The sequence below is a fragment of the Topomyia yanbarensis genome, unplaced genomic scaffold (assembly GCF_030247195.1).
Source record: "Topomyia yanbarensis strain Yona2022 unplaced genomic scaffold, ASM3024719v1 HiC_scaffold_4, whole genome shotgun sequence".
In the NCBI taxonomy this organism is placed as follows: domain Eukaryota; kingdom Metazoa; phylum Arthropoda; class Insecta; order Diptera; family Culicidae; genus Topomyia; species Topomyia yanbarensis.
The window spans coordinates 208,810-497,167 of record NW_026683602.1 but is presented as its reverse complement, the minus strand read 5'-3'; the positions used below and the strand labels follow the sequence as shown (position 1 = coordinate 497,167).

The following is a 288,358-nucleotide window of genomic DNA, read 5'->3' as shown; positions in this document are numbered from 1 at the left end:
TTCATGATGCACTCACTATTTAGTAGTAGTTCCGAATGGGTGTTGATCGGTCGGAAGCATGGTCTAGCCTATCTGCTAGCGAACCGTGGTTATGATGTGTGGATGGGAAATGCTCGCGGTACTCGCTACTCGCGAAGTCATGAACGATACAGTATCAGTTCGTCAGAGTTCTGGGACTTTAGCTTCCACGAAATTGGGTTCTATGATATCCCGGCACTTGTCGATTACGTCCTAGAACGTACGGGAGCTCGCCGGCTTCACTATGTTGGCTTTTCGCAGGGTGCCATGGCATGTTTTATAGCGCTAAGTGATCGCCATGGGTTAAACGAGAAGATAATCGAAATGCAGGCCCTATCCCCGGCTGTCTACATGCACCGTAGTTTAAGTGTTTTCGTGAAATTCGTAGTTTCGGCAGTACAGAAGCTATCAGATATATTATACTCTGCCAGTCGGTCCGAGTTTCTGCCGAACCGTGAGAAGCAGTATTTTTTCTTCCAACGGCTGTGTCCTTCGCCGGAGCAAACCATCTGTCGGACGGTGATCTACGATATGGTCGGAAAGAATCCGGAAAAGCTTGGTGTAGTGAGTTAAACGAATCAGCAATTACAAGATTGTGTACTAGTGTTAGTTTTTGTTTGTTTCTTCGACAGAAACCACTGAGGATCTTCTCCGGACACTATCCGGCGGGTGCTTCTATGAAGCAGGCACTGCACTACGCGCAGATCATTCGGGACGGTATTTTCCGGCAGTTTGATTACCGTGATCCGGGTACTAACTTTCAACGGTACGGAAGTCCGCGTGTTCCCCGGTACAACCTGTCTCGAGCGACGCTTCCGGTTAGGACCTATTTCGGGTACAACGATCACGTGGTCAACTATCTGAATGTACTGCAGCTGGAGCAGGAATTGCCGAATGTCGTGGGAAGCTATCCGGTGTCGGATAAGCTGTTCACCCATTTTGATTTCGTTATAGGTAGCGAGGTGAAAGAGGTACTCTATGACGAAGTTGTGAGGAACGTGGAAAAGGCGGAGAGGGGGGTCTTTTGAAGTAGGTTAATAAACAGAAGTATGAATATCGACTCGGTATAGTGTACTCGCTCCGGCGACGTGTGTGTGTATGTGTATTTAATTTATCTCCTACTGATCGGCAGTGTTTTTATGCAAAAAACTTGTCGGTTTTCATGTATTGTGTATATTTGTGCCATGTATATATGCAAATAATTTTAGACCTGGAGACGAAAGGTGATAGCTTTACTGTTGGTACAATAACCCGCTTCAAGGATACCTGTTCATTAAACTGTCCAGAAAAAGCGAATTTCTGATAATTCAGTCGATAATAGATTCCTAGTATCTCCAGGTGTTTCTGCTCCAAATTTGAACCAAATCAAAGTCTAGCTACTGGACCAACGTGTTCAAATTTGAATGAGATTTTTCGACAATTTGCATGGAGGAAGCGCTCTAATTTGTATATTCACCGCTAGGTGGCATTGTATGTATCCATTTATCACTGGAAGTGAAAATAAGACTAATAGCCAACAACTTTGTCGAAGACTGCAAAGCAATCCAAGTTCCTTAGGCGAAGTTATGAAACCTTAAATTGAGCGATGTCGGAGTTAGTTTTGCATGGAGCCTAGGGACCATTCATAAATTACGTAACGCTTTTAGGGGGGGGAGGGGGTACGACAAGTTGTGACAAGTTGTGACATAGGGGGGAGGGGGTGTTAACTAGATCGTTACGTAACATGTTTTCATCGAAGAAAAAAAAAATTTTCTTGGAATTTGTTACGTAACAGGGGAGGGGGGGATGGAAAAATTTGTGACAATTTGTTACATAGGGGGAGGGGGGGGTCAATTTTGGGCAATTTTTGCGTTACGTAATTTATGAATGGTCCCCTAACATCACATGGTGATGAATCAGTAGTCGATTTCCACGAACATTTTTTTGCGAAATAATGGTTGGGTTTAACTACATAGTATGTTTTGAAGTATTTTAGTACATGGTATGAATAATCTCTTGACCGAAAAATTTTAGTGTCATATTTCACTGGATAGATGGCGCCAATGCTAACTTTTAAAAAAAGAGAAAGAATATGAACATGCGCACTCAAATTGCTGTGAAGGCTAGTTCTACAACTTTGTAGAAGACACCTAATATCTATCTCTCTCCGTTGAAAAGTTAGTGTTTACGCCCTCTATGGGGTGAAATGTGGAACTTAAATTTGCTAGTTAAAAGATGACTAATATCATGTACAAAAATTCTTTCAATGTTTCCATTCAGCTAAACCCAGTCATAATTTTGCAAAAAATAAAATTCGTGGAGTCCGACATCGATTTCTATCATCTACTCGTGAATCCTATTCTGAAATAATAATAGGCACTATGCTACATTTCTCCACAAGGAGAAAATTTTTTGGGTGAAAATCAAATTTTCCCCACTAAGAAAAAAAAATGGTTCACAACCACATTTGCGCGTAGAATGCACAAAACCAAGCTATAACTAAATTAGTCAAAGTCGAAACTAATTCAAGATAGTAGAGTCTGAAAACACAGTGAATGTCCGATTTTATCAGCCCCAGATTTTGTCATTCTAAGTTGTATATGTTCGATAGGCTCTGTAACACATTAAAAAATTTCATCAAACTACGTAGTAGTACTGAAAACTTATTTGTTTAGCAGATAGCTTCGAATTTAAGAGGAAGATCTATATATTTTTACAAACCAATCGATTGAAAATTATGCCGGCTACAATTTGCAGAAGAACGATATTTTATATTTCCTCAAAATATTTTAAAAAATACGTAGAGGTACAGAAATTAGATTCATACAGAAGATAGAGTTGCAATTTATTCCAGAATTTTATTTTCTTTCAATAAATTTAAATAAAATCGTTGAACGACAACACTAGACTGCCCAGAAAAATAATGAATTTTTGGAAACTCAATCGGCCCACCCCTTATTCGATTACTAGTCCCACCAGGAGTACTTGTTCCAAATTTGAAGCAAATCGGACAAGTCTAGCTACCGGACCAACGTGCCTGAAGTTTGTATGGGATTCTTCGACAATTTACATGGATAAAACCCACTAACTCGCATTTTTGCCGCTAGATGCCCCTGTATGCATCGTACTATCACTGTAAGTAAAAATAAAAAAGATAATTTAATTGTCTGCAACTTTGTCGAAGACTGCTTGTCAATCCGGCTTTGTTATAAGAAGTTATTAAACTTTTAACAAAGTGATGTCTGAGTCAGTTTTCTATGGGGCCTAGTTGTGCATGGTTGTGTATCAGTACTCGATTCTCACGAACTATACATTTTGTGAAATAACCGTTAGATTAAGCTCAATAGTATGTTCAGAAGAATTGTAGTAAATAATACGAGTCATGTTTTGGTTGAAAAATTTTAGTTCCAACTGTGACCGGATAGAGGGCGCCAGCACTAACTTTTCATAGAAGAGAGATAGAATATCAAAATGTTCCGAAGAATTATTGAAAAATGCTTGCTCTACAACTTTGTAGAAGACACCTAATATCTATATCTTTTCGTTGAAAAGTTAGTGTTTGCGCCCTCTATGCGGTACAATGTGGAACTAAAATTTTCTAACCAAATCATGACTCGTATTATTTACAACAACTCTTCTGTACATAGTATTGAGCTAAATCTAACGGTTATTTTACAAAAATGTTTAGTTCGTGGGAATCGAGTACTGATACACAACTATGCACTACTAGGCCCCATGGAAAACTGACCCAGACATCACTTTGTTAAAAGTTTAATAACTTCTTTTAACAAAGTCGGATTTACTAGCAGTCTTCGACAAAGTTGTAGACAATTAAATTATATTTCTTATTTTCACTTACAGTGATAATACGATGCATGCAGTGCCACCTAGCGGCAAAAAGGCGAGTTAGTGGGTGTTCTCCATGTAAATTGTCGAAAAATCTCATGCAAACTTCAGGCAAGTTGGTCCGGTACCTAGACTTGTCCGATTCGCTTCAAATTTGGAACAAGTACTCCTGGTGGGACTAGGAATTGACTCAGGTGTAGGCCGATAGGGGTCATTTTTTTCCTGTCACTCTAGACAACACTTTAATTGTTTAGTAGTTTGAGTTCAAAGCGATGACCTACAAACGGATACAATTGCATTTGTTTGGTGTATTTAAAAATTGTAGGCCAGTTATCTGCTAAATAAATGAAATTTCTGTTCTTCTAGGTACAATTGTAAAAAAAATTGAAGATAGTTTAACGAAAGACGACACGGGCCATTCATATACCACGTGAACAATAAACCCTCGATTTTACCCCATCCACTCCCACCGTGGACAATTCCTGTACCCCTACTGCCTTCCCTACGATGACCACGAGGATTTTCTATTTTTCAGTAATTTAATAATAATGGGGTTTCAGGAATTTTTTGTATATGTTAGACTACTATGACGAAGAAGGACTTAATGAAAATCGTCCAAACTTTATTAATAGAATACTATACAATTGACTCATAATTTGAACTACAAGCTTTCAAATCCAAAATTATTGGTATTTGACTAAGTCACAGAACGTTGAATCAAATGATTTAATTTTTTTTTGGATTTTGTTTCGCGCGATTTCCTCTGCTTTTTTGATGATAGTTGCCGCTCATTTAAAAATCTTTAAAAAATGAAGGTAACTCTCACACCAATGACGATACAAATTAATTTCATTTTCTTATAAAAGATGAAAGTATAAAATGAAAAGTCCACGTGGACATTTCCAATGCACCCAACCCACAACCCATGGGAAAGGCGTGAACTTTCTTGTGACCCCTACCCTTCCCCAACTTGTCCAAGTGGTATATGGATGACCCCTGTCACGGCGCTACAAAATAAAAAAACTTCATATACTTTTCAAGTGATCTGTTAAAGGTTGTAAGTCTACAACACAAAACCACGTTTGATCAATTTAATATACCATCAAAATCTTGATTTTGATTTATAGCAAAAAAAAACAATTTTTCGGGAAAAAAATGTTTCTACGCAGTAATTTTTCGACCGATTCTCAATTTTTCGAGTTTTCTGGAGAAAAGAAGAAATGACCTTTCTAACGGTATCTTGTTAAAAAATATTAGGTTGTTTTAGGACAACAATGTTAAAATAACACATTTTTTTACGATTTTTTCATCAAAGTAGGAAAAGTGCTCAACATTTTCATCAAGCGTCTTTGTATCAATAAAAGTTTAAAGAGAAAATTCAGCTTCGCATCCAACGACTTATTTATCATCAAAATCAAATGGCAGAGTTTTTAGATTTTTACTAAATTGGAAACTTGCCGATAAAATAATTACTGCGCAAACCACACCCATACTCGATTCGTTGTTAACAAGGCGTCTGTAGTTCAATTTTTTTTTTCGGAATTCTTGCAGAATTAAAACATGAGTGAATCAAACGTGCTTATAACTTGAAATGCCGTAACTCTGATCAATGCCGTAGTTAAATATGGCAGTGACTTGGGCGACATAAAGTGCTCTAAGCCGTCGGTAATGTTTGGAAATTTGTACCAAAAATTCGTTGGTTGAAACAAAAAACCCAACGACTGACAACGATGCCATCGTAGTATTGCATCTTGCCTGTTACGTTTTCGATTGCTTAAATGTTGCACCAGAGCGTTGTTTTTGTTAGTTTTGCGTTTTAAATCGTGTTTATAGCTATATATGCAAGTTTATCAAACGCGGAAACACATATTATTTCGCATGAAAAAAAATTGAATATATTTTTCAGAATTCCATATTTTAATTATAGAGGGGGCTTTTGATGTCAGAAACGGAAATAGAACAAAGTGTATTCTTTTGGCTCTGCTATAGGCAGAAAATTGTGGATCACACTATACAATACTAGCGGTTCTCTATTCAGTTTCTCATATAAGGTCTTGAACAAGTTGTACCGCTTATATTGATAGATTCGAGAGAATTTCATATTTCACTGCGAACGAAATTTGAAACAAATTTCAGCAATGAAATAGAAAAATTTCGTTCAAAGTGAAACATCAAAATTACTCGAATCTATAAATATGAGCGGTACAATTTGTTCAAGACCTAACTTGTATGAGAAACGTAATAATAGTATTGCATATTATTATCCATAATTATTTGTTGAATAACTCAGTTCCCTTTCTACATATATCTGAACTAGTTAGATTAAACGTCGGTCGATACGATACGTTGTTGTTTGAAGGAAAAATACTAAATGGTGGGATTGCCATTATCTCATGCATTTTGAAATTATTCGAAAAAATAGAAAATGACAAAATATTTCAGCAAATCAAAAATGAAACAGCAAGCAATCAGCATGGCTCTGATTTAGGCCGCTCAACAACATCAAACACTTTAGAATTTATAACATTTACTGTTAATGCAATGTAAGTACAATGACAACCATGGGGGAAACCCTCTACACAGTCTTTAATAAGCCATGGCGAATCCAGGGGGAGGGTCCGAGGGTTCCGGACCCCCTCCGAGAATTTTACCCTTGCTGAATTTTTTTTAAATACTTCCCAAACACAAAATCACACCAAACCAAATTCGGCCACCATAACTGATTTTCATTAAATGAGGTTATTACGTATTACGTATTGTACAATGAACATTTCAAACTTAAAATTTCAGACACCCTCCGAAATTTTTTCTAGGTCCGCCCCTGTTAGTAAGGCATTCTACCGTATTGAAAAATATGGCATAGAAAATAAACTCTGGAAATAGCTCGAATCATATTCAACTAAAAGCGAACAAACAGTTCACCTTCAGAATATGCTCTATGAACAAATTCGTGTCACCTCTGGTGTGTCAGAGCTCCCACTTATGCCCTCTTTTTATTTTGTACGTAAATGACATTACCTTGATACTCAAACATCTGAAAGGGCTTATGTATGCAGATGACATGAAACTTTTCATGGAAATAGGACTTGTCAAAAACGCTGAAGCATTCCAAAACGAAATCAATCTATTCCACACATGGTGTAGCAAACGTCTACTCCAACTTAACGTAAAGCAGAGGGCGAAAACAGCTTCAATCACATAATGAATTACAGTCTTAATAACTGAGTTCGAATGGTGAATAAATAGGTCAAACTGGCCAAATTTCTCCATTTTTTTTATTTTGGACAAGGCACTATTCCTTCTCAAACAACGCCCTTTAGCTATAAAAATCAGATTACCACGTGTTCATCCTGCGGATTAGTTTAAGAGAAATGCACGCAAAAGGGTTTGCGGCAGTCAAATACTTGGTTCCAGATCAATTGGCCGAAAGTCATTTGACTGAATGGGTCATTTTGCTGCACGCCATTTGGTCAAAAGGCGTTAGGCCGAAAGGGTCGTTTGGTCGAGTGCCAGTTGGCCGAATGCTAGTTGAACGAATACCTGGCACCAAAACGAGTCCACCTAATGGCCTTCTGCCAATCGTCTTTCGTTTTCGGTCGAACGGAATTGGGTCAAACGAAATTTGGCCTAACAACAATCGGCCAAACGGCTTTAGACTAATTGGCACTTTCGACCCAGTGGCAGTTGGCCATACAACATTCGGTCAAACAGCAATTAGGCCATATATTTTGTTATCCATTCAATTGCTCATTGTAGAAATATTGGGTTAAAACATGATGTGTTGGAATTCATAATTTCTTATAAATTATCATTTTCATCGAATGTAATTTTATATCTGTTTTACACCTGTTAAAAATTAGGGGGGTGGGCTCCATTCATTAGCACCCAGGGGTCCCGAGTGGTCTTAAGACGGTTTTGCGACACTTTAAATTTACAATCACTCCTTTACTATTTCCAATTTCACTTCAAATTCTCCTTTTGTTCGTTAGTTATTCGTCCTCTGACAGTTCGGTTTACTTCCTTACATAAACTAAATTCCTTCGACCTGACTTTACATTTGTGGGGTAGCAGCTAAATGTCAGAAATCCTAACGTCAGATCCCATAGTAAGCTTTCACTTATTTCTATACACTTTTTCAACGTGCCCCAATGACACTGATGGTTGAATAGTTCGTGTAGACAATACATCGGACAAACGCAAAACATGTTACAAACTATTGCAAAAAAAGGTTGTTAAATTGTTGCGATTGCTATTATGTCACCAATGCATACGATGGTGAAAGATTGCCAATTGCAAATCAAAAATCGTCGGTGACAGCGAATCGAAAGATTAATAACTCTACCACCCGTTGTGTCACGTAAGATCAGGCTGAAGTTACGATCTTCAATTACAGCACCTGTTTTTTTTTGTATCACTAATAAAATACATTGTATACACTAACCGATCGTTGAACAGCTATAAATCATGTGAAGAGTAACTGTTTTTGCCACCGCGGAATTTACTACCATCGTTAAATTGAAGTCCGAAACGATATGTTTAGGGCGATGCACCGATAACTCACCGACTGTGCCTTTGCCGTTGTTTACGTCCAATATGTGTAAGATGCTGTATCTATTTTAGGTAACATCTCAGTCCTAATTTTGGATATTTTAACTGTTCGGTTGACCTTGTCTGCCGCTTGAACGCATTGGCTGCCGGATAAACAGAGTGCGAAAAATGTCACAAATCAAAGGCAATAAAATGTAAATGGATACCCTGACCTTATTCTTGTCATAGAGGTTGTCCTCCGAACTCCAAAAACCGCCTCTCTTTCGGTTCGAAAGAATTGTGTTCCGGAGACGGAAAATGGTTTTGTTTTTCGAGATTTCAATGGAATGATATTGAGTTTGAAAAAAAAAACAACCCTGCTACCATAGCCTACTATGTTTGGGTGGTTACTTTGTTGCTTTTGCTTCTATGCTCACTTTAAAATCAGAGCACGGGAACGCTGCAAACTTTCAAAGGGGGGGCTGCAGAATTTTCATTCGACAAGGGGCACAGTTTGTAAAAAATCCCATACCGAGCCGCAAATTACCTATCATTAGAGGTAAGCGGTAGCTCATTGGGGTCTCTCCGTCTGTCTCCTCCACACACTGGACGCTGACAGTGGGTGCAACAATATGAAAGAAATACTCAACGCTAAAATTCCCCCCGTTGAGTAATATGCCGCTGGACTTGCCACGCGGTAAGTACTCACTGTCCTTAATTCAAACCACAAAAATCAAGTTTGCCATAATGACACCAATCTAGATTGCACAACACTCCGTCAAACAAAGCCGTACGGGGCTTGCAGTTCAAAGTCCAGCTCTAGTGGGTTTTTATTTCCAGTGCCAGTAGGTTTTGCAGTTAGCATCAATTAGTAACCGATAAAATTACATCTTACAGTACGGTGGGAAATCTGGTCGTGCTACGGTGAGGTTTAGTGAACCATCGAAAGGAAGGGGGTCTAGAATAGCAGTAGCTACTAACTTATCTTCGGATATTTGTTACTATCAGGCAGTCGCGGATGTTAGTGTCGTTCGGTCTTCAGATCTGTCATGATACCTATAATTTATCTGACGTTGTTCTGTTCAGTTGTGACGTTCGTTCTAGGCGGTTCAAGCAACAGTTCGACTCCGTTTCTGTTCGGTGAAGAGGATGGCCTGTTGACGGTAGTGAGTTAACGATACACTAACGAGTTATCCTAGAATTCGCTCGTGCTGATGTTAGTTTCCATTTTTTGTTAGCCCCAGCTGATTAGGAAGTATGGCTACGAAGTGGAAGAACACCTGGTCCGAACGGAAGATGGATATCTACTGACGATGTTTAGGATTCCGGCCCGAAGACGAAAACGTAGAAAGCATCCGGTTTTCATGATGCATTCACTGTTTAGTAGTAGCGCCGATTACGTAGCGATCGGTCGGAAGCATGGTCTAGCCTATCTGCTAGCCGATCGTGGTTATGATGTGTGGTTGGGAAATGCTCGCGGTACTCGCTACTCGCGAAGTCATGAACGATACAGCGTCAGTTCGTTGCAGTTCTGGGACTTTACTTTCCACGAGATTGGCTTCTATGATATTCCGGCGTTTGTGGATTACGTCTTGGAACATACGGGAACTCGCCGGCTTCACTATGTCGGATTTTCGCAGGGAGCAATGACAATTTTTATAGCTTTAAGTGATCGATCGGGATTCAGTGATAAGATCGTCGAACTACAGGCTCTCTCCCCCGCTGTCTACATGTATCGCAGTTTAAGCGTTTTCGTTAAATTGCTGGTGTCGGTAATACAACAGCTAGCGGATGCGTTGAACTCTGTACAAATGTACGAGTTCTTGCCCTACTTTGAGAAGCAGTACTTTTTCTACCAGTGGCTATGTCCGGCACCGGCACAAACTTTCTGCCGGGCGTTGATCTACGATGTAGTCGGGGCCAATCCGAGTCAGTTGGATGTGGTGAGTTTAGCTCAGATATTGTTAATAAAGTGAATGTTTTTGTTTTTTATGATTAATCGACAGAAAACGGTGAGGATCTTTCTGGGACACTTTCCAGCGGGTGCTTCTGTGAAGCAGGTACAACACTATGCGCAGATCATTCGGAACGGTATCTTCCGGCAGTTCGATTACGGTGATGCGGGTACTAATTTGCAACGGTATGGAAGTGTGCAGGTTCCCAGGTATAACTTGTCCCGGGCCACGGTTCCTGTGAGGACCTACTTCGGGTACAATGATCACGTGGTCAACTATCTCAATGTACTGCAGCTGGAGCAGGAACTGCCGAATGTCGTGGGAAGCTTTCCGGTGTCGGATAAACGGTTCAGCCATGTTGATTTCATTCTAGCTAATAGTGTAAAGGAAGTGCTTTATGACGAAGTTATTAAGAATGTGGAAAAGGCGGAAGCTGTTTGAGGAAGATTAATAAACGGATTGGAATTGTGTACGAAGTTTATGTTTTCTTGGAAGTTTTCGGAAATTGATCATGAGAACTTTAATGGGTTCGAGACTCTTCATCTAATCACTATTCAAACCAGGTTTCTCGTCGCACTTCAAATTTTAACAAAGTGAAATGCCATATTAGACAACGAACAGATCTATTCCGTCCCTTGTCGTGAATTTAGAAAAATCGATGAGAGCTCCATACGGAAGCGTCCATCCGCGGGAAACGATGTCAAATGAATGAGAAAGAGACTGATTTTTTTACTCGCCGATCTGTATACATCGTACATTTTCTCGCTCACGCATAGGCCTAGTAACAATTAAGGTTTTATGATAGTTTTACAACCAAGGATAAAACTTAGATTGCACTTGTAGCGTGCTATAAAACTTCAATCGTTGCTTGGGAGGCACCGCGTAGTTCTTGTGTATCTTTTAGCGCAGATTTTGGTACCAAGTTTTCAAACTTCAGAACAATTTTCAATAATTTTGTGGTAACCACTGTTAGTACAAATAAACAAATTTTAGTACACATTTTGAAAATATTTGTTCAAATCTTGTTCACTTTCGTATATTTCCATGCGCGAATTTTAGTACAAATGTTAACTAAGTTTAGTGCATTTACACGCACAAAATTTCCAAAACAGTAACAGTACAAGATTTTTTAATGTTTGTAACAAATTGTTCGCATATTTAGTATAAATTATCAAGTTATCATAGTTATCAAAGCAATGGTTGAATGTTTGACAAATTTTAGCACAATATTGGCAAGTTTTAGTGCGCTTTTGGAAATTGTTGTATCAAGCTGACTCAATTTTGTACATTCCTCAAACAAAATTTACCAATTTTTAACAAATGTACCAATACCTAGAATTCGCATTCGTACAAACTGTACCAAGTTTGTATACCAATGCTTAAACATTTCACTAATTTTTCAAATTTTGGTACTAACGTTTTAAAGTTTAGTAGAATTTTTACCACCTTGGGTATAATTTTTCACAGTTTTGTTAAAATTTACCAATTTTAGTACACATTTCTCTAATTCCAGTGCAAAATTGCGAATTGTGGTACAAAAATTGATAAAACTGCTGTTTTTTGCTTCTTTGGAAAATTTCCAAGATAGTAATTTAAAATTGAACATATTCTGGCACCAATGTTTTCAAACTTTGGTATATTTTGTTACTATTATCTTTACGAATTCTACGCGGACTCACACTTTAACTACGGTTTACGGTACACTTCAACACGAGCATTTGGGTCGTTTTCTGCGGTCTCCAGGAGAATTTCACTTGGGCGGACTATCAACCCTAAATACGGTGGTCTCTGGGCAAAGTTAACACTTCTAAACACAAAATAGCGGACTAATTCACCTCAAGGACGTTACTAATTATACAAAACAGCTTATATAGACGAGACCTTACATTTTATTACGACAAACACAAAATTGAGAATACTTGCGCATAGTATATTACTTCGTACAGAAAATCGTTGCGGCCGGGACGAACGTTGGTCGACTTGCTGCTTCGATGGGTTTCCGGGGACGACGAACTGGTACTGGAACTGCAGACGAGTGTTCAGACCGGGTGCTTCCGTCGGTCGGGATCCAGATGCGGCGGCAACTCGGCCGTGTAACGTGTGGCCTGCGTTTCGATAATGGTCCGGGAGTGGTACAATGGCTCTACACTTTCGCGCACTTTTCGACACCTATTGTGGCATCTTTTGACCAATAGTGCACTCGCGTCGCTTGTGGTTTTTTTTTGCCTTTGCCAGCAAAACACTATACTGGGATCCTAAACCGTACCGAAAAATAACGGGGGGATCGTTCTTCGGATCTGTCTGATCCCACTTTTTGTGCAAACTACCAAACGGATGAAACGCACAGTCCCGGTATTGCGATGGGACGACGCTGCCGCGGTTCTTCACTCCACGGACCGAACTTTAGTGATTGATTTCACTAATTGATCCCGTTTTCGGCGCGGGAAGCCCTTTTTATTTCCCCGTGCCCCCGGAAACCATCTCCACTCACGACGATCGATGACCTCTTCTTGTATATAGCGTAGCAGAAAAAAAAAACATTGTTTACAAACGTGTATGGGTTGGTGCCCCGATAAAAAGTTTAACTGAATTTTTAGATCGGATTGGTTGCATGCATAACCTTTACATTGTATAATTTTACTTTTCACCAAATAAACAAATGAACAAAAAATGTAAATAAACTCTCTGACACATAATATAAACAATGGAGTAAATAAATAGTGTAAATAAATAAATATGGAATAAATAAATAAATAACAAGCAAATAAATAAATAAATAATAAGTAAATAAATAAATAAATAACAAGTAAATAAATAAATAAATAAATAACAAGCAAATAAATAAATAAATAACATAAATAAATAAATAAATAAATAAATAAACAAGTAACTACATAAATGAATAAATACTGACGGGCACCAACCGAAGACTACTAAACATGAAATAAACATCCTTCAAACATGTAAACACGGAAGCTATGACATTTATTTCACATTTAGACATTTACTGACAATATTTACAAATATAACAAAATTTTCAAGGGGTCTATATCAAGCTGGCCCAGCGACCACGGATTTATTGTGACCAAAAAAAACACAGGTCACAATTTTTCGGAAAATGTTCGACAAATGTTTGTGCCAATTTTACCAATTGTAGAACAAAATTTACAAATTTTATTCCCAATACTACAAACTTTAACACAATACATATGATATATTTATACGCCCAACATATGCAAAATTCAAATCTTTTTAGCACAATATGTAAGATTTCAGAACAAATTTTAAAAATGTTATCAATGTTTTTGATACTGATAGAATTAGTACAAATTGTTAAACAAAATTTCTACAATTTTTCGAATTTAGCGCAACTTTCACGAACTACTACAAATTTTATCAAATTTCGTTCCAATTTTACGATAATATCAACTGTAAAAATTTTCAAATTTAGTACATTTTCTTGACTTCTTTAGAAAAACTAGTTCAAAGTTTTGAACAAATTAAGGGAACAATTTTTATACAAATTTCAATCTTGACTTTTTTTTCCCTCTCGCAGGTTGATGGGATTGACGGTATTGTAAACATCATCAAGCCACAATATATTCAATAGAGTTATCTAAATATAAGGACCTTCGCTCTTTTTAGTTTTTATTTGCACCAAGTTCTACTACTAGAGGTTAATTAGTTCTCATGTTAATAATCCACCAAACATTATGACTACTGAGGATTTGATTTATATAAGAAGCCCGCTTCAAGATGTTGATTACAATACGCCTCGATAGTGGTGTGTCGAGGAGGCCGGGAGGGCTGATATGAGCCTTTTGTCTGTTCTATACCTTTCCTCTATTCACCAGCTCATAACCAACAATCAACCAATAACAAATAGATAATTGAGAAAGGATGTGCTATGTGTGGTGATTGGCTATTCAAGTATTAGTAGTGTTTGAAGTACTAATACTAGTACTAATAACTTCAGCTGTATCTTGTACCTATCTAATCTATTACGTCTCTCATATATTGTCTTTTATTTCTTCTTTTCGAGTCCTATACTGCCATTCTACACCCGCCTTCAGCTGGGTCAACAAAGATGGTGATAGTGAACGTCTTAACACTCACACATTCTCAAACGCGGTCTCAGCGGGAACCTACAAAAATGCCATCGTGCACGCGATTACGAATCGGTCACGTCCGAAAGTCTATCCTTGATCCTAGAAGCCTAGGTCCATGCCTTCAGCTGGACCAATTAAGAAAATACGCCCATACCTATTAGACAACACGTCTCATGGCGACATGACCGGGAACCCTATCGATATAAACGATCCCACTCTCTGCCAGAATTCAAACCGCGCACTGAAAATTTAATATCGGACTCACGGTTCGCGCAACCATTCAAGAACACACGTTACAAAATCACGTCAGCGCACAAACGTTAGAGCCCCTCGCGATTTTCCAAGCAACCTACGAACTCGCAAACATGATTACACCCCGGTGATAAGGTGAAAATCTCAGCACTCATAAACTTAGCAACACGATCTCAAGCGTCAACCTACAAACTCCCGCGCTCGTGCCATCATGAATCGGGATCGTCCGAAAGTATCTATCCTCGGTACAAACAATCTAGGTCCTTGTTAATTAATAAAAAAATAATAAAATTGAAAAATAACTCCCATATCCACTAGACAAAACGTTCCATGGCGACATGACCGGAAACTCTAGTGATATGGGGTAACTCTCTCCCTGTCAGAATGTGATCCGTACACCGAAAACTAAAGATCAGAATGACGGTCCGCGAATATATGAATCGCCGCACGGTTTCAAAATCGAATTTATACACGCGAAGTCACATACACGCGAGCACACGCGACAAACACGTCAACATACGAACGCTTAAGCCCTTCGCGATCATCTACGCACACCTATGCCCGCGATCGCGTAAACTTGATAACACTGCGGCAATTGTGTGAACGTTTTAGTACTTACGAAGTTACAAACGTGATCTCAAACGCCAACCCGCAAATGCGCGATCATGAATCGGTCACGTCCGGAAATCTTTAACCTTCATTCTAGCAATTTAGGTCCATACATTCAGTTGGACCAATAAAAAAAAAATAAAGCTCATATCCACTAGACCACGCGTTCTACGACGACATGATTGGGAACTCTAATGATATGGAAGAACCCACTTCCTTCTGGAATCTGAACCGTACACAAAAAATTAAGTATCAGATTCACGGTCCGCGCGCGATCATTCTAGAACACACGCGAATATGCGAAAGGCACACGGTTATGAAATAGAATTTATGCACGCGAAGTTACACGTTAGCACACGCGACATACAAACGCACACGCGATCGAGCACATTAACGTACAAATGTTCGAACCCTTCGCGATGATACACGCGATTCCGAGTCCCTACGCCCGCACATGCCTGAACCGTACAATGAATATCACATTCAGAATCACGGCCCGCTACAATTGGCCTATTGCAGTGTTTTATTGGGCGACATTGCCTGTCTCGTCTGCAAATTGTAGTATGTGATTCTGACGGGGAGCCCTTCGGAGAACCTAGCTCTACAGCTCCAGTAGGACAACTCTCGAAAAAAAAAAAAAATCAATCTTGACTTTTTTGTGCAAGCTTGAATAAAAAATTACGTAACGCGTTTATGGGGAGGGGGGGATACGACAAAGTGGGACATGTGTGACATATGGGATAGGGGGAATAAGATAGATCGTTACGTAACATGTTTATACCGAAGAAAATATTTTTTTAAAGAATTTGTTACGAACTAGGGGAGGGGGGATAGAAAAGTTTGTGACAATTTGTTACATGGGTGGAGGAGGGAGTCAATTTTGGGGTATTTTTCGCGTAACGTAATTTATAAACGGTCCCTTAATAGCAATGGTTTTAATGTTGGTACCAAGTTTACATTTGAGAAAATTTACAAAGTTTTGGGTTCGATATTACTTTTAGACCCGATTGGTAATCTTTAGTACAAACATTAAGTTCAAAATTTAAGTACAAACTGTTCCCATATTGGTACAAATTTTACAACTATATTAAATGTCGATTTTAGAAATTTAATGCAAATTATAAAATAAATCAATGATTATTTCAAGTTTTGTTCCAGTCTTAAAACAAATTTTAGTACTGATTTTTAAATATATTTAACACAAATTTGAACTAAAATTTCACAAATTACTGTTCAATTTTAAATAGAAACTTTAGAACAGATGTAGAAAATAGTGCAATTTTGTATACAACTGCTAACTAAATGTTTTACCCTCACAATATTATTCTAATTATTCTATTTTTAGATCACAACAGTCAAACTATTGAACAAATTGTTCGCATTTTGGTACTATTTTATCTAATTTTAGAATTTTTAAACATTTGACAAGTTTTGGGTAGCAATTTTACAGCCTTCAATACAGATTTTACCACAAAATTGTCAACATATTTTCGTGCTTTGAGCTTGAGGTCAAGTTATAGTACTAATTTAACAAACATAACTACAAACCTTATTACATTTTGTACATTTCCACGAAACATCCCATCAAAATAATTTTAGTACAAAGTGTAGGTGTTTAGTACATACTTCAGAAAGGTTAGTACCTAAGTTCACCACAAACCTTAGTAAGTTTAGTACACTTCCACGTACCAGTTAGACAAAAAATTCAAATTATGTGCGTTTTAGTACAAACTCAAGAAAGGTTAGTACCAAAGAGGAATTCCACGAAGATCCGTCCGAAAATAATTAAAATCCTGATCGACCATCTTGTATTCCTATGAAACTTTACACGTTTCATCGGCATGGAAGACTAAACAATTTCCACAATCAGTAAGATTGTTTTGACTCAAGAGCAATTTTTTAAAAGGGCGTAAACATTTCTACGAGCATGCATTTCAAATTTTTTTTGTTCGATTACTGTATTTTATACAGCAAAACTTTCTGAGGACGAGTTTGAGAGAATGGATATTTATGTGCGAAAAAAATATACACTGAAAAAAATGTTGTCATTTTTCACAAAAACAAAAATTTGTGTTAAAAATTTAAATTGTAAAAAAACCAATTTTTTCTAATTTTTTAAATTTTGTCAATAAAAACCTCAAGAGAAAAGAAACATTTTGAATGTCTATCTCTAATAATAACTTTATACATGTTTTTAAATTTCATGCTAATTGACATACAAAACTGTAACTTTATTACAGAATATAATTCAAGGTATCGTTTTAAATCAAAATGTATTTAACAAAAATCTTCCAAAATGCGATAGTTTTCGAGATATTTGGAATTTTGTACCAACAAAAACAGTTAATTCGTGTGAACACAAATGAGTAGTATTATTTCACCTCAGTTTTTATTGGTAAGTTTTTCGACTGTGAGAATTAAATTTACAAGAGGAATTACCTTGAGAAAGGGGAAATAAATCGCCGAAACGTTGAAGGTGCAGTGATGAATCTATTTATTGCTATCGGAGACTGCTTAGTTGAGAGGACCAATAGAACTTCTTTAACTCGTTATTTAAAATCATTGTTAAAACAGATATAATCCGGTAGTATTTGCCAGCTGTTTTCCATTCAGTAACCTGGAATTGTCAAGACGAAACTGATCAATTGAACTGTCTCAATTTTACAATTGACGCACATGAGATCTTATATTCAATATTTATCTGGTAGCACAGTCTACCAATCAGAGTCCGGGGACGGAACTCTCCCAGTTAGGCAAGTAGGTACACTCAGGTTTTTTTACGCGGGGAATACATGCCGCGTAAATGAAAACCTCGTAAATTTCAAAATCCGCGTAAATGAAAACCGCGTAAATTTCAAAATCCGCGTGAATGAAAACGGCGTAAATTTCAAAATATCGCGCAAAAAAATACCGTGTAAAAAAACCTGAGTGTATAGACCAAGTTCAATCATACAATGAAGTAGGCCCGTTTGGCTCGCATAAAGCTCAATATCGCGAACAGCCATATTGAACTTTATGCCTGGTTCACTCCCGCACACGCTAATACTAGAAAGTATGCTACATTGCCCGTCTCGCCGGTAATTGCTGATTACAGCTGTCAGATGTGAACCATGTGAACGCGGGTGGCCGACAATTGTAAACCTGATTATGGTCATTGGCGGCTGGTGATCGTGAATTGTTACGTTTCTCGGACAATTAAGGACTGATTGGTGTAAGAAGATCTATCAAATTTTTTAGCGTGTAATTGAATGAATGTTTCGCTCGTTTTAACAATATACATATAACTGAATCCATTTACCGATTTGTGTGGGTAATGTCCGTGTTCGTTATCAATGGCACGCGAACAACTGTTTTGGAAATGTTTTGCCCCTAATTTGTTTAATGGGCTACATACTCTCCTTGCCGATAACAAGCCTTCGTGTGAAATTAGTCGATACATACGTCAACTGTAAATAAACTCGTGCGTCGTTCACCTATTAGTTATAATATTATCATGATTCGAATAACATTACTTGTCGTTTAAACAATGCAATATTCTCGAATAGGTGGGAGGTTCGGAATTTAATTTGCACAATTTACTCTCCTGGAAATGCTCCTAGAGGCGAATAATGTGCTACTCTAGTTTTTTTCCTCTTCGCGAGATTCTCATGGAGATACAGAATAACTTTGTTTTAATTGGAAAATACTAGATATATTTTGTCCGGTACATGATACAGATTTTTGCGCGTTTCTGGGAAGCGGGCATGTAGAAAATTAAATTAAGTCGAGGAACGTGCGTTTCGACTTCGTCTCATCAGTAATACATCAGACCGATAAAAAGTGGATGTTTTGATGAGACGAAGTCGAAACGCAAATTCCATATATATATATATATATATATATATATATATATATATATATATATATATATATATATATATATATATATATATATATATATATATATATATATATATATATATATATATATATATATATATATATATATATATATATATATATATATATATATATATATATATATATATATATATATATATATATATATATATATATATATATATATATATATATATATATATATATATATATATATATATATATATATATATATATATATATATATATATATATATATATATATATATATATATATATATATATATATATATATATATATATATATATATATATATATATATATATATATATATATATATATATATATATATATATATATATATATATATATATATATATATATATATATATATATATATATATATATATATATATATATATATATATATATATATATATATATATATATATATATATATATATATATATATATATATATATATATATATATATATATATATATATATATATATATATATATATATATATATATATATATATATATATATATATATATATAGTAGACTAGACTAGATGAACTGTATCGATTTTGTTGGCTATTTTCGGCAAATTTGAGACTAAGAGAAACGAAAGCAATGAAAGCCGGCGTCGGCGGTAAAACATGATGATGAGTTATGTTCTACCATAGACCATGCGGTAGACTTGGGTGAAACTCCTACTCTGCAGAAGGCAAAGAATTCTTCACATTTCCTTTCGATCATGCCCATATGAGCCTGCCTAGTTCTAGTTTTCCGTTCTAAGTTTATAACTGATTCGCTCTAGAATACCTATCCGTCTTTCAATTTCATTGCTTTCGTTTCTCTTAGTCTCAAATTTGCCGAAAATAGCCAACAAAATCGATACAGTAGAACCTTGCGGCAATTAAAACATAGTAACATATAGACTAGACGAAGTCGAAACGCAAATTCCATAACCAATTTATAGCTTCATGCGCAAAGATTTTATTTATTAACAGATTAAGGCCGAAGTGGCCTGTGCCGTATACAAAAGATTCCTCCATTCCACTCGGTCCATGGCCGCGCGTCGCCAGCCACGCAGTCTGCGAAGGGTCCGCAAATCGTCTTTCACCTGGTCGATCCATCGTGCTCGCTGCGCGCCACGTCTTCTTGTACCGGTCGGATTGCAATTGAGAACCGTTTTCACCGGGCTATTGTCCGACATTCTGGCTACGTGCCCGGCCCACCGTAGTCGTCCGATTTTCGCGGTATGACAGATGGGCGGCTCCCCCAAACAGCTGATGCAACTCATGGTTCATTCGCCGTCTCCATGTGCCGTCTTCCATCTGCACTCCACCGTAGATGGTACGCAGCACTTTCCGTTCGAAGACACCAAGTGCGCGTTGGTTCTCCTCGAGCATGGTCCAGGTCTCGTGCCCGTAGAGAACTACCGGTCTAATCAGCGTCTTGTAGATGGTCAACTTCGTACGACGGCGAACTCTGTTCGACCGAAGTGTCTTGCGGAGGCCAAAGTAAGCACGATTTCCTGCCACGATGCGTCTACGAATCTCTCTGCTGGTATCATTGTCGGCGGTCACCAGTGAGCCCAAGTACACGAACTCTTCAACCACCTCGATTTCGTCGCCACCGATGCAAACTCGACGCGGGCGGTTCTCATTCTCTTCTCGTGAACCTCTTCCTATCATGTACTTTGTCTTCGACGTGTTGATGGCAAGTCCGACGCGCTTGGCTTCTCTTTTCAGTCTGATGTAGGCTTCCTCCATCTTCTCAAAGTTTCGTGCAATAATATCAACGTCATCGGCGAAGCCAATAGCTGAACGGACTTTGTGAAAATCGTACCACTCGTGTCGATCCCTGCTCTTCTTATTACACCTTCCAGCGCGATGTTGAATAACAGACACGAGAGACCATCACCTTGTCGTAACCCTCTGCGTGATTCGAAGGGACTCGAGAGCGTCCCTGAGACACGTATTACGCACATCACCCGATCCATCGTCGCCTTCACTAATTGCGTCAGTTTGTCCGGGAATCCGTACTCGTGCATAATCTGCCATAGCTGATCTGGATCGATAGTGTCGTATGCGGCTTTGAAGTCGTTGAACAAATGATGTGTGGGCACATTGTACTCGCGGCATTTCCGCAGTACTTGACGAAGAGCAAACACCTGGTCCGTGGTAGATCGTTCGCTCATGAAACCCGCCTGGTACTGCCCCACGAACTCTCTTGCAATTGGTGATAGTCGACGGCATAGTATTTGGGAGAGTGCCTTGTAGGCGGCGTTCAGCAGGGTGATTGCTCGGTAGTTACAGCAATCCAGCTTGTCGCCCTTTTTGTAGATAGGACACACGACACCACTCCATCCACTCCTCCGGTAAAATCTCCTCCTCCCAAATCTTGGTAATCACCCAGTGCAGCGCTTTAGCCAGTGGCTCGCCACCGTGTTTTAGTAGCTCGCTTGGTATTTGATCAACACCAGCGGCTTTATTATTTTTGAGCCGGCTGATCTCCTCCTGGATTTCTTGGAGATCCGGAGCCGGTAGTGTAATGTCTTCCGCGCGTGCTCCCAGGTGCGTTACCGTGCCATCCTCGTCGTCTGCTGCCTGGCCGTTCAGGTGTTCTTCGTAGTGCTGCCGCCACCTCTGGATCACCTCACACTGGTCATGCGCAAAGATGGTTTCTTCTTAATGGAGGAAAAATAGTTTTTATCTAAATTGTTCTCCACTAAAGAGAAACATTTGGATCTAAAAACTTTAAAGTCCATTTTATGAAAACATTTTTTTCAAAACTTCGTGCTCAATTACAAAAAGAAATATAAATGCAAAGTATACAAGTAAAACACTATTTTTTGGATAATTTAATTGTGCACAGACTGAATTAAAAATGTTTTAAAAATCTTATTATACACTATTATTAACGCACTTACTGCTAAGAAATGCCTAAAAAACTAAAAAATTCAACTTTCAATCACCATATGTCTATCCTGTGCAGCAAAGCCTTCCGAATAAGAATGTATTTCACTTTTTTGTAACAGATAAAAATAATAAATCCGCCATTTTTATTTATTTGACATTCAAAAAACTGTTTTTGTTGGGAACGTGCAAAAATACGCAAAAGTTAATTTGTTTCTCATATTCGATAAAAATCATAAATAAAATTATACAAACACGCGTTCTACAAACACGTGCCCCTACGCTCAGTCCTAGTAGCATAGGTTCACCTGAACCATTCTCAAAATATTAAATTACGTTCATATACTCTAGACAACTACAACTCACTAGAACACGCGATCAATCACTTTAAAATACAAACGCTCGAACTCTTCGCGAGCATCCAAGCATACCCAAGCCGACGATCTCGCAAACATGAAAACACTCCAGGATTTAAGGGGTTACACCATTGTAGAGCTCGAAAAAATGACATATTTCGGGAATTTTTCTTAGCGCTATAATGAGATGAATTGAAATCTTATTAAGGTTGGACAGAGAAAGGGTAAAATTCGCAAACGAAAAAAGCAGTTTTTTTCCACACCGTATGTCAGATCTTCATAAAAATCAATCAGCAGTACTGTAACAACATTCTACATACGCTGATTGATTTTTATGCAGATCTGACATACGGTGTGGAAAAAAACTGCTTTTTACGTTTGCGAATTTTGCGCATTCTCTGTCCAACCTTAAATGTGATTTGTAACATAGCTAATGAATAATAAAACATATTTTTTTTAGTAATTTCAACACTAGATGGCGGTTGTGCAGCTTTTTTTCACATGCATGTGTCTTTAAACGGGGTCCACGGCCGGAAAACTATCTCCCATAATTTTTGATTTAGAGCCAAAAACCTGATTTTTGACTCTAAAAAAAAACGCCGAAAATGCCATAAAAATTGAGACAAAATTGTTAATAAAAATAAAATGGCAATAAAATATTTAAATCCTACGTACGTCGCTGGAAAAATTAATTCCGAATATACTGTGAAAATGTCAAAGCGATCAAAAATCATTTGTTCAAGCTACATTTACGACCAGCTCAAAAAAGTGGTTTTGAGAAAAACGCGGTTGAACTTTACATAAGAAGCGTTGCGGCAGAATTGAAAATTTGAATTTTTTTATATTGTTTTCGTCCTTCCTTTTTTGGGCTATCATTTTCAACCACATAATGCACATTTTAGACTAATAATTAAAAATTTGACTTTTTGAAAGGACTACAGTGGTGTAACCTCTTAAGTGAACATTTTGTCACTTAAGTTTAGTTTTAGTTATAGCAGTAGTAAATTTATAAACGCGGCACCATGTGCGAACACTCAAACCATCGGTTCCACTAAATCATGAAATCTTCACGGGGGACGTGAACACTACACTCAATATCACAATCAGAATCACGATCGGCTGCAATTGGTTTGAAGCAGTGTTTTAATGGGTGATATTTCTTGTCTCGTCTGAAATTACGATGAGTGTTTCTGACAGGGATCCCTTCGAAGGATCCAGCTATATAGATGACGCATATCAACCCAATTGTCGAGACTCGATAGGATCATTTTCTTGATAATCTTTTGGATACAGGACAAAATTACAATCGGTCAATACGAGTTGTGATCAGAGACTGTTTTTTCCTGTTTTCGGTTGGCGATGATTCTCACTTGTCTCCAATCATGGGGGGAACCATGTTAATCCAAAATTTGCGGTTGGCCGGGTTGGCTTTCGCCACAAAATTTCCGGCGCCCAATGAATCCTGCACTAAGTTGAGTCTCTGATAAGTATTACATGAGTTTTTGGTATTCCTGGAACATAATTTGCCTGCTTTAGACAGAATATCCCAAATCAAATATCTGTCACGACGGAACCCAAGCAACCAAAAGTTCGTATAAGGGAGCTGCATAAGCTTCTCGTTTTAAGTAATTCTTCAGTACGTTTTATGTTCTAATAGCGGCTTAAAAAGCTTTCAAGTTCCATTAAAGCTTAAGCAGCTTGAAAGTTCGTTAAGAACTTTATGTGAACTTTAAAGTGTGCTTTTTAAGTATTATTCGAACTTCTGGTTGCTTTGGAATATTTCTGCGGCTGTTGTTTCGAAATCTTTAGAATACCTAGCGGATTTTTTATGACTCGGAAGAAGAATTAATATGGTCCGACCGAGATCAATGTATATGATTTTAAACTGGAAATCGGAGTCTTTCATGACGAATTTTGTTCGACATCCATTGTAGCATCAGCTGGGTTTTTTCAGGAGAGTTTCTTTATGTGCGAGCCTGGCTCCTGCGCAAAATAAAAATCACGGAAGATATAATTAATTGTATGATGTACTATGCTATATTTTTTTTGATGTAGTCAAAGTATAGTAAAGATAAATGTTGCCTCCACTTGATGTATGATTGGACGCTAACTTTTTTTTCGAAGTATGTGTGAAGACCTTTTACAAAGATAAATCATAGAAGCATCTTTGTTTTACTACGTGTGCAAAAAGATGGGTGGATTGATTGATTGATACAGCTCAATCAGAAAAATTGTCCGATAATGACATGAAACGTCGAGATCTGGTGTTATCTCGAAAAAATGGGTTTCTTAGGACATGAAAAATTTTAAGTTGAGACTTGACTTGATTTTGGAAATGCAGTTTTTAATTTTTTTTAGAAATGCATAAGCAAAAATATTTCAATTTTTTTTTCAAAATCTTGGTTTGAAAATTAAAAGTACGAAAAAGGCAATTATTTAAAAAAATCACAGCATGTTACAAGATCCAACGTTTCATTTATTTCTCTGACATTTTGCATCGAAAAGTAATTTAAAGCTACCTTTTCAACTCTAAGTCTCAACTCCCAAAATTTTCCAAGCCCCACAAAGGCTAGCTTCCATTTCTTTTTGCTAAATGATAGAATCAAAAATACGAATTCGATTTTTGAATATTCAAAGAGTCTTTGGTGTTTCTTCACGGGTGAAATTTTTGGCACGTTGCCCTCCTTAATTATTTGCGTAAAGATTTTGTTCCGCGGCTCTAATACTTTTGAGGGTGCTGGGTCATTAGGCCGAAAGCCGGTAGGCCGAATGTCGTTCGGCCGAATGCCGTTAGGCCGACTGTCATTAGGCCGAAAGGGTCATTAGGCCGAAGGCCATTTGGCCGAACGGGTCATTAGGCCGAATGGGTCATTAGGCCGAATGGGTCATTAGGCCGAATGGGTCATTAGGCCGAATGGGTCATTAGGCCGAATGGGTCATTAGGCCGAATAAACCAAAGAGAATGATAAATATGTATTGCGGTTGTAACTGAAAACTTTCAATGAAGGGGGACTTTTTACGATTTTTTTAAAACTTACAATAATAATGTTTAGAATATTTACAACACCTTTCTCGTTGCTGTAAGGGAACAAATAAGTGAAAGCGACGCCTAATGCGGCTACGCCACATCGCTTTATGTCAAGTGCTGTCCGACATCGCTCCGCTCCGTCGGACTTAAACTAAAAAAAAGCCCCTATGTTTGAGTAATCCGGGCAAACGAGTGGATCACATGTTTTCTTGCGAGAGGCCGCCGCTTCCGACGGCGGGTCGGCGGCCACCTCGTCCGGCGGATCCTCAGCGGCTTTACGCCGCTTCGGATCCTTGTCCTCGGTTATGCGGCTAGGCCGCATGCGCTAGAGCAGTGTAACAACCGAAAAATAGTTATAGCTAGTGGTTATATTAAGTTAAACTGATTTTTTTATTTTAATTTTCTTTTATTGCCAATGCTTTTTATAAATGGGATTTTATTTTGAAATATCAATCATTGGCAATATACTTTGGGGTTGATTTTCTGATGAACGGTACATTCTGAGAAATTGTTTCCGGATATTGATATTATAATCAGAATGGTTTTGGTTGGTAATTTCTAGGGAAAACTCTTCGACATTATATTTTCTAGGGAATGTTTAGCTAAAACTTATAGAACCACGTTGGACTCCATCTGATTGCAGTTAACATCGTATATTTTATTTCGGGAATGATTCCTACAAAAGCAATAATATATTCATTAATTGCATAGGTATTAAAATTTTTAACGACTTTACGGAGTCGTTCATTCTTCTGAGCCTATTCATTCCTCTATGCGGTTCTTCCTCCAACAAGGAACACATTCGCCCACACACTACCAGCTATCTGTCCAAACGAAGTTCGTCAATCGTCTTCCATGTTCTCACATGCGGTGCTCCAACAAGTTTCGACTGGTTATGCCACGTTTCGACCTGGTTTGTTGATAATTCAATACATTGGAATATACAGATCGAAAAGACGGAGGGTATATAGGAAGACAGCGCAGCGGGGACTAACTAGCTAACGATCAGAGGTTAATCGAGACTACCAACTCACAAAGAAATATTCCAAATTCCATGGTACATCGTATACTAGATCTTTTGAAGTAAAGAAGAAAGAACGGTCCCTTCAGTTTTTGCGGCCTTGACAAACAAATTTGATGATCGAATTTTCAATCAGGCTCGTAAAGCAGGTAGCAATTGTTTATTGTTCGTTGCTAAGCTCGTTTCTAGGATCGTTGCTATATGCATCTGTTATTTTTTACGAGCAAAAATGCGTAAAGATATTTAAATCATGCAACTCCACCGAGATTGGGAGAAAGTAGCTCGTTAAATGGACTAGGAAAATCGTCAATAGAATGGTGAAGCGTGAGGGAATTAAGTACTCAAAGGGAGGTTCCACTTGTACTCGTAAAGAAATTTTATGACGAGATGTTTTGAGGCGCTTGCTAATAATAAAACTGATAGCGAATATGCGTCATTGTGACAGAGAGACCTTATGACGCACTAGGGGTACGTTGTAAACATCGGAAACAATTTGGGTTGAAACTTTAATTTTTCGGACGTTATGACATACACTCAATTTTTGATCTCATGACATACGGCTTGTGTATCTTAATGTTCCGGATGATACATGCAATGCTAATGAATAACGTATTGGTATCCGCAATCAGCAAATTAAAAAAAAAGTTTCTAAATAAAATACATATAAATAAACCCATCACAACCGATGTTAAGGAATATACAGCACTCTCCAGAGAAAAGCCAAGCACCTTCGATTATCAACGCGTCATCTCAATAAGTCTCTGAAACGATGCTTTTAATCAAATGACATTCAGCGCAATGGTACATACGTCCTAATGAGCCATTTGGCCCTACTGCCTCATTCGGCCTAACGACCCATTCGGCCTAACGACCCATTCGGCCTAATGACCCATTCGACCTAATGACCCATTCGGCCTAATGACCCATTCGGCCTAATGACCCATTCGGCCTAATGACCCATTCGGCCTAATGACCCATTCGGCCTAATGACCCATTCGGCCTAATGACCCATTCGGCCTAATGACCCATTCGGCCTAATGACCCATTCGGCCTAATGACCCATTCGACCTAATGACCCATTCGGCCTAATGACCCATTCGGCCTAATGACCCATTCGGCCTAATGACCCATTCGGCCTAATGACCCATTCGGCCTAATGACCCATTCGGCCTAATGACCCATTCGGTCTAATAACCCATTCGGCTTAATGGCCCATTCGGCCGAATGGCGTTCGGCCTAATGACCCATTCGGCCTAATGACATTCGGCTTTATGACCCATTCGGCCTAATGGCGTTCGGCCTTGCAGCATTCGGCCTAACGGCTTTCGGCCTAATGGCCCGACACCCTTTTGAGGAGGGTCCGGTTAGAAAATTTGGTTATTACTTTTTTCCTATGCATGCCATTGACACCCTAATATGCAGTCTCCTAAATAGATGCTCCCCCCGTCGCCTTCAAACACCTAGCGTTAACTGATTGCTTGAATATACAGTTCAAGATTTGCGGCTGGAATTTATATTAAATAAGCGATAGTCAAACACGACCGAAATACGGTGGAGTCTTTTGGAAATAGAGTTTTTCGTTATTTTTTAAGGTTCATTGACAGTTTCTAAGCATCGGCAATACATATAACAGTTGATGAAGGAACAAATAAACAAATAAATTTTTCGTATTGTATGATAGAAGAAGGTTAAATTCCCAAATGAATCGTTAGTTTAGTAAACCGATCTACAGTCTTCCGGAGCAATTCACTGTTTACCATCTTCAAATACCGAGTATCAGTTGGTCCCACAAAATCTCCCGAATAAATAAACAAAGAGAGGCTCTCACTCGCAGTTACGTTGAACCAAAATCCAAAAGAAATTTTCCATTGAAAAAATGGTAAGCATTCAATCGAAAATTTCTTTTTTTGCCCGGAAGTTTCATATTAAATTGATAACTTAAAAGATAATATCTGTATAAAGAGACCCCAACATTTAGAAGCAATCGATAAAGATTTTAAGTAGCTATCGGTTTGCCCGATTTGAGTAGTGGTTTTTAGAAAAATCCAATAAAACATTCAGTGGTAGGTGACGCCATCGAAAACTGTCTTAAACGACCCGTTTCGAAATGGTTTCTGATCTCCATTTTTTTCTTATTTTGGAGGGCTTGGGAGAGATTTTGAGCTGCTGAGATTAATCGATTTTTAAAAGTTGCATGGTAGCCTTACCCCTTCAAGAACAGCTCATGAAATAAAGAATGAAACATTATGTGATTGTTGTTCAGTCAAAAAATATAACACATACCTACAGCAACAATATTTTTCATTGTGTTTTGTTACCACTGGTCTATGCACTAAACAACACCGTTGAATAAGCAGTTGGCAGCTTAAGCTGGACAGTCTGCAGTCTGGTGGGGCCGATTCTTAAGCGGTGCACGGAACAGAGATCATCACAAAACATTTGCCCTATTGATCTTCTAACTTATTATGGCAAAGTTTCATGGTTAATCTAGTTTCTCTCCTGGAAGCCCTGGAACCAACTAGTGGACGACCGCCAATACGTTTTTCGATTTTAGGAAGATTTATCAATGAAATCCGGAAGAATTTGAGTAGAATCACTAAGGACATTGGAAGAATTCCGGAAGATTGTAATTAGACAAGAACCTAAAAGAAATCGAGATGAAATATTGGCCGACTAGGGAAGCATTCTCGAAGAAAGAGTATTTGAATGAGCCAGAAATGATCTTCGAAGGATTCTGCTCAGATAAATTTCTTGAAGCGATCCATAAAACTCCCTAAAAAGTTAGGAAGACTATGCAAAAGATTAAGCGAAACACTTTGAAGCATTTACGAAGATCCATAGAATAATTCGGAAAGCATATTTGTAAGATTCAGGCAAAATGAAATAAGAAATAATTATTAAAGGAGACAGCAATAATCTGCGAAAGTCTCAGAGGATGCCGCCAAAAGATGCTAATCGAATTCTCGTAGCGTCCCATCAGAAATAATCCTTGAAAGATTCTAGAAGTATCCTTGAATAATTTAGAAAGATGGTTCTTCGATAAACGATGACATCATGCGAGAAAAATATCCTGGAAGTATTCTGGAAGGTACATCGGAGAATTTAGAAAGCATCCTCAAAAGAATTCAGGAAGATGATATGTAGGATCCACGTAGAATTCTCGACAGATTCTGGTAAGATAATTATTCAAGGACATAGAAGAAATCCTAATAAAATTCAGACAGGCTGTTCGAAAGATTTATGAAAAGTTTTCACAAGATTCCGCAAAATTCATCAAACAATTTCGGAAGCATTCTCGGAGGATTCAAGAACAATTCAGGAAGAATCATTGAATGATTATCGGGAAGACACCATGGAGGATATAGGAATTTATGCAGAGAATTCGAGAAGTCTTCAATCAATTCAGTGAGAATCGTCGAAAAATTCTGAAATCATCTTCGAAGGAATAGTTTTCGGAAGAAGCAGGAGGCTCTAAGGATTTAGCATAATTCTTCAGGAGGTGAATTGAATTTTTTTAAACATGCGAAAGTTCCTCTCTCGTACTCCAGTTTCCTACCAGAAGAAGAGCGACCAACCAGAAGGTTTTCTCCCTGTTTATTCCGGAGTACTTTCAGTATCTCCTGGTACCGAGAAAAGAACCTACACACAAAAATTTGGTCGTCCATTTTAGCAAAATTGTGTCAACTTTTCATAAGCTGAATGTTACAGCAATCCAAGATGCCGAAAGATCAGCAATTTGAATTGAATCAGTTTGATAGATTCGCTTTGCTGAATATTCAGCAATTAAAATTGTCAAATTGATAACGCAATTGCCAAATTTACTGAGAATTTGGCAATTGCGCTGTCAATATGACAATTCCAATTGCTGTTTTTCAGTAAAGTGGATCTGTCAAATAGGATAGATTCAAACTTAAATTTTCAGGCATCTTAGTTGCCGACTCTTTCAGCTGTTGAAAGCTCAGCAAAACTTTTCTGCTGCTATGTACGACTCATAAACGCCGAAAGGCCTCCAAAGTAAATAAATTGAGAGAAAAAAGACACAGCAAACTATATAAAATGAAACAAGTTCGCTGAGTTATAAATATCCCAGTGCCTTTACGAACAATAACAACGATCGAGTTCATGAATAGTGCTCAACATTTACAGTTCTAATGTTTCTTAATTATTTAATTTAATTTAACCCTTGAATGCATACTGTTGTCTTGTGAAAAAGAAGCCTCATCAACGCAAGCAAATCGGTTCGCAATCGTGACTCAATTCAGTATGGATCCCAGTCCAAATGCAATAACAGATTCTGACTCAATCGGTTTCTGAATCGGTTGTTGGATTTGAATTGGCATCCATACTGAATTCATTTGGGATTCTGAATGGTTTGATTGGGAAGAAGTATTTATCTCGAGTACTTTTTGAAAAGGGTCGGAAAGCCTTTAATTTAAACGAGAACTACGAATGTCACATTGACTCGCAAAAAAAATATAAAATTATGCGTTTAAGGGGCAACGCGTTTAATTCTACTTCAGAAGCTATAGCTCTCATTATCGAACGGATCGTATGCCGATAATAGACACATTATGTTCCAACTCCCTTTGCAATTTTATCACAATCACGTAAATACAGGACCGGAATGGGCGAGAGCGTCACTGTGAATCTAAACGCCTGCATCGTAAGAATAGTGTCCGCTCTGATAGTGTTCCCACGCGAAGCGACGAACCGGTCTATGAAATGAAATTGCTCGAGAGTTGTTCCGTTTTCGGATGTTATTCTAAAACGAAGAAGATAGAAGGGCAGTGGGACATATAGTTCCAGAACGACTTGGAATCACTTCCTGAAAATTGATTAAATATAGGATTTATCACGCGTATGAGTGTGTCTGTGTAAGCGGTTTTTTCCTAATCAGAGTAGGAAACGTACGCAACAGTGTTCCCAGAAGGACTTGAGTGTTCCAATTCGGTTTCCACTCGAAATGATACGCGTTTAAAAGTGTAACTTTCCAAGTGAATAATGACGTATCTTAAAGAGATTGAATCACCGCTTAGCCAGGGGAAACTCTGAGAGGAATGACAGGGTCCGACACTATCAACGAAAACTCGGTGAGAACCTGGTAATCCGATGAAACACTCGCTCAATCCCGGGTGCGATAAGTCACGGATTAGCATACTATCATTCCCGCTAAATCAAAGTTGCAAACCCGTCATTGTTCTGGCAATTAGCTAGCGATGATATATTTCCATGATAAATCGCGGGAAATCAAACCGTTATGAGCACATGAATGATCAATGCGAATTTTTTCTCGCACTTAAAATAGAATTGTTATTATCGGATAAACTGGCATGAATCAAGGACCGTGGCTAATAAAATTGCCCACATTTAGTTACAATGTTGCGTATCACAGAAGCAGGAACAACCTCCATAGATAGGACATAAATTTTCTGTTCAGCTATAAACTATTCCAACGTGAATCAATCAGAGCCGGGTAGCAATACCAGTAATTACTAGTTAATTGAGGCACATCTCTCACCGTGAACGGAAATCTATACCCGGCTTGACTAACTGCAGACTCGAGGTGAACGATATGTGTGCGAAACATGAGCTTACAGGGAGAAGCGTCATTTAGAACAGCTCTGCTGTCAAGAACTTATCTCGGGTTATCGGTAACTATCAGTTAGCCCTTGCTCCCAGTGGCGTGTGGATCTTTAAACTTACGGTGAAGAAATGTCAGTTTTATTGCTTGGTGCCCTACTGCTATGGTGTTGTTCAGCAACTGTTGAAGCTGGCAGAAATCGATCGACTCCCTTCCTGGTAGACGAAGAGGACGCTCTGCTGACAGTGGTGAGTTAACGATACAAACTTCAGCTAACGGGAAGTGTTATAATCTGTACTGATCTCAGTTTTCGTCCACAATAGCCTCAGCTAATCCGCAAGTACGGGTATGAAGTGGAGGAACACCAGGTCCGTACGGAGGATGGCTATCTGCTTACGATGTACAGGATACCTGCGCGTCATCGGGGAATACGACGATATCCGGTTTTCATGATGCACTCACTGTTCAGCACTAGCGCCGACTGGGTGCTGATCGGTCGGAAACACGGTCTGGCATATCTGCTGGCAGATCGTGGCTACGATATCTGGATGGGGAACGTTCGAGGTAATCGCTATTCGAGGAAACATGAACGACATTCCATCACTTCGAAGAAGTTCTGGGACTTTAGCTTCCACGAAATGGGGGCTTACGATGTGCCGGCTTTCATCGATTACGTCCTAGAGCAGACGGGTTCCCGTCGGTTGCACTACGTTGGATATTCGCAGGGTACGCTGGTCATTTTCATAGCGTTGAGCGAACGACCCGAGTTGAACGAAAAAATCGTCCAGGTACAAGCTCTTTCGCCAGCTGTCTACTTGCAGCGGGCTGCAAGTTTAACCATCAATCTGCTGGTCGCAACCAACGAGCAAATTGCGGCTCAACTTACCGCTAACCGGATCTACGAGTTCCTTCCGCACTTCGAGAAGCAGTACTACTTTTTTCGAAGTGTGTGCCCTTCGCCGACGCAAACTTTGTGCCGTTTAGTGATCGCCGAGGTGGCCGGTGGGAACACGAAGAATATGGGCGTGGTGAGTTTTTTTTGTTCATATTCGTGGAACAGATCTACCAGCCAAGTAAAAAGAGCTAACGTAGTGTATCATTTTCCAACAGAAGCTCCTGAGGATATTTACGGGTCACTTTCCGGCGGGAGCTTCCGTCAAGCAGGTGCAGCATTACGCTCAATCATTCCGGGATGGTACTTTCCAGCAGTATGACTACGGTGATCCGGAGAAGAACTTGCTGCGGTACGGTAGCGTACAGGTTCCCAAGTACAACCTGTCTCGAGCAACGGTTCCGGTGAGGTCCTACTACGCCTACGAGGATCGTGTGGTCAACTACTTGAATGTGCTACAGGTGCAGCGAGAGCTACCGAATCTGGTGAGCAGCTATGCGGTGCCGGATAAGCGGTTCGGTCATGCCGATTTCGGTTACGGCAAAAATGTGAAGGAAGTGCTGTACGATGAAGTGGTGATGAACGTGGAACAGGCGGATGAACTCTGAAGTATTGTGTGAAGTTGTTTACCGTTGTTAAGCTAGTGCTTTTAGAATTGTTTGGTGCAGTTGTAGAGGTTTTAAGAGTGGACCAAAGCGTTAACAGTTTTAGGAAGAATCCAGACGAATCGTTACTCACCGAACACAGTTGACAGTAAATAAAAGCGAAGTCTCTGCTCTGCGAGTCACGAATCGTTTAGAATAATTCTTATCAGAATATATATTATCGTTTCAGGTGGATGTCGAGCGTTGGCTTTCCGGCTCTTCTTAAAGTCGAGAGTTGATTATGTCATGGATTTTACCTTTTTGCTCAATTAGTATCTTGTTAAATACTCAAATAGTAATAATAGACACAATTTGCACGGTAGAAAAAATAAATAAATAAATGAACAGTTTTTTATCATTTTCTCATTTGTTTAGTTTTTACAATGTAATATATGATCTTCATCGAGCTGGACGAAACACTACCCAACTGTCATCGTTTAAACTTTTGTGTATTACCCAAACTTAAATGAATCCTTCTTGGAAAGGGTTTTGTCGAGGTTTTGATTTTCTAACAAACTTTCAGTGATACCTAAAGCGTTACCCGCTGACAAATAGGTGTGCAAATGCGCCCACAATAAAGCAATACTAGTTCCAGCGCTTTTCACCCGACCATAGTAGGCATTGATAATTGCGCACGGTATGTTGATTCCAGTACACCCAAACGCCATCTGATGCAGGTCTCTAGTTATTATTTTCTTTTTCTTTATGTCTCTCTCTCTTTGGACAGCTCCAGTTCAATGAAAACATAGTAGGCACCGGCTGTTTCACGATTTGCTGTAAAAAAGCACGTGTTTCTCACGACCGATTGAAATGTAAACAAAAATCGCACGTAGCCAGATAGTCGCTCTTTTCCCTCTCGCGGTTACGCGCCTTTTCTCCGAAAGTTTATTCTCGCGTTATTGAAACGGTTCGTAACGCTCTCCCGCTGCGCTAATTGCAAATCAATTACAAACTGATTTGTGCGCGGTGGTGACAACAGCTGAAAGGGAATTAGTTACGCGAAACGTATCAAGTTCAAGTTCCAACCACAACCGACGGTAACCGTTACAGTACGGATAGCTCAAGTGAGATTGACAGTTGTATTCGAGGCTACCACATTGAGTTAATTATTAATTAGGGAGGTGGGTTTAAGCGGAGATTGTATCGCTTCGACTGCTGCCCACACGGCTTACGTCTCAAACAGACCATGGAGACCCAAGGTGTTCAGATCCGAATGGTAAGATTATTGCATTATCAGCAGTGCTTGGGAGATGACTGGTTGTTTTGTTATTCAGCTTTCGATCGTATTTGGTTTCTGGTTCAGTGCAGTGCGGATATTGAGTAAGAAAAATACCCTACCACCTAGTTATACTTAGAAAACGATTTAATAATAATTGTTTTCTACTTAAGAGGTATCAAATAAAGCAACGTTTTACATAACTGCGCCAATTACGTCTAAAAACAGCAGCTTTATGGTGTGTTTAAATAAATTTCATGGTTCAACAAACATTAACATTGTGATACCAATATTCATCCAAATGAGTAAAGAAACAAAACGAGAAAAAAAACAGATCAAGTAATACGAGAGTGTTACACAACGAACTGAAAGATCGCCGTACGGCCAATGATTAGGGTGAACAAGAAACCTATGGAAATATTTCGACGCGGCCGCATAGTGATCAAAATGCATGCATTAATGCTTTTAATTATTCTGCGACATATACAAATGTATAGTTTAACGATCCAGCAATGGAGTCCCTATAAGAGTTGCTTATTTTATCGTTACAGTGTAACTTTTACGATTTTTGTAGTTTTTTAGCCTCATTTAGAAATTCAAATTGAATAAAACATAAAAATACTTTACGAAAACGAAACTCCAGACTTTTTTGAATCGTCAGGCACAACAACAGTGTTTATTTGACCAACAAGAGAACTAATATCCACAGATTATTCAATGTTGATAGGGAAAACGCATGGTTTTGTCTGAGTGGAATGATGACTTGAATCATGTATAAGGTTTGAGAATTGACAATTCGCGAGAAGGATCGAAAACCAGTTATCAATTTCCTTCAGTCATATTAGCATGAAGAATACATGTTTTATTGTCATGTTCATTGATTTAGTTCGTTAAATTAAACAGCGACAAAATCGGCAATTGCCTCTTTATTTCTTGCATCTTCTACATTTTCTGGCTTTGGTTCATTGTTGTTTCAATTTAGTAATGTAGCTTTCCTGCTTTCATGTCGTAATAAACCTATATGTTTCTCTCTCTAGTAGTTGGGAGAATAATAAAGTAAGGTTTTCAGTTCAGTCAGGACCGTCTTAAGACCACTCGGGGCGCCTGGGCAGTAATGAACGAAGTAATGAACGAAATTTTTCGCACTTCATTATGCATTTAAGGCTATTTTCGTAAGCAATGCGCCGGCTATGTAAAACTTCGTAAATATTGCAACATATATTATACAGGGTGTTTGGTTCATGATTAAGAATCTCTCGGGGGGTGATAGACTGTCATATTTGGAGAAAAAAATTGTTCTACATATACCATCAAATCTCAACCGTTACAGAGTTATTGAACTTTTTGTGTTGAAAATTTATTTGTCTTAAAATACCTCTAACTTTAAAAGTATACTTTGTATTTTAAATGTTTTAGTTCCATTCGAAAGGTGAGAAAATTTCGCATTGAGTGATGCCGTCACATGTTTCAGCTAATGAGTTTAAGTAGCCTTTTCAAAGTAATTTATTGAAAATTAAACAATTTTGAACGATTTTTCGTTCATTTCTTGAAAATCCTAATAGTTAACCTCATCCTTTTAATAATTCAGATTGTTAGTCTTGGTGAGCTGCTTAATTCGTTCTTTGACATGATACACTTACCTTTTCTTATTTTCATGATTTTGGGTTATTCAACATGGATATTTTTATCTCATTTTCACTAGTACCAGCTCTAATTGAAAAATTATGGCACTTATTGTACTTTTTTTTCTTTTTATTCGAAAGCCAGGAAAATTTTACAGTGGAAAAAGTATTAATACCTTTCAGTTAAGTGAATTTAGTATTCTTTTAAAAGTAAATTAGTTTAAAGTTAGTGCTATTATTAGCATTTTCGTTAATTTTCTTAAAATAGTAAATAATAAACATCACCATTATTATCATGGAAATAATGCATCTCAGCAAGTTCGACAGTTCTTTCTTTGACTCCATTCAATTATCTCTTTTGGTTTCGACGCAAAATCGTTTTTATCACATCGTTTCATATGCAAAAATAACGATTTCGAACCCACTACATTTGTGGCGAGCTCATGCTGTGTTAACTATTAAATAGCAGCAAAATGAAAAGAGATATAGACAATGTGTCAAATAAAAAGTTATAGAGAACATTAAGGGGCATCAAATGAACAATAGTAACGATAAATTTTGTTGATTAATAATTAGAATAATTAAAAAAAAACTCCAAAAACACAAATTTTGAGTTATTTCGTTAGTAAAAAATCATTTAGTACACTTAACTAAAAGATATTTGTACATACACTGATAGGAAATTTTCTCAGCTTTCCAATGAAATCTTGTAAATAACGATATAAAGCATATTTTTTAGATTAGAGTCTTTTAAGCACTTGCAAGTCGGTTACAGGAAAAGTATAGTAATGAAATTACAAAGAAATGAGAAGAGATAGAAATATGACGTCCAAGAACAAATTATGAATCGTCCAAAAACCCAACTTTTGGATAATAGATATTGCTATAATCATACTTCATTATTTCGAGAAAATTAGCAAAAACCTCCTCAAAAACACTAACTTTTAACTACTTTACAGCTAAAAGGTAATTAAAACTAATTACTTGAAAGATATGAGAACACCATTCAATAGGAAATTTTCTCACCTTTCGAATGGAACTGAAACATTTAAAATACAAAGTATACTTTTAAAGTTAGAGGTATTTTAAAATAAATAAGTTTTTTACACAAAAAGTTCAATAACTCTGTAACGGTTGAGATTTGATGATATGTGTAGAACAATTTTTTTCTCCAAATATGGCAGTCTATCACCCCCCGAGAGATTCTTAACCATGAACCAAACACCCTGTATATGGTAGCTATTGATAGATGGGCAAACATTACTAGCTTAGAAATCTACCGCTGAAGTATAAGACTTTTTGATATATTAAATACGGACAAAATACCGGAAAACTCATAATTATCTATTTTGATTTTTGTTACCTTCTCAGATTTTTTAGGTTTCCCACTTTATTATCCACGAAATTATTGCACCACAAGTCAAGTTCAGAACGATGCCATACTTAGTTGAAATACAGTTTGATGTTCATATTCTGTAAATTGGGTGAAATATCTTTGCAAATTTTGAGAAATTTGTTGAGTTTTCTTTTTATAAATTGCCATAGCCAGAAAATTTCACCAAGCAAACTTTAGAAAATTCAGCTTGTACATCGCATGAATTCTTAATTCTTAGAAACGACTCGGGGCAGTGTATGCCACAGTTTCGACTGTGACTGAAATTTCCCGCAGAGATAGATTTAATATCGTTGAGAAATACAAACAGTAATTCATATTGGACAACTAACTAACTGAAATCAGAAGTGCATGTACCGAGGATTCGTTTGTCTGTTTCGTTTGACCATGCATTATAATAGGGCTGATATAACACTATGACAATCAACGAAACCAAGTAAAAATATGCATTGGTTACGATTTCAACACGAAGATATCTTTAAACGAATCTATCATTTTTTATGATCTATATTTTTAAACTACGGAGCCTTCAAGAGTTATTCTTAATATATTAAACGCGAGCAGTGCCACGTTCCTGTTGTGATAAAACTGGATATATTGTGCCTTCAGAAAAGTCATATTTCAATAAACATTGCATTTCGTGAACAGAAGCCTTTGGAATCAATCAATACTGTGTTGACGAATCCCTTCCCTGATTTAGAATCAGGATGATTCTTTTTCAAGCTTTTCTTACTGTAGGATAAGGAATAACGATTCTTAGGGTTGGTCGAGTATATGTGGCCGTGACTCAGAGTTTATCTTTGCGTTTGACATCAATTTGAAACAAATAAAGATTGGGCCGCTCTATTCCTTTGATGTTTTCATGGCACCAGTAGTGCAGACATTCAATATAATTTTATGTGCCTATCTTCAACGCGGAGCCTCTAAAAGTCCGGTGCCGCTGGCCTGGGTCCAGTGTGCCCGTGCGTAAAGACGCTACTGAGTTCAGTTTATTTTGCACTTTTCAAAAAAATTTCATATACTTGTCGCGAAAATAATCGATATTTCTCAGTTGTAGACTCAGTTTGGTTTCCTCTCCTATTTTTTTTTTTTCCATTAAAATTTATTTACTGCTTTTCCTTTGGCTAGTTTGTCTTCTGTTAAAATGTTATTTGAAATACTAAGCATAATTTTAATCATTGTCTAACTGTCCGATATTACGATATAGGGGAGACTGAGGAGACTTGATCCCCGGGGAGACTTGATCCCATCATTGTAACTCAAAGGCGGATCAGAACACATTAATCGAATATCCTAGAAAGTTGCGCAGTTTTATCTAAACATAAGTTTCTTTAACACGAAAAAATAAATTGGACATGTGTTACCGAATTTTTACTGATTCAAAGAAAAAAACCTCAGAACTGAAGAAGATTTATTTTCTAAATTTTCAAACTTTTATACAATTGATAAAGTCACCCACTACATACTATACTTTTGCATATAGAATTACAGGAGAATGTCAATTATATGAATAAGTTATGATTGAGCTGATTTTTTTGTTCAACTATACTTGTACTAAAGTTTGCTGAAATAGATGCTATGGGTTCACTTGATCCCTTCAAATTCGTGGAGATTTGATCCCCTTCGCCATGATTCATACACACCACTAAAAATAACCAAATTCACACCAGAACAATTGAAGTCATTGTTACCATAAAATAACAAAAAAATACTATCAAAAATGAACGTTTCATCGTACAGAAACTTAACTGTAATTGTTTACTACAGTATACGTAGTAACCATGCATCCCACATTAGACGTTCCTCAACCATAATAACGACAACTTTCAAATAATTGCACAGAGATTTGCGGAAATCGTAAAAAAATCTTGTGAGAGATGCGTAATATGTAGTAACAAAAATAGTAATATGTAATCACAACAATTTAATCAATACCACAATACATTTATAACATTGAATGGGGTTAGGTACCTATTTTTGCCCTATTAGGGAGGGTGCCATATTATTGCATTATTAATTTTAGCTTCTTTGCTTTGTTATTAGGAGCCATTTTTTATTTCGATAATAGAGGTTTTAGCCTTAAGGTCATTCGCCTCTTATTAAGAGCCAATATAGTCAAAATTGTCTTGAGAATGGTGAAAATCTTCTGTTTGAGCGCAGTAAAAACTCTACCCCAAATATCGCAACACCATTTAAGCCAACGCGTTGAGCAAAGATGGCAGACGCTGCTCTAACCAAAGGCTTCTGATGGGTAGGATGATAATAGAAAAAGGGTAAAAATAGGCTTATTACTCTACATGCTCTTTTAAACACGTTTTCAAAAAATAATCAAGTGTCCCCAAATTAGGGATCGAGTCTCCACTAATCAAAGAATTTTCCAGTTTTTTGTTGCTTTCCAAAAATGCTCATAGCTCATGACCAGTATAATATTTCCATGTATTTTTTTTATGATTATCAGTCAACCCTAGAAACAATATAAAACTACTAAAAATACATAGTTTTTGTATCATTCCACGGAGTAGGATTGAAAAATAAAAAAGGGGATCAAGTCTCCTCAGTCTCCCCTACCTAAAACATAATTTAAGCACCTAATGAGTCTCCTGGTGGCCGGGTGCCTTGAATCGCGCGCGAACTCTAGCACATTTTCCAAACATTATCTTTACTAACAATTTCCCTCCTCCCGTGACACTTGTTAAGTGCGCAGTTATTTATACAACCTCTTGTAAAAGCAAGTGTCGGACTAACATTCCTTTCATTTCCTCCTGCAATCTACATTCTGGCCTGGCCCACAGTGGCACGACTTAGAACAAAAGGTCCAAACTTTTCCGTATCGGTTCATATAGTACGTTTTTATGTAATTTTGGTACGCTGAATTCGTTTTCGATATTAAAACATTTCAAAAATGAACATTTACTATTCATTAGGGTGTCTCAAAAATATTTTTTTTTTTTCTAAATCGTTCTTAAAATTTGTGTATATTAATTTTCGTGTGCTAAATCGTTTTTGATATCAACATTTGCAAAAAAATTACATTATACATTAGGGTGGCTCAAAAATAATTATTTTGTTGTGAAGGTTCAAAATTTTTTTAAAGACCTTTTTGTGCGCTGAATTCCTATGTTGGTTACAGAAAATAGAAATTAACTTTACTACTTATTAGAGTGGCTCAAAAGTAAATATTTTGTGTTTTATAAAGATTTCTTTCAATTGTAATTTTGAAATTTATTTTCCATATTGAAACGAATTGATTGGCATCTCATTATGGGGCTTTAGAAATGACTATTATTTTTAAGGATCAAATAAGATGTGATCGACTAATTTTGGAACGTTTAATTAATTAGTGGGTTACTTGGTATGAAAACTACATTTTTTTCATTTTAAAAACAAACATTTTGAGCGTCTTAGTGGAATATTGATTTACATACTTGATGGTTAACGATGTTGTTTTCGCAGGTGTGTTTTAAGTTGCTTAGATTGCTTATTTCATACCTTAAATTAAAATAAATCCAAAATCCTTTTTTCGCGTACATGGTTCATTTAAAAATGGTCTTATTTTATTTGGATAATATCGCATACCCTTAAGCTATATTAGTGCTATGCAAACTCGGAAAAAATAGTCTCACCAAATGACTAGAACTCAACTGTGTTCACTCAATTTGACAGTTATTGCGTAAGTTAGCAAAAATAGTTCATGAAACATTTTGTTACACATTTCAGATGGTTGAAAATATTTACTGAATTTTAAACATTCTTAATTCATTTACCACTTAAAAACCATACTTCCCACTCGGCTCCTTACTCTTGATCACTAGTAAAACCCTTGTAGATCATGCTCTAAATGCTATTTGAAAGTTGTGCATAAATTAGTGGCATTATTCTAGTCATAAAGTGAATATTCAAATTAAATATCAGTAATAACCATGCGTCTCCATTCACAGTTGTTTCAAATTTTGACTGCTTATCGCAAGTTTTCGCAAAACTAGCATAGGCTCATTTTAAAGAGAAAATGAAAAGCTTTCGAATGAGCATAGTGTGATCGCGGGCATTCGTTGTTGTTATCGTTGTTGTTATCGCTTTAGAAGTTCGAATTCAATAAAAAATCATGACAAACAGTTATCTAAACACTAACTAGACCAACTAGTGACTTATTTTTGGCGATTTTACGATGTAATTTTATCACACGGATAATTTTTGTGAAGTAATGCAATTCATAAAATCAACCGTTTCTTTGAAAAACGAGAATAACCGTATGTAGTTCCTATGGTCAAATAATGCAAAAAACACTTGAGTTATGCCCTTCAAAAAGCTTTCAAAAATTCATTTTGCATTCAAATCACCTAAAATCTCGCGAAAATGTATCTGATGGCTCAGCTGATACGAGAAAAATACTAGTGAGAATATCGCATAACCTTCATATATGGACTTAAGTCCGGGCTCGTCCCACTGTGCAATGGACGATTAACTACTACTTTTTAAAATATGCTTGAATGGTTCATATCCTCTTTGAAGTTGAACTGAAATGAGTTAATGTTTTCCCGGAGACTTATACGGAGCAAAACATTCAAGCACCCTGCGTGTGATTCGGTAACTACAGTTCTGCGAACAAATGCCCAAATCAGAACCCAGCGGCAGTCATCGACGATGACTTCATACAGCCTGACAAATTTGTGTATTAAGAAAAAAGTTAAGTACTTCATTTTGATTAGACGAGTATTTAGCATTACCAACTCCATTTGAAGTGACATGTAATTCGCACGATTTCGAAAGTAATGTAACCTACTAGCCTCGGTGATACTTGCGACATTAGTGCAACGGATTTTCTAATCGCTTAGACCATCGAAAGATATTTTTGTAAGGCGACCGTGTAGTGTCTCCGGGCCCGCCTCTGCGTCTGCGATTCCAAGCTCTTCAGTAAAAATTGTGGAGTCTACCAACTTCGGCATCCCACTAGTAACATGGATAAATATCCATAAAACCTTGTCACCAAGCCCTCTTCGCAGAAGTCCCAGCTCGTAAATCTGAGATTACAATATGTAACGATATCAGGTGGGATCAAAGATGACATTTATTTTCGACAAAGATGACATATTAACGACGACTGGAACTCGTTCGGTATGAGTCAGTTTACTTACAACTCATGTGTAATACTGTCGGAGCAACGAGTTACATCAAACACCTAGTTTTATTAGATATTGTTTTATCGTGACCGATCACGATTCTTTTATTGGATCATCATCAGTCAGTCCGAACTGAGTTCGCCCGAGCGAAACGGAATATATCACGTAGTAATGAAGCCCAGCTTGCGATGGCACCTTTCGATGAAATTAGAGCTTGTTGGCAAATTAAAAAACGATAGATTAACCAAAATAAAAAATTTAAATTTATTTTATGCAGTAACTCTCATGAATTGCAGTACAATTCTCTCCGCTTTATTTACAACTCTTCGAATGGTTTTACATCACTTGGATGATGCCGCAGCTCTCCTTACTCTAGCAGTATTTTATACAGAAATTAGTTATCCTATCTACATTTTTTCCTCTCTCTCTCTGTCACTACGATACTCATTGCACCCAATAAAATCCTATTTCTAGTCCCTGGTGATTAATGCTGCCCGCACGGACTCGTAAGCCAGCTTGGATGACTCTACCCTAAAACGATAAGACAACAAATTAACTTCGAAAATCGCGTAAAGTATCATGCAACTCCTACCTCAACGCCAGCAGCGGCTTCAACGCACTGCGAATATTCCCGTACACATTCGGATTGGTGGCCTCCTGTACCCGCAGAATACTGTTGGTCGCATCCGGGGGTCGTGTGAACAGCCGCGAAGGTCGCGACGGAAGTGCTCTGCTGGCGGCAAATTCTTCCAGCACTCGCTCGCGAATGTACAACAGCGGGCGAATGATGCGAACTTCCGATGGGTGCGGACCGGCACTGCCAATCGCCTGGAGGGTACTGAATTTTCCTTTGTACAGGAGCGATACCAGGAAACGATCGGCCAGTTTGTCCAGCGTATTTGCCATTGCCAGCACGTTGTAGCCCTTGCGGTGTGCCAGGGCGGCTAGTTTTTCCTGCAGGTTCTCGGGCGATTCTACGAGGGAAAGATATAGTTACTGGCAAAAAACTAGTTTGATAGTTATGGGAACTGACCTTTTTGTTCGTAGAAAAATTCGACGCCGAGCTCGCGCAGGTACAGCATCAGAGCTCGCGGATCGACTCCACTATCGCCGAAGGTAACCGTGGCCAGCTGGACGTTGCTAAGGTGCCGTGCTCGGGTGAACTGTCGCAGCAGGTGCAGCAAGCAGAGGGACGAACTGGAACCGGACAGGCAAACCAGGATGCGATCGCTGTCCTTGATCATGTCGAAGTCGTCGAGGGCCTGCGGGGGAGGGGATGGTTATTTTGAGATAGATGAGCCTGTGCGAGTTTGAGTTGTTAAAAAAGCGGTTGATTCCATGCAAAATTCAAACAGAGGTGGATCGATGAGTTTCTGTTATTGTTTTTTGTTCTTTGGAGAGAATTCTTCGGAAAATGATTTAAGTAGTATTGTCAGTTGAAGATGCTTTGTATGATATTTTATAATATCAATTCAAAAAAATCATAGAAATAATTAGAACTTCCGTTCTCCCATAGATGAAAAAAAAACCCTTAAGAGCATGTTCAGGAGTGTTTTAGTTTTAGATTCATAATTTTAACAGTTCTATTATATAAAACTGAAAATTTTAAAACTAGAACTTGCTGGCCCCAGCAGCAGTTTCAGCGGATGTTCTATTCAGTTTAAAATTCATGTCGCGCCGTGCTTTCAGCGTCACTGCATTCAAATTTATTTTCCCCAGCAACAAATAGAACGGCGTCGTATAACAGTTTTAAATTTTAAAACAAAACTGTTCGAAATTATAAAACAAAACGCTCTGCTGGGGATGTGAATGTTTCAGTTCCAGTTCTACTTTGAAACTCCTATACAAAATAAAACGCTCCTGAACATGCCCTAATCCCATAGATGAAAAAACCAAGAGAATAGCTCACAACGAAGTTCTCCGCAAATGAATAATTAATTATTAAGCATTCCTGGTTCCATTCGATTCAATTGCAATTCATTGGCAAAAGAAATTCGGGGCCACATTACGTAACTACGGCGAAATCATCGCAGCATATCCGAAACTAAGTTGTAATCCATTGCAAAGAGAATAGGGAAAGAGACGAATAGTGTGAAGCCAAAAATACCTTATTGAGCAGACCAATCGTGCAATGTAAATAAACATTACTCATGCCTGAGTTGGAGGAGATAAGTATTGTACTTCTATCAAAAAAGAAATTTGAATTTTCGTCAGAATTTAGTTCAATCGTGATTGTAAGGTGCATTCTAGAGTATATGTATGAGTAAAAATAAGCTTTAGAATTATTTCATCTCTTTGTTTCGAAATGCACATCGTTTGATAAACAAATCCATCAATCGACATACGGTTTGTTTTCAAAATATAATAGGAGTCATTTAAAGTGCTGCCTGTAGAAGCGGTTGCCAAAATTCTAGTGTTGAAATCATCATAAAGGGAGTGTTGCCGTTTTGACTGATTTTCACTCTTCGTCTCTTTCACTATTCTCTTTGATCCATTGTAAATGAAGAATACGTCCCAAGTAATTTTACCCAACAAATAGATTGATTGCGAAAACAGTGTTATATTGAAGCTGCCAGCGTTCGCTCGAAGGTGGCGCAGTACACCGCCACGAGAGGATTGTTGCTCACATCAATGAGAAGCTTTCGATACTCACCAATTGGGGTGGGTGAGTGCCAAGTGGGGTTTTTATTTTGAGTGATTAATTCACCGCTCTCTCGATTTGTCGATTGCACTGGATAGTTGGTGAGGTCTGACTGTCGGCGGACAAAATTCCATTGCTTGAGAAATAATATTCCGGGTGAAAAACATTTCATTAACGCTCCAGTTGCACTAGTTTACAAAATAAAAATCTGAACTTCAATATTTGACCTCTATTTTCGATACAAAATTGAATGCTGAACCCGAAAATGAAGCCCAACAAATTTATAGTAGAACAGTTTTCAAGTTACAGTAAAAAAAAGATTTTCACCTTCAAAATAAAAAAATATACGTTTTTGTCTGAAACAATTTAAACACTTATTAGTTTACATCAGATAAAAATTGGGAAAATTATTCATTTTTTGAAGAAAGGTATTTTATAGGTTTCGCTCAGTCAGCTTCTTGATCCGTTTCAATCCCATTTTATAAAGGGCTTGTTTCATGTAGTATATTTTGTTTGATTGAATCCGAAGAGAAAATTGAACTCAGCTACCAATACTAAATCAACTAGTTAGCAAGATTAGCTAACTAATGTAGCAAGTTAAATCCGCATACAAAATCTTTTCGTTTTGGAGGTGCGTGAGATTTTGAACGTTGCTTCCTGAACGCAACGATTTCTTTTTGTTTTTGAACTTTTTACTAGAAATCAGTTACAACATTCTTGTAAAATATTTTAAGTTGTGCTAACACACCAACACAAATAACGAAATAATTCATGTTTTTATAGGATTATGAATGTTTTCGAAACCAGAATAGAGTAAAATCCAACCACAACCCTTATTTGAAATTTGATCCATGTTTCGCAATTTTTTCCATTTTTTTTTTTATTTATGCATGGATTTTTTTTTATTTTGTTAAAATATCGTTGGTCTATTTTTTCAAGTTTTGCTACAACTTTAAGATTCTGCCTTTTTTATTTATTTTCATACTTTTATTTTATCCATCTTTTCACGTACTTTATTTTTGATTTTTTTTATCACTGCTGCTACTTACTTTAATTTATAGTATTTTCTCTGTTATTTCATTTTATTTGCAATTTTTCGAGGAAATTCTACTTTTTTATTTTATTTTTTTATTGTTTCATATTTAAAAAACCTGCTTTTTCGATCATTCCATCCAATTTTTAAAATTTGTCGATTTACTACATTTATTCTTAGCCTTTCTGTATTTCCTTTTTTTCATTTTTTTGCATTTCTACAAGCAATTTTACTTATTTAAATTCATTCCAATTTGTCTTATTGTTTAACTATTTGCCTTTCTCGTATTTTCTGGTTTTTAGCCTTCCGTTTTTCGTAGTTTTATTTTTTCCCGTTGTGAATTTAATATAATTTTATTAATATTTTACATATTTTCCATAAGTTTTAAATCGTTATAGTTATTTCTTCATTGTTTCCATTTAACCTATTTTGAAAGCACTTTTACTGTTGTCCATTTTCCTATACGCTAACTTTGAGTTATTTTATTTTTTTTCCTAAAAAACAGTTGATTTGTCTTTTTTGACACTATGCGCACTTTTTCTTCCAAATGATTCAAGACTTCTGATGACAATAATTCCAGGATCAGTGAATATAACATTTACACGTATTATACAGAAGATAACACTCTTATGAAACAAATTGTGTTGTAAACTAAACCCTCACACGTCATAAAATTCGTATCTTGAAACTCTAGCTGCTCAACTATGTTTAGTGCAAATTTAATAACAAACTTTACGAAACCGCAGATATGTTTTACTGCATACCACTACATACGCCAAGTACTGTATAATTTATTTTACTGCCTAGAACATCAAAAAGTTTGCATTTTTAAACTATGTAGAACATCGAACAAAACTTATTTGAGGTTTAAATCTAAAAGTCAGAGCTTCAGAATGATATGAAGAACGTGGAATATTTTGAAATTAGATGTCTTGCGCAATGTATTTTAGTATATTGGAGTTTTGTAGACCAGTACACTGCCGCTTTCAGCATAACAGTCCCACCTGCATTATTGTCGATTTCGAATTTTTTTGTTTAAAGGTTAAGATTTGTTCTAAAATTTAAGAAAAATTAATAAAATTAAGTGGTTTGTTAGAACCAATTACAAAAAAAATATCAAGTCGTAATGTCCCATCTTACAAATTGCGGCATAACAGTCCCACTGGCGAATCAATACAAAACTAATGTAAAAAGTGTTTGTTATTCACTTTTTTTTTTGTTATTTCATTTAGTAAAATAGAATAGTAGCAACATAAATCATTATTTTATTTCGAAGAAATTAATAGAATAGCAAGTAAAGGAAAAATTATTTCTGTGTTGTTTCAACATGTGGAAGATTGTTCCAGAATTGTTTTTTGCTCTCTTCAATAACTGGCAAAATTGTGCTCAGTAGTGCATTCTTTCGGTTCAGATCTATTCCGCGCGGTGCTTTCAGTGACTTGAGAAAGTTTTCCAAATGAAAGTTGCTACCAGTTATTATTTTCAGCTGCTTTTTTGAAAACGGAATGCAATGTTCTAAGTGGCAGTTTGTTTCAACCGAGCTGCTATAACTAAACTGATAGCTTCCTTTTTTCAAAACTACTTGTCGGATATTCTCGATGTATGGGCGTGGATGAAGTTGATTCAGTGTATACTGAGAAGCAACTAGCGTTGTTTGGAAAAAATGATCGTGTGTCATATCGAGAACTTCAACCTTTTTCTTTGCCTCTCCAACTACAGTTTTAAAATCCGAATATGTTACTATCGGACCACCTGTATTGTTTCGCATTCGTTTCTCTACTGCGGCATGAAAACTGTCGGCTGACATGAATGTGTGTCCAGATTCAAAGAACTTCAGAACTAATTTCTTCACCTTAACTGAATCCGAATTCAATAGAAGAATTAGATGAAGAAATAGATTCCAGTTCTTATTCTGTCCGGAACAATTGTCTAACCAGAGCGTAATTTTAATCGAATCGCCATATCTTTTTAGTACGCGATGGAAGCAACTGGTTATATCGCAAGCGGACCGTCCACTGACTGATTCTTCCCAAAGGCATGCCACTACAGGATATGTTCGGGTGTACTTTCCGACAGGAGCAAATGTTTCGTTGAATGCCAGCAACCGCTGAGAAAAAACCACGCTTTTAAGCCCTTCTAGTCGGGGAAGCTGAATAACCTACAAATAAACACAGATAAAAAATTGTATGGATTTTTAAAACACTTTTTACTTTCTGAAGGTCGACAGCCAGCACGATATGTCCGCGCTGGACCTCATCGCCGTCGTCTTGATAAGCAGCCCGAGATAGCTTTGCAAATCGCCTATGCTGCGAAAATTTGCAGCATGTAGAACAAGATATGTTCTGTGTCGATTCTTCGATTGGATGACCAGAATCTTTACAGCGTTCGGATGCCGCAACGCAAGTTTCGCACTGTTCATGCCCCAGTTTCACAAACGAAATGTTCATTGCTTTTATTTGCCGAGAATATGTCGTGTAGCTCACTTCAAAATCATGCGTATCCTGAAAGCTCTGATGCATGGATTTTTCAGTGAGATCAGATGGCAAAAAAGTCGATTTGGGGCATGTTCACGTCGGTAGTGCGATATCGTTGGGTTGTATGTTTGAATATGGGCTATTATAGCATCTCTCTTCGTAGAACTTCGTCTATACTTCCCACGTTTCGATACTCTCACTGCGCTGTCTTCATCATAAGTCAAACATCGATAAATAACATTACTGTAAATCATGAGTTCAAGTAGAAAGAAGCTTTAAATGTAAATTCAGTTTAATAGTAGTTTAAGCATTATTTATAATTTACCCGCAATCTTCCGAATATCCGAGTGTGTTTAGAAAAAACTTTCGGCAGACAGCCACGTTTTCGCCATTCGACGTTTGTATATTGAAGACGTAATGATATTTTTTAACGGGATTATCAATAATATACCGGTTCCTTGTTCGTCTTGTGACAGGAATACGCTGGACTCTTTCGCGGATAATCGCGCTCTGACCCGAGGCGTCTTGTTTCCAGAATATGTTGTGGGCAATCACTCGATCCTCTTTTGACACGTTTTCCCAGCACATTTTCCGGCAATCGCAATGAAGTAGCTTTACTTGATGGGCTGCTCGGCGTTTTTTTGCATTGAGTTTCTTTTTTATTTCTTTCGAGGTTCTTTTGCGGTTGTTCTTGCGTGTTATTTTTTCCCCGAAGAAACTTCCATCAGAGTCAACCGGGTCCTCTGATTCAGAAGATGGTTCGATACGTTGATGATTAGATGAAAATTGAAATTGATTCCGATTTTGTGCGAAACGTTCACATACTCCATCGACTGAATCAAAACCAAGAAAATCTTCATCCGAACTTAGCTCACTGCCATACAACTTTAATAAATCTAATGCTGACATAGTGAATTCAATATAATATACCACAGAAAAATCCAAAACAAATTATGATGCGTGCTGTTGAAATGTGTAAACAATGCACTCTATGATGACGTTTCCGAAGCCATAGCACATAGACAATGAGACTGTTATGCGTATATTCAGCAGACTATGCTAATGAATTGCAGCATAACCGTCCCACACTCATTTTTCATTAAATATGCGTCTTTTTTAACCCTTTTATTTAAGTTATAAGAGTTTAGTGCTAGATGCATAGAATGCGTTGAAAAAATCTAGGGATTCCTGCTGATTCAAGAAGAATCAAATGAAAACAGCGAATAATTTCAAATGCGTTTTGCTCGGCTTAATGATTTTGCAAATGGGACTGTTATGCTGAAAGCGGCAGTACAGCAAAATTGGTTCGTCGTTGAAGCCTCTGTGAATCCAACATAATTCTAAATTACAAGCTTCTAAATATTTTAATGACGTGAAATAAATTGTTAGTGTTTTTTTGTACATATGCGATTTTGAATGACACACGTAAATATTATGTAGATCAATTTATTGATGATTTATCACTTAACTGAGTCTGAAATTATTGTTAACAGAAGTCTTAAATCATTTGGATAAACGAGGTCGAGTATTATCCCAGATAAAATTTTCTCTAAGTTCTTCATTTTATTTCTTAACAGAATTCTAACAGAGAATCCCTCATATACTATGAAGCAAACCTTAGGAAAAATTGGGATCGAGATAGTTCAACAGGTTGATTCTGAGAAACTCAAAAATTCTATATCTACCCCAAATTGAGTAACTCACAATTCTCAACCAATTTGAACTAATGTGTTTATTTTTATTGGCTAATAGCAGGCTTTAAGCAACTCAAAATATATAATTTTTGATCTTACCTAAAATCATGACGAAACGTTCAATTCGCTTTAAAAATGAGGAAAAATTAAGAAAAAGTTCAACAAACTCGTAAATAACATCAGAATTATTAGTCGCACTAAAATAAAAAATCCAGATGACTAAAAGTACGTTCAGTTACCTGTAATTCAACATAATGTTATTTCATATCGATGCGCTATACCGTATGATATTTGAATATTACTAAATTTATTGCTTATTATAAAGGTGAAATTCATTCTTTTACTATAATTCGATAACTGTTTAATTGTAATTTTTTGGACTTCATTCTAGGGTTCAACACACGATTTTGTATTAAAAATAACCACTAGCTTATTGAGTTCAGATATGCTGTAAACTAGTGTTATTTGTGTAAACTTAGGCTATTGAAAATAACAGTTTCGCCTGAATGTTCGTGGAAATGGAAAGACGTCGCTACAGGGATGGTGTCTTGATTTTAAAACACTAGCTTAGGACAGACACTGGTTAGTGTTTCCATCTTCTGATCAGATTATTTTTTGAAATCTGTGCGCAGCATATGTAAAAATCTGTTTGGCGTAAACGTAAGTTTGTTAGAATACGAGGTCGAAAATTGAGAAATCTGTGCTTCGCTGTGCATTGTAACAGAAAACTGAAAATCTGCGCAATTTTAAAATCTGCAGCACAATGAAAATCTGTGTAACACAGAATAATCTGTGCACCTGGTATCCCTGTCTCCGATTAACCAGTTCTGATTGTGATGAAACTGCACGTATATGAATAAATGAAAGTGCACGGTATAAACGAAAGCTAGGTAAGAGTGAAAAGCGGGTTCTTACACGTTTATTATTTTTGTAGTTACTACAGTGACAAAATTATTTATAGCTTAACGGAAAAAAGTTGGATTGGCGATGGCACTTAAATTCCATCAATTTGTCAATTTATTGAATATATTCTCTAATTATAAAAAAAACTTTTAATTTTTCTAATTTGAGCTTTAAACATAAATTGTTTTCGTGAAGAATGACACCATTTTGTCAAGTGTAATTTGTAAGGGTAATATTCAAAGATTTTCGAGCGGATCTTCGCGAAATTTTAAAAATTTCTAAAAATTGATTCAAAGTAACAGGTTTACAGCAATTATCAGGATCCAAAAAAAAAAAAAACAGAATGAAAAGGAGCGGTGGTGTACTCATCGACTCTTGTCTAAACGTGCAACAAATATTAGCTTCAAACTCGATCAATTTTAGGTACATATCCGTTCTAACGACATGCCGATGATGTAGATATTATCAAGAAGCACATATTCTCAGTCTTTGACATTGCAAACTCTATTGAACCTAACCTAACAAGTGTATGTCCCTGCCTTCCGTGCTTGACCGAAACCACCTATGTCCAATAGACGTCTACGTGAATTAAAAAGACAGAAAGCAGCTGCACTTCGACCTTGCCAAAGTCGACGGATCCCCTTTGTACAATACAGTAATTCACTCACCCAAGCAATAGCTACGAAACGTATGTTCTGTTTCTTTACACTAGGCACGTAGTTCAATCCCACTTAAAACGTGACCCAAAACAGTTTTGCCCTAGTGTCTTCGAAACTGATTCAACTCAGGTGGAACATTGTCGTTCTGATGTCCGCCATGACGTGATCAACATTGGAAGTGTCCGGTTTTCTGACGAGAACATTCTGACTGCCATACGAAAACTGAAGTCCTCAATATCGGCAGCGCCTGACGGCATTCTTGCCGCCATACCAATGAAATATGCTGGTGTATTTTGTACGCCTTTGAAACTAATTTTCAACTAATCGTAGTCACAATCGGTGTTTCCCATGTGATGTGGAAAAAAATCTGCTGTTTCCCGTTTTCAAAAAAGGAAATAAGCAGAATATTGTGAACTATAGTGGCATAACCTCGCATATGCGTTTGATCAAAGTAATTCGAGATTCTAGTCGGAAACGTATTATTCCGTGCAATCAAGACCTACATATTAAAGGATCAACATTTTTTTTCTCCGGTAGATCAACAACTACCAACTTAGCCCAATTTACTTTACATTGTATTAAAAATATTTAAGTTGGATCCCAGATAGACTGTATATAGGGAGCTTGAGGCAGCGTTCGACCGGGTAGACCACTCTCTTCCTAATTCATTTTTTGATTTTTGACGTAAGTATCAATACCTTATTTTACATAGTTTTGGTGCTATCCAACGGGAAAAACAAATTAAAATGGCGTATTTAAACGAAAGCAAATATGTAAAAAATCACCCCAGAGGCAGAATTCGAACCTGTAACCTTTAGGACTCCGACCGAATGCAAAAACCCTTATGTCTGTCTCTGTTGTCCGCTATGGTGACGTCCAAGGAAGAACACATGATTATCGTACCCAACCAACACATACGATCTATTTAATTTTCCCGCTCTCGGGTGATTTTTTCACATACTTGCTTTCGTTTAACTCACCATTTCGATTGGTTTTCCCCCGTTGGATAACACCAAAAAAGTTCCACTCTCTTCTACTGGCTAAGATTAAACGATTAGGCATATCGTCTGCTTTCACTAGATGGCTCTGTATGTGTAAAGGGGAAACAGTGAATCATATAGCTCAATCAACCGGCGGGATGTTCCTCAAGGAAGTAACCTAGAACTGTTGCTGTTTCTGCTGTTCTTCAATGACGTTTGCTATGTGATTCCGCCAGGATGTATACTTCTATATGCTGACGATCTCAAATTACTTTTTTGTACGGTCCATAGCAGATTGCGTTGATCTGCAGCAACACCTAGATAGTTTCTGTGATTGATGTTATCGCAATTTGTTGACACTTAGTATATCTAAATGATCCCTTACACGAAGAAAAATCCAATAGTCTTAGCCTACACTGTTTCTGAAGATTTGCTCGAGAGAACGTCAGTCGTCAGATACTTTGGTCATCTTCTAGACTCTCAATTGTCCTTCAGAAATCACTACTCCCAGGTCATATCAAAGGCGAATGGAATCCTCTGCTTCATTGTAGTCTTATAAGTTGACTGCTCCATATTATTTGCGAGTCCTGAATTTTTTTATTTGTTTGGTCTATCCTTGAGGCATCAGCATCTATTTGGTATCCTTATACGACCACTTGGACTAACATAATTGAAGCAGTACAAGCAAGATTGCCTTGTTTTGCTTTTTGCCGTGGCGCAACCCGGCGGAGCTACATACATTGATCTTTGCCGTCTGCCATCGTATTGACACTCTGGTCAAAGAGCAGAATATATCCAGAGTCGTTTCCATAGGAAAACTACTGACTGGCCAAATAGATGCCCCAGATATTTTCTCACAAATTAATATTAATATTCCTCTTGAAAGCCTCAGACCACGGTGCCTTTTGAGATTCGAATTTTAGCGTACTGAATATGGATGCGGGCGATGCGTAATATTTTTTATAATGTTTGTGGCCTTTTTGACTTCTCTGTTTCTAGTATTTTTTTAGAAATAGGCTTAGAAGGTTAATTTAGTTAATAATATGCAATTTTAATTTGTTCTGCTATGTTGTTGTAATATTGTTCAATGTGTAATTTATGGTTGTTGTATTAAAAGCTCATCTTCAAATGGGCTTTTCCGCTCCCAATAATTCTCCTTGGAGAATTATGCAGGTCAGGCGAAAAAAGACCGAATAAATAAATAAATGAAAATACAAAAATAAATAATGCTTTTGATGGTTTCAGTTGACTCGAAAACTTCTTGACTTACTAGAGCACAAAATAGTTGAATACAATATTTTTCAGGAAGGGGTATAGCATATATCAATCAGTACCGTATCAGAGCTATCGACTTGATCAAACTTTCCTGAAAAATCAACAGTCCTAGGGACACATCCTGTTAAACCCTCCATCCAGCCAAAATTTTCTAGTTAACACAATATTTCAGAAGATGATACTCTATTCAAATAAATGAGATTGACTCAGAAACACCACTTGTAATTCTGATCACGGAAGAACTTGTCCCTTACCTAAAAAACAAAGACACATTCAGGAGAATTTCCTACACCAAATTCATGGTTCGTACCAACTAAGGCTACACTCTCCAAAACCAATTTTGTTTGTTATGTTTTACATTGGTGGAACGGATTTAACGTTCCTCAATCAATTAGGTTCTTTACTGAAACAGTTAACCTCACTTTTCTTAACAGTTCGATTGTATTGTTTACATGGACTTAGAAACATGTTGTGGACGACTAGATTCGTTCGAAGCAAATCGTAAAGAATTTTTCTAAGTCCATGTAAACAGTACAAGCAAACTGTCAAAAATGAACACTCAGTTCGTTTGTGACGTCACCGTAAAGTATTCAATCACCGACACTACCAAGCCCCCGCATACCACCAACAAGACAGTATCTCACACTCATGTTTGCCTCATTCATTCATTCACCTTTGCAATGATTCTACTACTTCTAGCCGGTGAAACCTGTTCAGTGGAGTTAGGGCTCGCTAATAGAAACACTGTGTTTGAATGTTTGTGTAATTTATTGTTCCGTTATTCAATATCGAACCGTGAGGTTTGCTATGATAATAATAATAATAATATATTTTGTTTTGTTTGAGACGAACACACGCAATCACAATTTTTACCGCGGTTTTTTGTCTTGATCTTTATAAAATCGTTAATATTTGTAACAAAATACTAGCTCTTTAGCGCAATGAATATAAGAATTTCGTTCCGATCTAGCCTTCACAAACATTTAACACAATAACATATAAATAGTAAGTAGGGATATTTAATCGTTGGTAGAAAGCTACCGAACAGTTTCGACCAGTTTCTTAAACTTTGAACCATTCTAACACTACGTGTAATATCTTCGATGGGAAAAGAAATAGAAAGAGAATTAGAAAAGAAATTTGCGATTATAAGCTGAATTGTTCCTTGACCGTGCAAACGACAGGATGATAAACACTAGGAACTGGTTGTTAGTGTCGATGTGAGTAACGATCGGTTAATCGAAGCAAGCAGTGATGGTTGAAAAGTGCCACCTGGTTAGCTTGGGGAAAACGAAGGGATTAGTTTGTGCGAAACGACACACACGCACACACAGACACTCAAGCCAACTGATTCAGTCATTAACCTCGGCTGCCTGTTTCCAGATGTCCTTGGGTAGGTTGTGCCACGTTGCCACTTCCGAACCTCCACCACCACCGCCGCTGCCGCCAGCAGCACCGTCGGGTTCCTTCGAAGGTGGACTTTTCAACACGGCCGGTTGACGAAGTAAGGGATTTTTCAGTGGAAGTTCGACCTCCGGAGTGGTTGGAAGACGTGCAGCTGCGGTAGGAATGGTAACCGCGGGTGCTGCCGATTCGGACAGAAATCGCCGCTGTTCAAGCGGTTCCTGTCGACTGAATGATTCTTCCAGTTGGGCTGAAATAGTTCGGTTTCTGACGAAACGGCGGAAAAGTTGGGAGTTGATTATGTTTGTGTCTTAATGAGGAGGAGGATGGAGGTGGTCTCACCTATCCCTAGAGACAGCAGCTCGCAGCTTGTCATCTTGCTCGCTGAAAGACATGTTGATACCCGAGTCCTGCGAGGACATTGACGACATGAGGTCAACCTTTTTCGCAATGGCACCCGTGTACGGAAAGTTGTCCGGATTTGGCACTGTGGGGGATGCATTCGGTCGAGGAAATGACTCCGAACGATGTTTGTCGACGATGTCCGCGGACTTGGGTCGGCCAGCCGGGTTGATATCACTATAGCGTTGTTTTATTAGACTAGAAGGTGAATCAGGGGAAATGAAGCGGAAATAGTAAAGGAGCCGGTGTTAGCGTGTTCGCCTAGTTAAGCTTAGCATGTTTTAATATTACAGTCTAGGTCCTCCGACATTGGCTTTCAGGATATCCGGCGGAGAATTTTTGCGAGATCCAAGACATCCATCCGGTGAGATGATTCCGTCTACGGCATTCATGGCATCGCGGATCTCAGATTTTACCTCGATCATCATGCCTTTGCTGTATTCCTTGAGATAGTCGACTACGTCACTGGTGGAGATCGAATCGCGCTTACTGTCGTTATTGCAGCTGCGGAAAAACCGATTACTAGTCGTCGGACATTATTTAACTAAAACAGTTACACACCTTATATTTCCCAGAGAATTAAATGCCGCTCCGCTCATATCTAAACTATCGGTACTCTCAAGAACATCCTCAACTTTGGAAATGACTTCTCGAATCTCTGATTTGATCTCGGTCGCTAGTTCCTTAGTTACCTCCTTCACGTAAGCCTGAATATCCTCAACGCTGTCACTGCAGCTGCTGAAAAAATAATCAAACCATTAACGAAACGACAGCAACAAACCGCTCTTATATCACTTTTAAAATGAAAACAATGCAAACGACACAACATTTACAAAGCTAGCAAAAAAACCGATGCGAAGTTGAAATCTTCCCAAAACAAAGCAAAGCAGTTCAAACAAAACAAAACAACAACACATCCACTTCAAGACGCATTGACCGCTAACCTTCCAGTCGCCTGTACGCTCGAAAGGCATGGTACTTGCGAGGCCCCAATGCAGCTCGCTAGATTCTCACTGCTCGAACCCATGCTGAGATCCGTCTGGCTACTGCAGGAACAGGAACGTTGCTTCGGTTTGGCAGCGAAAATCAGCGGTTGCTGCGATGCAAAAAACCCATCAATGTCCATGTTCATTGGAGTAGTGGGAGTCGCCATCTGCGATTGTCGGCGCTGGTGCTGCATCAAGCCCAGATTGTGGCGCGTCTGAGGTCCAAGAATGTCCAAACCAAAAGCACTTCCATCAATACCACCACCACCACTACCATCACCATAATCATCATCATCGACAACACAAGTGTTAGTGCGGTTTCGGTCGCTATGGCTGCCAATACTCATCGTGCTCGTCGCAGACGAACCCCAGCTATTGCATCTGCCGCAAGTTGGTAGCCGAATTAGAGGAAATATTTTATATTTTTAAACTATGCTCATGAAAGTAACCAGCTATTATTTCGTTTTCTATGGAAGAGGTTAAATGCTGAAACACAAAACATGCAATCGAAAAAGCAGCTAATCACTACCTTCTCGCTAAGCAATAACTACCTGTTCCGACTGGTGCTGCCGGTATTGTTGGCTATTAGGCTGTTGATCTGCGGAGGACTGTAGTTGCTTACTTCGCCACCGAGGGAGAATCGAACAATCGGTGGTGATGCAGCTGGCGTTTGCGTTGGACTGTAAGCCGGTTGCGGTGAACTGGAGTGCTGCCTACGGAGAGATATCTGCATCGGAGATGCGGGAAGACTGCGGCTTTTGAAGCGTTTGATGTCCAATGCCGACAGGCTGTGATGGCGGTGAATCATCAGCAGTGAGGGGTTCTCTGGAACTAGAAAATAGAGAAAAAATCTATCCTTCTTATCTGAGATGCGGGACCCTGTTTACTTACTTTGGGTTGGATCGAACGGTACTGTGTTTTTGACACTGTGCGAGTGCCCAAGCAGAAGCTCGTGTGCTTCTCCAGGGAGCATGTACCAGCGTAGATTTTCCACTAAAGGATGTGCCAGCTTGAGAACGATTTCGTCCGATGCCGATCGCTGGGCCATTTTTCTAGCTCGATTAAACAAATTTCTCGCCGTTTGCAAACAATCCGGATAGTTCTGCGGGAACGTACCCGGACCGGAAATCCGCCGGTCGGAGAATAACATCTTCCCATCCGTGTAGCGAATCGTTCCAAGCCATTTCCGTTCCTTGGCAAGTGAGTTAGAATGGTGCCGCCACTCACCGGTTCTACCGTCTACTTCATACTGTGGCAGCAGTTTCCAAGCCTCCGTCGCCACCATCTTTAGCGCTTCTAGTATGAACGCAACTTCAGCTTCAGTCATGAAAAACGGAAACGTAATCCTAATGTATCCCGGATGAATACTAGCAGCCTTCAGCGTTTCATCGTTCAAAACTTTTTCAAACTCTACAGCTAGCTGTGGATTTATCCCTAGCGAATCCGCTATCATGTTATCCGCCGTCGCCTGGATACCAAACACATCGTTCAGTACCGCCACAACGAATCGATGATGCAGAAATGCACCCCGTGGATGACGAACCATAAAACACAAAGTAGTCAAACGCTTAGCTGTTGTACATGGTGGTCCTAACAGTGCAATCTCCGGAATGGTCCGTACGTGAGCCAACATCTGTTTACATATTTTCTCCATTCGCACCATTATTGCCTGCACCCCAAGCGACTCCTTCAACTGTAGTACCAAACCGGCTCGTACCGCACCCACAATCCCAACTGTATCGTTCAAAAAAGATCCGTTGTTTTCCACCATTTTTCTTTTCACCACTAGCACTCCTGGAGCTTGAACCCCTCCAACCATTCGATTGCAGTGAAAGAAAATGGCATCCTTCTGTGCCCCCGGCAGTATCGGATTAGTACAGATCGGCGCACAGGAAACCGCTACGCTATGATCCCATATCGAGAGGGCATCGTACTGATGCAGTAGTATCGTGGTCGCAACATCATCCGCCAAAATACCCGTCATACGGGAAGCACCGGAAAACAAGCCCACCATCAATCGCTTGGCATCGGCAAACTGCATCAGCCGTTTCTCCAGATCCACCAAATCCAGGAAACCTTCGTGATTTTTCGTAACTCGTTCCACCAACCAACCCGCATCCAACCACGGTCGCAAATTGGCGATCGGTTCCGCGTTACTTACGAACAGAATCGGTGCCAACTTGTTACCACTTTCGTAGGCAGTACTCGACAGCAGGAAGCACAGTCGTTCGGCCGGGTTATCACAGAAGACGATCGCATCCTCGCCGGTGGCACCGACTGCCGCCCGAACCAGATCGCGGGCTTCATTGCTGATATGGGGGAGGGGGAAAAAGTTAATTGATCTGGCTTTTCAGTATCCGGTGGATACTGTTACGGAGGGATATAATAGGGGTGGAGGAAGGATACTTACTCGTAAAGGTGAGACTGAAGACCGGTTACGGCCGATATGCAGCTGGTGTCGCCGAATGCTGGCAGTACTTCTTTGTTGATGTAGTCTTCCAGGAACTGTAGGGACCGGCCGGAGGAAGCGTAGTCGGCGTAGACGACTGTGGGAAAAAAGGGGAGAAAAGAAATGAATTATTGTTTGTCTATTGCTCTAAAAACTTTGTAAAAAAAAACAATTAGATCGTATTGTTTCTGTCAATAGCGATTTTAATCTTCAGAAATCGGGTACAGTTGATAGAATCTGTAACACTTCCCCTGGTGAAAGTATTAGAATTCATTTGGGAGACTCAAAGTTGGTTTCTTCGCCAAAGTTTTCAAGATGTTCGTAGTAAGAAATTATGCTGAAGAATTATAATTTATAGGAATAACGGTAAAGGACTTCGACGATCCCGCGTTTTCATGCCTTGCGACGTTCGCTTTCCCCAACGTAGACTAAATTTTCTTTCTGCAAAGTCTGGGATTTGCACTCATTCAATTTCACAGTCGTTATTTAGCATATGACTCATCGTCGATTAACCCACCTCACTCGCATCCGGTTCTGCAGATGTCTTGAATGTGCATTTTGCTTAAAACTGTAAATGGTGCTAACAGGCCTAAAGCGACGAACAGCGACATGACCGCACTGAGAACCTGCCTTTTAGTTGGTCGCTCTTTCTTATGCCTGCTATGTCATGGACTCATGTTGTAGCATTTGCTATTGATCAATTCATACCAAAAAAAGCAATGCCGTGAACCAATCAACCCACCGTGGTCCAACTCTACTTTGAAACGCTACAAATGCGCTAAACGTTCCGCATTAAAAAAAACTAACGACGCGACCCTCACTCCACCTTAGATCATACTACTTATACCTCAATAACCGCTATAAACGATTGAAGAAGGCTCTTTACTATTCCTGAAACCAGCATATACAAAACAAGTTTTGAACCAATCCTAAAACCTCCTGGAATCACGTCAACGAACAGAGGAAGAAAACCGGTTTACCATCTCTTATGTGACTCGACGGGGTTGGAGCGACAACTCCGTCCGAAATATGTAACTTATTCCGTCAACATTTTAGTAGCATTTCTCTGAAGAAATCTTAACTGATAGCAGCTGATGTCGATCCTCTAGGTTCTCCAATTGGCTCTCACTCTATTTTTACACCTGCTACAGTCTAGGGCCCGATGGAACTCCATCTGTCGTACTGAAAAAATACTCAGTTAGTCTCCAGCTTCCGTTATCAATGCTGTTCAATAGCTTTCTGTCATCAGGAATGTTCCCTGACCTATGGAAAAAATCGTATATTTTCCCAGTGTTCAAAACAGGGAACAAAAGCGAAATTTCGAATTATCGCGGACTAGCTGCATTATGTGCAGTTTCTAAGCTATTCGAACTGATTGTGCTCGAATTTATCACTCATAACTGCTCTAGCTACATATCCGAGACTCAACATGGCTTTATGATTAAACGGTCAACTACTACGAACTTAGTATCTTACACATCTTTCATAAGTGCAAGCAAGACTACAAGTAGATGCCATATACACCGATTTTTCCGTGGCATTCGACAAAATTAACCACTAGATAACAGTTTCCAAATTAAGCACACATGGATTTAATGGTTCCTTCCAGGACTGGCTTCACCTGTATCTAACCGAACGTGAAATGGCAGTGAAAGTTAGTGACTGCACGACTCCACCATTTTCTACCAGATCGGGAGTTCCTCAGGGTAGTCATCTCGGACCATTCCTATTTTTGCTCTATTCAAACGGCTTAAACCATTTACTTAAGTGCAAGAAACTTTCATTTGCTGACGACTTCAAACTATTTCACCTTATCAGGAATGCCAAAGACGCAGAATCCTTGCAATCTCAGTTGGTTGTGTTCTCCAATTGGTGCTATGCCAATAGAATGATGTTAAATGCCTCCAAGTGTTCGGTTATATCCTTTACTCGCAAACACTCGATAGTTAATTACAACTACAATATCTCAGAAATCGTTCTCAAACGGGATCATATGTTAAAGATTTGGGAGTCTACTTAGATCCCGAACTAAACTTCAAACACCACATTGAGTACACTAAGCTGCTAGGATTTATCTCTAGAGTCACCAATAGCATTACCAACATACATTGTTTAAAAGCACTCTATTGTGCTTTAGCCCGTTCTACACTCGAATGCGGCAACGTAGTCTGGGCAAGTTAATACCAAAATGATATTCAACAGCTCGAAGCCATTCAGCGCAAATTTGTTCGTTTCGCACTTCGTAGACTCCCATGGAGGGACCCCCTCAACCTACCGAGCTACATAGATCGCTGTAAGCTTATTGACCTCGATCTCCTGTCCGTACGTCGAGATGTTTCGAAAGCAGTTTTTATTGCCGATTTACTGCAATCTCGATTCGGCTGCTCTGAACTTCTGCAACTTTTGGACATCGACATTTATCGTCGTAGTCTTCGAACCTATCCTTTCTTTCGCATTCCGGTAGCCAGAACGAATTATGGCTTCGGCTTTCATTTGTCCCGTAATGTCGTAAGAAATCGTTTTTGAGCTCATTATCTTGTTAGCTGTAGTCTAGTGTTAGTTTAAGTTATTAAGATTGTTCTATTTGTTTTAACTGTAGTTGTAAGTGTCCAATTGTATCATTTGGATATTTGTTATTTGTTGATATAAAACAGGAGGAGGTTTTATGCCTGCTGGAGAGAGAGTTAAAACAAAATTCAGCTCCAGCGGGCTTTTCCCTGCTCTCAAATAAATAAATAAATACTTTTGAAACGGGACGGAAAAAGACAAAAAAATGCTGGACCGTATATCAGATTAATCCCAGAACGCGCTCTTGATCGGTGGATTCTCCCAGCTTGCTCAGAACGTCTGTGTCCGGACTTCAAAGCCAACTTTCGAGCGAAATGTAACGAACTTCCTTAGCTCATCGCACCGCTTCAGACTGTCGTAATAGTCATCGACGTAATGCCGATCAAAAATCGCTTTTGCCGCAGCCGGAGAGTGTATCGCATATTTCTCGACATTGCGATTTTCAATGAATTGTGCCAAGCATGGAGAACTGGTGGACCCGAAGGCACCTACGTCCACCACGTGCACATCGGCGGATTTCTCAGGTCTAATCGAAAGAGGAATCTTGGTGCCGATTTGTCCGCTTGTCGCATACGCAGCTGGTGGTACATTTCGCGTACGTCGCCACCAAATGCAATCGCTCTTTCCCGGAACTTGCAGATTACCAGAAGGGAATGAGGTTAATGATCGGGGTTATTGAGCAAGCGGAAGTTCAAAGATACTCCGTCGAAAGTCGCCGCTGCGTCCCAAACTAGGCGGACTTTGTCTGGTTTCTTACATACTCGATTAACATCTACATTAACGAGCTCCATTTTCGATGCTTTATGGCAGTACCTCTTCTGCTGATACTTCACGTTCTGCTGGAACACTTTACATTTGAAATCGGTAATTTTTGTTGTTCAGCTCAATTACAAATAAAAAATTTAAAAAATATAGAATGAACTTACACAGTCAATACGGCTCGGCAATTTCCCGACAGCCGTGTAGTCAGCAAATTTAGAAACTGATATCTCGGTAAAGTGAGATTTGATTGCTGATTTTCGGTGAAATATTCTCCAAATATCAACTATTGAACATCACTTTTATTGAGATCTCAGCCAAACAAATTGTTTACTGAGATCTCCGCTGTTGATATTTCGGCAAAGGATGCGAAAAAAGTTGAGATTCGACAGAAAAAATAAAGTGTGCAGTAAATTAAAGGGTTTATAACAAAACCGAAAAAATGGGGGGTAAAGTCTGACAGGAGTGATTTAATTATGGTATTTGTTTTTCACCAGATCAGACCAGGTCTAGTGGCAGATCACTCTAGAAATGTATAACAAATTTGCATCAAATTAATAAAAAGGCATTTAATTTCCATTTTCGCATCAACTTTGCACTCCCTTGCAGAAAAGTTTGTTTAACAAACGTCCTACGCTGATCCACTTTATGCAATGTTTTGTTGAATGTAGGTCTAAATTTTTGTTGGGTTTTGACGTCTTACACGCAACGCAAAATACATTATGAATTTCTATTTTGATGGAAAATAATGCGTTTAATTTCGCTGATTTTTTGGCAATTTGCGGATTTACGAAATGAGTAAAATTCCGGGAGCCTTATTTCTAAAATGCCTTTAATCCACCAAGAGAACACATACGATAATGATTTACTTTTCACTGACCTAAGTTGTTGCTCATTTTCTTCGCAATGTTTCCATTGAGATTCAAGTGAAATCTTTGAAAACATCTTTAGGAATCAGCAATAACCACTCAACCGATTTGATATTATAAATGAAATTGGCGGTCAGTTTAGTCTACAGCTTGGTTCTATATTTGTATTTGTATTTGAATGTTTATTTGTGATGATAGCCTGTTAGTGTATTTGCCTTATATCAGGCCAAGGAAATATGTTGATATTGTAACGGGTAATCTGCTAACGTTCGGCGATTTGCTGGTTGTTCGGTATATTTTTTTACTGTTTGTTTTGTTGATTGATGTCAAAATTTTGGAGTTGTTCGGTAAATAATAACAGCCAGATCGGTAATTGTATTTAGAAAAAGTTTTTTGTGGTAACAGAATAAGCGGAGTTCGTCATATCAAACGAAAATGGTGGGAAAATCAGATATTTGCGCAAAATATTAAGTTGATTGGTAAAAAATTACGGCAAAATCGAAAATAAATGTGTAGTATTTTTTCATATTCTCAAGCTGATTTTACAAATTGGACATTGTACTACGCAAGACGTACAACAGGTTTACATTAAAAATTTGATTACGTACATTTACAACAATATTCCCTGTTTTCGCATATATAACCCCTTAAGACAAAATAAAATGACACGTTTGTTGTTCGTATGGATTCTAAAAATAGAGATTCATCCGCAAAAAATATTTCTTTTTCGAATTTCTGACAATGTAATATTATGCCCACTTGTAATCACATATATTCCCAGTGTCATGCTCAACGCGTTCCACGTCGGTCGCTCTCGTTTTCACTCACGTCACTCACTCTCGCATATCCAACCGACGAAAAATTAACTCACGAGAGAGCTCACGACTCACGATGCATCCCTTTCATCATTTCGATTCGAACTGTCAAAACGTTTGCAACGCGTCTGGCATCGTTCCGTGTTTGTTGTTTTTCTCCACAAATTTAATATATTTTCCCGTAAAATATGGAAACAATTTTCGAAATCCAACGCCGCCTGCACGAGGAATGCGACCGGCTGGTGATGTCAATGTCGGAGGAGCTTCAAACGCCGAAAAAGACGGTAAGTTAGTCACACCTACTTCGGAAGGAAATTTCCCCCTCGTCTGACTCAATCATCGATCGCATTTCAGACCAAGGAAAAGGTACTGGCGGATCATCGAATCAAAATTTACCTGGAACGGTATCAGAGCTGCAGCCGGTCACTGCTCGAACTGTACCAGGACAAGGACGGCGAACGGAAGCAGGAGATTACGAACATGAGCGTGAACGAGTTTAAGGAGTTTTACAGTCAGTTCAACTCGCTGGTAGAGTTTCACCAGAACCATGGGAATAATGTGGCCGTTCCGGCTTCGATCGAGTTCGCTAAGCTGCGAGAGCAGTTGAATGATCCGGGGTATCTGGCGGAGATGGTCAAGTTTAGCGATGTGGAGAACTACGGACAGTATCTGGATCTTCACGAGTGCTACGACAATTACATCAATCTGAAGGGTATCGATAAGCTGGATTACATTACGTATCTGTCGGAGTTTAATAGGTTTTCTGAAGTACCGAAAAAGCAGAAAAATTTAAAGTATAAAAAATATCTGGAACTGTTACATGATTATCTGTACGGGTTCATCACCAGAAGTAGGCCGTTGTTTTTCGAGCTGGAGCATACGGTAAAGAGGAACGAGCTGCAGTTTGCGGATCTGTGGAAGAACGGCGAAGCACCCGGTTGGGAACGGGGCAAGGATATAGAGGATGATGCTATGATTAATCTTAACGAATTTTTCAAGTGGGAGGATTTGACCTATCTAGGGTTGGATCGGTTGAAAATGGCTCTGCAGGTTAGGACTAATTGGATTTAAGCGGACTTATGTAGTGAATAATCGTTTTTTTTCCTCGCAGGCAATTGGCATGAAATGTGGCGGAACGCTGGAGGAACGAGCCCAGCGCCTTTTCGCATGCAAAGAGGACAAAAACAAGGAAAACGAACGTAAACGGTTGATGTACAACCAAAAGGACAGGGACATTGCTTTGTTGGAATACAAGATCACCAAACTGGCCGAACTGGTTGATGATCAGATATACGAGACGAAGATTAATCTGCAGCGAAAACAGGCCCGCTATATGGTGGATGAAAGTGAAGATGACAGTATGGACGAGATTGAATCGGACGACGATGATGGTATTCCGTACAATCCGAAGAATCTTCCACTTGGTTACGATGGTAAACCAATTCCCTACTGGTTGTACAAGCTGCACCAGTTGCACTTTACCTACGAGTGTGAAATTTGTGGCAATTATAAGTATAACGGACCGAAGGCCTTCCAGAATCACTTTTCCGAGTGGCGACACGCACACGGAATGCGTTGCTTGGGAATCCCGAATACGGCTCACTTTGCCAATATAACGAAGATCGAAGATGCGCTCGTCCTGTGGGATAAGGTTAAGGAGCAAACATTCTCCAAAATGTGGGTCCCAGCGAACGAGGAGGAATTTGAGGACTCACGGGGCAACATTCTCAGCAAGAAGGTGTATCTTGATCTGCAGAAGCAGGGTCTGCTTTAAGAAGATTTGATTCAACTAAAAACTATTCTATAGATTGTGCATTTCTACTATTGGCGGAGCAAATAAAGTGGTTTAAATTTAGTCTTGCGGCGCCGACATTACTGGGATACTTTTGGTTTGGATACCACCTTCGACCGGCGGGATGATGACATGCTCTGGCAGCGTCGCTTGTTTGTTGTTTTTTCCTAGTTGGCATTCGTTCGGTTACTAAATTTAGCACCAATTTGATGCTAGAGATCAGATGTGCTCGTACGCTGAATGTTCGAATGTTGGTGATCTACACTAAAACGTAGAAAAATAAAAGCGGAAGCAGGAATGCTACAATCATTGTTTGCCGGGTGAATACAGGACCGATTGGAAGAAACAACTAAGCTCAGAACTGGAACAGACTACGCTGTTGTCTAGACCTCCGAGCCACCTTGAGCGTTCCAAATCTGTACAATCGATCGATCATTCTAAGTTCACCAGCCACGCGCGTGAACGATCATTAATCAAAGCTTGTTATTCACTGAAAGCAGCGTCAACTAATGCTTAGCTGTGAACCCTTCTCCCAGCCACCACCAATTATAACCATTACTCACAGGAGTTTCTAACGCTTGTAGCAGCTCCCCTGCTTGCTGCGAAAATGTGAAAGGAAGGCATTTTATGATCCCCCACGGAACCGGTTCTGGTCTACCGGCACATGGCTGCCGTCAAGGTCTACCTTTCATGGGTGCATTAGAATGAAACCACCATTGCAGGAAGTGTTTGCTTGCTTCTCTAGCGAGCACATTACCTATACGTCTCTGGTAGGAGGTGGTACTTGTCGGTCGGTCTTAGCAGGCGGTTGCTTGCTAGATCAACGCGTCCGTCGGCCAATGTATATGTTAATAGACTCGACACGTCAATAATGTGATTTATAGGAGACCGGCTTTTCGATGTGGTATGGAAGCGCTACCAGTTGACGCCCGTGTTTGTTTTGCCCTTTGGTGACATTTTCATTTCTTCAGTTGAATATTCACATTCTTGAGGGGTCTGCGGAAATTTTTGGGATTTCCCTTGAATTTAATGTGAAAATAAGATTTCCATTGAAGAGGTTATGTCAGAACCCAACGATGGGAGTTCTGTCAAAGGTACGACCTGGGTGTCAAAACAATATTATTGACATGTTGCATTTGTCGTGTGGGAACGCCAAGAAGTGAGTGTAAGAATTTTGCGTTGATTGATCATTCAAAATAATTGAATTACATTCGGGGTAGCATGAAGTCATCGAGATTTATTGTCTCTATCTATTTCAGATGGGTGAATCTAACCAAGGTATCAAAGCACTTCTGCGTGTAGAAAGCTCCGGCAAATGAAACAGATTGCTGATTGTGTCATTTGTCTTAAATAGTAAGTCGCAGAATGACGGATTCGAGAAATAAGGAGCCGAGATTGAGGATGTTTTAAAGGACAATCATCTAACGGATGCTGTTGTTGAAAGGTGTTCTTCAAGCGATGTATGCAGGATGATCCTGTTGAAGAATTTGCCTTTCGTAGACATCGACACGCTTGGAATGACTAAAGAAGGTGTGGATCAGCAGTTGGTTGATATAATGAATGCCTAACCGAGGGACAAACCATACAGCGCCAATATACAAAATCGTAAATATAGCGCTGCTTTGAAGCAAGATAACAAAGATGCGGTTTATGAAGATCTGCTGTAAAAGTTGTCGGCAAGAACATCTGCGGCCATAAATTGCATGTCCAACAAACGCCATAACTGTAGAAACCATGGTCACTTTGAGAAGCTATGCCGTAAACGAAAGTCGCTGCAGGCAGAAACTTTAGAGAAGAAGCAGGTCCGTGTCATAGAGAATGTCATCAACGAGAATGTTCTAAATGTGCCCGAATTTGAAGAAAGCTCTACGCCGAATAAAATCTACTATGATTCTTATTCTGGGAACGAATCAAACAGAAATCTTGTTGGATTGTGGTACTGATGATAATTTGATCAGCGAGATAACATGGAAGATAATGTAAGATAACAGAATTCCCGTGAGCTCGTCGATGAAAGGAAGCAGTCGAGTGCTAAGGGTATATGGTAGCACTTATCCGTTGATCATTTTGGGATCCTGCCTTTTGAGACGTAACTGTTGAAGTGCAAATATTTCGTACAGAGATTCTTGTAGTTAAGGGACCATTAATAAATTACGTAACGCTTTTAGGGGGGAGGGGGTACGACAAGTTGAGACATAAGGGGGAGGGGGTGTTAACTAGATCGTTACGTAACATGTTTTCATCGAAGAAAAAAAAATATTTTTGGAATTTGTTACGTAACAGGGGAGGGGGGGGATGGAAAAATTTGTGACAATTTGTTACATAGGGGGAGGGGGAGTCAATTTTGGGCAATTTTTGCGTTACGTAATTTATGAATGGTCCCTAAGGGGGACCAACGATGTCTTCACGGCGACCAAACAGCAATGCAACTCGGTGTACTGCAGATCGAAATACCGCTAAGTCTGGTCGAGAAGTTTCCACGGCAATTCGGTAAGTTCAATGGTATCAAGGCACAAATTCACATGGACCCTGAAGCTATCCCGGTTTTTCAACATATGCGCCGTATACCTTTGAAGCAGCTGCGAAGAAAATCGATGAACTATTATGGTATGTCACCATCGAAATCAAGATCGGTCCTACCAGCTGGGTATCTTCACTGGTGTTGTGAGGGTGGTGAACGGCGAACCTCGATTGTGTGTTGATGTCCGGAGTGTGAACAAGGCTGTTCTTCGCAAACATCATCCGATGCCCGTTGTGGACGATTACATCGCGCGACTAGGAAGAGGATCAATTTTGGATCAAACTCCCATACAAAAAATCAACACTTAATTTAAGTTGGGGTTTGTGCCCTTAATGCGCAAATTGGTTAAATCCAATTTTCCCTTTTGGGAATTAAGATTGCATATCTACAATGTTATATTGAATGTAACTAGCTTTTAAAACATAGGTTGGATGAATGAGAAAGGCAGAATTGCACCACAAGGTGGATTAGAACAAATTTTTAATAAACATTTTAGTATGAATTTATTTCAGTTTTCAGTACGGGGCCCCTAACCAGGGATGCCACATTGAAATCTGTGTTATCAAACTTTTTTTACCATCTGTGATGACAAAAACAGCCCTCGGCATGATACTGTACCTTGATGTGGTCCGGGGGCTTTTCCACCAAAGCAGTATTACAGTGATTATATCACATAAACTTGGGATACGATTATTTTCTTTTTAGTTAAGCTACATTATGATCAATTTTAGTACTTAACTTGGCGACCTTTATTGTCCACTGCCATGGTCAAATAATATACAATGTGGGTTTAGGGCCCAATTCTCAGTACTAATGTATGTCTTTCATGTGATGATCATAAATTCAGCTGTATCTTGTACCTACCTAATCTGTTACGTCTCTCATATATTGTCCTTTATTTCTTCTTTTTGAGTCCTATACTGCCATTCTACACCCGCCTTCAGCTGGGTCAGGAAAGATGGTGATAGTGAACGTCTTAACACTCACACATTCTCAAACGCGGTCTCAAGCATGAACCTATAAAAAAGCCCCCGCGCGCGGTTACGTATCGATCACGTCCGGAAGTCTATCCTTGATCCTACAAGCCTAGGTCCATGCCTTCAGCTGGACCAATTAAGAAAATACGCTCATGCCTATTAGACAACACGTCTCATGGCGACATGACCGGGAACCCTATCGATATAAACGATCCCACTCTCTGCTAGAATTCTAACCGCGCACCGAAAATTTAATATCAGACTCACGGTTCGCGCGACCATTCAAGAACACACGTTACAAAATCACGTCAGCGCACAAACGTTAGAGCCCCTCGCGATTTTCCAAGCAACCTACGCCCACGAACTCGCAAACGTGATTACACCCCGGTGATAAGGTGAAAATCTCAGCACTCATAAACTTAGCAACACGATCTCAAGCGTCAACCTACAAACTCCCGCGCTCGTGCCATCATGAATCGGGATCGTCCGGAAGTCTCTATCCTCGGTACCAACAATCTAGGTCCTTGTTAATTAATAAAAAAAAATAATAAAATTGAAAAATAACTCCCATATCCACTAGACAAAACGTTCCATGGCGACATGACCGGAAACTCTAGTGATATGGGGTAACTCTCTCCCTGTCAGAATGTGATCCGTACACCGAAAGCTAAAGATCAGAATGACGGTCCGCGAATATATGAATGGCCGCAGGGTTTCAAAATCGAATTTATACACGCGAAGTCACATACGCGCGAGCACACGCAACAAACACGTCAACATACGAACGCTTAAGCCCTTCGCGATCATCTACGCACACCTATGCCCGAGATCGCGTAAACTTGATAACACTCCGGCAATTGTGTGAACGTTTTAGTACTTACGTTACAAACGCGGTCTCAAACGCGAACCCGCAAACGCGCGCGATCATGAATCGGTCACGTCCGGAAATCTTTAGCATTCATTCTAGCAATTTAGGTCCATACATTCAGTTGGACCAATCAAAAAAAAAAAAAATAAAGCTCATATCCACTAGATCACGCGTTCTACGGCGACAATGATATGTAAGAACCCACCTTCTTTTGAAATCTGAACCGTACACCAAAAATAAAAATTAAGTATCAGATTCACGGTCCGCGCGCGATCATTCTAGAACACACGCGAAAATGAGAAAGGCACACGGTTATGAAATAGAATGTATACACGCGAAGTTCATACACGTTAGCACACGCGACATACAAACGCGCACGCGACATGCAAACGCACACGCGACATACAAACGCACACGCGATCGAGCACGTTAACGTACAAATCTTCGAGCCCTTCGCGATGATACACGCGATCGCGAGTCCCTACGCCCGCACATACCTGAACCGTACAATGAATGTCACATTCAGAATCACGGCCCGCTACAATTGGCCTAATGCAGTGTTTTATTGGGCGACATTGCCTGTCTCGTCTGCAAATTGTAGTATGTGATTCTGACGGGGAGCCCTTCCGAGAACCTAGCTCTACAGCTCCAGTAGGACAACTCTCGAAAAAAAAAAAAAAAATTATTTCAGTTTTCAGTACGGGGCCCCTGACCAGGGATGCCACATTGAAATCTGTGTTATCAAACTTTTTTTTACCATCTGTGATGACTAAAACAGTAAAAAAATCTGTAAAAATCTATGTTACATTTCTCCAAAATCTTTTGAAAAATCACAATATTTTCATCAAAATACCAAAAATTTGAAAAACCCTTCCAAAGGTTTAGGGGTTTGACGGTCTTGCAAACATCATCAACCATATTGCGTGCATCAGTCCTACAGAACCTCTGACAGACAATTGCTTTAGGATGGTTATTGCATTACGTCTCGATAGTGGTGCATCGAGGAGATCGAGAGGGCTTATGCGCCTTTTTTATGTTATATGTTTCTTCATACTCTGCATCTGCGCATACCAACGCTAAACCACTGGTCTATGCGCGGTGGCGTGGCTGCATGGCTGTGTATTGACTTTTGCTGTGTGCCGTGTTTGCAAATATTGTTCTATTAGTGGGATTCGTGGACGGGGCTCACAGAGGGAGTCATTATGTGCCCATTTATCGGTTGACTTCGTCATCGTGCATATACTAATTAAATCAATTTAATAAAGTAAAATAAGTAGAAACCTATTAGTTGTAGCTTTGTGATCATCGTAGTTTTTCGTACTTGTGTACAACTGTTATATGCTAATCGTATGTCTATCTATGTATGTATTCGTCTGAGTATTTGTGACAGTTGGGTCAGGGAATGGATGCAGAACTGACGTATATGATAGAATAGTGGCTAATACTTCTGGTGATCAATCTGAGCATTTGGTTCTATTCATTCGGGAAAATCGGATTGGATAAATTAGGGTACAATAAATTTACCGACGAACGTGAGTCATCCATTCCCGGCCAGCATAGCATGATGAAAGTCTAACAGCATGCAACTGTCGTTAATGATAAATATACAACATTTGCTGCATTTAGACGAGTTTGATTGCATGTTACATGTGTTTTTCTATTCTACTTCATTAGTCTGTTTCTTTTGTACATCTATTAGTTTGCTTTTCCATTATTTATGTATACCAAAATAGTATTGTTCAATTTATACACTTCTAGTCAAGCTCTTTGCATCTTTTTTTCTTTATTCGGCATGTTATGATTCTTTTTATTAGTATATCTCTACTATACGCTATCTATACTCATATAGGTACAAACGCTCGTGGCCTTCGCGATAACACAAACCTGGCCACAAACGCGACCATGCAATTGCAATAATCCACATATACTTACGCCCGCGATTTCGCCTACATGAAAACTCCCCGGTAGTTAAGTAAACGTGGCATCTTTAAACTTCCAAACGCGGTCCCAAACATTAACCCACCACTCGCGCGATCATGAAACGGTCACATCCGAAAGTTTTACCAGTCTGGACTAATGCCTTCAGTTGAACCAATCAAAAAAGTGACGCTCATATTCACTAAACAACACGTTCCATGTAGAGGTGTGCGCCGATGCATTTTTAATCGGCGGCGGCGTAAGCGACATATTTGGCCGGCGGCGGCGGCGTTGGCGGCGTCACGCCCGTGGACCCTATCGGCGGCGGCGCGCCGGCGTGTGTCGGCGTGACGAATATTGACGCCTATGTAACTAAAAACAATTCTTGGCAGTAAAATTCCTTTCCCAAATTGGTAACAGACTTCGCAGCACATACAAACAGACGTTACCAGCTTGAAGAAAATTCTAAAAAAAATCATCGCTCACGATGTACTAGCGACATCTGTTGAACACATTGCACAAAATGGAATTCTCGCAATCATATCAAGTAATTTTTTTTTCAACTGAAGCCCCAATAGTGCCCACCTAGGGGCAGATCACTTTCAGAATGTATTACAAATTTGCTTCAAATTAGAAAAAATGCATTTAATTTCCATTTTTGCAACAACTTTGCACTCCTTCGCAGAAAAGATTGTTTAACAATCGTCCTACGCTGATCCACTTTGTTAGATGTTTTGTTGAATGTAGGGCTAGTTTTTTGTAGGGTTTTGACGTCTTACTTGCAACGCAAAATGCATTATGAATTTCTATTTTGATGGAAAGAAATGCATTTAATTCCGCTGATGCGTCACAAGTGCCCACCCTGCTTGCCAAATGCAAGATAATAAATGAATGGCGGGACTATTTTACAGTTGCAAAATTTAAAGAACGAAATAGAAAAATTGTCGATGTCGCATACTACGACTTCGCATGAAATAATGATTGCAATGGACAAATTTAAAGAATGCAGAGTAACGACTGTATTTCAATAACCCATAATAATTATTTATAGTTCTATGTTTGGGAAATTAAAACGGTAAAATAGCTTTTGTTTGAGGAAATTAATTCTAGTTGTCGTTTCATTGTTTTTTGTTTCATTTTAGTCTTCTTTACCGTCGCTCTTTAAGAATCCCACAGATATCGGGTACCCTAACACGAGGCGTTACTAATGGCATTACTGCGCAGAAATGTCACTTTTAATGGTCATGTAAGGAACTTTTACTTCATTTTCCTGGTTGGCATTTACTTTTACTTCTTGTAAGTACAAAATAACGCATACGATTCCGTGACACCACATTTTCTTTCAACTTAAGATTTGCTTCTATTTAGAGTGCAAAGTATGCTCGATTTGCTGGAGTCATACAGATCTACACCATAACGAAACCTAAATATACAGTTACTATCATTCATAATAATTCCACGACTTGATGTTGGGTTGAAACTGATTACTAAACAAGTCTGATTGAAAATGGTCTGAGCGTATCTCTAGTTTTCGTAGCACCTGCACTCCGCCAATTGCTCCAGCAGATCCGGGGACCAACAAATTCGAATCCATTGCATACATCTAGTCAGATTCGATACACCGAATCAATTAAATTACTAACATCCTATTAAGTGCTTACTCGGCGATCGGCATCGTGTTGTAACTTAAGAAATAATTGTGAAAAACTCCCGCCTTGGGCACTTCGACAAGAATGAATTTCACATTTCCGGCCCATTTTTTTGTTTTGGTTTGCATGAGATTAAAAAGACGGCAACGTTTTTGAGTGGGTGCGAAAACTAAGTAACGCATTTAGCTCTGTGTCAAAATCTCTTCACTAATACCACGCTCGCTGATATGGCGCATTTTTTGTAATTTAAAACGACCGTTTTTTCTACGAGTGATGAAAATTCATCTCGTGTTACGTCTTTTTTGTTTGTGATACCGGGTTGATGCAACTGACACTGAAAATCTTTCCTGAGTGGGGCTAGATCACACGATGAATAATTTTTGAGACCAGAAATCTTACCCTCTGCATCGCCACATCAGTGCACCAGCGTCGCGAAAAGTCAAGATTATTCTGTCCAACTATTCTTCGAGAAATTTTTTTTAAAATAGGTCACGATTCAATCAATGACAAGTAAACCTCGCATTGAAAATAATTTTTGTGTTTTCAAAAAACTAGTTCGCGCAAAAAATATGGCATTATACTCAAATGTTTAGTAGGTGGTTGTGTCTGAATATGCTTAATATTTTTATGATTCTAGTTCATAACTTGATGATACATTAATTTGTATTAACTTTATTGACTAAAAAAGTCAAGAATTGAATGATGTGCAACGATTTTCGTAAATTCTCTTCGTGTTAACGTGATATTTTAGTCTTGAGTTTATCGTCGGATTTTTTACACAGAGTCACGTGTCTTATAGTTTTCTTAATTATTTCACGGATTTGAATTGTGGCTAAGTAATGTATTTTTGATGCTTAGCGCAGTTTCATTTAATTCCGAACATTACACTGAATCTTAACAAAAGAATAACAGGGTTACAGGTCCTGGTAGTTTCCTTGTATCTAATGCTCGCGCCTATGAGACTGGTTGCTAGCATTTGTACACAATATCTCACATAGAAATTTCAAAACCAAAGAGCATAGCGAATAATCCATGAATAATAGTCTGAGTTCCTTGAAATTGTTTTCGTAAGTATATTAAGATTATGTGGAAAATTAATTACTTCATGAACTATATCATGAACAGTTTCACGAGCTCGACGGGTAATCGTGTCTAGCATACTATCATGAATCGGTTAAAAAATCGATGAATAATACACTGTATTCCAGTGAAATTGATTACGTGCAAAGATTAAGATCAGGCAAATTATCGTAAATTTCATTACTTATATCTTGAAAGTGGAAGCGTTTTTTTTTTAATTTGTGGACATTTCCACGCGCACGAATGGTGAATTGTAACTTATATGCTCGCAATCATAACCAGTTGACGAAGCAAGAATGGATCCATGAATTGTATTCCGAGTGTCGTGTAATGATTTGCGAGAAAATATCAAGACTTTGTTAATGTTGTGATCTAATTCACAACCACTAATACCAAATAAACATCAATATATGATTAATCATGAATCAGTTAACGTCGTATATTCGGACCATAGACAATGTTTCTAGATTTGTGGTTAAAATTTTGAGCCAACGATTGTCGAGTTCGCGAATTGTCGGCGTGGGAAAAAAGCATCGGCGGCGCGCCGCCGGTCTACCTTTCGGCGTCGGCGTTTGTTAAAATTTTCCGGCGGCGGCGGCGTGGCGTGGCGGCGCACAGGTCTAAGTTCCATGGTGACATGACCTGGAACTCAAGTTTCCCCATAGGGAAACGGACTACCATCTGCACCATACACTAAAAATTAAGCATCAGATTCACGGTCCGCGCGCTACATCATTATAAAATCAAAATTATACACGCGAAGTCACATACCCTTCGTGACCATCCCCGGCACCTACACCCGCGATTTCGTAAATATGATAACATCTCGGTGATAAAGTGAATGTCATGAATTTTCAAACGCAGTCTCAAGCGTGAACCTAAAAACTCCCGCACTCGCACGATCATGAATCGGTCACTTCCGGATGTTTCTATCCTTGATATCAGCAAACTAGGTACATGCCTTCAATTGGATCAATTAAAAAAAGAAAGCTCTCATATTCACTGAACACCACGTTACATGGCGACATGACCGAGGACTCTAGTGATATGGGGTAACTTACTCCCTGTCAGAGTGTGAATTGTACACCAAAAACTAACTATCAGAATGAAGGTCCGCGTGACCATCCAAGAACGCACGCGTATATAGGAAATGCCACGGTTACAAAACCCAGTCTTCTACACGCGAAGTCACATGAACGCGAGCACACGTGACAAACACGTTAACGTACGAACGCTTAAGCTCTTCGCGATTAACAACGCACACCTACGTTCGTGATCGCGCAAACTTGAGAACACCCCGGTAGTAAGGAGAACGTTTTAGCACTTACGAAATTTCAAACGCTGTCACAAACACGAACCTACAAACGTCTGTTTTCGCGCGCTCATGAATCGATCACGTCCGGAAACCATTACTCTCTGTCCCAATAACTTAGGTCCATACATTCAGTAGGACCAATCAAAAAATAAAGCACATATCCACCAAACAATACGTTCCATGGCGACATCACCGGGCACTCTAGTGATATGGAAGATCTCACACTCTTTTGGCATCTTAGCAGTACACCAAAACATAAAGTATTAGACTCACGATCCGCGCGTGATTATCCAAGAACACACGCGAATATGCGAAAGGCAAACGGTTATAAAATAGAATTTACACACGCGAAGTTACATACACGTTAGCACACGCGACATACAAACGCACACGCGATCGAACACGTTAACTACAAATGCTCGAGCTCTTCGCGATGATACACGCGATCGCGAGTCCCTACGCCCGCACATACCCGAAACCGTACAATGAATATCACATTCAGAATCACGGCCCGGTACAATTGGCCTAATGCAGTGTTTCAGTGGGCGACCATTGCCTGTCTCGTCTGCAAATTGTGGTATGTGATTCTAACGGGGAGCCCTTCCGAGAACCTAGCTCTACAGCTCCAGTAGGACAACTCTCGAAAAAAAAATTCTGTGAATATGGTAACCCTGCCCCTGGCTGCAGTCTTGGAAAAAGTTATAGGCAATTCATTTTTTTTATTTGCACTTGCAGTGCAAAACTAATGTATACAGTGCCATCTAGCGATGGAAATACGTGTTAGTGAGTTTTCGCCATGTAAATTGTCAAAAAAAATTCATCTAAAATTTAAGCACGTTGGGTTTGGTAGCAAGACTTGTTTGATTCAGGAATCGACTCAGGGGTGGCCTAATCGAGTCTTCAAAAAAAAAAAAACATTTTTTTCTGATCAATCTAGTGCTCATGCGCGAAGATAGCATTGAGCTGCCTTGAAAAATAAGATTTTATTTTTATTGGCGTCTATGCTAACAATATGCAGAGCTATGTCGTCACAATTTCAATTTGCATGAAATGTGGATGTCCATGAAAAACATGCAGAGTGGATGCAGTAGCACTACTATTTAACATACTCGCAACCCTTTTGTAAATATTATTAACGCTCTCGATTGACAAAACGACCTATTCATAAGTTGGTTCAATATTGCTTGTGGCACTAAAAACTGGATTCCAACCGCACTGCGCACTTACTATTTTTCTATTAAATTCTTCTCATAGACTGGTTAGTTCGACTGGTCTGTCTATGAAAGTACCCTCTCTATCACTTGATATCCATGTATTTTGACAGCTCGCAGTTTTCAGTAGCAGTTTGATCACTCGCACTTTGAAAGTGCGGAGTCCAGGTTGGTGGGAAGTGCGCAATATTGAGTTTAGGAATGGATCAAATTAGCTCGTAATTGTCTTCTCTCCCTTGGGTTCGCTATAAACGCAACGGTGAATAGAATCGATAGGGAGTGGTGAATATAAATGTCATCGCTGTTTGCTATGCACGATCGTCCCCAAAAACCAGATACCATTCTGACGAAACTAGCGTGATACCGGCATCCATCTGACGACTGGTTACAATTAGGAAACACCTAGAAAACATAGACATAACAAGAAACCCTTCCACTTTCATGTGATAATAAATAACCATGATCCAAATCTGTTATGAAACGATCTCTGCAATCGAAAAACGATTTACGCAAACCGATCGCGGTGGCCATTCAAAAACGGTCACCAGGGAAACCAGTCCTCGACACATGCTGTGGCGAAGGTGACGGCGGCAGCATCAATCACGACTACCCATTAATAACAAATTTGCACATGTAACCATCAACCACTCAATTCGCCATAACCTTCAATTAAACAACCATTCATTTCTTGGCGAACCGCACTCGTATCTGTCGAAGTAATCTGTCCTTTTCTGACTCGTGCTCCTGTAGCATATTCACCTCGCTGCATAAGTTGACCGTCATCATCACCGTCACCGTATACAAGTCTCGCACAGCGTTAAGTCACCATTTACATGCTCGGTAGAGCCTGAAAGCGAATAGGTAGGTACAGGCGGGCACATGTCGTCCGTCTATCCCGGCTGCGGCGAATATCGAATGATGTTCCGACGTCTGAGAGCCATCGTCGAATCGACAGCGGAAGTGTTACGGGTTGGATGCGACCGTTACAGCAAAAACTATGGTTGCCAGCAACAAATAAATAGTCTGTATATTATGCAGTGTTGCGCGTTCCTCTTTGCGGGGTCATAATTAGTGATATAAGTGTTTACGTTTTGTGGTCCTGGCTGTCATAATTATTTTTTCGTGCATCATTTCAATTCGTTGATTTTCTTTTTGGCGGGCCTGGCCGCCATAGACAATTCAACAAGACTAGCACGTTCCAAAACGACGGAGTCTATACTATAAACGACCTCAGCTAAGGCGACAGTTCATGAACTAGCAAATATGGTGTCAACGTTCAGATAGTCGAACCTCTTAAACCTAATCCTTTTTGCTTGGACCAATCTTGTTGCATGTCGTTCTATAGGAAAGAAACATTGGCGAACCTTGCACCAGCCACACATGTATCGTCTCCTCTCCATCAACCCATGATGATTTCGCGCATTCATTCATTCGTTCGTTGTATCCAATTAGCGAACCGCGGCAGAGAGCAACCGCCGTCGCCGCCGCCATCATGTCTAGCATGTCCGAGCCCGAACCAGGGTTGGGTTTGAACGTTTCGCGCACGCAAATCGACAAGGTCATCTGCTGCCAACCAGCCAGCCTACTATTGCCCGCCGGTGCTGTGTGTATGCATGCACTGCGCACTGCTACTTGTATTGTGTTGTGGTGCTTTGTGCCGGGTGCGCTGTGCCGCACCAAAACAGCAAGGCCATCGCGATTCGGTTCGGGGTTTCGTTCGTCTCGTGATGCGTGAAAATTAGTACTGACTGACCTCTTAATATGGTTTTCGCGGTTATGATCGGGATAATTGTTTTTTTTTTGTTGTTTTTCTTTTCGCATTCTTGGCAACGGTTCCGCTTTGAACGTTTTCGTGGGATCAAGGTTAGTGGAAAAAACTTAACTCACACCAAAAATGACCCGAAGCAAGCATCGTGGAAATAAAAGCCGATTAGATCACCCTCTCCCGAACGAGCGGCTCAATCTGAAACCGAACTAACGGTACACAGGGCTGTAATTAAGTCGTAACGGTTTATTATCACTAAATATCAGTGTTGTTTCGAGTACTTGTACACAACGGCTGCTTCGTGTGGTCCGCGTATTTACTTCTCTAGGGTGCTATTACGTGATTATCATTGCAACAGATAGTGGACTCTAGCCCGCGTCGATGACGGTGGCCGGTTCAATTCAAAGCGATACCGATCGATGGTGACCGGCTTACGCCTCACTCACCTAGGGTTGTCAAAGTTCACGGGCGGTTGGTTGTTATCACATTTGCACGGAAATTAAAATCTGGGGTGATTCTGCCGGTATTAATTCTATTGAACTCGATCTACAAACGATCGAGGGATGGTGTCTACATCGGTATCAGTATTGTTGTTTCGTTTCTAACAAAATTGTAAACTGGTAATGTCATTTGAACAATCATGAACGTAGTAGATCACGAAGATAGAACGTGATGACGATCGGTACCATTCCAGAAGGATCGATGAGAGCCCAGCAAATGTTTGCCTCACTTATTCGCCGAGGAAAACACGTACAGCTGCACGCTTACCGCGCATGAAAAATTCCTGTCGCGAAGCTGGAACGAATCATTTTCCCATAAAAAAAACTGTCAACGTCAATGCAAGCTTGATGCAGCCCGGTGCAGTTAGAGCTGTACGTTATCAAACTGTAAATGAAATGTAAATTATTTTATTATTTGCAAACTGCTTGAAAGATGAATCCTGAACTGCACGATCCGAACCGGTCAGAGTCGGCAGTCCCAAATCAAATTTGCCAATCCACGCCTACGCGAGCTCCGTTGCGGTGCTAAACCCAGTCTCAAGTTGATCCACTCCACAAATCCGGCAACACGACAAAGGTTTGGCAGTTGAGAGAAGTATTTTAATTGTCGACACGGCATGCTTACGTAATGACTTTCACTTTTGGGACGTTGGATCCGAGACCCACCACACAGTCACAGCATCTAACCAACCTACCGCAGTTTCATTTTCGGTCGAATCAAGTCGCTACTGTAACGCTTAATCAAGCGTCAGTTCAGATTCCGCAAATGAACCAGATCATTGCTGCAGCGATAAGGAGTCGGTTTGAGTTTAGCTGCGCCGCGTGATCATTTCAGTACGTACCTTGTTGAGTTGAGCAACCGGAATGGCTCACGTACTTGCCAGACATTACGACTCCGGCCAATAGCCATTCATCAAGCTGATGGACAGATTTTGACACATGGATGTGCAAAAAATCAACATATTCGCGCCCCGTTGGTTTTTTGTTGTACTAGAAAACATCACAAGAGCGGGAGGTCAAGGAACAGACTTTGACAATCGTTGAACGGAAATTCGCGTCCCGTTCCGAGAACGAATTGTGCGAAAAATTAGGTCATCCATCAATCAAGAGTTGTGTCTTTTTCGTCAACATAACTACTTCTTGAGTATCGCGTTATTACCCCGTTGTCCCCGGTTTCGGTTTCGTTGAAGGCTGTTTGTTACCTTCTCTCGATATTCCCTGTTCCATTTTTTTTTCTCGACCGCTAATTGAAGTTGTCTTTCTGGTTTGTCAATCTACCCAACAGCTGCACCGTGCCAGACAAACTGGCCCCGATGACGTACACTGCTGATTTTTGGACGGAAGAAACTGTTCGTACAATGGCTGGTACGATACCGTCAAAAATCGGTGCATCCCTACAAAAAGGTACAATTCGAAAGTTATCAAAAGTTTCAAACGTGTTTTTTCTTGTTTTTATTTGCCTAGATTAGTTGCGATAAGTTGGTAGTATATATTATTAATATTAAAATCTATTAATTACTCTTTTAATAGGACAAGAAACCATATGGAGAGTCTACGCCACATCATGGTACCGTATTTTCTACGAAGATTGTGGATGCCAAACACAAGTTAAATGAGGAGTTGGTTTGGTAGTAGTATGACCATCATTCAGTATTTTTGCTTTCAAAATGTAGGTAATATTTCATATTTTTGGACTACTTTATTTAATATTTTACCATTCCAGCAACTGTCAAATTACGTAAACTCAACGCAAATGTTTTAATAAAAATAATAGAAAAAGCCTTAAAAAGAAAATTAACATTCGATGTGATTCATGATCTGTGCAGGAGCGGAAGAAGCTACAGGAAAAAAGGAAATGACGATATCGCACAATTTCGATGAGTAGTATATTAAAAAGTGGACACCGATTCTCACTAGCTTAGTGCAAAAAGTGAAGTGCGATATACCCGTAAGCTTTCATTGCATTTTATTCGAATCGGAGTTTCTGTGTTGGAGATACAAATGGATAAGCCATTTCCAATGTAAAATTCCATGTGGTGATGGTAAAATGAACACCTTCTGGTGACCTGCAAAATGTCCTGTATGTACGCAATGCTTAGCGTTGGAAAGATTTTCCGAACAAAGCTGATCAAGAGCTTTGCATACGCACAGGGCATTTCAGAGACAAAAAAAAACTTGTCACGGAAAAGTTGAACTTTGATGGCGTAATATTAACCAATTTACAATCCTGTGGCATCGAAATACATCTACAAATTTAACGTTATCCATGGGTGTTTGAACTTTTAGGATCTGTTGGAGAACAGTGATGGTATAGCTACTTGAAGTGAGCGTTCCGTCTAATTTTGAGGCTTGGTACTTGGAGTGGTAAGATGGTTCATATTGCCCCCAGTACAAACTGTTCATTTTACCTCATAAGACATTTTATTTTCAAACAGCCGTTCCGATTGAGGCATTTTTTCCTGATCCCTACTTATTGCGGTGAAATATCTGTAAGAGGTTCAATTACTATGATGTAACACCTTTTTCCGCATAAAATTAAAATTTCACCTCCATATCCTACATGCCGAATTTAACATCAGCGACAGACATGAATGCCGAATTTGGTCTTTATCATATTTATTTCACATTCGAGATTAAAAGATTTTATTAGAAGAAATGATTTCAATATCCTTTGATTACTTAACAGGTCACGTTTCTGTAAAGTTTGTTCTAAACATAAAAAACATTGGCACCCTGTTCATTTTACCTTCCCTCCCCATTTTACCCACAGTTCCCCAATGTATATTTTTGTTACCAGTCTTGTTTCTCATCTTGCTCATTTCAGAAGCTAAAATTCGCCCCACTGCTATAGTAGGCTAGGCAATCAAAATTACCCTTGCGCTGCTTTGTCTAGTTGCAAAATTCTAAACATGCCTTCGAATGTGACAACATTTTATACAATATCCCAGCATATATAGACAATGACACTATTGAAGTAAAGCTACATGACCTGACAGTGTACTAATGTTAACATTATCAAACAACACATGTCAGAATACGGAGAATTGGATACCGTTAAGGAAGATATTTGGAGGAACTTCTTTCCATGTCTTCGATGAGAATGCGTCCCCTCCTACCGGATCATCCAATGCAAATCAGTCTAAGAAGTTACTTATACTCAGCGAACATTGGTCATGCATCCAGGGCAGATTTCTACGGTGATCAGTCGCTACACCATGGAAAACCTTGCGCAACATATTCCATCTGTTATGACCATGACAGTCGCCGTATACAATCGATTGTTAAACCAACGACAGTGGACTGGACCGTAACAAACACCAGCCTAACAACGATCGAGCCCATTATCAATAAACTGCCATTACCAACAGCGAAGTAGCAATGATCACATCGAATACCTCCCAAACCAACAACCAGCACCACCAATAAAGAATCAAATTAATATCGAACTGTAACATCCGACTATGAGCAACATGAATGCAGTACTGATGATGATATGATCGTGAACGAAAATGCGAGAGAAGGCGGACCGAATAACGCCCAAGTTGTGGTAGACAACGCAGCTAATGTTTCATCACCATGGAAAAGGATCTCAACACAAGCCTCTACTAATTTTTATTTTTGCTTTATGCAAAAATCATAAAAGACCAACGGCTTAGTTATGCCAACGCTTCGAACCGTGTTAAATAACCAAAAAAGAAAAAAAAATGGACAGGATAATTTAGTTCCACGTTTCACCGCATAGATTTTCAACGAAGAGATAGAAATCCACTGTTTTCTATAATGTTGTAGAATAGGCATTTTGCAGTAATTCTTCGGAACATATCCATATTCTATCTCTCTGCTTTGAAAGTTATTCGAATATTGTGTACTAAAATTCTTCCAAACATTATTTTGCAAAACTCAGGATCCTTGACTCTGGAACTCAATGTTTCTGGATCCTTACTCGTGGAACTCAACGATTCCAGATCCTTGATTGCAGAGTTTAAAGATCGTTGATCATTGATCGTAGAACTCAAGGATGCTTGATCCTGCAACTCAAATAAGACATCCCTGCTACTGGAACACAAGAATCCTGAATCTTAAGGATCCTTGATCTGAAAACTCAAGGATCCTCGACAATAGGATCTTAGAACATTGATCGTGGAGCTCAATGAATATAGATGTATCGTGTAACTCAAGGAACCTAGACACTTAATCTAAGAAGTCAAGGATGCTTGATCTTGCAGCTCAAACACCCTTGATCTTAGAAGTCAAGGGTTCCTGTTACTGAAACTCAACGGAAGGATCTTTGATCCTGCAATGCGATAATGATGGATCTTGAAACAGAAGGGTCTTGAAACCAGTGAATCCTTGATCTTGTAAGTCTAGGATGCTTGAACCTAAAACTGGATCCTGGAAAAATCTTAAGAACTTCCGGTTTTGATAGTTAAATTCGATTGTTATTCAGCCTCTTGCAGTAAACTGAAATCACAGATCATTGGTACTGATTTTTACGAAGTATGAGAGGACGCCCCTTTAATATCAAATTACTAAAAAAACTGATCGGCAAAAATGTTTGAGGATAAGGATCAAGCAACTTTCATCGTCGCTGTATCGATCGTTTATTTCATGAGATGAGTGGAGTTCATCAGTAAAATGTGAACAATCTTCGCTTGAATACAATGATCGTCTGATTAAAATATTGCCCAATCTGCCCTTGTATTTGTGAAGTGGAACACTTATTAAGTTTGAAACCCGGAGAATTTTTCCCCCAGTAATTGCCAACCGCGCTCGAGTCGTGAAAATGCATGTGACAAAACGTATTCCCTCTTACCCGAACTTAAAATACGTAAAAGAAGGCGTCACCAAATTACGTTGTGCACATATGAAGGACAGGTCCCTACGTGCCAGTGCTTAACAAGAAGATACACTACAGAAAACCATGTAAATTATGAGTCGCTGTTAATTATTTCAAACTCGCGTGACTTTCTTTTTTTCAAATTTGACCGAAATGTACCAAATGCTGCCCAGTTTCTCTTTAGAGTGTATTTTTGCATTCGCTAAGCTTCGTAGTTGCCAGTGAACATCCACTCGAGATGGAAGAAAAACAATAAAAGCGGTCGCGAGAGGATTTTGTTCACCAACATGCTAAATCCAAAGGTTCCAGGAATGGATGACAGCACTAGTTTACACGAAAATCGTACTCATTTTCTCTTTCAAAGAAGCGTTTTCGAGATTTTTTCGAAAAACCTGTCTTTGCGTACATTTTTTTTACTTTTTGTTTTGGGATTTTGCTCTAAACAATGTAGCATGCGTTAGTGGTAATGAACAGAGACAGCCTATAAAACGTGGTATTGTTGACGTAGACACTACCATTCGCCCTTAGAAACTGTCACACATACGAGCAAAGAGGCAGTTTTCGTTTTGACGCATACTAGGACTATATAAGGACTTTGCTTTTAGCTAAAATTCTTCCGATTCGCTTCGATTCACACAATAAACATCGTACTAGTGTTTGCCTTTGCCAATTCGACAAAAAATATTTATATTTAAAACCTTTCGAGCCTATTGACCACCGACTCAGAATTCTCCGAAGATAACACTTAGTTCAATGATAATGATACAGCACCGTAGCGTCTCTATCAGAATCGAAGCCATATCGGTCATAACAATACAATACAATCGGCTCGGAATTATTCAAATTCAGTCTACACCAAGGCTAAATCGTATTCCATGTTTGGCACGAACAAAAACAACACGGTGCTTCCACCAACCCGAACCGTGGGAAGTTACGACGAGGTTACCTCGTTGAGAGTTGCGCGTCTTCGAGTAATTCTATAGAGAGAACAACGGCCCGCGGGCAAACAAACTCGCCTTTGCCACTTCGACTACTAATATTCATTTAATTTCTTTCTCTTCCTACAGGTAAATAATACAACACTCGCCTCAGTCATATCGTGGTACTGTGACTAGCGTCAAATTTGCAAAAAGTCAAAGCACGTCAAGATGCCCACGCATTCGTCACTTTGGCGTGACCTACTTTGACCGAGATCGCGCGCAGCTGTGCAGGGATGGTGCGTAAGGTAACGGGGTGTTCGTGTGCGTGAGAGGTATGCTATATAGGTAGATTGTTGCTTCGCACAGCTGGAGATGGTCGGGTTTCAATTTTTCCGAACCCGAACCCGATGGCTTGAAAATTGGAAAACCCGGACCCGACCCGAACCGGAAATATTAAAATTTGAAAAACCCGAACCCGACCCGAGCCCGAACATTTTAAAATTGCAAAATCCGAACCCGACCCGAAAATGAAAATTTTGTAAAACCCGAGCCCGACTCGAACCCGATAATTTCAAAAATTTAAAAACCCGACCCGAACCAGAACATTTATAATTCGACAAACCTGATCTGAACCGGTCTTGTTAAGTTTAGGAACCCGAGCTAGATCCAAGGCTCATCCAAAAGAATCATCTAAGGCTCATTCAAAATTATTATAGAATCACTCGAACCTGAAGTAGCACCATACGTGTCCAATTATATCTGCCTATGGCAAAACGAATTACTGACGAGAGGAATTGACATTTGTATTTACTATTATTTAACGTCGCATTTGTATTGATCTGAGAAACTTATAAATCGTCGATATCTTAACCGGAAGGTAGGATAAATCGGCGGCTAATGCATGGGGAAACAAAAGGCATAATGATGACAAATTCAAACAACCTTTCCCGTCGTACTTAACCAAAATTTCTATTTTTTATCGAAAACCATTCCTGCAAGAGTAGTTTTGTATAATTTATTACATGTATATTAAATTAAGCACTGGTTATTGGCTAGACAGTTTGCACGACGTCACCCGCGTTACTGGTTGGTACGGCCAAACTTAAATTAGTATCGGAGGGTGTCAATCAAGATTCTCTGGCGCGTTCTTGGTGTCACATCATTAGCTAGTACGGTATGCGCGCCAGTAGAGATGCTTCGGCATCTCCAATGGAGTTCTCGGAACTACTACAAACTTCTACAAAGCCGCTCACGGCTTGAACAAACCACACAATATTTTTAAGATTAATTCCTTAAAATAGTGGAAATTCCTGTATTTTCATGAAGGAATCCGGATCGTGTAACGGCCTAGCCTGGTGGCAAAATATAACAGAAAGTACCTGTTTCATATATGTATCACTGATTTGATAGTGGCGCTAGTATACCATTACCATATGAGTGCCATCGTTGATAGATTGTCTCTACTTCCCGTAGATTTCTACTTGCTTAAACCAATAAATTTTTCGATAAATTTTCTTTGACTTGGTTTATTGATGATTATAATGAAATATAAATCGCGCAGAGATTTTAGACGCGAAACACTTATTGTTGAATGCTCTCTCATGAGTACTCGTTTAAAAAATAAAATAATGCGAACAGTTTGCGAATCTGAAGAGAAGAAATGTAACGAATTCTAGCGATTTAAAGGTGGTAAAATTTAGTATGTCATCCTTTCGTCTCACGTAAAGTAAAGTAAACAAAGTTAATACCACAAAAAGAGGCTGAGTGTTGTATTTAGACGCAAACATCGTCAAGAAATTGCTGGGGGTGATCTGTTCAAAACCCGAACCCGACCCGAATCCGAAAATTCCAAATTCGGAAAACCCGAACCCGAAAGTTTAAAATTTAAAAAAACCCGGATCCGACCCGAACCCAAGAAATTCAAATTTGAAAGCCCGGAACCCGACCCGAGCCCGAGAAATTTAAATTTACAAAACCCGAACCCGACCCGAAACCCGTCGGGTCCGGGTTTCTGGTCTAAAAACCCGAACCCGACCATCTCTATCGCACACGCACTTATTGACCGACCGGTTAAAATAATTAACGCGCACATGCTGATTGACAGTAGGGGGACGGGAATCTTGTTAGCAGCTTACGTACTTCCGTAAAAGATATCGTTATAAGTCGAAAGTTTGTTTTTATTGAGACAGTTAACGATAACAATTTTGATTATCTAACCAATGCAATTCAAAACGGTCTATAATTCGTCCTTCAACATCATATTTGAAGAGAAAATATCTTTAAATCTATAAGTGTCCTAATTTCTTTTAGTGAAGAGTATTAGTTAAGTTAGTTAAGAGCATTAACACTTATCAGGAGAAACTAGTTCACAGATTCTCACAATTTTGTTAGTCAAATTGGGTTGGGGGTGAACTGAAATAAGCATAAGCATAAGAGATCGCCCGTAAATTGGGTTTGGGGTGAACTGAAATTAATATAAACTTCAAACTAATTTAAATCAATTAAAAAATCGAAGGGGGTCCGGACCCAAGGCCCTCCCCTTACATCCGCCACTGTTTATAATGACATTTCTCTAAATTTAGTCCTCTATCATCCCTTAAAAGAGTCCCAATGATGAACCAAGTAACAACATCAAAAAAATACTAATCTAAGCAATCAACTTCTGAAAACTCATTACCCTGCTGCCAGAGTAATTTACTGTTTCCCCGCCGGTGACAAGATACTTCCGCTTGAATTATTTCAAACCCCAGCAAAAATCGATCCAAGCTAGCGGCGACCGACCGGGTTCATTGTTCGCGCTACATTACACGTTGCACTTCAAGGATGTACGGTTAGCCCGTTCGGTTGCTGTCGGTCCAATTTTTTGGTTTCGCTATCTGGAAACCCACTCTAATGATGATACGGTCAATAAACACCGAAACCCCACCGAATAATGCCACAAATAGGGTCGTGAGACGGCACGGAACAGAAAATGATTAATTAGGATAAAAGCTGAGGGCGTATTGTGTGGACGATGCGACCGAGTTGACAGAGTGGGGTGTATTATTAGTTGTTTGTTTTGTTTGTGCTTGATTATTGACATTTGATTTGCTTTGACGTTGAATCATTTGTTTAAACTAATTTCTTGCTCGAAAAGTTTTGGCTCGAACCTGGTTCGGTAGATGTTTGAGCAGCTGCTAGAGATTATTTTCTACACTCTAACCCTATTTGCGGTGTTCGAAATCGAACCCAGGTGAGCTGCGTACAAATCAATCGATTTACCAGCTACGCTATTCCCGCCTAAATTCCTTACTAAAATAGTTTTAGACAATCAATTTCATGTTTTGTTTTTCAAATATGTAAGTGAAGTAACTATTCTGTTTAAAAAAAAATCAGTATTGCTAACAAGCGTTCATCACGGTGGTATTGAGTCATATTTGTGATTAAATAGTAAAAATTGCCCAACAAATAACAACGTGACACGGAATGACATCTCCATTCTGGCTGGTTTCGAGATTCACATTTACTGAGTCTTCTTCTCGTTTTCAAGGTCTTACATTATATTTGCCACCAATTCTCATCCTCCATATCGGATTAAAATAGAAACACTTCGAGTGAAAGTGCGAATATTGCACAAACCCCCACTTCATTTTTCTCCCAGGTCAAGAACCTCCACACGTGCCACTGAATTGGGAATGAAACAAAGTTGAAGGTCGTCGGTTATCAGTAGATTTCTATGCGCGCAAGCGTGCATAATCGAGGGGGTCGAAACGATCCGTCGAACAGTGACGGGCGCGGTAGCTAAGGCCCGCGGCGAGTGGACAACAACAAACGAAAATTTGCGAAACGGCCTTGAAAAAAAAGCCGAAAAACCGATGGGAAGAAAAAAAACTCACCGTCTACTGATAACAGCCTCGTCGCGAAATCACTCACAGCAGGCGGTGCCGACTGAAATACCTTCTCATTGCTGCGAATCTTGATACTTTGGCAGGGGGAAGACATCATACCCCTGCAGATACCGACCAGCCACCTGCAACAAGAAAAGCGAATGTGCGCCGGGCTGTGTTGGGACAATGAAGGGGTAGCTTTGACCTAGTTTTCGTTTGTTTGGCTTTTCCTGTGCCGTTGTTAGAGTCTCTGTATATCGGCTCGGAGCAGATACTAATCCACAATAAAAGGAAACAGCTCCGTTTGTGTTTTGCATAATAGAAATGTTTAATTTGAAAAAGACTTAACACAAACAAAAAGAAAATGAAACTAAATTCACATTATAAACTGTTCATCCACTAACAATGTGTGTTTAGCCGCCATTTTTTAGACTGGGAAGTACGATACCTTCACCCACATACATGATCGAATACTTTTGCAATCCGCTATCTGTTTGCATACTTAAGTCATTTGATTTTTTTATTGCTCTGAAACTGAAATATTTAAAAAAAATCATTGTTCTGCTCTTGAAAGGCCACTGATTTTTTGACGTAGGACTACGTCTTTGTTTTCGATATAGGGGTGCACGTTGCAAATTCTACAAAAATGGTATGTAACGAAAAGTGGTCCAATTTTAAACGCATATAATTCAGCCATCTCTCGATAAATTTTCAATTTTTTTGCACATATCGCCCCGAAATACTTCTAAGAATAGATTCCAATAGATAAACCCAAAGATTTTTGATATCATGGCATTAAAAATTTAAATAATGAACAACCTAGTCAAAATATCGCGCATTTACACACAGAAGATAGCGCTTCCCTAGTCCAGCACGACAGATTTGTGTACCTAGCGCGCTACGCTTCTATGAATGACGTCATCGTCGACTATTTAAACGGACGGATTTCGCCAGTGCAGCTCAGTTGCCTGTTGAGCGGCAGACGAAGCAGGTCACTGCGTTGTGTATTTTCACAGCCAGTGTAGCTGAGTTAGAAGTCCGTTACACTGTCTGTAGAGGTACGCTACCCAGTGGATGCGACTGTGCTTGCCGTTCAAACACTATGTTATCTTTTGTGTTGTGCTCGTTTCCAGCACACTTTTATGGATAATTATTCGTACACAAAATAGTTTGTACATCGAGCTCCATTTGCAAACACGGTTAACATAGTGTCGTGGTATTAGTTGTTTCTTTCGCTCTACCCATCATCATCAGCGTTGATTCATTTTGCTTTGTGCGCTTGGGTTTAACGTTTGAGTCGAATGTATAGGTAGATAGATCTAATTTGTTACTAAATTACACAACGAAAGTTAATTATTTACGTTCGATCAATTCATTGATTCATTTCCCCTTCACGTGATGCATTTACACTCAGCCTATAGTATTTTTATTCTACTAATAGGTACATACTACAAAGCCTATTTATGAATGAATACACTGCCACTTGAAAAACCGTTGCAAAAACGCAACTTGTCCATATATAGAATTGTTTTCGATTCTTGTATATTTATAGTATCGATATATGATTAAGACCACTGCATTCGCTATATTTGTATGCGTACTTTAGGAAAGTAACAATAACGGCAAAATATAACTAGAAAGCTTGGTCTATGCATCAAATGTGATTCAATTGTCTAAAATTTGATTTTTCTTCACCGGTTTGGGTTTTTTTTGCCACACACAATCGAAAAGTTTTTACAATTTTTAAAAGCTGATCTTGTTCTACAAAGATTTAGAGCCAGATATTAGTTCGGTCACGGTTTTCTGTCTTCTTTCTTCAGTTCTTCTCAAAAAAGTTTATTCGAATTCGATAACCTACTATAAATAAAATAACCTGATAACCAAGAAGGTTTGGTTCAATATGTAACATTCGATGTTGATTAGTTGTGCTTAAACTATGCGTAAGAAATATATTTGATTTTTATTACTCTAAATGTAGTAAGAAAATAAATATTTTACATTAAGTAGTATAGTCCTACGTCCACAGTTCGTGCAACCCCATAGGGCTGCCCCTTGTAGTTTTTTTAAACTTTTTCGCCGAAGCAGGACTTATTGAAATATTCTGTACTTCTTCAAAAAGACATTGGTGACTATCGATTACGATAATTCTTTTCCTTCATTTCCTTCAGTCAACGCAAATCCTCCCATCAAATCCCGAATCTTAGCGAAAACAATGCGATTCTCTCCATCGCCAAGTTACCAGAGTGACCTTCCGCCATTTATCACTCCCCGCATATTTAAGCCGTTGTTTCGGCTTACTTGGTGCGACTGCGGCGGTGCCCGCGGTCCGGCAGTCAACGATCGTCCTTGGCGGTCGTAAAATAACCGCTCGCCGGGTGACGATGACAGCAATAACAAAAATAACATGACTCAAGCGACAACAACAACCTAGAAGCATGACAAAAAAAGCCGAACGACTGTTCTGTTCTATCATGGGAGTTTTTTTTTTGAGGAGTCCACCAGTTCCTTCTTTCGCGGACCGGTTACGATCTCACAGCATTTGAATAACATAAAGGAAGTAGATACGAATGATGATTGTGTTGAGTATTGTTCGTGCTTTTCCAAAGCAGACGCAACGATTACTTTTTCGTCGCATCCGAATTCGGAGCACTATTCGACGCGCAATTTGTCGCTATGCTTCTCTTATGGGATGAATGACACGTTTAAAAAATGTGGTGCTGTTTAGTGTAAAAAATTGTTTGGAAACAATATTTACGACATCCTGAAACTTTTTTTTAAGTCAGTTTAATTATCAATTACAGTTAACGTAACCAACCAACATACATTAACCTTCGTAATACTCCTTTTTCGACGTTTCTTAGGATTTGTAACCGAACGCGCCCATTTAATTCGTCGCATCAAAATGATTGGAAGGCGCGTTTCAATGAAACGCACAATATCGCGCAGAAGATGGAGTCGCGCGTAACAGTAGGCGACGGCGGGAGGTAGAGACAATGTGCTAATTTTTGTTTACAATTTTTTTAATAAGACACGCACGTGTTTGATGGTTGAATACGAAAATAAACAAACCGTTTCGCATATGAATATTTTCAAATATTTGTTTGCGTGTTTGAATCACGATTAGAAGAACATATTCCAATGGATGAGTGGCTCTGAATTTATATTAGCAGTTTTTTTGGTTGGTTTCAGCGTCAGTGATCTGTTTATTTGTTTTGTAGTGTTTCGCGTATTTTCATCATAGAGTGAACGATATTGAATTTGTTTAATGCAAGTCGTCGATGCAAAAACAATTATATCATTCATACTCCAAGTCCTATAAACCCGAAACAGATCTTGAGTAAACCGATGTTTCACTTATATAGCATTACTAGATATATTAAAGGTTTTCTCATTTGATCGAAGTTCTGGGAAGGTCGCACAGGCAAATACCTACTCGCATCGATGTTCTTTTACTGTCAGGTGAGGTTTACAAACTATTAAAAACAACCTAGAGAAGTAAATCTGTACAAAGTTCGAGTAATTCTGATCATGCCTGAGAAGATTAGCGATGTGATAAAATTGCCGTGTTTCGTAAACTTACGTCCAATATATATTCCATCTGATAAAGTGAAGATCGATGGTGTGGTCTACAGCAGTGAAATTGTTGAACCTAATCCGTAGTGATGAATTAGGTTTGGAAATTTTAAAATGATAATCATTCGCCAGTTCCTAATCTGAACTATGAACGACTTGAAGAGGAACGTTAAGAAAATACTCGAATATCATACAGATAAAACATGGATTTTTTTTACTAGCGATACTCGATGTTTCAGATGTAATTTCTCGATTGTCCAGGTGAACTATATAACAAAAATCACTAAATATCTCTTGTTTAAAGATAAAAGGAATAAATATCCGCAAGTATGTGTTCTGTGTAGTGGTTCACATAATACAGTAAAAGCTTATTACGGATATCGACATCCAGCTAATCTTGCGCGAACTCCTGCACACTGTTTAATCGGTTCCCTATTTTTAATAACAATTTTCCTCCTCAGGGGAAACTTGGGGAGTCGGCAGTATATACAGCCTCTTGTCTACACAGCAATTGTCTTGGACCAGCATTCCTCCCTCTTCTGCCGCAATCTACGTTCAGGCCTGGACTGAGTTAGTAGTGATCAATAAGCCACGTGAGAGTACCAGGGTGAATGATTTAGTACTCCCGATCATTATCATCTATTAAATCTCTGTTGTGGATAAGCGCAGAAGTTCAAGCTCCAACAGAAGAAGTACATACGCTGACCTAGCAAAGGTTATTTCTTCTGTTGAACCATCAAACAAATACTCTGGACGTGGTGATTTACTCGAATCTGTTCCCGACGAACTCAATTTTCCTTACCAGCGCTTCCGAAAACGCATGTTTTTTGAAACGTTAATGATGCTCAACCTTCAGCCTTAAGTTCTTACTCATTACCAGGGATGCTCCAATTGATCTGCGACTCACCTGATCTTGGTATATGCTAACAAAAATTCTTCGACAAACTCAGCCGATTTTTTCACTGAGCTGAGATAACACGAAAGCAGTTACTGACCGTAAATAAAGTTTGTCAATATCCCGATGTTGCAATAGAATAGTCGAAGTATTAACCCTAAACTATCTGATTTGCGTGCTATAATAGCTGATCTACCATTCGTACGGTGACTCTCGGATCGCTCAAACACTCTTCCCAGATCGTACAGTGTAACGGTCACACTGTACGATGTGGGAGCGTGTGTTTGAGCGATCCGAGAGCTACTACCGTACAATCGTAGACTACATATTGGGAAGACTGATATCTCTTTCCTTCCACCATAAAAAACGAGAAGCGACAGAGATTACAGCGCCTCTATTGAAGTAAGGTAGGATGCCTAATGTAAAAGTGTATATGTGTGTGTGTGCAAAACTATGGGAAGTACCACCTTTACCCGCAAGTGGCGTTGCTGTTACTGTCTCCAGATTCTGGACAGAGTTGCCAGTCTTCTTGATATGCAGTTTTCGGTACAGTGCAACATTTGCTGATCTGTTTTCAGGAGTTTCTTTTGCATTTTTCTCTCCCTCAAGATTTAAACAATTTTTTCGAGTGCATAGCCATTGTTCGAGCAGTGCGAAATACTGCTCCATTTCTGTGAGTCGCCTGGATACCGTGGAACGAAGACCAGGATCGCCGGAACGAAGACCAGGATTTTCTTCATTTCTGTGTCCTCAGCCATCCCGTGCGAAAATAACCCCTTATGATTAATTCCTTTGCTGAAATTAATCCATGCTCATAATTCAGGTCTTTTGTAATCATCTTCCAAAAAACAAAAAGTTTAAATCTGTTGGAACGATAGTCGTCCGTGATAACAAGATCGAATATTCGCCCTGATAAGCTGGAGGAAATCACTCTAAAACAGGCTACTGATATTACTGGCATCGAACATTTTACGAAGAAGTACCACGTCTACGTACCTGCAATTGAAGTCGAGATAACTGGCGTAGTTACTGATCGTAGTTTGAATGTGCGGATAATGTTTTTACTATTTTAAGGACCCCATGGTTTAGATAGTGAAGACATTGGACTGAAAACGATTGGATTCAGTATTAGTCGCTGCTGACGGGAATAGGTCCTATGTCAACTCAAATGCATATCGGGTGACCTTCGGTGAGTCTGCTTCTCCCGTTTAAATTAACGCTGGCCCAACAAAAATTGCTATGGAGAAACTATTTGTGTTCCTGAGCAAACCCCTAGTCAAACGTTATGTTCCGTAAGTTTTCGGGGCTATCGTCAACCCGGTCCTAGTTTGATCCGGGAGCTAAGTTGGCGTTGAATTTTGAGGAGACGAAGTCGAAACGTAAATTCCATAAATTAGAGTTTCCTGTCGATTAAATCCGTTGTCTTCTACCGCAGAAGTTAGGATGTTTTGGCATATTCATCAAATGCGAGTCACCCGAGTCTGCGGCATACCCGGACAAGTATCGGGAAAGTCTCTAATCATATGTAGTGATGGGCGTTTTTTAAAATAAAATCTATTTTGCTGCATCGATATTTTTAATTATAAAAATGGATGTGGTCAAACATTGAACAGGGAAAGATCGGATGAAAACAAAATCGATTTTTCCTCTGTGAAAATATCGATTGTAAAAAAATCACCGCTTTTTCAATCGGGATTTTGGAGGAAAAATCAATTTTATCAAATCGATTGATTTTATTGAATCAAGAAAATCGATGTTGTCAAACATCGAACCGAAAAGATCGGATGCAAAAAATCGATTTTTCGAGGGAAAAAATCAACATCGCCCATTCCTAATGACCCTATTCCACACTTTCCTAAACTTTGTTCCTTCATCTCGAGGACCACTCTTCGGGGCACTGTCCGACTTATGCGCAATCGAAACAGTAGCAACGACAGCGTGAAATATTGTAACAGCTGGATATTCGATGTCGCTAAGAAAGGGTGCCCGGATTCTGTGCTGGCACAGAAGAACCTAGCGTTCCACCACGATATCTCAAACGAACTGTTTTCGATAATTGAACTCTCACTTTCTTGTCATGCAACAATGATAACTGCGCTTAAACAGAATTAAAGTTAACTTGCTGAAGAATCTGCCTGGCTAGGCGGAACGGCCCTAGTTGGACTGAAGGCGTCGCCAGTTTAAACCCAGGTAAACTAGCCTCCGATCACAACTCGTATCGGCCGTATACTGAGCGAAATATGAGACATTAGAAAAGATGCAAATCAAGTATCCATGAATTAATCCGGATAAAAAAACTGATTCCGGAATGTGTTCTTAGTCATTTGAATTGTAAGCTTCAGACTCTCATACCTTCGATAACAATATGTGTTTCATTGTTCTAAACAACTTTGTTGAAGGCAGACGAATGTCAGAATACAGTTTATTATTGAAATGATTGGTTTTAAGGGGTCTCTTGTAGATATCCTGTTATATAATCGATAAAAATTTGCTCTCGATTTGCCCGATTTTAGAAAGGCGTTTAAAGTTTCTGTTACATTCTACGGTCAGTAGGAGTTGCCTTCGTAAACAGTCATAAACGAACGATTCGACGTAGTTTCTGACCACAACACAGTTTGGTTTTTTTTATTCTAGAGGGTTAGAAAAAGTTGTTAAATTAATAAAAAACGATTTTTTTTAAAGTTGTGTGGTGGCCGTATTCCTTAATAGAAGCTGTTAGATAAATCGTAAGAAATCTCAATGGGTTGAGATGCCGAGCCTCTATCTTTTTATGTGCCATAACGGCGGTCTAAATTGTTTAGTTTGTAATACGTTTAATTGTCATTTTTGACAATAGGCGTTGGACGCATTGGACTAACATAGGATGACTTCCTCTTACTGGATGACATAAATAACAATTGTCCAAAGAAGGACTATTGACATATTACGAACTAGACGCCATTATGGCACGTAAAAAGTTGGATACCAGAGATATGTACAACGTCTTTAGTTTATAAAGCGATGTGATTTTTTGAAATTTTTCCACGCATGCAGAGGAACTGAGAAAAATGGAACGGTTATGTTAAACTTTGAATTATATTGAAACTTGATGGTAGCACCTCAAACCAACACTGTAATTAGGTACTTACTTGACATATTTTTATTTTTTTGAATAATTTAATGAAGAAGGAGGTCTATTCACCCATTCAGCGTCATAATCGAAATGGGTCAGTGCCAAACGCTTCCTATGTATAGAAACGCGATGTTTTCTTTTTTACCCGCGCCAGTGATTTTCCCCTACTTGATCCAAAAATAATTCGTTTCCGACTGTCATCTTCGACGCAAAGAAAACAAACCAACATTTGATGATGTTTTCGCATCTATAGCTTATTATTCTTCGTCCGCCATGTCAGGCAGCAACATCGTCGTCATTCGTCGAAAAATGATCTTTTGCCACATGTGGCAACGGCCTTCCCCACACGCGCTACGAGGTCAACCGCTGTCTACATTCGCTGCTTCGCACCGGCTTCGCAGAAAACGAGGTTATGTACCGCCGCCGGGGACATCACGATGATGGTGTCGTCTTCCTCTTCTCCTCAGCGCGTCCTCTCGCATTTCACGCGCATTCAACCGGAAGCTGCCGGGTTCCATGGGATAAAGTACCCGTTGGTTGCACTCGGTGGAATTTTCTGTGACTCCATCCAAATTGTTGTGTCAGTCCTGGAGGATACAATTTGATACAATGCAATCAATGGCAGCCGCGTCGTACGTAAGCCAAGGGTGCGCATTGCGAATCGCTTCCAATGAGTGTGCGCTTACGTGTCACGCATACTTGAGCAGATGGAAAAGTTTTACACCGACGACTGCTGCGATCGAGAAAAATTCTGAATGCAGCTGGGAGATTTGAAATTTACGATGATGGCTGACGGAATTAAGCGAGTGGAATGAGATGAGTGTGAATTTATTGTTTTATAAATATTTAAAAGAAGGGAGTGTACCTAGCGTTGGTTACTAGTTGTAAACAAACTTTTTAAATAGTTAAAAAAAGTGTTATATTAAATTTGTATTATTGTAAAACATCACAAAATATTTATTAAAATTATATAATATCAATATGTTCCTTATTGTCATAAGCTGACTAACTCTGACGAAAAAAATTCGTACACCATGCCTAACCGTGGTGAACGAGCTCGCTTCGATTCAAAATGGCGTACGGATTTTTTCCTGCAGAGCTGGTCAGACTCATATTCTATGCCCATCGTGAAGCTAACACCTCCTATTTAGCTTTGTTCGACTTAGTCATTCAGTGCTGTAAAGTACTGACCAAACTCAAGGCTCAAGTCATCGGACAATTCTCGCGATACAAAGTTGAAGAAACCGCACATTGCTGGTTGTTACTCTACTGCACCCATAACCGATCAAGGTAAACCAATTAGTTTGTTTAAATAATTGGAAAATTAATTAAATCTTCGCGGCGCCATCACAGGTGAGAACAAGCTCCACCGAACCGACAACAGTCGATTATGAGTATGCTGTTCTGCTCCGGCCGGTTAATACAACATCAATTAATATGCTAATCAACTCGAACACCTATTTTGCATCTAGTGCAACCGACAGTTTGTTACATCGTTTGTCGTTAAACTGGACGTTATTAAATGGTTGTGTCGAGGTTAACCAAATGTGACAACTGTCAGTGGTGTTGTTTGCCAGGAAGTTACTTATGTGGGTTTTACGCTCCAGGGTTTTACATGCGGCGAAACTGAGCCTGGTTTTATCTCTGTTCACGGTTCCATTCAAGCAATGTAAACAAATATGGCGAATTCAAAAACAAAGATATTTAATTTACGTAAAGTTCAACGAAACTCTCACTCAGAAGACATTTATTCAAATTGAAAGTCACTTGAAGTTTACACAAAACATCAGGATAGCAACAATAATAGACGAAATAACTTAGTAAGACCTTTCTCGAATTCTTTGCATTATTCCTATATCTTCCATAGTGTCTTGCCGATAATAATCTTTGAATGATTTTTCCTGATTACCTTCTTGAATCCTCCAAGATTGCTTCCGAAATCATTCGATGAATCTTCCAGAATCTCTTGAAAACTTGTCATAAAGCTTTCGAATAGCCTTCCGGAATTCTATTAGGATTTCTTCTATGTGCTTGAATAATTATTTTACCAGTATCCGTCAAGAATCTGGATCGTTCAAACTATTTTCCTGAATCCTTCGAGGATGCTTTCTAGATTCTCCGATGAACCTTCCAAAATATTTCAAGGATTTTTTTTCACATAATGCTATTGTTCTTCGAAAAAACATCTTTCTGAATTATTCAAAGATACTTCTAGAATCCTACAAGCATTATTTCTGATAAGATATTAGGAGAATTCCTTCGCCATCTTTTGCTGACATCTTTGGAGTCTTTCGCAGAATCCTCCGGATTCCTTCAAGAATTCATTTTGTCTCAATCTCACAAAAATGCTTTCCGAATTATTCTATGGAAATGGAACTTTTTAAACCCTTTAAAGACTTTTTCCAAACCTTTCGGATAGTCTTCTTAAATTCCTTAGGAAGTTTGCCGGAATGCTTCAAACAATTTATCTGGCCAGAATCCTCTGAAGATCGTTTCTGGCACATGCAAAAAAGATGTCAATATTTCTTCTAGAATTCTAGTAAAAATCTGCCGGGAATTCGAAAAAATTCCTTCGAAAATTCTTTCGCAATTTTTTGATAAATCTTGAAACCTTTGAAGACATTTTTCAAATCCGGTCCAGAATTGGCAGAAAAGGCGACATGTCTGGGAACTGTAATCATTTGGGGAACCATTGAAACCGCACACTGAAAATTAAGTATCTTATTCACGGTCCGCGCGATCATCCAAGAGCACACAAGTTTTTTGCGAATGGTAACAAGGTTACACAATCAAATTTATATATGCGAAGACACATATACGCTACATACAAAAGTCCATGCTATTGAACATGCTAACATACAAACGCTCGAGCCCCGCGCCATGATACACAAAGGCGAACATGAAAATGCACTCATCCACGCACTACGACGCCCAAGATTTCGAAAATATAAAGAAGCCTCGAAGATTTAAAGAACGCTACTGCACGTATAATTTTATCAACGCAGTATCAATCGAATCACGGCCCGCAGCAATTGGCCTTAAGCAGTGTTTTAGTGGGTAACATTTCCCGTCTCATCTGCAATTGTAGTGAGTGATTCTGACCGATAGCCCTTCCGAGAACCCAACTCTACAGCTGCAGTAGGACAACTTTTTAAAAAAATAAGGAACTTGAAGTTGTTTATTAAGGAACTCTAACGACGGTAGTGATCCCTAATGGATTGCCATTGTGAGACCAAGTTGATTGGTAATTTGCCTTTGATGATTCTGTTCATGTCTGGTTGCAGACCACGGATAGGGAGGGAGTACGTTCGAGGCAGACCAAGCGATCGGTCGCTCTTTTTTCCGTTATACCACTATGGTCGGTGATCTAGCAGTAGGTCGATGTTCGGTGGCATATCGTTCGAAGTTCGACGTTACACACGGTAGACTCCTTGCGAACAGGAACCGCGTACCCGACAGTACCGACCCCTGTGGTACTCCAGTCGACTCAGGGGAGCAATCCGAATATGTTCCCTCCCATGGTAACGCGAAAATGCCTGTTGTTGAGTCCTTTTCACGAGATGGTGTTGTAGGCCTTCGGAAGCTGGATCGTTACAAGATTGACGCGGAAGTTGTCGGCTGGTGCTTGTGCGATAGTCTCGCCAAGGGCAGCGAACCATGTTCCCGTATCTTTCTCTTATCGTTCGACTTCCCAGGAACATCGACCAATTTGTACCTGTGGTCAAAATTTCGTGCACGCGTTCAACCTCAAACATGCTTCGTCTCGATGTGCAGGTTTGTCTCGAACATCGAACGACGTGCAAACTGTAGTTCAAACATCCGTGTACGTACCCCGGGTGCGTACACGTGAACGATTAGCACAAAGCAAAAATAGTCAACGCTAGTGATGATTAGAGTGAGAAACAGAAAACTGGTGCCACGAACCTATGTGTACGCACACCGTGTTCGTACATGGGGTTCGGTTGTGCAGGCGAACATGTGCACGTGTTTTGGTACGAAAGAGCGTGTTTTAGTTCGTACACGAAGTTTGGGTTCTATATGAGCACAGAACCAGAGCGAACATTGTGTACGATGTGCATTTGGGAAGACTACTTATCGTAACGCTTATTGGCGGTCGGCGAGTAGTTGGTTCCAGGAAAGTAACTAGTAGCTGATAAGTTACTGATAACATCTTAGGAGATTGATAGAGCCTGGCGATGATCGCTGTCTTGTGCACGCGTTAGGAAAAACACTGCCGTTCCAAATAGTGTTGAAACTGTCAAGCACAGCCTCTCTGCCATTTGTTAGCCAAACGTCAATACATCGCCTATCCGAGATTATCCGCACCAGCTGATTTTCCACGGGTAGTGTTCAGTGCATGGACCAGCTGACAATAAAAATGTAATCGTGGCTCCGAAAAATATTGCAGCTGCACGTATGAATATTGGTTGAATGGAAAGTCATACAATGTTTTATTCTTTATTTCATGAGCTGCTCTTTAGGGGGTAAGGAAACCATGCACTTTTTAAAAATTGATATTTTCATCAGCTCAAAGCCTTTCTCAAACCCTTCAAAATATGACGAAAAAAAGTTTCGTGGTCTGAAACTATCTCGAACTGGGTCCTTTACAACAGTTTTCGTGGTGCCACCTGCCGCTGAAAGTTTTATTTGTTTTTTTTTAACACTGCTTAATTCGGGCATACCGAAAGCGACTAAAAATCTTTATCGATCGCTTCTAAATTTTTTGGATTTTTTATACATATGTGCTATTGTAAGGATTTTATATATGATGAGAACTTGTTTTTTTTTTAAATTTAAAATAAAAATTTCACATAAAAAAGGAATTTTTGATTGAATGCTTACAGCTTCAATTGATATCACCAGAGCTTCCCTCCACACGTCAGGACAAATACTGCTGTCGCAAATAGTGTTGAGACTGTCAAGCACAGCATTTTTGCTACGGGCATGTAAATGCCGAAACATCGCGTGGCTGAGATTGTCCGCACCAGCTAAGTTACACAACGTTTCATTCTTTATGCCATGAGCTGTTCTTTAAGGGATAAGGCCACCATGCAACTTTTAAAGATTGATTCTTACATCAGCTCAAAGTCTTCCACAAACTCTTCAAAATTGGAAGAAAAAAAAAGTCTCGTGGTTAGAAACCATCTCGAACCGGGTTATTGACAACAGCTTTCGGTGGCGCCACCTGCTACTGAAAGTTGTATTCTCATTTTTTGAACACAAACCGATAGCGACTAAACATCTTTATCTATTGCTTCCAAATTTTTAGGGTATCTTTATAAATATATAATTTCTTAGTCTACGTAGGGTTTTTAGACACGCTGATTTTTTTTTTTAAATTTTATAGTAAAAACCTGCCGGGAATTCTTTTCAAATCCTTCGAAAATTCTTTCGCAATTTTTTGATTAATCTTGAAACCTTTGAAGACATTTTTCAAATCCGGTCTAGAATTGGCAGAAATGGCGACATGTCTGGGAACTGTAATGATATGGGGGAACCATTGAAACCGCACACTGAAAATTAAGTATCTTATTCACGGTCCGCGCGATCATCCAAGAGCACACAATATTTATGCGAATGGTAACAAGGTTACACAATCCAATTTATACATATATGCTACATATAAAAGCCCACGCTATCGAACACGCTAAAATACAAACGCTCGAACCCCTCGCCATGATACACAAAGGCGAATATGAAAATGCACTCATCCACGCACTACGACGCCCAAGATTTCGAAAATATAAAGAAGCCTCGTAGATTTAAAGAACGCTACTGCACGTATAATTTTATCAACGCGGTATCAATCGAATCACGGCCCGCAGCAATTGGCCTTAAGCAGTGTTTTAGTGGGTAACATTTCCCGTCTCATCTGCAATTGTAGTGAGTGATTCTGACCGATAGCCCTTCCGAGAACCCAACTCTACAGCTGCAGTAGGACAACTTTTTAAAAAAATAAGGAACTTGAAGTTGTTTATTAAGGAACTCTAACGACGGTAGTGATCCCTAATGGATTGCCATTGTGAGACCAAGTTGATTGGTAATTTGCCTTTGATGATTCTGTTCATGTCTGGTTGCAGACCACGGATAGGGAGGGAGTACGTTCGAGGCAGACCAAGCGATCGGTCGCTCTCTTTTCCGTTATACCACTATGGTCGGTGATCTAGCAGTAGGTCGATGTTCGGTGGCATTTCGTTCGAAGTTCGACGTTACACACGGTAGACTCCTTGCGAACAGGAACCGCGTAGCCGACAGTACCGACCCCAGTGGTACTCCAGTCGACTCAGGGGAGCAATCCGAATATGTTCCCGCGAAAATGCCTGTTGTTGAGTCCTTTTCACGAGATGGTGTTGTAGGCCTTCGGAAGCTGGATCGCTACAATATTGACGCGGAAGTTGTCGGCTGGTGCTTGTGCGATAGTCTCGCCAAGGGCAGCGAACCATGTTCCCGTATCTTTCTCTTATCGTTCGACTTCCCAGGAACATCGACCAATTTGTACCTGTGGTCAAAATTTCGTGCACGCGTTCAACCTCAAACATGCTTCGTCTCGATGTGCAGGTTTGCCTCGAACATCGAACGATGTGCAAACTGTAGTTCAAACATCCGTGTACGTACACCGGGTGCGTACACGTGAACGATTAGCACAAAGCAAAAATAGTCAACGCTAGTGATGATTAGAGTGAGAAACAGAAAACTGGTGCCACGAACCTATGTGTACGCACACCGTGTACGTACATGGGGTTCGGTTGTGCAGGCGAACATGTGCACGTGTTTTGGTACGAAAGAGCGTGTTTTAGTTCGTACACGAAGTTTGGGTTCTATATGAGCACAGAACCAGAGCGAACATTGTGTACGATGTGCATTTGGGAAGACTACTTATCGTAACGCTTATTGGCGGTCGGCGAGTAGTTGGTTCCAGGAAAGTAACTAGTAGCTGATAAGTTACTGATAACATCTTAGGAGATTGATAGAGCCTGGCGATGATCGCTGTCTTGTGCACGCGTTAGGAAAAACACTGCCGTTCCAAATAGTGTTGAAACCGTCAAGCACAGCCTCTCTGCCATTTGTTAGCCAAACGTCAATACATCGCCTATCCGAGATTATCCGCACCAGCTGATTTTCCACGGGTAGTGTTCAGTGCATGGACCAGCTGACAATAAAAATGTAATCGTGGCTCCGAAAAATATTGCAGCTGCACGTATGAATATTGGTTGAATGGAAAGTCATACAATGTTTTATTCTTTATTTCATGAGCTGCTCTTTAGGGGGTAAGGAAACCATGCACTTTTTAAAAATTGATATTTTCATCAGCTCAAAGCCTTTCTCAAACCCTTCAAAATATGACGAAAAAAAGTTTCGTGGTCTGAAACTATCTCGAACTGGGTCCTTTACAACAGTTTTCGTGGTGCCACCTGCCGCTGAAAGTTTTATTTGTTTTTTTTAACACTGCTTAATTCGGGCATACCGAAAGCGACTAAAAATCTTTATCGATCGCTTCTAAATTTTTTGGATTTTTTATACATATGTGCTATTGTAAGGATTTTATATATGATGAGAACTTGTTTTTTTTTTAAATTTAAAATAAAAATTTCACATAAAAAAGGAATTTTTGATTGAATGCTTACAGCTTCAATTGATATCACTAGAGCTTCCCTCCACACGTTAGGACAAATACTGCTGTCGCAAATAGTGTTGAGACTGTCAAGCAGAGCACTTTTGCCACGGGCATATAAATGCCGAAACATCGCGTGGCTGAGATTGTCCGCACCAGCTAAGTTACACAACGTTTCATTCTTTATGCCATGAGCTGTTCTTTAAGGGATAAGGCCACCATGCAACTTTTAAAGATTGATTCTTACATCAGCTCAAAGTCTTCCACAAACTCTTCAAAATTGGAAGAAAAAAAAAGTCTCGTGGTTAGAAACCATCTCGAACCGGGTTATTGACAACAGCTTTCGGTGGCGCCACCTGCTACTGAAAGTTGTATTCTCATTTTTTGAACACAAACCGATAGCGACTAAACATCTTTATCTATTGCTTCCAAATTTTTAGGGTATCTTTATAAATATATAATTTCTTAGTCTACGTAGGGTTTTTAGACACGCTGATTTTTTTTTTTAAATTTTATATGAAACTGTCACGCACAAAATGCAATTTTCTATTAACCCATTATATCCTAGCGTATGAAATTTCATACGCATTTACTGCAGAATTTTGGCATCTAACTGCTTTATTATTGCACTAATGGGATCATAGAACCTCATATTTCATTGTGAAAATAGACAACTGCCATTTTTTATAATTTTGCTTACATTTTTGAACCGTGTATAGTTAGGGCAAATGGCGGCTGAAAAGTAAGCAATACATTTAATTGAATTTTATTGTTGGAATTCGTGCCAATAATTGCATTATGTGACAAAACGTTCCTACAGGTGTAAGAGAAGTGTTGTCTATCAGAAAATCTGAAGAAATATATCACAACAACTTAAAATTTGTTGCTTTTATTTAAGCGTACGAAATTTTTTGCACGAGATATTTTCATTCTCAAAACCATTTTAAGCGGTGATTTTATTTTTCCCATAATCATTGATACATTTTTTGGTGGAATTGAAGATATCACTGCATTTGGCTCACTTTTTGAAACCCCTGGGTTATAATGGGTTAAATGTGTACCATTTTTTTCAATCAAAAATTTACCAAACCCTCTACTGTAAAATTTGGATCCAAACAAATTCGTCATAGAAATAATCCTAAAACGGTATTTTTTTAAATCGAAATTTTGCATTCAAATACACCTAAAATATGATTAGAAAATCTGACGCCTTCCACTATATTCCCAAAAAATTATAAAATTATCTTTCTTATGATGATGTGCGTAGCCTTGTCCCGTAAGACAAGTATATTTTTCTTCGGCAATGGAATTAAGAACAATTCAAAACAAATATCTTATTTTACTTAATGTTGACATAAAATTTTCGATTTATGAATAGATCTGCTGTGCGTGATAACTATAATTATTTTATTCGGCTTATCGAACTTAAAATTTGTTTATCAATGAAGTTCATTTTCAACGAGCTCCCTCCAAATATGTGGCGAACGAAAATGTAAAATTAAGAACTACACGATGACACAATTGATGTGTCCTCTACTGCATGCTAAAGCCAAATGATTCAAGTATGTATGGGCAATCTAATTAGGTTAACTTTGATGTTTTGTCTTGATTGAGATAAAATAACGACCTGCCACTGAATGAAACAATCGAAAAAGCATGTCTCCTAGTAAATTACCTACCCGTACACCAATTTACTCCTTGCTAAATAATTTCTCTAGCAACATTGCTTTGATGTTCTCAAATTTACAGGATTCAAATTAATAATACATTATAAAAAATAACAAAATTGCAAACTCATAAAAAACGATAAAGCAGTGGAACTGGATTTGTATTGGGTAAAAGCTGTCATTTCAAAATAAATGAGTATTTCAAAAAATCTCGCTCTACTTAGCTACAACATCGAAAGATTCCAGCCAGTACTAATTGGTTTATTTGTTGATGCACTTTCGGGTTTTGTTTATTCGGCATAGTCTCATGATGGGATATAGCGGACGAGACATCGCTTTTCTCCTTCAGCCGTCCATTCCGAGACAGACGCTGTTTAGAGCCGCTCCTAGCATGCAGAATCGACGTTCTTCCATTTCCCTCTTCTCTGTCAACATGCGATCAAAGATGCACTTTTAACTCGTACCCCATCGGACGCCACTTGTAAGTAGCTGTTTGGCCAGTACTCGGGTTCTGATTGCCCGGTTGACCCTTCTTATCAGGGCGGCCTAGGTGTTTCTACCGGAATTTCGGCTTTTCGTATGTAGACAAAAAGGTAAACGGAAAAATAAAATAAATAAATTTTACCGTTTATTTCCTCCAATTCTCTTCACTGCTGCTGCTTCTGATCTGCTACTGCTCAGCGGAAAGGCGGGTGGTCTCGTCTGACCGGACGGGAGTGCCACGGTCAAGTTCTCCCGATTTAAGTTAGCTGCTCCGGCAGCGGTCCTTGACAATTAATTACGGAGGTGAGCTTTGCTCTTTTGTTGGAGTCTCCCAAGAGACGGGGCGAAAAATCGCCGGATTAACTCTCCCCGTGAATGGAACAGGTGGACACCGCTGTGACCTACCTCAGGGGGATCCGCTGTCCAACCTGCTTCGCTCTCCTTGACGATTAGCAGTGAAGGAGAGCTAGGCTCGTTCGGCTGATCCTCCACTGCGAGAGCGGCTTGGCGTCTTCTGGGTCCTTTATGGAAGCGAGTGGCTCCTCTCATTGATTAGCTTCCCTAATTGGCGATCCAACATCAGACAACAGTTCTCGAACCACGATTTTCCCAATAACAAATAGTTCACCACCGAAAACAAACCGACCTGAACTGCAATGTGGTCCGAAACTAACTGGCCCAACTACGATGACCGCCTCTCGCACGATGTAAATAATCCGCCCGCCTTCCACCAATGCCGTCGCTGACACCCACCGTTTCGCGAATTCAGCACACTTTCCGACAGCAAGGGAGAATTGTGGCCTATGTTACTTATTCACAAATGTTTAACAAAAATTACTACACCTATCTGAACTAACAAAAAACGATCACAAACAAAAATATAAACAAAATTTTACGTAAAAAGTGAACGATCATATTGTAAGTAGGGGTTTGCCCACTACTCGGGTTCTGGTTTGCCCGGCGAACCCTTCTTTTCAGGGCGGCCTAGGTGCTCCTACCGGAATCTCGGATTTTCGTATAATAACAAACAAAAAAGCAAAAAACAAATAAACTAAATTTTAACTTTACCGTTTATTCTCCCGAAACTCTCCTCTGCTGGTCGATTCTTACGGTCTGCTGCTGATGGCGGCGGGAAGGCGACGGTTTTTTTCCGACCGGCCGGGAACACAACGGCCGCGTTCTCCTTCTGGTGTCGTTGGCTGCTCCGGCAGCGGTCCTTGGCTTTTAGCTAGGGAGGTGAGCTTGGCTCCTTTGTTGGAAGGGGGAACCTTTGTCCGCCCTGCTTCGTTCTCCTTGGCAATTAACTGTGGAGGAGAGCTTGGCTCGTTCGACTGATCCTCCACAGTGAGAACGGCACTGGTGTCACTTGGGTCCTTTTTATTTAGCCGGGGAAGCGAGTAGCTCCTTAGCGATTAGCTTCCCGTCTCGGCGACCCTACACCAGGACTTTTTGTATGCCCGGACCACACACCAATACACTGACGGATTTCACTTACCGTCACACGCGCGCACTGAACTTTTGTTACGGTGGCGGGAAACTGTCCCGAAAAAAGGAATAAATTTGGAACGTCTGTTCCTGGCTGTGGTCCGTCACTTTCTCAAAAAAACTCGATGGCCGCCTTCCACCTCGACCGAAAACACCAACACCCAAAAAAAACCGTACCGCTGCATAGCTGTCATCACCTATGTGCAGCATAGCCAGTACACGTATTTCAGCAGTAGGAGAGCGGTGGCCTATCTAAGCCCTATGTTAACTATGTACAATTGTCAAACAAAAATTACTACACCTATCTGAACGCACAAAACCGTTCACAAACGCGAAACTATATAAAAATTTACAAGAAATAGTGAACGATATCGAAACAGCGGTGAGCATAAATTTTCGTAAACAATACACTCTACGGAGAGAGTACGCACGAAAGGGTATATTTCCACCCAGTGCTAAATTGTTACCCTGACGGGTTACAATATGGAACAACGGTGAGTATAATTTACGTAAACAAATACACTCCACGGACTGTATACACAAAATCTGGTATGTTTCCACCCAGTGCCAACTTGTTACCCTGACGGGTTACACACTTGTGCGCATCGCATAATGGGATTTTATGGTGTACACCTTCGCCGCCATGGGGAGTTACAGTTACTAGAATGATATGACAACATATTCATCAGTGCTACTAGTTTCGTGAATATCAGAACCAGTTAACTGAGTCGCGTAGTCCTATTTGAGATTCAGTTTCAGAATGAGAGTGTCTGGTCGTGTCGTTGATTGAACACTTTTCTTTTGATTAGTTAAACAATGACTCTGAGAGAGTTATTCCGCATTCGAAGTGCTGCAAAACATCTTCGTGTCGTGAAAATTTTTAAATTATACCTTTGTTGGTCTAGTAAAGAAAAATGTAGTGCCGCGCTAAAATTTTGTTCTAACGTGAATTTACCCAGAAGTTGACCGATTTCCGATGAAAAATGTGAACAATATTCGCGACAAAAATAAACGCATCAATTCGGATTATTTACTCAAGCCTAGTAAACTGGCCGATGACATGTCGAAAGCAACCTTTCATCCGCCACGAATTTCATGGTAACCTGGTTGGTTGCTTATTTAGCGTATCGGTTTTCGCCAGCCATATTTGCTTGACGAACGCATGCGAGCGAAAGGTGGCAACGATCACCTCTTGGGAGCTATCCAATTTTGGCACACCATACACACCGAACTCGTTGGATGTGTGGCTAATGAGTTTCATTTGTACGGGCTAATTTTCCGTGCCGATGCGATCGAGGAATGGTCACTGCCAAGTGTGTTTTTTTTCGGCGCACCGTCATCAATAATAAGAATAAAGTGGTTTGAATACACGGAAGCTTTGGTGTTTCTAGCATCGCCATTTAGGAAGCGGATATTCAGAATATTAATATTGTTATGATTTATTCTGTTTCTATTTTTAGTTATTTGAAAATTAATTCGACACATTGTAGAAAAGTCGAAATAGTCTAATACGTTGAACTATGCATTAGAGTATTTGAATATATTCTGCAAGATTAATATTTCTGGGTTCTTCGTTTTTTGGACTTAATCTCGTTTAAAAATGGTCAAGTCGGCTGCCATGTACTGATGAAATGAAATCGAACTGTTTTCAGCGGCAAATGATCTATGATCAGAGAACACAAAAACAGTTACATTCCATTACCGCACATTGAATTCGGTTCCCATGAATGACTCAATTCATTTCTCAGATAATTCTGAACAACGACAGACCGTAATCACTTCGTTAACCATATCAAGCCGTTGCAAAGATTTATCGTTTTTTTTTGCAAGTGCACAGCAGGAAGATGGAATCACGGGCACGATAATCACGGCAAGCCCTTTGTTCGAACTATAGGAACGAAACAGGCGCGACGGCTCCGGGTGGGAAGTGTTTGTGCTAATAAGCAACATTAGGCACGTTTTGTTGACTATAAGTGTTAATGTATTACTTGACTGTGCGTTTCTGTTCGCCCGACGGGTAGATATTGTAGGTTTACATCACGTAGGGATTGGCCGGATTGGAGTTATTTTCAGCTGAAACGCAATAGTTGCATGTGCATAAGGATTCACCGCATCGAATTGATTTCAAATAAGTGCAAAACCAAATAAAGAAGACGCACCTCCCGAGTGCATGCAGCCAGTTGATCTTACATTTGGCTGCATACGTCATGAGGGAAACAAGCTGGTCACCCTATATTTCCGATTCTCACAACCGACCACTGTTTCCATAGCTGAAGAAACAGAAGATGACAAAAAAAAGCTTCCCCGTGGGAGCAACTTAACTCGATTAGTTAGTTGGTGGTCAAGTGGCCACCAGGCAAGTAAATTGCGATGGCCTGGTTCCCTCAATTGGCACGGAAGCTGCCAACGACACCCTGCGTCCACGACTCACGTCTGACCAGCCGGGCGTTTTTCTTTTTCGTCAAACCATTCCAAGTCTACCAGAAACGATGAGTTGTAGCTACGCACAAATCATACCCAATTATACTGTTTTCACTACATTACAGCTTAGAGACGCTTGAACGTGAAACGAGTTGAGACCGCAGTTGACCAACTATTTTGATTGGTATCAATTTAATTCAATTTGGTGTGTGACGTGTATCTTCTTGGTCGTATTGGTCAACGTAGCTGTTTACACGCATTCATCTGACGCTTCACCCGTTCACAGTATGGGTACGGGTGACGTCACAAGCGACTGCAATATAACTTTCGTCGGGTATTATGTTTATTGAATCAAATCTTTATGAGATAAGTTGAAGAAACTAACTTGATTTAGCTCTCAGCAGGCGGATGTGTTTAGCGTGCTTTCGTTACGACTAGGTAGATGATTGTTTGTCGTCTGATTAGGACCCGTTTCCGGCATTAAACTGTGTTCGCAACATAGTGGTGCTTTCATCATGTACACGGAAATATTCATTAATTTTCAGTCCGCTACTGCAGATTCCTTGCCAGATCATCAACTTTCAGGAAAATTTATCTGCGAAAATAAACTTGATTTTTATTGACGGTCCTGTTTTTGAAAAAACGTTTCGAACCATTTTTGGTATTATTTTCGTGCAAATTACAAACAAAATACTACTAAAAAACAACTACATAAAAATAGCTCAAGTTATGACTCAAAGTTCCGCGCACTATTCTGAGTCTGCACGAAAATCGAAGTTTTTGAATGAAATCGAAAGAATGCAACAAGTAAATTAGCGCCAGACGTAATCCGTTAAATGAAACAGTAATAAAAACAAACCACAAAAGTCACGTGACTCTCGGAACCTTCCGCACTCTGCTGTTGTCTGGTTTGGCATAAATAGTAGGTAGGCCAAGTATCATACTACGCCGACTAGCCTGTGGCGGCAAAGTGCGCTCTCATAATGAATTGCTACCTGCCATTATTCGTGTTTCCTCTTTCGTCCATCGCATCGTCTACTGCACTCAAGGAACCGGTTAATACCATAAGTCGAATCTGAATGGATTTTCAGCCTCATAAATTTTGCACTTTAAAGCCCTACGAGCTACCCGGACGGCGGCGAAGAAGCAGGAGGCGCCGTTGGCTGGACGGCTGGTTGGCTGGCGTTAGCATGCGCGTTCAAGGTTCCGGATCTGTGAGTGAAGGTCGCGACAAAAAAAACCCGGCAACTGTCAGACGGTAATTTAGCGCCTGTTTTGCGCGAATCTCGTGACCACTGGGAGATGGAGTACTATACATTCATTCGCTTGTCATTGTGAAATAAGTAGTGGTAAGTATTACGTTTAGTACAAAACAACAACCAAGTCAACACATAAAAATAAACAGTTAACGTAAGCGAATTGCCTCACTGTTACCTTTTCTCACTATGAAATGAAATCGCAGCAGTCGGTGGAATTCGAAATATGCTCAAACAAAGCTGTTGCGTTGCGGGCTTCAGCTAGCACCGAATCGGCTATGTTAGTAAACAAAAGGCGTCACATCCTTTGCCGAAAGTGCACGGAACGAGTGAAATAAGAGAACCACATCCATCCGGTGGCGGCGGCGGGTTCCCGAGAATTTGTCAGTCAGTGGCCAATCGGGAGGATCCAATATCGTTCTATAATTTACATAGTATACACGTATTCAATTTTCGATCGGAGACGACGTAGTTTTTCCACGTAACTGATGTGACCAATCGATACGATATTTGTGCCATTTGATATACGTACTAAATTTACGGGTATGATTAATACTTGGAAGTCAGTTCTTTGTTCTAGCAAAAGTTGCTAACTCGTAACCTAGAAAAGGGAACGCTTTCCACATCGAGGAATGTTCTCACAACTCTGAAGAAACTTGAAACGACTGACAAACTAGAAACTGTGAATGCTTTGGAGTATCTCCAGATGCGGGCACTTTCGAGATTCTGGCGAAGCAGCAATCTCTAAAATCTCTTCAGTGTCAGACTCAGATAAGTTTGGACACTCTGAACAAAAAAATCTTTACCATCTGTGATGACAAAAACCGAAAAAAATCTGTGAAAAATCACAATACACTCAGGTTTTTTTGTTACGCGGGGTATACATGCCGCGTAAATGAAAAAGTTCGAAATCCGCGTGAAAAAATGCGCAAAAAAACCGCGTACAAAACTGAGTATATTTCCAAAAATATGTGGAAATTTGTGAAATTTTAATTAAAATGCCAAAAATCTGTCATCTGTAAAAAAGAATCCGTGATCAAAAATTGTGAAAAAAATCTGTGACATTGTAGAAAAATCTGTGAATATGGTAACCCCTAACTCTGAAAACTCTATAGACTGTAATAAGTCAACACTTTTGAGACAACGAGCAGTCCAGAGACTTTGACGATTCTACAGGAGCTGAACTATGTAGACTTAGCTGACCATGACTCAGAATTCGGGAGATGATAGAGCCCCTGTGGACTCCATAGATTCTAGACACTCTTTAGATTCTGAAGGCTCTAAAGAATTTTGAGTCTGTGAAATGGGTACTGTAGGCACTGTACAGTCTCAGGAGATTCTAGACACTGAGCGACATACGCTGAGATCGAATTTGGGAGCTTTGATTGACTATGAAGACTCTTCAAATTTTAGGAATTCTGGCAATCTGGCGACTATAGTGATTTTGAATATTTTTGAGATTTTTAAAATAACGATGTCTGTGGAGTCTCTCGAGCAGCTGGAAAACTAAGAAAACTGTAGTAACTCTGGCATCGCTAATCTCCGGCAATACTCTAGGAACTTCATAGATTCTGATGGCTCTAAAGAATCATAACACTTCTGGATGCCGGGATCGAATCTGTGAACTTCGGTTGATTTTTTACACCCTTTATATTCCAGGAATTTTGGAGCGTCTGGATACTCAGGAGATTATGAGGATATTATTGATAATAATGGATCTGGACATTTTCGAGTTTCTAGCAAAACTTTGAAAACGGCTCCAAAGACTCCGAAAATTGTGGGGACTTTGGTGGTAAATGATTTTTTTTTATGCTTGATGCTCCGAAGACTTCTGGAAACGCAAAGGTTCTTGAAAACCCGAAACATTCTTCTGTGTCCTGTAACTCTCAAGCTGTTCACTCACGAGGCAACAGGACGCACGTCACAAAAATATTCACTACGGATTTTGTTCCACTTATTCCTTTTTCCTTTTGTTTCTGTTGCCGCGTTGGAATAGGTAGAACAAAATCCATAGTTAATATTATTTGTGGCGTGTGTCCAGTCGTATCGTATGCGTACAGCTTAAAATTATCTATACTCTGCAGACAATGATGACTCGGGGGAATCTTGGGTTTCTGGAAACTAATGGTTCTAAAATCTGTAAAAAATTTGAAAAATCTAAAGAGATTCTGGGCAACCAGGAGACTTTGATGATCCTTGAAGTTCTATAGTTCTTCTAGATACTGACAGCGATGTAAACCCTGGAATGCGGTGTATCCATGTCCATTCTAAATAGTCTTGAGACTCTCAAGAAACTGTAACCTTTGAAGACTCTAAAGACTGAGATACTCACGATACATTCGAAACACTGCAGGATCTTTAAAATCACTCCAGCCTCCAGACATTTCGAGGACGCTAAGAAGTTTGGAGTCTCTAGAAACTTTAATAAACTCTGGAGACGTTTCTGAAGACGACTCCCGGATTACTGAAGACGGAACTGGAGACTTTGGAGACGTTTCCTAAGACTATCCTGGCGGCGTCTCTGGCGGTTACTCTGAATGCTTTGGAGAGGATTCCGGGATCTCTGGAGACGACTCTGATATCTCTGGAGACAACTCTGAAGACATCTCTGGGGACGAATCCGGATCTCTGAAGACTACTCTTAAGGCATCTCTGGAGGGTATCCTTAAGTCTTTGGAGACGACTCTGAGAGTTCTGGAGACGACTTTGGGATCTCTGGAGACGTCTCTAAAGACGACTACCGGATCTCTGGAGACTACTCTGGAGATTTCTCTAAAGTCATTGAAGACGACTCTGGGATCTCCGGAGACGACTGCCGGAGCTTTGGAGACTACTTTGGAGTTTTTAGAGTCGTCTCTGGAGACTACTCTAGAGGCGTCAAAATGGATTACTCTGAAGTCTTTGGTGACGACTCTGAAATCGTTAGATACGACTCTGGGATCACTGGAGACGACTCTGGAGACTACTCCGAGGGCGTCTCTGGAGAACACTCAGAAGTCTTTGGAGACGACCATAGCATATCTGGAGAGGACTCTGGGAAGTCTGGAGAGGACTCTGGGATTTCTGAAGATGAGGATCTCTGGAGGCGGATACTTTGAGGATGTCTCTGGAGAGTACTCTAAGCGTCTCTGGGAATTAGTCTGAAGTCATTGGAGACGACTCTGGAATCTCTGGAGACAACTACTGGATCTCTCGAGAAGACTGGAGTCTTTGGAGATTTCTCTGTAGATTACTGTGAAGTCTTTGGAGACGACTCTGGGATCTCTGGAAACGTTTCTAAAGAAGACTACCGGATCTCTAGAGACGATTGTGGACTTTTTGGAGACGTCTCAGGAGAACACTCTGGGGGCCCCTCTGAAAATTACTCTGAGGTCTTCGGAGACGACCCTGGGATCTCTGGAGACGACTTTGAAGTCATTGGAGATGTCTCTGGAGACAACTCTGGAGGTGTCTCTGGAAATTGCGTTGAAGTCTTTGGAGACGACTCTGGGATCTCTGGAGATGACTCTGGGAGCTCTGGAGACGACTATCGGATCTCAGGAGACGACTCTGGATTGTTTGGAGACGTCTCTGGAGATTACTCTGGAGGAGTCTCTGGATATAACTCTGAAGTCTTTGGAACGACTCTGCGATCTCTGGAGACGATTCCGGGATTACTAGAGACGTCTATACATGCGACTATCTAATATCTGGAGACGACTCTGGAGTCGGAGACATCTCTGGAGACAACTCTGGAGGCGCCTCTGAAGATTACCCTGAAGTCTTTGGAGACGACTCAGGGATATCTGGAGCCGACTCTTGGATCTATGGAAACGCATTAAGGATCTATAGCGACGTCTCTCGAGTCTCTGTAGAAGACTCTGTAGACTGGAACACTGCTGATTATGAGTGGTAGTCCTTTTGTGCCACAGTATGAAACAATCCTTTTGCAGAATTTCTCTCCATGCATCAACAACGGTGTTCGAGTGCTTAGAATGTGGCTGAAGTCCCCTATTTTTTTCTTCGTGCGGCCTGGCTCTACCTGTGCTTAGACCACGGTGTGTACTTATGACCATCAGTTTTCCACTTGTGAGTACCGCAAACAATTTGCCCACTACGGGAAATCCTACGCTGGAATACAAAAGAAAAAAAGATCTACAACAACTAAAAGCAATCCAGCAGCCTCATCATATTCGATTAATTCGTTGTCCAACTACCAGCACTTGTTGAACCATCAACGAAGGCTAAATTGTCTACGACTATAACAAGCACATTTGATACAGGACCGTTAACAACAAGACAGGAAACGAGTCAGATGGTTTCACGACCGTAATCCGCAAACCGAAGATACAAACCAAAGAAATTAACAACCTCTAAAACAGCAGCAATGATGGCAGTATGAACGAAAGTGACAATCAAGGAAGCGAACCGAATGACTATCAGGATCTATCAGAATCTATCAGGCTCGTCCGTAGCGGAAAATAATCTTCGCGCGCACTGGCAAATTGCGGAAAATTATATATATATATATATATATATATATATATATATATATATATATATATATATATATATATATATATATATATATATATATATATATATATATATATATATATATATATATATATATATATATATATATATATATATATATATATATATATATATATATATATATATATATATATATATATATATATATATATATATATATATATATATATATATATATATATATATATATATATATATATATTAATATATATATATATATATATATATATATATATATATATATACACTCACTAACTACTCACACTCACTATCTCTCTCACTACTACTATACACTCACTACTCACCACTACACACACTCAGCACTCACTACTACACTACACACACACTACACTTACTACTCAAACTACACTCACTCTATACTACACACCACACTCAAAGTAATGTGCCACAATCCCCTCCCCGTCTGTCTAAGCTGGGACGCCGTGTCACATAATTTTGACTCGGAATAAGTATTTGAGAAATGATCATCATTTAAATTTCCCGATTTGTGAAGAAACAAGTCAAATGTCGTTCGACTGTCAAATGACAATTCAATTCCCTAAAGACTTCAAAGCATGGTAATTGAAACCACCATTATCATCAATACCTAGTTGGCGATGAGATATTATTTTTCGTCTTCGGTAGGCAGGTACCACCGTGATACATCGTCGATCGAAAAGAAAGTGACAGCTCATCGGTGAATGCAGACCGGATGATGACGAGTGTTTACCAACGATTTGAAAACAACATTTAATAATAAAAAAAACAATCGTCGCTATCCTATCCCACATTAATCGTGGAAAGTGCTTGCGCCGACGACGGTGTGATTGCTGTGATAAAGCGCAAAAAGAAAATGAAATGGCATTTGAAAGAAAGAAGAAAAAATCGAATTCAATTACAACAGAGTAGATGTTGGTGCTGGCTAACTAACCCAGTTTTCAAAACGACAGCGATGACCCATCCAGCGAGACAATTAGAAAACATCACCCGGCCGGCAGGTGGACTGGCTACTGCAGAATAAGACACCGACGGATGGTTTAATTTCGCACGAAGAAATAGAAAATTGATGCCCGGTTGGCTATGGATGAGATACAAAGGCAGCCCCACGCTGTTGCTGAAGTGCAATGAAGAATTTATGGCTGTTTATCAGCGTTTGTGTAGTTGAGCACACTACTGCTGCTGCCCCGACTATGGTTCGCGTTGTAGCAAGTGAGAAATGTAAACAATATTGCAGACACAGAGAAAGAGAGGCCCGGGGGAAAGTGCAATTTCCGTGATGTGGCCTTCACAGGCGATTATCACAGTGCAATCGTCTAGGAATACAGATGCACAACGAGCAACTTGTGGCGCTCTCTCCATATATAACCGAAACTACATACAACCGAGGAGGAATTGTTCGGGATAGCGCGCGTGCCTCGATCCGGGAATGCGGAAAAGTAAGGTGTGAAGTTTACAGATATCGAGCTATTCTATCGGTTCTTCTTGGCACGCTGCGCCGGTACTAAATCCGACCAGAAAATTCATTTGTTTTTTATAGGCGAACTGCAACCAAAGGGTGACTTGTGCCGGTGCGTTGGGGTTCGCAAACGGCCGCTCGCTCTGTGTCAATGTTTATAAGTCAAGATCACGTACGCCGCACCCGGCAAAGGCGAAGCAAGGGATCGACGCCGTCCGATGGCTTTCTGTTTCTTTCTCAACTCGCCTCCTCAGATGCAAAATCGAGCAAGTGGTGAATATCAATTTCAAGTGCAGCATGCTGTCCCAGTAGGCGTGTGGAGCGAAAATTAGAAACGCAGTGTGCTGCCAAAAAGTGTCACCACAGTTACGAAGGGTTGTGAATGCATATTTTAGTTTGTTTCGAAGTTCTGGCCTTGAAATCGATGGCAGATTGTTCAACTTTTCCGGTATTTTCCTGTTTGAAAAAGTGTTCGCATTAGTCTTGATGTCAATTAAAACTATCGTGTGGGAAATCGCCCGAAACGAAATCTAATTGAAAAGAATTTGCTTTTGCGCAACTAACAGAGACCATTGATTAACCTTTCAACTAGCAAGCCACAACCCATTCCAAGTCTACCCGCAAAAACGGACCCTCACTAGATAAGCTCATTTAATTTCAATTTGAAAACACACAACCAACCAATCGGCGATAATGACAAATCGGCACTTGGACCCGCCAGCGAGCGGTTCGGGGTGGTATTTCACGCGACGCAAAACGTGATTCGTCGTCGTCGTCGCAATCTACATACCAAATCGAGCCAGCTGATTCAAACAAATACCGACCGGCCGGCGCAACGCGGTGAGGTGCGACCGTCCCATACCACCAATACCATAACCATTCTTCACCAATCTCTACTTGCTGTTATCACTACAGCTGATACCGATGAGACACCAGATCTGCTCGGAACGCGTGTTCAGGCTGTGTGTTGCTGTCGGTAGGAGATCACGCAATTACGAGCGGTAGGCGCAATGTAGTAATGAAAGAGTTTCATTGACACAGAGGTTCCGAAACAATCGGTTCATTTGTGACAGCTAGATCTACTTTGCTTTTATCCGTTGCTTCACGAACTAATCTTTTTATTTACATTAATGAGCGTATGAATTGCTAATCTACAAATTGTGATGCTTGGAAGAAGCTGTTTTCGGATCTGTTATGTTTGGAAACATTAAACGTATTTAAGAAAATAGCTGAATGTTTCTTATTCGTTACTAGCTAATACCCATCGCGCGTTGCTGCGACTTTCAACGAAATAGGATGAAAACACAATTTGTTCCGAAGCACCATCTGGTGGGCAAATAATCCCCAACCAATAGCACACAAATACGCTCAATAAATTTTTACGGCAATCGGTTGAGCCGTTTGGGAGTCCATAAATCACATATCGATAATTAGAAAATGATTTTTTTGTTTTCAAAAATTTAAAATGACGGCTTCAAGGCGTTTTTCTTCGAAACCATGTTTTTTCTTCCAACGTCAAGAATAGGTCTTGTTTTATTGATCCGATTTCCTTTATTCAAAAAATGTTTGGAAGTATATACTTTTTTGTATGATTTATATCTCACATCGGCATAAAAAATTACACTAGTTTACAAGAAAAATGAAGCTTCAAGAAAAAGTATTTTTTAGACTAATTTTGGGTCGCTGCACACGAAAACAATATTCATTTTCTTGTTCAAAGAAGCGATTTTGTGATTTTCTCAAAAAACTCGTTTTTGAGCACTTTTTGTAGTTTTTAGTCAATATTTCTTGTCAAAATCATTCAATTAATTTAGTCAATATGCAGGTTGAAAGATGCCGAGATGCCCTTTCCAAAAACATATAATATGTGTCGATCATATGTAGAAATTTTAGTTCTGCAAGCGACCAAAGTTTAAAAAAGTGCATTTTTGACCATTTTTAAAAGTTACTCATTTTTAAATGATTTTTTTTACCGAAAAACAAATTTTTTCGGACCTTTTAGAATCTAAGATGACAAATAATATATTTACGTTAATTTTAAGCCTAATATCACTAACATCGGATGGAAAATGTTAATGCTATGGCACATTGAGCGAAATGGAAATTTTATGATTTTAGCGGACCCTGCCCTGGTGCGGCGGTTTAGAGGGTGTAGCACTGGTCTCATAAGCCAGTCGTCAAATATTCGAGTCCCTATCGGGAAGGAGTCTCAGTGGGATCGTAGCACTAGCCACGTAATATTCTGTGAACTGAGAATCTGCTGTGAAGCATGTTGAAGCAGAAGGCTAAAATTCCTTTAATTCGTAAAATATATACTCACCACAGACAAAACAAAACTTTTCCAGCGATATTTCCACATTTTAAAAAGAGGACTTAGTTGTACAATGAAATATCCAAAACCATTCAAATGCCGCAGGATTGATGGATGCAAGCTCGAGAAGACAGTACCCAACACAAACAATAACTATCAAGTACACTCAGGTTTTTTTTACGCGGGGGATACAGGCCGCGTAAATAAAAACTGCGTAAATGAAAACCGCGTAAATTTCAAAATCCGCGTAAATGAAAACCGCGTAAATTTCAAAATCCGCGTAAATGAAGACCACTTAAATTTAAGAATTCGCGATAAAGGGAACCTCATTGATGGATACCGCGTAAATTCCAAAAACCGCGTAAATGAAAACCGCGGAAATTTCAAAATCCGCGTAAATGAAAACCGCGTAAATTTCAAAATCCGCGTAAAAAAAACCGCGTAAAAAATACCCCGCAAAAAAACCGCGTAAAAAAAACTTGAGTGTATAGAAGATTATTTCAGTCGAAAGAATGATTGTGCGAAAAATAAAAAGTTACAATATTCACTCAGTGCTTCATACCATCTACATTTTTCATCCGACTTTTGTGACCATTGAATTAAAATTTATGCAAAAAGATTGTTTATCTCATTAGATTATAAAAAAATTTTCTTCTGTCCTTGATTTATTATAAAAAATTTACTAGAAATATGCATTTTTTAAAAAAAGGTCGACCATTAGACTTTTTTTTACTTTGGTCGATTGTAATCATAATAAAACATACATACAAACAAAAAGTTGGCTTAAAAGCCAACTGTGAAAATTCTCTTTGAAAGGAAATTCCTGACAAACCGTTACTGGCTAAACGCAGTTCATAGTAGATAATGCAAGAGAATTTTTTTTCCTTGGTTTACTATAAACATCTGTGATTGGCGGGTAACAGTTTGTCTGAAATTTCATTTCAAAGCGAATTTTGACAGTTGGCTTTTAAGCCGTAATCATATGTTCGTCGAGATTTGATCTACGCATATTATACATTTTCGGAAAGGGCACATCAATACCTTTCGAACTGTTTCGATTGGATCCTATTTGAACAAGATATTGACAAATAACTGAAATAGTGCCCAAAACACCTTTTTCAAAGAAATCTTGAAAATGCTTCTTTGAAAATATGGACTTGGTTTTCGTATTCAGCGATCCAAAATTAACTGAAGAAGCACCTTTCTGCTTAGCTTATCGCGATTACCTTAAAATTGTTAAAATCTGTCACATTAGATTCTGAAAATTTAAAAAAAAAAATTTCTGTAATGAAAAATAGAGCAAACACAAAAAAGCGGAAGCAAAAGAAAAACTTTTTTTTTAAACTCGAACTTCTTTGAAAGAGAAATAGAGTATTATTTTCGTATTCAGCGACCCAAAATTAATCTAGAAAACACTTTTTCTCGTAACTTCATTTTTCTTGTAAACTAGTGTAATCTTATTTAACACCAAAAGAGATATGTGAAAAACAGAGCAATTTTCACTCGGTGCCTAATAACATCACCAGTTTTTGTCGGATTTTCGTGATCTTAGGCTTAAAATTCACGTGAAAAGTTTGTCTGTCACATAAAATTTCACAAGATTTTTTTCGCTGATTTATTTTTTTATGAAAAATCAACCAAAAATTAGTAATTTTACCAAACACTACTTTTTTTGACTTTGGTTGCTCATAACCCTAAATTGTTGATATTTTATCCTTACATGTTATATATTTTTGGAATAAGCACATCAATACCTTTCGAATGGTGAGTCGTTTGTGTTAATCGGAAGATTTATTCCTGAGATATTTGCCAAAAACTGCAAAAAGTGCTCAAAAACACCTTTTTTGAAAAATCACAAAAACGGTTCTTTGAAAAAGAAAATGAATATGATTTTCGTGCTCAGAGACCCAAAATTGACTTAGAAAACATATTTTTTCTTAACTTCATGCAATTAACCCAAAATTTGTAAGCTAGTGTTATTTACATACAATTTTTAAACGAGTTTACAATAAAAAAGAGACAAATTTCACCTTTTTGTTTAACGTCTATAAAATTGTTTTTTTTTTCATCAAAATTTTTCTTCGGTGTCCTCATCGTCGCCACAGTGTGGAACTGAAGTTGTGCATTCTGGCTAACGTGCTTGCTTAGCTGTGCGACGATCGCGTTTACGCTTCGGAACATTTTTTTTTTGATTCCTTTCCTTCTTTTTTTCGATCATGTTTTTTTCGATCACGTACATCAACAATACCTTAAATTATTATAATGTTAACTCACGTGAAATATCTGACGCGCTTTCATTGATGACGAACACTTTTCTTTCTACGAGCACGTAATATTTCTAACGAAACCTTGGATTGTTTAGAAGCTGATCGAATACTAACACCATCTTGTACAGATGTAATATCGTTCTTCATGTCCTTTTCACTTCGTATTAACGTTTTTCGCACGAAATTACGCACAATTTCATTCTCAAAATAATTCAAAACAATACATTATAATTGCGACCTATAGTTCCCCCAAACGGCTGAACTATCGTACCCCCAAGCGTGTTTCATGTTGATGTCCGTATTTTGGTCAAAAATAAAAATATCAAAAAACAAACACAATACTTGTATTCAGCATTAATTTTTACGTAGGAAAACCTCACTGAGATTAGGTATAAGTCACAGGAAATTTTATCTATTTTACTAAATTGTATCTATTTCTCATTTCAGTAAATTGCGGGAGGCCCTGCACTTGACAAAGTAGGACAAAGTTTCACGCGCAGAGTCCGAAGAGATCCGCTATTTTGAAGCCACCATTTTGAATTTCCGAAAAAAAATATCATTTTCTAATTATCGATAAATAACGAATAACAGATCAAAAGCATTCATTTGTTATTATGTGGACGGTTTGAAGGCAGAAGTTGGCATCTTCTACATTTTTGAGCATAAGTGAACTGTGTAATCTATAGCTGGTGCACTTTTGCTTAATAATTCCTCTGTGGGCTAGCATACAAAAATTCAGTTTGTTTCTGAAAGCGAACATGTCTGAGCTTGAATGTGCTGCGTCGGGAGAACGAATGACGAGGGAAATGGACCAAAAATTTCATTCATCGCAGCGGGCATGAATTGAATTTCGTTTCCTTTCAAGTTCACGCAGGGATGTCAACTTTTTTAAGCTTTGGTTCGTGTGTCTTTCCATTTTTCCACAAGAACTCAAATATTGCTTGATTTTCCGCCGAATCCAGGAGAAGGTCCCCTTAACAATTTCAATTCGCTGATCTGCGATCTTTTATTTTAGCATTCACTTGTCGGTTCCTTCATTACTTCTATAAAACTTTAAGCGCATTTGTTTTCCTGGTTAGCGTCCAGCAGTAAAACCGATTATTGAAGATTTATATTCAGTTCCGCTGTCGGCTTGATCTGTTTTTCACGGAATAACTAAAATGTTGCAAAAAAAACGGTCAACGTGCATTTGGTACTAATCTACACACATAAATCAGAAACCGCCACTTCCAAGTTAAACCGCAACAACGTTCAATCTTTTCGTGCATGATTTGATTGGCCGCAACCGCGCACCGCCGCTCGATAAGATCAGTTTGCAAACAAATTTGCACACACCTGCTGCTGGTATGGAACTATGTACAATCACTAAACGAACTTGTTGTTATTGCTGATTAATGGCTTTTTCTATAGGTTTTGCGGAGAGACATATTGTTTGGAACTGGCCATAAAATCTCACCTTGCGTCTGCTGTGTATAGGAGATAAAATATGCAAAGACATTCAACTCGCCGCAACGCCACGCCACACGTCTGATTGCTTTGATCCGGACCGCAGCGAATTTTCGACAGTGTCATTCCGCTTTACTTCGCAACCTCATCGATTAGTCAATATTGAGGGGGTGAGTGAAATGAGACTGGCGATAGATTTGTCCTGATTGCCCCTAGTGCTCTCCGGTACGCGATGCCATTTGACATATAAATGTTAGTTATTAGAAAGCCTCTAACCGACCAATGTTTGTGACATCATACACCGGCGTGATTGACAGCTGAATGACATGCGAGAGAGAGAGAGAGAGAGTAGATCGAGACCAATTTGATAGACACGGTATAAAGCACTGCTGTTAGCTAATATACATGTATGCGTCTGGTCTGGCGGTTCAGAAGGTGCGGCCCTCGTTTCATAAGCCAGTGGACCAATGTTTCAATTACAATGAGGAAGGATCACAACACTAGCACGGTAATGTCCTTGTTGAATTGAAAATTGAGAATAAAAAAAAGTCAAGTGGCTGCATATGCAAGTACTGATCGACTGGCGTAATTAAATTTTGTACACATCATCGTGTGCTCCAGTTATAAACTTTTAAAGTCACGAATACTGAAACGCATGCTCATAAACAGTTTTTTTACGGTCAATATTACAAAATTGTCAGCTTAGGATGGTTAGTGTCTTCGAAGAATTTTTATAGCATAATACAGCGCATCCATTGAAAAAATAATTTTGGTTATTAATAACCCTAAAAGTATTTATAAAGAATCAACACTTCCAAAATATAATGTGGAGATTTGGTGTCTGCAGTAAAGTTGTTGAAAATGATGTTAAAAATAACTTTGTTAAAGACACGAATACTCTATTTATTCAGGGTATCGAAATATTTGTTTTTTTTTTGCAAAATAGACCCTTAAAGTTAAGATCTGAATTTTTTGTTTGTGATAACTCTTACATATGTTGGACCTTCTCCAGGGTTGCTTAGAACTATGAAATACACTTTTTTCTAAGGGGGGGGGTCTCTAAAACAGCAAAAAAAAATAGATTTAATAATATTTTTGTAAATATGCTACTATATCTCCATATGTTGCATACATAGAACTATTATTTCTTCAATAAAGTTGTTTCCAACATCATTCTCAAAAACTTTACTGAAAACGCGCAGTCTAAGAATACTGCGGAGTGTTAATGGGAGGAACAACCAATCGAATTTTATGCCTTCCATTTGATAATAGGTTTGTGAAAATCGGTACAATTATCACCGAATAACCAATGTGACCTTTATTCTGGAATATGCCCGAAGCCTGGGACTTTCGAAATTGTCGATAGTGGACAATAATGTCCATTTTAATATTTTGAACCTTTGAGGTATTACGATTGTAACGGTTTCGTGGGTTCAAACTTCATACAACCCCTTAAAAAGACCATAAATATGGTCCGTTTCAAATTTCACAACCCTGAAATCACCATAAATCGCAAGAGACCGCTCAATAACCCATAAATACACTAAAACATGGTCTTCCCTAGCAAATACTCATGGGTTCAAACACCGCACAGCCCCTTGAAAAGACCATGCGTATGGTCCGTGCCAATTTTCGCAACCATTAAAACACCATAAAATGGTCTTAATAACCCATAAATATACCAACGCATGGTTTTTCTATGGAATCTACCGGACCATGACGATGGTGTTTTCGTGGGTTGAACCCATTTCAAACACCCATGGGTGTATTGTGGGATTTTTGTTTGCTCGGGCTATATGGAAAATACCTGTACTAACGTACGTACTAACCACCCTATAACTACGGAACCAGAAATCAGATCTGAATAAAATTCAATAGCAGTCAATGGGAGTGTCATATCTTTAATTTGAAATCAACTTTTGTAAAAATCGATCACAAATTGATGATTTGTGAGATTAACTTAGAGCTAGGTAAGTTCCACCGGGGGCATCAAGAACTGTCATAGACGGCCAATGTAATCAAAGCTAGTTCGGTTTGTCATTAGTGATCTAGACCCGCAAATCGAATTAATTTTGCATACATTTTAATATGTATTGCATCACTTGGTCATCATGGTGGTACCAATTTGTATGGGAATTTCAACCAGTAACTCCGGAACAGAAAGCCCTATCAATAAAATTAAATCAATAGCAACCGATGGGAAAGTTGTACCTTTCATTTGAAACTAAGTTTGTGTAAATCAGTCCAGCTATCTCTAAGAAACAGAAGTGACATTATTTGCCACATACACACACATATACATGCACACAGACATTTTCCGATCTCGTCGAACTCAGTCGAATGGTTTATGAGACTCGGACCTCCAGACCTCGGTTAAAATATCGATGTTTGGGGCAATTGCATAGTCTTTCTGTATGAGAAAGGCAAAAAAGGTTTTTGAGCATTTATTTTAGACTCAAATATGCATAAGTTGAGAACGCGACCTTGTATACAAAATCTACGTCGTTCGACTCAGTACTCAAATATACACAATAAATAGCCACTTTCTTACCATTTTATTAGTCTCAATTTTCAAAAATAATTGATGATTCGGAAAATCTTCAAATGCTTCAAATCATTTTCCTTCTAGTACGCGGTCTCAGCACACTCAAGTTTTGCTGTCGAACAGTGTTATTAACGATCCATCTTACGTGATATTTAGAAGAAACTCCCAAGCATTTCCACTGTGCATGAACAGAATCTTAAAATTCTCTAGTCTAGTCTAGTCTCTCTCTCTAGTCTACACTAGAGTGACAGAAAAAAATGACCCCCATCAGCCCACCCCTCAGTCGATTCCTAGTCCCACCAGGAATGTCTGCTCCAAATTTGAGCCAAATCGAACAAGTCTAGCTACCGGACCAACGTGCTTGAAGTTTGTATGGGATTTTTCGACAATTTACATGGAGAAAACCCACTTGATCACATTTTCGCCGCTAGGTGGAACTGTATACATCAGATTATCACCAAAAGTGAAACTTAGGAAAATAATTTTATTATCTACAACTTTGTTGAAGATTGCAAAGCGATCTGACTCCAATAGGAAAAGTTATTAAACTTTTAACGAAGTGATGTCTGAGTCAGTTTTGCATGGGGCCTAGCAGTGCATGGTAGTGTATCAGTACTAGGTTCTAACAAACTAAACATTTTTATGGAATAATGGTTAGATTTAGCTGAATAGTATGTTCGGAAGAATTGTAGTACATAATACGAGTTATGTTTTGGTTAGAAAATTGTCGTTCCAGATCTGACCGCATAGATGGCGCCAACACTAACTTTTCAACGAAGAGAGATAGAAATTAGGTGTCTTCTACAAAGTTGTAGAACAAGAATATTGCAGTAATTCTTCCAAACATCTCGATATTCTATCTCTCTCCGTTGAAAAGTTAGTTTTGGCGCCATCTATGCGGTCAGATCTGGAACTACAATTTTCTAACCAAAACATAACTCGTATTATGTACTACAATTCTTCCGAACATACTATTCAGCTAAATCTAACCATTATTCCATAAAAATGTTTAGTTTGTTAGAACCTAGTACTGATACACTACCATGCATTGCTAGGCCCCATGCAAAACTGACTCAGACATCACTTCGTTAAAAGTTTAATAACTTTTCCTATTGGAGTCGGATCGCTTTGCAATCTTCAACAAAGTTGTAGATAATAAAATTATCTTCTTAAGTTTCACTTTTGGTGATAATCTGATGTATACAGTGCCACCTAGCGGCGAAAATGTGAGCAAGTGGGTTTTCTCCATGTAAATTGTCGAAAAATCCCATACAAACTTCAAGCACGTTGGTCCGGTAGCTAGACTTGTCCGATTTGCTTAAAATTTGGAGCAAGTACTCCTGGTGGGACTAGGAATCGATTCAGAGGTGGGCCGATTAAGTTTTCAAAAATTCATTATTTTTCTGGGCAGTCTAGTCTACACATACACAGTCAACACACGTAGGGATCCTGGAAAATTGCAGACGTTCGCCTACCATTTTTCTTGTCAATATTAATGTTTGGCACATATGGTATGTGACACAACCATTAAAGCGGCCCTGCCAACTGTGCAGATACGGAAGATGATTCAAAATTTAACGGTAATCAAATTATTCATTTAATGAAGAATTTAATCAACGAATCATTTTGAACCTTAAATAAGGAAGAAACGTGGACAACCGTACCGACCGTTTCAGTTTAAAGGGGGTTTGATAAATCGTTGAGAGTGACTTAGCTAAAAGGATTAATGTCACTCCTTTGGTGCTATGATCCTGGTATGGGGCAGAGTTTATTAACCCTGTCCTGGCTAATGAGCCTAGGTTATAGCGCCTTTACTCGCTCTCTGAAATAAAGAAAAGGAAAAGGTACAAGGAAATTAAACTAGAGACCTCAGGAGTCGTCGAGGATGGACAATATGTGCCACCACGGATTAAAGCTAACTTTGACATAAATCAAAGTACAAGCTTTCAGCAAGATTTATATTACACATCTAAGGCCAAACATAATATAACGCATACATAAAAATTTGGGCCAAACTTTAAGGGCCACTAGTATCTCACACCTGAATACTTTCGGCAAAATATACGAGAAATTGATGTTTTTACTTCCACTAACGATGCAAAAGCAAGAATCCAGTGGATCAATTCCTGGTACCAGCTGCTCGATACCACCTGGCATCTAGACTCTGTCCAGAGAAAGACAAATGTTATCAACACGATTATCTTGAAACCATGTCTCTTCCCAAAAACATCGTTGCGGTGGAGGATTGCCGAAAAAGTTTTCGGCCGATCTCGAAAATTACTTGCTAATTGTTCGTAATTTATTTGCCGTATTCTCGAACGATTCCATTTTTTCGTCGTTTCTAGGAAAAAATAGGCTTTTTGGAAAATCGTCCTCGATTGCAAAAAACAAGAATTTTTTTAATGGATCATTCAAGGACCCCACAAGCCCCTACCCCAATGATGTTTGTTTTAATCATAATCACGGCTAGCCTCGTTGTGATGCTGGCTGTGGTTTTTCTGGGTTAGAAATCTGTTAAATTAGCCAAGCTTTCGATACTCTTAGAAATCAACATTCATGATCATCATCATCATCATGCAGTTATATAAAATCGTAAATAAATTGAACAAACCGGTTTTAACAGACTCGATATTATAATGCTCCTACCACTTACCATTTTGTGCCTTCATTTACTAGCAATCTAATCCTCTCAAACAGAGCTTATGAAAATCACTCAAATTCAAAGAACAAAGATATTTAGAATAACAACAATTTTTAAAAACTAAAATCGGTTTCGCATGAACAGGATCTTAATATTCTGCTCGAGAAGTATTTCACAAAATTTGGAATATCAGACATGGAATTCTTTTTCCTTTAAATTCGCAATTTCATGAATATTGCTCAAAAAATTAAAAGTAGACTAATGGTTTAATTGATTTAGAAACATTATTCCGAGTTCGATGGTATATTACATCTTGAACATGATCTGATTTTCATGAATTAGTTCGCAAAATCAAAACATATTTTCTCGTGAATTATTTCATAAAATTCCGACTATTATTCATGAATCCTTTCAATCGTCGTGAACTCGTTCCTAATATATTAGTCACAATTCAATATCCGTGCTCGTGAAATGGTTCACAAAATCATAGAATATTATTCATGGCTTCGTGAACTAGTTCATGATTCTTAGTACATGATTCACGACCTTTCCTGAGGGCTTGCGATATTTAGACGATATCCATAATCATTTTCAGTTTCATGCAACTCTGCACATGGTTATCAAATTTTCACTTTAACAATTTCACACAATTTGGGTCTTTTTATGAAATATCATTTAATTATTAATACTCCCCATGACAGTTTATCAGTTCCATAATAATAAGAAATCCCATAGAAAACGGGACAACTGTGTGACCATGGGTAGTATAGTGGTTCCAAATTCCAAAAGGAATCACTGGCACAAGTCACTTGAAAATATTGCCATTTTCACTGTCTCATTGAATTAACAAAGTTTTATTTTGATAAAATATATAAAAAAAGATGTATTTGTTGTTTATTGCATTGAGTTTTATTTATTTAAACTGTTTTAGCTAACTTAGTTTGTAATAATCAGAACAATGACCAAAAAGGGCAGAAAATGGCCATTTGAATGCTGTTATCGAGTTTTTATCACAAAAACATTTAATTTTGCACAAAAACATGAATTTCTCATCAATACCCATTGATATGCATCATAAATGTTCATATTGGAGGTCAAGAAAAATCCGAATGAAAATCCCGAAAATCACTAATCGCGCCTGATCCTGACCTCACGAAATCTTGATTTTTTCATGAATTTATGAACATCCTTTATCATCCTTTACATCGCTTGCAACGCCATCTGCGTTTCATTCACGAAAACAACAACGAATCATCTCAACGAAGTATCAGATCGGGCAAATATTCTTACTGCAATGGGCGAAAAATTGCAAGAACAAGCCTGTGTGAGTCGTGTATCGGTTTAATAACTGCGCTGGAGAGTCGCCCGAAAAAGGAGTTCGTCTGGGAATATGTAAAGGGAAATCTTCTAAATACTGTTTGAAAAAATCGAAGATTACAAGAAAAACCAACCCGATAAGAACACCGTGCAAAAAGTGCAAATACTCTGGTAATGAGCAAAAAATGTAAGAAGCCCACTTGCAATCAATGTAAGAAACCTTGATAGATGAAAAGCAACAAGTTTCCTTGCAAGGAATGCAAGAAAATAAAAAGGTTGCGGATGAAAATGTTGAATGAAAGTCAGCCATGCGTCATACTTCACACTTTCAAAGCCAGTGGTGTAGCCAGGAGGGATTTTAGGGGTAACTTCCCTCCCCCAAACTAAAATTAGTTGAATTGAAAAAAAAAACAAACTTGATAACTCTCCCAAATACGTAAACTTGAAACATCTTCCGAAAATGCTAAATTTAAGAATCACCCTTCTAGGAGGATTTAATCACTTGAAACAAAGCACAAGAGAAAGAAGCATTGACTATATACTTGCAAATCAAGCATTTTTTTTATCAAATCTCCAAAACTTTAAGACTGGTTACAATCGGAGGATAGATTCTAAACGCAATGAGCTATCTGGAATCCAGATGATCTGGATGTTGCACATGCTATTGCTTCAGTAATACCGTCGGCCGGATGTGCTATACCCGAATCGTCCCAATCGCACACAATGTGTTCTTTCGCACGAACAGGAACACAGCAGCCGTCCCGAAGTCGACATTAATTAATTTGCACTTCAACCGGAATTGAATTCAATTACGCACTCACACACAGACATGCATTCCGTATGCCGGCGAGACGACCAGAAGCGACGGCGACGTCTCAGTTCGGTTCGGTGGTTGTTGCATTCCAAAACCGATCCAACTTTATGAATGACGCACGAGTAGGCATATCAATAAGCTAAAATGCTAAAAGGAGCGCAATTTAATGCCCGCTCGCAGCCAGTAAATATTCAATAAACAGTCGCTTGATATCTAAATAATATCGCGAATTGGTTCGCGCCTGATGTGCAAATAAACAAACCGAGTGGAATCGAATAAAAATGGCGCTCCCTCACCCTGACTGATGCGAATTAAGCCAAAAAGAGCGGAAACAGCGATTATGTTAATCCGAGTGCAATTTGCATAATTTCTCGTTTTTTTGGTTTCCTTCTTCACTACAGTCTCCGGTGACTGAACTTTCTGTTGACATTTTTCCTGGTTCCTTTAAAATATTTCCAATAAATGGCAACACGGCAAGTGAATAACTGCTATCGACGGCGCAATATATGCATCCTGGTATGTCCCGCGCATTGCACACCTCAGGCCAAGCGGTTAGTACTATAAACGAAGATGTTAGTAAATTGCAATTTAACTGCCGGCCGTTAAGCACAATAACTGCAGCTGCAAAATTTTCCGTATGCACTAGGCAGTGTAGGCGGCGACGATTAGTACTGTTGCTTCTATTAACGATTTTGCTTGGTATAAATATTATCGCACCTTTGCGCGATGAAGGAATGTTTCAAGACCTTGTGTGAAGTTGGCGATGCAGATAGTGTACGTAGGACGACACCCTGTTTAGCATTAAATCAGCATTAGCTGGTTTGTGTTTATTGTTGTTGGTAAATTCCGATGTTCGGAATGACATTTGAAATCAGTGTGCTCACATTATCGAACATATCAATAATTGAATTAAATTGAGTTATGGCATTTCCAGGCATGAACTCCTTTTCTTGAGGGGCATCACACAGGACGAGGGTTCCTTTTCATTTTTGGAGCTTGCGTCAATCCGGTGCTAACTTAATCCTGTCACTAAGTTAGCGTCAGATACTGGTGAGACGAAGTCGAAACGCAAATTCCACGACTAATTTAGCTATAGGTTTTGTGCTCTTCACGCACCTAGATGGTTTTAAGCAATCTTCTCTTCAATGGTGAAAAAATGTTTTTATCTAAATTTTCTCCAGTAAGGACATATAGCTAAGAGGCTTCATTCAAAAGTATGCGTTACCTCACATAGTTACCGTTCATACCAGAAATTGGAGAAGTTTTCTGCGACGAAATTGTAGCAAATTTTGCTAAACTATTTAAACATAAGTCTGTTTATACAATCTTTTGTTCCTTTTTGAAAAGCTCCTATGGAATTTGTCGAAGCGCAACCAAAGCTGGCCAATGTTTGCCACCGTGAACATTTCAACGCCATAATCAATTTTCAGCTCGCTCGTTCTCACATACTGGCGTATAAATTCCTGCGTTCTCCTGCGGACGGGTGTCAACAGCAACAGGGTCCATTTGGTACGTGCTCGCTTGGCAGGGCATTGAATCGATTTTCCTGTTGAATGGGCAAATTTTTCCTTCGCTGCTCCGTTCGGGCGTGTAAAACTGACGATTTACCGGCCGTGCAATGTAAACACAATTTTTAGCTGTATGAAGGTATATCGGCGGACAAGGAAGGATTTGGTGATTATGGCAAGAGTAAACATTGTTCTTCCAATGACAAAAATTGTCAAATTTCGGGTTTTATAGCCTACTGATACCAATGCCACTAAAGTTTACATACAGAGTTTGACAATAGTCAAACAGTACAGAGTCTATTTTACAATACAACTTGGCGTCAAACGATTACAAAAGCTAAGAAAATCAGGGATAGATCAAATCAAGTCGTCAAAGTATTATTAAGGTTAGAAAGATTTGCGCTAAACCAGAATTCGCCGTCCTGGATTATAACATGGCTTTCAGGATTTACATCTGACGTCTACTCATCACCAGTACTCTAAAAAAAATTTCATGTTGTGGTTATAGCGACTTCTCCAAACCGGAAGTCGCAATCTTGGATTTGGGCACATCGATTGTGGTTTAGAGAATTCCGCTTAACTGGAACTCGCCATCTTGTTTTTTAAAATGGCCTCAGGCATCGATTCGTCAAGCCCGTTCCTAAAATACCCATATTCGGGTTTAAGAGAATTCTACTAAACTAGAAGTGGCCATATTTTGGTTTTCAAAATAGTGTCAGACATCGACATTTGGCGTCTACGTTCTTCGTTATTCCGATCTTTCTGTTGGCATTTCATTCGTCAGAATACCGTATTTTGTCTATTTCGCGCTTTTCTGTATCGTTTATCGTTCGCTCTCGTACTAATCAGCTAACCTCTGGTACTTGCCGTCAAACTAGTCATTTCCTCGATTAGGAAGACGCTCCAGCTGCACGTAAAACTCGTCTTTCTTATCGTCGGGTTTCTCTTCATGCGAGCAATACTCGTTGTTGATGTTGTAGTTGAAAAATCGGCCTTTGATGCTTACTACAAATCTCCTTTCGCTGAGCGTCTACCACTTTATCAAGCGTTGGTGCATCTTACCCAGCACTATAAAACCGGTTCCCACTTCGTTTGTTGTACCTCCGCTCTGGTAGAGTATAACCGCTCGATACCCACACGATTCCTCATCTGTGTAGTCCAGCAAATCAAGGTCCCTACAATGACTTCGAAATGGTAAGTTTTCAGCTCATCGTGCAGGATTCGGTCGAAACACGGGGACTTGCAGCTCCATGTTGTAAGTTTTTTTTGTATTTCGGATTCTTCTCGTCAGTAATTAACACCAACTTACTACTGGTTATATAAGTCTAAAATAGCACCAAATTGGCGCTAGCTAGACACTAAAATCCAAAAAGTCACGTCTTGCGTGAACGCTAAACAACTGGCTGGTACCGAGTGATGTCTCGATAGAAAGCACAGAGGCCTTGTTTGCCGATGAGGAATGTGAACCGAAACCGTATTTTGGTATAAAAATAAAGCCTGGTACTATGCAAAATATCCAAATGGAAAAAAATGGATAAGACCATTTTGTGCTTAAGGACACAGCGCCTAACGTAATGTATGGTTTGGACTTATCTAACTAGCATTAAGTTGGTGTTAGTTACTGATGAGGAGAACCCGACCGCATCGTTATAAGGATGGAAGTATTCGGACGGACGATGAATATCTGAATGGAGAACAGGAAGAGGACCAAGGCAGCAAAGACGTACAAAGGCGATGCAGTGAGTGACAGAGAGGTGAAGTAAAGGACACAAGATCGGCCCGTTCAAATTAGCTAATTACCTTGAGCGGGTTATAGTAAGGATTTGCGATACCGAACCGAACGGGGGAGTTGAAAAATGAGTTCAGTTTTTGTAGTGTTTCGGATTCTCTTCATCAGTAACTAACACCAACTTAATGCTTGTTAGATAGGCCCTAACCAGTATCAAATTGGCTGCTGGTTTGGACTTATCTGCCTAGCATCAAGTTGGTGCTAATTACTGACGAGGAGAATTCGAAACAATAAAAAAACATGCCTTATGTTTGGTCCTGTGTCCTTATGCACAAAAATTTAGTCCTGTCCAACATTTTTTCCGTTTGGGAGTTTTGCAAATTATGGGATTATTTTTCTTTATTTCGTTTATTTGACACGGCTCATAGCGGTAGCTTAACGGAGCCGTGGATCTTTATGTGTTTACAATATGTAAAAAATAAAAATAAAAACAAATATTATTGTTTGTAACATCTCGTGCGCGCAACTTTATTGCGAGCGGAGACCTTTCGCGGCTCGCCTACTGCGTCATGGGGACCGTTTAATTCTCTCCTGTCCTCTGTATCAAGGTCATCATCGTTAAAAGTGCCTTGGTGCTCGCGACCAGATGTTCTTTCCTGCTTCTTGCACTTACGGGTGACCAATGTAAATTCTTATTATTTTCATCACCGATGTTACTTACAGTTGACAGTTGTCAATATAGGCTGAACAGCTGCCACAAATTTGGCAACCGTTTGTGGTTCAGGTATTGGTATTGAAAATTCTTTTTTGGGTTGGTTTTCCGTGGATTCATTGGCAATCGGTAGCGATACATTCTCCTCTGTATCTTCCGCGCAGGTTGTCCGTGGTGTGCTGTCTGATTACAATACTTGCACGTAGGAGTTTGTCCCTCATGGGTGCGTAACGTAGTTTGATGAATAGTAGCTTCGTGGATTTTAAGTTTTATAGTCAAGTGGGAGGGGATAGGTCTTTCGATCCGCATCCTCACCACAAGAACACCGTTAGGTGTACCCGGGAAGAAATTTCTCCACGTATCACGTGTAACGGATTCTACTTCTCCGTATTGCGACATGTATTTTGCGATTAGATTAGGAGGGGTACGTGGTGATAGGTCATGTAATTTTACATCTCATAGTCTTTTTCTATATACACGGGAATCTTAATTCCAACTTTATCACGTTCAGCCACGTGCTTCAAGTTGTTCTGCAAAACGAAACGTTCGGCTTGTGCTAACGTGTTGAATGATATGAGCACTACATTGCGAAGATGATGATACTGTAGATAAATAACCTCCTTGAGCTTTAGCTGCCTCTTCACCTTCAGCAGGTATTCCACTTCATGAAAACTCAATCTTATTGAACAGAATTTAAAGTCAACGACCGCTGTGTTGAGTCGGACAGAGATTTTTCGTCAACTTTACTCATGATGGCCGGAATAAATTAAAAGTTTCCTTTGTTCTCGAGACAATGCATACTAGATCGAGAGGTTGCTAGTTGTTGTTCACTTGGTTCGATTGTACGTCTGACTTGGGCAGAAGTAGAAAGTAGACTTATGGGATTATTTGTTAGATCTACAAGAAAAGCTATAAACTGGGCTAGTAAAACTCTCACCGTCCTTAGTTCTATATTATACTAGCTAATACCCATCGCGCGTTGCTGCGAAATAGGAGGAAAACACAATTTGTTCCAAAGCGCCATCTGGCGGGCAGATAATCTCCAACTAATAGCATACAAACACGCCCCATACCAAATACCTACTGTGTGCAAATTTTTACGAAAATCGATTAAGCCGTTTGGGAGTCTATAAATCATATACATACAAACATTGACTTTTATATATATAGATAGATTACCCAAATCGTCTTCCAGTGAATGTAGCCGCCATCAAACAGATTCGTGAAAGGCTCTCAGGCTGCTTCATCGAAGTATGATCTACAACTGACCAAATCTTCGCTTCCCAGCAGATCTTACAGAAGTTCCGTGAATATAATCTTTACGCATCATCTATTAATCGACTTCAAAGTCATGTACCATACAGTTAACCGAGAAAATTCGTTTGAAGATAAATGCGCCCAAAACGAAGTAAATACGGGTATGCAAAACCGATCACGACAAGGCCCGACTAGGCAGCAGTGTTGTCTACGAATTTGTCTATTTTGGCGCACTGGTTATTGCGAACAACAGACAACAGTCTTGAAATCCGGAAGTGTATTACTACTGCATCCTGTACAAAACACACAAAGTACTAGTTTAGATGTATCGTCTAACTTGGCCCTAAGTTGGTACTCGTTACTGACGAGCTGAATTCGAAACACAAAAATCGAACTTAATTTAACGTTAGGTCTAGTGTTCTTAGAACAGAAGCCGTGTGGTGTCCGGCGGGCTGAAACCTCTTTGCACTATTTCAACCAAGAATAGAACCTCTGGGAACTGCTCCCATGTCGTAAGAGGCGACTAACAACATGCTAGGAGTTCCTAGGCCGAGGTTTTGCTCCGTACCGAAGACTTAATCTGGACGGACCTTAAGGTTTTCCATATTACCCTCTTTCCAGTCTGTATTTAGTGAATCACTGACATATACCTTTTCTGATTCGTCTTTCTTGATTGTGTACCAACGTTTTAAGTTTCTTCTGGCGGTTGTATATTAGCCGTAAATGACGAAATCTAATTCTACACTAAGTAACAGAATATATTAATATACCGGCACTTCCACGCCAAGGTTTAACTTCCAAAGCTTTGGTTTAAAAACCGTTTTTAAAAAATGGAAACTTTCATGTAGGAAATTATTGAATTGGCCTAAGATGGAGCTGTCGAATTTCACAAAAAGCTTTTTATGTTGCAAGTGATCTGTAGTTGTGTTAAATTAGGTATTTTTCTATTATATTTGGAACCGTCTACCGACAAATCTACATTTACGAATACCCTTAAAAGTGACTTCTTGAGGTCTCATGAAGGCCTGACACTAGCTTTATGATACTTTTGCTTTTCTAAATAGTAATAAAAATCTCAACATTCAAGAACTTCACTTTGTCAGCAAATGTAGGGCCATCGGAAGCTAAAACTTCGTAAAATCGCACTCCTGGTCCTTTTTTCAATGCAGTACTCTACGTCACTCGTTCAAATTTGCACCGCTCTTATGGTAGTCGGTATTTGCTAGTATTACTGTTCTCCCATCTATTCTGGTAGTCAAACGATGGGATAGCAAAATTCTTACAAGTTTCCTATCTCATGCCTCCACGCGAGTCTAAGTCTATTGATGACATTTGGTCCTTAGACCGCAGAATGAGAGGGTGCGAACAGAATGAGAGGGTGCGAACAGATCTAGTCGAGAAAACATTGCCGTAAAAATGAATAGTTGATTGGAAATTAGCCCCAATACGACTAATCTGACTAGTATCTATGAACACGGGTCAATACGTATTGAAAATTCGCCGCGTCTGTTTTTATGAACCTAATTTAAAGCTCCGTTATTGCTAACAAGCCCGTGCATCAGGTTAACAATCCTTTATATTTCCCTTCAGTGTTCGGTATTATCGCTCGTATACTTGTATTCCACAAACAATCCGATATGGAAAATAAGAAATACTTTCCTTGATTTATAACATCTCGCGCTATTTTTGCCAGTATAATATGCTGTCACTTGGTAGTTTTCAAGCCAATAAATTTATCGTAGAGAAGAAGTAGCGAGTTCTGTCTAAATACTGTTGCAATAAATAGTGATCCGGCCCATTACGCAGATAAGATTAGCTTTTCCAGGCAATACCCCCACGATCGGCTGTGTGGAGTTCAAATTGTTTTTGTTTAGGGAACATAGTATACTCTCGGTAGCCGGCTGCCCAGAGTTTAAAAATAACCAAAAACTAAACAAGATCATCTCTTTTTCGAGTGATCGTGCACTCGAAGACTAACTAAACAACTACCTAATAAAATATGCTTTACAGGTCGCATCGTTTGCTTGGAGCGAATCCTAGACCTGATATCCTTCCAAACCACCAACTCCGCGACACCTATGGAAGAGTCTGATGAATCGTCGTCCTTCCGTTAAGTAGGTGGAGCATCAACACTTCCCGTCTACCTTATCCTTTATCCTTCCCCGTGAACGATGGAGATGGGGGCGGCCGGCAATGATGGCTATCATGCTGTTGAGGTTTTAATATGGGTCGAATTGGTATGAATTCCTACTTACCACTTCCTAAGCAACTCTTATTAGATAATCAGCAGTCAAACATGATGAAGTCAGTGTGCAATCCACCAAAATCATCGTCACAACGCAACGCAACGCAACGCAACGCAACGCAACGTTAGGTCTAGTGTTCTTAGAACAGATGAGTTCCATCCGATTTTTTTCGTTTTGGGAATGAATACTGCATAGTCCCAACAAAATAGTTTTATTTGCCATAAATAAAGATCTTAAGTATATACAACATTTTTCAAACATTGCTTTGCGTTGCATTTGATGAGATGTACGACCTACACTAAGACGCTTGAAAAGTAAAAATTCACTGCAGTGCCGTACAAATATTACAATGCAAAGTGTGCCTCCAGAATCAGGTTTTCGAATGTTTTGTTTGCAACCAAATTTTTACACCAAATCGCACAACACGTGACAGCAATGTCATGAATTGTGCGCCAAACAGCGCCCCGAATTGTGCTGCGAGGAAATACAATCGTCGCGTCTCCTTTGGAAAAGCGCGGACAACATCTAGACGAAAGCCAAAGTTGTCAATTGATGTCCAATTTTACCCGAGACACCTTTTCGAAGACACTAAACTATTAGGAAGCATATCCAGATTAGTAAAGGTTCCGATCGTCGAAGCTAGCAGTGTACGAGAGGGAAAGTACTATACACTGAAACCTCCATTTTCGAACCAAACCAGGGGTTCGTAAATGGAATTAGTTCGTAAAAAATAACCCCAACAATATGGATATTTTTGGAACGGACTTGACAAGTAGATGATGAAAATAGACAATTTGGAACCTTTTCGAAATCCAAGATGGCTACTTCAGGTTGAGCAATATTCTCGATAACCCTAGATTCAAAAAATCGACAATTGGAATCTTTTTGAAGTCCAACATGACGATTGCCGGTTGAGAAATATTCTTGATAACCAACAATATGGGTTCTGTTTGCGTTATGCACTCGTTAACCCCATTCCGAAAATACCCATATTTTATTAGTAACAATTAACTAAGAATACATAAGTATATAACTTCATGCTGTGCTGTATGAACTCAAGCTTTTCAAAAATAGTTCGTTATTTCGAATTAAGTTCGTAAAAAAGTTACGTAAATCGAATATTACTTTTAAAAAAAAGAGTTCATAAATGGAGGCTTCAGTGTATACGAATAGATGCTCATTTACCCATAGGACATTTTAAGTAAGTATTGTAGAATTTCAAGCTTGAAGTAGTATTGCAATGTGTTTTAGCCAGGTTTTTCTTGCTTCAATTTACCGATTTTTGAGTTATAATTGTTTAAAAAGGTGGTCCTTTGAAAAAAAAATTGATTTTATGTTTATCGTCTAGGGATCGATTACAATTAATTAACTCAAAAAAACTTGAATTTTGTGGGAAATTTTGAAATTTGAATTTAGTTTTATGGAAAAAATAGTTTAAACGATTTGTGCACAAAGGGCAAAACGAACAAATAATGCATTTAGTGCTTAGCGTTCAGTTCGTCAGTAACTAGCGCCCGTTAGAAGTTGAATCCAGATAATCACACAAATACCGTTAACGCTTAAAGCAACTGACTGGTCCTGAGTCATGTCGCAGGAGGCATGTACAGAAGCTCTGGATTGCTAATAAGAATGAAAAAACGAACACTCGTATTTTGGCTTAGGAATCAAACACCTGATACTATGCAAAGTTTACTCCCTAATAGGATAGAATTGAGTTAAACCAATTTTGCATAAATGGTGCCAATTTGGTGCTATTTTGGATTTATCGTCTAAGTGATCCCAAGCTGGTGCTAGTTACTGATGAGATGAATTAGATAAATTAAATCCATTGAAAGTGTCAACACCTTGGTACTAAATTTTGTTTTGAAACTCTTCCAAAGCACAACGAATAAGATTTTGCGTAAATAAAGCACACAAAATCGCCAGAAATTTGCTGAGATTCGTGTGGCTTTATTCTTCAGCGGAGAATTACAATAACGGAGCGAAACGTAACGATTGCATAGTTGCAAGCGCAAAATTGCGCAACACTTATACGATAGCAAAAAAAAACTGCTGTGTTGAGGTTGGAAACCCATCTTCAAACTCCTTGCAACAAAACGGATTCCTTGCGCATCTGTAGTGTTCCGTAAACAAATTTTGAAAATTCTGTGACTGTAGCGAGTAGAAATGTTGGGCATGCGCTTTTTGGAACCACCCTGTTTATCTGTTCCCTATTACGACTGTGTTGTAAAGAGAAATATACACACGCTGGCGCGGTGGTAGGGGTTCTGCAGAACGAAACGCGTTCACTCGTAAGAACGTAAATCTCTTTGTTACGAATCGGAGGATGTAAACAAAGGGATGCGTTTACTATCATGGATCCCACGGAGTTTTTACGCGCTTTACATGTTTGCAAGTTTGAATTCTCTCGGGACTTCAGTAGTCGAAATCTTTTTGTCTTTCTCAATAGTAATTTTTTATGGGCTTTTCGCTGTTAAGATGTTGTATTCTTCTAATCCCATAATTAATTTTTTTTCCATGCTTTAATTCCAAATTTTCCCGTTTCCAGAACTTTTACACAAAGACGTAACATACAGGAATAATTTGATTTTTTAATCCCCCTTACCATCCACCCCCATTAACACTCACCTTTCCGTCTCCCGAACGGACCGAGAAACGCCACTCCCTTCCCGATCACGTTGTCATCGATGTACTTCATAATCTTCATCGTATCCTCGGGCCGTTTGGCCGTGGCAAAGGCCGCCCGCGGTTTAATCGGCCGTAGCGGGAAGTCATCGCCACTCAGTGATAGACTTTTGGTGCGGCTCGCCTTCTTCAGACTCATCGTGACACCGCCCCGACCCTGACGCTGGTCAGTTGCTTCGTCCTCGGTGGCAGCCAACTTTGACCACTATCGGGGTGCGCGCGCGATGCAGGAAAATGCTAGTCTTGTTTTCTTCTCTGTTCCCGGTTACGGATCTCCCGAACAGGTTACACTTTGGCTCTTACGGTTGTAAACAAATAATGCTATTTTTTATCTTCTGACAGCTTAATTAGCCTCGTACCAGTGGTAAGCTACACTACATTCAAACACTTGCTGGTGTGGTACATAAACAACAACAGAAAAAAACACAGCAACACTTGATTCACATTGGCACCCTTTTAACACCTCAGCAGGCCAAATCGCACCTGGTAGCTTTATCTTACCCGATCACCACCATCCAGTAGTTTGAATATGCGATGGAACACACGTGACTCGCTTCTTCGCAAATTGCAAAACAAAGCCAGAAATTCACACTTGATTCGATTCGGGCCGAATCGTTCGTCGCGCTTCCTATTGTTTGCAGCTTAATTTCTACACTCACTCACTCACTATTTGCACTTGCCTTCTGCTTCGATGGCCGAGCTTGATTTTATTTCACAATACACTCTTTAGAGCAGTAGTCCAAGTACACGACGACAGTCGCTCGCTAGTAGTGGCACCGTTGTGATTTTCCACCATAGATGGTATAACGACACTAAAAATAATTTATTATGGCAAACGGCTAGCTCGAGTACTAAGTGTCACTAAATTAGTATACCAAAACAGTATAGAATTCCTTTGCTTGAAGAGGGAAAACAGAACGCGTGCTCAGCCGACGAAATGCGAAACTCGAATGTTTTGATACGAACGAATCGCGAGTGCTGTTGCTGCTGCAGCTGGCTGTTGTGGCGCTCGAAGCGATTGAAAACACGCGTTCCGCTGTTCGTGGGGAAGAGCGATTTCACGTGAGAGATTTTAGGAAACGAGAGCGTCGGTGAGTGCAGTGTTGAAGGGGCGATGGTGAGAAACAAGGTAAGTCCATAAAAGTCTTATTACACTAGTTTACAAATTTCAAAAAGTTGTGATATCCTCAACTTTTTTTTATCATTTCCGTAGTAAAATGGCCCGCTGAAAACGAAAATGCGATTGAAAAAATTCTGTATGGAACAGATTTTGAGATATTGCGAAAAAATCCGTTTTTGTATTTTGAAAAATTGGCCCTTCACTTCATCACAAATATCTCCAGTTGTACTCTACCGATTTTAATGATTTTAATATCATTTGATCGACAATTAGAAGACCTATCAATTATTCCTAGAACATTTTTTGATCACTATTACAATTAGATCTCTATTAGGTAATTAATTAAAAAATAATTGCTATTTCTTGCAAAATTTTGGAATTTTTTTTTATTTGACGGTAAATTACTCAAAGAAGAACGATTTTTTAAATATTTTTTATTCGTGGGTATTGAAATATGATCAATTACGAAAATAATGAGCGGTTGTTCATTGGAATCTAAATAAAAATATAGAAGTTATGAGTATTTTTGTAAAACATGGAAAAAAACAGTTTTTTTAGAGTTTTGCGTTTCACATATAGAAAGGTTATGCAATCGGTCGGAATTTCGACTTTTCAACCGAGGCTTGAAGGGCCGAATATCTTATACCATTCGACTCAGTTCGTAGAGATCGTAAAATGACTATATGTGTGTGTACGTGTGTGTCTATCTATGTATGTACATGTGCATGTGTCAAACAATCTCACCGACTTTTCTCAGAGATGGCTGGACCGATTTGTACAAACTTAGTCTCAAATGAAAGGTACTACCTTTCCACCGGTCGCTATTGATTTTTTATTGATCCGGTTTCCGGTTCCGGAGTTACAAATTGAAGAGTACGATCACACTGCAAATTCATATATACACTGGTACCACCATGATGTCCAAATGATGCAATACATATTAAAATGTGTGCAACATTACTTGTATTTGCGAGTCCAGATCGTTGATAACCCATCGGAGTCAATGGTGGCCAACTTGGCCAACGCGACTTTGAATGATTGTTAGTGACTTAAAGCTACAAATCCAAGCAGTTGTGGTCACATTTTGGAAAAAAAATTCACCTTTTTACATTCATCGCCGTATACGTTGAAATCGGGATTTGCTGCGTGTTCGTGCTTATCACCGTGTAATTCTGGAACCGGAAGTCGGATAACTTAGAAATTCAACAGCAGCCAATGGGAACGTTGTACCTTTCATTTGAGACCAAGTTTGTAAAAATCGGTAAAGAATTCGCTGAGAAATAGGTATGACATTAACGTAGGGACTTGATAAGTTCCCCGGGGCATTAGGAACCATAATAGGTGGCCAATGTGGTCAAAGCGACTTCGGTGGGTCATCAATGATCTAGACACGCAAATCCTAGCAATGTTACACACATTTTAATATGTATTGCATCATTTAGACATCATGGTGGTACCAGTGTATATATGAATTTGCAGTGTTATCGTACTCTTCAATCTGTAACTCCGGAACCGGAAATCGGATCAATAAAAAAATCAATAGCGACCGATGTAAAGGTAGTACCTTTCATTTGAGACTAAGTTTGTACAAATCGGTCCAGCCATCTCTAAGAAAAGTCGGTGAGATTGTTTGACACATGCACATACATACACACACACACATACACACATATAGTCATTTTACGATCTCGACGAACTGAGTCGAATGGTATAAGATATTCAGCCCTTCGGGCCTCGGTTGAAAAGTCGAAATTCCGACCGATTGCATAACTTTTCTATATGAGAAACGCAAAACTCTAAAAAACTGACTTTTTCCATGTTTTACAAAAATACTCATAACTTCTATATTTTTATTTAGATTCCAATGAACAACCGCTCATTATTTTCGTAATTGATCATATTTCAATACCCACGAATAAAAAAAATTTAATAAATCGTTCTTCTTTGAGTAATTTACCGTCAAATAAAAAAAAATTCCAAAATTTTGCAAGAAATAGCAATTATTTTTTAATTAATTACTGAATAGAGATCTAATTGTAATAATGATCAAAAAATGTTCTAGGAATAATTGATAGGTATTCTAATTGTCGATCAAATGATATAAAAATCATTAAAATCGGTAGAGTACAACTGGAGATATTGATGATGAAGTGAAGGGCCAATTTTTCAAAATACAAAAACCGGTTTTTTCGCAATATCTCAAAATCTGTTCCATACAGAATTTTTTCAATCGCATTTTCGTTTTCAGCGGGCCATTTTACTACGGAAATGATAAAAATATTGTGAGGATACAAATCACTGTAAACTAGTGTTATTAATTTAGAAGTTGTCTTCATCGATGAAGGCACTATGCTGAATTAATGTCATTTTTACAGTACAAATATGATATTTATATCGCTTTGTGCTATTGGAATTCCCAGTAATAACTGCATAACATTTCCAATACAATGCAGACTTTTATTTTTTGTTAAATTTACCTATAACATAGATAATAAAAAATAACTTTTTCTTGGGACAATAGCGCTTTGTGGCATCTAGAAGCTAAAGTTGGAACGAGTTTTTTTTATTAAATTAGCTGTATAATTTTCTTTTTAACTTCGTCTCATTAGAATCCGACACTAACTTAGTGACAAGATTAAGCTATCGCCGGATTGACGCTAGCTTCAAAAATCGAAAACACTTTGTGCTGCTGAGCAAATCCCTAGTTTTTTTTTAATTTTCTTTCTATTTATACACATAAACCTCTAACAGAATATCAAAGCGACTTTTAGTATATTTTACGATTTGTGGTCTTCTTTCGAAAAAACCCAATAGCGGAACACGATTTATAGACCGATCTGGTGAACAAATGTGAGAACACTTGCTCGTTTTAAACTGAAACTGTCGGTTCGATCGTCCGTCGTTTCTTTCTCCGTCAAGACTCAAAATAGTTCGCTCACTGAACGATTCATTTAATCAATAATTCTAGATCGTTTATTCAAAACGACATATCTACAATGAGTGACTCTCTTTGTTTACTTTCTCTTTCGATTTTTACGGCGTTACTATAACACTTTTCACTTATTTTACAGTACAGATCGAAAGAGTCTGGTTTTGACTAGCATATTATGCAACAAGTGCGTTCAACTTATACTGATAAGAAGAAATCAATGTCTACCGTAGATACTGCTCTAAAAAAAATCCAGGTTTGGGGTGTGACGAAAACTTAGCTTTTCACAGTTCACAGGTTCGAATTGCTTGCCAAATACATTTTTTTACGGAATGCAAATTGTAACACGTTTTTACTGAAGAAAAATAAGGTTTTTAAAGAATTCGTCTCGTACTAAGGGACAGGGACGGGTTAAACAAATTTGTGACAATTTGTTGCATAGGGGGGGGGGGGGGGGGTTAATTTTAGGCTATTTTGCGTAACGTAATTTCATTTCTAATAAAGAAAACATTCCCCAAAAGCTTGGTTGCTAGGATCTTAATACCGAATGATTCTTGTCGAAAACAATGAATGCAGGTATATTTTTTGAAGAGAAAATAAATAGGGGTAATTAAAAAAAAATTAACAGTTAAAAAGTTATGATTTGGCAAGCGATTCTCACCTGTTGCAATTTTTCCTTTTCTTGAGGTTAATAAATCATTGAATACTGCTACGCAAACCAGTTTTGATCGTCATATTTCTGTAGGATTTCATTTTTTTGTATTGTTGAAAAAAAACTTTTCTTCGAATTATCTCAGCATCTGTTATCTGCGACACCCGTGGACACATTTGAATTAACATTTTAACATTTGAAGATTGAAGTTTTGCTCCCAAGTGTTGCTATTGCCGTCGTAGGGGAATAATTGATACCGACAGGTCGACACTACACTGGATCTTTCAATGTGAAAAATTAACGAGTCGAGGTTTTGCAGCATCAGGCATTTTCTTTCATTAATAACAACAAGGTAAGATAATAAAAAATAAATAAATAAATCTGAAAAACATAAAACCCTCTCCACCGTTTTGGCCGGAGTTAGCATCGACGCACTACCTCAAAACAACTCTCAGTAGGCTCACAGGAACGGGTATAGATTTCGTTGAATACTTAGTTTAGCTTAGCTTAGCTTAGTTGACCGCCCGTGAGTTTTCCGTGATTGATCAAAGCCTGTTGAAATTGCATATTAAACCAATTGTGATACTTGGGAGTAGTACATCATACTCAACGTGTAACCTAAAGAGACTAGGGTTATAGTATGATCAATAACGTAGATGGCCTCGCCCAAGCAGGTCAATTTTGTGATGGGAAGGAATGTTAGTTCAACACTTGTGACTATTATGACCGAGGAATTCTCTGCATCATCTTAGCAAGTGTCGCAGGATAGGATTGCACAGTAAACGCCAAAAATGTGAACTTAATTCACTAGAGGCCAAACCGTCAAATATATTCACAGGGTTTCTATGGAGGAATTGTTCGTATGAATATTCCCCACAGTCTGATAAAAATTGAAATTAGACATGGCTTACTATGATCGAGCTAAAAAAATTAACTTTTTATACTGACGAGGTAGAAAGTTGGTGTCTTCGACAAAGTTTTTGAAATACTCGTAGGGAAGAATTTTGTTGAAGAACTTGATTTTGTAGGACTAAAGGTTATCGATTCGTAAGGCGTTTTCTATGCCAACCCCCTTAAATCCAATTTTTTCGATATAACTTTTGTAACTTTTCGTGCAAACGATGTTCCAGACAAAGGTATAGATATTAAAACTACATAATATTGGGGAAGACTGTATGTAAAAATACTCATTCGTTTCAAAGTTATTGAAGATTTTTACATTTTTTTACACCAACTTCAACTACATCTAAGAAAGAAAGGTGCAAATCAAAATGCACGAACAGGCACTTTTTTCACTATCTAGACTATGCACAATAAAGGTTTGGTCCGTGGCACTCTAGAACCCTATGAATAGAGTAAGCTTACTTTATCATGTTTTTTTTACTTTTTGCATATAGAATTTTTCTGGTTTTTCCCGTAAAATTTAGTATCCATGATCATTCCAAAGTTTTTATTACAAAGCAAGCGTACAAAATGTATAAAAGATATCCCAAATGAATGTGAAGAAATTCACTGCGAAATGTTAATGACAAGTTGGCATCTATACTCTCCCTATCAGACACGTTTCCATAATTAGGTTAAATGTCAAATTGCAAACGATATGTTTATTATGCGTAATAAGTATAATAAACACAACTACTAGCGTTCTTGATTCATCGGCGACCCAGAAGAAGAATGGATGGAAGAAGAGCAATACTGGCAAAGACCGACTATCATATGCGCGTCACACTTGTTGATACACTCAGAAAAAAGTAAACGTTATGCCTATTAATTTTACACATAGATTTTTGCAATTAACGGAGGCATATAGATACTATTTGCTGGCACATAAACCTAATGTGTGTATTTACAAGAAATATTAATCTTACATTCACATTTCATAACTATTAGGCACATAAAACTCCATTCTATAACAATATGCACATATAACTTATGTGTGTGCATACATAGTTTATACAGTTGACACATAGAAGGTATGTGTGCGCGTGATAACAATAGCATTTCTTCTTCATATGAATTTTAAGCGGTTTGAAGCAAATAGAATTAACGTTTGGATTTTTTTCAGTGTAGGGATTCATTGTGACTAGTGAAGGAGTTATCTGGACATCACATCATTGTTTTGAGAGTATATTGGAATTGAAGGAATCTGTATCTCTTCTTAATGCAGATCCTTGGCTTGCAACGACACAGCTGCCAGTGCCATGTGCCGAAAATGAAAACCAATATTATATTAAATTTGGAAGTATGTATAATCTCTCTGTATAAAGCAAAACTTGATTCATGCATAAAAAATCCAAAAGCGACGTGAAGAAATCTTCCAGTCTATTTCAGGCAGAGTCATCGATATAGAGCACTAATCTTACACGAAAAAATGTATTTTGTAATAGTAGTCATTACCTGGGCTATTGATCCGTACTATTCGACCGGCGAGCGAGCAATTTTTATTACATTGTTAGCACCGCCCCTTTTGATGACCTGGAACGATGCAACGCATAAAAGAAACAGTCTGTTTGAAGTTTTCAATGTTCAATATTCTTCCCAAAAAAAAAATCCAGCTGACTTGCCGATCAATGAACACCGTGCCCAAGTGATTGTCCCACAACAAATCGGTTCTTTCCACGACAATTCAATCATTCTATCTATTTAGTAAAAGTTTTAACTGAAATTTTTAAGCTATCATCTAATATTTCAAGAGAGATACAATCTTGTTTCGATCATTTTCTACAGCCATCAGTAGCGTGAGAAAAACTTTGTACCTGCGTTCAAAAGTGTGATACGACTTCACTCCGCGTCAAAAGAGCTCGAATCATTTCGCATCATCGTCCGAAGTTAGCCATTGCTGAAGGAGATATGTAGACAAGTATTCGCTGCCGAGAAAAAGATCTCCTCCAGTAGCCTCAATATACTATAGCCTTTGGGATGTCGCTCATCGAAAGCTAAAACAAAACGTGACGTTCAGGTTTTTTTTTATTTTTCCTTAAGCGGTCTTATTATCGCTAATTTTACCCGTGCTGCAAACAGGATTGCTTGCTGTGTTACGTTTTCGACCAGTGTTGCCAAATTTAATAAAAAAAAATCGTTTAACTTTGAATTAGATTTTGGTTTTTCTTGAAACTTTTGCGATTTTGAAGGCTCATTATAGTTCATGATGAATTTCAAAAAAAGATCACAACGACATTTATGGAAACATAAGGTCTACTTCAAATAAATGAATAAATTTGAACCAACATTCTTCACATGTAGTCTTTCTTCACCCTCAAAAATGAAACAAATCGAAGTACAATTTCATCACTGGCGTCAAATATCGAAATCGTTAGCCTCCAATATCCAGATGCAACAACACTCGGTATCCAGGACCCATCCGGAGCCAAATTCCGCACCCAGTAATGTCCTTTCGGAAAGGGACATACCCACTCTTCCTCAACACGAGGCATATTGCTGTTATCAATGAAGTACGACTGGTATTCCTTGTACGGTCCGTTTAATATATTGCATGCCTTATCCTTGGAGATCTTCATGGGGTACTCGTTCCACTGATTATTACCCAGTGGGCTATGCGCCGCTGTCAGCGATAGTTGATACTCGTCGGTTAAGTCTACGAAGAATTCGCCCGCTCCATCCAGTACCCAGGTGGTTCGATTGAACTTGCGTACCCGAATTCCGGAAAAGTTTGCCATATGGAATCCAGTTTGCTGCTCGAACCGTTCCAACTGAACCGTGACAGTGCAGTCCGCGAAGTAGATTGATTCCAGTACCAGCAGGCTTAAAAGTACCAATGTCAGGTAGAACATTGTAAGTGAACTGAAGCTGAAGCTCGACTACGGTTTGGGTTTTATAGTTTCACTGATTTCTGTTCCGTACAATGTATGCTTTACTTTACTAGCGTACTTGTAAACTGCTATCCAGATATTGATAACTCGGATAGAAACTCGACAAACACGAGACGGGCGCCCATAGAACAACAAATGATAGTCATCGAGGTCGCTGTAAACCCTACAACAAAGTCTGCTACGAAGCGTCCAGTCATTTATTATTGACACTAAAAGAGTTATCAATATCTGAGTACATACTAACGTTTTCGGAACTCCAGGTATACAATGAAACGCATAAAACAACACACGACACGTCAAGTCTGCAGTTTAGCTTCAATGTTCTGCTGGTCACATTCACTATTGTATCAGCTACTGCTACTGGGGTTGGTCGACTTCGTGGTTTGCGTAACTAAGAGGAGTCACTGACAAAAAGGAAGCAATCAAAATGAAACACCAAACACAAGCTATGCATTAGTCTACGAGAGCAAATGTTGAAGCTTAGCAAGCCAAATGTGCTTTTACGGTGGTACAAAGGACGTCAACAACTTCCCGTACTACGAAGTCTGTCACTTTCAACCTTCCGGCTACAGGTTCAAAGATGATTCTGGTGAAATGTTCAAGAATTCACTTCAAGTTGAAGTGCTACCCGATCAAAGGAAACGAAACCGTAGTAGGGTGCATCAGTAAGTAAATATACTGTAATAGAATAGGAGCCGCCCGTATTATTATGAATTAGAACTAATTCTAGACTTTCAAATAGATTGGGGTTAAATACAGAATGTTCTTGATTGCTTCTTCTTCCAATTAAGGATGAGATTCGTCTCATTGAGTTACTGCGATTACTGATTCTGCTGCGTGGATCGTTCTACTGAACTTTCAACTACTGTCTTATCAGGATCTTTGTTTCCACATAAAGCAACTCGTGAATTTCTTGGATAATTGATTCAACTAACTTTTATTTATTCGCTTCCACATTCTTCACAAATATCCTTTTTTTACCCTCATAAACGCAATAAACTGAAGTACAATTTCATCACTGGCATCAAATATCGAACCTGTAAACCTCCAATATCCAGCTGGAACAACACTCGGTATGAAGGACCCATCGGGAGCCAAGTCTCGCACCCAGTACTGTCCTTTCGGAAAAGGACATACCCACTCTTCCTCCACACGCGGCATATTAGTGTAATCGATGAAGTACGGCTGGTATTCCTTGTACGATCCGTTGAATACATTGCATAACTTGTCCTTGGATATCTTCATGGGATATTCGTTCCACTGGTTATTGCCCAGTGGGCTGTGCGCAAATGTCACCGATGCTTGATACTCGTCGGTTAAGTCTACGAATAATTCGCCCTCTCCATCCAGTACCCAGGTGGTTCGATTGAACTTGCGTACCCGAAGTGCGGAAAAGTTTGCCATATGGAATCCAATCTGCCGCTGCTCGAACCGTTCCAACTGAACCGTGACAGTGCAGTCCACGAAGTAGATCGATTCCAGTACCAGCAGGCTTAAAAGTACGAAGATCAGGTACACCATTGTAAGTGAACTGAAGCTGAAGTTCGACTACGGTTTGGGTTTTATAGTATCACTGAAGTCTGTTTCATACAATGTATGCTTTGCTTTACTAGCACACCTGGTCGGTGTTAAGTCAGACCGGACCAAGTCGCAAAACATCAAAAAAGAAGTAATGATAGCACTGGATAAAGAATTTCTTCATCTACATTCCACTTTTACCAAATTTGAAATATGAAACAATAAACAAGAATTATGGTAAAAATTATTTTCCAATTATAAGGATGCTGCGGTTCAAACTTTAAACGAGTTTTTCTCAATATCAATGCACTGTCACTTAGTCCGGTCTGACCTAACACCGACCACTTGTAAACTGCTAACCAGATATTGATGACTCAGTTAAAAACTCGACAAACACGTAGAACAACAAATGATAGTCATCGAGGTCGCTGTAAACCCGGATGGATCTGCAACAGTTATACGAGATGCTATCGCGTTCAACAAAGTCTGCTACGAAGCGTTCAGTCATTTATTATTCACACTAAAAATTTATCAATATCTGAGTACATGCTAACGGTTTTGGAATACCAGGTATACGATGAAACGTATAAAACAACACACGTCACGTCTAGTCTGCAGTTTAGTTTCAAAGTTCTTCTGATCATTTACTATTGCTACTGCTACTGGGGTTGGTCGATTTCGTCGATAGCATTACTAAGAGGATTCGCCTGCTATGGGCCAAACAGGTTGCCAGCTTCACTGACTACGGAGTGACACAGAAAGTAAGCCAAGCTAATCTGGGAAGCTATGCACTACTCCACGAGAGTATATGTTGAATCTTAACGAACCAAGAGTGGTTTTATCATGGTACGATATGTTCATATGTTCAAAAGAGTTCGCTTCAAGTTGAATTTGCTACCCGATCAAGGGAAATGAAACCGCAGTAGGATGCATCAGTAAGGAAATATACAGTAATAGAATAGGAACCGCCCGTATTATTGTGAATTAGATCTAATTTTACACTTTCAAATAGATTGGGGTTCACTACAGGATGTTCTTGATTGCTTCCTCTTTGAATTAAGGATGAGATTCGTCTCACTGAGTTAGTGCGATTATTAATTCTGCTACGTGGATCGTTCAACTGAACCTTTAACTACTGTCTTATCAGGATCTTTGTTTCCACCTAAAGCAACTTGTGAATTTCTTGGATCATTGATTGAACTACTTACTACAAACTTTTATTTATTCGATCCAAACTTCTTCACAAGTATCCTTTCTTCACCCTCAAAAACACAATAAATTTAAGCGCAATTTCATCACTGGCATCAAATATCGAACCCGTAAACCTCCAATATCCAGCTGGAAAAACACTTGGTAGCCAGTTTCCATTGGGAGCAAAGTTTCGCACCCAATAAGACCCCTTTGGAAAGGGACATACCCATTCCACCCCGACGCGTGGGAAATTGGTGTATTCAATAAAGTACGGCTGGTATTCCTTGTACGCTCCGTTAAGAAAACTGCACATCCTGCTCTTGGAGATCTTCATGGGATACTCGTTCCACTGGTTATTGCCCAGGGGGCTGTGGGCCACTGTTAGCGATACTTGGTAGTCGTCGGTAAAATCTACAAATGTTTCACCGTCTCCATCCAGTATCCACGTGGTTCGATTGAACTTGCGTACCCGAAGTCGGGAGTAGTTCGCTAAATGGTTTCCTAACTGCTGCTCAAATCGATCGAATTGAACCTCCATGATCGAACAGTCCACGAAGTTGAGCGATTCCAGTAACAGTAGGTTCAAGAGTACTAATATCAGGCGAAACATTGCTGCTAAACTGAAGCTGAAGGTCGAACATCATTGTCGTTGTATGTGTAACACTAATGCGGCACTACAATAAAAGTTGAGGCTGTAAACTATTATCCAGATATTGATAACCTTACTACATAGTGTTACGTAATGCGAACTCGGACTAACTGAAACGTCATATGATGGTCGATAGTGACGCTATTAAATTGAATGTCACTGTAGCGGTTGAACAGAATTCGACTGGATTTATAAACGTCAGTCACGAAGGTACAGGTACGATTTGTAATGATTTTCGTGTTATCGATATCTAGCTGCATGCTAATGTTTGCGGAATTGCGTTGCGCATTGCGATCGGTTTCGAATTTCTACTGGTCATTGGAGCTGTGTGTGGTTGTCGGGCTCCGTTTGGCGACAGAAAATCACCTGGAACGGTTCCCATCTTGCCAACTTGATACGGATCGGAAAAAGCGAATTCAATGTAATTCTATGCGAAGAACATGAATTTTCACTCTATTCTAGACAAACATGTCAAACGTTCCTAAATGTGTGTAAATTGATCAAACATTTTACCCAAGAAATCAGCTCATGTTTCTTCTGCGAGTTCAAATCATACAGAATAAAGAAAAAAATATTCACTCTAGTTTCCTTTTTAGCAAATATCGCTGACAACTGTCTTTCGCGTCATCTGTAAGTTCCGCTTTTTTCCGCAATGGTAAGATTCCATATTCGGCCAAAACCGAACGGAACAATTGTGGTGCTTGAGAAAAGGCAACAGACGTTTTTCCTGGCTCTCCTGCACTTAAATTTCCTAATTGATGGTACCGGTTGCGATGTAAATGTCGTTCTTCAAGCCACAGAGACAGATAGCCTGTCATACGAAATATTTCTTTGCGAACTTCGACAGCTTGTTGTGCAGTGCTGAGCTCCTTCACGGTACTGATGGCAAACCAGCTAGACAAAAGAGAATGAAACGGTTAGCAGTTAAAGCAGTAAGCGATGCTTTTTTGAGTTACGGTTCTCATTCCAATGAATTGACAACAGTCAGACGGTTCTCTTCTGAATCTCTCACTCATTGGAATTATTATTGAGAGGAAGGGAAATTGACTGTTGTTTTATTAACAATATAAATACGGTTATGACGGTCATCTCATTACAAACAACGAGCTAGAATTAACAAATAGGCGGTTTCACATAAACAAGCTATGCATAAAAGAAACTGAAAGGTGGAGAAAAAATCAACAAAGCACCGCATGCTGCCTGAATACAGTACACTGATAATATTTAGTTTACCATACCAATCCAAAACAAATGGTACTCAATCTGTCTATCATTTCAATGCGTTCTTTCTCGCACGGCTTCTGTGAGAGATAGTTAACTGAAACACTATCCGAGGAAAATGGAAATGAAATAACGGTCATTTTTGTGGTGATACGGTCACTTCATATTTACCGTCCCAATTCAAAGACCATCGTGAGATTGCACAGCACTGTTGTTGTGTTTGAAAATCTTTGCCACCTTTTCTCTTCCAGTAGACGCTCTATTCTTGCGTTCAAACTTTCAGTCTTTTGAGTCTTCCGGTAAAGTTATACGTTTTTTTAACTTTCATACCTTTCTTCCGCTGTGAAATTATCTATTTATGTATTTACGATAATGTTTCGCCTGGAATATTTCGCCAGAAATAGCTGTCAAACCAAAGATTGGTTCAGTGGATGTTTATCGTTCTTTTACTATAAGTTTGTTCCAATACCAGGAGAAACTGGTAGTATTCCGCAGTAAGAAGCGTTTACTGGAACAAACCTTCTTTTTTACTTGTAAGCTGTTATTTGTTTCTGTCTTTTTCGTTTGTTCAGGTTTGTTCTAGTGGCTTATTTACTACAGCGCTGTGGTCACGATAGATGTGAAGAATACATTTAATAGCGCCAGCTGGGGAGCCAACACTGCAGCGCTGCACAGAATGAGGGTCCCCGACTATCTGTACCGGATCCTGGAGAGCTGTTTCCAGAGCAGATTGGGTAAATTTATTTTGGCCCTATTGGGAAGAATTCCTCACTATTTCAAACATGGACTCTGTCAGAAACTTGCTGTAAAGTCGACAAAAATGCCATATCAAATTCACTCAGTTGAAGCTTTTATTAATTTAAGAAACAAATCCTAGAAATACCCTTTCTTTATCTTCATGAATATGAGACACTTAATCAAAACATCGTCACTGGGGTCGAACAACATCAAGCATGATTTTTGAAAACACCGTAACTAACAAGTGTAAACAAACTGAGATTATCACTCCCCCGCATTCTACGCATCTTAATGTACATGCTGACAAACATTCGTTTCATTATTCGGTAATGCAGCTGAAAAATGCGCAATCGAAATAATGACGAACAAACAACTGACACGTAAACAGTGCATAAATACAGTTTCGTCATGTTAGTTACGTTAGGTTTGGTACTGCTGTAACACTTACGTTATTTTAATTTAATCGGTTTTTGTAACTAAATTATTAAAATTTACTACAATCTTTCTACTAAAATGCTCAATATAGGTAATGTTTCCATAAGGGGAACAAGAGCACGCAGTTCCTTAATTCTAGCCAATATTTTAGAGAAAAAGAATACAAGTAATGTTATTCTAAGCACCACTAATGCACATTCAGCACATTTTTATTTTTGATTATCTAAATCTATCCTACAGTAGATCAAATCTAAATACTTGTGACAATGCGAGCAAAAATGAGACACTAAAATCGACTAATTGAAAAATGTCGAAAGTGTAAGAGTGATGCTCAGAATAACGTAACCTTTATTTGTCTTCAACACACTGCTCAAAAGTGACAAACTACAAATGTTGGTTGTCCTCATTGGCATACTGCCTCGGTGGAACAGTTCAGTTATAGAATTGATTAAAAAATAATAAGATTAGTCACCACAATTGACGAAACTGAAATAACGTAAGTGCAACAAAGATACCAAACCAACGAAAGTAAAACGACGAAACTGTGAGCGTGATACAAATAACATCGTAACTTTAATTTTTCTTCAATCCGCTCTTTTAAATGTCTTGATCGCGAATGTTCGTTCCATTCAATGTAAAGGCGTCTTTGGTGAGCATTTTGGACGAATAATTGGTGTAAAAATCGGTATGGTTTTTAAATAACATTTAAAACAAAACTTCGAAAATGTCATCGCCGTTTTCTCTGTTTGGGTGAAGTGCGAGTTTCGCTGTTTTCAAAAATCATGCTTGACATAGTCGTAAATCTCCAATAGCCAGCGGGGATCACATCCGGTACCCAGTCCGCTCTGGGAACAAAGTTTCGTATCCAGTAACGTCCCTTCGGATAGGGACAGAACCACTCGTCCCCGACACGCGGCATATTTGTGCTTTCCACGAAGTACGACTGGTAGTCCTTGTATATTCCGTTCATTATTTTGCAAACGTTGTCTTTGGAGACCTTCATCGGGTACTCGTTCCACTGGTTGTTGCCTAGCGTGCTGTACGACACGGTCAGCGAAAATTGGTACCTTTCGTTTAGATCTATGAAGAGTTCGCCTTCTCCGTCCATTATGGCGGTGGTCCGGTTGAACTTGCGTACCCGAACTGCGGAGAAGTTTGCTATGTGAAATCCATTCAACTGCTCGAACCGATCCAAGTGAACCTCTGTGATGCCACAGTCCACAAAGTTGATGGGTCCTAGTAGCAGCAGGTTCAGCAGTACCAATAGTGGGTAGAGCATTTTAGTTAAACTGAAGCCCAAGTTAGAACACAGTTGTGGTTTTATGCATTATACTAATGCTGTATGGTTTGTACAATGTAAACATCATATGCGACAGGAAAATTTATACGTGCACTTGTAAACTGTTATCCAGATATTGATAAATCGAATGGAAACTCGATATATTTGCTGGCAAACAAGTAACATTTAGCCACAACCCATAGCGAGCTTTCCATTTCGTTTCAATGCTTTGATGAACACTGTTACTATTGGACTTGCTGCTTCTATTTAGAGCTGGGCTTAAGCCTAAAAAATCCGTGCGAAATTTCCAAAAAATTTCTAAAAATCTGCGAAATTTTCATCAAAGTGCCAAAAATCTGGTATTTTTGAAAAAGAATTTGTGACCAACAATTGCTAAATGCAGAGATGCCAGGTACTTTTTTCAAATGTCTGCAATAATAATTTTAAAAGTCTGGGAAGTACAAAAAATGTCAGAATAGCTAGTGTAACCAAAAGCCTTTATATTCAAAAATCTGCAAATATCTGCAACAAAACATAAAAATCTGCAAATATCTGCAACCAAACTAGAAAATCTGCAAATATCTGCGTCATCCAAAAAATCTGCAGCTTAAATTAAAAGTCTGCGAATTTGCAGACTTGTCTGCAAATCTGGCATCTCTGGCTAAATGTACAAACAAATCTTTGAATGTGGCAACCCTGATTTGGTCGTGCTCGGAGAAAGTAGCTTTGTTCCAGTACATGAAAGTTACTCCCTGTTGCTGAGGAGCAAAAAATTCTTGCTACTTTTCACTCCGGTTTGCCACCAGAAGAAGAAAAAAGAGAAGAAGATAGTACGGGAACGATTTTCTCCCTGTTTGCTCCGGAGTACTTCCAGTTTCTCCTGGTACTGGAACAAACCTAGTGGGGCCCATATTATTGGCTCGAATCAAAATTCGTCGCAATGTCAATTGACGATAGGTTCAGCCGGAGTGTTCATTTGTGTTTACATTTTGCTAGCGTTGCCAATTTTGTGAACACAATCCAATGTGGCCACGCCACATCGCTTTTGCGCATGCTGTCCGACTTCGCTACCGCTCAGTCGGACTTAAACTAGAGATAGCCCCTACACGGAAAGGTAAAACAACCCACAGAATAAGTTCTTTTAACTTAAATTTAGTTAGTTTTCAGTTTGTCGTCGCTTTCGCACTTATTAGTGTTGTCAAAAACAAAGAGAGAGATTCGACTCAGTACGGGTCTTCCATGGAATAAGGTACTTTTTAGTTGTTTGAAGTTTACTCAAAATTAGGTAGATTCAACTTAAATTTAAGTATATTTAACTCAAGGTTGAGTATAAAAAACCTTTCAATGAGTTGTGATTTTTGCCATGGTTAAACGGAAACCACCTTCAACACGGTTTACCTAATTTTACCTTATTCCACGATACCCCGAGATTGAGTCAAAAGAGCTCAACTTTTGGTAGTTTTTCGTATCCGTGTACGTTTGAGTAAGCCGGGCAAACGAGTGGGTCACAGGTTCGCTTGCTTCCGACGGCTGGTCGCAAAATCTTGAGCGTTTTTTCAAAACGTCATATCTGCAATGAGTTACTCTCTTTGTTTACTTTCTCCTTAGATTTTTCCGGCGTCACTATAACACTTTTTACTTATTTTACAGTACAGATCGAAAGACGGTGATTTTAACCAGCATATTATGCAAAGAGCTGAGGGATAAATGTTAAAGTGACCGAATTATGAACAGAAGAGAAAGTAAACAAAGAGAGTAACTCATTGCAGATATGACGTTTTGAAAAAACGCTCAAGAAATGTGAACACAAATGAACACTCCGGATGTACCTATCGTCAATTGACATTTCGACGAGTTTTGATTCGAGCCAATAATAGGGGCCCACGTCTCGTTGGCTCGAATCAAAACTCGTCGAATGAAAACACAGTTCTTCTGTAGCGTCAAACTGGCGCCCAGGTGGTGAAATCCCTAGAGTTGAACGGAGAGCTGGAGCGTGGTACAATCGGAATAAAATTATCGAAGTCAGCAAAATGTAAGCACAAATGGACACTCCGGATGATGTTGTTAATCTTTTCCATTATATTCATCCAATACTTTATTTACGTTTATTCATATTATTTTGGTCCATTTATCAAATATCGTTCCATTTTATTTTATTTTTTATTTAGTCTATAGGAGCCGTCGCATTCTAGGTGTTACTTACGTTTAGTTTGTTTGTTAAATTTTTAGTTCAAATAAGTTCTTTTTTAATCCATAATAGTATGCAGGTTTCATGTTGACTATATTGCTTGAATTCACCATATTTATATTAGGTTTTCAATGTCTACACTTCATCAGCAGTAAATACACCAGGAGACTAATAAAAACGGGTCTTTATTGTACTGGTATCATTTATTTTCAGCAACACATGGATTGTCTCTATCATCACAATATTATTATATTAATTAAATTCATGGTATACGTTATATTAATTGCATGTTGTTATATGATATTCATTATGAATCATAATTTCCATTATATACATTATCCTGATAACATGAAATGCTATAAACACACTATATAACAATTGAATACTGGGAAGGGATGGGAGCAACAGGGTATCATACGAATTGAGGACTGGACGAGGGAACGTGGATAGCCAGCCCAAGTCACTTGAAGGAAACTTGCTTTCTTCAGAAGGTCTTATAAGAGTTTGACGCACCCTTCTCAAAACAAACCATCAGGTGGGTAAAGCATGTAAGCGAAATTTTTTACCTTTTGACTGGAATATTATTGTTGGAAGAGACTCTTTTCCTACTTTTCCTCTGCGAGGTATGCGTAAGTGCCTCTGCTTACGGGCCCGTCCAACCCTTTTTGATTTCCCTTTAGTAACAGCCATAATGTGAAGGTTTCACGATAAACTATTTCGGAGCTACTGTAAGTCTACCCGCATTCACTGGAAAAAACATTGAGCTGATGGTGGCTTCAAATCACATCACATTACATCACAAATGGACACTTCGGATGAGCCAACAAGGCTGGATGTTGTTGGCTCGAATCAAAACTTGTCGAAAGTAAACAAAGTTCATTTCATATCGTCAAGGTGGCGAAATCGTTAGAATTCAACGGGGTGCTGGAGCGTTGCCAGAAAATTTTTATTTCCAGATTAAATTTTACTAAACTTCCCAGTTAAGCTCAGTCGTCAAAAGAATTCGACGAAACTTTATATTGAGATTAATTTGATCAATGTTCTGCGGATTCTTAAGGGTTGCTTGGGGATTTATATAGTTGACACGGGAGAGGAGTATTAAGAGTTTAAGCAAAATTTTTAAATAAAAATCCACATAACAGATTGCAACAAAATTCAGTCATTTACATAGAGGCTGTACGGAATCACATTTTCAGATTTTCAGGAAGTACAATAAAACATATAGTTAAACTTTTGTCCAGGTTTGTTTTATTCAATTTCATAGTCATATCCAAATGCACTTACCCCTTTTTACACTGTTCATAAGGTCTTGTATAGTCGTGAATCGCTGGTTGACCTCTTTTTAACTGGATTACTTTCAAGCAGGGTGGCCAGATAGAATTCCTTAATATCGGTAGGGTCACTAAAAGTTTGTCGGTAGTTATCGGTAGGCCGGGTTGTTGTCCCAAAAACGTAATATTGACATAGAATTGTAAAATACTGACAACACAGATCTCTGACCAAATCCAACCCAAAAAATGAATGTTGAGTAGGATGTGTCCAAAATCAATAAAAATCGGTAGTTTTCGGTAGGAATAACAAAATATCGGTAGTTTTGCCTTGGTCGTCTGGGAATCGGTAGGGAAGACCAAAATCGGTAGGACTACCGATAAATCGGTAGGTCTGGCCACCCTGCTTTCAAGTTGAACCTCCGCAAGTTGGACAGTTGTCCAAATAAAACGCATCTGAATGCCAAAATCCCATGTTAAAATTACTTCGACAATCAATCAGATTATGTTTGGAGATGTGAACAGATGCTTTTAGACCACCTACGTCTCTTTTGTGGAATTTTTGACATTTGTCAGTCGATTCAACTAGTGAATCGAATTCGTTTGTTGTACAGAGTGTGCGGTCCACCCAACGAATCAGCTCGTTTTATATGAAAATCCATTTTTCCCTTATTTTTGCTTCAGATCTTAGGATGTTTCATAATGTCCCGCAATTCCAGTGCGTTCGGGGGACTGACCTCCTTAGTCTTGTACCACTCCAGAACATCTTTCGAGTAATGGTGCGAGGTTAAATCCGGCCAGAAAAGCGTAGGGCCATCGCCAAACCTCAGAAGTGGACGTAGACACCTTTGGAGGCATTATTTCAAGTACACCTGCCTGTAGACTGTTCCGGTTTTCATGGACGAGGTGGCTCCGCTTTCCACATGACGACGTTATGACGGACAGTAAAGAAAAGGAATCCAGGAAGCTACTGGAAATATGGTTTCACATAATCGCTCACCAGACAATGCGCTTTCATCAACAGCGTAGTGTAGAGCATCTGCGCACGGGATTCCTGCCGTTCATCGCGAGTTGGACGTAAACCTGAACTAGTAGGATTCCTCTTGAAAGCTTTACACTATTCGAAGACCCATTTTGGTCACATTTTTTCCTTCCTATCTACGGTCAAACGTTCATCTCACCGTTTCAAAACACAACTTAACGTAGATTGGACCATTTCCATTTTCGTGCTAATGGAACGTTGAAAGAGGTCTGGATTTTCTAGGTTCGTGCGCAAGCTATGTTTACCCCGCTGATATTCTTCCGATGCCATTTTCGCAATAGTTGCACGATTTCTACTGTAATTAGTGCAATGTAAACAATACACATTGAACTAATGTCACCCAAAATTTCAACAGAAAATACCCGGTGAAAATAAAGGTACAGCAGTTTGACAGGAATGCAATTTGATTCCGTACACCCTTTATATTGCTTTTGGACGCGCCGTTTCATTTTAAATGACAAATGAAACTGACCGAATCTTCTGGAATGGCTGGAGTTGCTTACCGAAATAAATTGGGGGAAACGAGGCAAGATACTAGAATGTAGGACAAAATGCGCAGCTCGTAGTATTTAATAGGTTTCCTATTGAAATCTAGAACTCCGCCGGGGGGATTATTCTACTGTATCCTAAATGATGAGAATGCAAGTTTGCCACTCAAGAATTTTAGAATCAGCATTCATGGATGATTGATTTGACAACTTACCGCGACTCGATCTCCACGTAATATAATAAGTTCGTAATCCGTTTTTTTTATTTCAACCAACATTTTTCACATATAGCCTTGCTTCATCTTCATAAACACAATAAACTGAAGTACAATTTCATCATTGGCGTCAAATATCGATGCCGTATACCTATAATACCCAGATGGAACAAAACTCGGTACCCAGGCCCCATTGGGAGCAAAGTTACGGACACAGTAACGCCCTTTCGGAAAGGGGCAAACCCACTCTTCCCCAACGCGTGGAAAACTGGTGCTCTCAATAAAATACGGCTGATATTCCTTGTAGTGCTCGTTGAGAAAACTGCACATCTTGTTCTTGGAGATTTTCACGGGGTACTCGTTCCACTGGTTATTGCCTAGGGAGCTGCGCGCCATTGACAGCGATATTTGATACTCATCGGTGAAATCTACGAAAACTTCGCCCTCTCCATCCAGTATCCAGGTGGTCCGATTGAACTTCCGTACCCGAAGTCCGGAAAAGTTCGTTAAATGAAAGCCCAACTGCTGCTCGAACCGTTCGAACTGAATCTCGGTAGCCGCGCAGTATATGAAGTTGATCGATTCCAGTAGCAACAGGTTCAACAGTACCAATATCAGGTAGAACATTGTAAGTCAACTGAGGCTAAAGGTAGAATACGATGCGGGTTATATGTGTTATATGGATGCCGTTTGGTTTGGTGCAATGTGTGCCAAACTACAATAAATGGCCTAGTTTGTACTTGTAAACTGTCATCTAGATATTGATAACTCAAATAGAAACTTGGAAGTTACCCGTGACGTGACAGGCACCCATGAAACGACAAATTACGGTCAATAAAGTCACTTTAAAATCGCATGGTTCAACATGATTGATGATATTGGGTACAACAAAGTATACCACCAAGATTTAATTCATTTTTAATGACCCTATTAGAGTTATCGATATCTTGATAAACGTTTTTAGAATTCTACGTATATGATGACACGTATAAAACAAGAAACACACGTTACATCACATCTGCAGTTTAGTTCCAATGTTGGTCTGGTCACAATTAGCTGTTTCTAGGGTTAATCGAGCCTTTGAAAAATGCTTCTATGGGTAGTCTTCCAGCTCTCCTTTGAACCCTAACGATTTCGCCACCTGGGCGCCAGTTTGACGCTACCGAATGAACTTTGCTAACATTCGACGAGTTTTGGTTCGAGCCAACAACCCTGTTCTGGGTCCCCTATTATTGACTCGAATTCAAACTCATCGAAATGTCAATTGACGATAGGCTCATCCGGAATGTTCATTTGTGTTTACATTTTGTTAGCGTTGCTAATTTTATTTTGATTCCTACGCCACATCTGAGACGAGACGTGCAGATAGCAAAAAATCGAACGTTAAATGCAGCCAGGAGATACTGTCAATCCAGCCAGTCCATTTAAACTATGTGAAGCAAAAAGAGACGAACGATAGAAAGAACAGAAAAAAAGAAACCATCTATCAGCAAGTCCCAGCGCCACATCGTTTTTGCGCCTGCTGTCCGACGTCGTTACCGCTCAGTCTACTTAAACTAGGGAAAGCCCTTATGTTTGAGTAAGTAAGCTTCCGACAGCGGGTCGGCGGATCCCCAGCGGCTTTGCGCCTAGTCCTAGTGCACCTAGAACAGCGGTTCCTGAAGGGTATCGGATGGTTACCGGAGTCCGGAAGGTTCAACTGGAGCCGGAATTCTTCTTGTTTCTAATTCATATTCCGGCTCCAGTGACACAACCGATTCTAACTCCTGTTGTGCTTAACTGGGAAGTTTCCTAAAATTTAATCTGCGAAATAAAAGTTTTCTAGCAACGTTCCAGCACCCTGTTGAATTCTAACGGTTTCGCCACCAGGTCGCTAGTACGATGCTACCGAATGAAATTTGTTTACTTTCGACGAGTTTTGATTCGAGCCAACAACATCCAGCCAGTTTAACAGTCTATCACCCATTTGATGTTTCATGGATGTTAGTTTAGTCGAACTCCGCATTATATTCTATCATAGCTATGTTATCAATATCTGGATAACAGTTTACAAGCTTAAACATGACTATCATTGCAGGATGGTGTCGAGTTAACACATAAAACCCAATCGATTTCGAACTTCAGCCTCAGTTTACTTACCATGTACTACCTTTTACTGATAATTTCGCCCCTGCTGGTACTGGACTCGAACAACTTTGTGGACTTGGCCACGGAGGTTCAGTTGGAACGGTTCGAGCAGCAGGTAGGCTTCCATTTGGCAAACTTTTCCGGACTTCGGGTACGCAAATTCAATCGGACCACCTGGATACTGGATGGAGACACCGAACTCTTTGTAGACCTCAGCGATGAATACCAATTCTCGCTTACCTGGGCACATAGTTCTCTTGGTAACAACCAGTGGAACGACTATCCGATGAAGATCTCCAAGAGCCCCATGTGCGCTTTTCTTAACGGACCGTACAAAGAATACCAGCCATACTTCATAGATAACACCAATTTTCCACGCATTGGGGAAGAGCGGGTATGTCCCTTTCCGAAGGGACGTTACTGGGTGCGTAATTTGGCTCCCGCCGGAGTCTGGATACCGGAGGCGTTAGCAGGTGGATATTGGAGATTTACTGGCTCGGTATCCGATGTCAATGATGAAGTTTTAATTAAGTATCTTCTGTTCATGAGGATTAAGAGAGAGCTTGATTAAAGCTTGATTTTCCAAATAAATTGAAGTGCTGGTAGGGTATTAGGCATATTTTTTGAACAACGTTTAAATGAAGCTATATTATCTATAACCATTCTCAGAATAAAGGACCAGTATACTGTTTCTTAAACATCTATGTAATACTTGTTTAGCAGCCATGTCTTATTTTCTGCATAAATGAAAATAAATATTCTATTCTGTGCATCTATTCTCACTGCAGTAATCCAATTATCGCCGCCTTAGCGTGTCAAATTTTACAGCATCGAAAGAAAAATCTGGTTGAAATGCTATGCCTTATATTCTATTGCGCCAAAAAATTCTAACTCGGTACTCAGATCATGGAGGCCATCGCCTTAATTTGCAAAGCGAAACATTCTCATTTTTAACCCTATCAAAACGCACATGAACAGGCCCGTAGCCAGGATTTTGTTTCGGGAGAGGGGCTTTAAACTTGGTGCATAAATGTGTGATTTCTGGTGAATTGCTCAATATTACCGAACAGGTACCACAGATTTGATAATTGTTTGTGTTCAGCGATTTCTGATCAGGAAAGAATAAGGAAAGTTACTAGGGCAGGAAGTGTAGTAGCAATTTTCTTTGTTCTTCAGACAAGGCTGACAATATAAAGATAACTATGTTCGTCATTCGCTTCGCACTGGCTCGGGCAGAAGCATAAACTACACTAATTTTCGTGACCATTGTTTTGGTTTTTGGAAACAGAAATCTTCCTCAATTTTTTCTCAATTAATTGATCACACCAAACGAGCTACAAAATTGTTAAAAGTCGCTGATTGATAAAAATGATTTTTAAATTTATTTTTAAAACATTTCGGGAGAGGCTTTAGCCCCCTAGCCCCCCTCCCCCCCCCCCCCTCTAGCTACGTGCCTGCACATGAAAGAATCCAATCAGCGGTTAGAAAAAGAGCGCACTCAGCAAATAACCACGCGAAGCCAACACCTGATAATAACTAGTTCCACATCACACTTTGCATTGTCTCGAGCCGAATTTTTTGTGTAGATGAAAATAAAATCTCGGCAATCAGCAATCAGTTGAATAACTTGAAACAATTGATTGCTTGTACCCGAAAATGCATTACAATATATTTTCAAATTTATGTCTTAGTTTGGCCGCACTGCTGATTCTTTTCTGGGTGATGGATGCAGAAAGATTGTTTTAATTGTGGTAGTGTACCTAAAGTAAGTATGGCAAAATAGTAAACGTTCGTATTTCTGGAACATGTATTACAAAACTAGGCATATCTTAGCGCTTAACGAGCGCTTTTATAGTGAATTAATCGTAAATGTATTATCATGCTAGAATTGGGGTATGAATCAGTGCAATGGTTAATACACTCTTTGCAAAATCAGGAGAAATGAGGCGGTAATTAAAAGCTGGTATATTTGGTTTTTCTATGAGTCGTTACGTCCTGTTTCGATTCACTTTGTGAATGAGGCGAACTGCCTCGGTTTCCCGTACAAGCATTTCCTCAAATATTAGCACGTATCAAAATATCGGTCATCCTGCAATTATAACATGGCGACTGTCTCTTCGTGGCGGCAGACGATTTTGAGCCCAGGTGTATTCTGTGTATCCAGTTTAGCAGCCGATCACCCATTTGATGCTTCATGGGTGTTATTTTAGTCGGACTTCGCATTATACTTTATCATAACTATGTTATCAATATCTGGATAGCAGTTTACAAGCTCAAACATGACTATTACAGTCGTGGTTCGCTGGTTGGACACTTTTTAACTGGACCGCTTTGTAGTTGGACATCCGCTAGTTGGACCATTGTCCAATTAAAAAGCATCTGAATGTCAAAATGTCATGTCAAATTCACTTTGACAAGCAAAATGACAAGAGTTAGAGATGTGATCAGGTGTACTACTACTTTATACTACTAACATCCCTTTATACCAGTTTTTGACATTTGTCAGATGTTCCAACTAGCGAATCAAATTCGTTAGTTGGGCAGAGGCTGTTGCCCAACTAGCGAATCACGACTGTATTGTAATATAGTATCGACATACGCGAACCAACCAATTTTGTCCACGAAGATTCAGTTGAAATGGTTCGAGCAGCAGGTGGGCTTTCATTTAGCAAACTTTCCGGACTTCGTGTATGCAAATTCAATCGGACCACCTGGAGCATGGATGGCGAACTCTTTGGAGAACTCACCGAACACAGCTCTCTTGGTAAGAACCAGTGGAACAAGTATCCCATGAAGATCCACAAGAATACGATGTGCATTTCAATTTTCCACACGATGGACAAGAGTCCATGTCCCTTTCCGAAGGGACGTTACTACGTGCGCAACTAGGGTCCCGGCGGAGACTGGCTACCAAATGTGTTATCAGTTGGATATTGGCATTCCAAATATATTGAAGCGCTGGTCTATGCAAGCGTATTTATTTCCATATGATTTATTCTGAAACCTGTAAGATATTTTAGGTCATGTGTTTATACGGATCCGCCGAGCAGTGATCCATTTATTTGCTCGGCTTATTCAAATATAGGGGCTATCCCTAGTTTGAGTCCGATTAGACGGTTGTGAAGTCGGACAGCGTGCATATAAAGCGATGGGGCCCATATTATTGGCTCGAATCAAAACTCGTCGAAATGTCAATTGACGATAGGTTCATCCGGAGTGTTCATTTGTGTTTACATTATGCTAGCGTTGCCAATTTTATTTTGTGTCCACCACCCAATGTGGCTATGCCACATCGCTTTTGCGCGTGCTGTCTGACTTCGCTACCGCTCAGTCGGATTTAAACGAGGGATAGCCCCTATGTTTGAGTAAGCCGGGCAAACGAGTGGATCACAGGTTCCCTTGCTTCCGACGGCGGGTCGTTGGCCACCTCGCGCGGCGGATCCTCAGCGGCTTTGCGCCGCTTTGGTTCCTAGGCCTCGGTTATGCGGCTAAGCCGCATCGAAATGGTACCCCTTAAACATTCTAACTAGAATCGTCACCGTTGTGTCAACGGAGCCGGAATACGAATTAGAACCAGCCAGCATTCCAGCACCCCGTTGAATTCTAACGATTTCTCCACCTGGGCGCCAGGTTGGCGATATGAAATGAACTTTGTTTACTTTCGACAAGTTTTGATTCGAACCAACAACATCCAGCCAAGCGATGTGGTGGGAGCCACACCGGGTGGTGGAATCAAAATAAAGTTGGCAACGCTAGCAAAATGTAAACACAAATCTCGACAAACATATGATTACGGCCTAAAAGCCAACTGTCAAAATCCACTTTGAATGGAAATTCCAGACAAACCGTTACTAGTCCAACACAGTTCACAACAGTTTATGAAAGAGAAAACTTTTCTCTTTCGTTTACTATCAACATTTGTGATTGGAGTGTAACGGTTTGTTCGGAATTTCCATTAAAAGTGGCTTTTGATAGTTGGCTTTTAGGCCGTAATCAAATGATTGTCGAGAAATGAACGGCTGGATGTTGTTGGCTCGAATCAAAACTTGTCGAAAGTAAACAAAGTTCATTTCATACCGTCAACCTGGCGCCCAGGTGGTGAAATCGTTAGAATTCAACAGGGTGCTGGAGCGTTGCCAAAAGATTTTTATTTCCAGATCAAATTTTACTAAACTTCCCAGTTTAACTCAGCCGACTTAGCCGCATAACCGAGGCCTAGGAACCGAAACGGCGCAAAGCCGCTGAGGATCCGCCGGGCCAGGTGGCCACCGACCCGCCGTCGGAAGCAAGGGAACCTGTGATCCACTCGTTTGCCCGGCTTACTCAAACATAGGGGCTATCCCTAGTTTAAGTCCGACTGAGCGGTAGCGAAGTCGGACAGCACGCGCAAAAGCGATGTGGTGTAGCCACATTGGGTGGTGGACACAAAATAAAATTGGCAACGCTAGCAAAATGTAAACACAAATGAACACTCCGGATGAACCTATCGTCAATAGAAAATAGAGTTACTATATTAAGAGTTAGGTGCACACAAAAGCCGGCAAACTGGCAGCTCTTATTTCAGGAAAAAACACTGGCATCCCATGTAAATGTTCAAGATCTAGGTCATAATTTCATTGTCCTAAGTAAGAACTTTACGTGCACGAATAGAAAAACTAATTCGAAGATCTGATTATATGATTTCATACTTGTGGGAATATCCCTAATAAAAAATCTTATACACGAACTTTAATCCATATAGTGCAACGATTCCATATATTGTTTAGATGATACCCTGAACAGGTCGTTAGGCTCTTGAATCATAAGATGTTTATTAGGGATCTCTTGTTGTTACAGAAAATTTTTTTTGGTTCTTTTCGTTTCTCTACTCTCGATAACACAAGATAAGAGTAAAATAGTTATGACCATAATCACAATACCTTTTCCATATAAATGTGTGTCTCCGCCTAACTATGAATATAGTAACTATAATAGAAAATCCTCCCGATTTTCCCACCGACTAAATCGGCTTGCGTCGGCACAATCGGCCGACTATGCCGTCAATTAATCGGTCGATTGTTGCACCGACTCTTATGGACTTATCCAGCTGCGTTAGTATTGTGCCGTTTTGACGTTTAAATTGGGAGGAAAACAAATCATTTGCACTGTGAATTGGGAGGAAAACAAACCGCTTGTAGGCTTAAGGGGAGGGCGGTAGTATAAAAATGCGAGATCTCAGTGTGTGTATTTTAAACGTCAGATATCTCAATGGGGGTTTAACATGGACGTCTGCCGACGCGACAACCGATTAAATATGAACGACGAAATCTATTGAAATCGGTTTATTTCAACCAATTAAATCTATCGATTAGTTGGTAGTTTAAAACTGGAATCAGATTCACATAGATTAAATCTGGCGATTAATATGGTGACGAAAATTGTTCACCGATGAAACCCAACTTAGTAGGTTAATTAATCTGTCTACCTCGAAGCACCCTATTTCGTCGGTCGACTGGGAAATTTATGAACTGTCAAATTTTCTATGGGGCAGTCAATGTTGGATAGCGTAAGGTCGGTTCCAGGAAATAGTGCTAGGCGAATGCCGCTACGCGAAGCTTTAAGAGTTGTGTGAAGATCGTTATAATGAAGAAATTGTGCAGCGTTATGATCGTGTTGAATGGTTTCATTTAGTAGGTGTGCAGGTTATTGAAGATATCGCTAACGTCAGCTGGATTTGCCAATTCTACAAGACCGCATTTATCCCCCAACCAGTACTGCCAACCAAACGTCCGAACAACATCGAAATCCGCCAAAGGGTAGCTTAACTCCATCGGTGGATCCAAGACCACAGTTGTATCTACTCGAAGTGGAGCATGTGGAACTCGAATCTGGGCGAAAAGTTCGAAATAATGAGCTTCCTTGAACAAAGGTACAAGGTTCTTAAGGATTACGGTAACGAATCATCGCCATTGAAGTTGAAGATTCCGGATTAGAACGCCTCGTGTAAGCTCGAAGAAAACCCAGCTCTGGATGTCGTCCATCAAATTCGATATCTTCCAACTATTCGTTCCAAGCAGCATGATGTGCGTGCTCATTTATGTAGTCAGATGCAGTTGGCATAAGAGCAACATCGCTAGAGGAGTTGGTTGCAGACATGCGTTGCACTGTCTATCACGGAATTGATCGTCTACAAATCCTAGACCAATGTTCATTGCTTCAACGAATTCCGGTATACGGAGTGAATACTGTAACTTGTTCTGTTCCGCTTGCTTAGCTGCAACCCGACATCCAACCGTCGTTTCCAGTGAAATTTGGTGGTAGCTTCTTGCTATAGACACCGTATCGACCGCAGATAAATCCTAGACAAGCGTTCATTGCATTGGGGTTGATTGCGCACCTGTTGCTGTTTCTAAAGATTCTTCTGTAAGGAATATGGAAAACGTCGATCAGCTGGGGTTATCCGATAGAAGACATGGAGTTCAAAACGTTGTTGACGTGGACGGCGTTATTTCCGAAAGGGCGAGCTTTTGTAGATGTTACATATACGAGATTGTCACTTCTATCCATCCGGTCACAGCCGATATAGCCCACTCGACGTGTTTCGCGACAGCGAGATCTTAGAGTCGATGGAAGTTAGTGGAGTTAGATCTTGACGTAGCAGAACACCGCCGATGAAGAAACGTAGTGGACACATGTTCGTAATCTATCCGCGGCCAGTCATCGGTTTCGGAGCCCAGAAGCTCTCGGTGAAACGAGTTCTACTCGAGTGTACTCCCTAATTCGCCACAACGGAGCCGCACTCACATCTACATACTCATTTCGAAGCTATGGATCCTGTTAGAACTCCATAAGAATGTTCATAGTGTACCGAAAGTCACCCGAGTGCAAGGAATAAGTGGACGAAGATAATGGAAAGCCACCCACTGTTACGTTGCGTCTTCCTAAACGAGAATGAAGCTGCGCGGTATCCAGCTATCGAAACCATTCCAAATCATCAACGAAGTCCTACATCGCTACTGCAATTCTCAAAGCCACATACTAATCAGTCCGAAGAGAGTCTAGCGGCTCAAGAGAGATAGAGCATCGCCGCAGCCTCCTCTTCCATACTCTCGTTTAATCGCTATCAACCGCCCGTTTACCTACACGATGGTTGATTCTTTCGGACCATTAATGGTTCTGATTTGGACGACAACAGGAAAAACGGTGGGAGCTCCCCGCCACCTGTATAACTACTCGCGCCATTCATCTGCAGATCGGTTACACACTGATTATCGACTCTTGCGTCATGGTCATTAGGGTCATCTAGAACGATAGCGGCCTCAACGAAGAAGTAATCGAACAACTCGATTTAGAAAAAAAAACTGGCTAACGAATTTAGCTTTAGTCGCACCCAGTGGACAAATCCGCCGATACAACTTCATAGGGAGAGCATGGTAAAGGTTTATCCTTAGCGTGAAACTAAATTTGACCAAGCTGCAACCCAGCAGATTTAATACCGACGGTGCACTACAGAACACCTTGATTGAAATGGGAAACATCATCGTCAACTCACGACCACTGACGGCCATACTCGTTAGTCTCGACAAATTTCCTGTGTTAGCGCCACATCATTTCAAGCTAGCGTCAGCAAACGGCTTGAGGTCTGGGGCTCAGTGCGATGACAACCCTGGATACAGGAAGACCTATTGAGCTCAGAATATGGCAAGCCTGTATCGGAAGCAATGGGCTCGTTATTATCACTTATATAACTAATCGCTGCGACGTCGTAGTAGTTCCAAAGTTTAATCGAAACAGGGACATTGCAATGCAAAGAGCTCACAATGGGCTGGGGTTCGTAGCACTACAGTATGGACAGCATCTGGTGGAATCTACGACCGTTCAGCGGTATCGTTAGTGGTTCTTGACGTAGATATTGGAGTGAATGAGGGTTGCTGGAAGAGCCTTCGCGCATTGCGTGCGTTACTGATTACGTTCCGTCGCGACGCGTCGCCAGTTACGACATAATTCATCCCACTCATCTTAAACGATTGTCTGCAATGCGAAGGGCGCAATCAACACGAAGGACTGTGATTCCCTTCACGACCTTCCAGCATTCGATCTGTGCAGAATTCTAGTTCAACAATTCACGGTATTCAATAAAAGTGATATTTGATGTTGTTCGCATAAGGCTACGCGTTACCTTTTGCGTTCTGTATCCAAGTGGTGCGAACCAAACTTGTACTGGAATTCGTAAATTTTGGCGAGATCGGAACCCGCCCTAGGAGATTTCACGGAATCGAACAGCCCTCACAACATCTGGTCCAATGGTCACAGCGACCAGTAGAACATTGAAGTCGCACAAAATGTGTGCTCTAAATTGGGTTTGTTGTTTTAAACGGTATCGGTAACACGATAATCATTACAAGTCATATTATGTACAGCGGTTACAGTTGCATTCAATTCAACGACAACACGGTTACCGTTCTGTGGAGGATATGTTCAGTTCATATACCTATTAATTCTACTTAGGTTAACCTATCAATATCTTGATAACAGTTTACAAGCACAAACTAGACTATTATTTTAGTATGGCATCAAATAAAACCACAATCGAATCCGAAGCTCGACATCAGTTTGCTTACAATGTTCTGCCTGGCATTGGTCCTTTTAAACCTGCTACTGGTACTAGAATCGAACAACTGCTTTACCACGGAGGTTCAGTTTGAGCGATTCGAGCAGCAGTTAGGTTTTCATTTAACAAACTTTTCCGGACTTCGGGTACGCAAATTCAATCGGACCACCTGGATACTGGACGGGGATGGCGAAATCTTTGTAGACTTAACCGATGAATACCAAGCAGCGGTGTCAGTGGCGTACAGCGCCCTTGGCAATAACCAGTGGAACGAGTATCCAATGAAGGTCTCCAAAAGCAAGTTCTGCAGTTTTATTAACGGAGCATACAAGGAATACCAGCCGTACTTCATCTACAGCACCAATTTACCATCCGTTGGGGTAGATTGGTTATGTCCCGTTCCGAAGGGTCGCTATTGGGTGCGAAACTTTGCCCCAGATGGAGACTGGATTCCAAGTAGTGTTCCATCTGGTTATTGGAGGTTTACGGGTGTGCTATCTAATGCCAATGATGAAATTTTAATTAAGTATATTTTCTTCATGAGGATTAAGACAGGATATTTGTGAAGAATGTTGGTTCAAATATATAAAAGGGTTGATATCTACGAGCGTATTTCATTTCACGTAGAGTTTGAGTTTATGGTAAGTTTTTCAAATTTGTTATCCAAGGACTTCGCTGTGATCTTGGCCATAGTCCAGCTTCAAACGATCTTGGTGTAAAAATAGCGAACAGTCTAGAGCATCTGAATTCAACCGGCGACAGAGGAAGGATTTTAAAAGGTTAGAGTTAACCGAAGTCCCATCTATGGTACTTTGATCGAAGCGTCTCATATGAGCCTGACTTTCGCGGATTTCTTAGGATCCAGTATAACTCCTAGTTGAAGATATCACATAAACTGTCCAGCATAGGTTGCTCTGTGGGCATAGCCTCCTCGTACTCTGCTATTTGTACATTCACTCGCTGTTTCAATTATGAGTCTAGTGCTTGTAAACGGCGAACTGTCATTGGATAGCTGTTGGGGAAGCATAGATCATTCACTTTCCATAGCAGGCGAGTTTCAAACCCAAAGTCCGACGACGGGTTGTCTCCTGCATTATTTTTCTAGCCCGCCTGTCATCGTTTCATTTGAGACTCTCGCTAGAAACAGTAACGCCAGCCCTTTCAATCATGAAACATGAACCTCCTCGGAGCTGTTCATTCAGGATCGGAAATGGCGTCAACGATTGGCAAGCGCCTTTTGTACTGGTTGGCCGCTCCAGCAACTGTAGATGCTATAGCCTAGTCGACATTTCGCGGCAATCGGCTCATTGCTTCCTTCTTCGTGCAATATCCCGCAATGTCTGCTTCGGAAGAAGTAGATGTCTTACTGTGCGGGATTTAATCGGTTTTCGTCGTACAGCACCCTCAACCTCGAACTTCACATGCTGGGATTTATACTCTTTTTTTGTCATATTTCCAGAGCACTGTAAGGCAAAGGACTCCGCTGCCCCGTTTACGCTTTGGCCAATACGACTAGCAGAATCTTTGACGGATGAAGCTTTGCAAGACTGCTTTCCGTGGTTGTTCAGATCCTGCAAAGCCCTTTCCGCTGCGCTTGCTACAGGCCTTTTCCGGTACAGTTGTGATTCGCTGGTTGGTCACTTTTTAACTGGGCCGCGTTTTAGTTGGACCTCCGATAGTTGGACCATTGTCCACCAAAAAAAGCATCTGAATGTCAAAATCTCATGTCAAATTTACTTTGACAATCTATCTTTCAATCTTTTATACTACTAACGTCTTCTTTGGAGTGTTTTTTACATTTGTCAGTCGGTCCAACTAACAAATCAAATTCGGTAGTTGGACAGAGACTGTGGCCCAACCAGCGAACCACGACTGTACTTTATTGTCCATCATAGAGAACGCTCCTGTTGATATTAGTTCCGATGAATGTGTCTGAACGAAGGTCTTGTCATTCGGCCTCTGCTTATCTAACTTAGGCAATTTACCGAAACATGACAGCTCGAAGGTTACTTCGCTTGCCGCGTTGACCAGCTCGGACATAAAATCTTCGAAAGTTGTTAGAGTAATCGTTGTAAGCTGCCCTTTGCAGACAGCCCACACAAGCCTTAGATTTCGGATGGCCGACCTGCTTTGAGGTGGTCCACGAGATCCTGTACCGCTAGCCCAAGCTTCATAAATGTTTCTAGCCGATCGTGCTACCGATGATGGTAGCTGTCGAATCTTGGTAATTCGGGCCGACCATAAAATATTTGCAAGTTTTTAACGACGACTTGTCCTACTCCGGTAGGAAGTAGTAGTCGGCTTCGTGTGCCGATTCAAGCGCGTGACCCGTCAGTGCTCGTTGTAAGCGGATAAGATGTTCCACGTCCGTGTATCCGCAAGCAGTCGTTAATTGCTAGAAACTACTGATGAATATCACCCAGTGTCCGGGGTGGTCGCTAAGCATGGGCAGCTCTTTACCGATTACCTGATGAGCTGCGATTATTTAATGTTGATGTTTTACTTTTTGCCTTTCTCATATAAAGAAAGGCTATGCAATCACTGTAAAAATCGACTTTTTAACCGAGGCCCGGAGGGCCGAGTATCATACACCATTCGATTCAGTTCGTCGAAATCGGCAAATGTCTGTGTGTGTGTGTATGTATGTGTGTGTGTGTGTGTGTGTGTGTGTGTGTGTGTGTGTGTCATTTAAACTCACACAATTTTCTCAGAGATGGCTGAACCGATTTTCGCAAACTTAGTTTCATCTGAAAGGTATAACGCTCCCATAAGCTGCTATTGAATTTTTAGTTGATCCGACTTCCGGTTCCGGAGTTACGGGTTGAAGAGTACGGTCACACAGCAAATTCCCATATAAACTGGTACCACCATAATGTTCAAATGATGTAAAACATATTAAAATTGATGTAACATTACTCTAGTTTGCGGGTCTGGATCACTAATGATCAATCAAAGCAGCTTTGACCACATTGGCCACCTATGACGGTTCATGACGCCCTCGGGGAACCCGCCAAGTTCCTAAGCTAATATCACACCCATTCCACAACGAATTCTCTACCGATTTTTACGAACTTAATTTCAAATGAAAGATACAGTAATGCCATTGACTGCTGCTGAATTTCATTCGGTTCTGACTCTTGCTTCCGGAGTTACAGGGGTGTTAGTAAGGATACACTGGAATTTCCCATATAAATCGGTACAATCGTAATACCTCAGAGGCTAAAAACTATTGAAATGGTCACCAAATTACTTCTAATCGTAGATCTAGATCACTGATTGCCAATCAAACATTCTTTGAATATATTGTCCACTATCGACGATTCCGGAATTCCGGGCATATTCCACAATTAAAGTCACATCGGTTCATCGGTGATGACTGAGCCGTTTTTCTCAAACCAAGTCTCAAATGGAAGGCAGAATATGCAGTTGCGTATTGCGTCGCCGCCCCCCCCCCCCCCCCCCGTCTTGCCCTTACACCTCCCTCCTTCATCACTCCCCTCCCCTTGGACCACCCTCACGCCCAGATTTCCTTCATCCACCCCGTATACCGAAATAAGATGAAGGATTTCTGACGCATCCTCCACACCCACTCTACTAAACCCCCATTCCCTACACGTTCAAACGCATTCCACCAACCTTTGCAAATTATAATCACATGAAGATAACATTGAACTCATGCTTATTAAGCTAATTAAATATTATTCTTATATAGAAAGGTTATGCAATTGCTCCAAAAACCGACTTTCTAACCTCATATAACATTCGACTCAGTTCGCCGAGATCGCAAAATATCTGTGTGTATGTATGTGTGTATGTGTATGTGTGTATGTATGTGTGTGTATGTGCGGATTTGTTAACAAAATGTCCACATCGGTTACTCGGAGATGGCTGAACCGATTTTTACAAACTAAGATTCAAATGAAAGGTATAATATTCCCATAGGTTGCTATTGAATTTCATTTTCAACCGACATCTTGTTCCGAATTACGAGTTGAAGAGTATGGTTACAAAACAAAATTTGTTGATTTTTCCAAATCGGTTTCTCGGAATTTTCTGAACCGATTTTGACAAACTTAATTTTAAATGAAAGGTCCATCAGCTGCTGTTGAATTTTGTGTGGATCCGAGTTCTGGTTCCTGAATTACAGGGTGATACGTACGATCACGCAGCAAATCCCGATTCTAACGAATTCTGCGATGAATGTAAAAAGGTGATTTTTTTCCAAAATGTAAACACAACTGTTGAATTTGTAGATCTAGGTCCCCAACAGTCATTCAAAGTCTCTTTGGCCACACTGGCCACCATCGACGGATCCGGAAGCATCCAAAGTCAGAATAACGGTTATATTGGTTTCTCGAAAATGGCTAGATTTGCTCAACTTAGTCTCAAATGAAAGGTGTTGCGTCCCCAGAAACTGATATTAAATTCCATCTCCATCCGACTTCCAGCACCGGAGTTACGGGTTGTGGAGGTCGATCACATAGAAAACTCCGATTCAAACCGATACCGCGATGAATGCAAAAAGGTGCTCTTATATATACTTACCAAGTGTAATAAGAATGAAAGACATTTCCATAATGTTATATTGTACGAACCAGCTATTAAATCATAGTTTGGAGAAATGAGAAAGGCACAATTGCACCTCTAGGTGGATTAAAACAGGTTTTAAATGTATAATTACTTAAATCTATGGATTTTGTAATTTTAAAATTCTTGAATTTAAAATTTTTTTAATCCTTATATTTTAGATTTTTTTAAATTTTCATTGTTCAAGTAATAAATTTTTAATTTATTCATCAATTTTTAAAATTTTTGAATCTCTAAATCTTTAAACTTTAAAATTTTTAGGTTTGAAATTTTCAAATCTCGATAAACATATGATTACGGCGCAAAAGCCAACTGTCAAAATTCACTTTGAGTGGGAATTTCAGACAAACTGTTACTCGCCAATCGCATATGTGGAGAGCAAACAAAAGAGAAAAGTTTTCTCTTTAATGAAAGACATTTTAACAATTTTAACATTTCTCGACAAACATATGATTACGGCGTAAAAGCCAACTGTCAAAATTCTCTTTGAAAAGAGAAATCGGACAAACCGTCACCGGTCGCACACAATTCGCAGTTAATGTCCGATTTCTCTTTTCAAAGAGAATTTTGACAGTTGGCTTTTACGCCGTAATCATATGTTTGTCGAGAAATGTTAAAATTTTCTATTCCTAATTTTTTTTATATTCTTGAATATTCCAAATGTTTAATGAGTAAAGTTTGGAATTTTAGATTGTTATTTGTTTTGAAGCTTAAGTACATATTTGAATATTCCAAATACTTTCTTTTTCTTTTTGATTTTTATTGACATTTACATAAGCACAACGAAATCTCAGTTTTGTAGGCATAAATTTTCTTAATAAATAAAATTCTGAGACAGTTCGCTTACTGACTAGCATACTGGACGGTATGCTTATGATATCTTTGTGCTCTATCACACATTTCCATTGTAAGCAGTACAGCATTGTTAACATAACGCTTTCTTATAATTAAGCCCACAAAGCGAATAAGTTCCATAAGCTGGTGGTATCAGTAATACTCAAATAAAAAAAAGCGTGTTGGAATACATGTAGAAAGTATTTTTAGTGCTACTTCCTTTAACCATACCATAACTTAGTTAATCTTTAATTGTCATAGGTAATAATTTTTTTATTAAAAATTCCTGTTTTTATTGAAAACCCACTAACCGAACCAAAACAAATTCTCAAACACTACTCACCATATTGTATGGTACGAGTTGACATACTTAGACAGTGTAACGCATGCTGAACATAAACCGGCAACCCTATGCCTGCGCACTCATGCTGAGTGCACCCCACAATCTTTGCATCCGCCATTAACACATCCTTTTTCAGCATCCAACAATCAATCATGCAGAAGCACAGCCAGCTGGGTGGTCCCTTTCCCGGTAGCGCTTAAGATTTCACACATAATAATGCTTTACAAAATAGTAGATCTCGGATGCGGAAACAGAGCATATGTACGATGTGAGTTTCCTTGAACTAACAGCGCAAGTATTCGCTAAAAGGTATACCAATTATGGTCACAATAAATCGCAATAATCAGAAGCTGACCGAACGTTCTTCGGAAAGCACGTATTAATCACCCAAAATTCATTTTCACACAAAACACCTTCACAAAAGCAATTGTTTAAAACACTAATTTTCTCAGAAGCAACAACTACTACTAAAGCTGGAGTCCGCTTCGTGTATAATATTCCAGAGAAAGGGCTTCTATGTCATTCCCATTTTTGGACATGACCACACACATCACTACTAATTTCACATCAACTGTTTCATTTATAGTGGGTTCTACGGATTGAATCCGCAAATCTTCAAAAGGAGACCTACAAGAGTACAAGCTCTTTCCATATTCCAATGAACACCACCAGTAGCCCTTAGCTGGAATGCACTTCCTTTAAAAACTAAAAATAAACTGACATTTATTACTTTTAAGTAACTTGGCGAGATCTGCCGCAGGCGAGGCAGGTTATCTTAAACCAGAACTTGTTTATGTGTATTTAATATTAGTCCTTCCATTCGTTGAAAAACGTAGTTGTTTTTACTTGACCTCAACAACAGTTTCAATCGCTAGGTTCTCGTTAAAATTACAAATAACAAATGTGTTTTTATCATCTATACCCACGACATAGATGATAAAAACCTGTTTTAATCCACCTAGCGGTGCAATTGTGCCTTTCTCATTTCTCTAAACTATGGCACGGAGGCTTTTTATGTTCAACATAATCGTGGAAATGTCCATTACATTCTTAGTACACTTTGCACTTATACACAATGGCATGCCAGCCACGAACTTGATGAGCTACGTGTCGACGGTGAAACACTTGAAACAAAAAAATATCATACTCCATTAGCCTAATCAGCATTAGATCAATGTTATCTGCTTGCTAACTCATTTTGTCATGCGGGGCTGGGTATGTGAAGAGGGCGAAAGTCCCATGAACGAACGACTCCCCAGCTTAAATTGGTATGCTTTGTGATATAGTGGTGGTTTAAAGATGATGGGGTTGAAAGGGAGGGGTATGAGGGCTGGATGGGGTGGTGGTCTGAGGGGTGATTTAAGGAGATTTTTAAAGGAGGGGCGCGAACAGTAGAGGGGGGGTGTAACCCCTCTCCGTAAACCATCAACTACGCCCCTGTTAAAATCCAGAAACCCTAAACGAGTCGAAAAAAAAATTTGGCCGGGATTAGGTTGACGTTTTTCAGAGTGATTGCATAACCTTTCTATATGAGAAAGGCAAAAATGTGCCAAAATCCAAAAAAGTGAATCGTAGTCAAGTTTTTTTTTCGAGTTTGCATCAAATCTCGACGTTTCATGCACCTTGAACACATTTAGCATCAAAAATAAAAATTCTATTTTTAATTTTTCCTATAGTTTATATGAGAAATTTCTGTGTGGCCGCACTCTGAAACCCGTAATTCCGGAACCAGAATTCCGATCGATCCAAAATTCAATAGCAGCCGATGGGAAGGTTGCACCTTTCATTTGAGACTAAGTTTGGGCAAATCGGTCCAGCCATCTCTGAGAAAAATGAGTGACATTATTTGACACATACGCACATACATACACACACACATACACACACACACATACATACATACACACACATACAGACTTTTTCCGATCTCGACGAACTGAGTCGAATGGGATATGACACTCGGCCCTCCGGGCCGGGATTAGGTTGACGTTTTTCAGAGTGATTGCATAACCTTTCTATATGAGAAAGGCAAAAATACAAGCCTCGACTTTCGCAAATAGACCCTAAGGGCCGATTTCTTCACCCTCGCTTAGCGCGTAAGCCTGGTTTAAACGTACTGGTGAACCTGGTTTAAAAGTTAAGCGAGAGCAAAGAAATCGGCCCTAAGAGATATCAGTAAAAAATACCAATCCTACACGGTTAAATAAAACAACCTGCAGCATAAGTTCTTTTAACTTACTTTTGAGTTGTGCGTCGCTTTCGCAATTATTAGTGTTGTCAAAAACAAAACGAGAGCTTCGACTCAGTCGAGGTCTTCCGTGGAGGAAGATACTTTTGAGTTGTTTGGGGTATACTCAAAATTAGGTAAATTCAACTTAAATTTGAGTATAAAAAACCTATCAATGAGTTGTGATTTTTGCAGTGGTTAAATGGAAACTACCTTCAACACGGTTTACCTAATTTTAAGTTCCCCCACGATACCACGAGATTGAGTCAAAGGAACTCAATTTTAGGTAGTTTTTCGTTTCCGTGTAGAAAGAAGCTGCGTTTCATTTTTATTTTGCCATTTACATGCCGTAGACGGACGAAATCAAAATTTCTTCGCCAACCTGCCTTAAAAATATATGGGAACAGAATGAAGATTTACATGCCATCAATTGACAATTCAATTCGCTCATTTTCCCTTCTTATTCTCACCTCACCTCACTAACAGCGTATAGACACTCAATCAGCTGTTCAGTAGATTGTTTATTAAATAATTTTGTTGAACGTTATCAGCGGAGTTCTTGTGGGTTTCAAAAATTCAGTAATAGAACACCGCCCCAAAAGAATATTAAACACATGAAACAATATCATGCCGACATCGATAGAAGATTTACCAGAAGAGGTAACATTGAATAAATGTATTAGTTGTGACATGCAGATAAATTGAACCGTTTTAACGTAGATGCTGCTAAAAATATTCTCCCACCTGGAGCTGGATGATCGCAAAACCGCGGGAACGGTTTGCCGTCGGTGGTCCACACTAGCACTCCGCTGCACGGATCTTCAGCTAGAGGTGGATTTTCGTGGACCCGATGGCGAGGACGTGTACCACCGCGTTCTACTGGCAAGTTCGCGACCTTACAAACACTTGGTTTTCTATTTCGGTTACGATTACGCAAAATGTGAACTCTTGCTTCACATTTTGGCCAGATTTGCTTCGACCGTGGACACACTGAAACTGCTGCCGAACAATTTCGTTCCGGTTGAAATCGAATTCCTAGCCAAAATAGTGGCACTCTGTCCGAATTTAAAGCGTCTGCACGTTGACGCATGTACGTTTCAGAACCAGTCCGATGTCGAAGTAAAAATTCCGCCGATGAACCATTTGTCCGACTTGTACCTGGAAAACAATCTGCTGGATTTACGAGAATTTGACTTTCGAGATGTGACACCGAACATCACAGGTTTGCATCTACAAATTGGCTACTACTCACAACGTCCTCAGCAATTTTTGCAGCATATTGGGCCTCGTCTAAAAGAATTAGAGGTTTGGTTTCTCACTGAGGATCATTTTCCCAGCGTTTGCGGAATGAACTTCCCGCTGCTAGAAAAAGTCAACTTTTACTGCGTTGATTCCAGTTTCGATGACTGCCATACGATCGAACAGTTGGCGAGGTTCTTCCAACAATGCAGCAAACTAAAAGAAGCAACCCTGCGATGCAATGTCAACGAACTTGTGCTGGGAAGTATGTCACAGCTTTGTGCGAATCTACAGAGTCTGTGCCTCAGTATCGAGGAACTGTCCGAGGAATGTTTTCTATATCTTAGCGAACTGCGTAGTTTGAAGGTTGGTAACTGAAATCGTTCATTTAAAAAAAAAAAAATTTATCGTTTATCTAGCGACTCAGAATAGAGGACGCAAGGATCCATGCTCCCGATCCGAACTTTTGTCGTCCTTTCAAGAAGCTGGTGATGCTTACACTTTACTCGGTTCAGATCGATGATCCAAGCAAATTCAATAGGTTTGCATGCATTTCGTTTCCCGTGCTTGCCACGCTGGAACTTTTGCACGTTTGCTGTGGTATGAATCAGGCGACAATGTTCAAATTTCACAGCATCATTTGCTCCAGTCTGCTGTATCTGGAACGGTTGGTTTTACACGAATCGGTAAGGTCATATAATTTGTAGGATCGTTTCGTTTTCTTCTAATACTACATTGATTAGGAAAAATTCCTGGATCTGGATCTGTTCTTTTACTTTGCCACCCTCACTAAGCTGCGCGAGTTAAGGCTAAAATTTCGTGGTCTGACTGACTACATCTGTCCGTATGACACGAATCTAGTTTTCGTTCGGAATTTAATACTCGATGTTGTACTGGTAGGTTAAGATTATTTGCGTGTAAATGTGACCAAATTCTCATTACATTCAAACAGATAAACGACGCCTGTCTGCTCAAGCTGCTGGAACTTTTGCCGGAGGTGAAACGGCTGCAGCTTTCCAGCGTGAACGGTTGCTCGGCGGATGGAATCCGGGCGGCCAGGGAGCGGCTGCCACTGTGTGATATTAGTGTTAAGCGAAGAGTGCGCATCGAAGAGCGTTTGTGTTAGCAAACAGCTGTGCCGTTTTTTATTCTGGTCTTTACGAAGTTCTGCGAACGCTTACAGGATGTTGAATTAATTTGGAATACATTTTAGTTAAAAAATGAACTACCTCAGCTAACGTGAGTTTTCTTGTCCCCGTGCTAACGATTGAGAAAATTGGGGAAAAAAGGCGCAATCGTCCAATGCGAGTTGTGGTCGGAGGTTGGTTTTCTTGGTTTTGGAATGGCAATAACTATCACTTGCCTCCGTGCGTTGAGTTATCGAATACAACCAAGTCCGACGAATTTTTCAACAAGTTCAATTTGATTCCAGACCTCGAGTGTTTCGTTCGCGAAATGAAAAGAGAGACTGACGTCTCAAATTTCATTGTTTTTGGGGGGAAGGGGAGGAGTTGCTTCTCTAATCTTCCGGTCATCACATCGCATGCTTTGGTATACTTAGTATGTATAACAAACATGAAGATGTGACACAAGGTGCCAAGAGCGGGCTAAAATCCTGTCAATCCTATTTCTCATTGGATTGTCTGCTCTAAATATATCACCAGGGGACCATTCATAAATGATGTTGGATATTGACAATAGGGAAGAGCGTCACGTAACGAGATAAAAAAAACTAAAATGAATTTTAGACATATCAGCGGATCAGGGATAAAAAACGTACAACATTGTTTATGAATGGCCCCCAAACAAACAAAGAATATTCCATAACGAATATCACGTAACATCGGTGACAGAGCATTGGGATCAAGGCCAAGTCCCTCCTGGGTCGTGCAAAACTGAGAAGCAACATCAATTTGGGCACAGATAGCAGACTTCCATTTATTTTCATTTTGTTTTGTTTTGTCTTTTCATTTGTTTCTCCTGCTACGATGTGTGCGGGAGAGCGGGACGGCCAAGGGAACGGAAAACCAGTGGCCCAAACAGATCAGGAACAGGAGGGAGGACTGCGAACAGGGAAACCGACAACAGAGGAGAAATCGTTTTATTTTTTTATAGCTACGATACTAATCACAATCGTTTCAGCAAACCAAAATCTATACGGACTAGCACATACGAACAGTTAGGCTTTGTAGGTTCTCATCTTGAGAAATGACAATGACACTGTACGAGATGGCGCTGGGCCTGTGGCCTTCGACTGGCATGGTCCATTCTCATTGATTCGGAAGTCTTCTTGGCTGGTTGGTAGATATGTGCTCCTACTTGCAAGTTGATCAATTCGCTTGGGTGGGGGACATGTGGATCCTACTAGTTGTCGACTCTTTTGATCGTGAGTATGAGGCTAGTTCAGGAAAGGAGTGCAGGACTGGCACCTAAGAGATAGTTAATTATTCAGGACTTGTTCTTATGATTACTAAACTCGACCAAGCACACCGGCTCTCAGAAATGATAAGCAACCCTTTCGGGTCGGTGTGGTCTATTCGAGTCGAACCAGGCGGACATTCGGTTTATGGTTAATAGTGGATAAATATTTCTTATGCCTTTATTGGCAGAGATTCTTTTTGCGAAATCCTAAAATACCTTCACTGGTATAGCTACTCAGGATAATAATAATAGAAAAATTAAGGGTTTGCCTGGTCCATAATGTAATGAATATGTATATTGACTAGAACAGGGATAATCGAGTTATGTTATAAGATAGAGAAGAAACAGCACAGTTGATGGAAAAGTATTCGCGAGTAAGGACTAATACTGCTAGTATGTTTACCGTTTCAGTTAATAGTCGATTGATCTGCTTCGGACCTAGCAGACAAAAAGGAGATTAGGAAGAGACAGAAGCGGATTCAATGCAAAACGGCGTTACACGCTCTGAACTTGCGTCAAATAGTTTGTATGTATGTATGAAATTCGCGGACATCACGGCTGACTGCGATCTCTAATTTACTTAACAGTCGATTGATCCGCTTCTGACCTAGGGGACCCATGAGGAGATCAGGAAGAAAATAGAAGCGGAATCAATGCGAAGTTTTAATTGCATCACTGACGACTTAGCACGCGTTGTTAGGAGCAGGATACATTGGACCAGACAAAATAGAGAACGTTACGTTAAGCTGCAGTCCCATCTGCCCGATAAAAAAAAAAAAAAAAAAAAACTAATCAATTATTTTGCTTTTCTTGTCTCGTTTCAGCAAACCAAAATCTCTTTACTATATTTTCATTTTCTGTCTCCAATGTATCTGAAACTTGTGGGACTGGTTAACAGCCGGCGCCTGCTTGTGGAAGAAACTGGTGTGCTATACGGACTAGCACATACGAACAGTTAGGCTTTGTAGGTCCTCATCTTGACAGAGTCTAGATGGGCGGATGAACGTCTGCCAGGGTGTGGGCTGAGAAATGACAATGACAAGTTCAATTTGATTCCAGACCTCGGGTGTTTCGTTCGCGAAATGAAAAGAGAGACTGACGTCTCAAATTTCATTGTTTTTATTTTCATTTCTATAAAGGTACGCTACAATAGCGTAACCCTATTTTGGGAATAATTTTGTGCTGTACTAAATTATACCCGTTATTGGGTACACGACAATGGTTGGTAGTCAGGCCCCTGCTAGGCAGCCATTTTGTGCTAGCCAACATCTGCCTTTGTTAAAATCAAAACCCAATGATATTGCACGGGCGATATGGGCCTAGAAGCGGCTAGGCCCATCATATGTTGGCTACTGTCAAAGTCTGTATATCTCCATAGCGGATGACAGGAGTGACACCCCCTTGTTGGTAGTCCTTTTCGCTGCAACGAGATCAGATATCGACCTAAAGGCTAGTTTACAGTTCGGAAAACGTGTCACGGGATTTGGGTCCTTGTGTATTGTAAATGGAGCTCGGGATTTCAAATCCCGTGACGGGAATTGAGTCTACACAAAAATGACAGTTTTCCTGAACTGTAAACCCAACCGCGGGAAACATCACGGGATTTTAAAACTCTCCACACAGAAAGCCGGCCGGGAACAATTCAACATAAATTGTTTCCGACGGGGAAAATAGTATTTTTAGAAGGTTTGCAATTTGCTGCAAGTTGGATACTGTTTGTATTTTTAAGAAGCAGCAGAGTTTTTGGTTTGACAGTTTGGAGAGATCTCGGCGGGAAATTTTCCCTGATCAAATCCCGACGCAAATCCCGTGCGAAATCCCGTGATCCATTTCCCGAACTGTAAACTAGCCTTAAGAGACGACAACAGGCTTCTTGCTCTTCTTAATTTTATCTACCAGGCCCTGTCGTAATTCCAAATACAACAAGCATCCATCGTTGCCAGATTCCATTTGCATGTTTTTCACAATTGCTGAAAATTATTGTACCTCAAATATCGAACCTCTGTCAAGAATTCACAATACTAGCTGCATTTAAAAATTGAATTTTATGTTTATTCGTGTCTCTCTTAACAATGCACGTAGTTATATCGTCATTCAGGGTATTTATTAAACTTGCATGAAATGTTAATGTGCATGAAAAGTAATTAAAATGAATTCAGCAGCACTGTTTTTCATCCCGTTTGAAAATATTATGAACGCTCTTGACTGGCAAAACGACCAATCAGAAGCTGGTTCAATATTGAGGTTAGGACTGGATCAAATTGGCTACGTGATTGTCTTCTCTTCTCTTATGGCGATTTCGCTTGAACCTGAAACTGAGTCAGGTTCTAACCCCAACTGCTGTCAGTTCATACATTTTGACAGCAGTTGGGGTTAGGAACTGACTCAGTTTCCCCTCAAACGAAAACCACATTAGATATCGACAAACACAGAGATGCCAGATTTGCAGACAAGTCTGCAAATTCGCAGACTTTTAATTTAAGCTGCAGATTTTTTCGATGACGCAGATATTTGCAGATTTTTCCGTTTGGTTGCAGATATTTGCAGATTTTTTAGTTTGGTTGCAGATATTTGCAGATTTTTGAATATAAAGGCTTTTGGTTACACTAGCTTGCCGCTCATTTTTTGTACTTCCCAGACTTTTAAAATTATTATTGCAGACATTTGAAAAAGGTACCTGGCATCTCTGGACAAACATGATTAAGGTTCAAAAGCTGTCAAAATTCTTTTTGAAAGGAAATTCCGCACAAACCGTTGCTGGCTAAACACAGTTCATAGCAGTTAATGAAAGAGAAAGCTTTTCTCTTTTGTTTACTACTAACATCTGTGATTGGCGAGTAACGGTTTGCCCGGAATTTCCTTTCAAAGTTTCAATTTTTGAGGGAAAGTATTTAATTGCTGAGCAGTCGTAAAAAGCTATTCGTAACTCTTTGGACTGGTTAGGTTTGAACATATTCCAATGTAGGGCCGCAAATCTTCGCGAGCCCACCTTCTAATACTTATTATCTTCGTAACAACGATAACAATCCACAAGCACTTGTACTCAATCTTTATCGTGACTCCCAGCATCGAGCTAGAATGTATTCTTATCTATCTTGCCAGGTTATCAGGTACAAATCAAATAACGACGATGCCATTAGAGCTTTATCTCTTGGAATGAGTACCCCGTATGAAAAACAACCAATCCAACGGAAATTGAAACAATCCATTTTTCGCGTCAGTTGTGAATCATATTTTGGCCACACAACGTGTCACAGCGATCGTCCTAAAATGCGTTGTTTGGTGAGAATAATCTATTTGTTGCTGCTTTTGCAAGTAGAAAAAAATCCCTCACAAAAAGGTCCCAGAGAAGTAGATTGAATCTTTTCATTTCCAGTTTGCACAATCGATAGACAAAAAGTTCGTGACGTGTGACTTTGACTTGGGAGTCGAGGTTCTGCCGTATTTACCGGAAGAATGTCACAATTTGGACGAAATCACAAAAACTTTGCTGACAAGGGAAGCGGAAAGTTTCAAACAATTTCACGATAGATTAACGGATCACGAATCTCGAGCGGGTTTGGATACCGAGGACAACATTCATAAGGATTGGGCATTCCGGGAGAAACTATACGGAAAGGCTGAACCATATCTATGTCGAAACGATACGGAAACGTTGCAAGACTACGCGGCCTGCATGATTGATAAACGTGCCGACATGGTTACAATGATTTTGGAAAGTGTCCAAGCACCTTAGACTAAAAAAATTGTGTTTCTTTCCATATAAATTTAGTAATAATCCTAAACAGTGTTGTGTCGTGTTTATTCAATACAGTAATTAACTGTAAAGCAAGAATTACACGTCATCGTTAAGCTCATCGACGAATTCAGCTACTAGATCACTCACTCGTAAGTCCACATCTTCCTCATTATCCATAACTTTGGGACGCTTTTCACTAGCATCAGAATCTTCTGCCTGTGGTCCTCCGTCCGATCTACGTTTTAGAACACCCACCGTCGGTGGAACGATTTTTGCGGCTGTTGGTGTTTCCTGTACTGATTCGTCCACCATCTGCACGTCATCGTCGCTTGAGTCGACATTCTCTGTGACCGAAATTTTAGCTTGTTCCGGAATTATTACAGAACCATTTACGACGCTATTTCCCGTTTCCGGCACTATTTCAACTTCATCGTCGTCGTCCGAGTCAATGCGAATCGCCTGCGATTCAGCCGTCTTATCGCTTGCCGATTTATGCAGTTCACCGGCATTGAAGTTTGCTTCATGCTCATCGTCGTCCAGTTTGTAGACAACCGCCGGAGTCTTATCCTCTTCTATAGTGATCTCTTCAACTCGAGCGATTGGTTCGTCTTCAACCGATGCTTCCGGTTCGTTATTCTTACTAGTCAACGACGATTCAGCTGGCTGAGGTTTTGAATATTGTTCAAATCTTATCGGCGGACTGTCCTCATCAAATGCTGTTTTCGTCGAGACAATAGAATTCAAAGGGTGCTTCTTTTTAGCCACCATCATGTCCTTGACGGTATTTTCTTCTACTGGGAAGTAAAACACCTCTTTTCGTGGATGTAGCAACGTTTCAGCTGTTCGCGCAAGGTCGGAGGCTTTCGAACGAACATCTTCGCTGGGATCCTGCACTTCGGCTAAATTGAATAAAACGATTCCGTACTGCAACGGAGGTGGACAAAGATGGTGAGGATTGATAATTAGGGCGCTCAGCGATGCAAGCAACGCCGCTCGGCAACCGGGTTCACAGTAGAGGTTCTGTCTGATTCCGGTGTTTAGTTGGGAGAATACCGAAAAGCAGAGCGACACGATTTTTTCCTGCAAGAGCTTATGCATGACGGGTTTGATGAAACAACCGGCTGCTTCCAATATTTTTCTTAGGCAACATAATGCGGCTAAGCAGAGCTCTTCATTACCGGAGTCTGTCTGCAGAAGTTTGGAATTGTCAAGTCGATTACTGGTATGGGTTTTAGCCAAGCTGGTCGCAGCGTTCTGTTGCTTTTGGAGTTTTTTTCTCGCTTTTGCGGAAAGTTTTTGCCTACGGATCAAAAATCTTTAGCCCCTCCCAAAACTAAATAACAACATTACTCACCCACTAGCGTTAACCTGCAACGTGACCTCCGCCTCGAACGGCGTTATATCCTGAACGATATGTTCCAGCACTTTGTCACCAATCTCCTCGATTCCGCTGGCATATTTGTTCGTCTCGCACCACAGTGCCATACTCTCGTAAACTTTCGTCCGCTGTGCCACGAACGACTTCATCCTGCCTTTGGCATCCACGGTCAGTGTACCTTTCAGACTCTGGTCAAACAGATCCGTCACTAGATTCCCAAACGGTAGCATATTTGACTTCAACACCAGTACCAAAGCATCCAACACTTTCAACATTCGCTCCTGAATCTGAGGTAGAAACATCCCGAGAGCTAGATTCTCCTGGATCGAATTTCTCGTCATAGTTTGGCAACTGACAGCATGTGCTCGGAGAATCACATTAAGAATTTTCATCGGTTTGAAAGGTTTCGCTACTGGATACGGTTCGAGAATGGCTCGTTCCAAGTAGCAAATCGCGTTCAATAGTCTAGTCACTACCCGTAGAGCTCCGGCAACCGGTTCGTCGTCTACCACTAGTTTGGGAAATTTAAGATATTCAAGATTTTCATCGACGTCAAACGACTCCGGCGTGTGGGCAAAGACTTTTCCCAGCAGATCGTGAATTGTGTCGACCAGTTTGCACTGATACTCTTCCCAGGTTTTCTTGTGGAGATTGCCGTGTTGGCCTCCGCCCCGAATTTGCTGCAGCAAAAGCAAACAAGTACCGGTGCGGTCCACAACGAGGGGATCTTCGCTGTCTACCAAGGAGAAGAGATAATCTTCGATTCGATTTCTTGATGGTCCACTGGGGCCCGGGTAGTAGCGCATGGCTGTTTCTAAAAAGTCCAACGTAGCAGCATTCGTTGAGGGGTCTACGGTGGTGGTAACGTTTTCCATTAACTTCGGAACGTTACTGATCATTAGTTTGTTGAGATCGGATGATTCTAGCGACTTGAGCAAGAGTTGTTCTGAAAAAATGGAAAGAATGTGGAAAACATTCGAGATTTGTGGAGTAAGTAATTTACATACTCAGTACATCGTAGGCTAGCGGAATGCTTGCAGTGTGGCCCTTCTGGTTGCAGATTTTGGCACATATGTTAACATAGTACTGCATCTTTTCCTCCAGCGTGTCCAGTGGGCACCGAGGCAGAAAGTGACACAAGGCGATAAGCCCTCGGTCGCGGGTCTCTACGCTACCAAGAAGTGTTCCAATTTTAGCGAAATATGATGCGATCTCATGTTGAGGCTGGAAGCATTGGCGCAAATAACGTAATATAATCAATGTTGCAGTTGTTTGAGGCAAGTGAGTACGTGTGTTGAACAATAATTTTCTATTCCTTAGAAATTATCGAGCAATAAAACGTAAAAGTGCACTTTCAATCGCATTTCGTGCCGGTATTTATAATCTTATAACCTAGCCTAATTGTACTAATTATTCTGCATGTCGTCGTTTTCGATCGATCCTCTAAACATGCGGTAACTCACCTCCTTCCACATCGTTTGATGTTCGTCTAAAGCATCCAGTATTTTTCTAATGTTACCATCTTTAACCTCCATCGCGCCGCCAAATATTTTCGAAACTCCTTCCATGTTTGCAAACAATCACTATTTGGAGTTTTTGATTCTAATATAACACTAAAAAACGAAAAATTCCAGAGCACGTGCAAAACAGAACCGGCCGTCGTAAACAAACGACACTCACGCACTTTCAAAAACTTCAGATTCATCAAAACACTCAGTCGAATTGTCATTTGACGGTATACATGTTGATCAAATGCAGGGTGATTCAAATAAATTTAAAAAATTACGAAGAGATTTGTAATTCAACGCTTTTTTGTGAAAAGGGCGATACTTACAAATGTAAACAAAGTTTTTTTTTCGTACATGCGAATGAGGGCTTTAAAACACAACAAATTAATCTAAAAATTTGGTTTCTACAATATTGCTTTCTTAAACTACATCAAAAAATACAACAGGCGAAACTGTATTTCTGTTTGTTTATTTAAGGTTTCGCCCTCCACGCTCCATGCAAACAAACAGGGCGATACTTATTTTGCTAGCAGTTTAGAGGCGAAACTGTTTTATTTCATATTTTTTTAGGATTATCAAGCTGATACCAGCTGTAAATAGTAACAATGATCGCTATTGAAAAAAACCCGGACAAAATCGGTGGTGTAAAACGGTAGTTATTGTAAAAAAAAACGTAAGGGCGATACTTCAATGCTGATAGGTGGGACCGAAAAAGTAAACAATTGCGGGTAAAGGGGCGATACTATCATTTTGTCGATTAAAATAGCAAAAACAAATTTTAATTTAATAATTTCAAATACTTTATGAAGTTTTGGGTTTCGATCACCGAATCATGCAATCTAGGATGTAAAAAACACAATAGTGCTTAAATAGTAAATAAAACCAAGTCTGGAAACATTCACTGTTGATTTTCTTTGAATGGTGTCACTGCTAGTATCGCCCTTTTCAAGAAAAAAGCGTTGAATATTGTAAATTATTGGCTTAGTTGAATTCGATATGGTCGCCCTAATAAACATCTTATGATCCAAGAGCCTAACGACCTGTCCAGCATCAGTGTATAATTCAAACAATTTGTGGAATCGTTGGACTATATAAGTTCGTGTATATTTTTTTTATTAGGGCGGTGTTGAGTCAGACCTAACTAACAATTTACTTATTTCGAGAAGAAACGAGTTAAAAGTTTGAACCGCAGCATCCTTTACATGATAATTGGAAATTACTTTTTGTCATTATTCGCCAGCATTCAGCATTTCCTTCAACACTACAGCCAGTGGGAAATATCTGGTAATTTTCCACCGTGCGTAGCTACTAGATTGTGGTTCGTCTGTGGAACGGCCACGTTGATCATGGTGACTTGGTGTCGACCCTTGTCACACATCAGTATATCTGGGCGATTGTGGGGCAGGAATTGGTCCGATAGAATAGTTCAATCTCGAGAGCGGAGCGCTCGAGAATTTGAAGCAATACTGTGATGTATTTCAGTTATATTTGAAAAGGGTTATATCTCAATATTTCAAAAGATTTTATTTTCCACTCATATTTTATATTCTTATTTATTTTTATTTATATCTATTTATGTTTCATATTTATGACATTGTTCTTCTCACAACAGGTTTAATGTCATTAGGCCAGCAGAGCAGAGAAGCAGCAGTATTTCTTTTCTAATAAGTCACCTGGATATATGCAAGTCAAGTATCGGTATAATATTGCATTCCCCACGCTTTCTTATAATACCAGCCTGCACTAGGCAATAGGCATACAAAAATAACTTCTCCTGATAATGATTTACCTCAAGGCAAGATGGATAATCGCCTCCTCGTATACAATTTCAACTTAACCTCTGCAATCGGGCCATCTGTAATCTTTTGCAGGATCAAAGGCAAGAAATGTTTGAATCTTTTGCCAGATTTCTCAAGTTCTGATGGAGAGATATTCAGCTGTGATAAAAATATAATAAGTTTCGTGAGGTGGTAAACCCCTCGGCATGATACTGTACCTTGATGTGGTCCGGGGGCTTTTCCACCAAAGCAGTATTACAGTGATGATATCACATAAACTTGGGATACGATTTTCTTTTTAGTTAAGCTACATTGTGTTTAATTTTAGTACTTAACTTGGCGACCTTTATTATCCACTGCCATGGTCAAATAATATACAATGTGGGTTTAGGGCCCAATTCTCTCTGCAGGCACCTCATTCCCAACGTACGCGATAACACGAACCTGGTCACAAATACGAACGCCCGCGATCTCGCCAATATTCAAACACCCCGATTGATTGGGTGAACGTTGGAACCTAAGCTCGCGCAATCATGAATCGGTCACGTCCGGAAGTCTCCGCCCTTGATCATAGCAGCCCAAATTCATGCCTTTAGTTGGACCAATAGAAATAAAAACTAGACAAGACGTCCACGTGCGATCGTTGAAGAATACGCGAACATGCGAATGGCCAAACACTTATGAAAATAATGTGTCCACGCGAAGTTACATACTAGCACATGCGACAAAAACGTCCACATACAAACGCTCGAGTCCTTCGCGATCATCCACGCACGACCACACCCACGATCTCGTAAAAAGTATAACACCCTGGTGACTAAGTGAATGGTTTAGCACTTATAAATTAACGATCCCGGTCTCGAGAGTGAACCTCCAAATGCCCGTGTTCGCGCGAAATTACATAAAAATCGAATGCAAAGTCACATACACGCGACAAACAAATATAAAAATGCTTGAGCCCTTAGCGACCATCCACGCAACCTATACTCGCGCTCTTCCAGACATTATAACATCCCGGTGATAATATGAACGTCTCGGCACTTGTAATCACTCAAACGCAGTCTCAAGCGTGAACCTACAGTCCCCCGCACCCGCGCATTCATGAATCGTTCGCGTCCGGAAGTCTCTATCCTCGATTCCAGAAGTCTAGGTCCATGCCTAAATTAAATCAATTAGCTCTACAGTTCCAGTAGGATAACTCTCGAAAAAAATCGGCATATTACTAATACTCAATAACAATACTAACTCTTCTCTTTATTTTTTTTTATTTTTTTTCGGTCTCATGCGTTATATTCTTGTGATGACCTTTTCGAGCTCATACATCCAAGAAGAGCAACATTGCTGCCCACAATGATTCTTCTCTGCCATCGGACGTCGCCAGGTTTTAGAACAATGGAGATGTATTCTCATACTCGATGGAATCAGATAAGTAGGAACGATCAACAAACTGCAAGTAGTATATTACACATTTCTTGTTGTGAAGTATAAAATATTATTCGTATTAAAATATTATTTACAGGCTCCACACATATCTCAACACACACAAATACACAAATGCTTGACAGGTGACTGGGCCAAGTGCATTCACTCGTAGGATCTATCATTTCGATGATCGCCTCGATTCTACGAAACCAGTGCACAAGTAAGCTGACATAAGCTAGTCTCATCTGGTGAATGCATGTAACCTGGAAACCCCAGACACGACAGGACGAGACGGACAGACTGTACTCGATGGGGCCTAGTTCAGAGTTTTTGAGCATTTTTCAATGCACGGTTATTGACCTAAAAAAAGAAACATTCGGCATGTTATTTTTCCTTTTATTACTGTATCTTGAGTTGGGTTCATACTGATATTCACTAGCACAGTCAATTGCATATTCTCCCATATATATTCACATCCAAAACGTGCAAACGCCCCTAACTTTCGCGATAACACAAACCTGGTCAAAAACGCGAACTTACATTACAATTTCAATCATCCACACACACACACCTACGCTCGCAATTTCGCCAACACCCCTTTACTTAAGTGAACTTTTCAGCACCTATAACTTTACAACCGCGGTCTCAAGCATTAACCCACCACTCGCGCGATCATAAACCGGCTACGTTCGGAATTCTCTACTCTCGATCAGCCTAGACTCATGCCTTCAGTTGGACCGATTCACTAGACAACACGTTTCTCTACCATACACTGAAAATTAATTATTAGATTCACGGTCCGCGCGCGATCGTTCGAGAATACACGTGAATGTGCGAATGGCAACACGGATCTAAAATCGGATTTATGCACGCAAAGTTGGAGACACGCTGGCATTCATATGCTCGAGCCTTTAGCGATCACACTATTACACAATTAGTAAACGACCACGCTAACCCAGACAGATATGCACTCCTGGACTCGAACGCTAAAAACCACACCTTCCACGCATACACCACCCAGGACTGAACATTAGATTCATACATACAAAGCAACAAGTAATAATTACAGGTATTCGTCTGGCAACCGGGGGAAGTACATCTCAAACGCAGAACTTATCATTTCAATGATGGCCTTGGATCTGCGTTGCCTGTGTTCAAGGCACCATAGCTTTGTCCGTCAGGTCAAGGATGTATGAAACCCGTTAGCCACCACCCTCGGCCCTAGCTGCCCATAAAGGGATAAAAAAAATAAGTTTCGGGAGGTGGTAAACAGTATGAAGCAGGGAAATGAAATTACTGGCGACGGGCCTTTTCCGAAGGAGTGTAGAGTATATGTACCAGCTAATCGAGTTGGATGTGACGGGATCATCTCTGATTAAAGCTTGATTTTTTGGGATCTACTGACACATGCGGTTGTCTGTTTTAAAGACCCCAAGCTGCAACCAGTGAAGATATTCAACTGCAAACGTTTGCAGTCAGCTTCAGTCGCAGCTGAAGGGAAAAGGATATGTCAATTTACTCTTAGCGTTTGACCTTCGCCGGTTCTGATATGCCGAACTCAAAACTCAACAAATGACTAAATACCTAACAATAAGTCGTCCCTTGTCCGTGTTCTTTGGATCCCCTAGTATCGTCCCAACCACAGGCCGCTCCTGGAAACACTTTCTTTAAAGCTCAAGTCTAGAAAATTTCTCTCTTTAAATTCAACGACTGTATTAAGTTTGATAACTTTTTTTTCTTAAACTTGGTCAGATCTTAACAAAATTACAACACTTGCTAAATGCTCACAGTTGCACAGAACAGAAAACAACTAAAACTCGTTGACTGGACAAAAAATCAGCCTTCTCTTATTCTGCTCCCTCGATCAAAACACCCACTTCAGTGGGCATCCTTCGCCGCCTGGGAGGCCTCAGCCTGTCGGTACTCCATGTAAGAAATGAACCCATCATGATCCTTGTCCATCAGCTCCAGGATAGGATCGATCAGTGATTGCAGCGTATCGTCATCCTGCGGAACGGACTCCGTCCGCTGTTCGCCTTCTCCGTGATGCTCCTCGCCTTCTTTAGAGTCTGCAAGAATAAATTAGTGCAAGGTTTTCGAATAACAACATACACACTCCCCCGTCGCCTTTCTTGGTTTAGTAGCGCACTAGATAATATTTATTAACTCGTTGCAGTTGCCATTATCAACCATGGTTAGTAAGTATCGAAAACGTCATGCAAAAGTGATAGCCAACTAGGATGAGGATTTTATGTACTCGGCCCATTCGATGAACCCGTCGTCGTTTTTGTCCATATTTCCCATCACCGCCTCCACAATCGTCGTCAGCTGCTCGTCGGTATAAACGTGGACCGGTTTTTCAGTCTCCTCCGTTTCCTTCCCATCCGAACCCTTGTGTTGTTCGTTTCCTGATTGCGAGGAAAGTGGTGCCGTGTTAGCGTTACTCTTGGAAAACCAGGAAAGTTTAAGCACCCTTGCCGGTAAAAAGCACTTTTTATTATTCAAAATTTACAAAATTACAAGAACATAACAAAAACAGCACAACACCGTCATTCAGGGTCGTCCCTGCGGATAATCGTCGTTGCGGTTTGCATGAACATCGGACAGTCGATATTCCAAGTAGTCGACGTACCCGTCCTGGTTAGCGTCCATTAGGTTCAGCACTGAGTCGACGATACTTTCCAAATCGTCGTCGGTGTAATGGATGACGGAACTTTTTTTCCCTGTCGTCTTGTCGTCTGTTAGTAGGTATGGAATGAACATCGCATGCGGTTAGTACAGGATGCGCTTAGCAGTTCACAGTGCGACGAAGGTGGCGCAATGGATGCCGACCATCACGTGTGCTGTTATGTGTGTACCCGTCGATGTAACCTGTAGATGCGTTATACCAACACCAAAACAAAACTACAGTAAGATCGATGCTGTGTGACGATGTTTGAAGATTATAATGATTGTACATGATGAATGATTTGCGACAAGCACTATCTTAGGTCATCGTTTTACGTCTTAATTAAAAAAAAAACTATTTGCTTTATATGTACAATCAACATCCCTTAATGTTATTGTTTGTATTTTCTATCAATTTTGTGCTTCTTAAAAATTCTCGTTGCTTTACATTTACAAAAATACACGATCATACGTATCTTGAGTCATACAAAAACGAGTTGAGAAAGTTTTTTCTTTCTGAAAATAAATTTGACAGTGAGATTGTTGTTTTACAACATAGTCATAATAGTTCAGCTTCGCTCAGCCAGGAGGAAGCTGCATCTTGTGCCATTAACTAATACTTTCAATTTCAAATCTCGGAATGTTTCGTCAAATCATGATCCACGACCCCATGATTATGCGTTATGGTTTCTGGCTCGGTTCGGTTGGGGGACTGCTGTCCATTGAAAGGTGGAAAGTTAAAGAATCGAGATTGCAACCAACAGCGATCACCACGATCACTGCGGGGGTTGCTGTTCGTCCTGAGTGGCCGCCTTGTGCTGCGCCCGCACAAACTCCGGATAATCGATGAAGCCGTCCTTATTGTGATCGTCCGAGCTAAGGATCGGATCGATCAACGCAGACAGCTCATCGTTGGAGAAGATCTTGTCCTGGTGAGCGGGTTGGCCGGGTTGTTCCTGGTTTTTACTTTCTTCTGGCGGATGCGGGCGTTCGTATGTGTGTTTGTGTGGATGGGTGAAAAAAAATCGAAAAATATCCATTTGGTCAACGAGGTCGTTCACTTTTGAATTCAAATCGTTGGAACTAATGTGCTCGGGTTCTTGTAAATAATTTTTTTTAGGAGATCAATACAAAATCACATGTTTTATATTTATTTTATTTGCCAAGGATCGCGGCCTTAGCTTACAAAAGCCGTTTGACCTTTTCGTATTTAGAAAAAAAATGATAAAAATAAACGTATTTTATTCACAGTGTGATTCATCGTCTCACTGATTAATCGCATCTTCTTGGCGATAGACGACAATAAATAATTTATCAAACTAATAAAAAAGTGGTTCTACTATCAAGTAGAACTAATTTTGGATTTTTCTCAACTGGCTAACATTTTTATCAATTGAGAACGTGTGTTTCCATGTGTCGATACTTATTTGGGAAATAAAATTTTAGTTATAGCACGCTTCACGTGACAAGCAATCCAAAACAAAATAAGTGATAATTGAAAGAGGCATATTTCGTAAGGTGTGATTGCGACTTCCTAATTCATCTCAGTTCCTCTATTTTGAACCCATTAGTGAAGGCGGCATTTGCATTATCTGCTCCGTGTATTGCCACAGCCTACAGTGATAATACTAGGAACAAACTCTATTTCATTTTTCATTTCTCGAAACTCGATATCAATCTTCGCCCTTATACCTACAACGGAAAAAGGTTCTCAAATCCGTGGCCTTCCTTTTAGCGATTGCGACGCTGATTGGTGTGAAATGGAAAACGATTTTTTTGATTCAAATGGAAGGCAACAAACACTGGACATTGGTTCCGATTTAGTCAATGTGATACAATGACTAATGAGATGAATACCGGATCGTTCGCCGCCTAGATTGTAATTTTACAATTGCCGATACCCTCATACAGCTGCGTTGGTATTGTCCTGTTTCAATGTGTCAATTTGAAGAACATAATCTATACAGTGCCGCCCATTTATTATGAACCCTGTGCAACCGACAGCGGCTGTGTAGGATGGAAACATAGAAATGATTAGTGCTCTACGAACTAGTGATACCAGTGTCCAGTCTTTCCCAGTTTGATACAATGTATAGTGCTCTAACGTTAGACCAGAACCCCACCGACATCAGCACAAATGTTGGCGTTCTTTCACTGCCATGGATGAAGAATTAAAAACAAAACATTACAAATTGTGGACATATTACTACAAATTGAACCGGCAAGCACATTTAGCCACAACGGGATGAGAAAATGTCTAGAAGCGAGCGGTACTCACCGTGCCAATGGATCAACGATTTGATCAGCTCACAGCCGTCCAGTTTATTATTATTGTCCGCATCGTGCATCTTGAAGTAGTGGAACTGCAGCTCCTGTTCGCTCATTTTGCTGGTATCGATCGGTACATCCATATGTTCAGCGATGTGTCTAAAATAGAAGGCAGTCGATAATGCGTTGCAATCCTTATCGATTACTAGGCACACTAATCTAAGCTTGTTGAAGGGAAATATTGGGGCGGCTAATTTTGGATTGATAAGCGATTTCTCTTATCAGTATCTGCTACTTACTGCTTCTCATGTTGGATGTTGTTCGTGTTCAACACCTGCTGGGGTTGGCCATGGTGCTGGGCCTGACCGGGATGATGCTGTTGCTGCTGTTGTTGTTGATGTTGCACTGGTGCCTGCTGTTGATGTTGCTGGTACTGCGGCTGTACAGGAACCTGCTGCTGTTGATACTGAGGTTGTTGCTGTTGCTGCTAGAAATTATGAATACGAGTTTAGCATTCTTATGAGACACTGATGTAGAGCACTGTATAGAGTATTTACATAATGTTGTTGCTGTTGGTGTGGAGGTTGCTGATTGTTGTACTGTGGCGGAGGTGGTTGATGATATTGTCCTTGCTGCTGTTGCTGGTTTCGAGGATGACCAATGGTGTATAATGCAATTAATGTTTTAAATTAATGAAAATTCCAACATCATTGAAATTCTTTGCACTTACATACTGATTAGGATTGACTCCCGGTACGACCCGCTGACCGAATGCCACCACTGCAAACAGTATCAAGGTTAACGCAAGCTGTTTCATAATTTCCCGTTGCACTGGTTTTCTTATATAAAAATAAAACTTTCACTTTCCAGCTTGCTTAATCTCGTGGGCTCAACGAGTGTCTTTCGTATAAATGTCAGATTTTCTGGAATAAACGTTACACAACAAACGGTTACAATTCGCTAGCTAAAGTTGGATCTAGTCTCCGGCAGCAGGTACAAACGACACGACACTTACCTGTAGAACGTATAATAGCTACTTGAGGCGCTCAATGAAATATCCACGTATGTTTCTTCAGCTCTGCCACTGCTGCTGTTGCTGTTTCATCTCACTGGCGTTTGACAACGCGGAATGTTTACAGAGGTGAAGAAACAAAAAAACATGGGATTCTGACATTAGTACAAGCGTGAGGGTGTTTCGATGCATGGTTGCCTCCACTGTTGTCTCGGTAGTTATTCGTGTGTAACGTTTTGAAACGCTAGAGTAACCAACTTGATGCGGACTTTTTTGCGTTTTGTTTTTAAAACTGCGTGAAGCGAATTGATAAAAACTTTTATACATTCTAGTGTATCATTTCAATAACATTCTGTAATTTTCTATTAAGTTTTCGTGGAACATCTCTGGGAAAAAATATGATTTGCGGTGTTACCTGCCTCACCTACTTCACCGATTTCTTTCAAATTTTGCATAAACATCCTATGTTAAACCCCAACGTTGAGTTTTTGAGATAAGAGGGTGTTTACTCGTTGACTCGATTAAGGGGGTGTTTACTCGTAAAAAGGCAAAATAATTCGTGAAAAATAGAAATTTTTATTTCAAATGAGTAAAAAAACCCCTTAATTGAAAAATTATCTCGAAAACTCAACGTAGGGGTTGGGCATTTTTTTACATAGAATGTGTATGCAATGTTTGAAAGAAATCGGTTAAGCAGCTTTTGTATGGCAGGTAACACCGCTAATCATGTTTATCCAGAGACGTTCCACAAAAAGCTTCGTCACCGAGTTTTTTGTCGATATTTTTGCATAGAAAAATTACAGCATATTACTGAAATGATACACTATAATTAACAAAAGTTTTGATTAATTCACTTCACGAAAAGTTCTAAAAAAATGCAAAAAAAAGTTTTTTTCCGCTGAAACCATTACGAAAATCCGAAATAGGGATCTTTAATTTGGAAAAAAAAATGCCTCAGTTTTTCATATGTATTGATAGCAGGTGTCCTTACGAGTACACTCATATCATTTTCAAACCTTAATTATTCTTTTCTGATTATTAAATTAAAAAAAAAACCAAATTAAATTCAACCAACAAACTGACAGTTCAATATTAATTCGTCAAAAGGGCGAAAGTGTTTTTTGTAAACAAACTTGTTTCGCTCATTAGTCTGCTGCAGAGTGGAATTTCATGAAAAATATGCGTTAATGTAAATTTTGACCCTTCGTAGAAGTAATTTCAATGGTTTTCTGCTTCGAAATTATAGTAAATTAAGAGAAACCATCAAAATAATAGTTCGTTTACAAATCTTATTCGCCCTTTTGCAAATTTAATATGGAGTTGTCCTACTAAATGATTGCAAATATCTCGTTCGCCTCATTGTTAACCGGGACATCACCCCACACAGCATGATCTGGTACTTTTGCAATCCGCTAGCAGCCTGCCATCCCAAGTTTCATCTGCAAACTATGGTAGATCTGATAAGGCAACCTATAGTGTCGTGCAAGTCGCATGGGTTTGGATGTGTTATTGTCCTAAAAGAAAACAAACTAAAAATGTTTTTTTTTTCAATAGTTTCGGGCCTAAAAATTGAAAAAGGACTGAGATATTAACTCACGGTACTAATCTGCATCAGGATATGCCTTAACCCGCACTCCCCTAAAGATCCCTATTCCGGTAGAGGCACCTAGGCCGCCCTGAAATGAAGGGTACGCCGGGCAAACAAGAACCCGAGTAGTGGACTTAACGCTACTTACACAGAGGGAGGTCATTGAGTGTCGATTTATCGGTCTACTCGGTCAACTATATAAGGCTAATAAAATATATAAGTATAAATAAAAACCTACTAGGGTTAGAGTAGTAATAATTGTAGTTTTTACTATTATTGTACAATTGTTATGTGCTAGTCGTATATCTGTGTGTGTTAGTCTGAGTATTGGTGACAGCTGGGACAAGGAATGGATACAGAACTGACATTTATGATAAAACAGTTGGTAATCTTTTCTAGGATTCGTTGGTCATATTTTTCCGGTGCTCAATTCGTTCATTCGATTTGATTCATTCGGGAAAAACGAATTGGATAAATTAAAGTAGGATTAATTCATCGGTAATGGCATTTGCTGGCTTCTTTTACTTCCTTAGTCTGTTTTGATGTGCTTCCATTCGTCTGCTTTTCCACTACTCTTATATACCAAAAATATTAACGGTCAATTTATATATCTTTAATTAATATCTGCACCTTTTTTACTTTATTCGGCACGTCATGTTTCCTTCTACTACTAAAACTTAAATTAGATTCATGCTAACACTCACAATCTCTCTCATTCCAAACGTACAAACGTTCGTGGCATTCGCGATTACATAAACTTGGTCACAAACGCGAACATGCAATTGCAATCATCCACACATACTTACGCCTGCGATCTGGCCAACATTAAAACACCCCGGCAATTAAGCGAACGTTTTGGCATCTATAAATTTACAAACGCGGTCTTAAGCATTACCCGCTGCTTGTGCGATAATGGATCGGTCACGTCCAGAAGTCCCTAGTCCCGGTCCTAGCAGCCTAGATTCATGCTTTCAGTTGGACCAACAAAAACATTGCGCTCATATTCACTAGACAACACGTTCCATGGCGACATGACCGGGAACTTTAGTGATATGGGAAATCTCACTCTCTTCTTGCATTCAGCACATCAACATACAAACGCTTAAGACCTTCGCGATCATTCACGCACACTAAAACCCGCGGTCTCGCAAGCATGAAAACACCCCGGTGATAAAGTGAAAGTTTTACCACTAATATTCTTATAAACGCGGTCTCAAGCGGAAACTTACAGACGGCCGATAATGCATCGATCACGTCAGGAAATCTCTTTCTTCGGGTTTAACAGACTAGGTCCATGCCTTCAGTTGAACCAATAAAAAATGGCGCTCATATTCACTAGACAACACGTTCCATGGCGACGTGACCGGGAACTCTAGTGATACTCTCTTCTAGCATCTGAATTGTGCAACGAAAATTAAGTATCAGATTAACAATCTGTGTACCATCATCCACGAAAAACACGGGAATATGCGAATGAACACACGGTTATAAAATCGAAGTTACACACGCGGAGTTATATACACGTTAGCACACGCGACGTACAAACGCACAGCCGAGCGAACACGTTGCATTCGATTTGATACAAGTGCTTGAGCCCTTCGCGATGATACTCGCACTCCTCAAGTCCCTACGCTCGCACATATCTGAACCGCACAATGGATATCACATTCAGAATGACGGCCCGTAACAATTGGTCTTAAGCAGTGTTTTAGTGGGTGACATTCCCCATCTCGTCTGCAATTGTAGTTAGTGATTCTGACGGAGAGCCCTGCCGAGACCTTAGCTCTACAGCTCCAGTAGGACAACTCTCGAAAAAAAAAATACATATAATACATATTATAGTAAAAAAATGGAAACAAATAAACAATCAAAAAAGACAAGTTAATCTATTAAGAGATCTGTAAAGAAACATTGATATTACAACGACAAGGTAAATTGGTATTTTGAACATAAAAAGGCAAGAACGAACAACAATCACGCTGACAACATATAAGATTATTCATATTGACAATGATATTTATATGGCGCCCATGTGCTAATTCGACCTAGTTCAAACTTGTATCGAGGGGGCAAGCATCTTTGGGTAGGGCAGAAATGCCGATCAGACCAGCTCTACTCCAAAAAAATGTACTATAAAGAAACTATAAGATAACATTGTTTTAGAACGACGATCACAAATTGATTTTCGATCATCTCTAATAGCATCGAATGACATCCTTCCACATCCGAAGCATTTTTTTTATTTAGAAGAGAGAAAGAGATACTCGTAGCAATGTAGCATAAATAAATTGTGCATAATTCATGCTTTTTTTCTTATCGAACATTGACAATCTCTCAACATTCTGCAGATATGCTTTCAGGTGCACGAAGTGTTTTCTCTCCGAAATGTTTGTTGCCGGTGGGAGGCATGCGCATCACATGCCACGTGCTCCAACAAAGTCTGGTGGATTGTATAGAACTCGTAAAACTGTCCCATGCAGAGGCGTACCAACGAATGGGTACCAACAATATAAAGCTTTTTCGGTTCAATAACTCAGATAGCCATGAATCTTTTTTGTTTCTGTGGTGAAGCTTGTATTGACAATAGACTCTATAGCGGCCCTTACACGTTCAATATTTTCGTCAATACGAGTATTGACGATATTGTTACAATATTTCAGTCCCGTTTGAAATCCACATCGTCAATAATTTTTTTTCCATTACACGTACAATACTTTTGTCAATACACTCTAGTATTGACAAAAATATTGAACGTGTAAGGCCCGCTTATGCTGCAATGTGATTACTTTTAACTCAGAAAGCTTAAAAAAAACTATCGGTATAACTCGGAAAAGCTAAGCTCTCGCACATCACACTGATCGGGAAAATCGTCCATCCACCCACACCAACACAAACAACCCATCAACCATCATCTTCCCCCTACAGCAGGTATGTATAAACTCATTTCTACTGACCGAACTCGATGAGAAATTTCGCGATAAACACACCATTTTCCGAGAGAAACGACGGCCACCAATTGAGTTCGAGTGAGCATAGGTCTGCCTATCTTTCCTACCTACGGGGCCCCGATCTGTTTAGGACTCTGATAGTGCGGCATACGGACGAAACATCCTCCAGCACCAGTCTCACGAATTGGTTCGCTCCGTTCGGTTCGATTTGGTCCTTGCTTTCGGATTCACCCTGCTGCGCTGCGGCATAAGCTGTCTCGTCTATGGTATCGGTCGGTGGCTCTCCCTCCCCCGCACACGCATTCTCAGAGTCTGCAGCATTCTGCAGTACAACGGTGCGTGGTTCAACATATCCGCATCGGTCGGTTTCCTGCTGTACGGATTACGCCAGAATGTCACAATCTGTCGCATTCGGACGATGGGATTAGGTCGCTGTCGACCTAGCTCAACCACTTGAGGGGATCAACCGGAAAGAAGAGTGCTCGCTTTTGTTTGGATAGCAAATCAGTGTTGTGTTTGCTGAAGTCGGCCACAAAGTCGAGGTGAAAATTGAAGGAAAACTCGAATCGAAGAAGTATTTGCTTTGGCTGGCGGGCCTCCGGGGAAGTGGGTGGCCGCAGAAGAAAGAGAGCAAAGCGAAGTGTTATTTTCTATATGCTACGAGAATCGGTCGTCAAGTGTCTGTCCGCTCCGCTGGCTGACATTAGCGTATCTATGTGAGGCATCCGAACGCAGAACAAACTCTGCTCGGTTTCTCTCGCAGACACCAGGTTGTAAACATATTGTGCCAGTCCGAGTGGTGGTGTTAGTGGTAAACAAAGGATCCGTTCTGCTGGGACGATCGAAGGTTTTCATTATAAATTGTGAGTTTGAATTTTTGATGAAGCTGAGTGAAAAGTGGAACAGAAGATTGTTACATTTTTTTCAATTTTACGTAAGAGAGGCCCCCGAGAAATAACCACATAAACCGGTCAGCAGTCGGCCGGCTTGAAGCAACAGAAAAGAGCGCTTTGTATATACACCGGTGGAGGTCAAACGGTGTGGTTCTCGGCGTACCAAGGTACAAACAGCTGGCGGTAAGTGAAGTCAGACGAGGTTATAAATAAATTCTACTCAGCTAGTGTAGATTCAGTTCCCGATAGAAGTCTGTTGAATTATACAGGAACCTGCTGGGGAAGTTATGATTGCTTGTGCTTTTGTGGGATCGGATCTTTTCTCGTTGTAACTATTTTATTCATTATTTGTCAATGTCAAAAGTGGTTTTATTTATTGAATATTGCAACACGTGCCTCTATAACTGTTGATATGAAACAATAGAACTCATTACAATAGTAAGGAGAGACAATATTGGTGAAATCGAACGATTCGCAGTAACTCTGTGTATATGTGACTCCTGTCAGCAGAATACAAATGGTATATTTTCGTAAGATATCAAGGCTGTTCCCAATGAGCTGGCCACTTCTAATTTTCCGATCTGTGTATTCTAAATCTTTGCTCTCAACGGAGTACTATGGCTCAAAACTTTTCATAACTTGCCCAACTTAGTAATCTCTAACCAATTGAATGTCGCTAGAACTAAGAAAAAGTTTCAAGATAAATGTAGTTAAGCATTGAGCAAGAGTTGGCTCTTCCATCATGAAAACTTCCATGCTATGAAACGATGAAAGGCGCTCAGAAAAAGTTCGAGGATCACTAGGAACAGGAAGAGTGAACGCTGCCCGACTTGCGCCTCCCCAACTCAGGTGCAGTAACAAAAGTTTGGGCGAAAGAAAATGTACGGTGAACTGGACTTTTTGACATCTTTAATATTTTGGGGGTTCATAAACGGCCATGAACAACGAAAAAATTGCTTTAGACATAGGACCAATTCCCTGTTCAATTTTATTATAATTCTAATTAAAGTTGCGGAAATTTCAAATGTACAACTACTATCGAGAAATTACATTTATGAAAGTTTCTTTTGATTTATACAAGTGCATTTTGTTGAATATTTTACATAGACTTTAAAATCTAAAAAATCTTAAAAGCGTGATGTTGATATTCCTCTGAATTCTTCAATCTTTTTTGACGTAGGACTACGTCTTTGTTTTCGATATGGGGGTGCACTCTGCAAATTCTACAAAAATGGTATGTAACGAAAAGTGGTCCAATTTTAAACGCATATAATTTAGCCATCTCACGATAAATTTTCAATTTTTTTGCGCAAATCGCCCCGAAATACTTCTAAGAATAGATTCCAATAGATAAACCCAAAGATTTTTGATATCATAGCATTAAAAAATTAAATGATATACAACCTTGTCAAAATATCGCGCATCAACACACAGAAGATAGCGCTTCCCAAGCCCTGTACGACGGATTGGTGTACCTAGCGCGCAACGCTAGCGAAGCAGATCACTGCGCTGTGTTTTTTACAGCCAGTGTAGCTGAGCTAGAAGTCCGTTACACTGGCTGTGGAGGGACGTTACCCTGTGTCGTCCAACAGGCGACCGCTCCAACTGCTTCCTAAATGCCGCTGTAATGTTGCCAGTAAATTTTTAGTTTAACTAGCACATGTATTTGCAATTTGCGCTTGAAATTAAGTAATGTAGTGGTAGTAATAAGCTTCCCATATTGGTTTAAACGCAAGGACAGTTTTTAAAACAGGATTTGATTAATTAGTTTAGCTCATCTAAGCAATTTTATCAATTCTGTAATTTAAAAGGAATTTTACGGAACTTGGTGAATTTGGCCCCACTTGCAACTGGTATAATCAACCTGCACAAAGTGTTGCATAACGCAGGGCTGTTTTTTGGAACAAAATCATTCAGCCCTTCGCTATGCAAAATCACGATATTATGACAGATGGGCTAAGCGCGGCCGTTCCTTTCAATCGGGAAAGGCCGCGTGGAATTTTGGTGAAACGCGCTAATAGTGCCGTAGTGGTACTAGTTGTCTCTTTCGCTCTACCCATCATCATCAGCGTTGACTTATTTTGCATTGTACGCTTGGGTTCAATGTTTGGGGTGAATGTGTTGGTAGGTAGGGGATTTGGCGGTAAAATGAACACGTTAAGCAAAGTCATTATTTTCTAACTAATAAGTGAATGAGATATTACACCTTATGTTTCTTGTTAGACATGTTTTGTACATATCTGGTAAAAATACTTCGTCATAAACACATTTTTTCAAACATGATTCTTGATTTCTAAACATGTCCAAAAATGAGACATGTTTATAGCGAGTGGGTAAAATGAACATGTGTCGGTAGTAAAATGAACAGCTTCTGGTGACCTGCAAAATGTCCTGTATGTATGCAATGCGCAGCGTTGGAAAGCATTTTCCGATCAATGCTAATATCCCAACAAATCATGAGCTTTGCATACACACAGGGCATTTTGCAGGCAAAAAAAATTGTCACGGAAGAATTGAATTTTACAATCCTGTGGCATCGAAACACATCTACAAACTTGGGGTTATTCATGGGTGTTTGAACTTTTAGGATCTGTTTGAGAGCAACTAGAAAGTTTGTTCTATACATGAGATGTGATTATATTGTCTAAAATTTGATTTTTCTTCACCGGTCCGGGTGTTTTTTTCCCACACACTAAGTACTAAGAAAATAAATATTTTACATTAAGTAGTATAGTCCTACGTCTACAGTTCGTGCAACCCCTTAGGGCTGCCCCTTGTAGTTTTTAGTTCGCCCAGCAAGATATGATGAAAAATGGCGTATTTGGCGGATAGTTTCTTCCTATCAATATAATTTTTTGAGTCAGTGAAGAGAATTTTAATAAAATATCCCAGAGCCTGTGACGGTGAATTTCAGTCTAACGATTTGTAGAGAGGGCCTCCCGATTTCTGGTCAATGGTTATAGGCTTAACGGTATCGCAATCATAATTACTAGTATTTATTCCATAAAAACTCATTTTCTCCTTGACAAAGAGAACATATTCATATTGCGACATAAATTTTGGTATTATTGATATCGGGCCATCTCATCTTAAATGTACACGGGAATTTTTACTCTAAATTTATTGCAACAGTTCATGTTGGTACTTAGAACAAAGGTATCTTTTTTATTTCGATACTGATACTGATTACGTTCCAAAACATTAAACAAGCAGAATCATTTGATACGCAGAACAACTTGAAGCACGTTGTCGAATGTAATGACATTTTATACAGCATCCTAACATATGTAGACCGTGACACTATTGAAGTTAAGCTACATGACTTGGCACCGCGTACTAATCACGCTGTTATCAAACAACTCATGTCAAAATAGAGTGAAGTGGAAACCATTACGGAAGACACACGGACAAACATCTTCCCAGGTCTCCGCAACGGAGTTCTTGTGGTGAAAATGCGGCGGCCAAAACCTATCCCCTCATATCTAACCATTTATGGCAAAACACAAGGTGTTACATTTAATCAGCGAACAATGGTGACCTACCCAAGGCAGATTCCTACGTGCCAGTTCTGTGATCAACCGCTACACCACGGAAAACCTTGCTCGGAGGTTGCTAAAGAAAGTCCATCCGCTACGGCCAAGACCGGTACACAGTCGTCGTATGCTAAACTACAACCGGTTGTTAAACTAACGACTGCGGACCGCGCTTTAACAAACACTAACTCAACGATATGGCCCGGACCACTAAACCAACTACCGTTACGAACAGCAAAATTACAACAATTACACCAAATGCTTCCAAACCAACAACCACCACCACCAAAAATGAATCAGATGCCGATGAAGATCGATCTACAACAGCGACGCGTAAGCACACAAAAAAAAACAAGTAAGAAAAACCGACCGTGAGCAACATGAATGCAGTACCGATGACGACATGGACGTGAATGAAAACGCGAGAGAAAGCGAACTGAATGACCCTCTAGTTGCGGCAGCAAACTAGAAACAACGCAGCTGTTTCACCGCCAAGGAAGAGGATCTCAACACGCAGCAGCAAGCTGCGTGAACAAGAGCCGTTGGATAGTCTTAGTGAAAATTAATTTTTATTTTTTACATATTATAAAAATCAAAAAAGACCCACAGCTCAGTTATACTAACGGATTGAGCCGTGTGAAATAAACAAAAAACAAGCACTACACTAACCGCAGCTAATAAAATAATGAGCTCAGAAACGATTTCTTGACATTACGGGACAAGTGAAAGTCGAAGTCATTTACTTTATCGTCGGTGGTGCTGGCAGTCGATTGGGAAGTAGTAGGCGCATCACAATGATTGGACACGCTGTGCGTAGATTCTATTGTTCCAGCATTCGTTGGTGCGTGAGCAACAACGCCGGTTTGTTTGTGATTTAATTGATGCTGCTGAGGCCTGTGGGTTGGCTGTTGTTGTTTCGTTAGAGGTTTTTGTACATGGTTTCCCATAGTGTGCCTTCTTGTTGCAGAACTGGCCCGTAGGGGTCTGTTCTTTATATGTGCAGAGCGTGATTTGAGATTTGATAACTCCTTTTATTTCGTATTGAAGGTTCAGGTAAGAGCAATAGATTTCGGCACTCGCATTCTCGGGGCATACACGCCTTCGGAAATACCTGGAAAAATGTATTTATTTACCGGTTGCCAGCGTTCCGTATTCCGGCATGATTCATTGCTAGTACCCGGGGAATTCAGTGGCGGATCCGAGGGAAGGGTTCTGAGGGTCCGGATCCCCTCCGAATTTTTTTACTTGTTGAGAAATTTCAAATTAGTTTCATGTTTATACAAGTTTCAAACTCAAAATCATGCTAAACCAAATTTGACCAACAAAACTTATAATATTCATTAAATAAGGCTATTACGTATTACGAATTGCGCAATTTTCATTTTAACATCGAAATTTCAGACTCCTACCGAAAAGTTTTTCTGGGTCCGTCCCTGCCGGGGATATATCGTGTAGAGGCACATCAATCTTATCATCGTCCATATAAACGGGCATTTTGATGCTAACGCTGTCATGGTCCCCTATTTGCTGATATTAGTGCTTAGAAAATTACTTTTTGCTGATATCAGAGTAATAAACAGAAGCGGTGAGTTTAATTTAGAAAATCGACTTAATCCACCTAGCAGAGAGATGAGACATTTCTTACATATAACACTGTCGGATCGTTCATTAGTTTGCAGCACTTAAAATAAAATGAAGGAAATAAAGGAAATGAACAAAACGGAATAAAACGGAACAAAAGGGAACGAAACGGAACGAAGTGGAACGAAACGGAACGAAACGAAACGAAACGATTCAATACCAGCCGATGGGAAGGTTGTACCTATCATTTACGACTAATTTTGTGCAAATAAATGCAGCCATATCTATGAAAATGCGTAACACTTTTGACACATACACATACAACAGTACGTTCAGGTTGATGGTCATGCGGGCGTCTAGCGAACTATCTCGTCAGAAGCAGCCTACTTGATAACTGGAAAGATTCCCATAAACCTTCTACTCGAATAAGACAGCCAGTGTTACAAAGATCGAGGCACGAGAGGAGCCCGTAAACGAGCCCGAGCTAATACCTTAAGCAAGTGGGATAACGCAGTAAATGGTAAATGGAAACCATCGACTAATTCCATTTCTGGCGATATGGGTGAACAGAGTGCACGGTGAAATGAATTTCTACATGGTGCAGTTCGTGTCTGGTCATGGTTATTTCAAGAAGTATCTGAACAGGTTTGACAACGCGAGATCGCCGTTCTGCATCGCGTGAGGAGACACCTGAGCACGTGGTCTTCGAATACCAGCGATTCGACTCGAGCAAAACGAAATGATTGTCGGTGAGGACGTCAACATGAACAATAATTTCCAAAGATAGTGTACAGACAAAGAAACTGGGACGCGGTGGACAGAACAGTCGTTCAGATCATTTCAGCGTTACAATGAATACGGCGGGAGAAGCAACGTAGCAGTACAGGACTTCGGGTCGTAGAGGCACAGATGAACCGGAAGTCATACTTCAACCGGAATCGTCGGACCAATCTTGGCACTCGACAAGTCAGTTTTATAGACCAGCGAGCGTGACCGGAGTAGGGTACATCCACCGCCTGGGACTAGATTGAGAGCACGTGTCATCGACGATAGGTTGTCGGGGCACCTAAGAACAGAACGTCATCCTCCACTCGAAATCGTAGGACGGACGATCTTCCGGAGACTATTCCGAGTAGTCCGTAGCGAATGGTGGGGGCGTCAATGAACTGGTCGCAATACACGCTAGCACACGCAATATACAAAGCCCACGCGCTCGAACCCGTTAACGTACAAACACTCGAGCCCTTCGCGATTATACACGCAATCATCAAGTCCCTACACAAATCTGAACCGTACAATAAATCAATATTAAGTCTTCAGAAAGGGTTAAGGAGATTTATGTACACAAACTTATTTTGCTCATTATTCCGATGCTGAGTTGATTTTCATGAGAAATACACATGAATCAACATCTTTACCCTTGGTAGAATCAATTTCAAATGTTTTCTGGGTTGAAATAAAGAGAAATCATGCCAACAAAAGATTGTTTACAAATCTTATTAGCCCTATTCAAAAGTTGATATGGAAATATCACATTTAAAATCACGGCCCGCTTCAATTGACCTTAAGCAGTGTTTCAGTGGGTAACATTTCACGTCTCGTCAGCAATTGTAGTGAATGATTCTGGTGAGGAGCAGCCCTTCCGTTCCGAGATCCTAGCTCTAGAGCTCCAATAGAACAACTATCGAAAAAAAAGTTCTTTAAGATATTTTAATAATATTCTAATAATTTTCATGCAACAACAACACACAAAACAAACAGGTAAGGATTCGAATTCTACCGAGCTCTAGTCTCAAGGTTTTTGGTTCTGTAATTTTACGAGCAATCTAGATTTACCTACCAGCCAAAGTGCGAACGCAACTCCCGTCTAATGAACTGTAAAAGGGACAACAGACGTGACGTACCGTGCTCGCGTGTAATGTTTATGGATAAGTTTTCGGCCCTAAGTTTACGAGTGTAATATTAATTTATACCTATAGTTCATTTTTCGCTTCCCCTTTCGCAATCTGTTTGCTGCCTATGGTGCGCTACTTATTCCAGGGAGCCATTCGGGTATTCTTTTTGTTCCTTTCTGATTATTCTACCCGATAAGCTTTGATTTTTATTGCCTTTTTCAATTGAAGGTAAAGTGTGAAAGTCAACAATTCATGGTTCTAGGTTCTTCTAAGTTCGGGAGGAATCGTTATTGATCGAAAGGACGTATTTTTTCCCATCGAGAACTGCTTCAATTAATTTTCATTTGCAGGAGAAAATCAAGGCTTGCTATACTGCTTTTACCGCTATTATGTCACATTTTTTATAGACTGACTGCTCGGAATAATGCATGAAAAAATGTCTGATTCGGTTGTTCAATGTTGAAACCCTTCTGTTAGTGGTTCCGTAATGTTTATTATTACTGGAGGAGAAAATTGGATAACCGATAGGTCATCCGCGAACAATGTAGCGAAATCGAAGCATGGTCCGATTATCCAAATCGGTCCTCCAGTTACTGATGCGACGAAATCCGAATACAAAACCACGACTTACTAAACCTATGATGTGATCGCATGTTTAAATAGTTTAGTTTACATCTGAATATCGTCCACATTTCGCAGCTCTCTCTGTATTTGCATAAACCCTATCAGCATTCAAGGATCATGTTTTCGCACTGGGTTAATTAAATTAAAATTGATCGCAAGCAGTCCGTCCCCGGTAATTTCCTGTCCCGGTCATAAACGGTATTTACCCTTTCAACGCTGATTTTAACAGTTTCCTTCTCAAGATACAACCATAGATTGTAACGTGGGGTCGTTCAAAAATTACGTGTCATATTGTTGGTTGGTTAAGTATAGTAGAAGCGGATCGAAAAGGTGCCAATCTGTTTTCTCTATGTAAAAGTTATCACTTTTGAACATAAATGCCACCGTAGTTTCTAGCCGACTCCCTGTCACCGCGTGTACAGAGTGTATGTGTGTTTCGCCGAACGCATTCCGGTGAAAGTAACAAACAATTTTCCCTACAGTGCACAACTCACGATAGCCGATTCTTGCTCCACTAGTCGGTAGAACGATTCCTACCGCACTAAACGCAAAGCACATACGGTGCGGAGCTGGGAAAACCTCTATCGGAAGCCTTCCATCGTATGCCTGCAAGGCAGGCAAAGCACACACAGTCAGCCTCGATGCCATTTTCCACCGATTGGGTTCTTCTGGTGGTGTCAGTGTTACTGTCAGATAATAACCGTACCTTTCAATATGTTCAATGTTAATCACTTTCAATCCACCAATGTGTATGGCACATTGAATTTGAAATGCCTTTTCGGAGTTTTACCGCCACATGATTTCACGCTCTTTTGTGGTTTGCTACAGTAAAGAACCCGATTTTCCCCATCAGGCCGATGACATGCTTACGCGATTTGCGAAGCGGTAGCGGTAAGCGAAGCGAATGCGTTTGACCTATCTCTTTGGTGTGTGCATGTAGAACGCGTAATACTGTCATAGTAAAAGCGGGGCGAACGCGGCAAAACACTATGTAAAGTGATCAGACGCGTCCGCAAACGCTTCGCTTTTCGCTTCAGCTTGTCATCGGCCTCAGTCCCATGCACGCTAAATGTCACCACGTCACAGTTGCAAACAAAACAAAAACATCCTAACTGCCATCCCTTCCTCTGAGACTACATCGATCCACAAGTAGGCTCTGGCTGTGGTTGCCCCTCACGTCACATTCGTCCGGCAAAAAGAGAGAGAAGTACCTACTCGCGAGGATAGAATTTATCACAACAACTCACGCGATTTGATTGATCCACTTTTGGCTTGGCTTGCTGTTTTGAGTAAACTGCCGGTCGGTGTCGCCTGCCCGGAGGTCCTATACGGAACCGGCTTTCCATCAATTTGAGTGCCGCATTCTGGTGATGTTATTGAGTAAAAAAGGGTAAACTGATGACAGCCGGGGATGGTTAGATTGAGTTGAAAGTTTGACGATAACGTTTTGGGGTGAATACTTTTGACAGCTATTTATCGATCGAAATGCCATATATTCGTCTCGCAACCTTGAGACAGGACGTTTCCGTGGCATGGCCATAAGCGTCATGGAATAAAGATTGCCTAAAGCAATAATAATTATTCTTTGAAAATGGATAATCTTCAGTTTTCGTGAGTTGTAGATCATCGAAAAAACAACTCGTTACTCAATCAACTCTTCAGTTGCGGTCGAATTGACAAAAAAGTAATGTATCCTCCCAGAATATTCCACCCATCTGGGTCACCGCGGACAGGAAGTCGCTGGGAAAGTGACGATGTAGTGCTGATTATAATTATCCCCGCTAATTAGCACAGACCGCCATAGCTCAGACGAACGGATTGCCAAACTGGTTGACGACCGCTACGCGACCATCAGAATTTCCCGAGCGCAAAGTACAGATTTAGTCGACTCATTCATGCACGCAACATTGCGTGTCAGCTGTTTCATTAATCGTCTCAATTCAAACTGACCGTCTATCACGTTTGACTAATGTTTGATATTGCTAGGTGATGATTTTTGTTCACTCCGACAACCGGACACGGTATTGATTTAAATTAGAACACATCAGAGGTAAGAAAAACTACCTGGCAACTCCACTAGAGAAACAGCCGGTCAACAACAATTTTATGTACTGGTTAAACCGCAAAATAATGACTCCTATTCTTGTTATCAATTAGAGCTCAGAAAGTTGTCGGCCGAATGCAACATAGTAGGCTGCTCGGTGGGAAAAGTTTTCGGCGCTTGCATTGCAGCGCACAACACAATGAACCGGTGAACTATAGGTATCTACAAGGAAAAGTTTCACGTTTCACGAAAAGCAAAACAGCCACCCACATGGGAGGAGAAGAGGCGATCGGTCGAATTGATTTTCTGCCGAATGGACTATGAAGTTTGTTCCGAATTGAGATTAATTAAATTGATCCTATTCACCATCATGGAACAAAAAATGATGAATGATCGAAAAGGCCCCACATTTTTTTTTCGAAAACTAACTTTTTGGTATTTTGCAATTCCATATTAAATTTGCAAAAGGGCGAATAAGATTTGTAAATAATTTGTTTTTATTTTGATGGTTTCTCTTAATTTACTATAATTTCAAAGCAGAAAACAATTGAAATTACTTCTACGAAGGGTAAAAATTTACATTAACGCATATTTTTCATGAAATTCCACTCTGCAGCAGACTAATGAGCGAAACAAGTTTGTTTACAAAAAACACTTTCGCCCTTTTGACGAATTAATATTGAATTGTTCAAAGTAATGGTTAGTTTTTTATGCACTATGCTATATTTCTTCTTAGTGGAGAACAGTTTTGGTAAAAACTATGTTTTCTCCAGATTAAATTGTTCAAAGCCATCTTTGCGCTTGAACAGTATCTAAATTAGTTATTGAATTTGCGTTTCGACTTCGTGTCATCACAATCCGACACTAACTTATACGATTGTCGATTGATTGACACTGGTGTCCCGAGCAAATACTCATGGGTTCAAACACCACATAGCCCCTTGAAAAGACCATAAACATGGTCCGTGCCAAAATTCACAACCATCAAGACACCATAAAATGGTCATAGTAACCCATAAATATACCAACGTATGGTATTTTATATGGGATCCACTGGACCATGGTGATGGTGTTTTCATGGGTTGAACCCATTTCAAACACCCATGTCAAACCCCATGAGCATGGGGGTGTTATGGGCTTTTCGTTTGCTCGGGGTAGTGGAGTGCACTGGAACTGCACCATTTTTGCACTTTCTAGCAGAAGTGCAGAAAACTGGGTATGTTCCATTGGCACTTCTGCTAGAAAGTGCAAAACCAGTGCACTTCACTACACCGGTGTCAAACAATCGAAAATCCTATTAGTTAACGGACTAAGCATGCGCCGGATTGACGAAACGGGAACAAATGCTGCACGTGTGGAACTGTTAAGGGGAGGTTCTCATTCAAAATTTTCAAAAATTTGATTCTTTTTTATTTGCATATATACATGTCTACTATATTGTGTTAAAATTTCCACAGGCCATTGTTCGAAACGGCGTCCTGGCCGCCGTGGGGCGTTCTCGGTTCGATACGCGCGCCACAGGTAGAAACCTTTTCATGGCTTTATGCACGGTCCCAGAATGCTTCGCGTTGCACTGTACATGTGCAGAGGTCTCGAGAACGCATTTAACAGGTTGATCTGTAGAGGCATCGGGGACTAATCGTGAAAAGCGCTGAAAAACGAAAAATTTTGGTCAAAATTGTTAAAGTAACATTTGAGCCCGCCATATTGGAATCGCCATTTTTATTTTGATATATATTAACTCAAATTCGTGTTAATAAATCGCAAAACCTTTTTTTTCTCAATTTTGACTGAATTATCACTTATTCTAGCGGGGGTCCGTCATATTGGATTGGACATTTTGAATTTAAAAAAAAACTGACTTGAGATTCATAATCAGCGGTGTCCAAAACCCATAATTCCATGTAATTATTACAAAATATAATCAACATGCGTCGAAAATCGAAAATGTTCTCAAAACTTTAAACCAGTTTTTTTTTAAACATGATTTTTCAAAACTGCGTGCTATCTCATTTGAAATCGGTTCCATTTAAAGACTTCGACCTCTCGAAAAAAAACCTTTTTCATTGGAGGAATGACCAATAAATTCTACAAATTCTTTGTATTCACTATTTTCAGTGAAGGCTTAAGGGAGGAAAAAGGACTAAACAATCGATCTCAAAATTTGAGATCACACCATTACGTCAAATTTGAATTTGTTTTTTACCCGTTGTTAGGTCATTCCTCCAATAAATTTAGTTTAGGAGAACTCGGGGCTATTCGGACCTACCAAAGCAAATCGTCCTTTTAGGTGTATATATGTGACATTTTGGTACCATAAAAGTTCATTTGCACCACTCCATGACAGCGCTGGGTGATTATTTGCAAAACTATGTTTTTTCCACCCTTTTACAATGTACGGGTTTTCATTCGTAACCCAACTTTGTACCGGGAAACAAGTGCTTTTTGTTCTCTCCGGTGTGGTTTAGTTTTTTCGGTGGTACGAAGGTGCTTGCTGTGGCAGAGGCTGCAGTAAAGCATTACTAATAAACAGTCCCGCGAGTGATAATTGTTACCTGCGATATCAGTTAAAGTAGTGCAGTGAAGTGCGTTATTAAACATTTTTCTTGCCTGAAAGACGGCTTTGTTTAGACGAGCTATATCAGCTCTACTGTGTGAAGGTCACGCGGGTGACGGATAAAAGAAACGAAGGATCAATTCACCTACCAGCTCGTCAGGAACCAACTGGTGAAGTTTTTCGTTTTTTACTTTTCTTATCGATTTTTTTCTTTTTATTGCTTTTGATTTTTTATTTTGATTTAAGTTAAACAGTGCGGTCGAGCGTGTTGCTCCCGCAACAAAATGGAACAAACAGAAGGATCACCCTCCGAAGAGGAATATTATGAAGAAGAACGTATATCTGATACTGAGACAGATAATGTTATGGTCGATCCACTTCCCCCACTTTCCCCCAATGTCTCACAGCCCCCCCGAGTCAAGGTTTACCAGGATGGATCCGCTGGTCCTTGGGTGGTATACTTTCGGCCCAAAAATAAACCGTTAAACAGCATAACTGTTGCACGGGAGCTGACAAAACGTTACTCGGCCGTAACCGAGATTAAAAAGGTTCAGTCAGATAAACTGCGCGTAGTCGTTACTGACTTGAAACAGGCCAATGATATCGTTAGCAATAGCCTCTTTACGCTGGAGTATCGCGTCTACATCCCTTCTCGTGATGTGGAGATCGACGGTGTGGTAAGTGATGCGGGTCTAACTGTCGATGATCTGATGAATGATGGGGCTGGCCGCTTTAAGGACCCTAACCTTCAATCAGTTAAGATTTTGGAGTGCAAGCAATTGCACTCAAAGTCCATCGAAGATGGTAATTACTATCCATCAGACTCGTTTCGCGTAACCTTCGCCGGATCTGCACTTCCGAGCTACGTTGAAGTGGGAGGAGCTCGTCTACCTGTACGCCTGTTTGTACCGCGGGTCATGAATTGTTCCAATTGCAAGCAGCTAGGTCACACGGCCACCTACTGTAGCAACAAGCAACGGTGCGGTAAATGTGGGGAACGCCATGCGGATGATACTTGCAGTAGGCCCGCTGAGAAGTGTGTTTACTGTGGGGAGAATCCGCATGCACTTTTGACATGCCCAACGTACAAACTTCGCGCGGATAAACTGAAGCGATCCGCCAAAGATCGCTCCAGACGCTCTTACGCAGAAATGCTTAAAAGAGCTGTTCCACTTATCTCCGAAAACCCATTCGCTCTCTTGCCAACTGACGATAACGCCTCTAACGACCCTTGCGAGGGGCATTCTTTGGCTCCGCTTGGAAACTCTAGGAAAAGACCTAATCAAAACTCACCTGAACTTCCTCGTAAGGGTCCTAGGTTGTCCCAAACAAGGGTACAAAATAAAAATAATTCATCAACTGGAAGTGCTGGTACAAATCCGAAGATAATACCTCCTGGTTTTGGGAAATTGAGATACAACCAGGAATTCCCAGCACTCCCCGGGGCACCAAAAATCCCACGTGCTCCAATTTTACAGTCAGAAACTCAACCTAAAACGGGATTCCTTAAATTTTCTGACATTGTGGACTGGATATTCACAGCTTTCAACATTACCGATCCTATGAAAAGCTTGCTGGTTGCTATTCTACCAACAGTAAGAACATTTTTAAAACAGTTGACTGAACAATGGCCCCTCCTTACAGCGATCGTATCCTTCGATGGCTAACTTATTAGACGGAATCAGGGATCTGATCACTGTTTTACAGTGGAACTGCAGAAGTATTATCCCCAAAATTGATTCATTAAAACACTTGCTAAATTACAATCATTGTGATGCATTTTCCCTATGTGAAACATGGCTAACTTCTAATATAAACCTCAACTTCCACGATTTTAACATTATCCGCTTGGATCGAGAAGACTCATATGGGGGGGTACTTTTAGGGATCAAAAAGTGCTACTCCTTCAATCGAATCAACCTCCCTTCGACGCCAGGCATTGAAGTTGTCGCTTGTCAAACAACAATCAAAGGCAAAGATCTTTGCATTGCTTCTATTTACATTCCTCCTCGGGCCATGATGGGATATCGAAGATTCTCCAACGTGATTGAACACCTTCCCTCGCCCCGCCTGCTTCTTGGAGACTTTAACTCTCACGGTACGGGGTGGGGCTGTCTATACGACGATAATCGATCTTCGACAATTCAAGACCTTTGTGACAACTTCAATATGACAATTCTGAACACAGGGGAAATGACACGAATTCCTAGACCACCTGCGCAAGCAAGTGCACTGGACATATCTTTATGCTCGACATCACTACGGTTAGATTGCAAGTGGAAGGTAATATCTGATCCCCACGGTAGTGACCACTTACCAATTGTAATTGCAATCACCACTGGTTCAAGACCATCGACACCAATCAATGTTCCCTATGACCTCACACGAAACATTGATTGGAAGAGCTACGCTGCTGAGATATCCAAAACTATCGATTCAACACAGATACTTCCCCCGGAGGAAGAATATAAGTTTTTGTCCAACTCGATTCTCGATAGCGCGATTCAAACTCAGACGAAACGAGTACCCGACGTGAACACCCAAAAACGTTCTCCCAACCCGTGGTGGGACAAAGAGTGCTCAGACGTGTACGCGGAGAAAGCTGCCGCGTATAAAACCTTCCGGAACGACGGGTTAGTTGCTAGTTATCGAGTGTACGCGATATTAGAAAAGCGAATGAAAAATTTAATGAAAGCTAAGAAACGCAGTTACTGGCGCCGGTTTGTCGACGGGTTAACAAGAGAAACATCGATGAGCACTCTTTGGGGCACGGCCCGACGTATGCGAAACCGAAACAGTACTAACGAGAGCGTGGAATATTCAAACCGTTGGATATTCGATTTCGCCAAGAAGGTTTGTCCGGATTCCGCCCCGGCACAGAAAATCTACCGCGCCGCGTCGCCTTACAATACCGCGAACGAAACACCGTTTACGATGGTGGAGTTCTCACTTGCTCTCTTATCATGTAACAATAAAGCCCCGGGGCCAGATAGAATTAAATTCAACTTATTGAAGAATCTGCCAGACTCTGCCAAAAGACGCTTGTTGAATTTATTTAATAGGTTTCTTGAGGGTAACATTGTCCCACATGACTGGAGACAGGTGAGGGTCATCGCCATCCAAAAACCAGGAAAACCAGCCTCCAACCACAATTCGTATCGTCCGATTGCAATGCTGTCCTGTATCCGGAAGTTGTTCGAGAAAATGATCCTGTTTCGGCTCGACAATTGGGTCGAAACAAATGGCTTACTGTCAGATACACAATTTGGCTTCCGCAAAGGCAAAGGGACGAACGATTGCCTTGCGTTGCTCTCAACAGAAATTCAAATGGCATATGCTAACAAAGAGCAGATGGCATCAGTATTCTTGGATATTAAGGGGGCTTTCGATTCAGTTTCGATCAACATACTTTATGAGAAGTTGCACCAGCATGGTCTTTCGCCAATTTTAAATAACTTTTTGCTAAACCTGTTGTCTGAAAAACAAATGCATTTCTCGCATGGCGATTTATCGACATCACGATTTAGCTACATGGGCCTTCCCCAGGGCTCATGTCTAAGCCCTCTCCTCTACAATTTTTACGTGAATGACATTGACGAATGTCTTGTCAATTCCTGCACGCTAAGGCAGCTTGCAGATGACGGTGTGGTCTCTATTACAGGTCCTAAAGCCGTCGACTTGCAAGGACCACTGCAAGATACCTTGGACAATTTGTCTGCATGGGCTCTCCAACTGGGTATCGAGTTCTCCACGGAGAAAACTGAGCTAGTCGTATTTTCTAGAAAGCGTGAACCAGCGCAACTACAGCTTCAATTAATGGATCAAACTATTGCTCAGGCTTCAACATTCAAATATCTCGGGGTATGGTTCGACTCTAAAGGTACCTGGGGATGTCACATTAGGTATCTGAAACAGAAGTGCCAACAAAGGATCAACTTTTTCCGTACAATAACTGGAACATGGTGGGGTGCCCATCCAGGAGACCTAATCAGGTTGTACCAAACAACGATATTATCAGTGTTGGAGTACGGATGTTTCTGCTTTCGCTCCGCTGCGAACATACACTTCATCAAACTGGAGCGAATCCAGTATCGTTGCTTGCGTATTGCCTTGGGTTGCATGCACTCGACCCATACGATGAGTCTCGAAGTGCTGGCGGGCGTTCTTCCGCTGAAAAATCGATTCTGGGACCTCTCATATCGATTGCTCATTCGATGCGATATTCTGAACCCATTGGTGATTGCAAATTGCGAAAGGCTTGTCGAGCTTAATTCTCAGACCCGATTCATGTCCTTGTACTTCGATTACATGGCACAGAACATCAATTCATCTACATATAACGTCAACCGTGCTCATCTCTTAGATACTTCTGATCCAACTGTATTTTTCGATACATCCATGAAGGAAGAGATTTGTGGAATTCCGGATCATATTCGCCCACAAGTGGTCCCAAATATTTTCTATAACAAATACCATCAAGTCGACTGCGCCAAAATGTTCTACACTGACGGATCAATTCTCGACGGGTCCACAGGCTTCGGTATCTTCAACGAAAATCTTGCTGCCTCATTCAAACTCAATGATCCTGCTTCAATTTACGTCGCAGAATTAGCTGCCATTCAGTATACTCTCGGGATCATTGACACCCTGCCCTCAGACCATTACTTCATCGTTTCGGATAGTCTCAGCTCCATTGAGGCCATCCGTGCGGCGAAGCCTGGAAAGCACTCACCGTATTTCCTGGGGAAAATACGGGAATATCTGAGTGCTTTATCTGAAAAATCTTACCAGATTACCTTGGTTTGGGTCCCGTCACATTGTTCTATTGCGGGCAATGAGAAGGCGGACTCTTTAGCCAAGGTGGGCGCATTAGAAGGCGACACTTACGAAAGACCAATTTGCTTCAACGAATTTTTCAGTATCTCTCGTCAGAGGACGCTCGATAGTTGGCAAACCTCATGGAGCAATGGGCATCTGGGACGGTGGCTACATTCCATTATCCCGAAGGTATCAACGAATGCTTGGTTTAAGGGGTTGGATGTGAACCGGGACTTTATTCGTACGATGTCAAGGATCATGTCCAACCATTACTCGTTTGACGCGCATCTCCGTCGTATAGGGCTTGCTGAAAATAATCATTGTGTTTGTGAGAACGGCTATCACGACATCGAGCATGTTGTTTGGCTGTGCTCAGAGTACTGTGTTGCCAGGTCCCAACTAATAGATTCCCTTCGGGCCCGAGGTAGATCACCCTATGTGCCAGTCCGGGACGTCCTGGCAAGCCGTGACCACCCCTATATTTTTCTTATTTATATCTTTTTGAAAACCATTGATGTCCAAGTTTAATACATTTTACCCTCTCTCATTCACAGTAGAATCGCACCAACCTATCCCTGTATCTACAATATGGCATTGCTTCACGAGTCTTCGGTGCACACTCTTCTTGATAACCGTCTATCCAGAACATCATGACATACCGCACATGCAGATGATATAGAGTGCCAATAATTATCCGAAATATCGACCCTCCCCTCGCCCCTGCGATTACAGGCTGGAAACTACAACACTACAACAAAGTGTGCATATCCGCCACAATGATCAATCAGCAAACGACGATGTCAATTACACAATATGTATCCCACTTCCTACCTTTTTCCTTTACTAACATAAGAGGGGAGCAAGCCGCCCCTAAATACGGCTTTCCCTTCCCCCACTAACATGTGACATGTAATATAAAAAAAAAAATGAATTATCGGCCTCGTTAAGCTACAGTATTTGGGCCTAAATAAACGTATTTTAAGATAAAAAAAAAAAATGTACGGGTTTACAATGTCATTTTTTTACAATGGAATTATGTTTACCTATGGAATATATAATGGAGAAACTCCTCAAGAAACATAAAAAAAATTGCGTTAAAAAATTAATCTGGGTAGTCACAGCTGTTGATTGGCGCATCGTGTATTTTCTTTGCTGTGGCGTGTGAAATTGTGTGCGTAGCCGCAAGCTGCTGCACGGTGGTTGGTGGAATAGGGGGTCCGAATAGACCCGTACGCTCATTTCGCACAAAAGTGGTGAGTGTCTTGAAAATATTTCTGTTTTTACCCAAACAAAAATCATACCATAAATGAGGTGCCTCAAGCTTTCCAAAACACTTACTTGTTATTTTTTTTGACTTCTTTTTGTTGCTTTAATCACGGTTTTACAATTATAATGATTCTTGTTTTGAGGATGACAAAAAAAAACGAAACACGTTAAAATTAATGTTTCAGATTTGGTTCCACGAATACGTACGACACTCGGAAAGTCTTACGAATTTCTGAGAAATCTAGAGGGTCCAAATTACCTCCACGGTCTTAATAGCCCCGGGTTCCCCTACCTAAAGCTTTATTAGTAGTTTTGTGTTTCATCGATCCTGAGGCAGCAGAACTGTTTTCTTCTATGTTTTTTCATTGGCCCTCAAAAAAAATCCAAATTTTACTTACTTTTTGGTAATTTGGATGAGAGTCTCCCCGTAATGTATCCGTCACACAAAGTAAATCTTTCGGTACAGTTAATGCTCATTTTGGGCCGCTCAAAATTATTTCATATTTTCTTCACAAATGAAATCGAGTTTTCTGTTGTAGTTTTGTTTTGTTTACCACACTCGATTATTTTTTTCGAGACCATTTAATTCTTTTCCTGTGCTATTTTCCTTCTGTAAAACATATTGGAAAAATATCGATGTTTCAGGACACTTTCTCGCTATTTAACGTGAAAACTAAAACTTAAGGAAAACAAGAAAATATGGAAATGCTCATTGAAGAGAAAATAAGAAGCAACACTCCCGATGGCCCGCTGTCCGGAGCTCAAGTGGCTCGTTTAAAATTCTCGGAAATTGATCGCGAGCGACTTTTGTACCTATTGCTAATATCGTATTGTCTAGCATACTGATCTTTTCCCTATCCTACTAACACAATTCCTTTTCCGTGGTGCTCGTGGAGATGCAGAGGCAGTGCAGTCTTCTTCAGTAGCGTGTGTTGTAATTTTCTCCTTAGTGAAGAAATATTTTTTCTCCCAAATTGTTCTACTTAGAGAGAATTACAGTGTATAGTGTATTTTCTCTTTGTTCGTCTACCTGTAAGTTCGGAATGCTTTCCGATTTCCAGAAATACGCGAGGTTAGGCGTTAGAAATGACAAAAGCTTGATGAAACCCGAAATTTGCGGTTTTCGGTACAGGTTCGTCGACGAGTTATCAAAAGAATCATTGAGGAGCTCTCTTTGGAGAACCGCCCGACTTATGCACAACCGGAACAGTAATGAAAGCGTGGAATATTATAACAGCTGGATATTCGATATCGCCAAGAAAACCCGCTAGAGCTCTGTGCCGATACAGAAAACCTATCTTGTAGCGTTCCCTCACGATATCTCAAACGAACCGTTTTCGTTAATGCAGCTCACTTACTCCTTTGTCATGCAACAATAATACCCGAATTTAGACAGAATTGAATTTAATTTGAAGAATCTGCATGACTACGCGAATCGGCCTCCGATCACAACTCGTATCGGCCAATTCCGATGCTGAAAATTGGGCGAGTGACAGGCGCCACGAACAAATGCGATATACATCATAACTCGGGGTCTACTGAACTAGGTGGTTTGAAGCTTTGCACAATTCTTTTCCACACCATTCTCCAGGTAACTATGAGAGCTTTTTACAAAATTATTCTTATTTTTTTTTACAATAACATGTTGGCGGACTTTTTTCAGCGAAAATTGGATTTTTGTCTTAAAAGTGCTACGAAAAATGCAAAAATCGTTAAAAAGAATGAGCTACGGGAGGTCATGTTTTGTTCAGCTACCTGGGAAATTATGTAAACAAACACAACAAAATTTCAAAACGATTAATCCTGTAGATTTTAAATTGTGATGTACACCACAAAAGAAGTTGTTTTCAATGCCTCCGGAGGTTAACTGTAACTCGCTCAATTTTTATTATTTTGCAATGCAATTTTGAGAAAATATTGTTCAGTTGCTGCATTGTTACATGAAAATTGAGTGAATATTTTAACACTCTCTGCAAACAATTAAAAAAAAATGTGAAGGGATGTTAACCGAATTAACCTACAGTGTCTTCCAATTTACCAAATTACCAATTGGAGACGCGAGTGGGAAAATACAAAATTAACAGTACTAAACCGATTATTTATTATTACACAAATTTGTACGTAAATGGTGTACTTTACGATAGTCGCAGTGTATCTATTTGAATAACCAGTAGTTAGCGTAACACTAAATAAATCGTGCGCGTTATGATTGTTTTGAATCGGCATTCTATTCACACGTTTGGCCGCTATGGAAATAGCACAGTTTTCTATTTTTGTTTATTATTTTGCAGTTTAATAGTAGCAAAAGTCAACCTTATTACGAAGCCAGTCTACGTGTGCAATTACAACCATTTATAAGGATAGTACCTGACACTAGAGAAAGTAAATCGCACACAAATGCATGTTGTATAAAATTCGGCATTTTATTCAAACGATCGCCGGGGACACTGACATAACAGCAATACTTCTCATAGACAGCTATCCACACTTCAAGTTGCTTATTCCATAAATCGTATTAGTGCAACAGATAATAAATCTCCCAAATTCTCGGCAGCCGGCTACCCAGAGCAACTATAACATTTCTCCTTTTTTCTCCTTATGGTGAAATATAGCATAAAACTATAACATGACAATGCTATTGGCACACTTACAAACAAATTTCCTATTCCCGTGATACATGGGGTGATGCGGAGGATTTCTCGGTCACTAGCAGCAGCATGTATCGAGCTAATATTCCTTCATTTCACAGAAGATCCCAGAAGTTAATGCTAGTTGAACTGTGGACCACAAATCAAATCACAGCTAAAATATTTAGTTTTTACAATCCAAGCTCGATACGCTTCGGGAAAAATTATTTTTTGTGATCCGTTGGAAAATTATAGTGCTGTACACGAGAACGATATTAGCGTTCGATCAAATAATATTCGACCACTCGCGCCTTCTTCCTTTCCATGCATTACACATAGTATACTGCCGGTGTCAAAACTTAGTAGGTACTACATGATTCTGCAGCAAACATTTTGGACTTGCTGGCTTGCTGCTTCTGGTTCAACAGCCAAGTGCAAGGGCAAATGGCGAAGAAAAAGTGTGGGACAATGTATTCTCTCGTTGTTTCCGCTTTTTGAGCCTGAAGGAATTGTTTTCAAACTATGTTTGCCTTTTAATTACTTTGTGTCCATAGCCGCCTACAAGGCACATCATTTTCGAACGTTTGATAATTCGAGGCAAGAGATGTTGTATCGGTGCACCCGAATGAAAATGTATAAAATAACAAAACCATAACCGGGACAAGTCAGTTGCTTTGAACGTTCACATGTGTCGTGTGAACTGTTTGGATTTTTTTGTGTCTAACTGGTGCTAATTTGGATACTAGTTTAGATATATCGTCTAACTAGACACCTAGATGGTGCTAGTTACTGACGAGATGAATTCGAAACACAAAAAATAAAACTTAATAAAACCATAATGTTTGCCGTTACAGCAATTTGGCAATATTTTACAGTAAAGTCTAATGTTATAAAGTCATGATTCGCTGGTTGAGCCACATCTTCTGTCCCACTAACGAATTTGATTCACTGTGCTTCCTCTTTTGAATGCAATTTGTTCAACTGATAAGATGAAATTTTGACAGTGGTGCACTCTTTGGTTAAAGTAGATTAGTTGGAACATGCTTATCTGTAAGTATAACTGTAATCCTATTAGATTTCTGAAACTTTTCTAATGCAAACTGCAGTTTCGAACAAAACTTACATGTTTAGTTAGAACTTTGTATATGATCTGTCCCGTTCTAGACAAAGTTATGTAACTATACTCAAAGCAAAGCTTGCTATGTCATCGATCTAAAAATATCGGCTGTAGGAATTTTATCGGCGCTTTGACAGAAAAAAAGAAGAAGAGCGCACCGATATACCATGTCACACAATGGTGACTCTTCCAAAGATAAAATCATCCCACTCTAGGCGGGATACACACATGAGTGAGAGCTTACACTACAAGCGGCACTATAACAGGATCAACCGAACCAGCACAGAACTCGACCAGGTCGACCAAAGAGCAAACACGATGAGTTAGCAAAAGCACGCGGCTCGAGGGGTACTTCAGATAATAGGTACAGGAAATATCCTTGTTTGAAACAAAAGAAGATAGATACACATGTGTCTAGTTTAATTTAAATGAGGTTTGAAATTTTTGCGGTAGGAATTATTTTGTTATTTACATTTTTTAATCTTATTTCATGTTTTTTTTCATTTGTAGTTTACAAAGTTACCACAATCACACGACTTAAGAGTCGCTTCAAGAGTACAACAAAACTTGAAGCGCTTTATAATGAAAAGCTAGGCATAGTTCAACTAAATTTACACATCAAACAATCAACAGACAAGGCAAATCGGTAACCACCTCTAGTACGTACATTATTGAGACCTCAATTTATCTTCACCTAGGTCTTATACAGAAAATTTCAAAACCAGCCAGCTGTCTTGCAAGACATTTCTGGAATCACTGCATCAATGGGAGTTTTGATCGAATCAATTAATGTTGTATATGGTCACGAAGAGACGATGTTCTTAATCTTTGGTAACTTGCAAGGTACAAAACGTCGCTTGGAATACTTGAATATTGAGCATAGTCAAACGAAAACAAAATTCCGAAAACTTCAGGAGATGCTCGGGGCTTTATAGCTATAATGCCCCGTATATGTAGTTCGCTACAGGGTTGCCAGATGGCTGAAAAACCATGCTTTTTAATGGGACAATGGTCCTAGTAACTCAGGTCCAACTAAAAGGTGGTCCAGTTAAAAAGTGTTCAACCAGCGAATCACGACTGTATACAAGCGACAATCCCAATCTTGTGTTCTCTGTCTACTACTGTGACGTCAGTTACTCTATGCGTAACTCTTCTATTAAAACTTTGGTTAATGTGTGTCTGAAAGTGTTTAATGGTTCTTTGAGATGAAGTATTGACCGATTGTCATTTTTTCGAAAGTTTATCTGAGAAATCATGAAGTTGAATTAGCTTCTTAATCGGAATTTCATAAATATTTCCAATTCAAACCCGTCAACCTCCACAAGGAGATAACCCTGACACCAATCGGCCATCCCCTTTCAGCAGTTTCGCCTCAATTCCCACAACGCTGTTCGATGAGCTGAGCGAGAGAGCCCATCAAGAAACGCTTCAGAGGTGGTCATTTGGGCGAACAAGTCCCATCAACCATCATCGTCGGAAAACATCTCCTCCGCTGGCGTCAGCCGTGTTGTAATTGATGAACGAGGAAAGCCTCATAAATCATTCCGCGTGTCAATGAATGAACGAACTAACCCTCAGCCGGCCCGTGGGCATGGATTCGGCATAGGTAAGTTTGACTGTGAATGAGAGTGACGTGTTAACTAGTTTGAAGGGTACAAATCCTATCCGGAAAGAAAAAAAAACTGGAATGAGTGCCGAAAATCGAGGAGATGGACCAGACCGAGTCGATCTGACCGCTCCCTCACCCCCTACTCGCGGATGGCCTGGTCAGGTTATTTATGCAAGCGAATTCACCGAAGCGTGCCAGCTTTTCACGGCACACTGGCAAATGTGTGTGGAATACTGCCAACGCTTGGAAGCCGCGCTAGGTCGTCGGGCTCGTGGGGTTTCATGCTCTCTTTCCTCGAGTAGGTATCTGCTAGTGGATGGAGGCACTGCTGGTAGACAGTAGAGATGTTTTTCAATAAAGTTCATGGCATTTTTCGTGATAAATAAGTAGGTGGTACAGTCGAGTCCTGTTTTGTGAAAACTGGAAAGATACAAACTTACGAAACTGGAGCTTCATTGTTCATCAATGCTTAATCCCTCTGGATGAATACTCGACATGTCTATCATTTGTTGACCATTTAACTGTCAGTGTCAAACTAATCGAGCACAAGCTCTGTCAGAAGCACTCAATTCGAAGAGAAAATAAATGTGACGTAGTGTAAATATTAGTGGCCTTATAGAACATGGCATGGAGATGTATATCCTCACTTTTCTGACAGGAGAGCTTGTTTACTTGGACTTCTACCCAGTGCAAGAAACTTTGTTCGGATTCTAACACCATGTAAAGTTCGCTGAGCTGTCATTTTTTCGAGCAGTTTTACCAGGGGTAGTTGTTGTCCAATCACATATGTTTTGCGCATACCTAACATTTCGGCTCGGTCCAGCACTCCAGACCCCGTTTTTTGGTTACTTCACCCCAAAAAGAGAATATAGGGTAAGCGCTTTCGCATGTCTCGTGTACTAGTCGTTGACATATTTGTAAAAGGTACTATTTATTGCTAGTTAACCGTAATAATCAGGTCCGGTCCAGCTGATGTTGGGTACGGAATACTTGCTAGACAGCGTCCCCCTGATTTTTACTTAGATGAAGTTAGCTTGCAATGTTCTATCAGTTTACAGTCGTGATTCGCTGCTTGGGTCACAGCCTCTGTCCAACTATCGAATTTGATTCGCTATATAGTTTTAATGCATCTTTCGGAATTTTCATTCGGAATACCGCCTTGTAGATAAGAATTCCAAACCTTATCCATTTATAAATAACTTGTTTTTCCCGCTTTCCATCAAAAATTTTCTAAATGAAAACACAAAAACTTTCGTTAAGTATCGGCTGGAAGTTTTTCCCGTACCTTTTCTACCGTCTTCAAGCTCACTAACGCCGTCCGATATTTCTACGATGACATGCTTGAAATTTACAAAATTTCGCAAACCTCTCAAAATTTCATGAAATTTGTAAAATTTCACAAAATTAACAAAATTTCATAAATTTGACAAAACTTATAAATTTTGACAAAATTTGATGAATTGTCCAAAAATGTCAAATTTTATAGAATTTCAAAAAATTTATTAAATTTCATCAATTTTACAAACTTTCATGAAAATCACAAAATTAAATGAATGTCGTAAATTCACAAAATTTTACAATATTTCACCAAATTCCACGAATTTAAAAAAAAAAACGAAATTTCACGAAATCTACAAATTTTGACCCTTTCATGTCCAACATTTTTCTTGTGCATACAGAGATCCAAAACTATTTTTCCTTGAAAATTGTGGGGTCAAAAAACACGAAAAACCTTTTTCCATAATGATAGGTGCTTCCATTGCAGTGTCAGAAGCTGCACAAGTTTTACCTTCCATTGCTTCTTACAATTTTCCTAGAATTTTTACTATAGTCCAATTATTTGTAAAATGTAGTTGAAGACGGTCTAAATTGATAGGTTTTATCAGTTTTCAATAATATTGCAAAATATCGAAGATATATCAAAATTTCAATTTTCATCGTCAAGGTAAACTGTCCCTGGCAGCACTGCTCCATCGGAATCCAATCAGGCTAATTTCAATAACTTCAGTTTTAGAGCTAATACTTGTAACTTTTAGTGTTCAAATGGAAGGTAATAGTCACATTTATTAGCCTTACTTGTTTTTAGGAGCAAATCTTGCCTAAACCAAAAGTTATAGCTGCTTAAAAACGTTGTTGTGCACAAACAACATGGGCATGAATAGGTTAACAAAGTTTACAAATTTTTACGAAATTTACAAAATGTAACAAATTTCATCACATTTATCAAATTTTACAAATTTTACGATATTTTCAAAATCTCACTATATTAACTATATTAACTTTATAAAAACTCACAGTGTTGTTAAATTCACAAAATTTTCGCAAAATTTAGCAAAACTTGACCAAATTCACAAAATTTCACAAAACTTAACAAAATTATTCAAGATTCACAGAAATTTCATGAAAATCACAAATTTTGACGAAATTTACATAACCACCGAAATTTACAAAATTTCCCAAAATTGGCACAATTTTTAAATTTCAGACAATTTCACATCGTTTCACAAAAATTATAAAATTTAAAAAAAATCACGAAATTAATTTTGACAAATTTCACGAAATGCATAAAATTTTGCGGAATGCACAAAATTTACTAAATTTTACGACATTCACAAAATTTCACGAAAAGCACAAATATTGAAATATTCACGAAATTTTACAGTATTTCACAAAATTTAAAATATACAAAATTTCCCGAAATAAAAAAAAACGGAATTTACTTAATGTTCACGACGCGACGATGTTTCACAAAATTTAACAAATTTCGAAAAAATTACAAAATTTCTGATATTTGCATATTTCTCGCGTGTTTTTTGAGAAGGGCCAACAAGCATGCTGTCAAAATCCACTTTGAGAGGAAATTCCGGACAAACCATTAATCACCGACACAGCAACAGACGAAAGAGAAAACTTTTCTCTTTCATAAAATGTTAACATCCATTCTCGACGAGTTACGGTTTGTCCGGAATTTTCTTTCAAGGTGAATTTTAACAGTATGCTTATTGGCCCTTCTCAAAAAACATGCGAGATTTTAACAATTTTGACAAGTTTACCAAATTTTATGAAATATATAAGATTTCAAAAAATACACAAAAAATGCAAACTTAACAAAATATTACAAAATGTTATACAACTAACAAAATTTCACGAAATTTGGACAAAATTTACAAATTTTTGCGAAATTTCACAAAATTTAATCAAAATTCACGTTTACAGAATTTACAAAATTTCATTGAACTCACAAAATTTTAAATTTCATGAAACTAAAATTTACAACATTTCACTAAATTCACAAAAATTTACAACATTTCGCAAAACTTACGAAACTCACATATTTTACTAAATTTACAAAATTCTACGGAACTTTCCCACAGTTTACAAAATTTCACAGAAATAACAATTTCACGAAATTTGAAAATGTTTACGAAAATCATTAAATTTTACGAACTTTATAAAATTTCACGATACTGTGAAGACCTGATTTTATGAGTCACCGATTTTATTAGCTTCTTGACCCGATTTTGTCCGTATTGTATGAAATTATGTTTGAGCTCTATCGGATGAAGCAAATGAAATCCATGTAAAATCTTTCTTAAGAATATTTTTTTTGCCTTAGATGCAAAATATGCGAAAATATTAAAATCATTTTTTTTTAAATTTTTTACTGAAAGACCCCTTTAAGAGAAATGTATGCCAAATAATTAGAAAAGGTTATAAGGCTATGTCTAGGGACTGTAGAGGAATATTTTAACAGCTTCGAAAGAAAAAAATATATTCCGATTTCGTCAAAATCTGCATTTTGTCAGCCTAACCAAGGAGCTGATAAAAACGAGTCTTCGCTGTATTAAAAAAATGTCACAAAATTCAGCTTACGATTTTCACAAAAAATTTCTAAGTTTCACGAAATTCTTAGAATTTTATGAAATTCACGAATCTTTACAAAATTTACGAATTTCTTGCGAAATTCATAGAACTTTGCGAAATTTCACAAAGTTGCAAAATTTCACAAAGTTGCGAAATTTCACAAAGGTGACAAATTTTGAACGAAATAATAAAATAAACATTTCACGAAATTCAGAAAATTTCACTGAATCCGCAAATTTCCACACGTCGCGAATTTCACAAAAAAAATTAAAAATTCACAAAATTTCACGAAATTTACAAAACTTTTCAAAATTTACAAATCTTTACGTAATTCACAAAATTTGACGAAGTTCAAAAAATTCCACGAAATTCACAAATTTTGTCAAAGTCCACAAAATCTTACAAAATTTCACCAAAATAAAAAATTCACAACATTTCACGAAATTCACAAAATTTTACAAAATCGGTGAATTTTACAAAAGTTTTGCTAAAGTTACAAAAATTGTACAATTTTACGAAATTAACAAGATTATACCAAAATAATAACATTTAAAAACATTTCTCGAAATTTCATTAAATTCACAATATTTTATTTAACTTACAAAATTTCACAGAATTAACTGGATTTTACGAAAGTCACAAATTTTACGAAATTCACAAATTTAATGAAATTTGCAAAATTTTACGAAATTGTTAAAAAATTTACAAAATTGAAATGTTACACAATTTTCAAAACTTCACAAATTCCGCAATTTCACGAAATTCAAATTATATGAAATTTACCAAATTTTAGAAAATTCACAAGGTCTTACAAAAAGTAAAAAAAAAATCACACGATTACTTCACGAAAGCCACAAAATTTGACAAAATTTAGAAGCACATAAAATTCAGATTCTCACGAAATTTCGCAAAATTCACGAAATTTCACAAAAATGCTGAAATTTCATGGGGGACACAAAGTTTTACCAAATTCACAAAATGGATCAAAATAACCAAATCTCACGAAATTTACAAAATTTCACGAAAATTTCTTGAATTACTGGCAGATACCAAAATTTGGTATAAGGGAATGTTAGTTTAAATGCATCTGTTGACATCGCTAACTATTGTCAATGATTCTCAGAGTGAATTTGACATAAGGTTTCGACATTTACAAAATACAAAATTTTACGAGGTCTACCAAATTGTACAAAATTCACGAAATTTTACGGAACTTTTCACGAAATTCACAAATGTTGACTATATTTACCAAATTTCAATAAATTTGCAAAGTTTACAAAACTTTACGAAATTTGCAAAATTTTACGAAATTTACCAAATTTAACCATATTCATAAGATTTTTACTCAATATCACAAAGATTAATAATAATTAATAATAATAAATTTTACGAATTTAAACAAAAAATAAGAAATTCTCAAAATTTCATGAAATTTTCAAATTTTGTAATAATAACAAAATTTTATAAAAATTACAAAATTATTCGAAATTTACAAAATTTCACGAAATTCTCAAAATTTCGCGAAAGTTACAAAATTTGTCGAAAATTTCAAACTTTTACGAAACGCACAAAATTTACATAATTCGTTAAATTTTACAAAAATCGCTAAATTAAAAAAAAAAATTACAAAATTTAAAAACTTACGAAATCAACAAAATTTTACAAAATTCGACAATTTTCTGAACTACTGACAGATGCAAAAATCTAGTATAAGGGAATGTTATTAGGTTAAATGCATCTGCTGGCATCACTAGCTCTAGAGAGTGATTGTCAAAATGAATTTGACATATAGTTTTAACATTCCGATACTTTTTATACGGACAAAGGTCCAACGAGCGTGGACCGAAACCACGTCCAACCATCCAGCGAATTACAACTGTAATAGTATTTGGGGAATAAATAAAAAGGCAAATTTTGGGTATATCTTCTTTCTCATTTCAATGCAAATAGTTGCACAGATATGCACTTTCATTGCATCCAAAAATGACAGTCGTGGGTTATTTCGCTCTCCTATGTTGTTGTTTTTTATTTCTACTCCCTAATGTCATTCGTAAACGTGGATTTCAATAAAATAACACCCGTTTTGATAGTTTCTGTGTTCTAGGTACTGAAACTTTAAAGCGAATCATTTTTATTACCTTCTGATGGTTGTCAGATGCCAATCATAAACTTTTTTTCTCGCTTATATTTCTACAGTTTTTATTTGCTTTCACTGGCTTTGGATGGTTTGAGAATGTCTTTTTTAATCTATCGACCGAGATAAATGACAACATTAAAATAGAGTTTTTCTCCGAAAAACATAACCAACACGCTTGTTTGTTTCGACCACTAAAATTCATGCCATCGAATCCCCATTCGATTTGACATGTTTTTATAATTCACAAAACCGAAAATTGCTTTTGATACGAGTAGAACGAAAACCAGTCATGTGCAAATGGCACAATCAAGCATTTAGACTGAAATTGGTATCGAATCGCCCACAGCAGCCAACTATGGCCTAACAAACAAACCCCACACGTTACAGTCGGATCCGACGTACGCCATGCGGAGGCAGATGGACGTGGAAACGGGTTATCTAATCGACAATTAAAAGCTGCATCTGGTTTTCAGTTTCAGTGAGCATTTAATTCATTTGTATTGTAATCACAATTAAATCTAACTATCAACACGGGTGATCCGGAATGCGGTCCAAAGCAGCAGAAGGGAAGTTTAAATTGTTTTGTTTGTTTAGTCGTTTATGGCGTTCCGATTGGCAGAGCTAAATTTGCGCTCAGTAGAGTTTTCCTTCGAACTTTCTTTCCACAGACTGCGTTTGGTATTGGAATACCGAACTCCCAGACTTCCCGTTTGAGAAGTCTTACCAGCTGTGCGTACGATAGTGGGTGGAAGAATGTATATGTTAGGTGAGCTTTAACAAAAATATAATATGTGCTTCGCTGGTTGGACACTTTTTAGTTGGACCATTGTCCAATTAGAAAGCATTTGCATGTCAAAATCTCATGTCAAATTCACTTTGACATTCAAACTGACAATAGATAAAGATGTGAACAGATGCATTTCAACTACTAACATCCTGTTTTACCAGTTTTTGATATATGTCAGTCGTTTCAACTAGCGAATCATATTCGTTAGTTGGATAGAGGATGTGGTCCATGTTCATCCTTCGAATTACGACTGTAGTTGCTCAAAGTATTAATGGAGGACGAAGAGAAACAGTAAAACATTGAGCAAACTTCCCCTTATTACCTACTAAAAGAGACTGTAAAAATTGAATTTACAAACGAAAATAACACTTCAAAATAGTCCCAACTTTTCGCCCGTACTATCACGGCAGAAAGTGCCCTTAATACTGACAAACTCCTAGTCGGTCATTGCGTTTTCCGCGAGTTCCGCTAGCATTTCAAACTTTCTAGACGAACTATCTCCAACAGCATAAAAAGCTCTTACTACTAATTCATGATGGTCATTTGAAGCATAGAATTATGAAAAATCATTTTCCATTATAGATAGAGTACCGAATAACGGCAAGTTTCGCCTCATCAGAATATAAACTACCAAGTTTTAATTACTCTTTCATGAAAATAGCGACACTCTATTTCGCACATGTAAATTGCACCAACCAGTGCATCCCTCTCTGGCGCCAGTAACCAAGTGCCGCAATCAAAAAAAAAACGCCTACTACCCCTGCCAGCATGCTGCCTACATTCACTGATCATATACATACTTCCGTGGAAGTTCCGTGCAGGCCCCGGTTGCCTTTCCGTTAGTGCGCAGGAGGTTCCCGTGTTAATGCTAAGGATAGCTTTCAACTTATTTGTCCCTAATGAATGACTTCCTCGTCATGCAAGCCGAATTTCCGGTAGTAATTTGTTCCCTATACCATCTAGGCGTGTATGTACATATGCAGCTTAACCAGCTCCCCCACTGCACCAACCGGTAGCTGCCAATTCCGGTCAATTTCTTCCACTCTGGTGGGATGGCATGCGGGCCAGCATAGTGCGCGCACTAACTGTCGGTCGTGCTCCGAGGAAAAAGTTTCCACTTTACATATGCGGAGTGTGTTTGTTCGTCGGCGTTCATCGCGTTAGTTCCGGCCATTGCTGCACAGCTGCACCACACACTTGAGGCGTGGACCGTCATTAATTTTGTCGGTGAAGCGTTTTGCTAGTGTTTTTACTTGTTTTTTTTTTTGCATAGGAATAATGGTTTGCAATTATTTGGATGATATACACGCACGATTTTGTTATTCTTTTAATGTAAAGTTTATTTTAACACAATGTCAAAATCACATCATAGTACGCTTTGGGAATTGTCAATGTAGATATAGAGTGCTGGAAGAGGAACTTCCCCTAACTAACTAACGCCATTATTTGCTATCGGAATCTCCAAAAGAAATGGTTTGAATCGATTTTCGAATACGATAAATAATGCGTATAAGATACTCCGAGAAGAACACAATAAATGACGAGTAGTTCTCAAAAGTTCCACGTTTCAAATATAATATATTTATGTGCTGTGCTGGTACATCTGTAAAGGGCTAAAATGTTGGTTGTTTACAACCTATCGTAAAACCAATCAATTCTTATTTTATTGCAACAGTTTTTTGTGCTATGTATGAGCTAGCTTAATTACACAGTGCTACAGAATAAAAAAAATGAATGTACTTTAAAAGTGGTCTATTAAAGGTTGTAGATCTCGTCTAATACAACACAAAACCACGTTTGATCAATTTATTATACCCTCAAAATCTTGATTTTTACCAAAAAAAACCATTTCATTGCTTTCGTTTTCTCTTAGTCTTAAATTTGCCGGAGATAGCCAACAAAATTGATACAGTAGAACCTTGCGGCAATTGAAACATAGTAACAAAAAATCATTTTTCAGGATCAGCGCTAAAAAAATTTTTACGCGGCCAACAAACAGATTTTAAATTGTTTAGGTTTTTTGGAAAGAAGAAAAAATGACCTTTTCAACGGTATGCTATTATATACATTTGTTAAAAGTACTATGCGGTTTTGGGGCAACAATATGACACTACCCATTATTTTGCGTTTTTTTTTCAATAAAAATATGAAAATTGCTCTACATTTTTATTAGCGTCTTTGTTTAAATAGAAATTTAGGGAGAACAGTTAATTCTGCATTCAACGACTTATTAGTGATCAAAATCGGTTGAAAACTGGCACAGTTATCATTTTTTTTCCCAAATTAGAAACTTACTCGCATGTACTTTTAAGGGGACAGCCTCATACAGGGTGTTTCGTTCATGGTTAAGAACCTTTCGAGGGGGGTTGACTACCATATTTGGAGAAAACTATCGCTCTACACATACCATCAAATCTCAACCGTTACTAAGTCATTGAACTTTTTGTGTTAAAAGCTTAGTGGTCTTAAAATACCTCTAACTCAAAAAGTATACTTTGTATTTCAAATCTTAAATAGTAATAGTCAAGTGAATTTAGTGTTCTTTTAGAAGTAAATTAGATTAAAGTTAGTGGTTTTATTAGCGTTTTCGTTATTTTCCTTAAATATTAAATAATAAACATCATCATTATTATCATGGAATTAAGGTTGCACAGAGAATGCGCAAAATTCGCAAACGAAAAAAGCAGTTTTTTTCCACACCGTATGTCAGATCTTCATAAAAATCAATCAGCAGTACTGTAACAACATTCTACATACGCTGATTGATTTTTATGAAGATCTGACATACGGTGTGGAAAAAAACTGCTTTTTTCGTTTGCGAATTTTGCGCATTCTCTGTGCAACCTTAAGGCATCTCAGCAAGTTCTACAATTCATTCTTTGACGCCATTCAGTTATCTCTTTTTGTTTCGGCGCTGATTTTGAGTTATTTTACTAAGTTACTAATTAATTTATTACACTTAATTAAAGTAATTTATTACACTTAATTAAAAGATATTTGTACATATATTGATAGAAAATTGGTAATAATGACACTTGCAAGTCGATTACAGGAAAAGTTTAGTAATGAAATTAGAAAGAAACGAGAAGAGATAGGAATATGATGTTGAGTAACAAATTATGAATCGTCCTAAAACCCAACTTTTGGATAATAGATATTGCTATAATGATAATTTATTATTATGAGAAAATTAACAAAAACGTCATCAAAAACACTAACTTTTAACTACTTTACAACTAAAAGGTAATTAATACTAATTAAGTGAAAGATGTGAGAAGCCCACATAACTTCAATTGTAATGTATACTTGTACCAAAATTTGATTTAGGAATCTCCATGATTTTGCTTGACAATTGCAACATTTTGATACAAGAGCAAAGTACAAGGTTTTCCTAACAGCAACTTGTAATATATTTTTATAACTCATACTACACTCAGGTTTTTTTCACACGGATTTTCGAATTAACGCGATTTTTTTACGCGGACTTTCCAATTAACGCGTTTTTTACGCGGATTTTCCAATTAACGCGTTTTTGCAGTCCTTTTGAATGCAAAAGACTTAGATAATTTTCGGAAAGATGGAAGAGACGGATCTGGAAGACTCCTTATGGCCCGCACCTCAACAATGTGGAGATGAATTCGAAACACAAAAAATAAAACTTAATTTAAGTTAGGTTTTGTGCCTTTAATGCACAAAGTGGTTCAGTCCAATTTTCCCTTATGGGAATTTAAGATTGCATAAGTTTCTGGTACTTACTCGTCAAGTCCATTCCGAAAATACCCATATTGTTGAGGTGCGGGCCATAAGGAGTCTTCCAGACCCGTCTCTACCGTCTTTCCGAAAATCTTCTAAGTCTTTTGCATTCAAAAGGACTTAGAATATTGTTGCGAGGTCCGCGCAAAAAAAGCTTCCAAAAATATTCTAAGTCGTTTGCTGAGGGTTTTTACGCGGATTTTCGAATTAACGCGGCTTTGTTACGCGGATTTTCCATAAAACGTGTTTTTTACGCGGATTTTTTTTGCACGGTGCGTATTCCCCACGTATAAAAACCTGGTTGAATTTGCAGTCACAAATACAATTTTCTCATTGAATATGATTTTATATGCTATTTCAATTCAAAATGCTCATAACAAAAAAATTATAAAATATAGTAATTTTCGAGATATTTTAATTTCTGTTTTAACAACACAATTATTTTGTTTGATGTTTTTATAAGTTATTCGCGTTTCTCCAGCAGAAAGATTAAACTGGCACAAAAATTTACTTTTTTGCCCAAAATAAACGTGATTGGTTGCTTCTGGTTTACTCACAACATTTTTTGTGAGTTTGTTAGTGGTAAAATATGAAAACTCGATAATGGAAACAATAAATTCAGTAATTAATGCCGTTATCATCATCATCATACCAAAATCTGTAGATACATAGGTTAAGATAAAAGGATTAACATTGCCCAAGACTGCAAATTGATCCTATTTTGCAGTAAAAAGATATTCTAATATAAAGTTATGTGTTGCTTCTATTTTTCGCACATGTTTAGAATAAGAAATTTCCAAAAAATTTGTAGTCCGTAAAAGTTAAATAACTTTGTCAGGGAACCTCCAATCAATATACAATCTTCAACAGAGCTATTAGTTATAAAAAAGCTCAAAGCAATAAACAACAAGCACCACTTTTTTATATATTTTATCGAAATAAAACATTGTTATTCAATGAAACAGTGAAAATAGCAATATTTTCAAGTGACGTGCCCGTAGTTCCGGTTGGAATTTTAATGAAAGAAACAGCTTAAACTTCATGTTTTTGCTTACATTTCTAAAATCTGGTTAGGGCATTATCGGACGAATTTTGTTTTTGCGCCACTCTAATTTTCACATTCACCTCGAAAACAGAAGGACGGATACGGCAATATTTGAAATCAACAACCACTATGTTGAGCTCGAATGTTCGTTTTTGGCTCCAGAAACCTCACCAACAAATCTTCGATTACTGAAACATTGTGTGTGAATTTTCATCACTTGTTTGCAGACTTGTGTTATTAGGCCTATTTTGCAGACGTGCAGAAGTCAATCATTGTAATATTGGCAAATATTATGAAGTTTTCCATGGCCAAGCACGGTGCTCTTCGTTAATTGCTGATTTATAATCATCACATTCTATCTGCCATCTTTCGTTTCATAATGGCATACCGAGTGTTTAAATTGTATGTTAATCAAAGAAGCACAATTTTACAAAGGAATTATGACGCCAGGACTTCGCTTTGCCAAGAAATGCTAAATTAAAATTAAATTAAAGAACATTACAAAACTTGATTTATTGAAAGAGATGATGTTTTCACTAAAAAATGAAGCAATTTTGCAAAAAAATCTGATCAATGAATAACGAGAAAAAAGTTTTGTTTTGTTTGTTTAAAAACACTGGTAATTTAGCGCACAGCCTGGAAAATCCGGGGATTTTTTAAAAATAAGTCGACACCATCGGATCGCAACTCATGGAATCTTATTACCAAAATTTCCGCACCTTCCACAATAACTCAATGCTGTCACATGTGTGTGAGTGCGTTTACAATCTATCGCTTAGGTTTAGGGAAGGCTCAATTGTAGCTAGTTAGTGTTGGATTCTTTTGGTACGAAATCAAAACACAAATTTCATAACTAATCAAGTTATGATAATGTTCAATTAATTGACCAAAATAAAAATATTCATTCTGCAAAACAACCTAAGACGCGTAGTTGAGTGTGACGTAAGAATCAAGATCCCCGGGTATACAAATGACGATAAAATTGAAGTACGATGACATGATCGTATACCGCGTTCCTGCGGTATAGCCATACAAGCATTTCCTAAACATTTCTAATGGTGTTTTTTGGTAAAATTGCGAGCGGCCTGATTCTACAATATAAAGCACAATATAAATATAAAAAATAAAGTTTGATCATTTATTGTACGAAATTGAACTTGACCATTGTGAAGACCTGATGAAATTATTATTTCTTCGCGACTTTTGGAGTGCTTTAACCCAAATGTGTTTGAACTCCTGCATATTCCCAGCTGCTTTACCAGTCTTTTTGAAGCCACTTTTCACAATCACCCAGTAACGTTCGTTGGGCCGAAGTTGAGAGCAATTTGGTGGATTGATGTCTTTTTCTATACCATTTCCGTGAGCCAAGTGAGAGTTTTTTTGGGGTAGTGCGCCGACGCTAAATATGGCCAAAACAGTGGAAGGGTACCATGCTTCTCATATAAAATAGCACACTCATCTGATGACTCTCAGATCGAATGATTTCCGTATACATATTTTATATAGTGTAAAAAAATGCTTGATTCCAAAACTGCAGGAACATATTGCTTGCCATACTAGCACTTCTCGACCAAATTTTTCCACTTGAATGGACCTCTCCACATCGCTTACCTACTTCCCTATGACGGCAATATGTTATTGTGGTCCTGGAAGGATTTTGAATCTTATTTTACATAGTTCTCGTTGTCCAACAAAACATCCGGTCGCTGTAAAAATCACGAATGCAATTCCCGGGCCCTTGTTACAGCAAGTTACTTTTGCTTTGCACTTGGTTTGGCGATTTTCTACTTTCTATAGGTCTTCATTGCGACGGTCGCTCCAGCTTTATTGGCCAAAAGACGTATTGATTTATCCTTCCTAATCAGAGATACCGCTTTCTGCTCCGGTTTCGTGTTGAAAGATTCGGGTGTTCTGACTCTTCCTTCCAGTGCATTCAAAGAATAGCGTTCCCCAAACTTGCTTACGTTTTACACTACCGTGATGAATTCCAAAGCGCTTCTTCAATTTTCGCCTTAGCCAATCAAACGCACAGCATGCTGCGATGAGCCACCACCACAAATACCTGTGTACAACGCAAATGTATATGAATAGCCTATTTCCGATTCAGTCCCCTTGTGCAGATCATTTCACTACAAATCTAACCACCTCCGTTAAAGACCCGCGATTCTGTAAAGCTACGAGCTACCATATTCAACCGTGTCAAATAACCGAATTATATAAAAAACACTAACTGCCTCTTTTTAACCTGAGAGAAGTTGATCGGATAATTTTTCACAACACGCACTACGGATAAAAATCATGGAAAATAATTTTCCGCGCTCACGACCTTTCAATTTTCATGAAAAATGTTGGCGACTTACACTGTCGACGCCTAGTCGGATCTCCAAATTGCTCAACCCTGTCACATCATATACAAAATTAAAATGTCGATACAACTTGTTTTCTTCCCGCATGAATAAACGATTCAATCCCGGCAAAGGAAATGATGTGGGTTTTTCGCGAGCACCGCATTATCAACGAACAAAAAAAAAAACGATTGATAATAGGTACCTCTTGGGAAAATATTGAATGATCGGAACGAAAAAAAAATGTCCTCTGAATGTGGTCCTGTTTACCAGCCGAACGTGCTGAAGTATGCGCCTAACCCGATGCGATGGGTGCGGAAAGCGGTACTGTCACGGGGTACCTCTACCCCCCCTGGCAGTTAATTTGCCGGGTGTAGGTACATCGAACCCGTTCGTTTTTCTGCCTTTGAAATATTGCTCCTCATTGCTGCGGCACATGATGAATGATAAGGTGTAATGATGATGACGCTTGAAAATTGCCGCAGATAGCGGCGTTTTTTTTCAAGTGACCTGTCAATATCGGCGCCTTGGGTCGAGTTTAGTAGGGTAGCCATTTTTAAGAACTGGTAAATAACATTGTTGTGTAAGTAACCATGCGTTTTCGGCAGATTCCTGTTCAGTGGAGACGCGTGGTGTTTTGTGCATTAATCTTGTGAAAGCAAAGTAACCTTGCGCATATCTTGTGCAACTGCACCGAAAAGAGGGATCGATGTGTCACAATATGATATTACCTAATTGATATCCATTATTGGTTAGAAATTAAAATAACTTTACTTTCTCTTGTCGTTTGCAGACCAATTGCCAAAACAAAAAAAAAAAAAAAACAGTCAACAAAGAAAGCAACAATCGAAGTAGGCCAAAGAAAGTAGTGAACGCACGGAAACGATTGACTGACAACCACATACGCCACCAAACACAAGATAGCACACCGCAGAATTATTGATGGAGCGCAAATTACTGTACGCCTTTCGAGGCTGGATTGCCTTCGTAGCGTTTATGGATCTGGGGACAGCGGTGCGGTGCTACATCGAACGAAGAAGCTTTCTAGGGGACCACTCCGAGACGCACTTCATCGAAGGTAGGTTGATGATTCTTTTTTTTCAGGAAACAAAACCTGAGTGCCACTGCATTTTTTATGTCGCTAGTGCTCTGCAAATCACTTGGTTTTAAAATTGTTTCTTCACATTATTTCATTGGCAATTGTCTTCCTCGAAGCTTCGAACAGTGTGCTTTCGAATAGGAAGAAAAAGCCAAGAAATAACTATTATCACGACATATTTATCTTCTCCGAGTCATATAGCTCTAACCGTTACCTTTCGCATTTCCCCTGTTTCTTTCTCTTATTCTTCATGGTTCCGCCAGCAGGAGATTACACCATTTCGAGGATATTGGGAATTTATTGCATTCTGAAAGCAGTCGCCCTGGTGCACTGCACCCTGTATATACACTACAAACCGTAAGTATGACCCAACCTGACCTTCGTGGTCTTATCAGTAGCTTTTGCCAATTGGTTTCACAATTTTCTGTGAATTGAAACGAATGGAAAAACGACGTTGAGATCGATTGAACAAACGTTGAAATTTTCTTTCCAATAACCGAAAACAGAAGGAACCCGCTTCATTCTCTGCCATCCATCGTTTATCAGTTCGATCCATCTCATTGAACCGACCGGTTTCGTTTGTAGTTTTGATGATTTTTTATATTCTACGTCGAATCTACTCACACGAACGTTTTCTTTCATTTCATTTCCGCCCCTACCAACTGACTGCCGTTCGAGTTATAGTTATTTAATCAGTCGATTTTTCGTTATCTTTCAACAGCGTTGTGAGCATGGGCGGCTGCTCACTGGCCATCACTATGATGCTGTACGTGACAGAGGCCCTGTACTTCCGGTCGACGACGCTCAACTTTTACGTCATCTTTCCGTGCATCCTCAACTGTGAGTACACATGTTTATTATAACACTAACAACCAAGCGCTTCCGTCAACAATTTGACTAATGACCGGGCGCCTACCCTTTGATGGTGAACTAGAAAAAAAATTGAAATTGCAAACACAAGAACAAAGACATAGACGTGCTTAGAAAGTGTTTAATCTTTGCACCAAACAAGCAACTACCAGTTGCCAGCCTGTACGGTACAATGCTTTCAGCTACCTAGAGAAAATAGGGCAGGGAAAGTGGGTTTATAAAATACTTCAGAGCTAGGACGAAAAGGGAATGCAATGGGGAAAGGATTGTTAATTTTCAGCGCGTTTCTCTTCGTGAGTCGGTGACGCTGTCCATGACCAAAGAAAACTGTAAGAAACAGCATTCTTACGGCATCTGAAATTTTTAAATTTGCTTGCAATATTGGATTAAGGTTTTCCAAAAATATGTCAGGCTTAAAACCACTTTTTAAGACTATGTGGAAATTAAATCCGTTGTGTCCAGAGTTTGAGAGACATAAATTGAAATTATTTTATTCCCGGAAGTAGTTTCAAGATCTGATCTATCGATTAAGCCAGTTAAGATACTGACGCCTATCATCAGAAGGTACGATGGCACGGTTGGGAAGGTTACAGGTCGAAAGGGTCAAACAAAATGCTCCGTCACTGACGAAACGTCTGTTTTGTCAACTCTGCCAAACGATAGATTACTTTCTGAGGCAAGTGAGACAATGTCGTTGCAACAGTTTTGAAACTTTTCAAATCTTGACCCTTAACGGTTACTCCAGCATCCAAACCGGCACTTGAAGTAGATTTTGGTGACGAAAAAGCGTGAAAAACTGCTTTATGAGCGAGTTTTGAGAATAGAATTTAAAAACAGCTTATAAAAAAACCTAACAAATTTCCGAAAAAGATTATGATTTAGCAAAGAATATGCTGTAGTGGATTTAAAACGCAGCCTTTCATCACACCTTCAACAATTACGTCCAATGTGTACATGGAAAAATGTTCGATGAAACGAGTTTTGCAATTCATACGTTAGACTAAGGGCAAGGTTCTGTTTTGGCCCGATTAGGCCAGCTGTCACCACTCTAATGCTGTGTTAGGGTGGAACGCACTAATTTATAATTTTCACCTTCGAATGCACACGGAAAAAAACCGTTCAAAAATTCATGAACAAAAGATGACGATTTCGTGAACTGAACGATTTTAATATTTGTGTTTCCAAAAAAAAAAATCGAATGTTTGGTTGGGTTACTGTTGTTGTTCCCTGGACATGTTTAATTTTGGTTAGTGTTAGCAACTATCCAAAGAAGGACTAAATTCCAACGCGGATACAAAGATTATTCCGCTTGTTAAAAAGACATAGACGTCAACTCTTCGAAACATCATATCCTTCAAAGTTGGAGTTCTCCCAAAGTACCTTGATACCGCTCTTAACGCAGACACATGGCCGCTGTTCAGGAAATTCGAGGATAGCCGTACCCAGAACATTTGGTGTCCGCCGACTGATATTACTCCGCATTCAGGAGAAGTATGCTCTCCGCTAATGCAACCCGGCCCACCAACGACCCTGCCGAGGACTCCACAACGATTTGCAATGCAACTGTATCAAGCAACACTGCCATTAAGAAGGAGTGTCGCTGCTGAGCGCATACAGAGACGCAACGCAGTTGGTACTATGAAAGCCCTTGACAGTCAAGCAATTGCAGTCTTCAGTCGTCCCGGTCCTGTGTGTAAGATGGATGAAAGGGTCTTCCAATCTGGGGGGAAATGGGAAGTATACATCTGCTACGATCGCTTCAAGCGTTGATGTATTCTTCGGTTCCAGTAATTTTCCGTTACTCCGACATCTTGTGATCAGATATAAACCGTTTCCATCGCCGACGACGATCGTCATATTCTGAGGTGCGACGCAGTTGATTCGGGGTGCCTCGGATCCCCGACCGTCAGCCGTTCCGACACTGTTCGTGGGATTCATGAAAGGACCCTCCAACGCGCTCAAAACGTCAACATGGCTTCGCTATCTGCTGAACCTGATCCGTCCTCCAACAACATCGCCTATCACGCAACCGCGGGCTGCAGTTATGATGTCAACTCCTTGACCGAGACGTGGCTCGCCAACTGTAGTTTGTCTCGCCAGGCGTTTGGTTCAACATTCGATCAGGTGGTTGTGTGCTTATCGGCGTCCATCATGCAATTAAATGCCCGAGTGATCAACGTTGTCTGGTTTTAATAACCTGTACTAGGCTGTGCGACAATTGTGTTTGCAGTCTCAATAAGTGGGTGAATTGCTCTGGTTCTATCGCCAACACCAACAAATCTCTAATCTCTCGAACCGCATTGAGACACATTTTCCGGCTAATTCTGGTCCTTTAGCTCAAAACGGGCTGTTTGTCAACTGATTTCCGAGCGATCTGCCCACTCTAAAAATAAGTCGCGTGAATTACGCTAACAGTCGCGCCACCACAACCGCTGTTTGTATTTGAGCGATTCAGCGGAAATTAAGACAGTTGCTGATGAGCGGCAACAGTTCCGGGTTTATCTGAGCCACCTCGATCCGAGCCATACAATTGCGGTAAGCGTCGCTATGACCTAAGAGTGCCTGGGAATAAACGACACGCCCAAAGGGATCTCACTAAACTGAACATTGTTTCCTTCCTAGTGGAGCTTCCGAGTGTACTGTAGGTCGTTGCACTCGAAGCGTCTACTTGGGCAAATGGAGTGCTAGTTCGCGAATGCAATTTTGACCAGCAAAGACAGCATATATTTCGTCAATATGCTACATCGAATACGCCGCTTGTATTGTGGAAGCCCTCGAGCTCTCCCCCACACATTCCATCTATTGCAGCTAGTGTTCACTAGTCATCCCAGTCCTGCGTGCGGGAGTGGAGAAAGGGTCATCCACACTTCATACAGTGGCAAGTATCCTTTAATTTCAAAAAATTCCTGCTCTAAAGTGTTCTTCGATTCCAGTTCACCGTCAATTGTCCAACTGCGTTGAGTACAACCGTCGGTTTACCGTATCTCCGGTAACCGGGACGCTGTCCCTACGATTAGTAAAAGCGACGATGGATCGGGTGATGTGCTTTGTTCGAGTATCAGGGACATTCTCGAGTCCCTTTGAATCTCAAAGCGGGTTACGGCAAGGTGATGGGCTATCGTGTCTGCTGTTCAACGGTGCGTTAGAAGGTGTATAAGGAGAGCGGGGATAGACACGAGTGGCACGATCTTCAGAAAGTCCGTCCAGCTTCTTGGCTTCGCCGACGACACTGACATAATGGTACGGAAATTTGAGGCGATGTCGGAAACGTACATCAGACTGAAGGCTGAAGCCAGCAGGATTGGACTTGCCATCAACGTTTCGAAGATAAAATACGTGAGAGGAAGAGGTTCTAGAGACGACAATGTGGATCTCCCATCCCGAGTTCGGATTGACGGTGACGAAATCGAGATGGTCGACAAATTCGTGTATTTGGGCTCACTGGTAACCGCCGACAATGATACCAGTAGAGAAATTCAGAGACGGATCTTGGCGGAAAATCGTGCCTACTTTGGACTCCGGAGGACGCTCCGTACCATCTATGGTGGCGTGCAGATGGAAGACGGAACGTGGCGCAGGCGAATGAAACATGAGTTACATCAGCTGCTGGAAGAACCATCCATCGCGCATACCACAAAAATAGGACGTTTGCGGTGGGCTGGACATGTTGTAAGAATGTCGGACGACGACCCGGTCAAGATGGTTCTTGAGGACGACCCTACAGGAACAAGAAGACGGGCGCACAGTGGATCGACCAGATAGAGGACAACCTGCGGATGCTTCGAAGACTGCGAGGCTGGCGACAATCAGCAATGGACCGAGTGGAGTGGAGACGGCTTTTGCATACAGCAAGAGACAACAAGGCTCTAGCCTGAACGATAAGGTAAGGGACGCAATCTCCATCACAGTCGACCGGAACCCTAGCAATGGCCGAAATTCCACTGAAGGTGATGTTGTATTAATATTAGTTAGTCGCAGATTGAAGCACGAGTTGTTGAGAAGACTTGCGTTTTAGTGACTCCGCTTCTTCACATCTGTACAGCATCTATTGCCAGTGGCATTTTTGCATCTTACTGGAAGTCCGGTCCGCGAACATGTTCCTAGTGCCTAGAAAGGGAAATAAGTGAAACGTCAATAAATACCATGGAATTACTTCATTGAGTGCTGTCTCCAAGTTGTTCGATCTGGTGGTTATGGAATTTCTACAGAGTCACTTCAGGCAGTACCTAAGTGACGATCAACATAGCTTCACATCTAGGCGTTCGACAGCGACTCACCTACTATGCTTACATTCTACATAAAAGAGAGTATAAAACGTCACGCTCAGACCGATGTTATTTACGTTTTTGATAAAGTGAACCATGATTTAACAATCGCTAGAATGAGGAGATTTTGAATCAACGGTAGTTTGTTGCAGTTGTTTTGATCCTACCTTATAAATCAAAAAAGAGTGGTGGTCATTGGAGATTATCAGGCATTCACATTTACGTCAGGAGTAACCCAGGGAAGTCACTTGAGACCGCTTATGCTTCCCCTTTACTTTAACGACGTCCATCTAGTTCGTAGGTGGTCTCAAAATGTTTCTTCTGATCTGACTGAAGATTATAGGTTACTACAACAAAAATTTTGAAACCCTCGCTGATTGGTGTAGAACAAACCGCATGTGTGTAAATCCGAAGAAGTGTTTGATGATATCATTCTCACGAAAAAGGTTTTAACAACCGTCTACTAGATACAGAAATAGAACGCGCTAGTCATGTGAAGGATCTAGGAGTGATATTAGACTCGCAATTTTGGTTTAAATAACACGTCTCCTATACCTACAGCTATCAAAGCATCTCCAATGGTGCATCTTCAGGATTTGTCGTGGAGAGATTCTATTCGTCTGCACAGTTACGAAAGCCGGTGCCGGTTGTTTCATGTAGACCCCATGCCTGTTCTAAGGAATACATCAAGGACTTTGTTCGTTTCTGACAAAAACAAAGAACACCCATGATCCAGCGTCAGTCAATCTTGAAACCCGTGGGCGCTTGAGGGGTACAATGATTGCAGGCTTACCTGGCCTCAGCTGTTTCATCGAGCCGAACATAAAATAGCATGAAGAACTGTGTGATCGCTGAAATCAATGAATTTTGTGTTCCTTACGAAATAGTTCAGCGCCTTTTCCTTTTCAGCGGGAATTGAAATGATCCGGTGGCATTCGTTCGATTTCTCCGACCGGTAATGTCGATGTATTCATTGTTGGTTGGATATTTGCTGTGAAGACAGAACCTACTGCTGCAACCAAGGCGCGGACAACAGCTGACGGATTCACTTCTCAACTATGATTATTTTATTTTCACTTTACCACTGAATTATATTTTTATTGCAACAATATTTTTTTCGGCAAAAACACGACAGTTGGAAAAGGACCAACTAGTTTTTATCAAGGCCAACTTTGATCTACGAGAGTCAGAAGTCATGGAGTTGACCCAAAAAGTTGTCAACATTTTCGACACTGCGTAGCAACTGTTGTAGCAATCGACAACAGGAATTAGGTGCGACGTTGTAACCATTGGAAAGCCGTGTCGAGTCCTTATCCAAAACAGAAACTTGGCGGCGGTGAAAGCAGGAATGGCTGCAATACACGTTGTGGGATAATATCTCATACAGGAAGTGGTTTTGAACTGAGTGTCGTGATTGAGAAAATGAATGGGATCTTTATTTGTAGTTGCTACACAGCCCCTAGATGAACTATAAATCAGTTTCATTGGATGCTAGATAGACTTATCCGTGAGCTGATTGAATGAAAGCCGGAAGAGATTTCAACCTCGGAAAAATCAAAGTTTTCAATGTTCAATATCAGACCCACCATGAGCAAAAACTACATGCTGATATGAACAGTAGGTTTATAGTTTGAATGGGCATCTATTCGTTCACCGTTTGTTTACCTCGTAGAAAACTTTTCCAAACTGACTAAAACTTACATTTGTTGACAACGGCAGATAGGTAGGAGAAACACACAGTGATCCTGTTCAGAACAAAAATTTGACTTTAAAAACTGAAAAGAAAAAATAATTTTAAATCACAAAAATCTGGCTTTTTATGTAGGCATACCTAGAAATAAAATTGTGATCCAATTTTAATGTTTCACATTATGCAGAGTTATGATATCCAAGGAATGCTCGCTTCATGAAGCCATATAAGTGAGTAACGACCCGGAGCTTAAAAAAAAACCTGCGGGAATCCATGGAATTGTTCCAACTTCCACTTCCACACCGAAATGAGAAATGTGAATTATAAATTTTCAACCGTCGCCCACACGCTTCCGAGAAGGGACGGTGCACATTTCCATTGCACTTTGCTGCCCTTCGCAATTATAGTGCCAGCTGGCTCGTATAATCGAGTTTAAGTGCAGTAATGAAGGAATTGTGTTCGCCGAATGGCTAACCGCGGGAGTAAAACTCCGATGATCGACCCAACCGATTGTTTTTTTTCGTCGCAATTTTGATTGCTGCGTGAATCGTAAAATAAAATTCAATAACTCATATCTGAAATCTACAAATCGGACCTGTAAGGGCCGATTTCTTCCCTCTCGCTTAGCGCTTAAGCCAGGTTTAAACGTACTGGTGAACCTGGTTTAAAAGTTAAGTGAGGGTGAAGAAATCGGCCCTAATTCCTACAATGTACTAACATTTCTGTTCTGTTATTAAAATACTCTAAATATTGAATCCCGTTTTTTCATTAATTTTTCATCTTCTTTCCTAAAGCAATGACCCTGGTCGGACTGCTGTACATACCACGGAGGCTTCGGCTGTGGCAGCACCGGTCGTCGGATAACGACGACGAAAACTCGCAACTGCTGAAACACATGGGAGGCTTCAAAAAGCGCTCGCGGGCACAGAAAAACAAAACGCCCTGAATCGTTTGGGTGGTGTAGTCCAGTAAAGAATGTTTCATCTTTTCCCATTTTGGCTAAATTTTTGTTTAAAAAGAAGGAACTAGCAGGTAAGTTCGAATCGGTTAGAAAATCGTCTAGTGGATCATGTTTTTATGGCTCGAAAAGACACCATTCTCAAGTTAGGTGCAAACGCAAAATGATTGAAACATAAACTCAATGTGAAATTAAAAAGCTTTAATACATTTATAGAGAATACAGAAAGAGCAAAAAAAAACGAAATTAACAAAACTGAAACCAATTAAGATTAATCACTTGGATCATCACGTAGGGTAATTTGGTAGTTATTTTAAAAATTAATCGATTGAAAAATTGCGATTTCGCACACAAAAGAAGCGAACAAATGGCAAAGAGAATAAATTATCATCATATAGGAACGTAGGATATATCAATTGACAAACGAACCGCTTTTACACTTCCCACTGAAAGCAAATGAAACAAACCACTAACACACGCACACGTGTGGCTAACTAGCAAAATGCACTTTCCCGAATTCAAAAACAAAACACCCACATCGACTCTTACACATTTATCAGACCTTTTGTAGTCCAGTAAATAACCCACCATCGTTTCCCCTTTTTCATGACCCTTTTTAGAAACAATAAAGCGGTTGCCGTAGCAACCAGTAATAAAATCGCAAGTGACAGCGCCGATCCCGGAAGTTGATGTAGGTGCGATTATTTGAATGCGCTTCCGGGGTTATTTTCAACGTGTGTCGGTACGTTGAAGGTAGAATTTAATTCTCTCTCTCGTGGATGTTCGGATTTTCCACCGTACCAAATACACGTTGCTCAAGGGAAAAAGAATGCTCCGTCACTGACGCATCAAAAGTCCGTTAACGCCGTTTCAAAAGTTTGCTAAACCATGGATCAGGGTTACCACATATACAGATTATTCTGTATTTTATAGATTTTTCAAGATAATTTACAACCAAGATTCTGTATATACAGATTACAGATTTTTCGCTAAAATACAGATTTTACAGATTTTCGGTGTAGGTTAGTGGAACCCAGCCTATCAGAATTTCATATAACGCTTAAAAAGCATCCTATGCAGTTAACCGCTAAAGGCTAGTTTACAGTTTGGAAAACGTGTAATGGGATTTGGGTTCCTGTGTTTTTTAAATGGAGCTTGGGTTTTTAAATCCCGTGACTACACAAAAATGACAGTTTTCATGAAGTGTAAACCCAACCGCAGGAAACACCAGGAGATTTTAAAACTCTACACAGAAATTCGGCCGGGAGCAATTCAACACAAATTGTTTCTGACGGGGAAAATTGTATTTTTATGAGGTTTAAAATGTGCTATTTTGATACTGTTGGTGCTTTTTAGAAGAAGCAGAACTTTTGTTTTGACAGTTTGGAGAGATCTCGACGGAAAATTTTCCCTGATCAAATCCTGACACAAATCCTGTGACCGATTTCCCGAACTGTAAACTAGTCATGCAATAAAAACGCCAAATTTAGAATTCATTTGTTCTCCAGATAAAAAAAATCAATCTGATTGTTTTATTTGTGATCGGTTATCACAAATAATTTTTTACTGTCAAAATATTGTTTTTTGGGAACCTTCTAGTTAATTTTTGAATACAGATTTTCGATTCAGAATTTTTCTCTCGCCATACAGATTTCCAGATTTTTTCACGAAAAAATACAGATTCCAATGTGGCAACCCTGCCATGGATTGCTGCCTGTAACGAGCAAGGCAATGTTGTCATGATATTGAATTTGAAACTTTTCAAATTGGATCTGACGCTGCGTCAGTAAAGGACGATACATCAACTTCTGTCAACGTCAACGGAACGTCACCGTTCCGTCACACACAACATCAACGGCACGGAACGTTTTGACGCACGGCACATGTGAACGGGTACAAGAGAAAAGTAGTAAACTTATCCTGACGGAACGGTGACGTTCCGTTGACGTTGACGGAAACTGGTGTCTCGTCTGAATCGTCCTTAAGGAAGCATTCTGTTTGACCCTTAATCATTTCGATGTCCCGGTAAAGTACCTCACTTGCGATTTGATTACAACTCTAATCGAACAGTAAATAATTACGAAAAAAGAAAATCAGGAAAAGTGCTTTTTTCACTATGAATAACATACATCTGTGCGACAGGTTTTATAATAGAAATAAAATACTAAATCTCCCGCTTCAGAGGCCTCAGATGAACTGTAAACAAATATTGCGAATTTTAAACAATACGAAACTTTTAACTTGTACGTGCAGTGACTCAAATTTGAATTCGTGCACCTCTGGTGTATTTATTTAATATTGTTACACGCCTACTTGCGTCATTGAATATAGGTATTCTTTGGTAAATAAGACAGTGGAATTAGCATTTGTAATTTTTCAGCATTTGTAATTTAAAGTTTGCAAGTTTCCGTACACTACACATAAAAATGACAACTTGGTGTTAAAATGCATATTCGAACACCTTTGAAAACTAATTAGTAATTTAAGGCCTGTTATTTCTTTTTTTACTTGAGAAAATGTTATGACAACAGAAATATGTTATCAGTCAGGAATCAGTGGCGACTGGCTCAAATCGCACGTTCCCCATGTTAATTGGAGATTTGTGACTTGCCGTGATTTATCTTTTCATGATTTTCCTGATGGGAAGGATTGGGGAAATGGTAAGGTTAGGGATAATCAAAATAACGACACAGAGACCATAGACAATACGGAAGTATTCTTCACTTCCAAGGGAATAAAATACACTTCTCGATGAAAGGATATATCAAGACCCCCGAGAGGATATTGCGATAACAGAACGACAACACCGCCAAAAAGATACTGTTATTCAAATTCGGCATAAACCGGTTTAGATTTGAAAACTTTCACCGTGACTTTTTGGAAGATTCTATACAATGAGCCGAAGCATTGTTCGAGAGTCCACCTCTGCGATTGTGCTTTTTTCACATTGATTTTATCAAAAAATTTACTTATTTTTAATGTATTAGAAGTGGCACGTTTCTCGTAACTGTCTGTATTTACTGATGGTGGAAGAAGTAACTATTTTACGATTCACCGAAAATCCAAAAAGGAAGCGGAAAGAATCTGCACGGATAAATGGTTTGACCAAAAGAGTGGGAATTTACATTCTAGCAAAGTCCACACAATTAAATCAAATTTGGAACTACCATTTATTCAAAATTGAAATATTACACAGCAGAACTGCACGAGGGTGCTATATCTAGTCGTTTAAATGATCAAAGACGATGTACTTATGATCAGATGGCGATGACTCGAGTTCGTTGGGTACGACCCATGCATAGTACCGTCAGAGCAGCGAGTTACATCTAACGCCACTTCTCTGCCAGATAGTGCAAATGTTGGGGGATTTATATGCAGATTTGTGCTATCTGCTTGAGGGCGGAGAAAGGGTAATTCGGTAAAGAAATCGTTTGTGGCGACACAGAGAGTTTCAATATCCATTTTCCATATAATAATGCCCCAACTGAACAATATTTCCTCAAACCCTCATTCCCTTTTACAAAATACCAGAAATATAGCGATAGACATTAAATCTCCGGAGGCGCCTCTTCGAAAACTTGTTTTCCGATGCACATCATAACTCAATATCTACTACATCAATCGTTTTCAAATTTTGCGTGACGACAGAAGCTTTTTATTTTTTTTTTGATTTTTAGTTTTTCGTAGCACTTTGAAGCCAAAAACTTGACTTTCGCAAAAAAAAGTTAACATGTTAGTGTTATTGTATTGTAAAAACAATAATAATTGTTATTATTATGTATCAGTGTGCAATCGGGCTGTCTCAACAACATATTTCTGCAATCTATGTGCATTAACTGTACGACGGTAGGTTGCCCTTGTCAGTGTGTGCAGTGCTTTATGGTCACACCTATGACCGCGCACCCGGCTTCCCATGAGCGTTACGGCGGTTCTGAGGCTGTCCTTCCATGTTGAATCAACACTTGTACTTGGACTTGTGCTAGTTGTTCTCTGATTTACCTTGAGGGATTTACACTTGTGGGAATCTGCTTTTCGTGGAACGAAGAATTTGCCAAAATCAATTAAATGAAAACGATTCCTATTTAAAGGTGGGCTTCGGGCGAATATACCATTAAAAAAATAAAAATGACTAATAATTGACTGGAAATTTATTTGTCAAGCAAAACAGTAGCTAGGGCTTTGCGTTTCTTCTCAGCTTAGTTACAAATCGGGAGTTACACAAGGAAGCAGTAGGGGAACATTTCTGTACATGTTGTTCTTCAAGGATACAGAACGAATACATGTGGTGTTCGGCGTAATGTAGTTTATGCTAAAAACCTGAATATATACCTTGCTGTTCACTCTTGTGAAAATGCCTGTTAGAGTCTTTAGTGTGACTTTTCGAAATGGCATCTACCGCTAACATAATACGATTATCGAATCATGCGGATTTTAAAACTCTCTCAACTTGAGGTTATGATTTTGCGAATTCTAATTTGAGTCACTGTAATTGAAATTTCGCAGCGTAGAATAGAATGTGTATGCGGATAAGATTTCGATAAAAGCATTTCCTATTGTAGATAAGTATAAGGTTTAAAATTTAACAATTATGCGAAGGGTATTCGAATAGTTTAGCAACCGATGTTTTATGTTGGTAGGTGTCCACCTCCACCCCTAGATTTAGCGGTTTATTTAAAATCAAATGATTGACTAATTGAGAACGTTCGCATTTTAAAAATGAACGGACCAGAGTCTGACATGCGAAGGAGTGTCTCGATATTTTTAGGCATTGTGAATTAGGACCGTACAATATTGATAGTTATGAGTTGGTAGACTACTTTAAAATTAGATTATTCATTGTGCTGCTGAAAATGATGTGTGGTCGATATCAGTTATAATTAAACTCAGGATCCATGAGCTCCAGCTATCAAGTTCTTATCTCGTTTTCTATTCTCAAACTTATCTTAGATCGAAAACAAATATGTTCGTCCACACCTCAAGACCTCTACGGTCAATAGGATTTACATTATTCCAGCTGGTCGAGTTATGATCAAATGTACTGTGATCTTGTGCCGCCAGTCGCCCGACCATGTTCCTCGATTGGGCAGAGCCAACGAGTGCGGGGTCTTCTCCGAAGTCGATGACCTTTTCTAGGTTCTCTAGTGAACATAAGTTTAGCTGGTCTCTCTTCCGGCATTCGAGCTACATTTCCAGCCCATTCTAAACGGGCATGCCTTCCTATGTTAAATTTCTACATCCATATGTTGTTGGATACCTATTTTTCAAATAGCGCATTTGCAACCCAGCGTCAGGAAAATATATACGTCAAAATGCAACCTTTTTCATAACAAAGAAAATAATATATTTTATATGTGAGATTAACTAACCTGATTATGAGTATGTTAAAGTGGAATAACTTTGATAGTTTTAAATTCTGACAGGTTTCAAAAAATCCAATGCCCCACTTTTAACTCACTCTATTCTGCTTCACTATTCAGTTTCGTGTGTCTCCTACCGAATGACCCTATAATGATAACAAATGCATTTTTTTAATCCGCAGCGCTCGAGTAAATTAAATTTAAATAACAGCGGCAAATAAAAATTCACATAAAAAGTTTCGTTCCAAAGTTTTCTATCTTTGAATTGCGGCGTGTAAAGACGACCGTTGTCTGTCTGTTAGTTTAAAGTTGTTTGTTAATTTCATATAATACAGTTGAATGGTTTTTGATGAGCTAGGAAAGAGGAAACATATTATCAGTCGAACTAGATACCACAGAATAATCGAATAATATATCAGTAAGGTTGAGAAGTGAAATTCAAACTAGGTGAGTGCGAAAGAGAACACGATGCGAATGAAGTTGACATCAATCTTATACATATAAAAAAAAACAAAACCGCTTAGCACAAATGAAAGTAAAGACACGTGTTTCCAATTTATAGATTGTGAGGAGTTTCTTTCCTTGGTCGGTCTTTGATGACACAACCCCTTAAGAAAAAAAAAACTAAATTAAAGTCAGTTTTTATTGCCAAAATAAAATAAAATGCACAAGCTGAGAGCTATCGAATACTGAACATATGCGGCAATAGGGTTGTATCAATACGGTAAAAAAAAACAATACAAGCAGACTTGTCTGTTATTTGTTGCGAGAACAGTAAATAAAAGGTACACCATGCATGTGCTGCAATGCCGCAACAACACTCTCGGACCCGGCATAAAAAATACGCTCAAACACATTTGTGGAGTGGATGCATTTTTTGTTTGTAAAGTCCCTGATGAAGACATGGCGAAATCGTGTAGGTAGGTAGATAAACAGATCAAACTCTGTTTCTGACACTGTCTGCGCTTCGTGTGCGATCTGATTAATTTAAAATCAAGTACGGAAGTAAATATGAACCTGTCACCCACATGCCACTGCATATGGCCTAGTAGTAATCCGGTACGGGGGCACAGGCGATGCGTACAAAATCGGCATATCGTACGTGTCCATTGCTGGAAACATTGGCCTCCCTGAAGATGTTATCCACCTGTAATGGAATTCAGTTCAACCATTGTAAACACGAACCCCAGAGATAAGATAACAACCACAAGGGTGAATGAATCACTCACCTCTCGAAAGGACAACCCTTCGCCCCAGTTCTGCAGTAGATGGCGCAGCTGCCGAGCCGGAATTGTACCCCGGCCGCTTTTATCACCAGCTCGGAACGCTTCTATTACCTCATCCGGAAGATTTTCAACGCGCGAATGCTGATACATCACCTCCAGAAAGTCGGCGAAACTCATGCGGCCATTCTTTTTCTTTAGGTACGCTGTCAGCTCCTGGATTGTTGGGGACAATCCGAGCGACCGCATGATTACCGTCAACTCATCCAGCGTAGTGATGTGACCACTTCGAGCGAACAGATAGAAACACTCACGGAATTCTGGAATTATCGAGTGAAAATGGTTAATATTCATGCAGCTCTAGAAGCGTGACACCATTAGAAAGTGTACACGTACCATCGATGTCTTGTTCTTTGAAGTAGCGGGCCTAAAATGATAAAGTCAGCTGGTAATGTTTGAATGCTGCATTAGGAATCGTTCGCCGACTTACCATTTTTCAGTAGGAACCACTTTTGCAGGAAATATTGCAACAAAACCAAATTGCACAAGTGGTCTACGGTGTTTAGAAATATTCGGATGAACCACTTGTTGCTTCACTGCACATGAACAGTTCGATGTTGAACAGACGTCCCACTTTGTGTATAGAAAATTTTCAACATCGTACTGCACCCACCCGCCCATCGTACACGCAGAAAAATCTCTTATGTTATTTAAGGTATGTATTGGATTAAGAGAGAGACAGAGAATGGGCAAAAATCAAAGCAATTTTTTTCCACATCGTTTGTTAGATCTTCATAAAAATCAATCAGCTTATGTAGAATGTTGTTACAGTACTTCCGATTGATTTTTATGAAGATCAAACACACGGTGTGGAAAAAACTGCTTTTTTCGTTTTCGATTTTTGTGCTTTCTCTGTTCAACCTTAAACCAATAAAATGTTTACTCTAGAGACTAATATTTCAGTTATTGAGTTCACCATCCCCATTTTCAATAGTAGTAAAATAATAATAATAAACATAAACAATAACGACCAATTTCTTCACTAGATGAAAATTGGTTTTCGCTCAAAATCAGTTTTCAGGGGGCTAGTTAACAGTTAACCAAAAACCGGTTCATTCAAATGATGAAGATGTCTTGATTGTATTCAATAACATTTTTTTGGTTAAATGTTGGTAAATTTTTCTGCGTGCACCCATAAAGCAACCTCTGTCCAGGTTGCACCCACTGGGCTGGGAGTACAATGCGCAAGATCGATTCTCGTTCTGCAGTAGGCGGTGAGTATTGTGATTTATTTACCGAAAGTATATTTTTATTTCTCTTAAAGCGTAAAGGGATTTTCTGTATTTGTATGTTTTAGTGACGATAAACTTCAATTAACTAATTTAATATGTGCGCGGATTTTCAGAGGTATCTGGGGCGGAGTCCACGTTGGATTTTGTAATGGACAACCATCTGGATGACGGACACCGTCGTGTTTAGTACACTTCATCTGGTAAAAAGGCTTTTGTGACTGGATCTGGAAGACTAAAAGTAAATGAAATGCCAAAAGTAAAGCAGAAAATGATTGGTTATTACTGCAAAAAGAAGGGGCACTTTCGGCGGAACAGCCGGAAATTGGTTCAATATCGACTGATAAAGGAAACGATGGAGAAAGCACACATTGCTTTATATAGCGTTATTTAAGGAGCTCTGTTTGATAACTGGAAGTGTTTTGTGGTAGCTAGATGCTGGTATTACCGCCTACATGATGAACGACGCATCAATGCTTCTGGATGTGGACAGTTCAAGAATGTCCACTGTGTGTCTGGCTCGAATCAACGTTAGACTTGACAGCGTATTCCATGTTTTGACGCTTTCTGGAAACCTGCTCTCTGTGAGTAAAGTTGCCGATTTGGGTTTTACCGTAGTTTTCGAGAAGATTGGTTGTCGAATATTAAGATGAGGGAAAGTTGTGGTAGTGAGACAACATAAAGATGGGTTGTACTTGCACTGGTTGTACCACCTCAAGCAGTTTTCGGAAAAGGTAATGCCCAAGAGAAGAGACGACAACAGGCTTCTTGCTCTTCTTAATTTTATCTACCAGGCCCTGTCGTAATTCCAAAGACAACAAGCATCCATCGTTGCCAGATTCCATTTGCATGATTTTCACAATTGCTGAAAATAATAAATTGTACCTCAAATATCGACCCTCAGTCAAGAATTCGCAATACTAGCTGCATTTAAACATTGAATTTTAAGTTTATTTGTGTCTCTCTTAACAATACACGTAGCTATATCGTCATTCAGGGTATTTATTCAATTCGCATGAAATGTTCATGTATATGAAATGTAGCCAAAATAAATTCAGCAGCACTTTTTCATCCCGTTTGAAAATATTATGAACGCTCTTGACTGGCAAAACGACCAATCAGAAGCTGGTTCAATATTGAGGTTAGGACTGGATCATATTGGCTACGCGATTGTCTTCTCTTCTCTTAGGGTAATACGGGCGTCGCCTCACCACGGCAATCTGTCAACATTTATGACGCCAAAGTCTAGGGCATCGTGATATGCAAGCAGTTTCTCGAATAATCAGCAAACGCTTGGGTATCGGTTTGAAAATCGATACTTGCGATTTGTGGGCCTGAGTCGGAATTCGTTCCCGAGTATTTCTGGTCCATACAGATTTTGGGGGTCTCATGAAAGATACCACACCGCGCAGTAAAAAGGTTTACATGGCGATAGTACATGACTTCGATCGATACATGACGATCTACCAGCTCAACCGGAAATCGGATGAAGAGTTAAAGATTCGAGAGTACTGCAGTCTAATGAATATTCAGTACGATCGTTTTCCTAGAATTATTCGATCAGTTGGAGGTGGCAAGTACTCCATGGAGGTGATGCTTCATCGGTTGCAGTGGTTTCTACTCAGAACGGGGAGCCAATGTTTTTGTTGTAATTGTCCGGGGTGATGCCGGAAGTACCAGATGATACGATAACAGAAATGGTCAAGTCAAGACAAGCTGGTTTCTAAAAGAAGAGATGTTCGCACTTTAACGTTCGTTTCCTTCAAAGTTGGATTGCCTATTGATAAAAAAGACAAATCAATGACTGTTTATATATGGCCCGTTGGTACTCGAATCCGCGAGTTCGAAGATAACACGATCAAGGGGCTTGGGAATCCCACCCCTGAACCGACGGCAGAAACACCGAAAGCAGCAAAGTAGTGCCTGCTCTGCCAGTGTCTCCAAATAAGTCAAGTTTCAAACCGACACTTTTTCTCGCCTGCCCATTCACGTCGCCAATTCCAATCCTAAGTCCGACGGTTTCTTGACGGTCTACTATCCAAATGCTCGAGGAATGAGAACAAAAACTCAGGATTTCTTACAGACGCGTATGATGTTATTGTTCTCACAGAAACCTGGTTGCGCGCTGACATGCATAACTCGGAACATTCAACGAACTACACAACTTACTGTTGCGATCGCAACTCTTCCTCTAGTCAACTTCGTCGCGGGGGCAGTGTTCTTATTGAACTAAAAAATAATCTCACCGGCACTACTAAAAACGTATGATTTTGAATGCTTGGAACAAGTTGTGCGCATTTTACTACTAAATTGCTCTCTGTATATTTGTTGTTTATATCTGCGACCTAACAGCAGTCCAGACCTTTACAATGCCCACTCCTCTGCAGTTCATCAAATTCTGGATAAAGCTAGTAGTTCAGACAGTGTACTCATTGTAGATGATTACAACCTTCCCCATCTCAGATGGATATTCGACGATGATCTCAATTGCTACCTGTCCGAAAATACCACAACAGATTACGGAAACGATAGTAGCTGGGGGACTGTGTCAAATCAACTCACTAACGCAAATGGACAGACGCTCGATCTGGCATTCGTGAACTACACCGATGTAGTCGAACTTCTCGAGCCTTCGACCTCCATACTCAAAGTAGACGCTCGCCATAAACCCGTTGTGCTATGGTTTAAAAACACTTTTGCCGAATCCGTCGACGGTCTCAATTTTGACTTCAATCGCTGCAATTTTGATGAAGTATCTGCGGCTTTCGATGCTGTTCACTGGTTCGATCTGTTAAGTGCAAACGATCTGGATCATGCTGTCGCGGTGTTCTACGGAACTGTACATGAGATACTCCGCCTCATAGTCGCTGAAAAACGTGTCGATAGAAAGACAGACTACAGGTATCCGTGGTGGAATTCCGAGCTTCGTCGTCTACGCAACATTCTGCGACAACAACGCAAGCGATACTTCCGTCACAGGACCGGAGAAAACAAAGCTGTTCTTCGCCAAATCGAACTTCAATACGAAACTGCCCGGAATAGTGCATTCGGCGAGTATATGTCATGTCCAAAGCAACCTTCGGTGCGAAGCATTTTGACGTATTCTGTGCAAGTGTGGGCTCCTCATCACAACGTCCAAATAAACTCTAGAAATTTGCCGTAAAACCTTGCTCATCTAACACTTTATAACAATAGATACATGCTGCTTGAGTTACCGACGATAGAGCTCCGCTGCACATTCTTGCAAAGAATGTTTATATTCGATATGTTGTGTTGTAATATTGACTGCCCAGATATTCCTGCACGGATTAATGTGTTTGTACTTCCGTGTGCTCTAAGAAACTGTCCTCTTTTGTGGATTCTTAGACACCGTACGGTTTATGGTCAAAACAATCCTGTGAACAGTTGCTGTTACAAATTCAACTAAACCTCTCATTTGTTTGATTTTAATGTCACCAAATCTAGTTATAAGTTAGCTATTAGGAATTTTTAATAATTTAGAAGTTAAATAGTATCTATCGAAGATCGGAACAAATTAATTAAAATTAAAATTCATCGCAGATGGAATCAACTCTGCATACAAATTATGACACATGATGAAACCGTCCTATATGCATCTGAGAATATTCGGTTCAGAGACTTATGTGCACATTCCAAAAGAGAAGAGGCATAAGCTTGATCAGACAGCAGAGAAACTATATATTGTTGGCTATGCTGAAGGACGGTAGAACTATCGTTTTCAGGATTTGGAACCGGATTCCATCACATTCAGTAGATATGCAAAATTTCTCCAGCTAAACCTAACCTAAATGAAGCAATGCATCAGCAGCTAATCGAGATCGGAGGTGCTAGGAAAGGAAATTTGGAGGTTCCAAAAAACACACCTAGTTTTAGTAAGGAGAATGAGGAGACTGCGAGTATCAGTCTGACTCTGAGTCGGCCTTCGAGTCGGATCTCGATGCGTCGCAATACGATTGTACAATACTGATGGTGATCGCTCTTTTAGAATGTTTCCCTTGGATGAAATTGCAAGACATTCTGGGCGTGTCACGAAAGGAATACCGCCAACAAGGTTGATCGAGGAGATTTGCTGTTGGAAGTAATCCGGGATCTTGAGGAGAAGTTGGAACCACGAACTTTTCCCGTGCCAATGGCCTCTGAAGGAAAAGAGAAATGGCAAGAGGGTTTGTTATATGAACTCAAATTTCATGCTGATACAGTCGTGATTCACTGGTTGGGCCACAACCCGGTTCAGTTAAAAAATGTCCAACCAGCGAATCACAATTGTAAAATTATTGTTTTTTTTTTTTAATTCAATGGCCTACTAATGTTTTTTTCGAATTCAGATAAATTGTCGAAAAATCTCGCGAACAAACGGAGCGAGTCATGTGTCGTCTCACACACCCAAGTGCTCCTCTTCGTCGAATCGACCATCAAACAGTCATCAAAACAAAGCGGAACGTCAAAATTTTCCCGTGCTGTATTTTGGTGCGCCTCTCGCACGTAACGTAAAGCAGCTGCAATCTGTATTTCGATTATTTTGCTCATGCAGGGCATAGGATTGTGAAAAGAAAATAGTTGCAAACGGTTCTGACCGCACCATCGGCAGTGTTGAAAGTGGACGGTAGCGAGTGTGAAGTTGGGGCAGTGAAACATTTCGGAACACTGAACGGTCTGAGAATTTCGCCATCACTGCGTTTACCAGCAGTATCATCTCGAAAGCAAGAAGGTGGAATGCGATGCTTCAAGTGCAAATCGCTGATGCTGCTTCGCGTTCGTAAAGGAAGAAGAGCAGCGAAAGAGATGAAAACAAACTATTTTTTGGTGAACGAAAAGAAAATCGAAAAAGATTGAAGAGCGAGCTCGGCCATCATCACCATAATCATCATCGTCATCGTCAGGGGTGGCAATAACATAAGCAGCATCTTGCTTGACCGAAAAAATAATAACTGCGAGAGCCACGGCTAAGAAAGAAGAATACTCGAGTACTTTCGGCAGAACAACGAGTGAATGGCTGAAGGGGAACAACTAAGAAACATCATTTCGATCATCACGCGCACCACCAGTACAATAGTTAATCATTTCTCTTTCTTCGTTTTTCTCAAGCTGGGACTGTGGGTCACCTTTTTTCGGTTCATTGGAACTTTCTCGTGCCGAAGGGTTATTTATTGTTACTAATTTTGAGTCGCAAAAATGCTTTCACGCAAGAGCAAGGATAAATCCATCAAAGATGGGGTAGTCGGGAAATACGTCAAACGAGACACGCCACCGGAAATACCAAGTGAGTAGTAATTGAGGTAGCATTAATTTGAGTTGGAGAGAATTATTTTACGGGTCTTTATTTTGCAGTAATCAACGCTTTAACAAGTGAGTCGCATGGCAAGCTTAAGCTAAATAAAAGACGGAGCTCCCAGCAAACCAGTAATGTAGGTCAGAATAACAACATTTATATGCCGGGCCCGTTGATGCCGAACAATAACATTAACAATGTGCAAAAGTTTGGAAACATGAAGGTGACGGCTTCCATGGGAGGTTTAGGTCACGAGGGGAAATATACGCCCAGCAGTAAGATTCCAAATCTGGTGCAGAAATTTGTCAATTTATCACTGCCGAGTGATCAACCGAATATCTTGAATCCAACTAGCAGTGTGATGATGATGGCTAACAATAAGAATCAACTACCACAGCAGCAACAGTCGTTTATGATGCCGACAAAACCGTCTAATTCGAACCTGGCAGCTGCTACAACCAACCCAACAAACCTAAACGTAATTGAACGCCACAACAACAACAGCCACGGCAATTACGTTGACATTGAAACTATCGATCAGATTCTGATGCAGCAAAATGAAGTGGACAAAGCGGCACATCAATACCGTATCCAACTGCAGCTTCAACAAGCTCAACAACAGCAGCACTTGCACCAACAGTATGTCTCGAATTTCGAGCGTAAGTGTTCCTACAATCAGTTACATCACAATGCCAACAGCAACAACTATCGCAATGGGTTCGAAAACTACGGAAATCTGCTGAGAAACAATAGCCCAACGGCAGCGAACAGTAGTGTCAATCTGTCCAGCGATCAGCAGCAACCACTTTTTGCCCGGCAGTACTCAGCACGACAGCAGTTACCTGCTCCGAAAGATCACTATCATATCTATGAGAACCCAACGCAAATCAACAGATCGGAATCTCCGATATATAGCAATACAAACTCGGCTACTGCCATCTACCAGGGTTACAGCAGCAATTCATCACACCAGTCGCTATTCGCGAACCAAAATAACACCTCGAGTAACGTGGCGGCTGTTTCGTCCTCCATTAGCTATCTGGCAGCACGCAGTCAACAGCCGCAACCTCAGCAACCTCTGTACTCCAACGTTGAAAACAACGGTATGACATACGGAGAAGCTCTACTACACAACGCCCGTCATGGTTCCTCGACTGCTGCCATACAACGGCAGCAACACCAGCAGGCCACCTCGGAAAGCAGCAACTCGGCCGTTGAAGAGGAATTGCCACTGCCACCCGGCTGGTCCGTGGATTACACTCTTCGTGGTCGCAAGTACTACATTGATCATAACACCAAAACTACTCACTGGTCCCATCCACTGGAACGGGAAGGACTGCCAACTGGTTGGGAACGGCACGAGTCGGCCCAGCACGGTACCTTCTACTACAAGTAGGACACTTCGCTGCCTCGAGACAAACATGTACAAGCTCGTAATGTTGACTTTTCTAATTATATTTACAGCTGCATCACCGGTCAGGCCCAGGACAGTCACCCGTACTTGACGTCTTGTTATTTGCATCACGCTACTCCGGTAGAAATTCCTCGTCCGTTGATAACGTCGCACACTCATTTCACGCCGCACAGTGCACTGGTACCGGCGAATCCTTACCTTCTGGAAGCGGTTCCCGAATGGCTCGAGTTTTATGCTAAATGTAGGAAGGGCCCAATATGTCGCAGAAAAAAAGAAGCTTAATGTTTTGTTGCTTTGTTTTTGCCTTCTAGCTACACCGGAAAATGATCATAAACTCAAATGGGACATGTTTCAGCTGCAGCAGCTAGAGGGTATCGCTGGAATGCTTACCAAACTGTTTCGGCAGGAGTGCCACCTGATTGTGGTGAAGTACGAGACGTTGAGGTAATTGTTGCATTGATTTTTGAGGGAGCGGATTCGTTTGGGATGGAAGTGATGTCATTCAGAACGATGGTCAACTTGACGTTTTATCAACGGGCCAGAAAACGAATGTCCTCAGGGCTATTTTTCCTAGCCTTCGCAAAAATCGGAACAACCCAATGTAAAAGCATGGGCTAGTGCCACCATATGTTGACTACCGTACTGCCGTCCTCTTCAAGCTGTGTTGACTAATTTGTGTTTTACCATTACAGTTAACCTCGTTTTTTATGGTTTGCTGGCAAAGGGTGTACAGTCGTGATTCGCTGGTTGGTCACTTTTTAACTGGACCGCTTTTTAGTTGGACCTCCGCTAGTTGAACCATTATCCAACTACAGTCGTGATTCGCTGGTTGGGCCACAGCCTCTGTCCAACTAACGAATTTGATTCGCTGGTTGTAACAACTGACAAATCTTGAGCCTTTTTTCAAAACGTCATATCTGCAATGAGTTACTCTCTTTGTTTACTTTCTCTTCTGTTAATAATTCGGTCATTTTAACATTTATCCCTCAACTCTTTGCATAATATGCTAGTTAAAACCACCGTCCATTAAAATTTGTCAATTTAGCGATAAATGTATATACAGGACTAGGGGCAGATCACTTGTGATGCATTTTTGAAAATCAGCGAAATTAAGTGCATTTATTTCCATCAAAATAGAAATTCATAATGTATTTTGCGTTGCGTGTAAGACGTCAAAACCCTACGAAAAAACTAGCCCTACATTCCACAAAACGTCGAACAAAGTGGATCAGCGTAGGACCTTTTTCGAACAAACTTTTCTGCGAGGGAGTGCAAAGTTGATGCAAAAATTAAATTATTAAATGCATTTTTTCTAATTTGATGCAATTTTTTTATACATTCCTAGAGTGATCTGCCCCTAAATACAGGACGTTTCCTCGCCAACTGCATGCTTCTATCATTGCCGTTCACATCTGTATCATAATCTTGGTTACTACCTTGATACTCACGATCAGATGTTCTTCCTTGCTTCTTAACCATACGGGTCACGAGTGTGAACTCTTCATCCTTGGTAGCAGCTTCTTTACTGGTGATACTGATTGTAGAACTTGAAGTTCTTGATGCAGCTTTTGCAGGTGTCATTATTTCATGAAGAGCAGCCACAAATTTAGCAATCGTTTGTGATTTAGGTAGGCATCCTCAGTGGTTTCTGGGCAGGGTTGTACCCGTAATGTGCCGTCTGTTCACAGAACTGAGACGTATTTATTTGTCCATGATATGTACGAAGAGTTCTCTGTGTAATTAATGCTACTAGTGCTACTTGCATTCTCACCACAAAAACACCATTAAAAATACCTGCAAAGTAGTTCCTCTATGTGTCCTCCGTAAATTCCATTTCTCTGAAATATGACATGAATCTTTTAATGACTTTTTGTAGGTGCCAGACAATGCGGTATCGATTTTTCCATTATCCGTCGTTAAGCGCAATGAAATTCTTTACCTGGGCCAACTTGTGGATCCTTGTTTGCACTAATTGTCCAACATGCACGAACTAGATAAAGGTGACTTCCGTAAGCCTAAGCTCCATTCTCACTTTCAACAAATGTTTCACATCGCGTATTATGCGAAAAGATCGAAAGCCGATGGCCACCGTGTTTTATTGCAGTAGTACGTTTACTTGCAAAAACTCAATCATTTTGATAGATCACCACGGCAAGAATAAAAGTAACGGTTGCCCTTATTGTGTGTGTATGTGCGTATTTTTAGAGAGCATTAAAAATCTTTCAAGAAAGCCCTGAGACGGGAAAAAATGTACAAAAACCCAAATGTCTCAGGGAACGGGTTTGGGCTGCTATCACCCGACCCGTTCAAAAACACTGCTATTGCGCAGAACCTGATTCCTCCCCGGCACTACCTTACAGCATTACTTAGTAGTTAGTTCCTTTAGTAGGGTTACAGCCCCATTCCTCGACACACTACCAGTTCTCTACCATCCACACAGACTGGCAATTTCTGCATGGCAGTCGGAAAGCTGGCTGTGAGTCGAGACTTAGTGCTCCTCCCCTACGAAGACAATCTGGGCGGCAAACTTCAGATTCTCTAATTCACCGAGCCCTTGGGCTCTCTTATGTCATGCAGCACCACGACTCGGCTCCCTTGTGCCATTTAGCACCGCAACTCCCTTCTCGCACCATTCAGCGCCAAACTTTAACTCAACTTTGGTAATTCGTTCATGAACTGTACACTGTACACAAAATGAGCTTGAATTACTTCACGAATACAGACTTTAGAGTTAATAAATAACTTTGTTCTCAATTTTTTAGGATAGCGATCCGATCGATGATGGAGGAGAAAAAACGACTGGCTTATCTGAGCAGTACCGACTCAAATGCTTAGTAGAACTGTGCACCGATTGATACAACAACCGTTGATTGTATTTACGAAAGCTATTATAACCTACATGACAATCAAGAGATTATCTATTGTGCCTACACGTGGAACCACGTTTTGATTGCCTAAAAATTGTAAAGCTTGTAATTTTTTAAACAACATTATCAGCACGATTTTAATTATGTATATCCATCGCAGTTCAAAAAAGAAGACTCGAGCGAGGGTTGGTAGCAGTAATTTTTTTAAAACATGCGTTCAGTAACGGTTTTATGTTTCGAAAAATTGTGATATCCAATAGTTCCTTGGTAACTAGGAAAGTATACTATTAACATACAGTACGCCTTCATCAAAACTGGTCAAAAGTAGCAAAATGAAGAACTAACGTTGCACTTTCTGCAAAATGACTGCTAATTAGAGCATAGGCTTTCCGAGTTTTACAGCAAGACAACGGAATATTTTAATGTATGTTTTATTATAATATCGGAAATATATAAAAACTATATCTACAATAAACCTAATAACCGTTGGTTCATTCTGAAACCTTCTTCACGCCTTCTTCCTTCCTTATGATCTCCATGTCTTTCAATTCGTATTCATCCGTTTTCGAAAATCCACTAAACTTTAGAACTTGCGCGTTTGGCAAATTGAGCTGCTTAGCAAACCGGACAGCTAAAATCAAAAGCTTCTTGTTTATTTACTGTATTTCGCTTATGATACACATACGAACCCTGCGGCATAGCTTCCTCCTCGGCCGTTTTGTACCCGTAGTACCTGGCCCAATCGTTCTTGCCGGTGTATACCATGTAGCCAACGAATCCGAGCGCATTCCAGGCCAACAGTCCATAGACGATACTCAGTCTACCCTTCCAACGTGCGGCCTTATCGATTGGCAGTGGGTTCATCCGACGTCGGATCCATCTGCGAAGCCAGCGTGGTTGCTGGAACAGAGTCATTGTTTGCCTGGAACAGGGACATCGGTAAAAGATTCTATTTGAAGTTCTGATTACAGCGAGTTATTTACCTTCGGTTTTTCAACTAGCCATCCGCCTGAACAAAACTCTTGCATAATCAGAGATGTTAGACGATTGTATTTACGTTTAAATTATACCACTTGTTTGACATTTCGTGAATCATCTGAATCTGACATTCGTTGTCATTGTTCTAGAGCACCATCGTCTGATCAGTGTTATTTTTTCGGCTTGGTGTGATTTATTCGTACCAAAAAATGAGAAAAATTCTCGTATTTCCGCTGCTGGCAGCTTTACTAGCACTTCTGCATCGGACAACAGCCGACTCAGCCATCGACGAGTACGATGAAATTGGTCGCTACACTATCGAAGGTAAGGTTTACCCACCGGAACTATTCGGTGGGTCGGATCTGACCTGGCAAATCGATACGCAGATTTCCATCAATGGCGGCGAATACAAAGGTTTCCTTAAGGACGATGGTTCGTTCATTATCTCTTCCATCCCGTCCGGAAGCTACGTGGTAGAAATTATAAATCCCGATTATTACTACGAATCCGTGCGAGTTGAGATTAACCCGAAGGGAAAATTCCGGGCTCGAAAGTTGAATTACGTGCAGCCATCGCAGGTCGTGCAGGTGCCTTATCCACTAAAGCTGAAGGCACTGATGCGCTTCCGCTACTTCCAGCAGCGCGAACAGTGGAAGATTACTGATTTCCTGTTCAACCCGATGGTGCTGATGATGATTCTGCCACTGTTCATCATGCTGGTGCTGCCAAAGATGATGAGCGATCCGGAGACTAAGAAGGAGATGGAGAATTTAAATCTCTCCAAGGTAGGTTTCACACGGAAATAAAGAAAACACCAGAAACAATAAATTCTTTTCGTTACAGATGACGAGTGACATGCCGGAAATCAGCGAGATGATAACATCCTTCTTCACCGGAGGCACACCTTCCGCGAGCGCGGTGAAGGACAAAGAGAAGTCCAAATCTACTGGCAGTAAGCAGAGCAAAAAGAAGAACTAAGTTGCTGGCTTAGAATTAGATGAATAGTAGTGCATAGAGAGGAGTTTTCTGCGTATTTATTGTAACATAGAACGATTTTCTGAGGTACGAATAAATCAATAAACTAAAAATATTTAAATCGCTTTGAGGTAGGAAATCACATTCCGTTTTTTTTATATATAATATGCGAGTAGTCTATCTTTGAGTAAAAATACCAATATTTCATTGTAATTACTTTAATTCAATTGTATATTAAAAACTTCAAAGATTTCGTAAACAAATCGTTACAAAAGACTGAAATAACTTATGCTAACAGCAAAAAGGCTTTCTAGAATTGCTTTTAATTCAAAAATAACTGGAAGCGCCTTACAAATTCTTAAGCAAATCTTCCGCCAACTGAGCCACTTTGCGGTTTCTCTTCTTGCTCTTGTTCCTTTTGGCTTTGTGGCGGCCCACACGTTTGACACCGTTCCGGTGTGCGTTCTTGAAACGATCCGCAAGCAATTGCTGATCCTCATCAGCTGCTTCGATTACTTTAATAGTTGGTAGTTTCGATTCGATCTTCTCCCGGTACTCGTTGATGCGTTGAATCACATCCTTCTCGCCCTCGTCACTCTCCGATGCTTCGCTATCCGACTTGAGTAACTTTTTTGGTTTTACCTTCCGCTCCGGTGGAACCTCCTGAGGAACCGTAGCTCGAAGCAGTTTATTGTTTTGCTTCTGCTTCTTTTTGTAATCTTTTCTGTACTTTGCCGCCGGATCCATAGTCTCATCTTCCTCGTCCTCTTTATCAGCTTGCATTGCAAGGGCTTTCAGTTTTTTCTTATTCAATTTATCTCTCTTTTTGATAGTAACTGAACCGTGGTCCAATTTGCGAATCTTGTTACTCAGCATATCTAGTTCCTGCTCGATGGTTGGACCAGGATCTGGTTCCACCCCGTCTTCCTCCGGCAAAGTTTCGAAGAATCCCATCGTGCTGGTCATTTCATCGACTAGATCACTCTCCATCCGCTCAGTAGCTTTGGCTTTCTTTTTATTTTTCTTAACGACATAATTCGAATTATGTATCATATCCTTGAGCTCATCTTCCTCTTCCTCCTGGTGCCGTTCTACCCACTTTTCCTCGTTTCGCTTTTTCTTCTTGGACTTTTTTCGTTTCTGCACCTGTTGCCAATCGTTATTTTTGATAACCGATTCGAATGACTTGGATTCCAACTCCTGCAGCAATTTGCTATCCTGTGCTTCCACGCGGGCCAACTTACCGGAAAGTGTCAGTCCATGCCGAGCGCCTTTATGTGCCGTTCTACCGCCACAGGCGGCAAATAATTCCTCATCTGTTAAAATCTTCGAGAGAAAAATATAAGGTTTGTCTAGGTCTGTTTTAGTCATATGTCCAAAGCCTCACCTTTGCCGGTTTGAACTCAATATCCTCCGTCTGGATGTGTCCTTCTAAATCTTCCTCTCGACCAACGTTGCCTAACAAGGTCGACGCCTTTAGAAACCCTCCGTAGTTAGCCTTCCCGGAGGCAGTCTTCTGCGCTAACTTTCGAACCGAGTAGCTCTTATTCGATATTTCCACGGCATCTTTCTCCCGTTGGGTAATCTTTCCCGCTGGACCAACCTCGATATTGTTGGCCGCTTCATCGAATACCCGTTCCCACCATTTATTAGTGTGTTCCTTAGCTGGATCGGAACCGAAACCAGTGCTGTTGAATTTGAAGCTAGCCTTGATCGGTTTGACGATTCCGTCCGATTTTTTGCCTAATCCATCACCTAGTTAGACAATACGATGAAAAGAGCTATTACAATTAAACCAGAACAAAGCACAGCCAGGTTACGACCCGTTGCAACTTACCATCTCTCCAGCCGTACTTCTGAAGTATATTTTTGGCGAAATCCATTTTCCAAGCACCACGATTCGTTTTTCAGTGGAAACTATAACATTGATAATTAAATTTTCTAAATAAATATTCCGGAAAAGTCACTTCAAACGAGGATAACGCGTGGCTGTTGTGCACCCTCTTTTGGCAGCAGATGAATTTATTTTGTATTCACTGATCATCCATCAGTGAGCTGCTGTCAAGTTTCAACTTTGTGGAGATGCGAGTAGTGTATCGAACGGAAAGTCCGCAACCCGGAAATTATTGTAACAAAATATTATGGTCTCGTGAGTGTTTTCAACATACAATGTAGTTTTTCTTTAAATTTCTTACTTATATTAATTTGGAAAAATTCTCTCTGATTCGCTAGTTGGACCACCGCAGATATTTCCACACAATACACAATGGACCGTTCTTTAGTTACAGTCGTGATTCGCTGGTTGGCCCACACTAATAGGGCATGTTGTTGACGAGTTACGGCGGGTTGCCTAGAACAATGTTTCAACAGCCTACCGCTCGCCGGCATGAATTTTAACCCGCCCAGTCGCCATTTCGTTTACTGGGGGGCAACAGCCTCTGTCCAACTAACGAATTTGACTTGGAACAACTGACAAATGTCAAAAACTGGTATAAGGAAAAGTTACCCGGTCAAACCATTCGGAATTGGATTCGGAATCCTGAATGGAGTCAGTATGGATTCCAGATCAAACGCAACAACCGATTCTGAAACCGATTGATTCGGAATCGGTTGTTGCATTTGATTTGGAAACCATACTGATTCCATTCAGAAATCCGAACCGGTTCCGGAATGAGTTTTACTGGATAGTAGTGCAAATGCAACTGATCACATCTCTAACTCTTGTCACTTTGACATTTGACATGAGATTTTGACATGCAGATGCTTTTTTATTGTACAATGGACCAATTAGAGGAGGTCCAACTAAAAAACGGTCCAATTAAAGTGTCCAACCAGCGAATCACGACTGAATAACATTAGATTTTATGGTACACTATTGCAAAAAAAAACATTACATGTAATGTTTTGTAACTTCACTTCTCGTATAGAAATGCACAGTAACGAAACCATAATTTTCTGCAGAACACAGATTCAGCAGCTTAACCCATCTCAATTTCCCGGTCAAACCATTCCAAATTTGATTCGGAATCCTGAATGGAATCAGTATGGATTCCAACTCAAATGCAACAACCGATTCTGAAACCGATTGAGTCGGAATCCGTTGTTGCATTTGAGTTGGAATCAATACTGACTCCATTCAGAAATCCGAACCGGTTCCGGAATGAGTTTAACTGGGTACAGCTACGCTGCCAGCACTGCACACATTCCACTGCTCGCATCTTGCCGCAAACAAGTTTTCTGGTATAATTTTGACATCTCTTCGCCATTTTTTCTTCTTTTTTCAACAATAACAATCAGTCATCGAGTGTGTGAAGAGACGTCCGTCAGCAAAGCCGAAAGTGTTGTCCTTGCCGTGTCAAAATTTCAGTCGAATTGTGCATGTTTTTATTTGATTTTGGAATGCGTTGTTGACCAGAAAAAAAACTAACCAACAGCAAATAGTGTAGTATGTTCTAGTGTTGATCTAGTGTAATCGTTCTAAGTTTGTGTCGCGTTAAAGTAAAAGTTTAACTGTTATTCATTACTGGTGAGTCAGCAAGTAGTAGCCGATAAGGGAACCACTCCCTAAGATAAACGCAGTTATTTTTGTTTTCGACGGCAGATAAGGATGTGGAAATCGACAGCGGGTCGCGATATCGACGTCAGCACCCTGGCGCCGGCCGAGGATGACGATTGGGAGACTGATCCGGATTTTGTGAACGACGTAAGCGAGCAGGAACAACGATGGGGCTCAAAAACGGTAGAGGGCTCGGGGCGCAGTGCCGGCGCAATAGATATGCAACAGTTAAGAGAGGAAACCGAGCGGGCTGATGCGGACAAGAAGCAGAAGGATGGTCCCAAATCTTCCCACGGGTATGGTGGCAAGTTTGGCGTCGAGAAGGATCGAATGGACAAGTCGGCTTTGGGACACGATCACCTCGAGAAGCTGGAAAAACACGCCTCGCAGAAAGATTATTCAACCGGGTTCGGTGGTAAATTTGGAGTACAGAAGGATCGGGTTGATGCATGTGCTGCCAGTTGGGATCATAAGGAAAAGGTGGAGAAGCATGCTTCGCAGAAGGACTATTCGGCTGGGTTCGGGGGAAAGTTTGGAGTGCAGAAAGATCGAGTGGACCAGTCGGCCGTTGGCTGGGATCACGTCGAAAAGGTCGATAAGCACGAATCGCAGAAAGACTACAGCAAGGGGTTCGGGGGAAAGTTTGGCGTGGAGTCGGATAGACAGGATAAGTCAGCCGTCGGATGGGATCACGTTGAAGCGCCACAGAAGCATGAAAGTCAGCTGGATCACAAAGTGGTGAGTGTATGGTTTGTGTGGTGAAGTCAAAGTAACATTAAACAGCAATAAAATTGAACAATAATTCAAGGGCTTTGGAGGTAAATTTGGCGTACAGACCGACCGTAAAGATAAATCCGCCCTAGGTTGGGATCATGTCGAGAAGACGCAGATGCATGAGAGCCAGATTGACCATAAGATTGTGAGTAATGATAGAGTTAACCGTTGGCGCTAGTTGATTAGGTGGCGGGTCACAGTCTTTTTTTGGTGGTGGTCTTTAAGTAACATGTTTGTGTTGTTTTAAACCCCTGGATATTGCGTTAAGATTCGAGAGCTTTGTTAGTATGCACGTAGAAGAAATGTAACTTCATTTCCAATCGATTCATTTAAAACTTTCATTTAAATGCTAAAGAAGAAAAAAAAGCTGCTGGAAAAAACTATCGACCTTTCTGAATTCTGCTTTTAGGAAAATAGCTTTGGTTTTTTCACTACACAGTTGTTTCAGCACTACCTGGAGCGATAAAAAATCGCCCTAATTTTTTTGGCTTTGGAAAACATGTTAAAGCAGATAAGAGCATAACCGGTAAGTTCGGCTTGTTAGCTGTAATTTTTAATTTGATTAAGTCGGCTGCCGAATTTCTTCGACAGTGCTTTATCGGTGTTTTGTCAGATCAAAGACGGCACTAATGACCAGAACGACAAGACTTATTTATTTTACTGGCCAGGAAGATTTCCATTTATCCTAACCGCGCTTAATCGGCCCATCGTCTAATTCATGCGGCATCCACTTTCCAATCCGTTGAACATTTTCCCTGCAGACCTCCGAGGAGGCATATATTGCATATACCTCTGCCTGGAAAACTGTAGGCCACGTTCCCATTGATATCGCTTTGGTCTCCATTTTATCTTGAACTGTGGTCAAGACAGGTTCCAACGTGGCTGTGATCTTTCGAGTCTTGAGCATTTGAAGAATCTAGTCCCTTAATCGATTTTTTCACTGCCCTTTTAGCCAGGGCCTTTCAAGCACTCGGGACGTGAAGAAAAGCACAAATTACTAATTCCTTGAAATCGAAAATTTTCTCTATAGCTGTCACTAAGATATGTAGGGCTGTTTCCGTAGATTTGCCCTTTTGATATGCAAACTGGTACTTGTTTAGCGGAACATTCGATAAGTGCTCTGTTCGAATATAGTGAATCCAATAATAATCTGTTTCAGAAGTGTTGATGTCACTGATAGGTCCAATGGCCTTGGGTAGTACCAAGTCTTTTTACCTGATCCTGGAATAAATATTTTCCTAACTTCTCTCCAGCTTACAGCCCAAGAATAAGACTGGATCTTGGGATGTTTAGTAGATCGTCTACCGTCTTTTGTAGACATATTGGAAGAATATTATCAGGGCTGGAGCATTCGTAGTGTTCGAATGTGTAGATAGCTTATTTAATTAGAGATGATGTAAAAATATGACAGGTCAGTTTCTGTGATGCCTCACGAATCCTGTTAGGACGGAGTCTATCATCATTCTGACCTGTAGTCACCAAATGTAACAGGAAAGTAGGTGTTTATTAGAACGTCAAATCTTTCATCATTGCAAATTGTAAGAAAACCATCGTCTTTTTTCACACGCCATAGGCCATTTTGTGATCCCTTGATAAGGCATTTTGAAGGGGAACTGTTCCTGGAAAATTTCCGATGATTTCGCAAAACTCGCGCATTAATTTTTTAGCTTTTCTCAACTCACCGTTGTATTTGATTTGATCCTCTAGTCTGCCCAGTGTAACAGAATTCGTCTAGCTCACCCAAAGCTCAAGAAAGAAATCTCACAAATCAAGGTTATATTAAATGTATGGGAGAAGAAAAGCAAAATGCTCTCACCTACATTACTGCTGGATCAGACGGTCATCATTCGACCGGTGCCTCATAAGTCTGATATCGCCGTGTCGTCACGCAGGTTCAAACGCCACTACTTTCCGTACCAATCTTCTTTCCCGTTGACTCCCGGCCCCGACGTCGGCTGGGTCAGCAGCACTAGTGCACTTTCCTTTCGACCAGGTGAACCCGCTTCCTCTTCTGCGAACACGACACGAAACACTTAGCTGGCGACTTTTCCCGATCGCGCCACTTGCTTGAATCACACAACCTTCCTCAGATTTCACTCTTCGCACGGTTCCGTTTCACCTCCAGAACGCAGCTCCTTGCCCTGGTCATGTACTCTGAACACGACCTCCTCACTCGCGCATCAAAGCGATAAAATGTCCCGAGCACTGTCTCAGGCGGAGGGTGTTGCTTCTCCTTGACCGTGTGCTGGTAGTCCCGTCCTGAGGACCCGAGTTCTCGTACCCGACAACAACCACTAGGCGAGGAATTTCAAAGTCACGTTATCAGCAAAAAGTTCCCCGCTGCCTTGCTAACGTACAGCGTGACCTACCAGAATTACGAGCACCACCGCTTCGCCCGCGCCACTGGCAAGGCCGGCACCAGAAAAAAACGAACTTTATCGTTCGCGCGCTACTGCTTCCAATTCTTTCTTCCACCGAACCACGCGACACGTGCCCTCACGGTGTTCCAAAAAACGACGAAGAGTGACACCATTGTTGCTTTCAAGCAAGCCGTCAAATGCGCACCTCTTGTAGTGCACGTTGATCTCTTATTACTTCCATTGAACATTTAAATTACACATTTTACTGTAACACCAGTTACCAGTTATATTGAACTGGCAGCTTCCTTACTAAGAATTGCTAAATTTTTGTGCCACCAAGGAACTTCGCAGCATACAGGCCTCGTTACAAGAGACCAACTGTCATTACAGGTGGGTCCTCTTTTGTAGGTCATTTGCCGCATTATCCAGATCTACAGAAGATTGGATCTTATCCCGTTTTTTAAAATGTTCCAGGTGTGAGCAGAATACACACCAATTTGTTTGCCTTATTTACATGTGTTTTGTGCTGAGTTTATTGGCGTCTATGGCGAACATTATGTGTCTGATCCGACAGAATAGGTTCGTCAGAAACGTGCCAACTCTTTATCTGCTCCGTTATTTGAGCACTGTTACCTATATTGACAACATTTGACGGAACGAATTCTAGTAGGTATTGATATCCGTACTACTCCTTATTTTGTAACGTGCATTGGCGTCACACTCCATGATGAGATGAAGGCCTTGTTTGTGCTTCTGCAGTACTTTATAAGGGTGCTGTATCCGTATCGATAGGGAAGTAGGCGGATGCGATCACAATCTCTTGCTTGCCCCTAGCCATCGGTACCTCCACTGTGAATGCAACGACGTTGATTATTCCGCATATAAAAACTGCAACTCTTGGAGTGTGCTGTTCTTTTAAGAATATTACCTTGTGAGCTGAGGAATTTAAACCAAAAAATGTGTTTATTCACCCACGGCTCCTCTATAAAAGCGATGTCAAGACGCTCTTTAGTGAACCTCTGGGCATGGACGCTTGTGGCACCTTTTGCGTGATGAAGGTTCACTTGGATACATCGAATGCCGCTCATTGTGCTGGTGTTTATCGGCCGTTGATTCTTGGTGCCAATACTTTGCACCCTTCATTTTGTCGACGGCTGGTCGTTCGTATTATCGCTAGTATTCGTCTTGCCGTTTGTGCACCTTCGCCTACAGGGAATTTCCGATCCTTTCCTCGCGTTTCAGTTCGTGACCCGCTTACGGTAGGGTGCATTTGTGTATAGCTCGTGAGGCGGGGCTGCCTCCGATGCACTCGTTACCGTTGCTGCAGGTTGGCTACGATCATAAGTTCGTCGTGAAGTGTCACACGTTGGGCCACCCACAGGAGATTTTTCTGCCGATGCCTGCTTAGAACTGCCACGTTCGATGAAGATCGGGGCACCCTTCAACTGGCGCATTCTAGCCTTCCTGAATATGTAGTTTAGTTTGTTAACACTAAAACCTTATCTATCGCCAACAGCGTTCTTTGCCGAAATTATCGTTCTGTTTCTGCAAAAGGCTCCATGTTTCTATCGGACCTGTCGATTTTGACAGGAAAATAGAAGATGTACATCGTCTATTTGGAATCTACGACGCTTGAACGACTTTCAATGAAGCGCCTTCCCAGAGCTTGATCGCAGTTGTGGCATCCTGCAGCCATTCAGCTGTATCCGTCTGCCCAGATGATTTCGAGATACCCTTGATTGTGTGTGCACTAGGTCTAAACCTAGGTCTCGTATTGCTTGAGCTCCGCTCTATGGCGCTATCGATCAGTGCGCATCGAGTACCATTAGGGCCCCTTACATGCACAATAAAAGTGTCATTACTAAGTAATGTCATTACTAGAAATGTATGTGAATTTCGTCATTAGTGTCATTAGGTGCCCTATTAGGGCGCCGTACACGAGACGTTAGTAATATCATTACTGAGCAGTAATGTCATTTTTAATGAACGTGTAAGGCGAGTAATGATGGAATTCCCATACAATTCCAATAATGACACTACTTAGTAATGACACTTTTATTGTACGTGTAAGGGCCCCTATTCAGCTGTTCATAGCTGAGGGTATTCGCAGGGTACTTAACCGAAATGATAGTCATCGAGGTCGACTTGCCCATTTTTTTGAATGTTGGGCGGTGCTCCGTTTTGTTTATGGCGATTTAGGATCGTTTTTGGATGGGCTCCTTTCTGTATGTTCGGTTACTCTGTAATATAAAAGTTAGCTATACGCAAATATTGTCCCAAAATTGCCGCAAATCATAAATGGTTTTCAAAGGGGGTAAAAAGAGGTGCACTCAACTTAATAACGTTGGCCGTCGTCATTATACGATCCCGGGTATCGCTTGAGGGTTTTCTCGCCGTTGTGCTCTATGACGTGAAACGCCTGTGCCAGGTTCATGTGTCGTTCGCGATAGAGACGTCTACTTTTGTATCAAGAAAACCATATTTTCACTTAAACGATGTGCCGGTTGCGGGGATATCACTTTTTGCTACCAGAATATTTAGCACTCACGCAAAAAGAAGCCGAAAATGCGGAATTTTCCAAAAAAATAGCTCCGATGACGACGATATGAAAAAAGCACTTCACCAACAGCACGCACTTGCTGCCTCTCATTTTCCATGTTTTTTTTTCCTACCTTTGACCACAGAGAACAGACATATAAGCTAGAAAAACTTTCCCGAAAAACCTGTGTAAACATTTAAATGAAAATACGTTGAAAATCACCATCGCATACAGGTTCGCATGCGTGAGTCACCATTGTATCCAAGTTTGCATACAAGTCCCGTATATCGAATGCTGTCCGATCGCAGCGCCGACCAGTGGCAAGTTGCTACTTGGTGTTGCCATTTCAAAGCGACAGTTTAATTTCTTACACAAGTTGAAAACTTTACTTGTATGTCAGTTCTCAGTGCTTTGACGTTGTTACCTCTACGTCCGGTCTTTGTTGCCCTTGTTGCCAGACAAGTTTTTGGTTCTCAAGCGAGTGTTTTTATTCGAACACCTTTTTGTCGGGTATGCCGTGCACGGTTATCACAATTACCTCAATGAGCCATAATTTAATTTTATCATTTAATTTAATATACACATTGCCTTAGCCATTGTGTGCAAACATAACAACTCGGTGTCCATCAAACGCTGGCGCTTGACTAGTGACTTCCCTATTGGGATTTTTACCAATTTTAGCGCTTCAGCGGGTTTGTAGTCGTTTCTCTGCAGCCACCCATAGCATTTCTTCATCGCTCCGCTTAAGTGACGAATTCTCTGTGTTCCTCTCGTTTTATTTTTAGAGCACTCCGGTCCACTTTCTGCTCCGCAGACTGTCTGTATCCGCCTTGACCGCTGTGCGATCATTCTTCTCTCTAACTATCAATAATACTTACAGGTCTTTTTTCGGAAGTTCGGTATCTCTTTCTTCCTTATAAAACTAATGGCTTGTAGCGGGTATCTTCATTACGTTAACTTTGCTTATCAATTCTTCCAGCGTTTTGATACTATCGTTTGACCACCTCGATGAATCGAATTACCAGCGCGATATGATATCTTTCAATTGTCAGCAAGTGCAGGCAGGGGACATCTTCGTTACAGAAAAAAGTTCGCATCGAGCCAGTTCATTGTCTTTTTTGCCTTCCAGTCGTCGATGTACACCAGGTTGATATATATCATGTAGTGGAAAAATTCTAGGATTGCCTTATAGTTCTCGACCATCTGAAGCGGAAAAAATATTGTGATAGCTGTCACTTTTTATGTTATATATAATCAATCTTTAATTTATGAACACTATGATATATGTCTCCTCAGTGGTGAAAAATTCGGATAAAAACTAGTTTTTCTCCACTAGGGTGAAAATTATTTAAAACCACATGCTCGTGAACAGCATAAACCTATAGTTAAACTTGTTATGAAATTTGCATTCAGAATTCGTCTAATTAAAATGCGACACTACCCACGCTAGCTTCGTTCTGTCACTAAGTTTGTGTCGGATTCTGATGAGACGAAGTCGAGACCATAACATCGTAATCCATGTTATGAGAATTGTCTGACAATAGCTTAAAGGAACATCTTATCTTAGCCTTTGAATTAGCAGTAGTTACAGTCTGAACTGCCTAATGCTAAGTGTGTTTTTTTATAAATAATTAAGCCAATCTAGGAACTATTAACGAACGAAATTTGGATGAAAACAAACGTTCAGCCTATTACATTGACACATTGTTAGCACATACCTAAACCCGACTTTACTTCACCAGGGATTCGGCGGTAAGTTCGGGGTGCAGAGCGATCGGATGGACAAATCGGCTCTAGGTTTTCAGGAGCAGGACAAAATTGGCACCAACTACACGAAAGTTAAGCCGGACATCGGCTCGGCGAAACCATCCAACATTCGAGCTCGGTTCGAGAATTTCGCTGCGGCCGCCGAGGAAGAAACCAGGAAAAAGGCAGAGGAACAGAAGCGACTGCGAGAAGAAAAAGACCGAAAGGACAAGGAGGAGGCCACTAAGCGATTGGTTTGGTCATGTTAAATTGTTTTTAAAATGTGAGTTATAGCCGATGTTTATTTCTAGAATAACGTCACCGAAACCAATGAGCCCAAGAAACCGGAACGAAAGGGGCCGATCAATACTGGTCGCGAACAAGGCGTTGGAAGCACTATCAGCAACTTCAATAAGCAGCCGGATGCTGTACCGGAAACAATAAGGGTCAGTTAGGCTTAGCTTTACCTTTCCAATTCTCACTAATTCCGTCTCACGGAACAGAAGGAGCAAATCGTACTACCAAAGGGAGACCCACAGCCAGTGGTGCAACCGGATGTCATACCGACGACTGTGTTGCCCGTTCAGCATCAGGAACCAGTTAAGCATCAGCTACCAGCTCAACCTCAGGAACCAGTTCAGGTGGAAGAAGTCCCAGCTCAAATACACACTTTCAAAAGCCAGCCGGTTACCGAGCCAGAGCCACAACCAGAACCCGTGCCGACGGCTGTTAGTGTAATAGAGCAACCGGTATTGTCCCAGCCGGAACAACCGCCTCAACCGGAGGTTATGCCCGATCAGGAAGAAGCAGAGGAATTCATTCTGTCCGCAGATAACCCGGGAGTGCAGGCGATTGCCCTGTATGACTACCAGGCTGCAGCAGATGACGAAATTTCATTCGATCCGGACGATCGAATTACTCACATTGAGATGGTGAGTTACGCTATGGTTCTCGTCAGCAAACAACTGTTCGTTGACCGTTTCTTTTTCGTTATTTCAGATTGATGAGGGCTGGTGGAGAGGATTGTGCAACAATCAGTACGGGCTGTTCCCGGCTAATTATGTGCAACTAATTCAGTAGACTTGCACATCGTTGAAGACTCCTCAGCAAGCGCTCAAAGCATTTAACAGGAGTTCTATTATTTATAGGTTTATGTTTAATCAAGCGCACATCTTATTCTTCACAGACACACGCATTTGGACTGATTTGCCACAACGAGTAAGGACTACTGACATTCCGTGACTAATGCGGGCATTTTTATTTTGCAACCATTTTATACTTTATTTTCAAAGATTTTATTTGAAGACATTATTTTAAAGCAGACTGCGTACTCTTTGTTGTGTAACTCGAAATAATCACCATCCCTCTTCCAAGCTTTGTTCTAAACAGTAGGGTAGGCTGCGTCAAAACATTATAATCAGTCAACCAGTCGTATAAACAACGGAACACGAAGAAATACTTATCATATAGTGTAATTTGTTCGAAATATAACTCAAAAATCTTACTTATTAACAATATTGCCCGAACTTATTTTTGATTCATCTAAAATGTTCCGAACTTTAACAGAAACAGACGAACTGTCCCCTAGTATATACAGCGTTATCCGAACCATCAGCACTCCATGAAGCAGTAGAAATCATCTCCGCCAGCCGTGTGTCCACCGCTCAGATGGTCCGTCGAGAAGCAATCGGTGGCAAAATCCCGTGAAGCGTCCTCCAGCAGATTTGCTGTGTCGAACGGATGTTCCGCCAGGACTGGCTGTACGGCCGCTATCGATGGAGTTAGCTCGGGCTGCTGCTGGGGTGGAATATCTGCCAGCATCACCGACAGGTCGTCGTGTGGTTCTTCCTCAATCATGTCTACTACCCGCGATGGTTCCGGGAGACAGAGCGGTGAAGGTGGCGGGGGCGGCGAAAGAGGCACCAGTGGCAACGGTGGCGAGTGCAGCAGAGATTGGGGAATCATTTCCTCTAGTGGTGGATGTAACTCGGAAACGAGCTCATTTGGTTCATCTTCCGCTGATGGTGGATGTGCATTGGCGTAGTGCTTTTTAAGATCCCAAGAAAAGCGAAACTTACTCGAGCAGATTTTGCAACCGTGCGGAAGTTCAGCGGTGTGTATCATCATGTGCGATCGAAGCTGAAACGGATGAGGGAATCGCATTGGACACATTGTACACGGGTGCTTCCGAAAATTTGCGTCGTGTGAGCGAGTGTGTTTGTACAGGATTTCCTTGGTGAAAAACGCTTTTCCACATATTTGGCAGCTGTACCCGCGAACATTCGAATGGCAGTTCATGTGGTCTTTCAATCGGTACTAAAATACAATGAACAAAGATAAAACTGGGTCTGTTCCGTACGGTATTATTTGGTGAATATTTGGCGTAATGATTCCTAATAAGCATTATACAATATGAGATACACTCGATTACACTTACCATTTTGAAGAATTTCTTCTTGCAAATATGACACTCCACTCGTTTGTCCTGCTCATGGAATATCATGTGGGACCTCAGCGAGCTTCGCCCATTGAAGGCTTTTCCACAGACGTGACAAACCGCCCTTTTCGGCACAGCTGGCTTAGTATTCACGGTCTTAGGTTTCGCGCGTTCCCTACTCTTCGGCATGAAATCCAACTGCACCTTGCTATGTTTGTGTCTGTGTACTCGCAGACCCATCAAACTTGGCAGTGATTGACCGCAAATCTCGCACGGAAACGATCCCAATCGTTTTGAGTTAATGGTTCCCACTAGATCACAAGTCTGCCGATGTTTCTTCAGCTTAGTGCAACTTCCAAAGATCTGCTCGCAGTCCAAACAAATCCACTGCAGCTTACCATCGACAACTCGTCGTCGCGAGTCGGCACGTTTTTTAGACTTTTTAGGTGTTGCCTTTTCCTTAGTACTCGGAACTATTTTCGATTTCCTCGTTTCAACATTTTTCTGAACCGGTTTACTCTCATGCTTCGATTCTTCCGTCCCCGAGGAAGAATGTTCCTGGAAATTTTCCAATTCCGGTGCAACTGATTCATCCCTTTCGCCAGAATCTGTTGGTGGACTAAACCCTCCATAGTTTTCATCAGGCTTGCTAAAATCTAAATTGAGAAACTCGGAAATAACTTTTCTCTCGGCCTGTAACGAACTAATGCGCTTCTGAGCTTCCTCACAGCGGCAGCGAAACTCGCGGATGCGGCCCAAGAACTCGACACAGCTAGCGCAAATCTTGGTGCAGCAGGTGCTTGCCTCTATTCCAGCGATGGTCAACTCATTGATCAGCACCAGATGCAGCTCGGAGAGGTCCAACAGTGAAGGTTCCTCTTTGGCACACAGTCGGCAGATGTTAAACAGTAGCGATGCCTGACCTGTGGCATCGTATCCAACAGTCACACCGGAGGTTCCGCGTTTCAGGATCAGCTCATCCACTGCCGATTCGATTATGTTGGTGATGAGGCTGTTGTACTCTGCGATGTTCATGGGCTAGAACAATGGACGATATTGATAGTGACCTATCGGCGGATTGTACTGTATGCCTGTGTCTCACCTGATTCAAATTGTCCATGATGGGCTAGTTTCATTGCAAAACGAACAGGATAGATGAAACGTTTGCTTTCTGCTGCAGTGACAACGATTTGTTTGTTTACTTATTGGTGACGGTTACTTGCGTTTGTGTGCGTATGTTGAATTTGTTTTGATCCGCCAAACGACTTTCTTGGAGGGTATACTGGGGTAAGAGTTTTTTTTACTTAATTATCGTTTTCATTAAAGCTAAAAATTATATATCTTTATTTTCGATTTCTACAAATATTTGTGTTCAATTTTGTTTCTCAATCTTTTTGCTGTTTAGTTACTGTTGTGCATCGAATAATTAAAAAGCACAGTTTAGTTCCAGCTCTTTATTCTACGACTGTCTCTCGAGAACATATTCGTCATTTCCTAGGATACCAATTGCTTCCCGTAGCTTCATTGCTTCCAAGGATTTGTTGAAAGCTTCCATCTGATCAATTGGACAGTACCGAATTGATACAATAACGAAAAACCGCCAAGTTTTAACGTAACAGTACTTGTTGACGTTGTTTGACTTCGGAGAGATCCTGTTCGCCGTCGTAATTATGATGCAGCTGTTGTTTTCTTCATTGTCCACAATGGGCACCGTCGTCTCAAGTCGTCTAGGAATCTTTGCAGGTACCACAGCTCTTGTAAAAACTCCGTTAGTGCTATGCACTCCGCTTTAATGCTTCCTCAGACAACGAGTACACCACTGCACTTGATAATTCAACCGATGTACGACTTTCTGTTGCTAACATAACTAACCCAGTCTGCGTCCACGAAGCATTCCAGTTGAAGCCTGCCACCCAGACGCAGATCGTGATCTGCCATACCTTTGAGATAACGAAGCACCCGCTTCAATTCGTCCCAATCTGGTGTTCTTGGTTTGATGACTGGCTGCCCGAGAATGGATGTCGAGTTCGAAATGTCTGGGCGGATATCGACGAAAATGTACAACAAAGCTCCGATGAGACTTTAAACACGAGACACTTTGCAGTTCTCCATGTTGATCCGCGTTGAGATATTCTGCAAGTACGACTTTTGGCTTAAAATGAACCGACCAGCTTCGTGTCGCATGTGGATTCCCAGCTTGCTGCTCACCCGTCTATAGAAGTTGACGTTCAATATTGGATTATTATTATTATCAATATTCAATATTGGCATATGCCAGCTCTTTTCTTCGTGCATCCTATAGATAAGTTATAGTGTCGGTAAAGATGATTTCAACGGCCTTAGAATTATGTACAGTACTACCCACCAAACAGGTAATCCCCATTCCATATTTTCATGCAACCCGTGCTATGGTAAAATTGTTGAAAGGGTTTAAGATATTCTCAATGATGAACCGAGCTTTGGAAATACCGGGTGACCTCCCCAGTATTAAGCCCTTTCCTGCAAAGATCTTTTTTCGCCGATGATCGCAGATTGGTTGTATTTTCGTTGGATGGGTGACGTTTTATTGAGCTTCGATCATCGAACTTTGGTGCGTACAGACGAACTTGTCTAGAGGTCGTGTCGAGGTCGTGTGGCATTCGACGATTTGAAATATTTCAG

The 288,358-nt window shown here is 39.9% G+C and overlaps 20 protein-coding genes across 39 annotated transcripts in view; 12 read left to right on the top strand and 8 right to left on the bottom strand.

Annotated features, from left to right (window-relative positions):
* LOC131695462 (lipase 1-like) overlaps nt 1-1,227 on the top strand; it is a 1,779-nt gene extending 552 nt beyond the window's left edge. The window contains exons 2-3 of the mRNA XM_058983976.1: nt 1-582; nt 651-1,227. The exon at nt 1-582 is cut by the window's left edge and continues 123 nt beyond it. Of these exons, the coding sequence (XP_058839959.1) occupies nt 1-582; nt 651-1,046 (978 nt within the window). The 3' untranslated portion in view covers nt 1,047-1,227. The remainder of the gene's footprint in view (nt 583-650) is intronic.
* An 8,129-nt stretch (nt 1,228-9,356) lies between these two features.
* Nucleotides 9,357-10,766, top strand: LOC131695464 (lipase 1-like). Its single transcript, XM_058983978.1, has 3 exons — nt 9,357-9,536; nt 9,609-10,313; nt 10,377-10,766. The coding sequence occupies exons 1-3, from the start codon at nt 9,420-9,422 to the stop codon at nt 10,764-10,766; spliced, it is 1,212 nt and encodes a 403-aa protein (XP_058839961.1). The 5' UTR covers nt 9,357-9,419.
* A 20,371-nt stretch (nt 10,767-31,137) lies between these two features.
* LOC131695451 (lipase 3-like) lies at nt 31,138-33,965 on the top strand. 3 transcript variants are annotated; one of them, XR_009306645.1, is made up of 4 exons: nt 31,138-32,337; nt 32,413-33,117; nt 33,200-33,749; nt 33,816-33,965. XR_009306645.1 is itself a non-coding variant. In XM_058983964.1 (3 exons), the coding sequence occupies exons 1-3, from the start codon at nt 32,221-32,223 to the stop codon at nt 33,587-33,589; spliced, it is 1,212 nt and encodes a 403-aa protein (XP_058839947.1). In that variant the 5' UTR covers nt 31,138-32,220; the 3' UTR covers nt 33,590-33,965. The 3 variants fall into 3 exon arrangements, 2 of the variants coding, with proteins under 2 accessions (XP_058839947.1, XP_058839948.1); XM_058983964.1 differs by having other exon boundaries at nt 33,200-33,965; XM_058983965.1 differs by having other exon boundaries at nt 32,397-33,117; nt 33,200-33,965.
* A 9,248-nt stretch (nt 33,966-43,213) lies between these two features.
* Nucleotides 43,214-143,044, bottom strand: LOC131695491 (uncharacterized). 5 transcript variants are annotated; one of them, XM_058984027.1, is made up of 12 exons: nt 142,020-143,044; nt 59,835-59,970; nt 58,316-59,733; nt 57,976-58,255; nt 57,383-57,805; nt 57,000-57,176; nt 56,730-56,942; nt 56,379-56,636; nt 55,997-56,303; nt 44,007-44,235; nt 43,566-43,947; nt 43,214-43,504 (listed from the first exon to the last, which is right to left on the bottom strand). In XM_058984027.1, exons 1-12 carry the CDS (start codon nt 142,213-142,215, stop codon nt 43,444-43,446), a joined length of 4,080 nt encoding a protein of 1,359 aa, XP_058840010.1. In that variant the 5' UTR covers nt 142,216-143,044; the 3' UTR covers nt 43,214-43,443. The 5 variants fall into 5 exon arrangements, with proteins under 5 accessions (XP_058840010.1, XP_058840011.1, XP_058840012.1 ...); XM_058984028.1 differs by having other exon boundaries at nt 57,000-57,173; XM_058984029.1 differs by lacking the exon at nt 57,383-57,805.
* LOC131695492 (splicing factor 3A subunit 3-like) lies at nt 64,973-66,739 on the top strand. The gene is made up of 3 exons (XM_058984032.1): nt 64,973-65,168; nt 65,239-65,934; nt 65,996-66,739. The coding sequence occupies exons 1-3, from the start codon at nt 65,073-65,075 to the stop codon at nt 66,656-66,658; spliced, it is 1,455 nt and encodes a 484-aa protein (XP_058840015.1). The 5' UTR covers nt 64,973-65,072; the 3' UTR covers nt 66,659-66,739.
* Nucleotides 143,045-162,905: 19,861 nt separating the features above from the next.
* Nucleotides 162,906-163,466, bottom strand: LOC131695396 (uncharacterized). Its single transcript, XM_058983880.1, has one exon. It carries the CDS (start codon nt 163,464-163,466, stop codon nt 162,906-162,908), a length of 561 nt encoding a protein of 186 aa, XP_058839863.1.
* Nucleotides 163,467-164,979: 1,513 nt separating this feature from the next.
* LOC131695395 (uncharacterized) lies at nt 164,980-165,537 on the top strand. The gene has a single exon (XM_058983879.1). It carries the CDS (start codon nt 164,980-164,982, stop codon nt 165,535-165,537), a length of 558 nt encoding a protein of 185 aa, XP_058839862.1.
* An 8,030-nt stretch (nt 165,538-173,567) lies between these two features.
* Nucleotides 173,568-174,122, top strand: LOC131695393 (uncharacterized). Its single transcript, XM_058983878.1, has one exon. The coding sequence runs from the start codon at nt 173,568-173,570 to the stop codon at nt 174,120-174,122; it is 555 nt and encodes a 184-aa protein (XP_058839861.1).
* Nucleotides 174,123-182,039: 7,917 nt separating this feature from the next.
* Nucleotides 182,040-184,011, top strand: LOC131695471 (uncharacterized). The gene is made up of 5 exons (XM_058983989.1): nt 182,040-182,207; nt 182,268-183,152; nt 183,206-183,472; nt 183,530-183,682; nt 183,739-184,011. Exons 1-5 carry the CDS (start codon nt 182,175-182,177, stop codon nt 183,910-183,912), a joined length of 1,512 nt encoding a protein of 503 aa, XP_058839972.1. The 5' UTR covers nt 182,040-182,174; the 3' UTR covers nt 183,913-184,011.
* Nucleotides 184,012-187,895: 3,884 nt separating this feature from the next.
* Nucleotides 187,896-189,050, top strand: LOC131695437 (uncharacterized). Of its 3 annotated transcripts, XM_058983933.1 has the most exons (3): nt 187,896-187,912; nt 188,310-188,522; nt 188,584-189,048. In XM_058983933.1, the coding sequence occupies exons 1-3, from the start codon at nt 187,904-187,906 to the stop codon at nt 188,941-188,943; spliced, it is 582 nt and encodes a 193-aa protein (XP_058839916.1). In that variant the 5' UTR covers nt 187,896-187,903; the 3' UTR covers nt 188,944-189,048. The 3 variants fall into 3 exon arrangements, with proteins under 3 accessions (XP_058839916.1, XP_058839917.1, XP_058839915.1); XM_058983934.1 differs by lacking the exon at nt 187,896-187,912 and having other exon boundaries at nt 187,954-188,489; nt 188,584-189,050; XM_058983932.1 differs by lacking the exon at nt 187,896-187,912 and having other exon boundaries at nt 187,954-188,522; nt 188,584-189,044.
* LOC131695436 (proline-, glutamic acid- and leucine-rich protein 1-like) lies at nt 188,996-191,992 on the bottom strand. The gene is made up of 4 exons (XM_058983931.1): nt 191,788-191,992; nt 191,332-191,548; nt 190,301-191,270; nt 188,996-190,246 (listed from the first exon to the last, which is right to left on the bottom strand). Exons 1-4 carry the CDS (start codon nt 191,890-191,892, stop codon nt 189,043-189,045), a joined length of 2,496 nt encoding a protein of 831 aa, XP_058839914.1. The 5' UTR covers nt 191,893-191,992; the 3' UTR covers nt 188,996-189,042.
* Nucleotides 191,993-196,747: 4,755 nt separating this feature from the next.
* On the bottom strand, nt 196,748-201,095 carry LOC131695443 (multiple coagulation factor deficiency protein 2 homolog). 7 transcript variants are annotated; one of them, XM_058983947.1, is made up of 6 exons: nt 200,983-201,095; nt 200,698-200,890; nt 200,525-200,608; nt 200,267-200,454; nt 199,978-200,126; nt 196,748-197,101 (listed from the first exon to the last, which is right to left on the bottom strand). In XM_058983947.1, exons 2-6 carry the CDS (start codon nt 200,782-200,784, stop codon nt 196,911-196,913), a joined length of 699 nt encoding a protein of 232 aa, XP_058839930.1. In that variant the 5' UTR covers nt 200,785-200,890; nt 200,983-201,095; the 3' UTR covers nt 196,748-196,910. The 7 variants fall into 7 exon arrangements, with proteins under 7 accessions (XP_058839930.1, XP_058839932.1, XP_058839931.1 ...); XM_058983949.1 differs by lacking the exon at nt 196,748-197,101 and adding an exon at nt 197,163-197,440; XM_058983948.1 differs by lacking the exon at nt 196,748-197,101 and adding an exon at nt 197,477-197,770.
* Nucleotides 201,096-205,698: 4,603 nt separating this feature from the next.
* LOC131695370 (uncharacterized) lies at nt 205,699-258,808 on the top strand. Of its 3 annotated transcripts, XM_058983827.1 has the most exons (6): nt 205,699-206,378; nt 206,455-206,591; nt 244,804-245,088; nt 245,373-245,466; nt 245,831-245,949; nt 252,729-258,808. In XM_058983827.1, the coding sequence occupies exons 3-6, from the start codon at nt 244,953-244,955 to the stop codon at nt 252,878-252,880; spliced, it is 501 nt and encodes a 166-aa protein (XP_058839810.1). In that variant the 5' UTR covers nt 205,699-206,378; nt 206,455-206,591; nt 244,804-244,952; the 3' UTR covers nt 252,881-258,808. The 3 variants fall into 3 exon arrangements, with proteins under 3 accessions (XP_058839810.1, XP_058839811.1, XP_058839809.1); XM_058983828.1 differs by having other exon boundaries at nt 205,699-206,591; nt 245,376-245,466; XM_058983826.1 differs by having other exon boundaries at nt 205,699-206,591.
* Nucleotides 258,809-258,878: 70 nt separating this feature from the next.
* Nucleotides 258,879-260,122, bottom strand: LOC131695371 (calmodulin-like). The gene is made up of 4 exons (XM_058983829.1): nt 259,963-260,122; nt 259,869-259,899; nt 259,479-259,792; nt 258,879-259,396 (listed from the first exon to the last, which is right to left on the bottom strand). Exons 1-4 carry the CDS (start codon nt 259,963-259,965, stop codon nt 259,295-259,297), a joined length of 450 nt encoding a protein of 149 aa, XP_058839812.1. The 5' UTR covers nt 259,966-260,122; the 3' UTR covers nt 258,879-259,294.
* Nucleotides 260,123-265,259: 5,137 nt separating this feature from the next.
* LOC131695427 (protein salvador homolog 1-like) lies at nt 265,260-270,815 on the top strand. Of its 2 annotated transcripts, none has more exons than XM_058983920.1 (5): nt 265,260-266,042; nt 266,111-267,443; nt 267,516-267,706; nt 267,777-267,909; nt 270,228-270,815. In XM_058983920.1, the coding sequence occupies exons 1-5, from the start codon at nt 265,955-265,957 to the stop codon at nt 270,298-270,300; spliced, it is 1,818 nt and encodes a 605-aa protein (XP_058839903.1). In that variant the 5' UTR covers nt 265,260-265,954; the 3' UTR covers nt 270,301-270,815. The 2 variants fall into 2 exon arrangements, with proteins under 2 accessions (XP_058839903.1, XP_058839904.1); XM_058983921.1 differs by lacking the exon at nt 270,228-270,815 and adding an exon at nt 268,158-268,176.
* Nucleotides 270,748-271,415, bottom strand: LOC131695428 (uncharacterized). The gene is made up of 3 exons (XM_058983922.1): nt 271,316-271,415; nt 271,022-271,254; nt 270,748-270,963 (listed from the first exon to the last, which is right to left on the bottom strand). The coding sequence occupies exons 2-3, from the start codon at nt 271,245-271,247 to the stop codon at nt 270,824-270,826; spliced, it is 366 nt and encodes a 121-aa protein (XP_058839905.1). The 5' UTR covers nt 271,248-271,254; nt 271,316-271,415; the 3' UTR covers nt 270,748-270,823.
* Nucleotides 271,416-271,444: 29 nt separating this feature from the next.
* Nucleotides 271,445-272,400, top strand: LOC131695455 (ER membrane protein complex subunit 7 homolog). The gene is made up of 2 exons (XM_058983970.1): nt 271,445-272,095; nt 272,154-272,400. Exons 1-2 carry the CDS (start codon nt 271,520-271,522, stop codon nt 272,286-272,288), a joined length of 711 nt encoding a protein of 236 aa, XP_058839953.1. The 5' UTR covers nt 271,445-271,519; the 3' UTR covers nt 272,289-272,400.
* Nucleotides 272,401-272,487: 87 nt separating this feature from the next.
* LOC131695449 (G patch domain-containing protein 4-like) lies at nt 272,488-274,339 on the bottom strand. Its single transcript, XM_058983962.1, has 3 exons — nt 274,123-274,339; nt 273,673-274,040; nt 272,488-273,611 (listed from the first exon to the last, which is right to left on the bottom strand). The coding sequence occupies exons 1-3, from the start codon at nt 274,166-274,168 to the stop codon at nt 272,634-272,636; spliced, it is 1,392 nt and encodes a 463-aa protein (XP_058839945.1). The 5' UTR covers nt 274,169-274,339; the 3' UTR covers nt 272,488-272,633.
* A 1,227-nt stretch (nt 274,340-275,566) lies between these two features.
* Nucleotides 275,567-284,777, top strand: LOC131695374 (src substrate cortactin-like). Of its 3 annotated transcripts, none has more exons than XM_058983837.1 (7): nt 275,567-275,811; nt 275,887-276,579; nt 276,650-276,760; nt 283,257-283,514; nt 283,572-283,706; nt 283,764-284,192; nt 284,260-284,777. In XM_058983837.1, the coding sequence occupies exons 2-7, from the start codon at nt 275,893-275,895 to the stop codon at nt 284,338-284,340; spliced, it is 1,701 nt and encodes a 566-aa protein (XP_058839820.1). In that variant the 5' UTR covers nt 275,567-275,811; nt 275,887-275,892; the 3' UTR covers nt 284,341-284,777. The 3 variants fall into 3 exon arrangements, with proteins under 3 accessions (XP_058839820.1, XP_058839821.1, XP_058839822.1); XM_058983838.1 differs by having other exon boundaries at nt 275,865-276,579; XM_058983839.1 differs by lacking the exon at nt 276,650-276,760.
* On the bottom strand, nt 284,777-286,916 carry LOC131695373 (zinc finger protein Xfin-like). Its single transcript, XM_058983836.1, has 3 exons — nt 286,800-286,916; nt 285,698-286,735; nt 284,777-285,576 (listed from the first exon to the last, which is right to left on the bottom strand). Exons 1-3 carry the CDS (start codon nt 286,815-286,817, stop codon nt 284,872-284,874), a joined length of 1,761 nt encoding a protein of 586 aa, XP_058839819.1. The 5' UTR covers nt 286,818-286,916; the 3' UTR covers nt 284,777-284,871.
* Between the last annotated feature and the right edge of the window lie 1,442 nt (nt 286,917-288,358).

Excerpts from the sequence above, each read along its gene's own strand:
- LOC131695464 (XM_058983978.1), top strand. The coding sequence starts at position 9,420 with ATGATACCTATAATTTATCTGACGTTGTTCTGTTCAGTTGTGACGTTC. Across the intron at positions 9,537-9,608 it reads AGGATGGCCTGTTGACGGTA|CCCCAGCTGATTAGGAAGTA; the intron begins GTGAGTTAACGA and ends ATTTTTTGTTAG. Across the intron at positions 10,314-10,376 it reads ATCCGAGTCAGTTGGATGTG|AAAACGGTGAGGATCTTTCT; the intron begins GTGAGTTTAGCT and ends ATTAATCGACAG.
- LOC131695451 (XM_058983964.1), top strand. The coding sequence starts at position 32,221 with ATGTCAGTTTTATTGCTTGGTGCCCTACTGCTATGGTGTTGTTCAGCA. Across the intron at positions 32,338-32,412 it reads AGGACGCTCTGCTGACAGTG|CCTCAGCTAATCCGCAAGTA; the intron begins GTGAGTTAACGA and ends CGTCCACAATAG. Across the intron at positions 33,118-33,199 it reads ACACGAAGAATATGGGCGTG|AAGCTCCTGAGGATATTTAC; the intron begins GTGAGTTTTTTT and ends ATTTTCCAACAG.
- LOC131695492 (XM_058984032.1), top strand. The coding sequence starts at position 65,073 with ATGGAAACAATTTTCGAAATCCAACGCCGCCTGCACGAGGAATGCGAC. Across the intron at positions 65,169-65,238 it reads TTCAAACGCCGAAAAAGACG|ACCAAGGAAAAGGTACTGGC; the intron begins GTAAGTTAGTCA and ends ATCGCATTTCAG. Across the intron at positions 65,935-65,995 it reads GGTTGAAAATGGCTCTGCAG|GCAATTGGCATGAAATGTGG; the intron begins GTTAGGACTAAT and ends TTTTCCTCGCAG.
- LOC131695491 (XM_058984027.1), bottom strand. The coding sequence starts at position 142,215 with ATGAGTCTGAAGAAGGCGAGCCGCACCAAAAGTCTATCACTGAGTGGC. Across the intron at positions 59,971-142,019 it reads TCCGTTCGGGAGACGGAAAG|TCGTCTACGCCGACTACGCT; the intron begins GTGAGTGTTAAT and ends TTTTTCCCACAG. Across the intron at positions 58,256-58,315 it reads ACCGTTCGATCCAACCCAAA|TTCCAGAGAACCCCTCACTG; the intron begins GTAAGTAAACAG and ends TCTATTTTCTAG.
- LOC131695396 (XM_058983880.1), bottom strand. The coding sequence starts at position 163,466 with ATGTTCTACCTGATATTGGTACTGTTGAACCTGTTGCTACTGGAATCG.
- LOC131695395 (XM_058983879.1), top strand. The coding sequence starts at position 164,980 with ATGTACTACCTTTTACTGATAATTTCGCCCCTGCTGGTACTGGACTCG.
- LOC131695393 (XM_058983878.1), top strand. The coding sequence starts at position 173,568 with ATGTTCTGCCTGGCATTGGTCCTTTTAAACCTGCTACTGGTACTAGAA.
- LOC131695471 (XM_058983989.1), top strand. The coding sequence starts at position 182,175 with ATGCCGACATCGATAGAAGATTTACCAGAAGAG. Across the intron at positions 182,208-182,267 it reads TAGAAGATTTACCAGAAGAG|ATGCTGCTAAAAATATTCTC; the intron begins GTAACATTGAAT and ends GTTTTAACGTAG. Across the intron at positions 183,473-183,529 it reads GGTTGGTTTTACACGAATCG|GAAAAATTCCTGGATCTGGA; the intron begins GTAAGGTCATAT and ends TACATTGATTAG.
- LOC131695437 (XM_058983932.1), top strand. The coding sequence starts at position 188,286 with ATGTATTCTTATCTATCTTGCCAGGTTATCAGGTACAAATCAAATAAC. Across the intron at positions 188,523-188,583 it reads ATTTGTTGCTGCTTTTGCAA|TTTGCACAATCGATAGACAA; the intron begins GTAGAAAAAAAT and ends TTTCATTTCCAG.
- LOC131695436 (XM_058983931.1), bottom strand. The coding sequence starts at position 191,892 with ATGGAAGGAGTTTCGAAAATATTTGGCGGCGCGATGGAGGTTAAAGAT. Across the intron at positions 191,549-191,787 it reads ATCAAACGATGTGGAAGGAG|CCTCAACATGAGATCGCATC; the intron begins GTGAGTTACCGC and ends CAATGCTTCCAG. Across the intron at positions 190,247-190,300 it reads TTGCAGGTTAACGCTAGTGG|GCAAAAACTTTCCGCAAAAG; the intron begins GTGAGTAATGTT and ends TTTGATCCGTAG.
- LOC131695443 (XM_058983944.1), bottom strand. The coding sequence starts at position 200,784 with ATGAAACAGCTTGCGTTAACCTTGATACTGTTTGCAGTGGTGGCATTC. Across the intron at positions 200,609-200,697 it reads GAGTCAATCCTAATCAGTAT|CAACAGCAGCAAGGACAATA; the intron begins GTAAGTGCAAAG and ends CCTCGAAACCAG. Across the intron at positions 200,455-200,524 it reads ACCAACAGCAACAACATTAT|CAGCAACAGCAACAACCTCA; the intron begins GTAAATACTCTA and ends CATAATTTCTAG.
- LOC131695370 (XM_058983827.1), top strand. The coding sequence starts at position 244,953 with ATGGAGCGCAAATTACTGTACGCCTTTCGAGGCTGGATTGCCTTCGTA. Across the intron at positions 245,089-245,372 it reads CGAGACGCACTTCATCGAAG|CAGGAGATTACACCATTTCG; the intron begins GTAGGTTGATGA and ends TGGTTCCGCCAG. Across the intron at positions 245,950-252,728 it reads CTTTCCGTGCATCCTCAACT|CAATGACCCTGGTCGGACTG; the intron begins GTGAGTACACAT and ends TCTTTCCTAAAG.
- LOC131695371 (XM_058983829.1), bottom strand. Across the intron at positions 259,793-259,868 it reads CAAAGAACAAGACATCGATG|AATTCCGTGAGTGTTTCTAT; the intron begins GTACGTGTACAC and ends CGATAATTCCAG. Across the intron at positions 259,397-259,478 it reads AAGGGTTGTCCTTTCGAGAG|GTGGATAACATCTTCAGGGA; the intron begins GTGAGTGATTCA and ends ATTCCATTACAG.
- LOC131695427 (XM_058983920.1), top strand. The coding sequence starts at position 265,955 with ATGCTTTCACGCAAGAGCAAGGATAAATCCATCAAAGATGGGGTAGTC. Across the intron at positions 266,043-266,110 it reads CACGCCACCGGAAATACCAA|TAATCAACGCTTTAACAAGT; the intron begins GTGAGTAGTAAT and ends TTTATTTTGCAG. Across the intron at positions 267,707-267,776 it reads GCTCGAGTTTTATGCTAAAT|CTACACCGGAAAATGATCAT; the intron begins GTAGGAAGGGCC and ends TTTGCCTTCTAG.
- LOC131695428 (XM_058983922.1), bottom strand. The coding sequence starts at position 271,247 with ATGACTCTGTTCCAGCAACCACGCTGGCTTCGCAGATGGATCCGACGT. Across the intron at positions 270,964-271,021 it reads GGAGGAAGCTATGCCGCAGG|CTGTCCGGTTTGCTAAGCAG; the intron begins GTTCGTATGTGT and ends TTTTGATTTTAG.
- LOC131695455 (XM_058983970.1), top strand. The coding sequence starts at position 271,520 with ATGAGAAAAATTCTCGTATTTCCGCTGCTGGCAGCTTTACTAGCACTT. Across the intron at positions 272,096-272,153 it reads AGAATTTAAATCTCTCCAAG|ATGACGAGTGACATGCCGGA; the intron begins GTAGGTTTCACA and ends TTTTCGTTACAG.
- LOC131695449 (XM_058983962.1), bottom strand. The coding sequence starts at position 274,168 with ATGGATTTCGCCAAAAATATACTTCAGAAGTACGGCTGGAGAGATG. Across the intron at positions 274,041-274,122 it reads GAAGTACGGCTGGAGAGATG|GTGATGGATTAGGCAAAAAA; the intron begins GTAAGTTGCAAC and ends TTGTCTAACTAG. Across the intron at positions 273,612-273,672 it reads TTGAGTTCAAACCGGCAAAG|ATTTTAACAGATGAGGAATT; the intron begins GTGAGGCTTTGG and ends TTTCTCTCGAAG.
- LOC131695374 (XM_058983837.1), top strand. The coding sequence starts at position 275,893 with ATGTGGAAATCGACAGCGGGTCGCGATATCGACGTCAGCACCCTGGCG. Across the intron at positions 283,707-283,763 it reads CTGTACCGGAAACAATAAGG|AAGGAGCAAATCGTACTACC; the intron begins GTCAGTTAGGCT and ends CTCACGGAACAG. Across the intron at positions 284,193-284,259 it reads GAATTACTCACATTGAGATG|ATTGATGAGGGCTGGTGGAG; the intron begins GTGAGTTACGCT and ends TCGTTATTTCAG.
- LOC131695373 (XM_058983836.1), bottom strand. Across the intron at positions 285,577-285,697 it reads AGAAGAAATTCTTCAAAATG|TACCGATTGAAAGACCACAT; the intron begins GTAAGTGTAATC and ends ATTGTATTTTAG.